The 288,358-nt window shown below is 35.2% G+C and overlaps 1 protein-coding gene and 1 long non-coding RNA gene across 3 annotated transcripts; both read left to right on the top strand.

The window, feature by feature from the left end:
- The first annotated feature begins 12,919 nt into the window (after nt 1–12,919).
- Nucleotides 12,920–33,634, top strand: LOC150104945 (uncharacterized). Its single transcript, XR_016548589.1, has 3 exons — nt 12,920–13,065; nt 15,456–15,530; nt 33,032–33,634. It is a non-coding gene; the product is annotated as an uncharacterized LOC150104945 (long non-coding RNA).
- A 17,989-nt stretch (nt 33,635–51,623) lies between these two features.
- On the top strand, nt 51,624–279,080 carry LOC150104944 (guanine nucleotide exchange factor for Rab-3A-like). Of its 2 annotated transcripts, none has more exons than XM_090396061.1 (11): nt 51,624–51,833; nt 83,674–84,389; nt 112,997–113,129; nt 138,248–138,343; nt 145,769–145,846; nt 153,326–153,565; nt 197,664–197,792; nt 219,185–219,264; nt 231,298–231,397; nt 247,099–247,165; nt 278,917–279,080. In XM_090396061.1, the coding sequence occupies exons 2-11, from the start codon at nt 83,695–83,697 to the stop codon at nt 278,991–278,993; spliced, it is 1,695 nt and encodes a 564-aa protein (XP_090252187.1). In that variant the 5' UTR covers nt 51,624–51,833; nt 83,674–83,694; the 3' UTR covers nt 278,994–279,080. The 2 variants fall into 2 exon arrangements, with proteins under 2 accessions (XP_090252187.1, XP_090252186.1); XM_090396060.1 differs by having other exon boundaries at nt 112,961–113,129.
- The last annotated feature ends 9,278 nt before the right edge of the window (nt 279,081–288,358 follow it).

The raw sequence follows: 288,358 nt of genomic DNA, 5'->3' as shown, positions 1-288,358 counted from the left end.
AATATTTTCTCTCTCTCTCTCTAAAACTGTTATATTCTACTTAGACTGCTTATTAGCGCCACCTAGTATCTTTGTACAAAATTTGTAAAAACTGAAACAAAGATTAATTACCACTTCTTTTTACTCTTCTTAATTAGTAATATAACGATAAAAACATCATAATTAAGATAAAACCTCTTTTTTGTTGTTGTTATTGTTGTTGTTTGTTTGTTTAGATATTCTACACCGAGACATCAAATGTCGAAACATTTTAGTAGATGGAAATGGACGAGTACTACTATCAGATTTTGGATACTCTACGGTATGTTTTATTTTTAATATTTTCTTTTAAAAAAAAAAAAATCATAAGATACAATCTGTATAATTTTCTGATAATATTGCATTCCTAAGTTTAAGGAAAAATCCACTTCTTTGCCACCAAACTATGGGAGACAATTCAGAGAACTAACAGAAAATGAGATAAAGTTACTTCTATTAAATTAAAAGACAGAATTATTTTAATAAAAATAAAAATTCTAAAATTATTCATTAATAATAATAACGTGTATGTCATAATTAATTCCTAGAGTTTTATGGATTAAAGGGATATGTATACGTACTTTACATGTAATGCAGCGCCAGGCATCGTCCTAGTGGCATCTTTTAGAACTAACGTTGGCTTTAACACTAAATAAAATTCCATTGGCGCGCACATCGTCATGTTAAATATTAAATCTGCTAAGGAGTTACCCAGTTACGGCCTTTCGAAATGTGAAATTTAATTATAATCACCTTGTATATAAAATGAGTTGTATAATTTATTTACATTGATTTACTAATATAAAAATAATAGTTTATTTTTATTTAGAACAACGTTTCTGGACTATGTAAAAAGAATTTTTTTTTTAAAAAAAATAGAAAAAAAATGAAATTAATAAAAAAAATAGGGAAAAAATAGCTCACTACGGTATGAATAGACTATAAATTGAAAACATTTCATGAACACACACACACAAAAAAAAACTATATACTATATATGTGTGTGTGTGTGTGTGTGTGTGTGTGTGTAGTTCCATCCACGAAGGTTTGGGTGGAGAAATGGTTTAGATAATTCTGAAGCCTAGAGACCAAACATGGTACTTTTTATTCTAATCCACTCATGCCCTCTGTTAAGCAGGGTAATTTTCTCATACCGAGAGATGAAAACCTTTAAAGACTTTGAAAAACAAACGTGCTACTGTGGAATTAGCATTTAACACTATCGGTTGGAAAGTGGATACGCTTTCCAACTAACCATATTTGCCTACTGGAGGATATGTATCTCGCCCAGATATAACCCTATCCGAAGGGCCCCAACACATTCCTGGGAGCGGGATTGTGATCTCGGTTTTTCTGCTTTGTCACCTAATCTTATCCAATATTACTATCAAAAGTATAGAAATTAGTCCAGATATCTCCCTGCGTTCAATTGTTTCTGAATATTGGAATTAAAATACGAATTCATGGTCTTTTAATTTCCGATTTCTTCATCTTTAACAAGTCGCAGCGCGCTTTGTCAGTAATGTTTAAGACCTAAGCATTTGCCTTCAGAATTGTGGGGGGGGGGGGTCGTAGAATATATTATCTATAATACATTCTACGAACAATTCGACATTTTATTTTATTCTTCATGGACGGAATTCGTTTAATCTTAGCTTTTTAGGAAATCGCAATATTTTCAAGTGTTATCCTTCATCTTTAGAAATTATGTTTGGTCTGAAAAATGGAGGTGGAGAGTATTATCTCTGCAACTCGCTGCAAAATAGATAAACCGTCTAGTTTACCTAATCATGAGACACAATCTTATGATTTAGATCACACTACAGACGCATATAATGTTTCTTCTTCTTCTTGGCCTTAAACGACTCATATTTATCTCTAAATAAACACACACACAAAAAAAAAGCGCTAGGGTGCATCTCCTGTAACTCAATATATAGTGCAGTGCATATTTGTCCTTCGGGCTTGGGTTCGAATATCATGTTGAATGAGAGGAACATTTGTAAGATCTTTTCTACTGAAGTTAGTTAATCTAATATGGAGGATTGGTTAGAATTGCGTCTTAAGTATCTAAGTTATTTAGGTACCAACTGCGGGTGTTCTCAGACAACTTTGCCGGTTTGATGGAAATTACAACTCAAGTTATGGGAAGCGTCATACTCAGATTGTAAGGAGTTTTCTTCCAAGAAATAGGATTTGGGGGATTTTATCCTACAAAAACAGATAAACCAGTATGAGTATACAGTTAACAGACATGATACAATGGCTTTATTTTCCAACCAACCATCATTTCAATTGAACAATAGACTTATCTTATATCCATATAATATTTCTAGACAACACGTGCAGCATCCCAAACAGAACTTTGTGTTATAATGCAGTTCCAGACTTTCTTTTCCTTACTTAATTATCGATATAACTTTAAGCCATCCACTTTTATCCTTTCTCAGATGAATAAATATTCAGAATCACACTTGGAACTTCCGAAAGAAATAAGAAAAAAAAAATATATATATATATATATAAAGAAAAATAACTGCTTTAGAGGAACGGAAAAATTTCCTCCCCTAGCATTCCGAGGTACTCTCGCAAAGTTTATTACGAGATTATCTGGATAGCGCCTCGAGAAATTCACTGATCATTGACAACTTCCTGCTATTTTAGATTGCAATTTACTTGGGAAGAAATGACATTCGGAGTTTCGCAGAACGCATTTCAGTGATTTTTAATATAAGTAAAAAATGTGCATGTCGAGGGTGGAATTGAATTTCTGTAACTTTAATGATAAATCATAGAAATCTCATTTAAACGAAAAATACTGATTGCACAAGATGCCAAAATGATATTACAAAGTTCGGAAGCCTGAGTTTTTGTTTTTCCAATCTAATTTTATGCAACTTTGTTTTTCTTTGATATAAAAAAGAAAAGCACTTTTCGAATTTTTCTTTCTTTATTTTTCTATTATTCATTCTTATATTTTTGCGTGCATTTGTATAACATAAATATACATTAACTTTTGTGTGTCACACTCTACGATTAATTTTGATTTATAACTATTCTTTTTTTATTTATTTTTCTTCATATTTTCGTCTTCGAAGTTTTCCTTTCTTAATATATATTCCGGTAAACATGGCCTCGATTAATATTAACATTTTATTTTTCATATAATAAAAATTAAAATTAAATTATAGTTTCTTATCACGTGGAATTATGCCATCAAATTATTTTGGTTATTTTACTGCAAAGGTAACACTAATCAAACTTGGTCTATTTGTTGATGGAAAAATTTAGAAGAATCAAAAAAAAAAAAAAAAAAAAAAAATATATATATATATATATATATATATATATATATATATTTTTTTTTTTTTTCCTTACTTTCATAGTTTAATTTGAATACCACCATACACCATTAATTTTTTTTTATACACTTATATACAAAAATTAATACTGATATTGTTCTGGCATGGTGGAGAGTTTAATGGGTTCATCCAACAAAGTCCTTTTTAGGACTTCCAGGGTAACGGATGGCAATGCTGTAGCCAATGAAATTTCAACGGAGGCTCAGCTAATGCTTCAGTCATGACTAGAGCTTTTAGCTCAATAACACCCCATTCACACAGATTTTCTTCATTCAGATGAAGGGATAAAGAGTCAAGGACTTAGTCCTTTTTAGGATGCTATTGTTCCCTGTGTGGTGGCCGGGATAAGAATAGCTCCACTACAACCCATGCATGTCATAAGAGGCGACTAAAATGGAAGCAGAGTTGCGAGAGTTTCGCTCTCTCAGGTTTCTTCCGAAATTTTGCTCCCAGCTTAGATTTCGGTGGGGAGGGTATGCTCTCCGGCGTGGTCCGTAAGGGGCCTTGTCGGTGGATGCTTTTCCCTGGAATATGAGCGGTTGTGCTCAGTGGTAGGGGTGCCTGTCACTGAGTGGAACCAACGCTAAGTTGGACGGTCTTTCCGCCACTTGTAGAGAGTGGCCCGGTGGATCGTCTAATTTTTAGAAAGGGCTTTGCTTACATACCAGCCCCACTGTAGCCCATACATGTCGTACGAGGCGATCAAAATGGGTACAGAGGGAGGGTAATACTGTAGCCAATTAAGTTTTAACTGAGGCTTGGCTATTGCTGTTACCATCCTGCCATTATCAGAGCTTATAGTACTATATTACACGATCCATAAATTTTCTTCTACAGATGGGGAATATGAAAAGCATTCTTGCTTCGCCCATCTAGCCAAAAAAAGAAAAAAAAAACACGCTATTGTAAAAGTGTTCTTCAATATTCTTGTCTAGGCAGCATTTGGTGGTTTATCATGTATTTTATTTTATTTACTAGGGGGACCCTGCCCCCTGGCGCCTACGGCGCCCAATCCCCTGAGTTCCGGACTGGTAGGCCGATTCTCCTTGAATTCTGATGACTCGAATTTTGAAGACTCGACACTCAGTGTAGTCCCTGAGTGTCGAGTCTTCAAAAGGGGACTCCTCCCTCCCCTGGCGCCTACGGCCCCAACCCCCAAGTTCCGGGCTGATAGGCCGGTACTCGGGGGTTGGGCGATGTAGTGTGTGTGTGTGTGTGTGTGTGTGTGTGTGTGTGTGTGTGTGTGTGTGTTAAAACGTGACATAAAAACGTTTCAAATATCTTATATATATATATATAGAGAGAGAGAGAGAGAGAGAGTAGATTTATGCTTTGCTGAAAAATTGCTTTACATTGCATGATTTTATTTTTAATTTTTTATAAGTTTCTAGGCGATTATTCTTGTAAATCACGAAAGCAGTAATGCTACCCAAATGACACATTTCACATCATTTTCAGATTTGTGTACAACATCATTTTCCAAGTCGTGTGTCCTATCCAAAACACTGGCTTTCTAGGTTTATGAAATGATTATAAGATTAACACCAATCCCAGAAGTACTTTTTTATTATTTGCAAATAATCTAGATGAATTAATATTCAATAGCCATTAACGTTGGATGTCAGACGCTGAAATGAGTAAAACCGTCCAAGTAAAACTGTTAATATAATAAAAGACGTGTCTTACCTTCAACTGAATGATCCATGACAGGTGACGAAAAGAAAAACAAATCTGAGACGTAATTGGGTAGCGTTACAGAGGTCATAGCAGTAAACAAAGTGATAAGAGGTGGGGTATACATCAAGTGGAATGAAGTATTGAAAAGACTGGGAAAGACATGAGCGAAAAATAACTAGAGTGAGACAGAGGAGAGTATAAGTAGGAGTTGGCGCAAAGGTTTCCTGTAATTTGGTAATATGTTGGCAGAAAATGGATAACGACAAACATTAAAGATCACATAAATACCAACATATTTAAAATATTATTTATATGACGTGATGATAATAGTATGTTGATATATTTTGCTAAAAAGCAATCCAAAAATCGAAGCGATGAACTCTCCAAGTGTGTTTTATAGTTTTTATTTATTCCTTAAGTTCTTAATAAAGTTAGTTTTAAACTTAGTGTAATGTTAGTTTTAAAGTAAAATTAGTTTTAAACTTAGTGTAATGTTAGTTTTAAAGTAAAGTTAGTTTTAAACTTAGTTAAAAATGCCATTTTTTACAGCACGTGATTATAAATAGCTACTTTTGGATTTCTCTTGGTTCTAATGCACTAACAATGTTTTTGATACCCAAAACGAAATATTTGTTAATTAATTTTTAACAAATACTCCTGTCTATTTTTACTGTAGTCACGTGTTTTGTTTTCAATATGGAAATCTGCAGAGTTCTTTTACTTCGAGTAATAATATCAATAATTGAATTTGAAGACATAATAGGTTAGTACTGTGCGGGAGATAGTTAAACAACATTTGTTAGCAGAAATGCTAAATTGTGTATCAAGAGAGAGAGAAAAAAGAAATGTCTGATAAAATATATAAGTAAGGAAAACTGGCATGAAATGATGTTAACAATGAAGATATAGGGAAATAAAATATAAAGATAGAAGGGGAAAATGCAGACCATAAAACTCGAGCCAAGCGGGTGATTGGTGACTGGTACGAGCGTATATTGGCAGGGATAATGCCATGGAATTCTTTCTTTATGTGGCTAGCAGGAGGAAGAATGACTGTGAACGAATGGCCTTGTTAGATGGGACAAGAATGATCAATGAAGATGACTTAGAAAAGCTGTTAATGAATTCTTTGTTAGGGTATTTCATTCTGGAAAGGCAAGCTTTATTCCTTTGGGGAGGATTGATGGATTAAAAGTGAGTGAAGTGGATGTATTTACATTACTAAGTACTCTGGATGTCAGCGCATCGATGGGATGGAAATGAGATTTCACCACGTTTTAAGGGAGTGGGCAAGGATGTAACATTGACCTGAAGATTTAGTAAAAACCTTGCAAGTGGAAAGAGGAGAACATCATTGTATGTAAGGGTGTATTAATTCTTTTGACTCATACTTCAGCGTATGAGGACAATATTATCTGTGCAGGTCAAGATGGATTTATTAAGGATAGGTCTTGTTTCAGTAATTTGGTTCCTTTTCATGATAGAATTCATATACTGTAATTTTTCCTGTGTGTTTCAAAAGAAATAAGGTTGCCTCATGACAAGTGTTTCTTTAAGTTGCAACATATGGATTTCGACATCACGTTAGTAAAGTAGATTGGCAATTAGATGTCTGGTAGATTCTAGAGGACGAAGACATTCTGGTGATGATGTAAAGACTAGTATTTACTGAATGGATTGGGAAAATGTTTAAACGATTGAACAACAGGAAGGGACATGGACCAGAACCCATCTCTGAAAGACAAAAAAAAAAAAAAAAACTGTGCAAGGGAGTGGTGAATAAGAGAATGAATTATTTTTCTTAGTTTTACGTAGCGGGTTATGAATGAGTGAGTTCATTTCCCGAATGTGTTGTGAATGTGCTACGAGTGCGAATGTATTTAAGATTCAAGTGTGATAAAGTGCTGCTTGCAGGCAGAATAGACCTCCATAATGAGTCTGTGTTTAGTAATTTGTCGTAATACTTAATGTTTGTTGATGAATCTTCGACTCATTGTGTACTGGAACTGCAACTGCTACTATTACTACTACTATTACTACTACTTAATAATAATAATAATAATAATAATACTAATAATAATAATAATATGCTGTACTCTATATTTCAGTTGAAAAAACGTGAGACTAAAGTTGTCGGGACGCTACCGTATATGGCTCCAGAAACTCTACGATTCAGACAACAAAGTAAGTCATCCCCTCCCCTTAGATTTCTGAAATCATATCTTCTATTATGGTAATTATGGTAAAAATTTAAAAAAAAAAAAAATTAAACATGAAAAAATATTGTTTATTATTGATAAAATTATACAGTTTGGTATAATTCAAAACTACTTAAAAATGACTATAACAATTGTTATGTCTTTAATCGAATTTGTCCAAATATTTAAAGAGATGGAGTAAACACGATAAGCACTACGAACACTCTACTACTGGCGCAAACTGCATACAAACAACAGTGGAACTGCGCGACGGACAGTGCCGCATTACGCTAATAGCTTGCATCTCACTATGACGTGCATATGCTTGCGCGCGTATTAATATGACACTGTGGAAAAACACAGTGTTGCTAGCGTCCTTCGCCTTCCTAAGTGCTACAAGATGGGTTTCTATTATTTTTTATACAAAATAAGAGAATTGTATAGGATTGTTGATGATAAAATTAAATATTACAAGCAAAGATAAATAAATTAATAAATATATTTATATAGCGAGAAAAATTGGGGGTGCTGCAGTTCCGTAGTACCTATGCACGAGCCGCCCCTGATTAAGATTTTATTGTAAATATTTAAATATTTGATAATAACTAAAGTTTGAATAGTTTGAGTTATAGTTAATCATTGCTTGGAATTTTTAACAATTCTAATAATTTTAATCGCGTGTTGGAACGGAGCGAAATTTTATTGATTTTTTGTTATAAATTTTATATTATTTGTGGCCTTCATAGCGACAACTGCACATGAAAGAATGATACGTTTTGATTGTAGTTATTTATAAGTAATCAGTTCGTAGGAGATCAAAACTCAAGTTTACCTTTTTCAATTGATAATCACTGATCCAAGTTAAACTGTGCGGGTTATTTAGAAATTGGATTTCAAAGCAACTAAAGTCATTACGCGTCAGTGAATAATCAATCAACTAAGTACATTTGATTATTCACTGACGCGTCATGACCCATGTACTGAACTGGTTCCTGCTAATTTCTAAGGAGAGTCACAGTCATTTACAAAAGTCGGGCGGGCTAAAGATTTGTGATAGCTAAGTTATTACAAGTTTTTCGGTTTTAAATGGATTATTTGAAATTACAGCAAAAGCAACTAATGCTATAGGACCAATGTAATGTGTCTATTAATCGTGTGTTTCTTTGCCTTTTTTTGCTGAATAAAACCCCGAGTTTCCTTGGAGAGGAAGAAATCCTTCCTCGTGAGAGACTGTCTAACTTTCACCACTTTGGTTGAAAAAGTCCATATAAAGTTTCTTTGCATCCTAGAAAAGACTCCAGCCCTACCTCATTCCAAAAAACGATATAATCGAAACTGATTGAGCTAGGGAATATTCTGTTTAGAAATTAGCAGAGACCAGCTCATTATCATTAAGGGAATAGGCTCACTTTTAAACTCACATTTCTGAAACCAGCTTAGTGGAAAATATTAAACATACAAGAATTTTCATAGATGAGAAGTAATCTCAACTGTAACGCACCAAAAAGTATAAATGTTTTATTTTTACATTTTTTAAACTGAGTCACAATAGCTCAACCAATATATAATGCAGTATGATTAGAAAAACCTGCGTTCCAATCCTATTTAGGAGGCAGTGAACCTTTCAAGGATTTAATTGAAGACTCTTTTGCATCTTACTAAAAACGAAAATCGGTTGGAAGAATACACATATTTAAATATAATACCCCCTTCATAAGGTTAGTTAGAATGTAATTTCAACAGTTACTATCTTCAGCCCATCTACAACGTAACTACTGGATATTTTTTCTCTTCCAATCTTCGACTTGTGTAGACTCTAAAGTATAGCATCAATATACTGGATATTAATCTAGATATCCAGAAATTGATAGACCTGCGAAATCTCATGTTAACTTTCATGAAGACTGATTGGTAGCCAAAGAGCTTCTTGTATTCGATTTTAGACACGGATAAAGAATTTTTCTGTCTTTTTTGGCGTTTGCCAAATCAGTCGACTTCTGGTACTTGCATGCACTCTCTCTCTCTCTCTCTCTTCAGAATTAAAAATAAAAATTCGTAATGTTTATCCCTACTCTCCCACTATAACTTAGAAAAATGCACTGTAAAACACGATAATAAATGCAAATAACCTACTAATTATAATTAGAAACACGAGATGGCGCAAGTGTGTACTGTACTCTGGTGTTACATTCAATTTTACCACATCGATTACCAAGAGTTTAAGGCTAAAAGAGTGCTATTTATTCCCATAGTATTATAATAATAATAAGAAGAAGAAGAAGAAGAAAATAAAAAAAAAATCCCTCTTTGTTTAGGATATTAACCTTTAAAATAAATTCACGACTTGCATAGTTTAGTATGCGATATTTTTTATCTTTTTGGATAATAAGAAGAAGACATTAAGAAATGTAACGCCGTCATCACACGACATGTTGAACGGTGTGCGAATGTAACAATTTGCATTTTTCTTGAAACTTAGAAAATCACCTGAGGCTGCATGATGAAAACTTGAAGCACTCGAACAAAAGTACCTGTTCGAGTGGATTAAGCATTAGAAAATACTAGGAAGGTAGTTGACTTCAGCGCAGGATAATCGCTTTTACGTATCAAAAATAAAAATAAAAATAATAATAATACAGAATACGTGAAGAGAAATGTGAATAATTTCTGACGGTTATGATGAAGAGATCTTTCTGAGTTTAAAAAAAAAAAAAATGTAAACAGTGGAATTATGTAATTCGCTCAACAAAAAACTAAGCATCGCTTCAGTGTCACATTAATATCTCTACAATTAGTTCAACGATCTGATTATTCATGGCCGCGCCAACCCGAGGATGCAAGGGGTGCATCGCACCCGGGCGACAACATTGATAGGGCTGCATTTTATGTAGCTATCTAATTTGGATTATACAATGCAATATTAGGGACGACCGATAAAAGTTTGCACTCGGGCAGCAAATATCCTTGGCGTGCCCCTGTGTTTATTTTCGAATGTCGTCTCTAGGTGACAACGTATAACTACTGCAAGATCAATTGCTGTATAGCAATGTATACTTTTTTCACTTATGGCTTCACTTAGTCCGCTATATTTTCAATAGGATTCTAAATTGAATCTTTTACAGTATAAATTACACTAAATTTTATCAAATGTATAATCACTGTGAAAATATTTAGCTTTATGCAAGTAAAATGCATGTTGATTTTTTTTCCCCCAGCTCGTGCAGCTGACTGGTGGTCGCTTGGTATAGTTATGTATGAACTTCTTCTTGGTATGACTCCATTCCGAATTCATATAGAAGAACACGGCATACGAACGAAGCTCTCTAAAGATGAGCAGATGGCAGGTAAAAATAATATTTCTTCCGGAAAAAAAATAGAATGATTTACTGGTAATGAGATTACTAATCAGTCGGCTTATTAAGATAACTTTGTTCTCTAAATAAGTAAACCTGGGAGCTTCTTTGAATGAATCGTGTGTTGTGTCAATAATACTTAAATTACCTGCGCTATAAATGAGTTGCTTTCTTGAAAAAAAAAGATGACTCAAGTATTAAATGAAACAGAATATTGCGAAAGAAAGAATCGCAATAAAAATTTTGTGTACATTTTTAAGAATTTTATTACGGAAAGCAATCATTCTAAATATAAATAATAAAGGTTATTTATTTATAAGTGTCATTAATCAAAGTTAATCATCATAATGATGTAAATAAGTATAAAATACATACTCGTATTAGACAGTAAAACTCAAACTGTAAAACTTTCACGGGCATACTTTAATAATAATAATAATAATAATAATAATAAACTAATGCCTTTTTATTCCCTTATAGTAGGCGTGGCCTTTAAACCCTATCATTCTTTTGGAGACTGAGTGGGCAGTTCAATCTCCACCGGTAGCCAATCAGAGATAGCTGGCCCATGTCTATCACTAATTACAGGTAGCCACCGATGAAGAGATCGGCAAAGAAGTGCTGCCATCTTTTGGTACCTAACCGTAACAGGCATGTTACTGTCTGAAATAATCTGGGTTCTACGGTCGATTTTCTTGAGTTTACGGGATGAAAATCCCGAGTTTCCGGGAGGGGAGGGAATCCACTTGCTGTACCGGAAATTCACCGACTCGGGAACCGATCGAAGAAAGGCTTAGAAAAAGTTCAACTAGACTCGAACTATAAGGCATCGGCATACTTTAATCTTTATTTAAATAAATTTATTTTAATATCGTGTACTGATTATTATATTTTAAAACATTGAACGACTGCTTTAGTTATTATTATTGTATTATTATTTTAACTACTGTCGTTCGAACTGTTCTCTTTTTCTTTCTTCTTAGGTGTACAGCATAAATATTGTAAATGGGACTGACAGAAATACTCGGTGAATTTAAGTTGTGTATAGCGTACAAGTTTTTAAGATAGGAGTTATTTATTAGCAAACAACAGACGCTATTCAAGTTTATAGATGTTTGCTGGCGTGTCAGGCGTCACAACTTTAATATCAGCCAGGATTTGTTTTCGTAATTCTTTGATCATTAATGTCAGATCAGGAGAAAATTGCATCTTTCACACTAACCCCCACAGGAGGTAATCCAATGGGTAGAAAAGTCAGAGGATCTGTGAATTCGATGACACAGGACAACCATTTTGTTTGTCCTGTGCTTTCTCTACTCTACAGAAATCTAGTCTCCAAAAATATTACAGTATATGACTCCTAAATGATTTCTTCACTGGAGAATGTAAGATCCTCTTCTGCATTATCTTCCATAATAACCACTGATTTAGCGTCCACACCTTTGGCTAGCCAGGTTGGCCCAAGCCTCAGTGGATAGAGTAACCACTCTGCAACAAATAGCTTGCTGGTTCGAATCTTACTACATGAATTAATGTTTGTAAAAGTTTTTTATTAGGCTAAGTATATGAATATCTGTGTACAGTGATTTTATTCATAGCGTACAACAAAACAATAGCAAAATTAATTCTGTTTATATATATATACATTATTGCTATGTTTATCTTTCAGTGGCAAGAAAGGTAAAAATAAAGTATCCATCAATATTATCACCACTTACTAAAGATGTTCTTCAAGCACTACTGAATCGTGTAAGTTTAATAACAATAATAATAATATTTCGATGGAATTACATTAACACATCTGTCAAAATATCTAGGAACTGGACTTAAAAGTAATATAATCTAACATTGCCTTAACCACCCTTGCCCTCGACATAAAATAAAATAAATAAATAAATAAAATGTTTGCATCAGTTTACTATCTTCAAAACATATGGAACGCGGAAGACGCGCCCATAGAAAAATGCTAATCATTTGGCAGCATTTTTATAGCAGTCCTATATGTAAGGTTGCCGAACTTTACTAGTATCGTCTGAGGTCAAGAAGAATGACACTGTTTCGCATGTATATGTTAGCTTCGTTGACTGAATAAAAAGTAGAATGCATTTTTAAAATAAATTATATATATAAATTATCAACGCATATAAACTATAATTATTATTAATTACATTTCGGGAATTCTCACCTTTATAATATATTAATAAACTGAAATTCCTTTCTTGGAAAATATATCTAATGCATAAGCTGCAATGAAACACCGCACCGTGACGCTAGTAACTGATCTACATACATTCCAATCAGTAAGCCTTGTTCCATTATTCCATTAGTCATGACATTAATTAAGTAGGCGTACAATGAATGGGTTCAATTACATTCATATCTGGAATTTCAAAATGACAGATCTAAATGAATGTGCCTGTATATTAACACTGAGCGAAATTATTATGGAATGAAATGGTTAGTGTCTAGCTTAGAATTCCACGTTACTTGCATTTAGAATGTTGTTTAAAGAACGATGTTTCTTCGCTTGTTGCCTCCGAGCGAAGCTAAAAAGCAATTCTTTTAAAGTAAAGTTATGTTGATTGCGTAACAGTATAAAATTAGTGTTTTGCCATAAACGAAGTATTTTCTTTTAAACTAGTTCTGCTTACTTTTATGATCATTTCATATTAAAAATAAGTACTAAAGAAGTTTATTAATATTCAGTGTACATATGCATAAAAGAGAATTGAATAAAATAACATTGCAATATTAGAAAAATATTAAATCATTATTGTGTCGATGTGGGAATAATTTATTTTTTTTAATGTCAAATAATACTTAATTATCTGTCATATAATAATAATAATAATAATAATAAATTTAAAGCTCACAATTAAATTTCGGTTTATTTTCAAATGCTTCAGTGATGAAGCGCCATCTTGCGGGAACTGTTGTTCACCCAGTGGAAAATTTCTAACAAAATTGTCTTCGATCATGAACAAAGAGCAGGATACGGATAACGTTCAGGGTGCTTCTTCGTAGATTTACCATTATACACCTACCCTGCTCTTTTTCAACAACATAAGGTTCGACGAGGCCATGACCTGAAATAACACGCATCAGATGGTGACCTTATAGAAGTGAAACGGACGCATAATCACACATAATCACCTCATCTAAGTTCAAAACAAAGAGACGGTGCTGTTTGCTTTTTTACGTGTCTCTATAGCATGCGCATAACGTGACATTCATCTTAAAACAAGACATTGCAGAGAAAATTCATTTACGTAAGCATGGAGAACACAAAAACAAATATCTTGCTAACATATCGGTGGGATTTTTCTAATGAATGCAAAATCTTGTTCGCATTTTCACTAGTCAATGGAGTTTATTTTTTTTTTGGCAATGATACGATTTTAGTATTTCATTAGCATCTGCTTTGTTCACTTTGCTGGCATGACTTCATAAAATTTCTGTTCGCTACTGCACGTATCATTTATACACTTATCCGATCACGTCGATTATCATTATATCAGCGAAGAGAATACTCAGCATTGAAAACTTTCACACGCATGCTTAGAAAGATAATTCCTCAGCTGGTGGCACACAACCGAACTGTTTCGCAATGAAGATTACAATACAATACAGTGACACAGTTTAATGTTAATAACTCCTCTATAAAGACACAGTGCTGCTATATTTCGTACTTTTTTTTCTAGGCCATATTGCATTTGGTGTCGCTTATCTTCCTCTATGTAGAGAACCTGTATATTACACAGCTGTTACTTGACTTTATTTTTTAATTACTGTGTGCTGACATACACTATTGTTTTGTTTAGTAGACAGTTATCTCTCTTCGTCGTGTATTCTTATAGGGTTGCTTTGTGCATCTGCTGAGATTCTTAATCGGTATTGATTGCATCGAACAACTACGAGAAACCCGAGTCGTTCAATTTATCATTTTGTATTAGGTTAAAATCTTGTATTTTTTGAATACGTTTATGAGCTGTGTGGATGGAGATTAAAACAGTTTATCAGCTTACTGAAATGGTGAGTTAGTGATGAGAAAGCTACTTATGCCATCGATGTAAACTCATGGACTAGATTAAAGTTTTGAAGCATAATTTTCTATTAAGTAAATTGTCTCCAGGGTGTCATCAGATGCTTTTTATGAGATCTAGCAGATTTAAAATTATTATTAAGCTGATTTTAATCCGGAAATTCATTGTTTGGCCAATAGTCTTATATTATGAGATTTGTGGCTTCTTTTTTTTGGAGGGGGGGACGGTCACATTTCTATCACTTTCATAGCAATCTTTATATTGATTTTGTCTGGCACTGGAATTAGGAACCAGGTCACAATTTATAGCGTTTCCTGCCTTCGATGGCATTAACATGCTCATTTTATAGGGAAAAAAATGAACTAGCTCGCGGGCATACAATGAGTATGCGCACATTTGATATATAATGTTCTAAATGATATATGTGTATAATTGATATAATAAATATATGTAAAAGTTTCATTATATATGCATTGTATTAATGTACAATGAAAATTTGGATAAAATTCTAATATTTCTTTTTATAAATCCTGGAATAAATATTGCTGTTTAACAATGAATGAAATATTTTTCTCCCTAAATATCGAGGGTCAGTTAACACCGGCTATGTGCAGTGCATCCTGGAAGGTTGCATTAAGTTTATCTTGATATTAATGGCTAGTTAATGTTTATATTTATACCACACACACACACACACACACACACACACACACACACACACACACACCACAAAAAAAAAAAAAAAAACGTGATGAACCTTTAACTGTATATAAGAATAAATCACATGCATACTTTTTTATACAGAATCCATCTGAGAGAATAGGCTACCGTCGTCTAAAGAGACATCCGTTCTTTAATGAACTTCCGTGGAAAAATGTGGTAAGTGCATGATTTTTTTTTTAGTAAGCCACCTAATAAAATAGGTCTTTATTTCAATATGAGTTATACTAGATTTAAGTATGTAATGTTCCCAAAATCCATATTTATATTTCTGGAGACCGAACGCCGAACTTTTTTGTTTTTCAATCCAATTCAGATATCTAATAAATAGGCGCTGATCTCACATGGAGGCGATGAAAATCGTTTACCACCTCAAGATATTCATAAACACATTTACTATGGTGGGATTGGAACTTGGCCTGTGAGGTAAAAAGCGAGTACTATTATTCACTCATTTAACCAACCAGCATATGGTGTTTCTAATATATACATTCGCAAAGGAATGGCAAGCCGGCTGCATTAATTGTCTAAAACTACTGTACTTGAACCTGTCTTGGACGGACGAGAACTGGATGGATAGAATATCAGCATTCACACATTATACTGAAATGAATATTGTACAGCACTAAATTTCAGACATACTTAAATTGTCCAGGTCCAATAATGTGCTCACCAGTCTTTGGTCATGGTCACAGTTCTCATCCTATTGAGTATACTATTAAGTTCATCAGTTTGTAATCGTGTCAGTCAGGTATGTTAGTTTTTGTGCCATAGTTAGAGCACTAATCTAGCCTGCAGTCGAAATCCACTTTGTCCCAAATGTGTTCTGTTGGGTTGAGATTAGGACTTTGTGTAGGCCAGTCAAGTTTTTATTATTATTATTATTATTACACAATTTTCCTCACACCATATCGCAATAGTACCTACATCTGCCACAGTGTAGGAAGCGTTGCATTATCCAGGCTACATACCTATCAGTACTTATCCTTCCAGCCACTACAAAACGCCGGAATTTATACCTGTACTTTATGTTGTATTAATCCTTCACAGTTTCAGAACCATTGCACCTCTTCTGCGAAACGTCCTCCTCTGTACTCTATTATCCGTCTGGATGAGCGAGTAAAAGCATATGTTACTCACATAATCATATATTACAGATTTCTAATACTCTGTGAACCTGTCAAGATGTTCTTTATGCTAGTGCATTTGCCCTACTGATTGCTATTGTTCCGTGGTTTTCAATCTGGCATTCATAAAAGTATATGATACATGATTGGATTCACATGAAAATAAATAAAAAAAATTTCATGTTTAAATTTTCGTAGCTGTCGCTCTTGTTCATGTCGAAATTTCTGGAACGGAAAAACTTTGCAGAAAATGGGATGTAAATAATTTATTAATTATATACAGCGCCGACGTTTCGCTAACTGAAGTTAGCATTATCAGAGGAAATTTAACACTACACAACTCAGTGAAGACATAAACTAAAATGACCTCTATAACAAGTCACACGCGTGGAGGGGTGCCAATGTCGCCCTCCACGCACGTGCCTGTCCTTCTGTTTCGAGTCATTGTTAACCTTGTAAAATGGAAGTTATATGCATGTTTCTTCAATAGTAAGCTCTCTGCCGAACGTAGTTTTGTTTATAAGATATATCTGCTTGAGGCAATCACTCAATCAATTGACTTTTCTTTTTCTTTTTTTTTTTTATATCAGCAACTTCTTCAACGCCTAAATGACTGTGACGTAGCTGGTTGAGTTCTGGAAATTATTAAAATAGTTTAGAAATTTCTAATGTTTTGTTTTTTATTTTCCCGATGCATTATCATGCAAATAGTCCGCGCGGTTAGCCTAATGGCTTGCGCTTCGCAACCATATGCCTGCGGAAGGAGTATCCTAGGTTCGTTTCTCGTCGGTGACGTGAGGAGCTTAAGGATTTTCCTCAGCCATAGCCAAGTTAGCCAGTCTTGGATGTGGACAGCAGGGTTTTTTCCGCCAGCATATCTGGGGTTTTTCATCCCGCAAGCAGGCAAACAGGCCTCGTGAACACACGCGGATTACAGTCATAAATATTTAACCTCCCATGAGAGGGCTCAAATTGCCCCAATAGTGGCGGCGGGGGAGAAAAGAGAGGCAACTCCATACGAATAAATAAACAAACCATCCGAAACTGTAAACACACTTGCAGCTATCTATTGGAACCGAATCAATAGTCATAAACTATGCTGTTTAACTATTATTCATATTAAATATTAATTGACGTAAAGTAGATTTTTAAACTGTATCACTTTTGAAACTAAATACATAATTTCTATTAGTCGTCAGTCCCGTCTATCTTATATGAATGAGCGATAAAGTGGGGGGGGGGGGGAATCGCTTTATGTGTGTTTAATTCAGCAATGTATAAAGGAATGTTGACCTTAACCAGACTCTCATAAAGTGCAGTGAGAAGTGCTAACTATAAATACTTCGGATTATTTGATTAAACGACTTCTTTGTTATGAAATTATTATTACATTTTACTAAAATAAAGAGCCAAAAGACTTCATTTCGGCGATGCAAAATTATATCAATTAAGTTGATATTAAATCCAACATCATTTCAAAGCCGAGTACAGACACTATGAAAGTTTCGTACGAAAATTGACCAGAGAGCTTGCGAGAATACACCACCGCCATACTACGAGTTCCCCTAGCCGAACCTTATAGGAAGTGATGAACGCTCAAAGCGCCCGTATGTTCGCCTCCTGTTGGTTCATTTGGATAAGGTTTCACTGGCCTGACAGCTGTTTCAAACTCATTGAACTTTCAAACTTTTGCCTCTTTATTTTAGTAAATACTTTACGCACCAACCGAGAGTTCACTTAAGGAAAATACACCTCTCCGACGCTTCAAGTTCCTGAGAGTTTTTGCTCTCTTAGGTTGCCTTAGAGAGCATTTTGAGTCTCCGGGGGAGGGTGTTTTCCGGCATTGCCCGTGTGGGGCTTTGTCGGTGGATGCTTTTCCCTGGAATATGAGCGGTTTTGCTCAGTGGTGGGGCGAGCCGATCACCGAGTGGAACCAACGGTGAGTTGGACGATCTTTCGGTCACTCGTAGGGGAGTGGTCCAGGGATCGCCTAAATTTTAGAGAGACTTTTACTTAAACAGTGTCTCTGACGAAAACCAATGAGTTTGAAACAGCTGTCAGAGAGCGTGAAACCTTATCAAAATGAACTAATAGGAGGCGAACATGCGGATGATTTGAACTTTCCTCACTTCCTATACGGTTCGGCTAGGAAGCAACTCGTCGTATGCTGCGGTGTATTCCCGCAAGCTCTCTGGTCAATTTTCACATGAAACTTTTATAGTTTCTGTATTCGGCTTTGAAATGATGTTGGATTTAATATCCACTAATTTATATTATTATTACATATAAGTATGATTCGTCGAAAGGATGAGCAGTACAGAAACATTCTGGAAAACTTAGTTTTCGATTTAAAAAAAAAGAAGAAAAAAATAGGTCGCCTTTACTTTATTACTGTTATGTCATATGCCATAGCAAGTCAATGGATAGTAGAATGCATTTAGGAAAAAAAAAATTAAATAAATAAATATATATATATATATATATGAAAATATTAACAACGTATTAACTACATTGATTTTATTTATTTATTTTTTTTTTGGTTTCGCTTTTGAAAGAAAATTTCTTTATTAAAACTATGGAAATAAGAAATAATCTTTGAAAGATTTAATTTTAAAGGATTACTAATAATGCAAATTTATTGGTGAATTGCAAAAATTAATTACATTCGAGAAGAACTTAGTGGATCGCAAGGTACGATGGCATAAAATAGGTTTAAAGAATACAGTGGAGCAATCAATATAAGAAGAAAAGCTTATACCCAGAATAACCTACAATGAAAGAAGGATTATTCTCTTTACACAAGTGACAGAACCTGTTTTCAACATGTGAGCTGTTGAATAAAAATTAAAAAATAAATAAAATAAAAAATGCTGAAATACGGTTGGGGAAAGGATATAACAAATCATTGTTTACAAGACTGTTCACCAGGATATCCAAGAACAGTCAGAGTTTTAATTGCCAACATATTACACAATTTTGTAAGGGGAAAGGCAGCAAGCGTTAGAAAGAAAAAAAAAACAAGATTAATTTGTCCTTTGAAAGCTTTTACGAACACAAGGAAAACCCGACTATTGCAGCAACCAATAGTAGACTAGAGTTTATTCATTGCGTCAAAGGCTTCATTCTGATGTCATGAATTAAGCAGAAATGAAAAGAATTTATTAGAGAATTAATAGAAACGGAGACAGTTACAGCAAGATAAGAAAAAGAAGGGGGAGAGGAATATACAATGCAACAAAATATGACGCGGAAGAAAAACATACGAAAGCACAATTTTTAGAGGATGCACATCTAAAATGCACGACTTGCATACAAATTAGGAAAAAAAAAACATCCTGTTAAATGATACATAACAGAAGAATACATATTCTGTTCTTCTATCCATCCGTTGATTCTGAACTTGAAAGAATTCGCAATCTGCAAAAATAAAATAAAGTCTAAGTTGAAAATGAAATAAATATAAACTGAATTAGGGGAAACGCTATGTTAAAAAAAGGTTGGGGGGTAAAGTTGTTCCCTACAGCTATGGAAATGTATTAGTTATATTTGCAATATTTGTATTTTTTAATATAAAACCTACTCACAAAAACATGATCCTATACTACTTGAGACTTGGAAATCATGTATTTTTCAAAAACGTTTATCAAGCCTTATGCATCTAGTGTAACGTATTAATATTTGTCTTTTTTTTCCCACTGTTCGTTTGCAACTAAGTCATTAAGTGTTATTTTGTGGATACATTTCAGGAAGTGATGAAGAAATGTAAATTGCCGGAACAGCTAGCAGAGTTTAGTCTTTCTAGATATGCTGAAAACGTTCATTTTTCTCTTTTGTACCAACTCTCTCTCTCTCTCTCTCTCTAAATTACATTATTTTTTATTTGTTTCTTTTCCCTTCTTCCTTACTCCATATTCCGTTACGTAGTTTTTTATATATTTTTTATTTCTCGTTTAGTTTTAGATAATGAGACGATTTTAATATTCTTTGCATTATTTCTTTAATTAGTTCATTTTCGTTTAGATTTTGTGATCTTACACTCCAAGTTGCTAGTTTTAAATAGATTGTTTCCAAGTTTTCGATTTCCTTGCCCGATTCGTCTTTAACGTGTTGTCAGTCCAACTGCTGTCTTCATCGTTTCCTTGCGCAAGACTGTTTTACATAATTGAGACAGACTGCTAACCTTGTCTCTCGATCACCCCTGCATTAGCCGGACATAGTGATGTGGCTTTCATGACTAGGGTGGCTATAAGAAGCATGTACGTTATCAAGTATAATTTTAATAAATATAATTTATAAAGTTTTCTTCATCCTTTTCACTATATGCACTATATGCTTATTGCATTCACAGCTTCATTGTAGATAGTCTGTCCATCATTTTTTGTGTGTCTAAAACTGATCTTTTTGGATTCAGTTTCTAAATTAATTTGTTGTTTTTGTCTATTCTATGAATACCTATCATTAGAGAAATTATATTCTTGGTTTAATTCTTTATCCAAGTATAAACAAATAATGCTAATTTCTTGGAATCTTTAATTTATAGTATAATTAAGAGAAAAAATTTCGACATCTATTCTGATCCAAAGTATTTTAATAATAAAATGTGACACCTTTTAACTATTTGTATATGGGAAATATATGATTTCTGCATTACTTCACCTTGGTATCAGGGAACATAGTCCTTTTTAGGACTTCCCGGGTAACAAATGGTAATGCTGTAGCCAATGAAGTTTTAATTGAGGCTCGGCTATTGCCGTTACCCAGCCATGACTAGAGCTTTTTAGCTCAATAACACTCCATCCACACAGATTTTCTTCATTCAGATGACGGGATAAAGAGTCAAGGACTCAGTCCATCGCCCAGTTCTTATAAGAACCTTGGTATCAGGGCGCTGGTGCGTAATGGCGGTTGCCAAGTGTTTATGTGATCAGTGATTTAAATAGTTGTTATGAATAATACGGAGTGTTGATTCAGATTTTTGATATAAGCGGAAAGCGAAGGTAAACAAGTAGCTGATGATTGTGTTGTTAATTAGTGATTGCGGTCTCGCGATAGTCCTTTAGTGTGTTATATTTTGTGTTTATACGCTATACGGAAATCCTTGAGATCCAGCTCAGGTAAGCATATATTTGAATATTTTAAACATGACCAGTTTAAGTCCCGATGACTTTATTCAATCGTGGGATAAGAAACTAGCGCTCGACCTCCTCAAAAAACTGTTGAAGAAATTTGAGGTAGAGTGGCCAGGGTTTCTAAACCTATATTCAGCGACAGACGACTCCACAGAAGGGTACAACTCAACATCAGGGGAAGAAGGGAAGATGCAGCCTACCACAGTAGGCGACTACAGACTCCTCATAAAAACCATAGATGAGTCAAATATTAAATATCATACTTACTCACTGAAGTCGGAGAAAAACCTAAAAGTTGTACTCAGGGGAATAACAAAAAACATCTACCTCCACGATCTCCCACCTGTCAAGGTTAGCAGAATGCTACGGGCTGACAAGAGTCCAATGCCCCTAGTACTCGTTGAGATACCTAACACACACAAGAACATATACAACTTAACAACGATCTGTGGTCTGAAAATCACAACAGAACCACTAAGAAAAAGAGCCTCGTCAGGCCAGTGCTACAGATGTCAGAAGTACGGACACGCACAGAAACTCTGCAGAGCAGACTACAAATGCCTCAAATGTGGGAAAAACCCCACATCTGAGGCATTTGTAGGCAAAACCCCACAGCAACATGCTAAAATCCCAGGACCTCACCAGCCAAATGCGCGAACTGCGGGGGCCCCCGCCCGGCAAACTACAGAGGCTGCAGTCACTACCCTAAGAATAAAACAGACAACAAAAGGAAACAGATCTCTGAACCCCGCCCACAGACACCTGAGTTGACGGCTCCCCAGTTGCTTGACACCCAACAAAAGACAACAAAATACCAGCTCTCACAAGTGGGAAAAATACGAACAGTCTGGAAAGCCACCGTCGAAGTAGGACATACGCCGAAGTAGCCCGCTCATCCAAATATATCCAGCAGGACCAAATTCTTCCAAACATGACAACAGTCATCACAGCCTCATTAGCAAACATGCTTCAAGACTTCAGTAAGTCAAACCCTTCACCAAACTCCACAAAAAGATTTCTAAAAGAAACTCAAACCATATTATCAATGCTTGTTAATGAATAAAACTAGATTACTCCCAGACTCACCACAGATCGCCGCTTGGAACGCCAATGGTCTAAAAAACAGGACTCTGGAACTTCAAGAATTCTCTCACAGATACAACCCTGACGTCATCCTAATTAATGAAACTCATCTAAGACCTGCAGACAGTCCAAAACTGAGAGGCTACACACTATATAGAAACGACCGACTGGACTACAGAGGTGGTGGTACAGCCATATTTATCAGGAACTGCATCAGGCACAATGGAATACTCACCCCCCCCCCAACCTCCAACCTAGAACTCACCGGTGTCGAAGTCCACACAAATTCAACTGGAAGACTTAAAATCTACGCCGCCTACAACTCCCCTGCTAAGACCTTGCTATTTTCTGACTTGGATGCTGTACTAGGCACAAGTGAATCCATCATCGTCGCTGGGGACTTAAACTCCAAACATCCCTCCTGGAACAGCAGAACCACAAATAAAAATGGCCGTATCCTCTTCAGCTACACAGGATTAAACAACGCTCTCGTAACAGGACCCACTGAACCAACCCACCACAGCCCAACTGGCACAGCCGACATCCTAGACATCGCCATTCTACACAACATCAAATACCAACACAGCATTTAAGCACTGAACGAATTATCATCAGACCACAACCCAATCTTACTTCACTTAGGGAACAAAGATCAGTCACCCCCCCCAAACCGCCATCATCTGGGAGGTTTGGGGGGGAGGTGAAAGTGCTACCAGAACACATTGGTCCGGTTCCCCATATAAAAGCCAAGGAAGAAATAGACACGGCAATAAAGAACCTCACCAATCAAATCAATAAAGCCATAACAGCAGCCACAGTATCCACGATTACTCACAAACAAAATCGTCTCCCGGAAGAAATCATGGACTTAATAAGGGAAAAACACAGAGAAATAAAAAGATATCACAACACTCGTGCTCCCCAGGACAAAACAGCCATAAACAGATTAAACAAATCTGTCCGAGAAGCTCTCCAGAACCACAGGAACCAACAATGGGACAACAAGCTCACCTCCATCTCCACAGCAGATCATTCTATATGGAAATTCCTAAACAACCTCAGGATCAAGCCAAATCCCTCCCCCCTCTGCAAGCAGAACAGCACCTTGCATACACAGATGCTGACAAAGCCGAAGCCATAGCAAGAAACCTAGAGAAACAATGCAGTCCTGCATATGAGAACCTAAACATCAGCCATGTATACGAGATCCATCGTAAAGTCAGGTTCACAGTAAATCGTCCCGATGTCAGTCCAAGTCCTATAATGCCTACCTCATCTACCGAAATAATCGGCATCATCAACCATAGCAAGATCAAAAAAGCCCCAGGTCCTGACGGCATCACTAACCAAGTCATCAAGGCACTACCACACAAAGCCATAGCACATCTGGCAAACATCATAAACTCCATCTTCAAATAGCAGCACTTCTCCCAGTCATGGAAAATAGCTGACATCATCCCAATTCACAAACCAGGCAAAGACCCACACCTACCTGAAAATTACCGTCCCATCAGCCTGCTATCCAATTTAGGGAAAATAGCTGAGAAAATCATCCTCATCAGACTCCAAGATCATGTCAACTAACTAAATATCATTCCAGAAGAACAGTTCGGCTTCCGTCAAAATCACAGCACCACCCATCAAATCCATAGACTGGTAGAATACATCACCACAGGATTCAATTGGAATCAACACACTGGAGCTGTCTTCCTAGACATCTCAAAGGCCTTCGATAAGATCTGGCACCAAGGCCTCCTCTACAAACTTATCATCGCTAACCTTCCACTAAACATGATACACCTGATCAAATCATACCTCTCCAACAGGAGGATGTAAGTCAAAATCAGTGAAACAGTCTCAACCCAACGGAAAAATCCTCGCTGGAGTTCCTTAAGGATCACTGCTAGCCCCGATCCTGTTCAACATCTATATGGCAGACATCCCTCAAAATCCTCTCACATCCACCATCGCCCTTTATGCTGATGACACGGCTATTCTAACCAGATCTCGTCAACCACTTCTCGTCACCAAAAAACTACAAGAACCATCCTGAATCTAGAAAAATAGTTTAAAGACTGGCGACTACAATTAAACCCCCAGAAAAGTACAACGATACTCTTCACAAGAAGACGAGCATCCCCCCAAAGGAGACATCACCCTGTTCAACTCTAAAATTCCCTGGAAAACTGAAGTAAAATACCTAGGAATACTTCTCGATAAGCGATTATGCTTCAACAGCCACATCAAGAGCATATGTACCAAAGCTTCAAAAGTTATCGCCCAGCTATACCCCTTGATCAACAGACACAGCAAACTAAGCTCAAGAAATAAAATACTGCTGTACAAGACAGTGATCCGTCCCACAGTCATATACGCCTCCCAAGCCTGGAGCCATACCTCCAAGACAAACATCCTCAAGCTACAAAGACTACAGAACAAATGCCTGCGAATGATTCTGCTGGTTGGGTTTCTGCCTCCACATTTTAAACATTATATTCCGCTCTGCCTAGATTCTGGGCATGGCCAATCTTCTGGGCAGTGCCACAAGTGCCAGAAGTTTGGCCATGCCCAGAATCTATGCAGAGCGGAATATAGATGTTTAAAATGTGGAGGCAGAAACCGAACCAATACCTGCACAAAGCCGAGGACCACCTCGGCTAAATGTGCCAACTGCAATGGCCCTCATCCTGCGAACTACAAAATCTGGCATTTTGGACTCCTGCACAAACTTATCTCAGCCGGTACCTCACTAAAAATGGTTCATTTAATCCATTCATATCTTCAGAATAGATCAATGCAAGTAAAAATCAACGGTTCTACATCCTCCCAATGCCACATCTTTGCTAGAGTGCCGCAGGGATCTCTACTGACTCCATTGCTGTTCTCTATATACATGTCAGACATCCCGCACAATCCGATGACTTCCATTTTGGCCCTGTATGCGGACGATACGGCAATACTAAACAGATCTCTCAGACCCCATTTCATTACCAGAAAGCTTCAAGAAAACCTTCTAAAGCTGGAGGGTTGGTTCTCCAAGTGGAGATTGGAAGTCAACCCCCAGAAAAGCTCAGCCGTTCTTTTCTCAAAAAGGCCAATGTCTCCTGCAGGAGATGTGTTACTATTCAATACTAAAATTTCCTGGCAGACAGAAACAAATTACCTGGGTGTAATTCTCGACAAAAAGCTATCTTTCAACCAACACATCAAATCTGCGTGCACAAAGGCATCTAAGCCATAGCTCAGATCTATCCGCTAATCAATAGAAATAGCAAGTTCAGCAACAGAATCAAATTGCAACTATACCAGATGACAATTCGTCCTATAATCACCTATGCCTCTCCGGCCTGGAGCCGCACCTCTAATGCTAACATTATCAAAATACAGCGAGTGCAGAACAAGTGCTTGAGAATGATTCTGAACGCCCCGTGGTATGTTAGAAACAATCAACTCCACAGAGACACAAATATTCCCTATATTTTCTCTTTTCTACAATCCTTAGCAACCAAGGTTTTCCTAAAGACGTACACACATCCCAACGATTTGGTTCAGCAAACTGCAGCATTCGATCCAACGGACATATTCAAATATAGAAGACTAAAAGCTGTATTAGCCTCCTTTAGTGATGCATAATCTCCATGCCCATTCAGGGCGAGCAATCTGCTCATAACTTTTACCTTCACTGTAACCACAACAGATAGCGGGGAATATGAAAAGCATCTTGCTTCACCCCTAAAGACATAAATGTCAATTGTCAATTGTCACCTTGGTATAGATAAGTGAATCAATCGACCGTGAGATGCGGTGATTGATTCATTCAATCAATTGAATGAATTGCCATCCCTTGGAGGACAATGGATGGCAATGCTGTAGCCAATGAAGTTCTAATTGAGGCTCGGCTATTGCTGTTACCCTCCTGCCATGATCAGAGCTTTAATTGCTCAATAACACCTTATCCCTACATTGTCCTCTACAGATAACGGGGAAGATGAAAAGCATTCTTGCTTCGCCCCTTTAAGCCAGTCCTTATAAGGATCTTGGTATAACGATAGGTCCTTTTTAGGACTTCCAAGGTAACAAATGGCAATGCTGTAGCCAATGAAGTTTTAACTGAGGCTCGGCTATTGCCGTTACCCAGCCATGACTAGAGCTTTTTAGCTCAATAACACCCCATCCACACAGATTTTCTTCATTCAGATGACGGGGCAAAGAGTCAAGTCATCGCCCAGTTCTTTTAAGAACTTTAAGAACCTTGGTATCACTTCAGGGACCTGCTCCTACTGGCTACTTACCTTTTAATAACGTTGTTTAAGGGCTTGAGAAGAGATGGTTTCCGTGTTTTTGTCGTTTTTTGTCAATTACTGATTACAGCCACTGATAAAAGTTGGATGAATTTAGGAGTAATCATTGTAGATTTAAGGCCATATATATTGCCTGAATATTGTAAGCCATCACAGTTGCGACAGTAGTTAATCGCAGTACACGAACGATGGATTGATTTGAAAAAAGTAAGAGCAAAGTGATGTTATACACAACGCAGTGATATCGAGAAAATATTGATAATTCATTAGCTATTTTAAAAAATAAATAATAATAATAAATTATTGATGTGTGATTAAAATAAAACTTTCCCATCTCTTAGAGAGAGAGAGAGAGAGAGAGAGAGATACAGTAGGTGGTTCCGTTTTCTATGTCGGTATAAATTTGAACTCTTGTTTAAAGAAAGCGCTAAGGCCTTACCTCCGTCAGAACTTAAAATCGAAACGACTGCCTCTCTCCATCCAAGATATGGGAAAGTCTTATTTTAATCACACATCAATATTCTTTTTTTAATTTTAAATAACTAATGAATTCTTAATATTACAATATTTCCTCAGTTATACCATTGCGTTGTTTTATCACACGGTCTTACTTTTTCAAATCAATCCATCTTTCGCATTCTACTTTGTAATTAACTCTTGTTTCCACTTGATGAAATATATGGCCTAAGTGAATAGTATTATTTATCCCTTGTGAATTTTCTTGTTAATTCAAGAAACCTCTCATGGCAGCACAAGTACCTCTTAAACAATAACTAGCATTATACACGTCCAAAAGTATGTGCTTTGCATTATGGGAGATACATACTAAGGCAATTCATGTGAAGTCATTAGCCTCTATATACAAGTATCCAGTCGTGAAGATACTTCACGCGCAAACATTGTTTGCTTACACTTGACATAACTTACAATTCACATTTCTTACACTATAATTTCTTGACAGCTTTAATTTATAGTATAACCAAGTAAAAAAAAAAATTTTTTTTTCAACATCTATCAATATACTCATTCCATTCTGATCTTATCTTTTTTATCCAGTTATTTAGTGATTGAAATGGACATTTTAAATAAATCTTTTCATTTTTTTTTATTTTATCAAATTTTGCTTTCTCGGCTCTTTTGCTTGATGTTTTCATATATATTTGACGTTTCTATTCTTAATCCACACGCGCGTGCCAGTATTGAATGCTGAAATAATAGATTCTTACCTTTGTTTCCTTGCCTAGATTTTTTTTTTTTTCTATACTATTGAATTTAAAGTTCGCGTTATTTCATTACCCTTCAGGGGATTGTTCATTTACTTCTCTAGGTTATATTTTCACTGGCAACAGTTATTCCTAGGTATTTAAATTCTATCACCTTTTCTAATACTTGTACTTTTAGTTTCAGTTTAAATCTTACAGGATCTTATGCAATTACATTGTTTTTTTTCCATGTTGATATTTTTGCTATATGATAACATTGTGGCATATCTTTTGGAATATTAAAAAAATAGGTCGAATCCTTTTTTAGAACGCAAAAAACCGTTATCGGCGTTTTTTAACTGAAGGTGAGCTTGCAGTTCCCATAAGCACGGTCGCAATTTTTTTTTTTTATCCGAGAAACTTGGGATTTTTCATCCCGTTAAAACAAGCAAACCATTAGAACACATATAATGCCCTTCCCTCATAGCCTGAGTTGCTTCGACGGTAAATCAAAAAATAAATAAATAAATAAAATAAAAATAAATCCAATCAAGCTTAAATTATGTTTTTTTTTTTTTTTAATTTTATTTCAGTTGAACTTTTCTTTCCTAAATTCTGTTATTTTAGTTTAATTTATTTATTTTTTGATTTACCGTCGAAACAACCTTCCCTCATAGCTTGAGTTGCTTCGACGGTAAATCAAAAAATAAATAAATAAATAAATAAATAAATAAATAAATAAATCAAACCAAGTTTAAATTATGTTTTTTTTTTAATTTTATTTCAGTTGAACTTTTCTTTCCTAAATTCTGTTATTATTTCATCCATAATTAAATGATAATGGACTTAAAGAAGCGCCCTGTCCAGTCTCTTTCGATTTTCTGTGTATTTATACTGTAATCTTTTGTTATTCAGTTATTCTTATCTGTACATATTTGATCGTTTCAAGTTATTTGCAGTGATATATTTTTTGATGCTTGTACTTTCAAAACATCCTGTAATCTGATTCAATCAAAAGCTTTATCGAAGTCTATGAAACGCATAAATATTGATTTTTGTTTGATTAGTTGTTGTGCAATAAATATATCACCAGTACACGATCTTCTTTGTTGAACATAATTCTTCGTTCATAAGTTTATACATATTTTTAAGATAGTACACAATAAATTTATTCCTTGATAATTTCAGATTTAGATTTTAGTTCCTTTTTATAAATAATGGTATTGTAATGTTCATCTTCCATTCAATTAATATGTGTCTTTTGAAGATAAGTTTAACTTTCTGATGTCTTCTGCCATTTCTTTATTTCTGAAATAATAAATCCTAGGGAATATTTAGCGAATAAATACTGTCACTATGTTTGCACTATGTGTAGTACAAATGTTTCTCAATTGCTCAAAGAAATATTACTGAATATTCCTAAAAACTAAAATAAATAAATAAATAATGATGACGTTATTAATATAGGAAGTCACATAATGTCATATCAGGTAGCAAAATCTAACTTTACAGTTGTGCATAACAGGAATTAAATCGATGTAATATTCATCACCTCCACTCATTTCAGTATTTAAAATGAGCTCAATTTGACGTCATGTAAGTAACGTAATTCAATGCAAACTAGTGACCCGAAGAAATAGTGTTACATGTAATGACGAGGTGAAGGTTGGCTTCAGGGGAGAAAAAAAAATAATGAAAATATATTATCACATCGTCAATAATTAAAAGCGGAAGTTAGCGTTTCGAACAATCGATTTAAATAATTCGAATGAATTGTTCAGAATAATAATTTTCGTTCAGTAATGAGATAATACAGCTAATGTTATCTCATTGCTACCACGCGTTGTGAAATTTACGCTATAAACATCAGATTTCTATCTTAAAACAATAACGCTTGAAATTTTTATTGGTTTCCGAAAAATTCATATTTTTTATGAAATCTGTATCGCCTAGTGTTCTACAATATTGTCTTTTGAAATGAGTTCTTATTTACATGAGTTATCTTCCATTGTTTCATTTCTGAGAGGACAAATATTACAAATATTTCGTCTCAATAATTAAGAAATAATTTAGAATATGGAATATATTTTCTGTTACGTTTTAAGAGGTTAGATTTTAATATATTTTTTAAATATGGAATGTTTACTCTTGTCCTAAAATCATATAATTTTGTTTGTAAATAGCTTATTTTGTTTATTTAACTGACTTAATGAGAAATTATAATAATTGTTTTGCAATTAAGGCATGAAAAAAATCAAAAAAAATTAGTCAATGTTTTTTTTTAGGGGAGGAAACTTTCGTTTTTTTCGGGAGAATAGCAACTTGAATTATAGTCTCTTTTACAGTTCGATGTTGTCTCATCGTTTAAGAGAGATTTTAATAGAAAGTATTAAATCTACAAATTATAATAGTGCGATACAATTTTCCTTTTTTGGTTTATTTTTTATTTTTTCATTTATTATTTAAAACCACACAAGTGTTGCTCTGTTCCTTATATAAGTTAAAGCATACCGAAATGAATTAGTGAGTCGTGTGCCTTTGTGTCGTAAAATACAAAATACTTAGTAAAGTTCTCTCTGGTGCATCATTTGACCGATATGGAGGTAGCGCTTATATTATTATGCATCTTTCTACTCTTGCTCGTAAAGTTCAGGGCGCCCTGTGAATGAGGCGAAGTAAGGTAGGGCGGTCAAGGGCCGTGGAATTATTTTAACAAAAGGACACGAGAAAGGGACTAGGCAATAGAAAAACAGCTGGGGGTTGACGCGCGAAGCCTTCTTGTAAGTAATTTTTAACTTTATAGCTGTGAAGTTAAAAATTATTTCCCACATCACCAGTTAATTTCACTTTTATGATTTTTCATAAAAGGCTCAAAACAGTGACATCTGTTTCTGAATAGTTGACTTGTATTTTATTACTCCCGGAAAAGAGACAAAACCGGCTCCGTACAAAAGTCTATTCACCCATAGAAAGACTTTTTTTTTCCTTTCTTTTTTTCTTTTTCTTTCTTAACAAGGTAACAAGAGTTTCTGTTTTCTCCATCGAGTATAGTCGTTCTTAATTCTGAACGAACTGACAAAAAAAAAAAAAAAAAAATCTCGCAATAGTATCCTTAAATTTATGCTGTTTAATGATGTATGTAATTGTATTTTAATATGTATCTTAAATATGTTCTATGGGTATGATTCATTTTGATATTCATTTTGAGTTAATTTAAGAAAAAATTTAATATGCTCAATATATAAATAATGTGCAATAATTATTACTTTGAAATGATAAATATACTATGTGTATTATTTTTATAATAATAATAAGAAGAAGAATTTTGACACTTTATTATGTCTCAAATAAATTACCTACATATAGTGCAAAATTTAAATATAGAACAATATATGCAATATTGTTGATGGTTGAGAAGTACGAATCGACCGTGAGATACGGTGATTAATTAATATTAATTAATACCCTTGGAGGGTAATGGATGGCAATGCTATAGCCCAGGGGCTCCCAACCTTTTTGTTTCCTAGAGCACATTCTAAAATACCGATAGGGCGATGGGCACCATCTATTTTTTCAAGCAAATTTTTTGAATTCGTTTTTGTTAAATGAATACATACAAAGTTTACATTAGAATCAAATGTTTTATTACTTAAAAGTTTACATTATATAAAAATTTAAATATATATATGTAAGTTAGTGTGATCTTCGGCATAGCATTTCATTGGTCAGTGCTTCATAATTAGGAGAATATGATGATATTCCAGTTCTTAAACTGGAATGAACAACTTCGAATACGCGTCTACTTTACATTCTATGCGTTTAATACTCGTCATGTGTCATTAACGCATGCGTCATATAGCATGCCATGAATTGTTCCGTGATTATTTCAAACTATACGGCACACGGTTGAACAGCGGCGGGCACACACAAATTGGTCGACGGGCGCCATGGTACCCGCGGGCATAGGGTTGGGAACCCCTGCTATAGCCAATGAAGTTCTAACTGAGGCTCGACTATTGCTGTTACCCTCCTGCCATGATCAGAGCTTTAATTGTTCAATAACACCTTATCCCTACACTGTCCTCTACAGATAACGGGGAAGATGAAAAGCATTCTTGCTTCGCCCCTTTAAGCCAGTTCTTATAAGGACTATAAAGACTACAATACTTCTGAATTAATTTACAGAGGGTAACGGATGGCAATGCTATAGCCAATGAAGTTTTAACTGAGGCTTGGCATCGCCGTTACCCTGGGACATTGAGTTTTGCTCTCTTAGGTTTCTTCCGAAATTTGGCTCCCGGTGAGGGGGAGCCTTCGATTTAGGGGGGTTTGCCCTGAGACAGCATTTTGAGTCTCCGGGGAGGATGTTCTCTTGTGAGGGGCTGTGTCGGTGGATGCTTTTCCTTGGAATATGAGTATGAGCAGTTCTGCTCGGTGTGTGTGGGGGGGGGGGGAGCCCGTCACTGAGTGGACCAACGCTGAGTTGGACGGTCCTTCGGCCACTATGGAGGGGTCTAGGGATCGTCCTAATTTTTTAGAGATGGCTTTACTTATTCAGTTGCCAATGAAGTTTTAACTGAGGCTCGGCTATTGCCGTTACCCTGTCATGACCAGAACTTATAGCTCAATAACACACCATCTATCCATCTTTTTTCTACAGATAACAGGGAATATGAAAGCATTCTTGCTTCACACATCACGCCAAAAAAAAAAAAAACATTTCTTTCATGTACTTCTAAACAGATTATTAATTAATATCATTATAATTTGAATAATGGCAAAATTAACCATAAAACGCTGTGTTTTTTTACATTTCAGGAAAAAGGAGAGATATTTGCAACGATCGACTCAATAAGTAAATGAGAAATAGATAGAAATAATCGACGAAAAGAAAAATAAACCCATCGTTTCGCAAGCCCACGTGAAACCTTCCATCAATAACTGTAAAACCTTCGCTGTGATTAGGCTTGAAGTGTCATACGCCATCTACATGACTTCATCATCGGTCCTTACAGAAATATTTCCTGTGCGTGCGTAGAACAGCTGTAAAGTAAAAGAAGTCGCTAAGAGCGCATAAAATATTTAAGACAAGACAAATGCGACCCAGTATTTATGCATTCCTTAGTATTCAATCTGCGAGGTCACGGATCTTGGATACATTTCTAATTAAAGTAATGGGATACTCAGAAACGGTATAGAACAGTATGATGGGAAATTTGATAAAAATACTTGGGAGCTTTAGTGGAATGTATGATATTAAGCATGATCTGTGCTCTCTCTCTCTCTCTCCCTTCATTACAAGCAAAACGAATCAAATTTGAAATTATTGGGCAGTATGAATTTTTAATAAGATTATCTCAACAACTCGATGTTGTTTTGTTGAGATTGTGTGTAATTTTGTTGCAATAAATCATCGTTTTCTAGAAATAGTTTCAAAATGTATTTCATTTGTCATGTATAGAAAAACAACAGCACTTTCATTTTAATATATATATATATATATATATGTTGAAAGTTTTTTACCTTGGGTATAATATATGTTAAATATGCCAAGCTATTTTAAACCTGGATTTTACTTCATTTCCCAAATAAGCAAACAGACAAATAAGTCAAGTTTGCGCCTGCACGTAATGCAAGTCTAAATGACCTGTAAAGTAGTACAAGTCTAGGCAACTCGTGGTAAAGTTAATATATATATATATATATATATAGTTTAATTATAATTTATAGCAATAACTTATTATGTCATAATATATTATAAATATTAAATAATATAATGATTGATTTCATTTAATTTATTTTTTATGGGGCAATAAGTGTTAAAAATAATCAGATACTCCACTTTCTCGTGAGTGTGTGTGTATTTATATAATATAATATTTCTATTTCATCACTTCCCTTCCTCCCCCCTTCCCTTTGAGAAAAGGTTTGAATTCTCCTAATGAGGGTTAGGTATATATATTTTATGGCTAAATCCATGTGTGATCACGTGACCGGTTTGCCTGTTCTGAGGAACGAAAAACCCTTGTGTGAAAAAATTCTTCTACCGCCTTATTAAATCGGATAACTCACCTAAGAGACATGATAAAGGTTCCTCATCTTAGACGGGAATCGAACCCAGGTCTTTCCGACCAAAGGGCTTCGTTCGTCTGGACCGAATGAGGTACGGAGATTCTATTTCTCAATAATAGGATTGCGTTCATGTTTTCCGGTTCTCATTTGGTTTCAAACTTTCACGTTTCACATTTTAGATTTTTATATGCTGTAAATTTTCGATTTAATCAAGAGACAAAGAATGCTCAAAAATAGCAGTTATTATGTCACACGCTTGAAAATCATCCAGCTATAGCAGAACCATACCATACCATAATTACCATAATTGATCATTACTATGATCAATTTAAAAATGAATGAAAGCTTTCCTATTTCCACTGGAATTCTTCAAGGAGACTGTCAAAGTCACAAGAAATGGATTCGGAATAACTACCGTATATTCCGGCGTACAAGTCGATCTGGCGTATAAGTCGATATTGGAATTTTTTGAGTTTATTCGAGTTTTTATGGTATACTCGTCGTATAAGTCGACTCGAAAAATTTCTTTTTCGTATTGACCAGTTGACCAATAGTGAACTAAAGCGCAATGGCTCCTTTTAAAAGAATGAAATATGACGCGAGTTTGAAGTGCAAAGTGATTAAATTTGCAAAAGAAAATACTGTGTTGCTGCACGTCAGTTCGGAGTAAACGAAAAACTAGTTCGCGATTGGAGAAAAAATGAAACGTTAATAATGAAAATGCCAAAAAAATAAGCGCGCATTACGGAAAGGAATTTATAAGTGGCCTATTCTGGAAAATAATGTTGCGGATTGGGTTCGAGAAAATCGCCAAAATGGACTCATTATATAAGGAGAAATAATATTCGTTTATTTGCTTTGAAATGGGGCAATGCAAATAAAAAGGACAGAAAATAATTTTGCTAAAAGAAAGCAAAAAAATTATTTATTGTCTCAAATCGGAAATATGGATGAAACTCCAGTTATGTTTGACATGATCGGGAATAGAACAATAGAATTGAAAGGAAGTAAAACTATTTCTTTAAAAACAACTGGACATGAAAAAAAGCCGTTCCACATTTGTACTTGCTTGTATGGCTGATGGTACTAAATTAAAACGTATGATAATTTTTAAAAGAAAAACAATGCCAAAGATCAAAATTCCAAGAAACGTTTTTGTCCATGTTCATGAGAGTGGTTGATGGACGAAGCAGGAGTTAAGCTGTGGATAAAAAATATTTGGAATACACGACAAGGTGCATTAAAAAATCCAAACAGTCTTTTAGTGTGGGACATGTTCAAATCCCATTTAACGGAGAGCACAAAATCTTTATTAAGATAGAATAATACCAATATGGCAGTGATTCCAAGTGGGTTAACTTCACTAGTGCAACCGTTGGATGTTTGTATAAACAAGCCATTTAAAGACAGTTTACGAAAACAGTGGAATGCGTGGATGCAAGAAGGAGAGAAAAGTTACACAAAAGGAGGACAAATGCGTCTTTGGTAACTATGTGTAAATGGGTAGCGAAAGCATGGGATGAAATAAAACCAGATACAGTAATAAAATCTTTTAAAAAATGTGCTATGTCTAACAAATTAGATGGCTCGGAAGATGATTTTGTTTACAATGATGACGAAATCGATGCTAAATCTGATGGAGAAAACGGATACAATTTATATGACGATATACCGGAAGAAATTACAGAACCAGAGTACAATGAACTTTTCACACATTTAGACAGTGAAAATAAAATTTTAATTATGTAGTTACCTACCTATTTTCTTTTGTAAATAAATAATTATATAACATGTAAATAATCTTTTCTGTAAATAAATTTGATATAAGTTGAAATATTTTTACTTATTTACTCCTTTTGTATATTGCTAATAAATTTAACAGAGTATGATACGTACTAGTTTTTTCTTGGAAAGCAATTAATTTTTGACCCGGCATATAAGTCGACCTAAAAAATTTAGTACTTTTTTTCAATGCTGAAAAGTCGACTTATACGCCGGAATATACGGTATTGAAGATTCAGACAGACCAAACCCACATAAACGGTCTCTTGCTTTGTACATGATGAGATAATATTTCTCCCTCCTCTCCCTAGCACAGTTGGTTTCGACGAAGCCCTTTGTTGGAAACAAAAGGCTCTCCACGACGGTGGAGATTTTTTTTTCCTCGGAAATTCGGGTGCTACGTCCCTAAAAATAGGAAGACTGGTCCGGTGTACACCCATACCTACAGACATACAATGTTACTGGACAATGAAGGCAACTAGAAATCATCTTGTTCTATAATAATTCTATAATAATTCCATACTAAGGTAGTTTTGCTGTTTCACCACCCACTAGTTAAGGGCAACACACACACACACACACACACACACACACACACACACACACACACACACACACACACACACACACACACACACACACACACACACACACACACACACACACACACACACGACATTTTGAGCTATTAAAGTGATTCGTATGAAAGGTTCATTCACATAATCATGTTGTTATCTCTTGATATTTTAAGTTATGCTTTTAAGGAAAATATTTTAAAAATTCCACTTGATACAATTTCTTTGCTCTCTCTCTCTCTCTCTCTCTCTGAGAGAGAGAAAGAGAGAGAGAATTTAGTTGCTCAAACTCTTCGATCGATAGTCAGATAGTTGTTTGGGATTAATAACCAAAGCTTCTAAAGTTATGTGACCCCAATGTATTATTGTCTGTTAATTGATAATTGTTAATTGTTAATCGGTAAGCCTTCCGCTTTTCAGGGAGGAAACTCCTTATATACTAATTCTCCTTCAGTTATAGTTCTTATATTGAACGATATACTATTTCTGAAGTTTTTATCATGTAACTCCTCTAATTTTAAATCAATATATCCAAGCATGGTTATTTTGCTAAGGAGCACCTCTGTGTTTGAACGCGTTTTGACCTGTGATTTAATGATCAAAACTGCTGTGACATAGATTATACATTTTGAAATACATATCTTGCGGTGGACCTGGAGTACTTCGTGTTTCTATCTTCATAAACTTCAAGTTTATGTTCATAAACTTGGAACTTAACTGAGGCAATAAATTATTTAAAAGTATAAGAAATCGAACGACCATAAAATAATAAGTTACAAAAGAATCAAACCGTAACTCTACAGGATTAGAATATGAAGGTTAAAAATAGATGGGCGATGGTTAAAACACTTCAAAATGATAAATGGTGTTTTTAATAATTAATAGTAAGATTAATTAATTAATCTTACTATTAATGTGAGGATTATGAAAATTAATTTCATAATCCTCAGTCTCACTTTCCACGAAATCTTCAAATATATCTTAGAGATATTCAAGGTTACTTTCTGAAATATTTCTGTCGAAATATTTGAGAAATTTGAGTCAACAGAACTCAGGAAAGCCTTAGATCTTAAAATGGCCTACCTGGTTAAATTGCAAAACCTGAGGTTTAAAAAAAAACAACATCTAGAGCCTGCTATTATAAGAATATAATTCTTTGAAGTCAAGTTGAATCTGATATCGGTTACATAATATTTCGTTCTTATTGTTATCTATAGAGTATCTTGAACTTTTCTTTGACTGATAGTTGTCTTTTTTTTTTTTTTTCGAATACGATCATTCATTAGTTTTTCTTCATATGTTTATACCATTATTTCAATTATTTTGTTTGTTTTTTGATTGCTTTTCAGTTTCTTTATTAAAGTGCTGGCTTAAAGATTTTTGTCCAAGCTTTTTAGTTAGTGTTAATTAGAAATATGACAGAGAGAAAGTCATAATTTTAATTGTGATATAATTCAAATTAACAAATTAAGCTAACTTCTCATTTTTGCATCAGAAGTGGATTATTTATTCCCTAAAATATAACTTTAGAAGAAACAAAAAATCTTATTATATTTCATTTTGGTAGTTATAATAATTCTGTAATATAAAATTATGCTATTATAAAATTCCATAATAAACATCTGTTCCTGCCAATAATAGAAGTTATTGTATATAAGTCTTTCACTTTTTTTTCCCCATTTTAATTTTCTTATGAATTCAGAGATTGTGAAGTGAAGATATTTTCTCAAATATTTCGATAGAACTCAGGAAGGTCTGATGAATAGCTGTTGAAATTCTGTTAGTCATACAAGTGTCTAAAAATGAAAAATAAATATTATGAACACGTAGTTCATCCAGTTATAGCCAACATCATTTCCTGATGATTCATCACTTGTCATTTTCTTTCCAATTGTTCTGTTATTTGTTAGGTTTCTCTTTTAATCAGCCCTTAGTCATCTGTCTGCCTTAGATAATCAGTGTATTTTTATTTAGCATTTTCTAATTTGTGTATCTGTATTCCCCCCCCTCCCCATTCTCTCTCTCTCTCTCTCATTTTTGTTAAAAGAAAAAGATCTAGTATACCACCGCAGATCTCTGCATACACGTTTTGAACATTAATAATGTCAGTTTCTTTTATAAATTGCTTCTTTTTTTTTTAAATATAGAACTGTAGTAATTGCATCAGTGAATTCTAATTGTCAATGAGATTAATATGAACTGCCTGTAATCTCTGAACAGTTGCCTCTGATCTTTTGTCTGCCTTGGAAGATCAATATTCTTTTTTCTTACCTGCATTTTTACGCTCTCTTTATCAGCCGTTTTATATTGGACAATTCTCGGTCCTATTTAACTGGTTTGAATATGAATTGTTTATACACTGAAATTAACTTAAAAATCAAATTGTCATTAGACTGATTTTTTTTCCCCTATGATAAGATAAAATATTTAAATTAGTAGTTTTATTGTCCTACAAACTTTGTGTGGTAAGGAAATCTGCGATCCTACCAGTCATTCTAGCAGAAGACATCATTGTCAAAACCATATGATGTACGGCAGTGACCGTACGGCGTCTACGGATCAAATTTGAAGTTTTTTTTTTTTTTTTACTGTGTGTTTTCTTTTTGCCGGTGTGGCTGTTTTTCGTGATGGAACACCCGTTTCCTGGAGAAAAAAACCTTTCCACTTCTGAATGAGGCTGTCAAACTCTCCTTTAGATTAACAATTCTTCTAAAGGTTCTTCACGGGATTCCTAGGATTCAAACTCCAAGGCATTCCAACTAAAGGACTATTCCAGAGTGCTATTTAATTAGTTTATCAACGATTTCCGTTTTGGCTTTAATTGGAATATTTTTGATATAGAACCATGAAATGCTACTATATGAAATTATAAAATCCAGTTTTATGAAAAATCTTAAACTGCACACTTGAGAACATACAGTTATGACAAGTTAGCTCACCTTCAGTTGAAAAGTCCTTATAAAAGCTTTTTTCTGTCATGATGATGCGGACCCAGTTCCTTTAAGAACAAAAGAAAATGCATATCGTGTAATCCTGCCAATTGCACCAAAGAATTTTAGGGGGGGGGGGACTACAGACATCGATTTAATAGCGATTACTTTGAGGAAGCGGAGTTTCATGTAGAAATGCGATTACACAAAGAATATTGGAATTCAGCAAAAGAAATTTGGGCAACATCCATGCGTATAAAAGCATAGAATTATGTTACACGTAATCGATTTAGAGGGAGCGGGGGGAGAGAGAGAAACCAATCAAGTAAATCTGTAAAAGTAAAAAATAAAAACAACAAAGGAATAATTTGGAGAGGGGGGACGGTGAGGAAATTAATTGTCAGATGGAAAACAGTTCATTCCAAATCTTGAAGTACAAATCTTTTGTTTTGGAATGGATTTGTTAAAAACTTAGTAAGGTATGAAAAAAAATTAAAAAATGAATAAATGAAAACGTGTAAAAACGGGAGGAAAGGTGAAAAATGAAAGGAATGCCGATGTGACTATTTCAAAATCAAACTGCCGATGGGATATAAAAAATATCCCATCTCATAGCAGCGGGAAAACTCCCACCTCCGTATGAGACCGGCTAACTCACCTTTAATTGAAATGCCTGATAAAGATTCCTTGCGTCACAGATCGGATTCAAATTACTTAAGTCTTTCCAACCAAAGGTAAGTGGAAAGCCACTCAGAATTATCTAAAAGAAGGCTGCTGAAAAATGGGGAAAAACAATATTAAATATTCTATATTTTAATCCAAAAACCAGGAAATCTATAATAAATAATATACGAGATCATATATAATTTTCTTGTATGTATAGTAATTTTTGAGGACGTACGCAAATATATGGCCTACTGGCATTTTATTAACAGTGACGTGTGACAACGTATGCTGTATATTTATAAATTTCTAATATTCTGTAATTTCTGCACATTTACCTAGCACGCAAATAAGCTTAATTATTTAACGAAATTTTCATTTGTCACTACGTCTGTTAAGATATTTGCTATATAATTTTTTTATATATTTACTATATAAATTTTTATTAAAAATTATTGTATTCATTTAATTATTTTTATTTTTTATATGCTTGCACAATAAATTTATGTTCAATAACTATTGTTATGTACTTAATTTGTTAATCCAACAAAAGATTATTCCAATATGAAATAAAAATATCATTTTTTTGGGGGGGGGAGTTTCTTTTCATATCCTTTTAATTTTTAATTTTTCTTGCTAGCAACGATTGTAGTAAGGATTAGAGTAAGCCAAATAATGCAGTCCAAAAATAAATAATTAATACAAATAATAAAAAGAGTATATTTTGGAGCCAGTACAAAGGCGAAATTGTTTGTTTCAGTCAAAATAGAGCACGTGATACAAACATAACATTATACTCAAGAATGAAAATGGAACAAATAACAAACCAATATAATCGTGTGTGTGTGTGTGTGTGTGTGTGTGTGTGTGTGTGTGTGTGTGTGTGTGTGTGTGTGTGTGTGTGTGTGTGTGTGTGTGTGTGTGTGTGTGTGTGTGTGTGTGTGTGTGTGTGCGCGCGTGCGTGCGTGCGTGCGAGCACGCGTGCGTGTTCGGGGATGGTGGAAGAATGTAAATGAAAAATCTTATCTAGTACATCATCTGCTGACTGAAAAGAGATAAATGAGATGTATGCCAAACCATGAGTTGACGAAAAAAGTGTTTCGGAGGATCATTTGGTAAAATGTGTACTATTGCTCAACTATTAAACATTCCGAAGCCACATTTGGCAACGTACCGAAGTCGTGGAAATCTGCGAGCAACTTCGAGAAGGTTCCACAAAGCAAACCTAAAATACTGAACTGAAAGAGGCCAATATACTTTAAGCAGGCTGCTTTAAGTGTAGAATCCCATAAATATTTCCAAGGAGATGGTTTCATTCCATGAATTTTTACAGAATAATATTCCACAAGCCTTTATTTATACATCGTTCTACACACGTGCTTCCAGGCTCCAGGCTGATGTGTTTAGGCATAGACGATGCCTGAGAACGATATTTGCTTGTGCGTATTGCCTTAACAATGTAAGTTGAAGTTACAATCTAATTATAACGCTGTTTCTTGTTGTAAAGAGTAGGTCTTTCCTGTTGTAGAGTAGAGAGTAGTTTCCTTGATAAGGGCATGAAATCATAATAATCCATAAGACGAAAATAATTATCCTAAATATATGGTTTTGAAGAGAGCATTATGGTGACAAGCACTGACCTGAAAAACTAGATAGAACGGGGTTGGGAAGCCAGCTCACGTATGTCCTTAGACAGGTTGAATCCCCTAATTAGGATTTTTAAGCAATTTAATGTAGCCGGCTTGCGATTTCTCTGCTGCATTCCTCCCTCTAAGGGATTCGTTTGTTTTGAGGAATGAAAAACCGAGTTTCCTGGAGAAAACTCCTACCGCCGTGTGAGACCGGCTAACTCACCTTTAATTGAAAAGCCTGGATAAAGATTTCTTGCGTCACAGACTGGATTCAAACTTAAGTCTTTCCAACCAAAGGACTTCGTCGAAACCGACTGAGGCACCGAGACTCGGTGGGATAAATTGGACAGTGGCGCACCCAGAGGGGGGGGGGGACCAAGGGGCCCGGGCACCCCCCAAAGAAAAGGAAAAAACACTAGAAAAATTTCCAAAAATCTTTTCCTAATTAAAATTCATTTTATTTTATTTATGTTGTCAGCTACTTATGAATTAGCGATCACTGCAGATGCTCAGTTATAGGTCGTATGCGATGTGTAGTGTGTATTCGCAAAACGTCTACTCAACTCGGCCCCCTCCAAGATTAAATCCTGAGTGCGCCACTGAATTGGAACACAGAAATACAACGCAGTGTTCGTCATTCTAACATTACAGGTTGAAAGGAGTAGAACACAGTATCATCAGCTTTCAATTAGACATCTCCACGACATATTCCTACAGATTATAACGATATAATCTATAGGAATAGATATAATGCAAAAAAAAAAAAACATAGAAAAAAACGTTGCTTGCATTTCCCTTGCACAGTGTGGCGAATGTTAGATTTCTAAGAGCAGTTATTTTGCTTTTGAAGCAGCATTGATGAAGATATCAAAGATTTAAAAAAACTTTGATATCAAACTATCATTCAACTCTATTAATTAAATTAAATTAAATTATTTGCTAAGATCATATGTCATACCTTCTCAAAACATAACGCATAATTTAGAAGATAAAAAGAATTATAACCACACATAAAAAGGAAGGTTAAAACAAGATTATTCAGTGAAAAGTCTCATGAAGTTAACGAGAATTTGAAACTCATGACTTAGCCTTGTAAAACGCAATATGAATATCTGTTTAAAGCATAGGTGGCCAACAGCAGGCCCGCAAGGTGATTTTGTGCTGCCCGCGGCAGGATAAAAACTATATTAAATTATATGTATTATCAATTTAGCTATTAGTTTCGACCGCAGATTTTCTGATTGATATACTAGTTATATTCATTATTTCTGATGACGGAAACGATTTATATTCTCAACACGGAATCAAAATTGCTTTAAAAAGATTACTCAATTTATAAAATCTACTGCTTCTCTGTTGTAGTAGTGGGAGTGGTAGATTTCTATGCGCTCCAGAGTAACGCATCATTGAAAGTCACTTGCTCTACGCTGTAACTCATCATCAGTTTCAGAGACTCAGTTTCACAGTTAACAGTGTTATTGTTGCAGTTTGTGCCCCCCTGGTCAGTTACTTCATCTTTTGTGTTCTGTGAGTAAGAAAGGTAAGATCTGTGAAGAAAGCAGGTCATTTCAGGAGAGATGGGAAAATGAATTTCTGTTTATAAACAATAACGACAACAAACCACAGTGCCTTGTGTGTTTGCAAGTATTGTCTGTGCACAAGGAATATAACCTCAAACGCCACCACATACAGCACTATGCCGCCAAATACCAAGAATACGTTGGACAAGTACATACTAAAATTGTACGTAATTTGAAGAGAAAGGTTAGTACTCAGAAATCTATTTTTACTAAACCAACATCAATACAAATAAGCTCACTCTTGGGACATACGCATATGAATGGACTTTCTCAACTATGAGGGCGGTTAAATCGTCACAAAGAAGCCGACTGACTGATGACCCACCGTTAGGATTTGTTACGAATATCGTCATCATCCTTGAAAATGGACTTTGATGAACTTTGTTGCCGTGCACGAACTCCCGCAGTGTTCTCATTAAGTTGTGTAAAAAAACAGAAATATGTAATTAAATTTAATTCAACAACTTATATTTAAATCAATCAAGTATTTTCTATTGTTCTCCCAGTAGTAAAATGATTTAACAAATATAGTACTTCAATACATATAACTATTGCCTTGAAAATATGCAGAGTTTATTTTTATTTAAGTTCTGTCTAAAAACGTGTGCGGCCCGTGACGCTACCACTCATGATATATTAGCCCTCGTATAGAATGGAGTTGGCCACGCCTGGTTTAAAGAGTATATTTTAATAAACGGGCACGTAGAGTGGCGGAACAGTGTCTTCTATCTTATATCAGTGGGATATTCAAGGATTGATTTGTACATCAGCGTATGAATAAAATTACTGACAATTTAAAACTATATATTTCGAAATTTATGTACATTTAATCATACAAATACAACATTTATTTATATGATTAAATTTATTTTTCATTTATTTTTCAAATGATATTCTATCTTTTTCAATTTAGCTACTTGAATACAAATTGTACCCTACGGTTCTTCTTTATGAACTGGTCAATAACATCGTCATAAAAAATAGGTTGTAACTTAATTTTCCCAAGCAACACGCACACTTGTAATGGCTGGCTGAAGCTCACTGGTTAGAGCTATGTTGACTGCGTATGGCCTGTGTTTAAGCAACAAAGTGAGACGACGTGAAATGGCTATGTGCGCGCATGAAATCACAGTGCTGCAATGAGGACCTGGAAGCTCCCACAACCGAGCATGCCAAGGTAGCTTTGACTAGACGAGCAAGCATCGGCCTTCGATACACAAGGCAAAGCTCAATTATTGCCCGCAAGCTTAAGACGTCTTCTCTCTACAAAAATAAAAGTCTAAATGGAATGCTTATAAATGCATGCATTTATTAACAAATAAATATTACTTCTTTCTCAAGTAATGAGCTTGCACGGCAAGCATGGGGAATTCGCCCCTGCTGATGACACTCTTACCCAACTTCCAGAAATGATCTCTTGTTCTGCTCCCTTTAATCAGATGTTGAAATATTTCCCCTGTATCACTTCCATAAAATCATTTAAATAAATCAATGTTTCTATTATACCCCCCCCTCCTTTATCACCTATCAATCTACTTTTGCAATCCACAAAATCCTCAATCATCTTCATAGGAAGCATTACAGAGATCACTCGCCTCTGGATCCTCTATGCCACTTCTTCATCTCCAAGAAACCCAGGTGACCAGGCCTGAGGGCAGTAATCCAGATGTGGTCGTATAAGACTTTATAAAGAGGAATGATAACTCCTTTATCTCTGTTTGTAGTGTTCTTCAATAACCAAGTAGCCCTGTGAGCTACATTGGTTACTTTAGCAATATACTCTTTAAACTTCAATTTTCTATCTACTACTAGCCACAAACCCCTGGAGTACTTTCCCTCAATGCGGTACACAGCTTGTAATATTTGTATCCCAAAATACATAATTTTATACTTTACCACATTAAATTTTCAACCATTATGTTTTGTCCATAGTGTCAGCCTATTTAAATTATCCTAGAAGTTTTCTACATCACCTTGATTAACTGTTATCCTTTGCAACTTTGCATCATCTGCAAATAACTGAATATCTCCCTTCGAATGAGTACCTATATCATTTATGTAGAAATTAAACAGCAGTGGTCCAACAGTGATGACTAGTGGTGTGCCACCTAGCCCTGTGACACACCTCTAGTCATCTGTCTTTCCCTTCTCGATTCTGCTATAACGTTTTATCTGTCCATCAACCACCCTTTTATCCATATCACCATTTCATATCCATTCCCATTTGTTGCAGTTTGTGTAATCGAGTTCTTTGCGGTATCCTGTCAAACGTTTTTGAAAAATTCGTGAGCATCATCGCGTATCTATTCTCTTTATCCAACTCAGCTGTCACTCTATTATAAAAAATAAGTAGATTATTAAGGCATGTTCGACCGTTCGCAAAGCCCTCCTGCTCCGCATAAAGTATAATATTCTTATCCACCCATTACTGAAATCTATCTTTGACCAGCTTTTCCAATATTTTACTCCCCTCCTAAGATACTAATTCGTCTATAATTTGATGCCACGGACTTCGATCCTTTTTTAATATTATTTTGCCCTCCTTCCAATCTCTTGGAAATTTCTCAGAGCTAAGACTTAAATTAAATAGCATAGTCAAAGGTACTTCCCCTGCATTCTTGTAAAAGGCGAGCCAATATCCCATCCAATCCCAGAGCTGTATTTGCATTCAGATTTGCAGTACCCTAAGCAGCTCCAATTCATCAACCTCTGTTTTACATCATTCTCTGTAACATCCACCATAACAAAATCTTCACTTGGATCATATATCCTTGAAAAATGGTCACTCAGTAGCTCAACAATTTCATCTTCGTCTGTTACCTCTCTACTATTTGCACTCATGAAAGTTATCCTTCCATAGTTATTCCCACATAAATCTTTAGGATTTTCTTTCACCTGTTCTGTTAAATTCTTCTCATAATCTTTTGCCTTCCTAGCCATGCTGGTCACATTTCTTGCCTGTTCCTTGTACTGCCTGTTCATTACTGCCTCTCCTGACCTTGGGTACACAGTATGAAATTGCTTCCTCCAGATACCTCTTGACTATCGGCTATGCATTGTCACTGTGAAAATTCTACTATTGCAGATCTGTATGCCATGGCACTGCTTCATTCTTTCCCCTAAGTGTATTAGAATCACCTTCCTTGTAGTTTCACATACACACTTTAACTGGAATTTCCACATGTTTGCTACCTTCCAAGTCAAGACGACATGATCTCTTTACCGAAATGGAGACAATCTAGCCACCGTAGTTATGAACAGGTCTTCATGATCCTATAACATGATCCAAAAACACTCTCCAACCCTGAGTTACTTTCGTCACATTCTACTTCAAGTAATTATTTCAGTGTTATAAATTCCATTTCTTTCTGCCATGGGTTATTTCCTCATTCCAATCTATGTCTCCGAAGGTGAAGAATATCTCCCCATAATAATTACTCCACTTGCACTCATTGCACTAATCTGCAGATGCATGTCTTCAACATCATTTCTGGCATCTCCTGGCCTATACAGCAAGCAATTTTATATTTTGTCCTATAGACCTCAATCTTGCAGCATACTGACTCCAAAGAACTGCCATTTGCCAGATTAACTCCTCTCTTATTGGCCGCAATTCATCTGTTAGACTGCAGTACTCTGTCCCTCTCCTGTCCTGTCTACTACATCTTCCCAGAAAATTTTAGTACTCTATCACATTCAATCCCTGTAACTATGTCATCTGCTGTTAGCCAAGACTCAGTAATGCCTATAACTTTTGAAGTGGTTGCACTAACCAATACCAAGAACTTCCTGTTATTTTTGATGCTTCTAGCATTAGTATATACAAACTGTAGCATCCCCTTTAGGCCTCAACTACCTTTATATTATGAATTGACTATCTCAGTCGATACTGTTCCTGAGAGACTAGATTTCGACTTTTTTTTGTGTGTGTGTGTTCATACTCATACTTCAAAAATATTAAACACGGAAACTACAACTTACGTGAAATAAATTTAATAGTTGTAAAATTTTAGCTTTTGTATCATAAGCATCCGCAGTGTGTTGAAAATGGTACCCAATATAAATGGTACCCCGAAGTATTGAAATTGTCTATAGCAACGAACTTAACCACCAGAACAACAACTAACGATGGAAATTGAATGCTTTCTGATATCTAAAAGTTGAAACCTGTATAGCTCAGTGGAAGTGGTGTTGCTGTCTAAGGCAGCGCTTCCCAAACTGTGGACCATGGACCCTTGGGGGTATAGGTTTTGTTGAGGGGGGCCGTGAAATAATGAAAACAAATTTAAAATCTTTTAAGACTAAGTAGATTTTTTTTACCTTAAAAGAAACGTATTTAATTTTTCATCATCATCATCATGCGTATCAAGGATTTAGGCCTAGCATGGCCTGTTCCGGCCTTAGAAGTCATCGTTGAATTGTTTAAAAGGACGTCCTGGTTTTCTTTTTCCTAATGGCTTGTACTTTAAGGCTTGTTTTGGTAATCTTTCTGTTTTCATTCTTTGAATGTATTCAATTTTTATTATTTATTATTTCTTTTTGTTATTTTTTATATTTTAACGGAAAAAATCACGCATTGGTGAGTGTTCACAAATTTTGCTTCCTGCGTATTTCGGCGCTTAATTAATATTAGTAAATATATGCTTATTCATATAAGTTTCATTTCAAAGGTATTGATAAGAAGCACAAAAGAGCAAAATATATGCTTATTCATATATATGCTTATTCATATATATGCTTATTCATATAAGTTTCATTTCAAAGCAGAAATCCAAGAATTGCAGTTTCAAATATTTCACCTGATATTGGTGTAGCAGTATTGAAACACATCCATCACATTAAATTATTATTAAACTTCTTTTATGTTTTTAATTCTTTCTTTATTATTAATCGGTTTATGTTTCATGTGCTTGTACTGCAAATGTACAATAACAATATATCTATCTATATAAAAATATGAGATACTGTGCCATGTCATCAAATGTGTATGTAAGATGCTAAAAATGCAATATTTGCACTTGAGTTTTGCAATATTCGATGTGTATGTTTTGTATTAAATATAAAAACAATAAATATTATAATAATATATGTCTATATTACGATTTTTTTGAGGGGGCAGTGAAATATTTTAATTTTTCCAAAGGGGGGCCCTGGCATCCAGAAGTTTGGGAAGCACTGGTTTAAGGTGCTAGACCTCCTGAAAGAAAGAACGTTGTAAGTTCAATTCCAGTCTCTGACGAGAGGAACTTTTACTAAGTTTTTTTTCGATCTGTTCCCAAGTTAGTCAATCTCTGGCACAGACAAGCGGGTTTTTTCCTTCGGTAACTTGGGTTTTTTGACCTATAAACTCAAGAAAATCGACTGCAGAACCCATACTATTTTCAGACTGTAAACATAGTGTTTGGATTAATGACCACAAGATGACAGAACTTGTCAACCACGTTTTTTCCGGGTGCCGTGTATAATTAATGATAGTCTTAGAGAAGCTATCTCTGATTAGCTACCAGTGAATATTGAACCACTCCCTCATTCTACAAAAGTTTGATAGGGCTAAAACAGTCTGGCCTACTCCCTGTCTGGGAATAAAAGGGCTAAGTTGATTTTTTTTTATTTCCAAAAGTGAGTTAAGGCTAAAACGTTCGACCTAGTCCTTTCAGAGAATAAAAGTTAGATGACTTCTTTATTGTTGTTTAATTACCAATTCTAGATTACTAATGAGTAATCTAGAATTTTGTTGAAATTATGGCCCAAACAACTAAAGATATAATAATTCTATGTGCTCTCTGACAGATTTACTTCACCTGTTTTGTGAGATAAAAAAACCTGAGTTATAGCAATTTCGTTCCTAGTAAGAAAAGCAAGTTATACTTGCCTCTCCGTTTCTACCATTATTTGGGCGTTCAAAAACCTGAGCCTGGGTTCATAAGCTCTTGGAATTCAAAAGCTCTCTAAGTTCCATGAACCTTATAAGTGTACAAAAAGATCTCTTATTGCTCATTCGTGATTACTTCTGAATAATCTGGTAATGCATTTTATTTCCCAAAGGGAAGAGATGTGGCCATTTAGATTTAGGCAACTTACTATTGAAGACCAGTAGCCAAAATAGTGTTAGTTCCACATTCCATTTCCTTATGTTTACGGAATGAAAAACCTAAATTTCTAGGAAGGAAAAATCCTGCTTACCTGTTCCAGTGATCAACTAACTCGGGAACCATTCGAAGAGAGGCTTAGAAAAATGTTCCTCTACTTTACGATTAGAAGAGAACTTAAAACAATCTTTCTTCAGGTTGATCTAGCACTCTGGATACAAATTCCAACAGAGCTGTGGGGGGTTATTACGTTAGGATAATCGATCTATTTGGCTCTAATTCTAAACTGTATTCTATTGTATTGAAACTTGGTTTTCCTCAATGGTAGACAGGAGCCCGTTCTCCTTCCATGGTTCTGTGCCTTATACTTGTAGATAGACCATCTTGATGTAAATTCAACTGCTCTCTCTATATAAGTAGCCTAGGTTTTCAGACATTTCATGTATTAACATTTGCTTTCTCATGCTTGGGTAAAATAAGGATGAAAACAAGAACTTGTCTAGTTTAATTTTTAACAAAAATTGCAGGAGGAAAATCCTGCCATCACCAGCCGGGCTAAGTAGTCTTCATAATGAATTGGGAATGGGAATTGACAAATATTGAGTTTTATTTCAGATGTTGGAGGATATGAATGAGAAATAAGTGTTGAGGTTTAAGTGGCCCTATAGCATATTCAGGAGAATTAATGCAGTATACGAGTATACTCGTATATTCATTTGCTAGAAAAGACCGGTTTGATTTTAATAAGAAATCTTTGTACTAATTTTTTAATTCAAGGCTGGTTAGCTAGTCTCATAGGGTACTGTTTTTTTCTTCTTCTCTCAGAAACTTATGGTTTCCTTCGTATAAAATAGAGAAGACGTGTAGTTAACAGCTAAAATGTACATTTCAGAGCATACATTAGTGTTGAATGACCTAGTGTGATGAGTCTCGACTTCATTGAGATGTCTTGCAATAATCATACCCCGGTTTTTCACTATTAGCATTTGTTTCAATGTTTTTATTTTTATTTTTATTTTATTGTAATTAAAAAAATAGCGCAGATCGCTTCCTTTTTTTTGATAACTGAAAAGGTTATCATAGATGTTCATAACTGAGCAACCTAAAGCATAAGTGTCGTACCCGGTCTAGCATTGCGAGATTTCGAGTGATGGCAGTTACATCGCTGGTATGAAAGTCAAGCCTAAAATGTTACAAATGATAGCTTGATCTGGTTGTGGTGGAGGAGGGGAGGAAGAGGTAGGAATGAGAACCGAAGAGAACCTAACAACGGTTATAAGGATAAGGTCCATTGAACGCTTGTTGCGGTGGGAAAACATTGTAGTTACTGCTGCATACCATGGTATATGCACCTTAGCCCGTCTTAAAATACTCTCAATGCACTGTGTCAACAGTTCAATTTAATGAAGTGTAGATAAATATCATGACATTAATGGCTGTTACAGAAAACATAGACAGTGACTTATTTTTCTTCTTCACTATAAAGCGTAAATCTTGTAGTGTCTCGTTTTCAATCCATCCTCCCATCATCTTCTTGGTCTTCATCTATTTCTCTTTCCCTTTCGTATCCAGTTCTTTATTTTATTTGTCCATCTGTTATCCTGCATTCTTTCTATATGATTTTTTTCATTCTTCTTTCTGTTTTTGGATCCAATTGTTTATTGGCTATTCTATTATTTTATCTGATCTGAATTTCTAATTTCGTTTAATATTTTTACACCTTAAATTTTTCTTATATTTATTTCTCAGTGATTAAATTAGACAAATCAGTGGTTTCACTTATTAGTCTAATTTAATAACAATCAGCAACTTTTCAGCAGAATTATGTATATATACTACGTTTATTTATTATATTTTATTTTATTCTGATTTCCATGTTCAGCATTATATAAGAAATCTGAATAATAATATATGAAGTGAATTTCATCTGCTATGAATGCATTTTGTTTGTTTTGTTGATTCACTCATAGAGAATTGTCAACAGCTGCTTTAATTTAAATCTCCGATTTAAACGCGCATATCATGTGCGCAGTTTGAATATCTCTTCGATTAGGGGGCGTATATTGAAGATGGAAGGCTTGTGATGTTTGTTTCAGGAAGAAGGTGAATGTCCTACAAATTTATTAACATTTGATCAGTTAATTTCTAGCGATAACTGTTTGTCATCGTGTAAATAATTTAGAATGTGCCTCCTGTAATGTACGCATATTTTGAAGTAACGCATCCTTTGGAAAATAGTATTGTCTAAGTATATTATGGCCTGTCTTCAAATGCTCTCTGTACAGAACGGAAATAGAAGTAAGTAACGGCAAATAACTTCGTTCATGAAAAGTGACTTCCGTATTACGACTATATTTTAGTAACTGCTGTAGTAATGAAAAGAAAATTGAATTATTTACATCTGCATAACTTATTGTAATAAAAACAGACTTTTTATTGAATAATACAGCTAATGGTGTATTTGGATATTGACTAGACTTAATAAAACTGCTATGAATTTTTTGAAAGATATTTCGATTCATGAAATAGTTAAGATTATCTGAATATCTTCAGTGGCAAGAATGAATTTTTCAGTTGCTTAATGCAGGAATGCATTGCGCCTTTTATGAAAATCACAAAGTTACTATATGTGAATATTTTGTAAGGTGCTGTCAGTTTGAGTGCTGGGAGATCGAATCGTTAACTAAAATCAGTACATTGAAGTTAATTTGCGTTGGTTGTTGCGATAAAGTCGTCGCAGCATATTTCAAGGTAGGCGTGACATTAATAGTGGAACCAGAGGAATTGTATTGGCGCTATTTCGTCAAGTGTTTTCTGTTCAAGGCAAGTCTTAGACTTTTTATAACGATTTGACGATTGGCATATACCGAAGTAAATGTGTTGCATGAATAGTTAAATATTATAATCCATTTCTACTGTTCGAAGCTTATCTAATATTTTGACAGCTTCCTATCCTGGTTGCATGTCATTGGTTTCTTTGCTTTTCCATTTCTTAAAGAAACAAGAATTTTTATCTGAAGGGAAGATCAAATTTTAACAATATATTCTTCTATAATAAAGTTGAGTTGGATAAAGGAAATGGTTGGACTGGTCAAAAAAATAATAATAATTTGACATATTGCATAGTAGTCTGCTAAATAAACTAAGGCAAATGGGGATAGATATGAAGCTATCCAAGGTGACATTGTAGCTGAAACAGTAACATATATTGAAGTAAATGTATTGAATTGCATATAAAATAATCAAACAGAGACCAGGTTGTCATGGTTGTCATGCTGCTGTTTAATTTGAACATTTAATGATATTGAAGATAATATGAATGGTAATCTCCAGTTTTTTGATGATGCTAAATTAGGGTGGATAATAAATATGATCCTACAGTATGACTTCAATAAATTTATATTGACAGAGCATAATGGTTGCCAGATCAGAGCTGCAGTGTGTAAAGTTATGTACATTGGAGTGAAAAGATTGCAAGCTATCACTTATTGATGGAACTACAGTACTAGAAATTGATGCCAAGGATTTGGATGTAATAGGTAGACGAGTTAGTTTAGAGAACATATTTCAAATGCTGTACAAAATAATATAGGCAATCATTTGGAAACAGAAAACACACTGGCAAGTAGGAACATTGTAGTTATTATCCCTATTTTATAAGGCTTTGATACCTTCATATCTGAACTATTGTGCTCATATTTGATTGCTGGGATTTATTAGGGAAGAAGTGAAGGAGATTAGAGGCAGCTGACTAGTATTGGTATTAGGTCTGTGAAATGCTTTGTATTTATAGATACAAAGCATTCCATAGATTTTTTTGTGCATTGAAAAATCAGATGATGGGAATGTGATAGAAATGGATTGCTTTAGCAATCCATTTCTATTAAACAGGTTCCATAGAATAGATGCATTAGAAAAAATTTTGAATTCATGACAAGAAGGCAAAGAAAAATGGGTCACCTTTGAAAGTTGAGTAAAACTAGTTAGAAGAGATGTGACAACTAAATTTTTTGCTTGGAGGGTGTTGAATCAGTGGAATGGATTGGGAGAGATGGTTATGGGTGCATTGTCAATGATTGAATTAAGATAAAGATACGATAGGCATTATGTGAATAATGGAAGTTTGGAGTCTCACACAATTAGATTCACGAGGAAGCACAGTTAATAATTTTGTAGACAACAGATTTTGTTAATAAATAGATAGAATGCCTAAAGGTATTCTATTCATGTTGGAAATTTAATTTTTAAATCAAATTTCAAATGTAATTTCATGTGACTTCAATTCTACAAAGTTTCTTTACAAGTTAAGAAAAAATCTTTCAGTTGCTGTAACATCAGTTTCTTTTATTGTTTGTCAGTAACTAAATAACACTGTTATTTTTTTATATTGATTATTATCAACTGGTTAAGTTATTGACAGCCTTCAGTTTTTTATATAATTCTCAAGCATTTCATGTAACATTTTTTTATTTAGTTATTTATTTTTTATTACCATAAAGTAAAAATAATTCTTTGGCACCACATAAGCTTCATACATCAGCTGTACCTCCACAAATGTAATTTACATTGATACCAAGCCTTACCAACTGGGTGAATAGTCTGCTTCCTAACAACATTTTGCAAGGTTGAAATCTTGCTGTGTGATTATGTGTGCATTAGGTGATAAATGATTTTCACTGTATAATATACTGCATGATAACTTATTTTTCTGGAAATAACAACATATACTCAAATATTAATTATAAAAAGTTTAATTAATACTTTCCTGTATTTCGGCAATGTTACATTGCTGTCATCAGGGATCACAAAAACAATGATGTGCATGCAGGCATTCACACTGAGCAAATGAGGGTGAAGAAAGGCAACCAAAGTAATCAGGCCTAGAGTCCTAAATGGCACCCCCCCCCCCTTCCAGTGGGCTAAATTAGAAATTAGGATGTATGCATCCTAAATTTGGGGCAGTCTCATGCACCCAAATTTGTTGAGGTTTAGAAAGTTTTTCAAAGCTGAGGCAGATTCAAGGAATAGCCTTTCATACTTATATTTGCTGCAGTATTATTCTTGCATATTCTGTGGTGGGTGTCCAAAGCATAGTCAGCAAGTATTGTATTGGTAGAACCAGATGTAATACTTGTGTTCAGAAATTCTGATATTGGCTGTCCTTTTTGTTTGGCCGTAATAGGTCAGTTTGCAACTGCATGAGATATGGTAGATGCCTGGTAGGTCTAGTGAACCACATTCCCTATACCCGTCAGGTCTAGTCTCTAAAATAGGTTTCTGCATTATCTCAATTTTAACTTGCATGGTTACTATATGATCAGTTTACCACATTTTTGTTGGTGGAATATTCATATAAAAATGTATGAAAAGAAGCAGAAAATGGAAAACTAATTATACATACTGATATTATTAGGAATTGAAGATTTTCATTTAGCATGTTATGTTCCTTTACAGTTAAGTAGTATTCTCTAGAGAGGAGATATGTTAATTTCTCTAGTATTTAGATTAGTTTGCTGAGGATTATAGATCCCAGTCATTTATTTATAACAGCTAAATAAATTGGGAATTTTTTTATGTTATTTCTTGTTAATGAAGAGTAGTATAGTGGAAATATTATTATGCAAAAATACTATCTTTGTATTGGATCAGTGCACTGTTTATTTTTTCTTTTTTTTTTTTGACATTGTACGTTCAGCATTGTAAAGTCCATCTATTCCAGGTTGTCCCTAACTTTTATCAAAATATCAGTTACTTCCACAGCTAATTAAGTCAATTTTTAATAAAGAGGACAAATCAGATCTGGAAAAAAATAAGATTACTTTGTTAGTGGGAGATATATATATATATATATATATATATATATATATATATATATCTTGATGATCCAAATGAACTGCTTACAGAAATAAACCATCTGAAAACTTCTTTCGAAGTTAATGGATATTCCAAGAAAATCATTAACAAATTCCTTCTTAATCCTCCTAGACATCACTCAGAAGAAACATAGATTCAAAAGCAATATATCTATTCCTTACATAAGTACTGTTTCACATAAATTAGCAAAAGTTCTAAAAAAAATACAATATCAGAACTTTGTTCACTCCACTTCCAAAGATCCGTTCCTTAATTAGCCACCCAAAACTTTTGTCATCATCAATTCAAATACCCTGGCGTATATAAAATATTATGTGACTGCGATATTCCTTATTTCGGGCAGACAAACAAATCTGTCAAAATGCGTATGGAAGAACACGAGAGACATTACTTACAAGAGACAGCGAGCGAGTGCATTATCAAGTCATATCCTTTTCTCGGCTAATCCTAATGATGATAACCAAAGTCACAAAGTCTGCTGGGAAAAATCTACAAACATCTTCCGTTGCAGTGACGAAATAGAGAGAAAAATTGTGGAATCGAGAGAAATCATCTTCAGTCCTGTTCATCTAAATAACAACTTAAGCTACAACCTCCCGGATAGTCATTCAGCTGTAATCATGTACTGGCGTTCACGTGATGCAGCAAGCACGCACTCTCCCAACAATGCAACAAATGAAAGAACAGCTTCAAATACAACTACAACGTTTTCATGCTAATTATGTATAAAGACTGTCTATGTTGTTCATAGTCTTTTAACCCTCAATGTTTAGTGTTTTTTCTTTTATAATGTCACCTGAAGAAGGCTGTTACAGGCCGAAACTAGTAGTGTGTTTATATTAAAACCTTTTTAATTAAATCTCGGTTCTAGTCATTCAATTTTTTCATAAAACAATGTCTTATATATATATATATATATATATATATATATATCTCACCCAAAGTACCAACCTAACTCTTAAATCCAAAAGGTTGAAATTATTTTCAAATTTGGAGCTGATAATTTGCATGTTTTATATGGATTGAATAATATATGCATGTAAACACAAGAAAGATATTTAATTAACCAAATATTTCAGTCTGGAAATAGCAGACCATCTTCAGTGGCACTACAAGAACAGTTTAAAAAAAAAAAAAAAATACAAGGTGGAATACTAACAATAGATCTTTTAAAAATAGAACAAGCCATGTGATGTTATATCACTAAGTATTAAAGGGAATATTTTTAAGCAGAGACATGATTGAAATAAAGATATTAATTAATAATATTAAATAACATAAAAAAAAAAATTAATATGAATTAATGAGTTACCCTGATTAGACTTTCCCAAATTTTTGATATAGATATGCAGTCATTCCGATTCAGGTTAGGACGATGGAGATAGGTTCTATCTCAAGAATTCTGAAGAAATGAGTTAACAGTTACTTATTCACCTATTAGCAAATTATCTTCCCATTTTCCTTCTCCTAAAGACAAACGCTCAACTATATCTCTTCCTGGAGTTTATCAAATTCCCTGCAACTGTGATCTCTCCTATTTTGGACAAACTGGATGTTCTTTTGAAAAAAGAATCCAAAAACATCAATCCTCCATTCATCACAACAAACCTGAAAAATCTGGATTGGCTCAGCATGGGATTGAAACTAACCACAACATCCTTTGGTCAAAAACTTACCTCTTACATAGATCCCATTATAAATTTGAACGTTTATTCAAAGAAAGCGTAGAGGCCTTACTCCATCATCCTAACCTGAATCAGAATGACTGTATATCTATATCAAAAATCTGGCAAAGCCTAATCAGGATAACTCATTAATTCATATTAATTTTATGTTATTTAATATTATTAATTAATATCTTTATTTCAATCATGTCTCTGCTTAAAAATATTCGCTTTAATACTTAGTGATATAACATCACGCAGCTTGTTCTATTTTTAAATGATCTATTGTTAGTATTCCACCTTGTATTTTATTTTTATTTTTAAAACTGTTCTTGTAGTGCCACTGAAGATGGTCTGCTATTTCCAGACCGAAATATTTGGTTAATTAAATATCTTTTTTGTGTTTACATGCATATATTATTCAGTCTTTATGTCACAAGTATCCTTAAAACACATCATGTTTTATATGTGATCCTCAGGAAAAATTGGAGAAGTTTACTGATAGCAGCAAGGCAAAACCAAGCCATATCAAAACATTAATTATAATGTTAACGAAGCTTGTCAGTAAATACCTCATTAGTATTTACCTGCTGACATCATTTAGAAATGCTTGTTATTAAAATCCCATGCAATAATCTGCTGTAATAAATATATTTTTTTTGCAGTGATGTATATAATATCTTAGTTGTGGTTATTTATCCAACTTAATGTCAACTACCCATCAGAAACTGCATTAATCTAATCTTATGATTAATCTAACTAACTGCCAGCCTGGTTGGCTGAGTGGTTAGCGTGTTCACTCTCGAGCCAAAAGGCTGCAGGTTCGAATCCCACCGTGGGCATGGATGTTTGTGATTTTCTGTGGAAATGCTAGAGATAGTGGTGGGTGGTTAGATGCCATTGGTGTAGTTGGTGGATACAGATTTGTAGAGTAGATGCCCTCCCTCGATTAGTCTTTGGACTCCCTGGAACTGTCACATAATAAAACTTTATTGGTTGAGTAAACTAAAATAAATATTTATCGACACACCTCTTCATTGTTAGTAAAATAAAGATATTCAAAAGGAAACTTTCATGATTAATATTTAAGAATGTGCATCCAAAACTTGAGGTTACACGTGTTACCTACAAATAAATGAGATTTTGAAAGAAATTCTGATATTGAAAATTCTGGTATTCTTCTTCTACTGCATAGCACTTCATTACTAGGATTAAGGTAGGATTATAATTTGTTAATAGAAGAACCTAAGTCAGGTGTGACATGAGGAGGCACATTATCTCCACTGTTATTCATAATCTGTATAGATTGAATTTATTAGGAAATCACATATTTTAAAATAATAAGGGAAAGGCCAAGATCTGAATTTTAATCTTTTAAAGTATTTTAAGAATTTTAATCTATTAATACCTTAGAGTAATTTTTTATCAGCCTTTTTGCATCCTGCTTACTTTGGAACTGTCAGAAAACAGAAGCCTGCCATGACTTCTAAAAATAAATATAATTAAAAGTAGACGACTGTATGATTTATAATAATCGATTTCTGGCTTCTTACACAAATTAAATCTAATGTAGTTAGATTTTATATTTGTTCTGTTATTTTATTTAATCATCTTTGTTCTATTCTGAAAAGGGGAATAGGGAAAAGGATTGATGAGCAGGTGTATTATTAGCTTTTTTTTTAAGTGATAATTTGTAATCCAGTTGGGAGATTTTTCAAATTGGTGGTTGCTGAATTTAGTCTGCACACTCTTATTAAACTTGCTTTATTTGTCATGTATTGAAAAATTTCCTTTGTGTCACCACTTATAGAGCCCCCTTAATAACTTAAGTTTTGATCATGTCCCCTCTTTTCTGCCTGACATTGAAACTTTGTAAGTATAAAAAACATTGTGGAAACAGACAGAATTTTTCCATTTCTTCCAGCTTTATTATTTTTCTTAAGGTCTCCAGTTGTCAAATAAACCTATATACACTAATTTACTTGAAATGATTTTAGCTATCATATTCTCTTGATTATTTTGAGAGTTTATGATTCAGCAGAGAACTTTTGATGCCAGTTTATCATAACTGATTGTTGAACCATCTGTTTTAGATGGTCTGTATTTTAGTAAACGTTATTGCTTATCTTAGTTTTTTGTTGTAATTTCTGAAGTTCTAGGCAAAGTTATTAATGTTATATTTATTAAAAGGAATATAAGCATGTCAAAATGTAGTTGAACTATGACAAAGCAATAAGAATAAATAATGCCAGTTTCTCAAAAGAGATTTTATCTTTCTTAGTGGACTGTAACTGTCCTTGACCTGTGAATTTCAAAGTTTGGAAACCAAATTAATCTTGGCAAATATTGAAAAAGGTTGTCAATTGAATGGATTATCTGAATTTTGTGAAAAGTTTATTGCTGTATAAGTGAGAATAAGTGGTATATCTTGTATTTTTGTTTTCCCATTTTCCTCACTTATTCTTCTTCTGCATAGCACTTTATTACCAGGATTAAGGTAGGATTATAATTTGCTAATAGAAGAACCTAAATCAGGTGTGACATGAGGAGGCACATTATTTCCACTGCTATTCATAATCTGTATAGATCGAATTTAGAAAGTGTCATTAAACCTGATATGAAAATTGGTTATCAAAATCTGATATCAGGTCATGAAACCTGATATCAAAATCTAGTACAAGTCTGCATGATTCCTTTACACAATAGAATAACTGCTATAATAAATTTGGTATGAAAAGCAGCAATGAACAAAGATTTCGAAATAGGCAGGAATATTGAAAACATAAACATCAACTGCATCCTGAATTGGAAAACCTATAGAACAAGTAAAACACTTCAACTCTTGAGGCATGATTTTTAGTGAAGATGATATATTAAATATGGGAATAGACAACAGAATTAGCAAAGGTGGTATTGTAGGAAGTAGCTGATTAAAGTTATATGGAATAAGAGAAATTAGTCAAAACACTAAACTAGCTATACAAGAATTCTGAGAAATATTAGGAGAGTGAACACATGCAGTAGCAAAATCATATTAAAAATGAGGATATTAGGAAGAAACTTGACATTTTAGCATTTAGGAATGTGTGGGCAGAGCTAATCTCAGGTGATATGGTCACTTAAGCAGAATGGGAGAGGAAAAGTTAGCAAAGCAGGTATTGTTTTGCCAGAATGGCAGGAAAAAGATTTAGGAAGACCAAAGTCTGAGTGGATTGATAGAGTCAAGAAGTGCCTTAGAACACTGAAATATAAGATTTGACAATATTGGGGTCCTGACAGATAACAGATTAATTTGGAGGAACATTGTGCAGAAATTGTAAGCGGTGGAAAGGAGGAGCCACTGATGGTGAGTGAGGGAGATAATCGATGATATATCACCACGCTTTGAGAAAGTGTTCCAGGGGGTTATTAGTACTGACACTAATAACATGAGTCTTATATTGGGCCAAGTTCCAGAGGAATAGAAAGAGGGCACAAGTGTTCCCTTAAATGAGGTGATAAGACTAAAGGATTTGAATTATAAGTCAATCTGTATATCTGGAATTATTAGTGCTAGAGGTTAGTTAGGACTAAGATTCAGAATTGGGTTGATAATAATAGTATTCTCTTTGCTGGACAGCATGGGTTTGTTAAAATGAAGATAGTGTTGTAGCAGTCTACTTATTATAATAAGATGACAAATACATTGGACAAAGAAGATGCAGATACCATGGTATACTGAGATTTTGCAAAGGACTTTGATAAATTGCCACATGACAAGCTGCTAGTTAAATTGCAGATGGGGTTGGATTGTAGATTGGTGCACTAGGGTGGAGATTTGTTGTTCGTTAGGTATTATCAGAAAGTTATGAATTGGGGGGGGGGGGAGCAATATCCCAGAAAGGAAGGTCACTAGTGGTGTGCCCAAAGGTCTATTTTGGGAGGCTGTTGCTGTTTAACTTGTATGGTAATGATATTGGGGAAGGTTTGAAATGGCAATATTCAGTTACTTGCACATGATGGAAAGTTTGGGAGAACTATGAGATGTAAAGAAGGTGATTTAGCTTTACTAGTGGACTCTAATAGACTGGGAAAATGAGTGAGGTTGTCAGTTCAGAATTTACCAAATGTAAACAATGATAGCAGATAATAATAAAAACAACTAAATGGTAATTGGATAATTAGAATAAAAATTACTAACAACATAGTAAATCTGGTCTGCTGTGTAACATGTTTTGATCTTGGTTAGAAAATAAATAATATTTGATAAATTGTTTTTATCTTTTACCCAAGTGTAAATAAAGAAGTTTGCACTATAAAAACCTTTGACTTCAAGATTGGCCTAGTATCCCAAAATGCATGGCACACTTTCAGATGTCTATTGCCATGCTTTGAGACAGGCCATCATCCAGCTCAGCTTTGACCTTTGTTGAGGTTTTATTAATGGGAGTTAGATCTGTGAGGATACTGAAAGCTAAATCATTGCAGGAGTCATATTTTTCACATAATAGCAAAATGCTTTGTTACTATATTATTAAAATACTCTGGGTAAGAGGTAGTTGTAGCAAGTTATTTGCTGAACTCCTATATTCATATAGCACTCACTATCGTCACAGATCTAGCTTCCATTGATAAGACCTCAGTCAAGTTCAGAACTAGTCTGGGTATAAGTAGCCATACTCATAATGTATGGCAACATAAACCTCTGAAAGGAAGTGTGCTTTTGCAAACTGGTTTTGCAAATCTTTCTCATTCTGTTTAAGTAATCACATGCATCACTGATGTGATTATAGGTTCTTCAATCTTTTGTGCATGGGAATTAGTGTGAAATGAAGAAGAAAAAAGAAAGGTGAGGTTTCTAGGTTCCTGATTATTCCCATAGTCTGTACTTTTTATTGCTGCTTTTCATGCCAAATTTGTTGCAGATGTTATTCACTTTAGTCAGGGAATCCTGCAGACTTATAATGATTGTTTTTAGGAGTATACTATTTCTGCATAAAGTATAAAACAGATGAACATCCCCAGTTTTGATATTGGGTTTAATACCACTTTTCTTAAACATGATCCATATAGATGATGAATAACAGTGTAGATAGTGTGCACCTGATTTTAATCACACCATCTTCCTCTGTCTCTTTCAAGTCTAACCACAGATTTACACCTTAAATATGGACTGTATTATGTGATATAATGTCCTGTTTACATATGCGTGTAATGTTTTGAACAGATTTTCTCCAAAAGGATTTTTTAAATGCAGATCCTTGTTATATTCCCATTATTTCTTAAGTATGTCTTAAAGTGAAAATCTGATCCTGACAACCCACGTTTGGTCTGAACCTCAACTTGTTCTCCAAACGTTTTTGACAATTTTTTTAATTACCTTGCATAAATCTTACCTGGAACACTTGTGGAAAATTCCCCTAATTGTAACATTTTATATCCCTTTTATGAATGGGTATACTATGCGAGTTCTATTCCAGTCAGCTTGAATTTGACCTTCTGACCATGCTTTCTGGATTATATAATGTGGTCACTGTAAAAGTTTTATACCTCCATACTCGAGCATTTCTTGTTGAATGTCATCTACTGCTGCCTTTCCACATTTCGGGTTTTGATAGCTTTTTCTACCTCAGGTAGAAAAAGTAGCATTTAATAGCATTTGCTTCTTAAAAAAAAAAAACATGACTTGACCTTGGTTACAGACCATGTAGAAAATTGGCATCCCTTATCTGCTCCACTAAAGATCAACCACTTCCCCTAGACCTACCTGGTGTTTACTAGGTCCCTTGCAGCTGTAAGCTGTTCTACTTTGGCCAAACAAGCAGGACAGCGAATATCAGAATTTCAGAACACAAACACTACATTCGGTTTCACTAGTACAGCCACTCTGGTCTTGCAGACCATGCTTTGAATGCATGCCACAAAATACGGTGGAAGAAAGCCACGGTAATACACCATAGTTAATTCAAATTTGAAAGGCTATTCATGGCATCAGCCTCAGCCCTAAGAAACAGTCCAAACCTCAACAAATTTGGTTGCATGAGACTGCCCCAAATTTGGGAGACTTGCATCAGAAGACCTTCAGCCCAATGGCCAAGAATACCTACATAGCCTGCTAGGGGGCACCATCAGGACTTTTAGGAGAAACCATAGCTTCCTGCTTCGTCCTTATTTACTGTGTGTAGTGCCTGCATGCACGTATCTTTATTTTAAGTTCCTGTGAAGATGGCAATGTGACGTTACCGAAATATTGGAAATATAGATTGAAGTTTAATTTAATTTATGTCCTGTGTATGTTGTAAATTCTTTAAATTATTCGATAAGCACTGTTCTGAGACTTCTTGTTTCATTTTTCTTTAAAAATAATTACTTGAAACATCTAGGATATCTTTAATTTTTGTCACTTTCATCATCTTGGATTCCTTTTACAATATTTCTTTTATTTCTTACCATTTTCAATAGCCTCTAGAAATTTTTGTCATCTTCCTAATATTTATCTTCTATATTCTTCCAAGTCCAACCAAGATTTTTTAGTTATTTTTATACTGCTTTATTTTCTTTTGTTTTTCTCTGTTCTCTTAGTTCATCTCAGACTTATTTGCCATGGAACTTTCAATATACTTCTTTTCCTGGATTGCCATTTTTGCTTCTTTAGTCCACCATGGAGTTCTGATTTTTCTGTCCTTGCAGACAACTGCACATGCTTCTGGCTGAATAAATCAAATGTTTTCTTTATCATTTGCCACTGAGTTTCTGTGGTTTGATTGTTTTCAAACCCACTCCACTTTTTTATTCCAGTAATATTTGTGTGCCCCGTGTTGGGGTGGGTAGTAGAATACTCAAACCGCTCTCCTGCTTATCGTAAGAGGCGATAAATGGAGATTCAGTCCCCAGGGGTATAGCCGGGTTCCCTTCAGGGATTGGGCGAATGGCTAATCACTCCTCCCTGTAAAAATTATCTGATTACAGAAACTGCAAATCTGGATGAACAAATGTTTGGCAACAGACATAACTTGCGAGACCCCAGAAGACAGTTATTTAGCCTGGTCTGATATGGATAATGTATATGTGACATATCAAGGGGAAAGCCTTTCAGAACCCTCGTTGAAAGAGTGTCGCTTATGAAGCCATAAAAAATTTTAAAGATTGGATCATGAAATGTCGGAACACTGTACCAGGTAGGAAAAACTAGGCAGGTAATAAAAATGGACAATTATAAGTTAAGCATTTTAGGCATCAGTGAACTCAGATGGACTGGTAATGCTTGAGAATGCAAGAAATTTGATTCACAGTTTGAATGGCGTTTCTGAGTCCAGGAATATATATAGTCCAGGAACTCAGAGTCATATAGCATTAGACAGTTTCGGCACACCATTGAGCATGCTTCTCCCCCCACTAATTTCCCTCACTCACTTCCCCGTGCCTGCACAGTGTGTGTCTGTCTCAGTCCGCTGTGCGTTGTCCCTTACTCTACACAGTCTAGTCATTGCGCGATACGTTTGTGTATAGAATTTTTAATTGTTTTTGGCATTTTTTTTATTGCCCATGGCATCCAAGAATTTAGAAAGAACAAAACCTAAAAGAAAAGTTGTAGTATCGACAATTGAGATGAAAAAAGAAATTATCGTGAAACACAAAAGCGGTACACGTTTGACGGATCTGGCAACGATGTTTAAAATGTCAAAGTCAACGATAAGTAGCATTCTTAAGAATAAGGAAGCAATAAAAGCAGCAAATGTGGCTAAAGGTGTGACAACATTGACCTCCAGGAGATCACATGTTATTGAAGAAATGGAAAAACTCCTTTTAGTGAAGATAAACGAGACACGATTACGTGGTGACGTTATTACTGAGAGAATTATTTGTAAGAAAGCCAAACATCTGCATAGTGAACTTAAGAAACGAACACCTGAGACTAGTACTGAAAATGGCGAGTATAAAGGAAATAGAGGCTGGTTCGATAAATTCAAAAAACGAACTGGGATCCATAGTGTTGTCATGCATGGAGAAGCTGCGAGTGTCGATGTAGAAGAATCGAACAAATTTGTAAAAACCTTTAAGGAGTACGTGAATAGTGAGGGATTTGTATCTCAACAGGTTTTTAATTGCGATGCAACAGGTCTTTTTTGGAAAAAAATGCCCAAAAGGACCTATATCACAAAAGAAGAAAAGACTGCACCGGGATATAAACCTATGAATGATAGAATTACTTTGCTGCTTTGTGGTAATGCTAATGGAGACTGTAAGATAAAGCCTTTGCTCATTTACCGTTACGAAAATCCACACGTTTTTAAAAAGAACAATGTAATAAAGAGCAAATTCGGTGTTATGTGGAGGGCCAACACGAAAGCGTGGGTTACCAGAGAGTTTTATACTGAGTGGATTTATCATGAATTTGCTCCCACTGTAAAAGCTTATCTTACTGAAAAAAATCTACCATTAAAAGTAGTGATGGACAATGCTCCTGTTCATCCCCCAAATTAGAGTAGGATTTAGTTGGTGAATTCAGTTTCATCAAGATAAAGTTTTTTTGCTGCCCAATACTACTTCTATCATACAACCCATTGACCAGCAAGTGATTTCAAACTTCAAAAAACTGTATATTAAGACTATGTTTCAAATGTTTGAAGTAACCAATGCCACAGAACTGACTCTTAAAGAATTTTGGAAAGAGCATTACAACATTCTTCATTGCTTAAGGATCGTCGATAAGGCATGGAAAGCAGTTTCTATTAAAACAATGATTTCTGCTTGGAAAAAACTCTGGCCAGATTGTATTTCAGTCTTCCTCCAATCACCAGTCCTATTCTCAAAAATATCTGGATTAATCTTATAGAAACCCTTTAGTAATTTGAATGTCTCAATCATACACCCCTTTTCTGCCTATCAACCAATTTTTGCAACTCACAAATCTTCAACCTGTTCTCATAATGTTTATTCCACAGACCTGCTATCATCTTGGTCACTCTTCTCTGGATCCTCTCCACCTCCTCCCCATCAAGAAGAAACCCTGGCGCTCATATCTGGGCACAGTAGTCTAGATGGGGTCTTATCAAGGCTCGATACAGAGGAACAATAACTTGTTTGTCTCTGCTTGTTAAAGTATTTTTTAGAAGCCAAGTGATTTGATGAGCTGATTTAGCCACGTTTGCGATATGCCCTCTAAACTTCAACTCCCTATCCACCAACACGCCCAAATCCATGGCCTCATCAATCTCCTGGAGTACGTTTCCACCAATGTGATATACTGCTGCTAATCTTTTCACTCCAAAATGCATACCCTTACACATTGCCACATTAAATTGACATCCATTTTTCTTAGTCCAGTCCTTCAAACTATCCAAATCATCTTGCAAAATTTTGACATCCTGTGCACTCACAATTGCTCTACCCAACTTTGCATCATCAGCAAACAAGTGAACACTTCCTCTCAGATCCCTTCCTATATCGTTAATGAACAAATTGAATAGTAGTGGCCCAAGAACAGAACCATGCGGCACACCACTAGTCACAGGCCATCTTTTGGACTCAACTCCTGAATAAACCACTCTCTGGTATCTCTCCGTCAACCACCCTCCTATCCATCTCACCAATCCTATATCCATCCCCATCCGCTCTAGTTTACTGATTAGAGTTCTATGTGGTATCCTGTCCAAGGCCTTGGCAAGGTGCAGTAGAATCACTGTAAACCCATTACCTTTATCCAGTTCAGTATTCACTGTGTTATAAAACGTGAGCAAGTTACTGAGGCATGATCTACCCTTCACAAAACCATGTTGTCCCCCATGCGGTATCCCATTTTCATCTATCCAATCCTGTATTCTTTTCTTGACTAATTTCTCGAAGACTTTGACAACGATTCCTGATATGCTAATCGGTCAGTAATTTACAACAGCAATCTTGGAACCTCCTTTATGCAGTGGAACTATTTTACCCTCTTTCCACCCCCCTCGGGACTAACCCAGACCCGAGACTCAAACAAAATGGTCAAGGTACTGACAATTCTTTAGCCGCTTCACGTACGACACAAGCTGGTATACCATCCAATCCCACAGATGTATTGACATTGAGGTTTTGCAATAGACTACTCACCTCCACTTCATTCACCACAATTCCCATATAATCTATTGGTTCATTCATTTCTGCAATGTCACCACCTGGATGATATATTCTTGCAAAGTGCTCGCTCAGTAATTCAACTATATCAACTTATTTGGTTACCTCCCTACCATCGGCATTCTTTAAAATCATTCTGCTATATACATTTTTTCTTTTACTTGCAACATATCGAAAAAACTGTTTGGGGTTCTATTTAGCCTGCATGGCCAATGTTCTTTCATAATCTTTTTTTGCTTTTCTCACCACACTCGTTACCCTTCTGGCCTGTGCTTTACACCATTCATGTGCCTGCCGGTCACCTTTCTCCTTAAATTCCCTCCATAGTTGTTTCTTTTTTTGAAGCTCAAGCTTAATGGTGTTATTCATCCATTTAATCCCTACTTGATTTATTATTCGGACTCTAGGTATACAGTCAGCCATTGCTTCATGGAAACACTTCTTAACCGCCTCCCATGCACTATCAACTTCTAGCCCTTGCAGTTGTACATGCCATGGCACTGAACCAATCAAACTCCTAAGCTTGTCTTACTTACCAGCCTGATAATTCCACATGTTCCCTCTCTTAATTGTAAATTCCACACCTTTGGCCACCTCCCAAGTCAAGACCCTATGATCACTCTCACCAGTTGGTGGCAATGTGGTCATATTCGTTACAGCCAAATTCTCAGATGCAATTACTAGGTCAAGCACTCTCTGACCCCTAGTATTTTCCATTACATGCTGTTGCAGATATTTATCCCTTAATAACCGCATAATATCCAATTCCTTCCTCCCATGTGTCCTCTCCTCCTTCCAATCAATGTTACCATAGTTGAAATCTCCCATAATAATTATCCTTCTTCCACTCATTTCTTCTATTTGCTTATCATACTATCTCCACCATATATTCCATCACCTGAACTACGAGGCACCACTGTACTCATTGACGATCTTAATGCAAAAGTGGGTAAAAGGGCATATGTAGAAGAAAAATCCTTGGGTTTCGAGGCTTGTGGAGACCAAAATGAAAATGGCATGATGTTTGTATCTTTTTGTGAAATGAACCTTTTCATTGGAGGAAGTAAATTCAAGCATAAAGAAATACATAAATTGAATTGGATTGCACCGGACAGCAGTACAACGAACCAAATTGATCATGTTGCTATCAATAGTAAAGATCTATGCTTGATGTGAGAGTCAAACATGGTGTAGATGTTAATTCCGACCACTTGTTAGTGACAAAGTTGAAATTAAAACTTCAAAGCATATTAAGAAAGAAAAGAAGTTCAAGAACTTCATTTGATATTTAAAAATTAAGGAAGCAAGAGAAGTTTGCTTTGAGGATGAAGAACAGATTCAATATATTAGAAATAGAGGAAAATCAAGATATAATATTAGAAAACAAAGTAGAAGAATATTGGAAAAACTTTAGTAATACATACAATGAAGTTGCTGAAGATGTAATTGGTAAACGAAGAAAAAAAAAATGATTAACTGCAGAAACTTGGAAGATCATTGAAGAGAGAAAAAAAATTAAATCATTAATGAACAATACAAATTCAGAACGATTATATAAGGTACATAGCAATCGCTATAATGAACTAAAAAGCATAAAGAGAGAGGCAAGAGCCAACAAGAGAAAATATATTGATGAATTAGCAAAAGAAGCACAGCACGCTACAGAAAATGGACAAATTAGACAACTTTATCAGATTATAAAAACAAATCAATGGTAATAAAAAAAGTAATCCCTTTCTCCATTAGAGACAAACAAGGAAAGTTATTGACGATTCACTTCAAAATTGAAGCAAGATGGAGAGACTATTTTGAAGAAACTTTGAATGTAAAGATAGATACAGGATCCTGAACAGGCGCAAAATATTGCAACTAGTGTAATACTCACTTTGAACATTTCCGAAGATGAAATTTCGTTGAGCGAAGTCAAAGATGCCCCGAAGGCACTAAAATCTAACAAAGCATGTGGAAATGATAATATCAATGCCGAAATGTTAAAAGCTGATCTTAACACAACTACTGCCAAAATACAAAGGTTATACAATGAAATATGGAAGACAGAAAAAATTCCTGAACAATGGAAAGAAGTAGTATAAAAATCCCAAAAAAATTTGACCAAGTATGAAAATTGGAGAGGAATAAGTTTGCTTTCCATTCCCACAAAAGTTTTTACCAAAATTTTAATTAATAGATTTAAAAAGGAAATTGAAAATTTACTAAGAGAAGAACAGGCAGGTTTTCAGACTGGTTGCAGAACCATCCAACAAATATTCACTCTTAGAAATATAATTGAACAACGTATAGAATTTCAAGCCCCACTTTACCTAAACTTCATCGATTTCAGTAAAGCATTCGACTCAGTAAATAGAGAAAAACTTTGGAAAATATTAGAAGAATACGGAATACCTTATAAATTTTTCAACATTATTAAGAATATGTATAATGGCAGCAAGTCTTGCATGGAAGTAGATGGAAAACTTAGACTTCTTTATCATTGAAACTGGAGTTAGGCAGGGTTGTATGCTATCTGGTCTATTATTTATAATTTTCATTGATTGGATTATGAAAAATTCAATTAATCATCAAAAGAGAGGAATACAATGGGGTTTACATCCACACTGGAAGGAAGACCTTGATTTTGCTGATGACATACTGCTCCTGTCCTCCAAGTTAAATGACTTACAGCTTAAAACTGATGACGTTGCTTGCTGCACACAAACTGTGGGTCTACATATAAACAGAAAGAAAACCAAGCTTATGCAAATAAATGAAAAATCAAATAAAGAAATTAAGTTAAAAAATGAAACAATTGAAGATGTTAATACTTTTACATACCTCTGATCATAGGTATGTAAGATCAGAGCTACCTATGAAGCATAGGTAGCTCTGACCAATAATAAATAAGGCGGCACTGACAAAGATGTTTTACAAAGAACTGCTAAAGCACAAAATTGTTTTAGGTCATTAAACAAATTATGAAAAGCATCAAATATTTCAAATATTACAGTTTAAGTGAAAATTAATGTCTATAAATCTATTGTGCGAGTAGTACTGGTATATGGCTCTGAAACTTGGAAACTTACCGAGGCATCATCTCATCCACTTGGTAACGGGTTGAGTCCACTAAGAAGAAAGGTTCTCCACTTATCACGGTCTTTGGCCATTTCAGTCATGACTCTATAGCTGGGCAGATGGGAATGTTCTATCAGCAACTTTATCCAAGTACTTCTTGGTCTGCCTCTAGGTCTTTTACCTCCTATATATCCATTCAGAGCTAAATATGGCAATCTATGAAGGACCATTCTCTGGATGTGACCAAACCATCTCAGCTGATGCTTAATGATTGTATCTATTATATCATCTGAGAAGTTTAAATCTGTTCTGACTTGATCATTGGTCTTGTGTTGCATCCAGTGGATGTTATTGATTTTTCTGAAGCACTTCATTTCAAATGCTTGAAGCTTCTTGATTGGTTGTAGAGTTAATCTCCAGGCTTCTGAACCGTAGGTAGCCGAGGGGATGATAATTGTTTTATATAATTTCAGGTCTGGTTTAGTCCCGAAGGGGTGGAAAGAGGGGAAAATAGTTCCACTGCATAAAGGAGGATCCAAGACTACTGTTGCAAATTACCGACCGATCAGCATATCAGGAGTCGCTGTCAAGGTCTTGGAGAAAGTAGTCAAGGGAAAAATACAGGAATGGATTGATGAAAATGAGATACTGTATAGGGGACAGCATGGTTTTGTGAATTGTAGATCATGCCTCCATAACTTACTCAGATTTTATAACACAATGACAGCTGAACTGGATAAGGGTAATGGGTTTACAGTGATACTGCTGGACCTGGCAGAGGCCTTTGACAGGATACCACATGGAATTCTAATCCGTAAACTGCAACAAATGGGAATGGATATAGGGTTGGTGAGATGGATAGGAGGGTGGTTGATGGAGAGATATCAGAGAGTAGTTTACTCGGGAATAGAGTCCAAAAGACGGCCTGTGACTAGTGGTGTGCCACAGGGTTCTGGTCTTGGACCACTGCTGTTTAATTTGTTCATTAACGATATAGCAAAGGATCTGAGAGGAACGGTTCATTTGTTCGCTGATGATACAAAGTTGGGTAGGGCAATAGTGAATACAGATGCTGTCAAAATTTTGCAGGATGATTTGGATAGATTGGAGGTCTGGGCTAAGGAGAATGGATGTCAATTTAATGTGGCAAAATGTAAGGTTATGCATTTTGGGGTGAAAAGATTAGCAGCAGTATATCACATTGGTGGAACTGTACTCCAGGAGATCGATGAGGCAGGGATTTGGGAGTATTGGTGGATAGGGAGTTAAAGTTTAGGGGGGGCACATCACAAAAGTGGTTAAATCAGCTCATCAAATCACTTGGATGCTGAAGAATACTTTGACGAGCAGAGACAAGAAAGTTATTGTTCCTCTGTATCTAACCTTGATAAGACCCCATCTCGACTACTGTGCCCAGATTTGATCACCTAGGTTTCTTCTTGATGGGGAGGAGGTGGAGAGGATCCAGAGGCGAGTGACCAAGATGATAGCAGGTCTATGGAATTAACCTTATGAGAACAGGTTGAAGATTTGTGGGTTGCAAAAATTGGTTGATAGGCAGAAAAGAGGAGATATGATTGAGACATTCAAATTGCTGAAGGGTTTCTATAGGATTAATTCAGAGGATATTTTTGAGAACAGGACTGGTGGTGGTGGAAGGACTAGGGGACATCCATGGCAGCTGGGCAAGAGTGTGGTTAGTAAGGGTGTTAGAGCTAGGTTTTTTACTTGAGTGGTGAATGAGTGGAATAAGCTGCCAGAGTCTGTTGTGACAGTGAATGAGTTCAAGGCAAAGCATGATAGATACTGTGTGAATGTTGAATAGTTGTGATGGACATGATGTTTAGGGCCTCCCTCGATGAGTATAAGGACTCCTTGGAGTCGCCAGTAATAATAATAAGTTTAGTTTTAGATTTGTTGGGATTTTTTTTATGTTTCCATATTTTATTTAGTTCATTCATATTTGTCCAACCAAGGTTTAGCCTGTGTGTTACTGTTTCCATGTTGTTGAGGTTACTGGCTGCCAAGATAAACATATTTATTAACTTGTTCCAACGGATGATTTTCAAGATTTATAGAAATATTTTCTTCTTTTCTGCCTATCTTCATTATTTTTGTTTTATGAAGATTTATTTTCATACCATAGGTTTTACAGGAGTCATTTAAGACATTAATAATTTTTTCTGTGTTTTAGAATCAGCTAAGATAATGATATCATCAGCATATTTGATGTGATTAATGTTGGTGCCATTCATTTTTACACCTGGTTCATCAGCTATGGTTTTACAGATTTCTTCTAGGAAGATGATAAAGAGTTGAGGTGAAAGAGGGCAGCCCTGCATTACATCTTTCTCAACTCTGAAATCCTTGGTTTTAATATTGTTCATTTTAACAAAAGCTTTAGTATCTCCATAATAATTTGTAATAAATGTTAAAATATTAGAATCCATTCTTACATTTTTTTAAAATGGTGATCAATTTGTTTCTATTAACTGAACCAAGGCACAAAGTAATAAATTGGACATTTTCCAAAACAAGTGTTTAAGAAGAATTTTAAAAATCTTCTAGCCAAATACAATTACTAATGAGGAACTTTTAAAGAAAACCTTCTCCAAGTCAATAGATGAAGAGATTCTCCTGAGAAGATGGAAATGGGCTGGACATGTTCTTTGCATGGGGATAAACAGAATTCCCCAAGTAGCACTAAGTTGGACTCCAGAAGGAAGACACTCTAGAGGTCATCCAAAATTAACTTGGAGAAGAATGATGGAATCCAAAATGAAGGAGGCAAGATGGGTGAGTTTAGCACTGCAAGGGATGAGGGCAGATGGAAAACCAGCATTGCAGCCTTATGTGCCAGTAGGCACGGAAAGACTTGATGATGATGATGAATATTTGTGTACTTCAGTTTACCTCTGAAAGCTGTTCAGCTTTGATTATTTTAAAACCTTTCTTACAGGATCATAGTACTATCATAAATCCTATACACCCCTTGAGGGTATTTATTATTTTTATTTCATTACTCCTCCTGAGAGTCCAAATTGTATATTAAAATGAATTGTATATGTCCTGAAGGCTGATTTCTCTGTATGCAGGATGAAAAACCTGAGTTTCCAAGGTGGGGGGGGGGACCTTCGTACGAGGCTGGTTAACTTTCCTTCAGTTGAAAAACACGCATAAAGATTCTTCCTGTCATGACTAGAATCGAATTTAGGTCTTTGCCAATCAGAAATTACAACATACCATTGTTCTTCCAGTTGTGCTACGGAGGCATATGTCAGGAATTCAGAAATCTAGCAACAGATACTTGCCTTTATTAGCCTTGTCCTTTTCTCCAAATTTCCAAACATGTTTCAGTGCAAAGTGAAATCCCCAAGAATCTTAAGAGTTCAACTCTTGGATGGCAGAAGTATTAACTACCTTTTGTTTGCAAAGAATAAATGATACCAAAATCAAATTGAGTTATTTAAAAACCATATTAATAAATGCGACATCAGAATGTTTTGGAACAAAAGTAAATATAATAAGAATCTGGAATTGAGAACATCGAAGCAAGAATATACAGTGATTTTCTTGGACTTTGCAAAGATAATTACCACATGCCACATTGGTGTGTAAGCTGCAGAAGATGGGATTAGATAACAGATTGGTTAGTGAATTGAAGATCAACTTTCTGAAAGATACCAGCATGTTGTCTATGATGGAGCATTATCTCAGAAAAGGAAGGTGATCAATGGCATGCCTCAAAGTTTGTTCTCGAGCCCCTGCTGTTTATCTTATTTGTTAATAGTATTTCATGTGGATTGATTGGGGATCTTCAAATGTTTGCTGATGATGCAAAGTTAGGTAGAATTATCAGGAGTATTGCTGATATTATTTCTCTACAGGAAGATTTGAATAGACTTTTAGGGACAGATAAGTGGAATTATAGTTTTAATATTAATAAATGCAAGGTGTTACACTTTGTGGTACAGAGAATGTAAGACTACATACTGTATTGGAGCTGTACATCGGGGACCGGATATGATTTGGGATCTTGGGGTGATGATAGACAGTGGATTAAAGATCTGAGGGCACATTGCAAGTGTTGCAAGGACTGCACATTGTATTGCTGCTATGATAAAGTGCATTGATATGTTAGGGATGAGGAGGTTGTGGTAGCTCTATATATAAGGCATTGGACCACACACACATGGAATGTTGTGCTCAGATTTGGTCACCTGGTTTTCATTGTGATGTGGAAATGCTAGAGAGGGTCAAAAGACGAATGACCAAAGTGATATCACAACTCTGCAGTGTTGGTTATGAAGAACGTTTGAGGGAATGTGGATTATAGAGTTTGGTGGATAGGAAGAAAAGAGATTAATAGATTGGAGAGATTAATAAAATTCTAAGATGGAAAGAGTGAGAGTCCATCCCTTGAAGTTGTATGAAGATGTGATGAAGGAGGAGAATGTGAGGAGTAGATTTTTTTACATGGAGAGTTGTTGGTGAGTGGAATGTATTGTTCGATTGCACTATAAATGCAAGAAGTGTAAATAACTTCAAAGTTCATTATGATGGACACGTTGCTGGTTGAGTGGGTCTCCCACAATGAGTGGGAGGCCCACTCAACCAGCAACGTGTTTTTGGAACAAAAGTAAATATAATAAGAATCTGGAATTGAGAACATCGAAGCAAGAATATACAGTGATTTTCTTGGACTTTGCAAAGATAATTACCACATGCCACATTGGTGTGTAAGCTGCAGAAGATGGGATTAGACTCGATGGAGTCTAACTCGATGGAGGTTAACGAAATAATAATAATAATCAAAGACAAGAAAGAAGTATATAAACAATGCTTCTTTCTTTTTATTTATAAAAAAAATTATAAACATATAAACACAAAAGAACAATAGCAAAAATGGCATTCAGGAAAATAGATAAACAGGGGATCACTTCATAGCAAAATTGGAAAGAAATCTTACAGGAAGAGACCAAATACATAAAATTCTAAGAAACATGAATAATGAGGTAAGAGAAAAAGTGATACTTCAAATAAAGAGAGAACCTAGTTGGACTCCTTCCAAAACTTATGGCAAGATAACAATGAAACTAAAACTTATATACTTCTAACCTATAAAGTAGAAGAAACAATACAAGAAATCCAACAAGCAATACAGCAAAGTAAATGAAGAAAATCCCCTAAAGCTGGAATAAATATTGTTATTAAATATGCAGGAATCCTGTTCATCAAACACCTTTTAAAATTATTTAACAGTATCTGGCAGTAAGGAAACATCACAGAATGTTGGAATGCCATTATCAGCCCAATATATAAAAAAGGGAATAAGTGTAACTGCTGAGGAATAAGTCTTCTAAATACTGGTTATAAGTTATAATGCCATTATCATCCCAATATATAAAAAAGACAATAAGTGCATCTGTGAAAACTACTGAGGAATAAGTCGTCTAAATTCTTCTGGGTTGGGGGGGGGGTGGAAAGAGGGAAAAAATAGTTACATTGCATAAAGGAGTGTCTAAGACTGATATAGCAAATTACTAACCAATCTGCATATCAGGAGTTGTCAAAGTAGTGCAGAAGTTGGTCAGATTAAAATAGGAATGGATAGATGGAAATAGGATACTATGGGGGGGGGCATGGTTTTGTGAAGGGTAGGTCATGCAACCTCAGCAACTTGCTCGTGTTTTATATTACAGTGACAGCTGAGTTTGATAAAGGTAATGGGTTTAACAGTGATACTGCTGGTCTTTGCAAAAGCTTTTGACAGGATACTACATGGAATTCTAATCAATAAACTGCAGCACATGGGGATGGATATAGGGTTGGTGAGATGGCTAGGAGGGTGGTTGTTGGAGAGAGAAGATCAGAAAGTAGGTTATTCGGGAGTAGAGATCAAAAGAAGGCCTGTGACTAGTGGCATGCTGTAGCATTCTGTTCTTGAACCGCTGTTGTTTAATTTCATTTCCTATATTGTTCATTAATGATATAGGAAAGGATCTGAGAGGAACTGTTCAGTTATTTGCCAGTGATGCAAAGTTGGATAGAGCAATAGTTAATACAGATGCTGTCAAAATTTTGCAGGATGATTTGGATACATTGGCAGACTGGGCAAAGGAGAATGGATGTCAGTTTAATGTAGCAAAGTGTAAGGTTATGCATTTTGGAGTGTAAAGATTACCAGCTGTGTACCACATTGGTGGAACTGTACTCCAGGAAATTGACGAAGCCAGAGACTTGGGAGTTTTAGTGGATAGTGAGTTAAAGTTGGGGTGGGGGGGGGGAAGAGAATATAGTAAAAAGTGGCTGAAGCAGCTCATCAGATCACTTGGTTACTGAAGAATACTTTGATGAGCAGAGATCAGCAGGTTATTGTTCCTCTTTATCGAGCCTTGATAAGATCCTATCTTGACTACGGTGTGCAGATCTGGGTCCAGTTGAAGATTTGTGGGTTATAGAAATTGGTTGATAGACAGAAAAGGGGTGATATGAAGAGATATACAAATTACTGAAGTGTTTTTACAAGATTAATTCAGAGGAAATTTTTCAGAACAGATGTGGTGGTTGGAGAAGTAGGGTGTGGGCATCCATGAAAACTGAGTAAGAGTGTAATTATCAAGGGTGTTAGGACTAGGTTTTTTGCTTGGAGAATAGCGAATGAGTGGAATAGGTTGCCAGATTCTGTTGTGGGTGCCATGATTGAATGAGTTCAAAGCAAAGTATGATAAATATTGTGCAAATGTTGAATAGTTCTTAACATGATGTTTAATGCCTCTCTCTCGACGAGTCTAAGGACTCCTTGGAGTTGCCTGTAATAATATATACTGGTATTAAGTTATAACCAGTATTTATTTATTAATCAGAACTTAAATCACATGTAGAATATAAACTTTGTGAAGAACAAAATGGCTTCCAATAAGGATGATCATTATTATTATCATCATCATCATCAGACCTCCATGGAGTCAAGAGAGACTCATTGCAGGTGGTCCTACTCTCACGCCCACTACTCTCCATGCAAAATAACCTACTCATATCAATAAACTATATAATATATAGTTTATTGATATGAGTAGGTTTTAAAATATGGAGATTGGGAGAACAAGAGGTCATCCCTGGAAGTTGTGAGCAAGAGGATGAGGAGTAGTTAGTTTTTCTTCTTATATAGTTTCCTATATATTATATAGGAAACTATATAAGAAAAACTAACTACTCCTCATCCTCTTGTTCTCCCCATCTCCAGACATTCTATGAAAAATCTCATCCACACTACTCTGGTAATTAGTCCTTACCTTATATCAGTGAATCATGTCCCACTTTTCCTTCTATTCACTAGGCTCTGTGATTTGCATTTTCTGAGTTCTTCAAATTCCAGAAACCAACTTAGTCAGTTGTCTTTGAACCCTCTCTAAGAACTCGTCCTTTTGAAAACCGGTGATGAAATCTGGGTACAATAATCTACATGCAGCCTGATCAAACCCTTGGACAGTGGAATCATAACATCCTCTATATGCCAGTGTTCTCTGCAACATTCCCATAATCTGCTGTTGTCCTCACAATTTTAGCAAAATGTTCACTAAATTTCAAGTTCCTATCCACCATCACTCCAAATCTTTCATCTCTTTCACCTCCTCTAAAATATTCCCACCAATCCTATACTCTTCATCCTATCTTTGCTTCTCATATTTTAAAACCTCACACTTTGCTACATTAAACGGACATCCCTACACTCGCCCATTTAGAATATTTATTGAAGTCCTCTTGCAAGGCTACAACATCTGCTCTACTTCTCGTAACCCTCCACATTTATTGACCCTGCTTTTATATTAAAAATCTTATTGTTGTAAATTCAACATAGAGACACGCATACATGTGTAGATTACCAAAGCCTTTGTCTTTGACAGAAGTTAAATATTCCAAATCAGTTGCTTGCAGTAATAACTAACATGTATCAACACAATCAAATAGCTATAAGAATCAATGAAAAAATTACGAAATGGAAATAAAGCGAGGAGTCTATCAAGGATGTTGAATGTCACTACTCTTATTTAATACCTACAGGGTGTTCGGGATAAATTTGACAGTTTCGTAAGGAAAAAGAAAATCTTCTTTGTATCTATTAAATTTAATGAATTGACAAAAAAACATTACAGGCAGAGTTAATTACAATACTATCAACAAGATTTACTCAAAATAACCACCATTAGCATCGATCGCAGCTTCAATTCTGCTTCGGAACCTCGAACAAGCTGATGCTACAGTCTCCCTGGGAAGGGCCGCAAAAACTGTTTTAATTTTATCCATTAACTGGGCTTTTGTATTACTGGAAGTGCGATTGGTGTCTTTTTCAACTGCGCCCCATACAAAATAATCCATGGGGTTAAGGTCTGGGGAGTTTGGAGGCCAAACATTTGGACTGGTGAAGTCGTAGAAATTTTCAGACAACCATTTTTGACTTTTCCCAGAGGTGTGGCAAGGGGCCGAATCCTGCTGCCATACATACGGCCTACCATTGGCTACCCTTGTTATCCAGGGCTTGACTACAGTTAGCAACTCCACGAACAAAGCCCGAATTCCAATGCCAGGGTTCTTCAACACCTGTTCCTGCAGATTTGCGAGGAATTCTGCTGTACGAACGCAATCAGATCGTCTGCTAGGGATCTTTCTTCTTGCTACATCCTCGTAGTCACCATTGCAAGTCTCTAGTTCATGCCTGATTGTTTTTACTGTATTCAGGGAGCATTGGGCAGCAGTCGTAATATCCTTATTTTGATGGCGGGCACGAATCATCATGATACAAGTTATTCTCTTCCATGATTCAGGTGGGTTCCAGCTATCCATCCTTTCTGACATCTTGTATATGAATGAAGAAGGGTCCAAACTTTTAAATGAAGAGAAGTGTGTGTTAATACATGTAACTTACGGAAAAATATAATTAATTATAAATATGTCAAATTTATCCCGAACACCCTGTATATAGCTGAAACAGTAAAGAATTGAGGGAGGAAAAAATCTAAAACTAACATTTAAACTGGATTGCGGAATTATGCTTAATACCATTTTGTTTGTAGATGAACAAGAGAAGATGCATGAAGAATATAAGACACAGACCAGAAGAGTGACTAGTATGGTGGTAAGGAAGGCGAAACTGGAATATGAGAAAAGATTGGCCTTTAGATCCATGGAAAATCCTGGGGAATTTTTTAGCTATGTGGCCAGTAGGAGGAGAAATGACTGTGGAAGAATGACATTGTGGGATAAAAATGGGAATAGAGTGACTGATGCAGAGGACATAGTGGAATTGTTCAATGAACACTTTATTGGAGTATTTCATCCTAGAGGAGTCAATTTGAATACTAGAGGGATAGAGCAGGTTCGAGGTTTAGAGATGCAGGAGGGGAGTGTGTTCCACATACTGAGTACTCTAGATGTTAGCAAAGCTGTGGAACTGGATGGTATTTCACCACGAGTTTTGAGAGAACGTGCTAAGGAACTGACAGTGCCCTTGACCTGGCTTTTCAATGAAAGTCTGGCTGCAGGAAAGGTACCCATGGAATGGAAGGAAGGTAAGATAGTGCCATTGCATAAGGGCGGTAGCAGACTGGAAGTGTCTAAATATAGACCAGTTTGTGTGTCATCAGTAGTTAGTAAGATTTTGGAGAAAGTAGTGAGGGACCATATACAGCATTGGGCAGATGAGGGTAATGTTATCAGTGAGAGTGAGTCAACATGGATTTGTGAAGGGTGCTCTTGTTTTAGCAATATGCTAGCCTTTTATGATAAAATTACAAGTGCATTAGATGAGGGAAAGGCATATACTGCCATTTTCCTAGACTTAGCAAAGGCATTTGACAGGGTGCCACATGATAAGTGATATTCAAGTTGCAGCACATGGGTCTGGATGTCAGATTGGTTAACTGGATTCAGGATTGGCTATCCGATAGGTATCAGAGAGTTGTGTGTGGTGGAGCAATATCAAAGAGGCAGAAGGTTGCAAGTGGGGTTCCACAGGGCTCAGTACTGGGACCTATATTGTTTAACCTTTATATCAATGACATTGTCCATGGATTGCAAGGGGATATTCGGTTGTTTGTGGATGATGCGAAGCTGGGAAGAGTTATTAGTAATAGTGCAGATGTGGTAGCCCTGCAAGAGGATTTGAATAAGCTAGATAGATGGGGGAAATGAATGGGGGTGTCAGTTTAATGCAGCAAAATGTAAGGTCTTGAGGTTTGGGACACATCAATGGGATGCTGCATACTCTATGGGAGGAGTTAAACTGGAGGAAGTAGGAGAGACGAGATCTGGGTTTAATGATTGATAGAAACCTGAAATTTAGGAGACATATTGAAAAGGTAGTGAAGGTAACACAGAGGATCGCTGCAATAATAAGAAGGACACTAACCTGCAGAGATAAAATGGTTATCATTCCGTTGTATAAGACTCTGATCAGACCACACTTAGACTATTGTTCTCAGATCTGGTCCCCAGGATTTGAAGGTGATAAATTAACTATAGAAAGGGTACAAAGACGGATAACAAAGATGGTGTCGGGACTGTACAATGTTAGTTATGAGAATCGGCTGAGGGAGTGTGGACTGCAGAGTTTGGTGGATAGAAGGAGGGGTGATATGATTGAGACTTTTAAACTGTTGAAAGGTGATTACAGGGTTGACACTGTAACCACTTCTCTGTAACCACTCACTTGGTTGAACAGCAGGAAGGAGTCATGACAAGGGGCCATCCCTGGAAGTTATGAAAGGAAACTGTGAGAAAGAGGGTGAGGAGTGGTTTCTTTGCATGGAGGGTGGTTGAACCATGGAATGCATTGCCTGATGGAGTGGTGAGAGCGAGAACGGTCAATGCATTTAAGGAGTGGTATGATAGACTTTGTGTTTTCTAGGAGGGACCTTCCTTGATGAGTCTTTTGACTCCATAAAGGCCTGAATAATAATAATCATAACAAAAAGTGAAGATGAACTCCAGGGATCAATATACTTCTTAAACATAATTACTAAGCTATTTGGAATGCGAATATCAACAGACATAACAAAAATCATAGCTTTTAAAAGACAGTCTCCAGTTAGAAGTAAAATCATAATTGAAAATAAAATTGTATAACAAATTGACTGCTTCAAATATCTCGGGTCAGCTATACATATACAAAAGAAGCTGATATTGATATCAAAACTTCAAACATCTTAAACGTAATAGGGATGATCAGTAATATTTTCAAACCTAACCAAGTTTTGAAAGTATACAGGAATAAGAGTTCATAAAGTTTTGGCAGACCTCTTCTATACAGAAGTGAATTATGAACCATAAAAACTGCAGAAGAAAATATAATAGAAACTGGAGAATTGAAATTCCTATGAATGATAGCAGGCTATACTCTCTGGGACAAAAAGAGAAGCATAGAAACACATGAACTAAAAATAGATATTACTGGAAACTGCAAAGTCAGTGTTACCCAAAAAATACAAAATCGACACACCTGTATATGAAATGAAACTCTGAAACAAGCCGAGAAAAGAATAGAAATAAAGTCAAAAGGACTTTCATCAGAAGATAATAAACAGATCTATAGCGAGTTATCCAAGTTCATCAAAAAAAAACTTTGCATTAAAGTGTGGTGTATGTGATTGAGTTCTATTGCAAGAGAAATGTCATTGGAACAGAGGTTATAAGCTCTATGGGTAAGTGTTTTTATGACACGATATTTCTGATGATTTCAATTCCTATGGATCCTAGACATGCGAGAAGTTTTGCTTGGTATTTGGTCATGACCCTTTTCTGAGTTTTTTTTAGAACTCCTTCAACCTTTTCTTTTAAAATGCAAAATTCCTTATGGAATTCTGGTATTTTCTCTGTTGAATGAGACTGAATTATCTTGTATAGATTTCAGCAATGGTCTTTCTATTTATTAAGGATGTCTGTTGGATCAGTAAGAATATGGTTGTTGACATCAGCTATACTTGATTTTAAATTTTCTACTCAACAGCCTTATTTTGCTAAATAGGTCTTTGGTTTGATTCTGATTTGAGTGATCTTCAATTTCTCTGCATAAGATAAAAACAACTTTGTTAACAACATATGCAGAGAAATTGAAGATCACACAAATCAGAATCAAACCAAAGACCTATTTAGCAAAATAAGGCTGAGTAGAAAATTTAAACCAAAGCTATTCAAGTATAGCTGATGCCAACAATCATATTCTTACTGATCCAACAGACATCCTTAATAAATAGAAAGACCATTGCTGAAATCTATACAAGATAATTCAGCCTCATTCAACAAAGAAAACACCAGAATTCCATAAGGAATTTTGCATTTTAAAAGGAAAAAAAAAAACTCGGAGAAGGGTCATGACCAAATACCAAGCAAAACTTGTCACATGTCTAGGATCCATAGGAATTGAAATCATCAGAAATATGGTTTTCTGATTTTTCACCAATTTTCCACTTCACCACTTTGATCTAATCCCTATAGGGGGATTAGATCAAAGATTTGGGTCACAATGGTTGGTCAATTATTGAAAATGAAGAGACATTATAGAAACATAAGTTACTAAAGTAGTTTTATAAGATTAACACAAGAAATTTCTTGATACATGACAAGTAGGGAAAGAACAAGAGGTCATCCCCAGAAGTTGTGAAAGAGTGTGGTTAATAAGAGTGTGAGGACTAGGGTTTTTGATTGTAGAGTGAGGAATGGTTTGACATGGATGATCATTGAGTACAAAGAGAAGCATGACAAGTATTATACGAATAATGGCTTCTGAGGGCATCTTACAGTGAGTCTTTGGATTCATGACGATTCCCAAATAGTAGTAACTTTTTCTGTGAGTTGTGAGTGCTTTTGGGTTCAAGGAGAGGTATGATAGATTGTGTGGATAGTTTGGGGTCTCTGCACTGAGTCGTCAGGCTCCAAGGAAGTGTCTGTACAATCATAACACTGCTATCAGACTAAAATCATTCTTCTGTATTCTCCCTTTTACTAATCACATAGAACCATTTAGGATCATCTCTTATTGCCTCTGTTTTATATTCATGTAACTGTTAATTAGTCTTCTGCTTATGCTTCTTACAGCCTTATTCTGCATATATATATACCTAATCACATTCCTTTTGCTTTGCACCAGATCTGCTCTTCAAGTATACAGGCTAACATATTTGCTTTCAAATGATGCTGAACTACCAAATACTTTTGATCTCTTTCTTTCTCTCTCTCTTTTATATCATGTTATGTCCCCAAAGTATTGGCTGAATATATCATGATCTCCAGTATTGTAATTTCCACATTTAGATTTTTCTTTACAAAAAAAAAAAAAAAAAAAAAAAAAACTTAAAAATTTTATACATTTGTTGGGTATATAATAGTGATAAGGCAAAACTTTTATTGGTGTATTTATCTTTTTTTTAATTTATTTATAGGACACATTTCTTCATGTAAACATGGAACAGACTGAACGAAATTTTAGAAGCTTAGATTTGGACCCTGCTGTTTGCCTTACCATTAATGGCTCAGTTACTGAACAGAAAGCTTTAACTGCACTGAATCATGTATTTAGCAGCCAGGATGAAAAAATAAATGCCAAAGAAAATACTTGTAATACTCCACTTGGAGATATTGGTTGTATTGTTGATATAAAACAATCTGATTTGAGTTCTCCATGCATAAATGAAAAAAAATTACATGATGGCTATGATGGTGAGAATCATATAGATAAAACGGAGTTCAACAATCAGGATAATCTCATAAATCACCAAAACAGCAAAATTTACAAGTTTGAAGAATCTCCAAAAGAACAAAATGCATTAGCATCTGATAATGTTAATACTACATCTTATCCCAAAACAAAGAGAGATTTGTCAAAGCGAAGTTCAAGTGATGGTGCAACACAAGCCATTAAAAGTGATTCAGGTGAACTCACTATATGTGGACGAGAGCGCTGCCATTCAGATTCTGATGATAGGATGGTTGCCATGAAAGCAAGACTAAATGAAAAATTTGATCAACTTGAAAAAGAAATTGCATTAAAAGTAGCTGTTAATAGATCAAGTATTGATTGTGGTGCTGCCCAAGAAAGTACTGAAGCAATTTTGAATTTAAATAATCCAGAAAACACTCTTCTTTCTCCTGATCAGAGGTAAGTAATATTTCTTTACTCAGTGGAAATCCTAAATTTTCAGTTTTTGATTTTACTTTTTTAAGGAATGTAATATACATGATCTGTCAATGAAATGATTCTCGGTGATATTTGTCAGGATGGCCATTTCTATTCTTTAAATGAAAAATTAACCTTTAATTGGATTGATCAACCTTCAATTATTCTTCTGCATCTGTACATGTACTTTGTAAACTTTTTTGACTGGCTCTTTGAAATGATGTTGTTTGCATGACATGAAGGTAGAAACAGACTATCTATGAAATAATGGTTGGAGTGGGTCTCAGAAGGATTCATTTAGCCAAATTGTCTTCTTCAACAGCATCAAAAAAATTTAGAATTTTTATCCACCACTCCATATGTGGAGTGGTGTATCAGAATCCTTGTGGTGGTATTCGATGTTGGGCAGATTTGGAATTTTTAGGATTAGCAGCTGAACAAGTGAGAAGTCGTGTCTTGATCAGAAAAAGGTTCAAAAAAAGTATTTACTAAAATAAAGAGCCAAAAGGCTTCAGTTCGGTGATGCAAAAATTAAGTGGATATGAAATACAGCATTATTTCATAGCTGAATACAGAAACTATACAAGAAATTACAAATTCAACACAACTTTTATAGTTTCTGTATTCGGCTATGAAATGCCGGATTTCATATCCACTTAATTTTTGTAGTTCAAAAAAAGTTTGACCTAATGAAATCCTCCTCATTATCTCATAGTCTAAACTTCCATCACTAGAAAGTATACCTCCCAGATATTTGAAGTTTTCAGTACTCTTTATATCTTGATTATTGAGTCTTACACCATAGATGTTTATATTTCCACTACAATTTAAAACCATGCTCTCTCTTCCTGCTATTAATATGTAATCCATAGTTCTGTGACACTATTCCATTTGTCCAGTTTCTTCTGCAGTTCTGAATGTGCCTAAATCACCTCATCTGCAAACTCAACTGTTTCTGTTGTCTGGTCATTAACCATATCTAGGATATTATTCACTACTGCACTGAACTACACTGGAGATAGCACACTTCCTTATTGCAGTCCATTTTTTTTTTTTTAAGTGTAAACCACTCTGAATTACCAAATTTAGTCTTCACACAGTGCTTACATTTAACTACATATTCTTTATCATGACTATTTCTTCTTTTGCTATTCCTATGTTTTTGAAGTGAGGAACAAAATATGATTAACTCAGATTTCATGATTACTGAATTCAATACTGCAATAAACTTATTAAAATCAAGAAAATCTGCATGCCTTGATGATATCTGAAATGAACAAATTAAGCATTTTTTGATCCATGACTAAAGTGTGGTTATTAAACTTATATAACACTTGCCTGAGAACCCTAAGGATACCAACTATCTGGAGGTATGCTAAAGTGGTGACTTTTCTGAAACCAGGGAAAACTCCAGCCAAAGCAAAAAATTAGACCTATATTACTACTCACCAACCTATTTAAAATCTGTGAACGATTAATTTTGAATAAGCTACAAGTCCTAATTTAACCCCATTTTATTGCTGAGCAGGCTGGTTTTAGACCAGGCAAATCCTGTATGTCACTAATTCTCAACCTCACTCAATATATAGAATGGTTATGAGCCAAAACTAGCCATAGGAGCAGTCTTTGTAGACCTAACATATGATACCATACACCATCTCACACTCAGAAATAAAATATTTGGAATAACTAGAGATTATCATCTTGTTATCCTGATCCAATCACTGTTAAAAAAAAACAGACAGTAATATCTAGTTATTCCATATAGAGCCAGAAGAGCTGCTGGCATCTCCAAAAACATGGCCTCCCCCCCAGAGAAGTGTGTTATCACCGTTACTTTTTGACATCTATGTCAATGATCTCCCCATCTTTCCAGGAACTAGAAATTTTATCTATGCTGATGATTTTGCCATAGCTACTTAATCAAATAATTTCAAGTCGATTGAAACTACTCTGTCACTTTCCTTAAATAGTCTAATCACATATTATAGCAATAATCAATTAAAACCAAACCCCTTGAAAAACCCTTTAACATTAAGGAAGCCAACAAGAAGCTAGAGATTTCTTGGGAAGGCTCTTATATAGAACATTCCTCGAACCCAGTCTGCCTTGGTGTGACACTGGATTTCACTCTTTCATATAAAACACACACGGAAAATACCAAGACAAAAATTAATATAAGAAACAATATAGTAAGAAAGCTTACTTCCTCCAAATGGGGTGCAGACCCTAGCACATTTAGATTTTCTGCCTTGGCCCTTTGCTATTCATCTGCTGAATATGCCTGCTCTATATGGGCCAGATCCTGCCTGCTGAAACACTTGACTGAGCATTGAATGAAAGCTGCCGCTTAATTACAGGATTCCAATAATGCCATTAAGAGACCTGTATACTTTGGCTGTTATTGCACCCCCCTCTTTTCACTTCGAAGATCTGCATTCTCAGCTGACGAAAGAAGCAGACAAATGAATCATGAACACCACCCATTATTTGCCCCCCAAAGACTAAGATCCTGCTAGAATCAGTTGAACCACCTAAAAACCCTTCAGAGATGAGATTTCAACAATGGTTTGCACTATACCCTGACAGTAATGCTGGTATTCCAACAGCTGAATGCCTTCCACATGGTGCCCACTTGGAAAAGCCTCAACAGACTACGAATGATAGGATGCTGCAAACAAAACCTCATCAAATGGGACTACCTCACTTAACCAGATAATTTGAATGTGGGGCAAGCCAGTTCATGAAAACACCTTCCTTGCCCCTTTTTCGATCGCCTTGCACAAAAGAGAGGACCTTGCATCCTGCACAAAAAGAGCAGTTGATTACACAAGATACTGGAGGAACATCTGACCATATTTATTGTATAATAACTTATACATAGTTCCTTTTTCCTTTATATATTACCTATTATTCCCTGTATGATTTGCCCATTAAATTTAAGCTGTTCTCATTTGTAATGTATCCTAATTTTGCTGTAAATAATGTTGTACCAATTACTTACTACTGTACCACTTGTTTGGATATGAAATAAATTGTTTTGAAACTTTTCCAGACTTCTTCCTCTTAAACCTAATCAAACCTTTTTTTTTTTTTTTTTTCAAATAAAGTAAACAGAAGTTTTCCAAATTCCTAGTGTCTTTCCATCATTTCTCTTACAGGAAAAATCAGATCAACAGTTGATTGCCCTATTCTAAAACCAAACTGCCCTTCTCCTTAGACCTTTCTCTATTTTATCTGTTATTCTTGTTGCCATTATCCTTTCATAAATCTTTGCACAGCGACAGTGTTATTCCTCTATAATTATTACACTTTCTTCTGATCCTCCTTTATATATATTGGAACAGTAATCTTTGTTCCAATCATCAGGTATCATCATCTTTTTCCAAATCAGTCTAAAGGTATCACATAACCATTTCAATCCTGTACTACCAGAAGCTCTGATCAAAGTTATTTTTTATTAAATAACAATATTTTATTTTCCCAGTTTGCAGCTGCTTGCCACATGTGAGTGGGCGAGCATATTTGCAAGTTCTTGGCTAGAGGATATATCTTCATCCCTCCCTTTCCATAGCCAGTTTTTTTCATGGAATCATTTGAGCAGGTTACTCTAGACTCTTTAAAACCTGAAGTTTGACTTTAGATATTTAGATATGTTATTTGGCCACATGATTGCTAATCCATCATTATAGCTTGGAGTGGAGAAACATTCACCTCTTTGTGCTTACATGCAGTAGTTCAGTGCTAACTAGAAAAGTTCCAAAGCTCTGAGATATTCTTTTTCATACCCTGCTAACTCTTCACCTGTTCCTTTGTTGGTGACTTATAAATTTGTAAAATGTATGAATAAATTTGATAGCATAATAATATATAGCAGTTTTAAATATATTTGCAATATTATTTTGAAATAATATAGCAAATGGTGGATTTAATGATGGATAAAGCAATAATATTGCTTTATCCATCATTAAATTTCTGAAGGTGCGTCCTCAAGGAGGGGTGTACAGGATTCTCTGATAGTATGGTGTAATTAATTTATTTATTAACTTCTTATAAACAGCTTTCTGCCAAATTAATCTGTTACTTGTCAAGACTGTCATTATTTTTCAGACAACTCCATGGACTTGTTCATTGTGTGGAGACCCACTGTTCACACAATAGTTACCATGCCTCTATCTAACCTCATTGACCAACGAAGTGCACATAATGAACTCTGTCAATCCATTTACCACCCTCTAAACAAAAAATTCTAGTCCTAACTGCACTTGTATGCAATTTCCAGAAGATGAACTCTTGTACTCTCCTTTCCTGCCATGCATTGATATAAAGGCTTCAATGTCAATCCTATAAAACTGTTCTAGTAACTCATTACTTATTTTAATGGTATTACAACATCAAACAAACTAAATTATGAAAAGATGTTCATTAAATGGCTTATATTTCACTGGATTTCAAACCAAACATTTTAAGAACACAAAAACATGTTAGTTTACATGTGACAGTAAGTGGAACAGTTCAAATTGTAACATACAAAATGATCTCAAGTCTTAATTTGGCACCCTCTAATGCTCTAAAAAAAAGTATTATGGTTGTGTATGAGTGGATCTTAAGATAACAATTTCCCAAATTTTTGGCAAATTAGTGTAGCCATACTTCTCCAGGTTAGGAGAATGCTTCATAGATCTGTTAGAATCCTTAATAACTTACATTTTCATCATGCCCCGTCTTTTTTTGCCTATCAACTAGTTTTTGAAGCCTGTGGACTGTCTATCCTCATAAGAACATTCCATAGACCTGCCACAATCTTGGTCACTTGCCTCTGGTTCTCCACCACTTCCTCATCCCTATGGAATCCTAGTAGTAGACCTTTGTATAGTAATCCAGATGTGGTCTTATAAAGGAGAATAATAGCTGTCTATCCTTGCTTATTAGTGTTTTTCAACAACCATATAATTTGATGTGCTTTTTTGACCACATTTGCAATATGCCTCTAAACTTCAACTCCCTGTCCATAAACACCCCCAAATCCCTGGTCTCTTCAATTTCCTACAGTTCAGTTTCATTTTTGTAGTACAGTGATGTGTGATCTCATCACCCTAAAGTGCATGACCTTACGCTTAGCTGCACTAAATTGTTAGCCATTATCCTTTCCCATAATACTAGTCTAAGCCACTAGTCAACATTCCTCTCTTAGACTCAACTCCCACATGCAACACTCTTATCTCTCCATCAGCTATCTTATCCAGATCACCAGCTTCATATCCATCCCCATTTACTCCACTTTATGCAACAGTGTTCCATGTGGTATCCTGTTGAATGCCTTTGCAAAGTAGCTATTTATTATAAAACGTAAGCAGGTTCCTTTTTCATATTCTTGTAATACATAATACAATGAATAACATGCAATCTATTCCTGTGGCTTTGTTTGCATGGAGGCTGTTCAGTACTGTAAGTGACTCCAATTCAACAAACTCATCATCAAATTCCTGACATGTACTCTCAAGGAGGTGTACAGGATATGATAGTACTACATGGTGAGTTAGCCGATCGCATACGGAGATAGCAGGGTTTTTTCTCCTGGAAACTCGGGTTTTTCATCCCGCATACAGACAAATCAGCCCTTCAGAACACACGCCAATTTACAGACAAAAAACACTAGTTGTGGTAGTGGTGAAGGTGGGCGGTAGATGGCGTTGATGGAGATGATTCGTAGTAGAAGTTCCGTGTAGTGGTTGAGACAGTTGTAGGTGTCCTCCCGCGATGAGTCTTCGGACTCCTTGGAGGTGTCACGAATAATAATAATAGTACTACATGAAAAATTTACATCATTACTAACATCCTATCTACAATTTTCCTCCAAATCAGTCTGTTACTTGTGAAGATTCCAACATTATCAGATCTTATATTTCTATCGTCTAAGGCACTTTGTACTGTATCAATCCACCTATATCTTGGTCTCCCTCTGGGTTGTTTTCCTGCCAACTTGGCAGAGAACACTTGTTTTGCTAATCTTTCCTCGCCCATTCTGTTGCATGGTCACATAAACAGAATGGGCGAGTAAGTGACCATGCCACCTGAGATTAGCTCTGCTAACGCATTCCTGGATGCCGACAATGTCAAGTTCTGTACTAATATCCTCGTTTTAATATGATATTGCCATTGATGCCATCTGTTCATGCCTCTAATCTTTCTCAGGACTCTCATATCTGCGGTCTCTAGTCTTTGTTCAAGTATTTTACTTCTGACCCAGCTCTCAGATCCATAACTTAAAACTGGTTTGAACACTGTCTTGTATACAGCTAATTTAGTGTTCCAACTAATTTCTCTATTACTCCATATGAATTTATTCAGTTGACTTCTTACCATACCAGCTTTGTTGATTCTGTTGTCTATTTCCATATTTAGTTTACCATCTTCACTAAAAATCGTGCTTAAGTAGCTGAAATGTTTTACTTGTTCCACAGGTTTTCCATTCACAATGCAGTTGACATCTTCAAAGATTCTGCCTATTTTCATTGTCTTTGTCTTTTTATTGCTGACCTTCATACCATATCTATTACAACAGTTATTCAATTTAGTCAAGGAATATCTTGCAAACTTGTAGCGGATTTATTTAGAAGTATAACATCGTCCGCATAAAGCAAAGAGCTGACATTAACATTTCCAATTCTGATATCATGTTTAATACCACTTTCTTTCATAATGTGATTCATATATATAATGAATTACAGAGGGGATAACGTGCATCCTTGTCTCACACTAGATTTAACATTTAACCATCTTCCTGTACTTCAATTCTAACTGCTGACTTACAACTCAAATAAAGACTAAGTATTGCTTGATATAATTTCCCATTGATACCATATAACTGTAGCGTATTGAATAACTTCTCTCTTGGCACCTTGTCATATGCCTTTTCCAGATCGACAAAACTTAAATACAGATCTTTGTTATATTCCCATGCTTTCTCAATAACTTGTCTTAAAGTGAAGATCTGATCCTGACAGCCTCTATTTGGCCTGAATCCAGCTTGTTCTTCATCAAGCTTTTCTTCCACAATTCTTCTCAACCATTTCTCAAGTATACTTGCATAAATCTTGCCAGGAACACTCAGTAGGGAAATACCTCTGTAATTTTCACATTGTTTTATTTCCCTTTTTATATATGGGTACTATGAGAGCTGTACTCCAATCATCGGGAATTCATCCCTCTGTCCAGGCCTTTTGAACTATGCAGTGCAGCCACTGTAAGACTTTTATACCACCATACTTCAGCATTTCTGGTCGAATATCATCTACTCCTGCTGCATTTCCATACTTCAAGCCTTTGATGGCTTTTTCTACTTCAAGTATGGATATGTATTCTTGACTGTATGCCTGTTGAGTGTTTACCACTGTGCTATCGCTGCTTGTTTCATTTAGCAATTTTTCGAAGTAATTACTCCATACTTCAAGGATATCTTTTTTCTCCCATTTTCATGTCACCTTTATCATCTCTAACTCCTTTTACAGCACTCTTTCCTCCATTTCTAAGCTGCTTCAACAATCTCCAGAATATCTTGCCACCTTCTTGATATTTATTTTCTATATTCTTGCCAAAGTCCTCCCTTGACTTTTGTTTAGCTAGTTTTACACAATGTTTCGCTTTCTTACATTTGTCTCTGTATTTTCTAAGCGCACAAGCTAATTTATTTGCCAGGAATTTTTGAAATGCTTTCTTCTTTTCCTTCACTGCCTCTTTAACTTCCTGTGTCCACCATGGAGTTCTGATTTTTCTATCCTTGCAGACATCCTCACCACATGCCTCTCTGGTTGAATCAATCACTGTTTTCTTCAAGGATTGCCACTGAATCTCAAAGGTTTGATTGCTGTTCTCAAACTCTCATTTTTTCTTCAATAATTTTTATGTATTTTAGTCTACAGTTCACATCTGAGAGCTGCTCAACTTTTATTCGCTTTAAAACTTTCTTACATGTTATTCTTTTCAATATGAAATTCAATTTTATCCTGCTCAAGACTAAATAGTGATCACTTCCAATTTCAAATCCTCTGTACACTCTGGTGTCCTGCACCAGGGAGAAAACATCACTATGAACAATAACATAGTCCATGAGACTATGTTATTGTTGATAGTTTCTTATTCCTTGCCTCTTCTTTCCATAATTAGCTTTAGCCTTGCATGCACTGCTAACATCTCTCTTCTGCAAATTTTTATGCTATGTTACTGCTCTAAGCTGATTCCTCAGTTTTCCATAATTCCCTACTTTATAATTCCAAATGTATCCCTTAACAGAAAATTCTGTATGGTTGGCAATCTTGTCAAGACCATGTGTTGAAGCTTAAGTGCTGTGAGGACATATACAGCACTTGGAAAGGGTTAAAACGGATTTTAATGCTTCCAATATTTAGTCTCGGTCACTGAGACATCTTTAGGGATTACAAAAAAACTATTGTAACACATAATCAAATACAACACAATACTAAGTGAAACACGTGGGTGACTCTAAAAGTCTTGTTTAGGTGGTACTCCCTCTATGGGCTTTTGTAAGTAGCCTAGGATTTAAAGTGGGTTCTCTGATAATTAATGTTTCCCAAATTTTGGGAAGTTTTATGCAACCTTATTTATTTAAATTCAATTGATTTCTGGGTGCCGCCGCAGATTTTAAAAACAGTCTTTCTTTTTTGAACTATGGTGGAGCATGATGGTTTTTTCCCAGGAGATCCTGTGGGTTGTATTCAAAACATGGTCTGCAAGGCCAGATTGACCATAGTCGTGATTGCAGATGTATGATTTGTGTTCTAAGTGGATGGGTGCTGATCTATCTATTGTAGATTTACCTGTCTAATCCACCCTCGTAGATCAGATAGGTAAACTTGCGAGCTTCTGTGCATTATTTTTATTATATCTTGTCCATGTTCTGCAGCACAAATGATTTCTTTGATTTTTTGGCAGTTGGCTGTATAGCATATTTGTAAGAATACAGAAATAATTTATTCCATTCTTCAGAAATCAAATCATTAGTTGTTTATTTATCATTTATAAATGAAATGATGAACCTGACACTTTCGTGCAGAAATATGTCAACATTCATATAAATTTATTCGAAAATAACAATGACTGCTATGGTGTTCTGTTTTTGTATGTGTTGGATTGATTTTCAATGGCTATAGGAGAGGGGAAAGAGGAACAAAAACTACTTAAAATTATTCCATGTTCAGTGCACTGATTGTTTTAAATACATTTTTATTTCCAAGGAGTGAAGCATCCCCACTCATTTTTTTTGTATTAAATTTAAAAAAAAACAAAAAAACTTCAGTTGTTGGAATATGTGTCTATGGCTGTGGCTTGACAAACTATGCAAAGTCCCTACTTACCACACAAAAAAATTTATTTGTCCAAGATCCTCCCAATTTTTTTTATTATTAATAACCACAAAATGATTACAGTCAGTCCTCAACATACTACATGTGCAACTTATGAGGAACATCCATTAATATGTTTGTGGTGTATTTAGTGCCAATAAAACTTCTACTGTAGTTTTTTTTGGCTTGTAGCTGTGGAGTATGGCTTGTGTTCAGGAAAAACAGTATGGTGTTTATTGGGGATAGGAAGCTTTTTTTTTTTTTTTTACTGTAGAGGGCCATTCCAGTACATTCCAGTATATGTAGGCACAGTTTTATTATAAAGGTGTCTGTCATGATGAGTCTGACTCATCGTATTAGAACCATTATTCATATAATACCTATCATACCTCTCCTTAAAGTCATTCACTGACGAAACACTCAACCACCTCTTGCAACATATTCCACCCATTTACCACCCTCCAAGTAAAAAACCTAGTTCTACCACCTTTGCTAACCACATTCTTACACAATTTCTATGGATAATCCCTTCCTGCCATGTACTAAAAAGTCAAGTGTCAATTCTATAAAACTCCTTTAATAACTTATATGCTTCTATCATGTTTTCTCTTTTCTGCCTGTCAGCTAGTTTTTGGCTTCTTGGCTGAAAGTCTACACTTGATCAAATTCATCTGCTGTCTCTGTTACTATCCCAATGCCACAACCATTCTCAACTCTTTACTTCCTCTCCTTGAATGTTGATTTTCTCCAATCCCGATCCCACTTTCCCAAAAGTTGTCTTCCTTGGAGATTTGAATTTTTCACAACACTAACTCGTTTTCCTTCTCTAATAGCATAGACCAAGCAAATAGTTTTTTTTTTGCATAAATTATTTGCATGCCTACCAGAATAACAGATAACCTCAGTCACTTTTCGAACATCTTGTTTCTCTTCCTCAGTGACCCTTCCATATATACTTGTGAATGTTGTATGTCATCTGATAATTCACACTGCAATCTAATGCTTATTTTCTTCCACCTTTGAACAAGCCACTCTCAATCTTGCCTTATCTCACAACATAAATTCTGTGCCTCATTCCCTTTGATGGACATCACCATAGTGATTCTTGCTGATGTGGAAACATTTCCCTATGTAAGCCTTGGCTCTCCAAAAAAAAATGCACTAAGGCTATACCGTAGCTGGCTTTCATCAAGAATGTCATCTTTCTTTACTGCTTACACCAAAGCCAAAAACAGCTGCAAGAAAACTCTCAGTGCATCCAAAACTAATTTCAAAAGAACCAAAAGCAGGAAACCTTCATCATGTCCAAATGATAGTCAAACCTTCTTGGTCTCTTACCAGAGCAGTTAGTCTTAACTTCTTCCCAACATTTTTCTGATCTCTATTGTGTCATCACCCAAAGAAGTCAATCTCATGGCTTCATACTTTTCTTCAAATGCATGTGTAGCTGATCTTGGCAAACGTGTCTCAACCATTCCAAATGCTTATCACTCAATGCCCCTCTCTTGTCCTTTTATCAGAAAATCAGAAGAATCTTCTCCAAATTAGACACCTTAAAATCTCATGATCTTGATGGCACGTCTCCAGTTGTCCTGAAGATTTCTGATTTCTGACCTCAGTTGCCTTTTTATGCACTTACTCCACTGGTATCTCTCTCTCACAGCTTGAAAAATGGCCTATATTCTATCCATTCCCAAGAAGAGGGACAAATCCTTACCATCAAGGTACCACCCAATCCTCGGTCTTCTTCATAGTAATGGAAAAAAAACCATCAACACCCAACTCCTGTGCTACCATGAAGACACCCAACTAATAAATGACAGTTATGGATTCTTCCACTACTGATCAACAGGAGAGCTATTTACACATGACCCATCTTGGGACTGATATCATAAAAAAAAAAATGTCATATCATAAAAAAAATGTCAAGTGCAAGCACTTCGAAATTTCACGTGCTTGCACTTGACATTTCCAAGGCCTTTGACTAGGCCTGGCACAAAGGTCTGTTAAGTAAGCTATCATTTGGCTTGCCTGCCCCATGACTTCTGCAACTGGATTACTAGCTTTCTGATTGGAGATACATACTACATGTGTGGTGGATGGCTCCTTATTTCGCAAGGTTCTGTTCTCTACCCACTCTATATCAGTGACCTACTTCAGTTTCGACTGCCAACCAAATAAAATTTTGCCAATGACAGCATATCTCACTCCTTGCACCACACAAATTACAACTTACAGAAAACCACCCTCCACTACCCTTATTTCTACAATTTCCATACAAACATTTCTGCCTTATTTCCCACAAAAAAGAAGAGCTTCTAGTATTACTTTAGACAGCATTTGTCCCCAGATAAGATGAAATTTTTCTTTTTGGCATTACCATGATATCAAGCCTCTCTTTGCATAAAACACATTACTACTATTGCTGCCTCCATCCATATGTTCACTGAGCATCCACAGATGCTGTATGGTCACTCTGATGCTCAGTGATGTGCCACACCAAGCCTCACCATGTATTCCTGTTGTATGATTTTCTGGAGGCTTCAACTCTGAAGATCACTCACTCCACATGCACACACACCATTCATCTATCTCATTGAGTCCTCCTTCCATCCTTTCAATATGTCCAAAATATTTTAACATTTCTTCTGTCAATATCCTTCAGGAGCCTTAAAGTTCTACTGATCTTTTCTAACACCTATTCATTTGTATGCCTTTCAGTATATGATATCCTCAACAGCCTTCGATAATATCACATCTCAAAAGCAGCTATCCTTTTCTCATCTGATTTCTTTAGGTTCCAAGTCTCGCATCCATAAGTTGCTGTTGAAAAAACAACTACATTCAAAATCCTCAACTTTGTTCCCATGGAAATAGATCCATCCTTCCAAATTTTAGACAAGTCTGACTGTTGTTTTAGCCATTCCTAATCATCTTCTGAGCAGCAATTCTTCATATTAATAATGGATCCCAGATATTTAAACTTGCTGACTTTCTCAATTCTTTCTCAATTAAGGTATGCTTGTTTCTCAAGAGCTTCTGTTTTATTTCCTTTGAGAATCATAATCTTTGTCTTGCTAGGATTGAGTTGAAGTCCTCTGTTATTACTGATCTTGTTAACTTTGTCAAGAATTTGTCCTAGTTCTTCCTTGTCATTACAAAGGAGTGCTCTATCATCAGCATACCTCAGATTACTGATCAATCTACCTCCTATCCTAATTTCTGTCTTGAGCTTATCCAATGCTTCACGCATGATGTTCTCTGCATATATATACTAAACAAGTGAGGAGAAAGTAAACAGCCTTGTCTAATTCCTTATCCAACCTGAAGCAATCAGTAAACCCAACACCTATTCTTACTATGGCTTCTTTCTCTCTGTATGAGTTGGCTATCAACCTGATAGTGTGTGTTGAGGAAAACCCATTCTTTTCATTACTTCCCACAGTTTCACATGCTGAACATGTGAATAAGTTTTCACATTGCTACTCAGCATACAAAAAAACTAGGATTGTTCTTTCACTCAAGTTGTTACTTTTCCTCCAGACATTTGTTAACCTTGTACAGATTACAAATCTGTTCACTGTTGCTCTCCCTGAGAGCTCTGTAAAAATACTTCATACAAAAGAGGGCAATAAGTTGATCAATTGACCAATCTCTTACCAGTTCACCCACTTTCACATAAAGCATGGTATCTGCAGCATGTATCTTCTATAAATATTTACATGGCAACTGTTCATATGAACTAACATCAGCAATTCCTTCACTCTTCATTCAAACACATCCAGCTGTCAACCCTTCACAGTTTAACTCCAAATTGACAGAAAAAGTTTCACTTCCTCCTTCATTCCTTGTACTGTATTCTGGAGCATTCTCATCTTATGTTCCCCAAAGAATACAGTGAATAGGTCTTCAAATCAAACCTGAACAAGTTTCTCCTTTCCCAACTATCTATCCATCCTGGTACTGTAGGTTGACTAACCAACCTCTTGTGGATGGGATCAGCATAAAAAAAAAAATTTTTTTTTTTTTAAATCCACACACTACTCTATCTTCTTTACTCACCTCTCAATCCTCTCCACCACTTCATCTCCAAGAAACCCAGGTGATCAGACATGAGCACAGTAATCCAGCTGTGGGCCATATATCAACTCCTTATAAAGAGAATGATAATTCCGTATCTCTGTTTGCTAGTGTGTTCTTCAATAACCAAGTAATTCTATGAGCTGCTGTAACGATGCGTCTAATGCTTGTTTTTGTAATATCCTTATTCTAATTAGCAGTGTGCTTTTGCTTTTGTAACTGCTCTTACTTATTCTATTGTGTTACTATGTTTATCTACTTTTCGCATTTACTAGTCATATGCCTATAAACACTGGAAAATTTATTTGTTTAGACTGCACCACCAGTATTTCTATATCGGCATAAGACTCAGTAATATGTCGGGTAGATCTCTCTTACTAGCATAAATTCCTTCACTAAAGTTTACATTAAACAGTCGTGGTTTTCCAGTATTTAAACTACACTTTTAATGCCTTAGTTGTTTCCCGCTCACAAGTCAGAGTTTATTTAGGAACAGTGCATTGTAAATTAAATGATCAGGTGGCACTCTATTGACATATAAATAAAACACATTTATTTACATTAATATTAGGGAGGTTACTCTCTCTACCTGTCTGTTAGACTTTCAGCATAAAGAAACAAACTTTCCCTTTTCAATACTAAACTATACAATATACTTACTCAATTACTTCTCTGCTTATTAAATCAAATTATTAAAACTCTAATTTACTCACAAAGAGGTTAGCTAACTTTGCCAAGTTATTTCACAAATCTTATGCCAATTATTAACATGCCAAATGACTCTCTTACAGACACTTCTTATTACTATTAACTTAATTCATATCAGTCCATCTATAACGTATCTCCTAGATTATAAAAGGAAATGTACAACAAAAAATGGAACAAACTTACAGAGGCTCAGCATCACACACTCTTCCAAAGGTCTTGCACTAAAGTTCCTATGTCTTTTCTTTCATCTCGGATGTTAGGCTTCTTTCTGGAATGTCTTGCTTCAGCAGCATCTTATCGGGGAATTGGTGGGCTTTTGGACTGCAATCTGCAGTAGACGAATAGCTCAGGCAAAAGGTTTCAGCATACGGGCAAATTTCTCCAGCGCTTGAAGTTTGCTCTACGGCTGTTGGCTTCAGTTGACCTCACGCTGCAAAAGACATCCAACTGACACTTGGCTTGGGTATTTACATTGGCTGTTCTCTCGTCATTCCCATTTTTTCTCCTCTGGCATGGGCTCACCTTAACGTCTGGTCATCTGGATCATATTCCCGGTATTTCTGCCTCTAACTGCCGACCTCAAACTGCCTTTCCTCTGACTGCCGATGACGATAACTCTGCCTCTTATTGCCGCTCCTGACGTTCGGCTCAGTCCCTTTTTATTTCGCATTCTCCGGGACCTTGCACCAAGGGTTGTAACCTCCCGAAGAATTTGGCACGACTCCTTGATCTTCTGTTAAGACCGACCCGTTCTTTCTTCTCCTCGTGCACTCTTTTAATCCTATCTTGTCAGGCAGCAGAAACTTATCTGAACTTTGCTGATCTCTTTGACACTGCACTGCACTGCACTCTTTCTCTTTTGTCCTTAATTTCAGTCTATTTAAATCATTCTACCAATTTGCTACATCACCTTAACTATTACACTATCTTTATATTTTATCATCAGATCATTTCCTATATATATATATTATTTATGTTCAAGTTAAACAGTATTGGTCCAAGCATAGAGCCTTGTGGCACATCACTAGCCATATGCTTTCTCCTAGATCAGTGGTGGTGAACCTTTTTATGTGCTCATGCCAAAAATTCACAAATCGATTTGCTGACATGCCAGGCAGTTTTTAATAGGGGAAAAATTTATAGAAAATTAATCTAACTTAATGTATTTATAAATTTATAATATATATACTTATTTTGATAGTTAATTTTTGGTCCTTTTTTACTAAATATGATACATTATATTGGATTTTTTATTGGACCATGATTTTGATAAACATATATATTCAGTGATAAGTTTCGCCAGCTAGGGTCTGTCTGGCTTTTTCAAGATGAGAAAGATTATACTAATATTAAATGCTAAAACAAAAGAATGCAATAACAACCTGAAAATCAGTTAAACGAATTGAAGAGCACGCGTTACTTCAAGAGCATAAAGCGTGGAGACTTAATTGTTGTTATTAAAACACATTTATAATTTTTTGCATAATTGAGTTCTGCTAAACATAATGAATTTATTTCCAAATTTATTATGAATTTATTTTCCAAATGTCTTTTAATATCATCCCTTGGTTTCTATTGAGGTTGTCTCCTGTCTGGAGTACCACTGCAGTTTCTTTGAAGATTCTACATCTGAAATCTTCAATGTATGGCATGGAGCTGTTGTCCCAATCTATGGAATGGTTTGAAATTGAGAAATCATCTGCTAATCCTGAGGTGTGTGTTCTGTTGTTGTTTATATCTCCGACATGTTCTTTCTTTTGGATTTCTAGGCTTTGTGAAGTTTGGCCTATGTTAGTCAGTCCACATGAACATGGTATGCTGTAAACTCCTGCGTATTTGTAGAAAATGATGCTGCCCTTACAGCTTAACATGTGCCGTGTAGTTAAAATAGTTTAAAAGCAACCCTGATGTTAAAAGGCTTCATGATTCTTGCTATTTCGATGGAGACTGAGCCTGCGTAAGGTATGACGATGCGTTCTGTGTCACTAGAGGTTTGTTGCTGGGGTGTTGTTTCTGTAGAGCAGTGTTTCTCAAAGTGTGGTACACCCTGGGGGTACACGAAAGGTCGTTAAGGGTACGTGGCAATTTTCAGCTATGCATAATTAAAGAAGTCATATTTTTCAACAAACAGTGCAATTAGAGACAACCGGGATAAAATGGTACTAACTAATGAATCCCCTCTCCAACAGAAACTGCTGTATAGACCAAGCAAAACCATATGTTGCCATATGGTTTTGCTTGGTCTTTTCAGAAATGGCAGAAAAGTCTAAATAGTTAGACTTTTCTGCCATTGCCTCAAGTCTAACTATTTTAAAGTAAACAATGCAGTATATCAACAACTGGAAGGCTTAGCCATGGGCAATCCCCTGTCACTACCATGTGTGGATTTATTCATGGAAAAACTAGAAAATGACATCCTAGCAAAAATAACTTCGAAACCATCAGTCTGGTGGAGATATGTTGATGATGTGTTCATCGTTTGGAAAGACACAGAAGATACCTTACATGAGTTCCTTCAAAAAATAAATTCTTTCCATCATAAACTTAAGTTCCCATTAGAATTAGAAAACAACCATCGATTACCTTTTTAGGATGTACTAGTTAAAAAAAACAAGATAATGGACAAATCAAGCTCGCATTCTATTGCAAACCTACAGACACCAGACGTTATCTTCATTTTACATCTAATCATCATTATGCACAGAAACATAGCATCATACATATGCTAAAAAACAGAGCAAAAAATATCATCACAGAAGAAAAAAGATGTACTTGATGAGTTCTCACTTATATCAAAAACTCTATCCAAAAATGGTTATCCACAAAATATAATTCAAAAGATCCTCTGTAGAAACACCCACTAGTGACATAGTATGCATTGTTCATCATACCTTATGCAGGCTCAGTCTCCATCAAAATAGCAAGAATCATGAAGCCTTTTAACATCAGGATTGCTTTTAAACTTATTTTAATTACATGGCACATGTTAAGATCTCCTAAGGACAGCATCGCTTTCTACAAATACGCAGGAGTTTACAGCATACCATGTTCGTGTGGACTGACTTATATAGGCCAAACTTCACAAAGCCTAGAAATCCTCAAGAAAGAACATGTCGGAGATGTAAACAACAACAGAACAGAAGCCTCAGGATTAGCACATCGTTTCTCAATTTCAAACCATTCCATAGATTGGGACAACAGCTCCATGCCATACATTGAAGATTTCAGATGTATGGCATGGAGATTTCAGAAGATTTTAGAATCTTTAAAGAAACTGCAGTGGTACTCTGGACAGGAGACAACCTCAATAGAAACCAAGGCATAATGTTAAAAGACATTTGAAAAAACTTAATAAATTCATTATTAATTATATGAAGAGCCAAAGGCTTCAATTCTGCGACATGAACTTATTTAAGTTAAGGGATATTACATACCATATTGTTTCTTAGCCGAATAAGAAACTCAAAAGAGTTTCACGCCGAATATAGAAACTATATAAAGTTCGGCAATTCCAAGTGTAAGCAAATACCTGGATAGTGCAACACCTGACCCATTTGGTAGTGCTAACTGAGGCAACTCATAGTAAGGGTGGAGCAAACTCCGATCATTATTCTTGGAATTTACCCATAATGCGAACTTAGCTCCTAGGAGCTGTATTACTGTTCTACATTATGAGAGAAGGTCACTACCCAGACTGGTTTCAACCTTTATTGAAATCTCATCAGCAAGTAGGTAGACCTCTTTAATACCAAGTTTGTAGCGAACAGCACTTACATCCCTTCTATGAGAATTGCCAAGGTGTCCTAATAAATTACTAATTATATGAAGAGCCAAAGGCTTCAATTCAGCGACATGAACTTATTTAAGTTAAGGGATATTGTTCGTTACAAACTTGGTATTAACTAGGTCTACCTACTCACTGATGAGACCTCAATAAAGGTTGAAAACGGTCTGGGTAGTGATCATAATGTAGAACAGTAATACAGCTTCTAGGAGCTAAGTTCACATTATAGGTAAATACCAAGAATAGTGATCGGAGCTTGCTCCACCCTTACTATGAGTTGCCTCAGTTTGCACTACCAAATGGGTCAGGTGTTGCACTATCCAGGTATTTGCTTACGCTTGGAATCGCCAAACTTTATATAGTTTCTATATTCGGCTAAGAAACAATATGGGATGTAATATCCTTAAATAAATTCATTGTGTTTAGCAGAACTCAATTAAGCGAAAAATTATAAAACTCGTTTTAATAACAATGAATAAGTCTCCACGCAAACAAACCAAACAAAATATCACATTTAGAACCCAGGATTTCTCCTCTAACTCTCATCATTCTTTCATTAGAAGCTTGGTGTTTCTGAATTCTGTTATTTCTTCTGTGGGGTATGTACCCAAACTTTGAATCCCAGTTTTTGATAGAATAATCTTTCTTGTTAAAATAACAATTTCTAGCAAGATGTCCAATTTTGTTGCACCTGAAGCATTTAGGAGGATCTCTAAGGGTAGTGAGATATTCCTTCCTTTCTTGAGATTGAGAGTTATTAGGTACTTGTTGACTAAAACCCTCTAGTTTTTGTATCACTCTATCTAAACTTGTTATTATGGGTAGATTTTGTTTTTGTACTTCTTGTTCTATCATCTTGTTGATTCCATCTGTAGAGAGGTTATTATTCTCATGTGATTTCAAGGTAATAGATGTAAGCTGTGTCACCACTTGATCGAGACGATCTCTTACTGGTTGCTGCAATATGTTCACTTCATGGTGAACTAGAGCTTTCATTTCTTCCATTAATTTCATTCTGTCAGATTGATTTTCACTGTTTGACATTTGATTAAAATTTATAGGATTTTCCCCAATATCCTTCCTCTTTCTTTTTTCTTTTTATTCTCCTTCTCAGTCTTGTTGATGACAGAGGAACAATTATCCTTTTCTAAGATATATATATATAAGGCTTATATTGGATGAGGGAGAGAAATCCCCTATCATCTGCTCTTTTTCCTTTACAGCTTTAAAACACTCTTCCAATGTGGAAATTTTCCTTTTATAGGCTGTTTCCCTCAATTCTGTTCTAACACCTTGGCAGAATTGTTGGAACACAGCCCATTCTAAATGAGGTTCATCTTCACTTGTGACACATTTAAGCTATTAGATAAAGTTAACAACCGATTGTAAAAATCAGAGACAGTTTCTCTATCCTCTTGTGAAACTCTCTGTAGCTTCCATTAGTTTGGGCCAATACTTCTCAAATTTGAGAACTGAGAAATAAGGTTGTCCTTAAATACTTGATAATCTAATGTATCCTTGAGAATTGGAGATGAGTTAAAATATGTTCTAGCCTTTCCTATTAATTTACTACTGAGTAAAATTAACAGTTGAGAATTCGTCCAATTTGCCATTTCTCAACAGTTTTTCAACATAAAAAAAAAAGAACAGTACATCATCTGATTCTTCACCTGAAAACTGAGGGAAAACTGAAAAAATTCACCATCTTCCATTTTAGAACTAGATGAAACAGCCATATTAATCTATTAACAACAATATAAAAAAAAAAAATCAGAATCCTAAAACAACTTCTATGTTTGCCTGATTCTAATTTACAACCAATTCACTTGATTCACTTAATCTACTTTTAAGTTCTTGGGATCTGGTCTTTCTCCTTTCTTTTTTTTTTTTTAATTAATTAATTTATTTTTTTATACTATTATAAAATCAAATACTTAATATTATAATCTTTGTTAGTGAAATCAAATCCTGTCGACTGCTGCGCCATTTTGTTGGATCCTATTTCGTCTTAACCCATACTTTGGATCCAACATGTTTGTCACAACGATGTTCTTAAACAAAAAATAAGTTGCTAGTTGATTTCTAATCCAAATATAGAGAAAATTTGTATTTATTGACTGCGCCACTCTATATCTAAATTAGTCCAAGAATTGAAGTAAAACCAACTCTCAACTATTTCCCCTTAATATGTATTATTATGTATACAGGTCGAGTTTATTTAACTTATATAATTCACCCGCTTTGGTTCGAATATTTTATGAACGGTGCAGTAAAAGAGATTCAGGCAAAATACAACTTTAGATCAACAAAACAAACATTTAATATAGGTTTACAAATTATACACTGTAGTTTAAATCACTGAATAAGATATTATAAACATTATAGCTCATCTGGTAATATAGTCATATAATTTCAGGCAATGGTTAATCTGTTGTCTGAAATACAGCTTTCACAAAATTCAATTAACCATTTGATAAGGTTCAATGTCATAAAGTTCTTTAGTAACCAATTACATTGATATCCCATAGTTACTTAAGTTTTAAAATGAAATTTTTAAACTTAATTAACTTAAGTTATTAAATGAAAGAAATTTTAAAATAGCAGTAATCACTGAAACAAAAAAGAAATTAAAAGGAACTATGAGAACTGAAAATTTTAATGTGATATACAGTGGAGTCGACAGAGACCAAAGAGCACAAGCAGGAGTCATGATTTGGATTCATAACTCCCTTTCAAAACAGTTAAAACATTATAAATTATGGAATGAAAGAATAATAGAAGCTAGAATAAAAATAGATAGAGGCTATTTAACAATAATTGGTTTATATGCCCCAGAAGAAGGAAGAGAACAGGATAATATTGATTTTTATAATCAGCTACAAAACATATATAATAAAATAAATAAAAATGATTACATAATTTCAGCAGGAGACTTAAATGCAAGAATTGGAAACACGAAAATTAATAATAATATAGGAATACATGGAGAACACACTCTAAACAGAAATGGTAAAAAATTGATTGACTTTGTAGTTTATAATAACCTAAAAATAATGAATTCCTTCTATAAACATAAAGACATACATAAATAAACTTGGGCAGCAAGAGGATGGAAATCAATATTAGATTACTTCATATTAAATGAAAAGACATCAAAATTTTCACTAGATGTTAGAGTTCACAGAGGATATGAAATAAGCAGTGACCACTTCCTTGTTAAAATAAAATTAAGATTACCACCTAAATGGCTACAAGTAACAAGAACAGAAAGAAAAATTGAAACATTTGTTTATAAAACTTGACTATTGAATGACACAAATGTACAATGGCTATATGAACAAAAAATTAACCAACATCTAGATAAAATAAAACAAAATGAAGAAATACAAATAGAATGGCTTAATATAAAAACAATACTAAATGCAGCAGCAAATGAAAGCTTAGAAAAGACCAAAAAATTCAATAAAAGAAAAAAAACTGAAGATCTGGAATGATACAATCAAAGAAATAATCAAAAAGAAAAAAGAAGCCTATCACAAATGGTTAAGCAGTAAAAGATTAGAAGATGAAATAGAATATAAAAGAATAAGAGTCATAGCTAAAAGAGAAGTCAGAAAAAGACATAGCGAATCGTGGAATAAATTTGTTTCTAATTTACAACATGATTTATATAAAATAAGACCCAATGTATATAAGATTTTGAAACACCTAAATGCAGATATCAAAGAAAACATAAAATTAAACACTGCATTGAAATTAGAAGAATTTCTAATTTACTACACAGAACTGTGGACAGACAAATATTTTAAAAAAGACAACTGGCAAACAATTAACGAAAATGAAAAGGAAATAACTGAAGAAGAATTAGAAATCAGCCTGAAAGAAACAAGAAACGGAAAATCACCTGGAGAAGATAAGCTAGGTTCAGAACTATATAAATATGCAAGAACAAGATTCAAAGAAAGACTTATTATTTTTAAATAAAATTTACTCAACTGGTATCCCCCCAATAGAATGGAAAAAAGCAATTGTGATTCATATCTTTAAGAAAGGTAATAGAGATGACCCTAAAAACTATTGAGGTATCAGTATACTAAATTCCTGTTACAAAATATATACCAGAATCTTAAATAACAAACTAATGAAATATTCCGAAAACTTTATTCTAGGGGTACAGAATAGATTTAGAAAAGGACGATCATGTATAGACCCAGCCTTTTGCCTAAAACTAATAATAGAGAAAAGAAGAGAATATAATTTAGAAACACATATTGCATTTATTGACTTTGAAAAAGCATTTGACAAAGTTAAAAGAAACATATTATTTAACATATTAAAAGAAAGACAAATACCAAATAATATCCTAAAAGCTATCACAAGTATATATGAAAATAATCAAATACAAATAAGATTAAATCACGAGCTATCATATACAAGAGAGATAAACCAAGGGGTCCGACAGGGATGTCCCCTCTCAGCAACTCATTTTAATATCTACTTAAATGAAATAATAATAAAATAGAGTAAAAATTTACATCAAGGAATTCAACTTTCTCCTACAGTTAACTTAAACACTCTCCTCTTTGCCGACGACCAAATAATAATTACAAATTCTGAAGATGACTTACAGAAAGCCATTTTAAATCTAAATGAGATATCCAAAGATTATGGTATGATAATATCAACGGAAAAATCAAAAACTATGGCCTTTAAAGGACAAGATCCAGCAAGAACTCAAATAGTAATAGATAACAAGATCTTAGAACAGGTGAATTCATTTAACTACCTAGGATGTATGATCACATATGAAAATGAAAAAGATATAAACGTAAAAATTGCAAAATATTTAAAAATAACAGGTGTAATTAACTATATTTAAACCAAACCTAGTTCAAAAACAAACCAGGCTAAAAGTATACAATACATTAGCCTTACCGGTCTTAATGTATGGAAGCGAAATCTGGACAATAAAACAAAAAGACAAAGATTAACAACAGCAGAAATGAAGTTTATGAGAAAAACTGCAAAGTATACCCTATATTTGATCACAAAAGAAACAAAGATATTATGAAAGAATTAAACCAAGAACCAGTAATAGAAAAAATTAAAAAATATAAACATAAATGGATGGAACACGTTCAAAGAATGAAAACAGAAAGATTACCAAAACAAGCCTTAAAATACAAGACCATTAGGAAAAAAAACTAGGACGTCCTCTTAAACGGTTCAACGATGACTTCTAAGGCCAGAACAGGCCTAAATCCTTGATACGTATGATGATGATAAAATAGAAATGGAATCAAAAATTTAAAAAAGTTATCCAGTGCACAAAATCGTAAGCGTTATGCTGCGGAAGAAGCAGATATTAAAACATAAATGGGCTCTTAATAAATTTGTTAAAATATTCTGATGCAGATTGTAACCAACTCGATAAATCACAGTTGAAGAACTGTGCACATCATCCACTTTGCATGAAAGTACTATTGCAACTATTGAACAAGATAACAAGACGCATGATTTCAGTGAAAAACAGTTAGGAGAAGATTTAGTTGTAGTTGACACGAAATTAACACATTATTAGTCTCTTTAAATTTAGAAGATCCAGGTGAATGGGGAAATATTGATGAAAAATTACGAGTTGTTTTAATTGAAATGGGGCTTCAAAAGAAAAATATAATATATCCCAGAGATACATATGGTCGTAAATTTAGCGACATGTATTATAATAGAAAAATGGAAAACGGTGAGCTCGTGCCAAGAACATGGCTCATTTATTCCGAAACTTCAAATTCTGTTTGTTGCTTTTTTTGCAAACTTTTCGCACCTACAGAATCAAGTAGTCTTGTAGAAAGTTATAACGATTGGAGTTATAACGATTAAGTACAACTTTGCATAGACATGAGACTAGTTTAATTCACATTAATAAAAATTTAAAAAACAAAACTACTATTGATTGCCAGACTCAAAACATGTATGAAATGGAAAAGAAACATTGGACGAGTGTTTTAGAACGCTTGATTGAAATTATAAAATTCCTTGGTAGCCAAAATTTAGCTTTTCGCAGATCATCTGATAAATTATATGAAAGGAATAATGGCAATTTTTTAAAATTAGTCGAACTGTTTGCGAAGTTTGATCCCGTTATGGAGAATCATGTTGAAAGGGCTCTACAACGAAACAATAGAGTACACTTTTTGCGTAAAGACAGTCAAAATGAAATATTGGAAACTTTAAGTAACTCAATCAGGGATACAATTTTATTATCAATTCGAAAATCTAAATATTATTCCATAATTTTAGACTGCACACCTGATGCAAGTAAAACAGAACTAATGACCATTATTATTCGCTTTGTTTCCTGTGACAATGGAATTGTCAAGATCAGGAAAAACTTTTTAGGTTTTGCAGATGTATCAGATTCCACAGGATGTGGTTTATGTACAACAATAATGGAACAACTGGAAAAAATGGAACATTCCCATTGAAGACATGCGAGGTCAAGGGTATGACAATGGGGCAAATATGAAAGGGAAAAAATATGGGCTCCAAATTTTGCTTTTGAACAAAAATCCTCGAGCTTTTTACGTGCCATGTGCTGCTCTGCAATAGAACTATATGATGAGTTATGTGCTTTCCAGGATATTTTTCAGAAGGTTAATTTAAATATTCAAAACCCTTTTGATATTCTTAATTTTATTGTGGCTAATAATTTATCTTTCCCTAACTTTTCAATTGCTTTAAGAATACTATTAACCTTACCTGTTAGTGTAGTGAGCGGTGAACATTCCTTTTCCAAGTTGAAATTGATTAAAACCTACTTAAGTACAAGCATGTCAAAAAAAAAAGGCTTGTTAGTTTGGCGTTATTAGCTATTGAAAATTATATATGTGCAGAATTAGACATTAAGACCATTATTTCTAATTTTGGGAATATGAAATCAAGAACCCTAAAATTTTAATAAAATTTCAAGTATATTTATGTAAATTAATTTATTTTCTGTTATTCTGTAAAGATTTTATTTTTTGAATACTTATATTAAATATTCTAATTATTTCTGAATTCTTTTCATATTTTCTCATCTATCTTGAGTTTCTTTTATATTTCAGCATAACAATGAAAAAACGAATTTATAATTTCAAAATTATTTTTCAACATGATGTCCTTTAAGACTAATGCATTTATTCCAGCGATGCTTCAGAGCCATTATTACATCTCTGTAGTGGTTCTCAGTAGGATCTGCAAAATACCCCTCTACAGCTGCAATCAGCTCTTCATTTAAAGGAAAATGCTGACCAGTGAGGAAGAGTTTTAGTCGATGCCATGACCTTTCCTACTGATGGAACCGACTTTGTCTTCTTTGGTGCTGAACAACTGGCCTCTGTCCACTGTTTTAACTGCTGTTTGGATTCTGGTGTGTAATGGTGAATCCAAGTCTCATCCATAGTAATAAATTGATGCACAAAATTAGTTTTGTTTTTGTTAAAACCTCCAAGCACTGTTATGAGATTTTCATGCAAGTGCATTTTTGATCTGCCGCGCTTGCTATGAGCAAGCGCGGCACCCATCTTGCACAAAGCTTATCCATTTGCAACTCTTCACGTAAAATATATCATACATGTTCTTTTGAAATGCCTTATAGTTTCAGCAGTTTCACTCACTTTGACTCGACGGTCATCCAATGCCATATGCACTTGATCAGTGATTTCTGGTGGTGTTACTTTTTGGACATCCTTCACTTGGATCATCTTCAGTGCTGGTATGGCCACGTTTAAACTCGGCAGCCCATTTCTTAATTGTCGAAAATGAAGGAGAAGAGTGCCCATAAACTTTTATGAACTTCGGATGAATTTCTTTTAGCATTAAACCTTCTTTTACAATGAATTTTATAACAGCACAATATTGAATTTTATCCATTTCAAAGGATAGAGACAACACTTTTGCTTCAGACAGCTGTATAAAACAAACTACTTGATAGAATGACTGACTTGCAATTTCACATGGATGCTTATTATAGATGTACCAACTTAGAAAAAAAAATCTCTTGGCGATAGCGTTGCAATCTGTGGTCGAGGCCGAGAAATTTTTAGACCACCGTCGTATTTTGCCTATTAAAATCAATGAAATTTATTTAGAAAAAAAATTTCTTTAATTAAAAATGGAGAAGGAAAATTGAGTATGCTAAAACAGATTCCTTGGTGGGAAAGTACTCACAACCCAAAACAAAGCCTAATAGTTTTAAAACAGTCCATGTCTTCCAGGTTTTATAGCAGTCAGAATGTGCCTTATGTAATCTTCTTTTGTATCCCATATAGAAGAGTGACATTGAAACCTTGAAGCACATTCTTTTATAGTAATGATTTATACATCACTTTTCCTGTTACGTTGTAGAAGTAAGCTTGCAAATTTTAAGTTATGGAATAAATCATCAGATTTTTGGAAGTAATACTTAACTTTTACTACTACACTAAATAACATAACTAAGGAAATATAGTTCGCCCACCGATTAGAGGTCCCTCGACACTTCTGCGCATGTCAGAAAAAGGAGAATCCATTGATAATAGGGTAATCAGTCTGTCTTCTGGGATGTAATAATAAACAAACTGAGTTTGTTTATTATCACAGGTCGGAAAATTTAGCATTTCTTTTACGAACATTGGCTGCTTTTAAAGTGTAACTATTTTGCTTGTATAACAGTTGGAAAAATGTACGTAGAGTGTTAATAAAATTAAAAAAGGTATAGCATAAACAAAAATGTAACTAAGTTTATTTTTAAGAAAGTTTTCTATAAAATAAAAATAATTATACAGAAAAACAGAAATTATTTCAAATGAACTTAGATATTCTAAACTTACAGTTGAGAGAACTGAGACACTTTAATGTCCTAAACTGATTAATTATTTATGACTTGTTGTGACTCTCAATAGCATGCAAAAAAAATGTTGGAAAAAATACCATTGCCAAATTCTTTTAATCTTCAGAGTCATCTGAATCGGTGTCCGAATCGGCATCACTTTCACTTAAACTGATCACCAAAGGTTCGCACAATTCTTCGATAATTCCGTCTCTATCCAAATATATATTTTCCAATGAGGTGACATGAGAGCAATATTTTCCCCACTTTTGAACTGTAATACTTTCAGTCGCCTGTTCTGAAAGCTTAAAAAGTTTCGACATGTCAATATCCCCAGTTACGTTGCGATGGCGAATGAAACGTTTCACTTCTGCCCAAACATACTCAATAGCATTAATATCGCAATGATATGGTGGTAGCCTCAAAGCTAGAAATCCATGCTCTTTGAGCATCGTGTGGAATTTAAATAGTTTAGTTGTGGGCGAGTTTCTTTTGACCAAATTAAGCAATTCAATTTTTCGCATATCTGGGGAATGAGAAATGTTATTTGCAGAGAGCCAATCGATAAGAACTTGCTTCTTATTAGACCAATTTGGAACTTTATTTAATCGAATAGAGTGATATGAAGCATTATCAATTATAACAACAGCAATTTTGGAATCAGTTTTTCTTCTGCCCACTTTTCGAAGATCGTAGAATTCATTTGCCCATGGTAATCTCCAATAGTTGAATTGGCTTTGTGTAGTAAGTTTGAATTCGCTAAAAAAACCCATTTCTCCACCTGCACACAAAATTATTATGCGCCGCAAGGCATTTCTGGTTTGTAGCACTCCACATTCTTCTTTAGACTGCCAACATTTTCCATAAGTTAAATTACTATCAATCCAAGTTTCATCTAGATACACAATCGGTCTTTTCTCCTCCCTGAAACTTTTATTGCTCTCAAATACTCCGTTCTACATAAAACAATGTCACTTCGCTCCATGATAAGTTTCCTTTTATTCTGGGACTTTTTAAAACAAAATCCGATTTCATGAAGTATTTTCCTTAAAGTTTCTCTTTTCCAAGGAAAATTAATTTTTTCTTTAAGCACAGGAATCAATTTTGGAACAGTTGGCACTCTTTTCTCGACCACGTGAAATTCGTGAATAGTTCTTATAACGTCTACATCAAAATCGTTCAAAGCTATGGTTTAGATGGTTTTCTTTCTCTGGCGTTTTTTTTTTAGGAGATTTAAATTTTGGCTTACCTTCACCTTTTGATTCCCTACGAATTCTTTTAACAGTCGACCCCGATACGCCCGCAATTGCACCTGCACGTTTTATGACTTGAGAAAGGGGAACAAGAAGACGGCCTTCTGACGATTCTTTTTCGCAGAATGTCAGCACATTATTCAATATTCTTTTTCAAGAGCTACTGAAACGTGTAACAATAGAACTTGTTGACTGTACTGGATCCATCATACAAATTAATAATAAAAAAAAAAATGCAAAAAAGGAACAACAAAAATCAAGCTAGTACTAGTACAGCGACAGACAAGAAAGCATGTGATTTCGCATGTTGGCGACAATTTGTACATCCTTCATTTCTTTCTCCCCTTCAGCATGAATCGACTATTCTTGGCACCAAGCCAAGAAGGGATCTATAATTTTATATTTTCTATAAATACAGAAAAAGTCTTTATTCTGTATTATATGCTTAAAGAAAAATTAAATTTTGATTATTCTTAATTTAAGATTTGTGATATTGCTCAATTTTGAAATTATAGCAATATGCCTGCAGAAGACACTTGTGTATTTACTAGTGGAAGTCCTGCTGGAGTTCTCTGTGAGTTAAGACCTTCAACAGATAATCGTAGAGTCCGTAGTGTTTCAGTGACTGAGGTCAAGGAGTTGGCTTATGCTCGATTGCAGGAAGAGCTGCATAAAGCACAACAAGTAAAGTTAAATGTTCTATTTTTTTAAAGTTTAATGTTATTCCAATTAAATAATTAATACTGCATTTAATCCTTGAAGTTTTCTGAAAATATTTTCAGAATATTTTCAGAAAATATTCTGAAATACAGTAAGCAGAAATAACTGTGCTTATTTGTTAAGTGTTTTTGCTTTATATAATATCTGTAGACAAGGTATTTAAATATGAAAATTGTTAAAATTCTTAATCTTTCCAATTTCATGGTTTAATTAATTCATCTCATCACTATTAGTTCCATTCATGTTTTTTTCTGCCTGTTGAATATATACGGGGTGTGGCTATTAAATAACAAGACTGGTTGTTAAAATGTTGTTTATTATTAAAATAGTACAACTTAATTATTATCCCCCTTCAACATACTCCCCTCATCTATTCACTGTTGCATTCAAATTTTCCATTGTTGGAAGCAGTGCTGCAAGTCATCAGGTGTTACTGCTTCAGTAGTGCTGCTATTTTCTCCTTTATCTCATCCACTGACTGAAAATGATCAAGCTTTCAATGCAGATTTCAACTTTGGAAAAAGGTAAAAGTCGCATGGAGCTAAGCCTGGCGAGGAAGGGACAATCGATGCACTGAAAAACTCCCACGTCACCGAGAATGAAAAAAGTAAGAATGAGCAAGTCAAAACTGAAGGCAATGCTGATAGTTTTTTTAGATATCAATTGTGCGATAATGGTTGAATTGGGTCTCTTCTTCCTCCCAATCTGTGGAAGAACAACACTTTGATTCTCCATCAGGACAGTGCTCTGGCCCACAGTGCACTGTCTGTAAAATAGACAGTGCACTGTGGGATCTTCTTATCTGGCTGATAAGAAGATCCTGTTGTTGGACCATCCACCTTACTCGCCGGACTTGGCTCCATGCAACTTTTATCTTTTTCCAAAGTTGAAATCCACATTGAAGGGCTCCGATTTTCAGTCAGTGGATGAGGTAAAGGAGAAAACAGCAGTGCTACTAAAGCAGATAACACCTGATGACTTGCAGCACTGCTTCCAACAATGGAAAATTCATATGCAACGATGTATGGATAGATCGTTGAGGGGAGTATGTTGAAGGGGATAACAATTAAGTTGTACAATTGTAATAATAAACCACATTTTTGCAACCAGTCTCATTATTTAATAGCCACACCTCGTATCTCTACATTAATATAGCTGTTCTTTATCCTCAATATTTTCTCACCATGCATCCTTCAGCTGACTCAAGCTCAGCACATTGTTATCCCTACTCTCTAAAAGTACAAAGTTCATTTAAATACTCTTAATATAATTTGTTAAAAGTTTCATTTTAATTAGAACTAAATTTAGCCTTATGTTGGAAACTAGGGACACTCCATTAATGAATAAGCTTAGCTATTTTGTTTTCTTGTTTTTATGAAGTAATTTCTCAATATCAAGAATTTCCAACCTTTCTTAATGATGGGCTGTTATCTGAAGATTATCTGAAGAATTGCTGTCACCATTGCCAATTATATACTGTATATGTTCTTCAGTAGTCCGCGCGGTTAGCCTAGTGGCTTTGCGCTTCGCAACCATATGTCTGGGGAAGGAGTGTCCTAGGTTCGATTCCCGTCGGAGACGTGAGGAGCTGAAGGATCTTCCTCAGCCATAGCCAAGTTAGCCGGTCTTGGGCGCGGGCAGTAGGGTTTTTCCCGCCAGTTTATCTGGTGTTTTTCATCCCGCAAGCAGGCAAACCGGCCCCGTGAACACACACGGATACAGCCAAGAATACTTTGAGGTATAGAAGTGACCATTCTATCCTCGTATTTCGGTTACGAAATCCAAGCATGCTTGGAAGGTTGTGGGCCTTAAAGGCCTGTTAAAGCCATTGGGATAGATAGATATGTTCTTCAGTAGGACTCATCTTTTTAAAATACAAATCTGCAATGACACATACAAAAGGTATTTATTTGAGAATAGGAATGTGAGTTAATATAGCCAAATTAATATGTATATTCCATAGGAAGCGTTCAGTATAAAAATGGGAAAATAACATTCACAATGCATAACACACACACAAAAAAAATTCAACATTACCTATGGCTTTAATAAAGTAACAATGACTGATTAATTCCTAGAGTCAAAATTTTAAATAAACTGGGAAAGGTGAGCATATTGGAGGAGTACAGTTTCTCATATAGGAGATAAATGTGAGCCAGTGGAATCATTTAATAATGCTTTATAGTTTTCTTTTTGAAGCCATCCATGAGAAATTTCTTGTCTTGTCAGGTGTCATCTCCTTCCAGGAGGTTGACTACCGTGAGCTTCCACCATGTATGGTTTTATGTTTCTCTTACATTCTTCATTAGACAAAAAGGTCCAATCGTTAATATTTCTCATCTAATCTGTTCTTTGTGTCCCTCTTCTTTTTCCTTGTATTATTCCTTCTAAATGTGTTTCTTGTAGGGATTCATTCCTTAATATGTGACCAAAGTAGGTGGTTTTCCTTTTCTTAAGGGTTTTCAACAGAGTCCTATCTTCTCCAGTCATCTCTAATTCAATGTTTTTGGCAGTCCATGGGTCTCTAAGGATTCTTCCGAGGATCCACATTTCAAAAGCTTTTAGTTTATTTTCACAATATTTTGATATTGTGAAAATATCAAAATATTTTCACAATATTTCTTGTAGGGATTCATTCCTTAATATGTGACCAAAGTAGGTGGTTTTCCTTTTAAGGGTTTTCATTTCAGAAGGATCCACATTTCAAAAGCTTTTAGTTTATTTTCACAATATTTTGATATTGTGAAAATATCAAAATATTTTCGCATTATCAAATATCTAATAAAGGTTGATCTAGCAATATCTATCCTTCTTAATATTTCCTTATCACTTTCCATTCTCTGTAATTAGTTGACCCAAATATATGTAACTCTCTACTTGATCTAAGGTATTTCCTCTGATCTTAATATTTATATCAAGTATGTTCCCTTTTTCCTCTTGTTACCAGCATGGTTTTGGTTTTTTGAAGTTGAAATTAAGTCCATATTTTTCACTTACTTTCAACGTCTCTTCTAGATAGTTTTGAAGATCTTTTTTTTTTTTCAGCCAGCAGTGCCATATCATTTGCATGTCTTAGAGAAATTTAATCTTGTGCAAAAATGTAATGTTTTTCCAATAGAATCCATGTTTAAAGATGACATATCTAGTTTTTCTTGATGTATATTTTATGTATACAATGAACATAAATATCTTTTAGATTGTCTAAAGTAGGTTAAATCACAAGAAAAAAACCTATCTCTGTATAAGATTGGCTAACTCACCTTCAGTTGAAAAGTCCCAATTGAAGTTTTCTGAAAAAATGTACATATACTGTAGCTCCTAAGTGCAAACTAAGAATCTTAGATGTGCACCTAAGATTCTTTTCAAGACAAGAATCAAACTCGGGTAACAAGAGGAAAAAGGGAACATACTTGATATAAATATTAAGATCAGAGGAAATACCTTAGATTAAGTAGAGAGTTACATATATTAAAAAAACCTACCTCTGTATAAGATTGGCTAACTCACCTTCAGTTGAAAAGTCCCAATTGAAGTTTTCTGAAAAAATGTACATATACTGTAGCACCTAAGTGCAAACTAAGAATCTTAGATGTGCACCTAAGATTCTTTTCAAGACAAGAATCAAACTTGGGCCTTTTCCAGTCAAAGGACACAATGTTCTGTTCTTAGAGTTGTTGCCTGGTTTTTGAAAGGATGATGAGGTGATGGAGCAGGTTTAGAGATGACTTGAGTCGGTTTCAGGTCTCTGGAATGTTGAGTATGAGGATAAACTGAGAAAATGAAAACTGCAGAGCTAAGTGGATAAAAGGAGAAGGGGAACATGTTTGAGACATGTAAGTTAATAATGGGTAATTACTAGATTAATGTGGATGATATTTTTCATAGAATGGCTAGAGACAAAGGAAGAACAAGAGGCCATCCCTGAAAGTTATATAACAAGGGTGTGAACAGGGGATAAAGAGTAGGTTTTTAGCATAGTGAGTCGTGGGAGATTGAAATTCATTGCCTGAAAGTGTACAGTGAGTGCAAAACCAGCAAAATACATTTAAGTCACAGTATGAGTGTGTGGGTGGGTGTGAGAGACTTTCCACAATGAATTCCTTTAAACTCCATGGAGGTCTGATGATGATATCTCCATATTTAAGCATTTGGTTGAATATCATCTATCCAGCTGTCTCTCCCCATTTCATGCTTTTGATAGCTTTTTTTTTTTTTTTAAACACCCAAAAAATATTAAAATCAGGTAACCCCCCCCTCTCTTAAAGGCAGAGATTACTCTAAATCTATCACCATTCTATATATCTGGGGTACATCCAAAAAATTAACAAAAAAATCCTAAGGAAATATGACTTCACAACTTAAGAAATTAGCATCTCTTATCCACTCCACCAAAGACCAGCCATTTTCCATAGACCAACCTGGGGTATACCAGGTCCCTTTCAGTTGCAAACTGTCCTACTATGGCCAAACAGGCAGGACAGCCAATATCAGGATATCCAAACAAGGACTACATCCAGTTCCACCAATTCAGCCACTCAGGACTTGCTGACGATGCTTTGGATACTCACCACAGGATATGCTGGAAGGAAGCCACTTTATTATACTGCAGCAAGTACAAGTATGAAAGACTATTTCTTGAATGTGCCTCAGCTCTGAAAAACTTTCCAAACCTCAACAGATTTGGCTGAATGAGACTGCCTGAAATTATGGAAGCATACATTCTAAGACTGTCAGCCCAACGCCCAAGATACCTAGTTTAGGACTCCAGGACTGACTTCTTCAGTCTCATTTGTTAGTGTGAGTGCCAGCATGCACATATTGTTTTGTGATCCCTAAAGATGGCAATGTAAACATTGCTGAAATACAGGTAGTTAATTAATGTTTTTATAATTAATAATGTAGTTTACATTGTCATTTCCTAAAAAAATTAGAAGCAATGTCTAACCAACGTATAAGCTTATCTACAAGAAACAACATTCTTGCCTCTGTAGCACAACTGGGACAATGGGACATTGTGCCCTCTGACTGGAAAACACCAGAGTTTGATTCTTGTGTGAATTTTGAATCTTAGGTACACGTCTAAGATTCTTAGTTTGCACTTAGGAGCTATATGAAAATATTTTCAGAAAACTTCAAAAGAAGTGGACTTTTTCAACTGAAAGCGAGTTAGCCAGTCTCATCTGGAGGTAGAAACATTTGAAAAACTTGAGTTTCCCTCCTGGAAACTCAAATTTTGTCATGTTGTACCATCATTTTGTATATTGGTTTAAGCCAATAAGAATACAATTTGGTCTCAAGTTCTGCATAATGCTACATTCATAAAGATGGAATACTTTAATCAACTGCTCATTTAACATCTCTACTATACCTTGCTCAGTGATTATCACTATCATTACTGAGGCAGGAGGGAGCAGCACCATGGCATAAACTACATGGAACGAATGCCATCAATGCATGGGAAACAGTCGAGGATTGTTTGAGCAAGGCAGTATCAGAGTGCATACCCAGGGTCAGGAGGATTAAGCAGGAGCTACAAAAAAAAACAGCATTGTGGAAGGAATATAATTAAAAAGGTAATCAGCATGCTCATGAGCAGTATAAAGCAAAAGCAAGAAGAGTAACTAGTATGGTAAGGAAGGCTAAATCAGATTTTGAGAGTAAATTAATCGGGACAAAGTAAATCCAAAAGAGTTTTTTCTGCTACGTAGCAAATAAGAGAAAGAATGATTATGGAAAGATAACTTTACTTAGTGCTGATGGTAGAAAAGTAACAGAAGCAAAAAAAAATAGTTCAGTTACTAAGTAATCACTTCGCAAGGGTATATCATCCAGGTAGAGACTTTGCAGTTTACTGAGGTGACAGAGACAGATGAACTGGAGATACTCAGCATATTGAAAACTATCATTGTGAATATAACAGTGGATCTCAAAGGTATGTAAGCACATGTTACAAGAATGTGCAAGTGAACTGGCAGTGCCTCTCACAAATTTACCTTTATTTATTTATTTACATTTATGTAAATTTAAACATAAATTTACATAAAGGTGGCCTCAAAACAAGTAGCAAATTACAGACATATTGGTACCTCTGAATCGGTGGTAAAGTATTGGAAAAGTTGGTTAAAAGTAAAATTCCTGAACAGGTGGATAGGAATATAATACGGGAGCATCATTGCTTTGTAAAAAGTAGGTACTACCTCAGTAAGTTATTCACATTTTATAATAAGGCGACAGTAGAATTGGATAAAGGAAATGGCTACACCATGATACTGCTGTACTTGGCAAAGGCATTTGACAGAATACTGCATGGAAGACTATTACATTTGTTGGAGCAAATGGGAATGGATATGAGGCTGGTGGCATAGATAGGGAGGTGCTGATAGACATCTGAGGGGATGGTGTATGATTTAGTATAAGTAAAGCGAATGAGGGTAATTAGTGGAGTGCTCCAGGGCTCTTTACTAGGACCATAATTTGTACATTAATGATATAGCAGAAGATTTGAAGGGGGATATTCAGTTGTTTGCCAATTGTGCAAAACTAGGGAGAGCAATAGTTGATAAAGGTGATGTTGATATCTTACAGGATGATTTAAATAAATTAGCAGTGCGAGCAAAGGACAATAGTTGTCATTTCAGTGTTGTAAGGTGTAAGGTAATACACTTCAGGATGAAAAGAGTATATACTTCATATCATATTGATGGTACTAGTTTACAGGAAATATATGAGGCAAGAGATCTGACATTCAGAGGCACATTGCAAGAGTTTGCAGAACAACTCAGAGGATTATTTTAATGCTAAAGAACACATTGACAAGTAGAGATAGGGAGGTTATTATCTCTCTTTATAAGGCTTAATAATTATTATTATTAAGAGAGACTTCCAGGAAGTCAGGAACTCATAGGAGGCCATACTATTTGCTCCAGCTGTCATACTTATTCTTGAATTCATTCACATTACTTGCTTACACTCCAACAGCAAATCATTCCATTCACCATGAGTTCCTTCTGTCACATGTTGTCTTGCAGCAGCTCAATAAATTCAGATTCATTCTTCTCATGTGATTTCACAGCTACCCAATCAATGTTCAGATAATTAAAGTCCCTCCCCCATTAGGATTATTCGTTCCTCACCCATCATCTTTATTCTTTGTCACTAGCAACTGATCCACCAGCTCTGTAACACCACCCACTGTGGTTGATCTTGTTAGACTCCACTTCATGCCAGGTGGCTTCAAATTCACTGCCACATGAAAAACTGTTACAAGTATTGCAGTCATAGATCTCAACTCTAACAAGATTCAAATCATCTGATATCATTAGCAGTACATCCCTCCTCTCCTATCCTTTCTAAAAATACTATACCTTTGCACTTGATACCAGTTAGTATGTCTGCTTTTGATAGCCAGGTGTGTCACTAATGCCTACAATATGAAGACCCAATATATTAATTGGGTCTTCATTGATAATTGATAATTTTTCAAGACTCCTGATGCCCAAACACATTAAAGTGTAAGCCATCCCTCTTATACAAATCCAGTCTTCCCCTCAGACTCATTCCACACATCCAAATACTTGTATCTATTCCTTCTGCACAGCCTATGCATCAAATAGTTTACCAGTCACCCTTCTTCGTAATTCATTTCTAAGTATGTAAGCATTTAATTCTTAGATGATGTATCTAAGTATTTTTTTTTTTAAATTACAATGATTTTTACTTTCTCGCTCTTCACTAGCTTCCAACGTTTTCATATCCTCTCATACAGAATTTAGTGCTCGTTAAGTCATTGATACCTACCAGAATTGCTACCTCTTTTGCTTTGCTTTTTTTCGATTTGCTTGCATTATATTTTTAATTTTTGCTCCTGGAAAACTTGACTTTATAATGTCATGTTTTATGATAGTCACCATACCAAATAGCATCCTTCATTTTGCAATCAACTTTACTTTCCCAATTTTTGTTATTATGCACTAATTCCATGCTTTGTTGTTTTTCATTTTGCTGCTGAACTTTTTTATTCTTTGTTCCTCTAAATCAGTGATTCTCAACCTATGGGATGCACCCCCTTAGGGGGGGGTGCAAAATACCTAAAGGGGTGGGCAAAGAAAGTGGAAATCGAAAGAAAAAACTACTTTATTGAAACAAAAGCATTTAATGAAACTATTTATTGACGCAAAAACAATATAAAAACATTAACATAAAATACACTCTGAAAATAAAATAAAATGTATAAAATACACTGCATTGATAAACTAGTTATGCCTACTGGAACATATCAGTATTATAAAATATACTGAGCAACTAATTAAAACTAAACAATAACAATGAATCTAAAAATTAATGGCTTCCTTGTGCCTGTGTTATAGAGTAAAGCTTTTCATATGATAGTGCTACATTGGAAATTGACACTCTTAGTTCTCTTTTTATATTTAACTCAGATCTATATTTTGTTTTTAAGGCAGCCACTGCAGAAAACCCAGTTTCACAAAGATAAGATGTTGGAAATGGCAAAAGCTCTTGACTTCATCAAATTCCTGACATGTATCCTCAGGGGGTGTACAGGATATGATAGTACTACATGAAAAATTTACATCATTACTAACTTCCTATCTACAATTTTCCTCCAAATCAGTCTGTTACTTGTGAAGACTCCAACATTATCAGATCTTATATTTCTATCGTCTAAGGCAGTGCTTCCCAAACTTCTGGATGTCAGGGCACCCTTTGCAAAAATTAAAATATTTCACAGCCCCCCCTTGGAAAAAAATCGTAATAGAGAGATATAATTATAATATTTATTGTATTTATATTCAATACAAAACATACACAATGAATATTGCAAAAATCAAATGTATATATTACTTTTTTTGCCTCTTACCGTTTGGTTCTGAAGACGATGCAGGCTGTTCTGGTAAAATATGAAATACTGTCCTTTTTTTTTTTTTTGAATCTGTTTCTACTTCTTCTGATTGTTCACGGGATTTTTTTTTATTTTTTTTATCAGCCACTTATCCATCTCAGGGTTAAATTTTTTAACGTAGAATAAATCAAATAATAGCACCACTTACCGATACTGGCACACCACAAACTGATAATATGAAATTAGTGAATATTACCTGAATAAGGGGATCCCCGGACCAGGAACATTTTTCTCTTTTGTGACTTTTCTCCCGTTAAGGTAATTAAGCCTAATGCGAAACAGACAGCAAAGGCAGGTTATTAAAATGTGCATATGATTGGTGCGGTATTAACAAAAGATCGCGCAACCGAAAGATAAAAGCATAGCTGACAATTGAGTTGAAATGCTAACTCTCTTCAACCGAATTCCATATGTGAAACTGCCATAACATTCATTATATATATATATATATATATATATATATATATATATATATATATATATATATATATATATATATATATATATATATATATTACTTAGTTTTAACACTTTTACGAATTTTAACACGTTCGGTTGAATTTTATTGCTGCCTTGGGAAATCGAACTCACATCTAATTAATAACAATAGCTTTTAGTTAGATACTGTGTTTGCCTATGCAACATATGGTTTTGTTTCAGTCTATACAGCATAGCTTCTGTATGAGAGGACATGTGATTCATTAATTAGTGTGTTTTTATCCCAGTTGTCTCTAATTGCACTATTTGTTGAGAAATATATTACACAGACTCCTCATACCTTATTCACTGGCATAATAAAAGTACTTGTTTTTATTGCCTCTGTAGTATAGTGGCTGCTAGGGAGGGTGTGTTGTTTACCACTGCAAGCGAGTTACTATTTCCCCACATGAACTTGTTTAAGCTTTTTTTCATGTGTGAAGTATATGCAAAACTTTTATTGGTAACAGAAAACTAGCTCAGATGACAGTGATAATATAAAAAGAGTTTCGATATGTATATAAAGTCAATATCAACAGTCCCTGATTACGAACGCATGATGAAAGGGACAGGAAGATTTGGAGCTTTCCTGGAGAGTATTCGAAGTAAATACAATTCACCACTTCTTTGAAATGAAACATATGAATGAGCAATATTTACTAATATTCATTAAGTGCCGAAATACGCAGGAAGCAAAGTTTGTGAACTAACTTTGGAAACAACAATGTGTGAATTTTTCCATTAAAATATAAAAAATACAAAAAAGAAATAATAAAAGTTAAATACGTCTATTTTAAAATAAAAAAAATCTACTTAGTCTTAAAACATTTTAAATTTGTTTTCATTATTTCACGCCCCCCCCCTTCAACAAAACCTATGGTCCCCAAGGGGGCCACGGCTCACAGTTTGGGAAGCGCTGGTCTAAGACACTTTGTACCATATCAATCCACCTATATCTTGGTCTTCCTCTAGGTCGTTTTCCTGCCAACCTGGCAGAGAACACTTGTTTTGCTAATCTTTCCTCGCCCATTCTGTTTAAGTGACCATACCACCTGAGATTAGCTCTGCTAACGCATTCCTGGATGCTGACAATGTCAAGTTCTTTCCTAATATCCTCGTTTTTAATATGATATTGTCATTGATGCCATCTGTTCATGCCTATAATCTTTCTCAGGATTCTCATATCTGCAGCCACTAGTCTTTGGTCAAGTGTTTTACTTCTGACCCAGCTCTCAGATCCATAAGTTAAAACTGGTTTGAACACTGTCTTGTATACAGCTAATTTAGTGTTCTGACTAATTTCTCTCTTATTCCATATGAATTTATTCAATTGACTTCCCACCATACCAGCTTTGCTGATTCTGTTGTCTATTTCTATATTTAATTTACCATCTTCAGTAAAAATTGTGCCTAAGTAGCTGAAATATTTTACTTGTTCCACAGGTTGTCCATTCACAACACAGTTGACATTTTCAATGATTCTGCCTATTTTCATTGTCTTTGTCTTTTTATTGCTGACCTTCATACCATATCTATTACATCAGCTATTCAATTTAGTCAGAGAATCTTGCAGACTTGTAGCGGATTTATTTAGAAGTGTAACATCATCCGCATAAAGCAAAGAGCTGACATTAACATCTCCCATTCTGATATCATGTTTAATACCACTTTCCTTCATAATGTGATCCATGTAGATAATGAATAACAGAGGGGATAATGTACATCCTTGTCTCACACCAGATTTAATATTAAACCATCTTCCTATACTTCCTTCAATTCTGACTGCTGACTTACAACTCAAATAAAGACTAAGTATTGCTTGATATAATGCCCCATTGACACCATATAACTGTAGCATATTGAATAGCTTCTTTCTTGGCACCTTGTCATATGCCTTTTCCAAATCAACAAAACTTAAATACAGATCTTTGTTATATTCCCATGCTTTCTCAACAATTTGTCTTAAAGTGAAGATCTGATCCTGACAGCCTCTATATGGCCTGAATCCAGCTTGTTCTTCACTAAGCTTTTCTTCCGCAATTCTTCTCAACCGTTTCTCAAGTATACTTGCATAAATCTTGCCAGGAACACTCAGTAGGGAAATACCTCTGTAATTTTCACATTGTTTTATTTCCCTTTTTATTTATGGGTACTCTGAGAGCTCTACTCCAATCATTTGGAATTCGTCCCTCTGTCCAGGCCTTTTGAACTGCGCAGTGCAGCCACTGTAAGACTTTTATACCACCATACTTCAGCATTTCTGGTCGAATATCATCTTCTCCTGCTGCCTTTCCACATTTCAAGCCTTTGATGGCTTTTTCTACTTCAAGTATGGATATGTAACTGGTGATTAGTTTATGGAATTAACAACACATATAAAGTATATTAATTAAAGGTAACTTTAATGAATAACTTCTATACTTCGGCAACGTCACATTGCCATCTTCAGGAACATAAAGATATGGTATGTGCACGCAGCCACTAACACAAAGTAAATGAGGAAGAAAGCAAGAAACTAATATTCTTCCTAAAGTCCTAATGGTGCCCTCTGGCGGGCTAATTTGGTAGTCTTGGTAGTTGGGCTGAAGTTCTCATAATGTAAGTCTCCCAAATTTGGGGTAGTTTCATGCACCCAAATTTGTTGTGGTTAGGAACGTTTAGGAACCGAAAGATTATTCAAAGAATCTTCAGCAGCTCTAAAAAACGTTCCTAACCTCAACAAATTTGAGTGCATGAAACTACCCCAAATTTGGGAGACTTACATTATGAGAATTTCAGCTCAACTGCCAAGACTACCAAATTAGCCTGCCAGAGGGCACCATTAGGAATTTAGGAACAATATTAGTTTCTTGCTTTCTTCCTGATTTGCTTTGTGTTAGTGCCTGCGTGCACATACCATATCTTTATGTTCCTGAAGATGGCAATGTGACGTTGCCGAAATATAGAAGTTATTCATTAAAGGTACCTTTTAATTAATATACTTTATATGCGTTGTTAATTCCGTAAACTAATCACCAGTTATGTCTGGCCAACGTATAAGCCTTGCTACTAGAAGTATGGATATGTATTCCTGACTGTATGCCTGTTGGGTGTTTTTTACCGCTGTGCTATCACTGCTTGTTTCATTTAGCAATTTTTCGAAGTAATTACTCCACACTTCAAGGATATCTTTTCTCCCGTTTTCATGTCACCTTTATCATCTCTAACTCCTTTTACAGCACTTGTTTCTAAGCTTCTTCAACAACCTCCAGAATATTTTGCCACCACATTGATTTTTATTTTCTATGTTATTGCCAAAGTCCTCCATGACTTTTGTTTAGCTAGTTTACTGTACACAGATACTAGCTTTATTACATTTGTCACTGTATTCTCTAACGGCATAAGCTGACTTATTTGCCAGGAACTTTTGATATGCTTTCTTCTTTTCCTTCATTGGCCCTTTAACTTCCTGTGTCCACCACAGAGTTCTGATTTTTCTATCCTTGCAGACAACCTAACCACATGCCTCTCTGGGTGAATCAATCAGGGTTTTCTTCAAGGGTTGCCACTGAATCTCGAAGGTTTGATTGCTGTTCTCAAACTCTTTAATTTTTTCTTCAATAATCTTTGTGTATTTTAGTCTACAGTTCACATCTGAGAGCTGCTCAACTCTTATTCTCTTTAAAAATTTCTTACATGTTATTCTTTTCAATATTAAATTGAATTTTATCTTGCTCAAGACTAAATAGTGATCACTTCCAATTTCAAATCCTCTGGTGTCCTGCACCAAGGAGAAAACATCACTATCAACAATAACATAGTCAATGAGACTTTTCTTATTCCTTGCCTCTTCTCTCCATGTGAATTTGCAGATTTTTATGTTGGAACATGGTGTTAGTAATAACCAGTCTATGTCCTGAGCAGAAATCCAACAGGTATTTGCCATTATTATTAGCTTTGCTCTTTTCTCTAAATTTTCCCAAAATATTTTTGTATGTCTGACAATAATTTCCTACTCTGCTATTTAGATCCCCAACGAGGACCAACTTTTCCCATTTTCATTGTGTCAATTTCTTTTTCTAAAGCATCAAAAAAATTCCTCCACTTCTACCTTACTAGAACCTTCTGTGAGACCAAAGGCAAAATAAGTCTCATTGTCCAATTCCCCATTCTGATATTTGCCCACATCACTCTACTTGAGACTGCCTGCCATTCAAGAAGATTAACCTTGTATTTAATGTTGAATGCTATGGCTACTCCATCTTTTCCTTGATTGTCATTGCCTGAATATAACATTTTGTATTTATTGCTCAGAAAGATCTCACTAGTTTTTTTGTTTGTTTGTTTGTTTCAGTCATCCCTATTATGTCGATCCGGTACTTATCTAATTCCTCAGCTAGCTCCATTTCTTTGTCATTCAGGCTTCTCATGTTGATAGTACCGATCTTTAATTCTGGTGATGTTGAGTTGGGGTGTGTATTCAGATTTGTTCCAGTAGCTGACTTTTTGCCTGTTCGCCCTGGTTCCCTGGCAAAAACTTGGGGGCCTTGTTTGACCAGGTGATGCCCCAGCTGACATGAAATTTTGTCATTTTGTATATTGGTTTAAGCCAATAAGAATACAATTTGGTTGGCTAAATCCCAAATTGCCAGCCCATCCTCTTTCGTTCAGTATCCAGGTAGATACCCAACAGGGTGCACCACGAGAAGGTGAGGATTGGACGTTAAGTCAGAAGCCCTGGTCGGTTCTCTGCATTCCTTTACAGGCTATGTGGAGGTTTCCTCTCAGTTATACAGCTTTGACCCTTAAGCATCCCATCTTGATGTGAAGTCTATAAATTGTTCCTCTTCTTCAGTTGAGAAACCTTCAGGGGTAATTTGAAATGGGTTTCTAACCCACTTGCACATTGCCATTATGTTGTCATCAGTTATAAAATGGTTTCTAAAATTCTTCATCAACATTGTTAAATGATTTTCAATAGTTGCAAATAAAACTTCGATGTGTTGCTCTTCTACCTTGTAGGTTTTGATAAATTCATCCACATTTACAAACATTTCTCATTTTTGTTGCTTTACCTTTTTGTTCCATAAGTCTAGTTTTTTACAAAAAGCATTAATTTTGTCACTCATCTCTAAGATGTGTATTTTTTTCCTTGGAATTCTAGGTTTAATATATTTAGTTTCTCAAATATGTCCACCAAGTAGCTCAATTTCATCACAAATAGGTGGTCTCTAAAACTTCTTTGCTTCTTCATGATTTTCCTCTTCCAAGAAGATTGCTATTTCATCTCTTAATTCATAAACACATTGTAAACATTTTTCTTGTGATAACCATCTTGTCTCACAGTAAAATAGTAATGCTGAATGTTCTGCTCCAGCCATGTCTTTGAAAAGTTCAGAAAACAGCCTTGATTTTAAGGGTCTCATTTTTTTATAATTTACCATGGCTATAACTGTTGTTAACACAATGTTTAAACCACGACTCATTTCCTTTGCAGCAAGAGCTTCTCTATGAATCATGCAATGTGTCCAAATATATTGTGGGAATTTTTCCCTCACAAGGGCTTATATACTTTTAAACCTTCCAGACATATGTCAAGCACCATCAGTGCAAATTCCAACACAGTTTTTTCCACTGTATGTTTGCCTTGCATATGAGTCCAATAGTTTGAACAATTCAGGTGCTGTGGCTCTTTTTTCTATTGGTTTACAAAACAATAACTCTCAACTGCTAATAATCCATTGCAAAATCAAACATATGCAATTAAATGACAATCCTTATTACTATCTGTTGCCTCATCAAATTGAATTGGGAATAATTGGTCATAAAGCTTCGACAAAAGTTGTTGCTGCATATCTTCACATATATCACCAATTCACCAAGCAACAGTATCATTTGATGAAGGTATGCACTGTAGTTGTTTAGTGAAACTTTCTCCAAGCATAGTTTCTGCAATATCATTCACAGCTGGCAGAATTAGGTCTTCTCCAATAGCATGGGACTTTTTGCACCTAGCCTATTTTACATGCAACTTTGTAAGAAGCTAGTAAAGCTTTTTCATTTACAGACAAATATTTTTTTAATGCTAGATTTTTGCTTTTCAAAACATTTCAGTTTGGCAGCAAAGACCTCTCAAGGTTTGATAACATACTCCTGATGAAGCATTTCCAAATGTCTTAAGTTTATTTGGTTTCATGCTATCAGCTGCCAAAATTTTTGAACAAATAACATACAGTGGTCTTTCTTCATCATTTACTTCACTCTATGTAAAACTGAAATCTAAATATTCGGCTGCATACTTTCTTGATTTTACTTTCGGAGTGATATTCTGTGAACCTGAATTTGTTGACATCAATGCCCCAGAGTCGTCAGATGCCCACTTACATCCAGTTAAAAATTTATTCATTTTTCTACACTAGAAAAGATTGTTTTTATACCCTGTATCACAGTCATCGCGAATAGAAGTAAAATAACGTTGGCAGTGAGAAGTTGCAATGTACTGCCTTCTTGCCATTTCAAGCTTTATTTATACTCGCAGAAACATTTCCAGAACATTCGAGACTTCCCTGATGAAATTGCGAATGTTTCCGAAAGGTCGATACAATTCAACAGTCTGTGCAGTGATGCCAGATCTATACAATTTTCGAAAGATTTGATGACGTATTTAAATTTTCATGAATATTTAAAAATTTTAATTCCTAGTTTTTTTTTTTGATAACTTTTATGGGTTTTGTCAGTGTCTCAACACAAGAAGTGCAATGGGGGGGGGGGGGGGGGGGCACCACAAAAACTAATATTAAAAATTGGGGCACACATGAAAGAAGGTTGAGAAATGCTGCTCAACTTTTTGTAATTCCCTTGTCTGTCTAATAATCTGCTTTAAGCTAGCGATTTTGGAGGTTAAATTATTTTCAATATCGTCTTTAGTAGAGAAGACCTTCTTGTTCACTACTTCATGTTTTTGTTAGCATTCTGTTTCTTCTTTCTTTTATAATAATAATAATTGACCAATGCCTCCTTCCGTTATCTTTCTTCCTTCTATTGGCCATGTGTCGAAAAACCCTAGGATTTCTTTTGGCCTAGCCTCATTTGCTAACCCTCTCATACTTGTGCTGTTCTTACAAGCAAGTCATCTTCCTTTCTTACTCTTCATACTGATGTAACTGATTATTGCCACTCATCTTGTGCTGCCTCCACAGTGCCTTTTTCTTCCAGATGGCATGCTTCACTTTTTCAGTCATCCATTTTTCACCTACTTGACTTAGAACACACCTAAGTCATTGCCTCTGCTAAATAGTTCCTGAGTACTATTTAGCTATTAGTGCTATTATAAATAGTTCCTAACCTAATCAAACTGCATTGATTTCCTTCCTCTCCAATTCCTCATTCCATAATATGACACTTAGGATGCTGCTTGAAGCTATAATCAACCATCTTATAGGTCCACACACACACATAACCCTTTCTCATAGAAGTCCTGATATAGCTGGTCAAATCTTCCTCCATCTGGAAGATTTGACCTTGTGTACTCTGTAACAGTTGAGTAGGAAAGATTGAAGAGGATAAGCACTTTTATTTCTGGTTGATCACCATATATCATGGTGGACGGCTTCTTGTCTTTAAAACTTTCTCATCAATACAGGACTACTTAAGGGATTTGTTCTGTTCACCAGCAAAAATGCTTCACTTCTTCAGTCATCCATTTTTCACCTACCTGACTTTTTGAACACACCTAAGTCATTGCCTCTGCTAAATAGTTCCTGAGTAGGGACCAAACTGCATTGATTTCCTTCCTCTCCAATTCCTCATTCCATAATATGACATTTGGGATGCAGCAGCTTAAAGCTATAATCATCCATCTTATAGGTCCACACTTAACCATTTCTCATAGAAGTCCTGATATAGCTGGTCACATCTTCCTCCATCTGGAAGATTTGACCTGTTGTGTACTCTGTAACAGTTGAGTAGGAAAGATTGAAGAGGATAAGGTCGCTAGAGGGCCAGGGGAACGGTCGTGTTTTCAGGGAGCTCCCGAAAGCTAAGTACAATTTTGAATGGAAATTAGAATATATGTTAAAAATCATAACGAATATTGTCTAAATTTGGTAGCTTGTTGTGTCTGTGTGATTTTGGTGTAAATTCCGTAAATTAATTTAGTCTTTAACGATACGTTTCATATATTTGAATATGGCGCCAATGCGACATAAGATAATGGCGTCCAAAAATACGACGGCATTGTTCAAAAACTATAATGTGAGAGAATTTGTCCAATGTGATGTGTGTGGAATGTATGCATTCCCGAATGAGGCTGGAGTATGGATTGAAAGTGATAGTGGTGGGAGAATGTGTAGAAAGTGTATGCAAAGTGAGGAGTCGAAGTATGTGTCAGGCTGTGAGACAGTTATGGTTGAAGAAAGCCAGAATGCGAGTGAAAATAGTGGATCGATAGGGAATTGCGGTGTACAAGATGGCAATGTGAGCGGTGATCTAAGAAAGAGCGAGAGCAATTATACAGAAAGAGAAAATGGTTTGAATGATAAAAAAAATGAGGAATTATTTGTAGGAAGTGAGATCGCTAGGCTGCGCGCAGTGATACAAGATGCGCAGCGGCAATTAGAGCACCTGCAAAACTCTTTTCAGAGTGATTCGGCTAACGTAAATAAACAGCGTGGGCGAGTTTCTGAAATGAAGGAGAGAGTGTTGTATGGTGACTCGTTATTAAGAGGAGTAATAGATGGGAGTGTAACTAAATCGTACTTACCGGGTGCGAAATTTAAGGATGTAAGTGAGAGCATTAGAGTGCAAAAACAGAGGGTGAAAGAAATAACAATTGTGGCTGGTACGAATGAATTGAAAGGTGATAAATTTTTTATGAGAGAGGACTTGAAAGTATTGTTAAAGGTAGCGAAAGAAAAGAGTGACAGAGTTAGAATGGTGAGTCTGTTACCGCGGTATGACAGAGAGGAGTTTAGAAGGAGGGCCATAATCGCAAATGATATTATGCGCAGGTTATGCGGACGGTGTGGTGTGGAATTTGTGGACGTGTGGAATGAGTTTGATGGGCGAATGGACTTGGTGTGCGGAGACTGGAAAAAGTGTTGCTGAATGAAGTGAAAATGGATGTGCAGAACCAGGGAAACTAGAACTACCAAGGAGGGGGGGGAGTGGATATCCAGACATCAGCGAGACAGTTGAGTGTAAAAATGTATATAATGTACCTGAGCCAGCAAAAAGGACAAAAAATGGGAATGGGATATTTAGAATAACGCATCAAGATAGGGGTGGGACAAAGGGAACACTGCAATTCATGTATACTAATGCCAGGAGTATTAGGAACAAGAAGGAAGAATTTTTGGCCTTGATTGGCTCTTCCTGGCCACAGGTTATTGGCATTAGTGAAACATGGCTGACGGAAGATGATATAGTTAGTGGGATAGAATGTGTAGGTTATAGTATGTTTAGGAGGGACAGAGAGAATAAAATTGGGGGAGGGGTGTTATTGATGATAGCTGATGAACTGCAGCCAAGGAGAACTGAAGTATTGCAGGATAGTGAAAGGAGCTCATTTGAGGCTATTTGGTGTGAGATTGATACTGGCCGAATAAAATATACAGTTGGGTGCTGCTATAGACCAGGTGATGGAATAGATGGTGGAGATGGTATGCATAAACAAATTGATGAAATGAGTGGAAGGAGGGTAATTATTATGTGGGATTTCAACTATGGTAACATTGATTGGAAGGAGGAGAGGACACATGTGAGGAAGGAAATGGATTTTATTCAATTATTAAGGGATGACTATCTGAAACAGCATGTAATTGAAAATACTAGGGGTGTGAGAGTGCTTGACCTGGTAATAGTATGTGAGAATTTGACTGTAATGAATATGACCATGTTGCCACCTATTGGTGAGAGTGATCATAAGGTCTTGACCTGGGAGGTGGCTAAAGGTGTGAAATTTGTGATTAAGACAGGGTATATGTGGAATTACCGTGCTGGCAAATATGATCGATAGAGCACATGGGAAATGATCAAAGAGCATTTACAGGAGGTTATGGCTGATTGTATACCTAAGGTCCGAATAGTGAAACAAGGAGGGGTTAAATGGATGAATAACACCATTAAGCTTGAGCTGCAAAAAAAGAAACAACTATGGAGGGAATTTAAAGAAAGGGGTGACCTGCAGGCACACGAACGGTATAAAGTACAGGCCAGAAGGGTAACGAGTGTGGTAAAAACAGCAAAAGCCGATTATGAAAGGAAACTAGCTATGCAAGCAAAAGAGAATCCCAAACAGTTCTTTCAATATGCTGCAAGCAAGGAAAAAACTGTACATGGCAAAATGATTTTAAGGAATGACGATGGTAAAGAGTTCACTGAACCAGTCGATATAGTGGAGTTACTGAGCGCGCACTTTGCAAAAGTATATCATCCAGGTGGTGACGTTGAAAAAATGAAGGAACCATTGGTTTATATGGGAATTGTGATGAATGAAGTGGAGGTGAATAGTCTATTACAGAACCTTAATGTGAATACATCTGTGGGATTGGATGGTATACCGGCACGGGTCTTGCATGAAGCGGCTAATGAATTATCGGTGCCCTTGACCATGTTGTTTAATCTGAGTCTCAGGTCTGGCTTAGTCCCGAAGGCGTGGAAAGAGGGGAAAATAGTTTCACTGCATAAAGGAGGATCCAAGACTATGGTTGCAAATTACCGACCGATCAGCATATCAGGAGTCGTTGTCAAGGTCTTGGAGAAAGTAGTCAAGGGAAAAATACAGGAATGGATTGATGAAAATGAGATACTGTACAGAGGACAGCATGGCTTTGTGAAGGGTAGATCATGCCTCAGTAACTTGCTCAAGTTTTATAACAAGGTGACGGCTGAACTGGATAAGGGAAATGGGTTTACAGTGATACTGCTGGACCTGGCAAAGGCGTTTGACAGGATACCACATGGAATTCTAATCCGTAAACTACAACATATGGGAATGGATATAGGGTTGGTGAGATGGATAGCTGGGTGGTTGATGGAGAGATATCAAAGAGTAGTTTATTCAGGAGTAGAGTCCAAAAAACGGCCTGTGACTAGTGGTGTGCCACAGGGTTCTGTTCTTGGACCACTGCTGTCTAATCTGTTCATTAACGATATAGGGAAGGGGCTAAGTGGGACAGTTCATTTGTTCGCTGATGATGCAAAGTTGGGTAGGGCGATAGTGAATGCAGAAGATGTCAAAGTCTTGCAAGATGACTTAGATAGATTGGAGTTCTGGACTAAGGAGAATGGATGTCAATTTAATGTGACAAAATGTAAGGTTATGCATTTCGGAGTGAAAAGATTAGCAGCAGTATACCACATTGGTGGAACTGTACTCCAAGAGATTGATGAGGCCAGGGACTTGGGAGTGTTGGTGGATAGGGAGATGAAGTTTAGGGGGCACATTGCGAAAGTAGCTAAATCAGCTCATCAACTCACTTGGTTGTTGAAAAATACCTTGACGAGCAGAGAAAAACAAGTTATTGTACCTCTGTACCGAGCCCTGATAAGACCTCATCTCGACTACTGTGCCCAGATTTGGTCACCTCGGTTCCTTCTTGATGGGGAGGAGGTTGAGAGGATCCAGAGGCGAGTGACTAAGATGATAGCAGGTCTATGGAATGAACCATATGAGAACAGGTTGAAGATTTGTGGGTTGCAGAAACTAGTTGTTAAACAGAAAAGGGGAGACATGATTGAGATATTCAAATTGCTAAAAGGATTCTATAGGATTAATTCAGATGATATTTTTGAGATCAGGACTGGTGGTGGGAGAACTAGGGGATACCCATGGAAGCTGGGCAAGAGCGTGGTTAGCAGGGGTGTTAGAGCTGGGTTCTTTACTTTTAGAGTGGTAAATGAGTGGAATAAGCTGCCAGAGTCTGTTGTGGGTGCTATGACAGTGAGCGAGTTCAAGGCAAGGTATGATAGATACTGTGAGAATGTTGAACAGCTGCATGAACATGATGTTTAGGGCCTCCCTCGATGAGTCTAAGGACTCCTGGAGTAGCCCGTGGTAATAATAATAATAATAATAATAAGCACTTTTATTTCTGGTTGATCACTATATATCATGGTGGATGGCTTCCTGTCTTTAAAACTTTCTCATCAATACAGGACTAAAGGGATTTGGTCTGTTCACCAGCAAAAATGACTTATCATAGACTGACAGGGCTGTTCATAACTTTACAGATGATAGTATACTGCATTTTTCTTACTCATTTGACAAACTTTGTAGTGCACAAATATTCCCGACTTTAAGGTCCTCTACAACTAATGCTTAAATGTAGACCTTCACCATTCCTCAGTATAGTGAGGATAATCTAGTAGGTCTCTTTCACTGCTACCAAAACACAATCCTGCTTTTCTCACAAAGAATCATTTCATCTTCCTTTACCTTTTGATCATCTCCAAGGTCAATGTTCATCCAAGATTTTTTTTTTTTTTTTTGTGAGTGGACATTTACCTTCAACTCCTAAACACTAGACATGTATCTCTGACTCCACATGCAACCAGCTACTAATTTGTACAAATTCAAGATTTGGGATGATGCACCAAAACCTTCCTAAGAATTTCTCCCTAAGCAGAGGAGAGTGATTCGGCTGATCAGTGATCTCTCTCTCTTGCTGACTCACTTCAACTGCTATCTCCAAAACTTTCAGCTTTATTTTATATACAAGTTCTTTCCAGGATAATCTTCTTGAATTGAGAGGCAATATCAAGTAAAGTGATGTGGGAAAATACCAGAATGAAGAACTACACAATGACACTTGTGCCTATGGTCCCATTTCTACTAAAGAAGAAATGGAGAATTTTTTTGAGACATTAGAAAAGGTGTTGGAGATCTAAACAGCAAAGTAGGGAATGATTACCAGACATATAGAAATGTTCTGGGAAAATTTGGAGAAATGAGCAAACCTAGTATTACAGTAGTAATAAATACCTGTTGGATTTCTGTTCAGGACATAGACTAGTTATTACCAACATTATCTTCCAACATAAAAATGTGCACAAATTCATGCAGAGAGGGGATTCAAGGAATAAGAAAAAGTTTCATCGACTATGCTATTGCTGATAGCAATGTTTTCCCAATGGTTTGGGACATGATTATACAGAGGATTTGAAATTGGAAGTGATCACCATTTAATGTTCAGCAGGATAAAATCGAATTTCATTTTGAAAAGAAGAGTGTGTAAGAAAATTTGAAAGCAAATCAAAGCAGCTCTTGGTTGCGAACTTTCGACTCCAAACACACAAACATTATTAAAAAAAAAATGAAAGACTGAAAAAAACCAGAACCAAACCTGGGATATTCAGTGCAAACCTTGAAAATTGATTCAACAGGAGAGGAATGTGGTGAGGTTGTCTGCAAGGATAGAAAAATCAAAACTCTGTAGTGGACTCAAGAAGTTGTTAAAGAAAAGAAAGCTTATCAAAAACGGTCCTTTCAATTAAGTCAGTTTGTGATCTTAAAGAATGTCAGATCTAGACTGTGTGTAAAAGTAGGCTAAACAAAAGTCATGGGGAGAGTTTGGTAAGAACATAGAAAATAAATATCAGAAAGGTAGTAAAATATTATTGAGGCTATTGAAAAAGCTTAGAAATGGAGGGAAGAGTACTGTAAAAGGAAACAGATGATAAAGGTGACATGAAAACTGAAGATAGTGATATTGTAGATGTCTGGAGTAATTATCTTGAAATATTGCTAAATGAAACAAGTGGTGTCAGCACGGTGGTAGTAAACATTTAACAGGAATGCAATCAGGAATAGATATCCATACTTAAAGTAGAAAAAGTCATCATAAACCTGAAATGTGGAAAGGCAGCTGGAGTAGATGATATTCAACCAGAAATGCTCAAATGTGGAGATATAAAAGTTTTACAGTGGTTGCACTCCATGATTCAGATGGTTTAATTCCAGATGATTGGAGTAGAGCTCTCATAGTATCCATCTGTAAAAAGGAAACTAAAAACTAAAACTGAATGTACAAGAATTACAGAGGTATTTTCTTACTGAATGTTCCTAGTAAGAGTTATGTAAGTATACTTGAGAAACAGCAAAAAAAAATTGTGGGAATGAAGTTTGGTGAAGAACAAACTGAATTCAGGCCAAATAAAGCTTATCTGGATCAGATTTTCACTTTAAGACAAATAGTTGAGAAATCTTGAGAATATAACAAGGATCTGTATTTAAGTTTCATAATCTGGAAAAGGTATATGACCAGGTGATTAGGAGAGGCAAGAGGAAAGCTGTTCAAAACACTAAGTTACATGGTGTAAATGGGATGTTATAACAAGCAATACATTCTCTATTTGAGCTCTAAGGCAGTAATTAGAATTGAAAGAGGTGCAGGAAGATGGTTTGATGTTAAATCAGGTATGCAACAAGAGGCACATTATCTTCACTGTTATTCATTTTCTATATGTATTGTGTTATGAGGGAAGATGTCATTAAACCTGATATCAAACTTGGTGATATTAATCATCTTTCTATGCAGATGATGTTATACTTAATAAATTCAGTACAAATCTGCAAGATTCCATTACTAAACAGAATTACTGTTGTAATAAATTTGGTATGGAAATCAGCAATAAAAAGACAGACAATGAAAACAGGCAGAAACATTGAAAACATCAGCTGTATCCTGAATGATGAACCTATAGAACAAATTGAAGCTTTTGGCTATTTAGGCACAGTGTTTAGTGAAAATGGCAAATTAAATTTGGAAATGGACAACAGAATTAGTAAAGCTGGTATGGTAGGAAGTCAGCTGAATAAATTCATTTGAATAAGGAAGAAATTAGTCAAAATATCAAATTAGCTATATACAATACAGTGTTCAAACCAGCTTTAACTTATGGATCTAAGAGCTGGGTTAGAAATAAAACACTTGATGAAAGACTGGAGACCACAAACATGAGAGTTCTGAGAAAGATTAGGAGAGCGAACAGATGTCATCAATGTAGTATCACATTAAAAATGACAATATTAGAAAAGAACTTGCCATTGTTAACATTCAGGAATGTGTAGAGCTAATGTCAGGTGGTGCAGTCAGTTAAACAGAAAGGGAGAGGAAAAATTAACAAAACAAGTGTTCTTTACAAGGTTGGCAGGAAAAAGATCCAGAGGAAGATCAAGATTTAGGTGGATTGATACAGTAAAAAAGTGCTTGACAGTTATTAAATCTGATAATGTTGACTCTTAACATATGGCAGATTAATTTGGAGGAAAATTATTGATCAGAAGTTACTAATGATGTAACTTTTTTTTCATGTAATATTCTCACAATATCCTCTACACTCCCTGAAGGTACATATCAAGAATTTGATAATGATCTTGCACTTTGTCCATGTTATTTCAGTGAAATATCATTGTAAAAAATGTACACATTGAATCAAAAGTGACTTCATCACATTAATTAGTTTAAAGTAAACACATAACTGCAGTTAGTATGGAAATTTTGGAATACACCTGGTGAGAGAGCAGAGTTGTAAACTGTGAGTATGCTGAACTTATAAATTCTCCCTCTCTCAAAAAAAAAAAAAAATGTAATCTGTAATTTCTAATATTTGTGACATTATTTTTTGGATACTTATATGTTTTAATACTTGAGTTGGATTTATCTTTATTCTGTTAAAGTGTGTTATTTTTTTAAATCTGAACTAGGAACTGAAACTCAAAGATGAAGAGGTAGCAAGATTGAGTCAAATAAGAGATGAAGTTGGATCTGAATTGGAGGAATTAACTGCTAGTTTGTTTGAGGTATTTACCTGAATTCATATTTTTTTTCCCCCATTTAATTCAGCTTTGTAATATAAATTAGTCATTAAACTTTATTTTGGTTTGATGTCAATATATATATTTAAGGCTATGGAAACATTTCATTAGATGTGTTTTGCAAAGTTCCCTAATTTTTTTTTTTTTAACTGTCAGAAAGGATTTAAACAAATTGTGTATAATTAAAACTTAGTAGTAGTATTTCTTTTAATCCACTCCAAAAAAAGCAATTGGTTTATCATTATCTAATCATTGGATAATAACTTCTGATTGTTCAGTGATATTCTGCAAACCTTGCTCTCTGTAATCCAAACATTCAACCCATTTCAAACTTCTAATAAGCAGTATGATGATTTTACACTGAACAGTGTAACATTTCCCACCAAAAAATCATTCATGTTTATAGTGTGATTCAAACCTAGTGCCTGTTTGTGGTGTGGACATGTTAACCACTCAGCCAACCAGGCATCCAAATTCTGCAATGTTATCTTTTTTTTTTCTTCCATTTTCATTTTCTTCCAGTGCAGCTACAACTATCTGTCATTTAGAGTGTTTTAATGACATGTGATACACCACTTTCTATGTATATATGGAATCATGACTTATCACTGATTTAGTTCTCCATATCATCAGCTCTCACTGATGAGACCTAAATAAAGATTGAAATCAATCTGGGCTCTTCTCATAGTGCATGGAAATATACACCTTTGAAAATGCTATGCATTATGGAATGCTACAATAATTTGATGTGAAGCATACATATTCAAGTGGCCTGTTGTAAAGTTACTTCATGTGCCAATGCTTGTGCAAAGTTTAGCAAGATTCATTCTTGTTTTTAAGTATAATTTATAATGTTTTTGTTCATTAATGTTGTTACAACTCTCTCACCCTAAATGTTCTATTATGATAATATACCAATTTGCGACTTGTGTATGGAACCATAATTTCTACATTGATTTTGCTCTGAAGTGTCTCCATGACATGTCATAAGGAACTGATACAGTAAAATGGCAACTATGCATGGATCTGTTATCCATGGGGTTTGATTAACTGTGGTCCTCTGTAGTTATGTACAAATTTCTTTTTTGTGATCACTGAAAATTATTTTGAAGTGGAAGACTCAAATAATAGTTAATTCTGATATTTTTAAGTCACTTCAAAATATTGATGACTGCAAAGACTTAAACAAGGAAAATTTTAACAAGTACTATATAAACAAAATTAAGCTGGATACAAAAAAATGATTGATGATGACTTAATCCAAAGTGTTCAAGAACCAACGCCAATGGCAGGATCAAGTGTTTCGATGAGGATGATGATGAGGAACTACAACCAGCTTACAAAGTAAGTTGTAATGAAGCCCTAACAGCTGCAGAAACATTACTTAAATTCATGGGAAATCAAGATGATATTGATTACATTGAAGTTTTACAAATTTGTTGATATATAAGAAAAATGAAACAAAATATGTTACAAAGAAAACAAACAAAACTCATGGACTTTCTTCCTAAATAAGTTTAAAAATGTTCAGTTTTGTATTTACATACTACAAGAATGTTTGTTTTTTTTGTTAGTATTTAATCCAGTAAAGCGTAATTTGGATTAACAGTATTCTTCAATTATCCTGGCTCTAATGTCCCACAGTTACCATGGATAATTGATGTTTTACTATGTGTGTGTGTGTGTGTGCCATCAACCACATAGCTTTGTTTCTGAATGCTTAAGAGCAGGCATCTAGCAATAGCAGTAAGTACAGTATTTTGAACATCAAAGGAACTATTGATTATTAGATTTTTCTTATGAATCACTCTTCTTTTAGAAAAATCAGTAAAATTTTGTATTTTTCATGAAATTCCTTTCCTGTTCCTTTCCAATTATTTGAAATCTGATTTGCACTGTCCTCAGGTTTCAGAGTGTTATTTATTTATATGGGAAGGAGAAACGCATTCAAAATGTGAGCACTACTGAAAATCAAGTTGTCCATTGTGATGAACCATTTAGAGTCCCTCCACCTCTTCTCATCACTCCCAAGACCACGATTTCCTTATATATAATAATAACTTCAGTTTTATTATCAAGAAACTATAAATTATCTTATGGTTAGCTTGGAAAAGAAGACATTAAAAAAAAAAAAAAAAAAGTGCAACTATGTACATAAACATTCAGCTTTGGCGGGTGGGGGGGGGGATTTAGCCATTTATTCAAAATGGCATGCTCTATAGATAATGAGTGTTTAATGGCACTTGTAATACAGTAGTGATTATTAAATACACTTTCACAAGAAGAAAGAATAATTTTTACTATTATGAATATTTAAGCCAAAAATTAACAGGACATTATCAGTGCATTAGGTTTGTTGTTGATATAATTAGGATTAACAAACAATGTTAATTCTGTTTATATCAGCAACAGTAAACCTGCAAAATCTGTCCTTGTTCAACATGGAGTTAACACTAACCATAATATCTCCTAGTTCAATACTCACCTTTTACATTGGTTTTGGTTTAGGTTTGAGGGTTTTTAAAAAGCATGCTGAAGCACTTTAGCATTGCCTAAATTTAAACTGAAATGACTATCTATTGCCAAGATTTAGCAGTGTTATCCTTATAAACAGTAAACAATACCATGCTTCCCTTAATCCTTTTTTAATGTAATACTGTGTCATTCAATTAATTATCTAAATTTTATTTTGTATTTCAAAATTATTTTAGTTTTAGAATTAATTGCACTCTTATTTTATTTTGTAACTACCTTGTATGGTGGCACTCCTGCACATGGCTCAGTTCTGTAAATAGGATTAGCATTCTTTGTTCTAGCTTCACCTTGTGATTATGCTGATGCACTGATGATGGTCCATTTATTTCTGTCTGAAATATTTGCAATAATAAAAATTATTCTTTGTTCATGTCAATACGTGTCTAATAATCACACTGTATTACAAGTGCCATTAAATACTCACTATCTATAGCATGCCATTTTGAATAAATGGCATGCTATAGATAATGACATGCATATCATTGTATAACAGAGTATAAACTATATACAATGCTTACTGAAAATACTTGTTATCTGGGTAATAGTAATGTGTACTTTAAATACCAAGTGTATTAACAAGAAAAAGAAAGGAAGAAATTGTAAAATATCTAAAGGAAAGGTTATGTACTAGTGTAAAAAGAAAAAAACGTGTTTACTTTAAGAAATGGAAAGAATATTTAAGAAGATATGCTAACGTTGTATTGATAGTAATGCCTAAATTTTGGCCAAATTGTTTTTCATTTTATAAAACAACAAAAAAAAGGGAACAGTCAAGAAAATTGTATGCTTACGTACAATTTGCTTTCTTCTCTTGGAGAAGAAAGGAGGAAAGCAAACCGTTACCCCATACCGTCCTGTGCTAGCGAGTAGCGGGAGAATCGGATGCTGTGACATCACAAGCATGTTCGCGCCTCAGGTGAACGGCCAAGTTTACGGTAGCAGCCTATAGGAGAGTGGTATAAAAGGGTTGGAAACCTCCCCCTTCGAGGTCTTTTGGTCTTCTGGTCTTAGTTCTTGTGTTCCTGAGATCCTCGTGGTCGGCCGTGTATCTAGGTGCCGATTCCATCGCTAGCATGCGGAAGGAACAGTTGTTGGCGAAGATTCTGATTCCAAACTTCCACCACATAGTAGCAGGCTATACTGCATGAAGTGCCCAAGAAAGTTTGTACCTGGAGTACTAAGAAATTAGAGTTCCATAAAGATCGCGTTGGCATATCGTCGATCGGAGGGAAAGAAAACAAAGCATATAGATAAGTAAAATTTTGTTCTCTGTCTGATTTGTGTGTGAAAGCAGAATCTAAGAATTGTGAAAGAATCAATTAGCGAAGAACTCTAAGAATAGTAAAAAATAAGGACTGTAGGAAAGTGATTAATTTGATCTAAAGAAAGTATTAAATGAATAGGCACTGTATGGTTGAAAATGTTAAACTTGTCCAGGAATATTAGAATGAAATTTGATCCTAGGAGTGAATGCTTTTAAAATTGTTAATTCAAAAACTAGTAGTGCATAAAGGATATATTGTATGGAATAATTAAGGTTAAATGAATGGTGCCTGTATGATCCTTTATGAATGTATGATTATCCCATAGCACGTGTATAAATTAAGAGCTTAATCTCACATAGAATTATTGTAACAAAGAACCCAGAGACAATTATTATGAGGACATTAGGACAAAGAGTGCCAAGTGTGTGGAATATTATGAGTAATCTGATGAAATTTTATTAGATTAATACCTGTTTATAAGAGGATTAATAAGATTGTGTCTAGAATGGGGATATATAATTAAGAGATTGTTTAATTAAGGTTTATATTGTTAAATAGTTGTAATAAGAGAGATATATAAGGTTAATTGAAACTTAGTGTGAATTTTCATTTGAGTGACTTAGTATTGTTAGACTTGACTTAACTCTTAACCCTTATTGGATGAAAAACTTTCTTTGTGTAAAGTGTATTGTATGTCTTATGTTAAATAAATTTTGCTATACTTTAACTAAATCCTGTGTATGTATGGAATTTAATGTACCACCTGTGAAATAATACAGATCTAAGCAGGGGAACTCATTCAGCGTAAATTTTCGTTCACAATTGCAATTTTTGCGATACTTTGGCGAAGCTCTCTACCAACCTCTTGATTAACAATTCAATTAATCTAAGGGTCCTAAGTGGCGCAGTATAAAATAAATATTCTTAGGGCTTAACGAGAGGTTGATTAGGAAGAATCATTCACATAGGTTTTGGCTCGACCCTCGGGCTATTTCTTTGTGAACCAGAGATATCATGTGTCACACGCAAGAGATTCCTTTGAGGTTAAATAACTAATATATATATGGAAGTAGGGGACATAACAATATCTCCAAACTTTCATTCAGCTTGGTTGGCTGAGTCGATAGCATACCTGCTCTCCAAATCAACTCCTTGAGTTTATAAGACTTGTCTTTTATTTTAAAAAAAAAGAGAGAGAGAATTTAGAAAAGTTAAGAGCAGGTGTTTGAAATCCTCTAATCTACTATGCTTTGACCATCACTTCATTGAGATCATGTGATTATAATTTATTTTCACAGCTCTTAATTGAAGAAGCTGCTTGTGCCCTCAGGTGAGGTCAAAACTTTGCTATTACACTGAAACAAGTATTGCATTAGAAATTATCATGAATACAGAATGTGTGATATAAAACTGCTACAAAAACCAGTAATGTTCTCTTAGATAATAGCAAGCATCTTGACCAAATCTAAACTGCAAAAAAAAAAAAAACAGTATACCACAGAAAGAAATAGCTGCCCTAAAGTTATAGAAGAAGAAAAAAATCATGACAGCAAAAGCTGTCATGATAAAGATAATACAGTTGTTATTATGAATTAGAAAAAATTATATATATTGAAAAAAGTTACTTTTTAGCCCAAAGAAAGAGTCTGTAAATTTTATGAACTGCCAGAAACTTTTTGTAAATACAAAAAAGTATTGGACTTGGTCGGCTGCTTTCTCCTCTTCTGTTCAACCTTTGCAGTGAAGAAATGTTTGACAGTACAGAGTAAAAATAGGTGCTAGAAATATAAATCTTCATTGTGCAGATGATACTGTATTGATTACTGAGAGAGGAGGAAGACTTACAAAAATTGAGAGCAAAAAACAGCTTACACTACCCCCCCCCCCCAAAAAAAAAAAAAAAGTTATTTAGGACATTTAATTACAGAAGATCAATATACCTAATGAGCTATAAAATAAAATTACTGTCATGGAATTATGCTGAAAGAATAAAATAAAAAAAAATGAAATATAAATAATCAACAATGAACTGTGAGAAACTTTGGAAATACAAAAACAGTGTTAGACTTGTGTGCTTTTTCCTCTTCTGTTCAATCATTGCAGTGAAGAAATGTTTGAAATTATGGAAGAACTGAAGAGAGTAAAAATAAGAGGAAGAAATATAAATAATCCTCATTGTACAGTATCATCTGCACAATGAGGATTATTACTAAGAGATGGATGGATGGGGGGGGGAGAAGACTTGCAAAAAGAGGAGAAAAAAAAAGTTAAGCTCCATTGCTCCCAAAAAAGTTATTTAGGACATTTAATTACAGAGGGTGATAAGTGCGAAAGAGATTAAGAGAAAAACAGAAACTGTAAAATCTACTTTTAACAGAATGAAGAACATGCCAACATCAAGAGAAATAAATGAAAAAAAAATTTGATTTTGTAATGCAGAAGCATACTAAAATGAAACTAATAAAGAACATTCGAAAATAAAAACCATAATATTGTGAGGCATAAGTCTTCAGGCAAGATGTATTAGAAGGAAAAATTGAGGGAAAGTGAAAGAAAGGAAGATGATACAAATGGTTCAGAAACATAAGTACTGGCTAGGCCTGAACAGTGCAGAAAGTATTCCAAGACAGAAATAAAAGGAGATCCATAATAGCTATCCTCCCAGATAGAAATGACACATGACAGGACAGTGCAGTATTTGACTTTGCGATTTCATTTAAAGTATCATTCTCTTGAAAATTAGCACTACGTATTGATATACCAAACTGGCCTTTTAAGGTCAACATATTCTGATAAACTTGAAAAATCAAGTACTCGTTGTACTTGATTTTTCTTTAACAAAAAATCAGCATATTTATTAATCCTGTAATCACAAACAATGGCTTGCATTAGTGGAAACTAGTACTATGGGTAACAGTTCCTTTTCTTATATAATTCTTGTAATAAACCATGTGCTTCTACAGAGTAGTTCATAATAACATAGCTTTTTACAAATTTCTAAGGTTGGACAAAAAGAAATAATAATAAGCAGTTAAGTATTGAACTAAAATTCTTTAGTGATCCTTTGATTATTTACTTTGTTAGTTGCTTAAAGTTATCCTTTTAATATATTGCTATCCAAAAGCAACCTAAGAGAAGTTATATATATATATATATATATATATATATATAAAGTCATATAGAAGGATTTGTTACTGAATTCTTGATTTATCATTTTAGTATTATAGTTATTTGTAATAACAGTTGCTCTGATATTTTAGAGACCTGTTCTGCTGTTCATAGCATTCGTCCATTTATATATAGAAAGATTGAGTTCAAAATTTTTTCATGATAAAATTTTATTGGTAATTATTCATATGATTTATTTTGTGAATTATTTTTCTTCCAATTGCTTTAAATAACCAAGACTCTTTAGAAGATCAAATTAAATAATCTTTAGAGGAGAGTGGGGGGGGGGTAGTCGAAAATGTGCAGTAAGAAATAATAGAAAAAATTAGAACAGGTTATTGTAATTTTTAAGACCAGAATTGCTTTACTTTTTTTGAAATGAACAGGATGATTTGTTATATATAAATATAGACTATGCATTAAAATATCTTTGTTTCCCCAGGAAGCACATAATATGGTACGTGAGGCTAACATCAAACAGGCAGGGGCTGAAAAGCTGCATAAAGAAGCTAATTTAAAGGTATGTTTTTAAACCGATCTCTAAATTTAAAATTTTGTTTAATTATTAAATGGCAACTTAGTTTTGGTATGCTTTTACTGAGATGAATGAATTGTGTTGTGCTTGTATGGTATAGATTTGTTTCCTTTGGATTGAGATAGTCTGGATATAGGTCAGGCTCCAACTGCAGAGGACCTTCCATAACAAAGTCATGAGAACAAGGCAACAATTGCCCTTCATTTAGATAGGTCTGGGTTCAAATCCCATCTTAGGTTGCAAGAAACTTTTTAACTTGTTTTCATTTTAAAGTGAGTTAGCTGAGTTCATACAGGGATGGGGATTTTCCTCCTGGTAATAAGTGATAACTCTTGCAAAACAGAAATTAGGAAATGTTATGTGAGAACCGCTGTCTTCTGACCACATACTCAAGAGGAGGGAGTCCCACAAAATTCAGTTTTTAAGTTTCATGGTTTTTGTAATCAAAATTAACTTGATAATTGAACAACTTCTTCCAGTTGTAAGTAATGCCATCTGTGTGGATGATTTTGCCATCTTCTGTCATTCATGTAATGATATGAGGGTCACAAAAAGACAGCTGCAGCAGCCATTTAATTGGTTCAAATTCACAGTAAAAGAGAGTTTGTCTGCATTTTTGCAAAAGGTGTAGTCTTCATTCTGACCCAGAATTCAGAACTAGGACAAACTTTAATCCTGGTTGCATCAGAAGCAAAGTTCTTGGGGTTCATATTTGACAAAAAAAAATGTTTTCTCTCTCTTACATGTGAGTTAAGTGCTGTAAAAAAAAAACATTTTTCTTCTTGTCCTATCTTCCACCTCTTGACATGCTGACTGATATTTTTTTGCTTTGCTTGTACAGGGCACTGATTAGATCAAAACTTGATTGTAGTTCCCAAGTCTCTGCTTCTGCCTGAGAGAGTATTCTACAATGACCTGTTCAAAATCAAGCCATATTAACTGAACTGAAGCATTTCAAACTTCACTAATTCTTAGTTTGTACATCAAGGCAAACAAACCACCTTTGTTGCTTTGACATCAACAACTGTCTCTATTATATGCTACAAAAATAAATTCGCTACCAGGTTATTTCGTATGGCAAACTATTTTTTTTTTTTATCCATGGTGGGATAATCTGTACAACACCTATCAGGTGTTGTACTGGGATGGAACAACATAGCATAGATGCCACTAAATACTTTCACTGTGGCATGATGCATACCACCATGCAGCTTTTCTTTCTGTAGGCTACCAAAGCTTTCCACCTGTTGTCTGCCAGCAGTTCTTTTAAGCTCATAGAATTGAATATTCTGATTTTGTGCCTGTGTACACTGATGGTTAAAAATCAAAGGCCCCAGTAGGATCATTGGCTGTCTTTCTAGGCAACATATCTGCTCTGATCCATCTAAAATGTATCAACTTTACTTACTGCTGAGCTGCAGGCAATAGAGCTTGCATTATAATATATGAGATTAAATATTAAATTACGGGGTGCTTAAGGGTCAAAGCTGTATAACTGAGAGGAGACCTCCACATAGCCTTTAAAAGGAATGCAGAGAAACGACCAGGGTTTCTGACCTAATGTCCAATCCTCACCTTCTCGTGGTGCACCCTGTTGGGTATCTACTTGGATACTGAACGAACGAGGATGGGCTGGCAATTTGGGATTTAGCCGACCAAATTGTATTCTTATTGGTTTAACCAAAATAAAAAATGATGGTACGACATGACCAAATTTCATGCCAGCTGGGGCGTTGCCCGGTTAAACAAGGCCCCCGTTGTTTTTGCCAGGGAACCAGGGCGAACAGCGAAAAGTCAGTTACTGGAACAAATCTGAAAATAAACCCCAACTCAACATCACCAGAGTTAAAGATCGGTACTATCAATGTAAGAAGCCTGAATGGCAAAGAAATGGAGCTAGCTGAGGAATTAGATAAGTACCAGATTGACATAATACGGGTGACTGAAACAAAAAAGACCAAAACTGGTGAGATCTTTCTGAGCAATAAATACAAAATGTTATATTCAGGCAATGACAATCAAGGAAAAGAAGGAGTAGCCATAGTATTCAACACAAAATACGAGGCTAATCTTCTTGAATGGCAGTCAGTCTCAAGTAGAGTAATGTGGGCAAATATGAGAATGGGGAACTGGACAATGAGACTTATTTGTGCCTATGATCCCACAGAAGGTTCTACTATGGTAGAAGTGGAGGAATTTTTTGAGGCTTTTGAAAAAGCAACAATGAAAAAGGAAAAGTTGGTCCTTGTTGGGGATCTAAATAGCAGAGTAGGAAATGATTGTGAGACATACAAAAATATTTTGGGAAAATTTGGAGAAAAGAGCAAAGCTAATAACAATGGCAAATATCTGTTGGATTTCTGCACAGGACATGGACTGGTTATTACTAACACCATGTTCCAACATAAAAATGTGCACAAATTCACATGGAGAGAAGAGGCTAGGAATAAGAAAAGTCTCATTGACTATGTTATTGTTGATAGTGATGTTTTCTCCCTGGTGCAGGACACTAGAGTGTACAGAGGATTTGAAATTGGAAGTGATCACTATTTAGTCTTGAGCAGGATAAAATTGAATTTCATATTGAAAATAATAACATGTAAGAAAGTTTTAAAGCGAATAAAAGTTGAGCAGCTCTCAGATGTGAACTGTAGACTAACATACACAAAGATTATTGAAGAAAAAATGAGAGTTTGAGAACAGGAATCAAACCTTGGAGATTCAGTGGCAAACTCTGAAGAAAACATTGATTGATTCTGCCAGAGAGGCATGTGGTGAGGTTGTGTGCAAGGATAAAAAAATCAGAACTCCCTGGTGGACACAGGAAGTTAAAGAGGCAATGAAGGAAAAGAAGAAAGCATATCAAAAGTTCCTGTCAAATAAGTCAGCTTGTGCTCTTAGAGAATATAGAGACAAATGCAAGAATGCTAAACACTGTGTAAAACTAGCTAAACAAAAGTCATGGGAGGACTTTGGCAAGAACATAGAAAATAAATATCAAGAAGGTGGCAAAATATTCTGGAGGCTGTTGAAGAAGCTTAGGAATGGAGGAAAGAGTGCTGTAAAAGGAGTTAGAGATGATAAAGGTGTCATGAAAACAGGAGAAAAAGATATCCTTGAAGTATGGAGTAATTACTTTGAAAAACTGCTAAATGAAACAAGCAGTTATGACAGCACAGTGGTAAAAAAACACTGACCAGGCATGCAGTCAGGAATACATATCAATACTTGAAGTAGAAAAAGCCATCAAAAGCTTGAAATGTGGAAAGGCAGCTGGAGTAGATGATATTCGACCAGAAATGCTGAAGTATGGTGGTATAAGAGTCTTACAGCATCTGCACTGCATAGTTCAGAAAGCCTGGACAGAGGGACAATTCCTGATGATTGGAGTAGAGCTCTCATAGTACCCATATATAAAAAGGTAAATAAAACTGAACGTGAGAATTACAGAGTTATTTCCCTACTGAGTGTTCCTTGCAATATCTATGCAAGTATACTTGAGAAACGGTTGAGAAGAATTGTGGAAGAAAAGTTTGGTGAAGAACAAGCTGGATTCAGACCAAATAGGGGCTGTCAGGATGAGATCTTCACTTTACGACAAATAGTCGAGAAAGCATGGGAATATAACAAAGATCTGTATTTCAGTTTTGTTGATTTGGAAAAGGCATATGACAAGGTGCCAAGAGAGAAGCTATTCAATATGCTACAGTTATATGGTTTCAATGGGGCATATATCAAGCAATACTTAGTCTTTATTTGAGTTGTAAGTCAGCAGTCAGAATTGAAGGAAGTATAGGAAGATGGTTTAATGTTAAATCTGGTGTGAGACAAGGATGTACATTATCCTCTCTGTTATTCATTATCTATATGGATCACATTATGAAGGAAAGTGGTATTAAACATGATATCAGAATGGGAGATGTTAATGTCAGCTCTTTGCTTTATGCGGATGATGTTATACTTCTAAATAAATCCGCTACAAGTCTACAAGATTCTCTGACTAAATTGAATAGCTGTTGTAATAGATATGGTATGAAGGTCAGCAATAAAAAGATAAAGACAATGAAAATAGGCAGAATCATTGAAAATGTCAACTGTGTTGTGAATGGACAACCTGTGGAACAAGTAAAACATTTCAGCTACTTAGGCACGATTTTTACTGAAGATGGTAAATTAAATATAGAAATAGACAACAGAATCAGCAAAGCTGGTATGGTGGGAAGTCAATTGAATAAATTCATATGGAATAAGAGAGAAATTAGTCAGAACACTAAATTAGCTGTATACAAGACAGTGTTCAAACCAGTTTTAACTTATGGATCTGAGAGCTGGGTCAGAAGTAAAACACTTGACCAAAGACTAGAGGCTGCAGATATGAGAATCCCGAGAAAGATTATAGGCGTGAACAGATGGCATTGATGGCAATATCGTATTAAAAACGAGGATATTAGGAAAGAACTTGACATTGTCAGCATCCAGGAATGCGTTAGGCAGACCATACCACCTGAGATTAGCAGAGCTAATCTCAGGTGGTATGGTCACTTAAACAGAATGGGCGAGGAAAGATTAGCAAAACAAGTGTTCTCTGCCAGGTTGGCAGCAAAACGACCCAGTGGAAGACCAAGATATAGGTGGATTGATACAGTACAAAGAGCCTTAGACGATAAAAATACAAGATCTGATAATGTTGGAGTCTTGACAAATAACAGACTAATTTAGAGGGAAATTGTAGATAGGAAGTTAGTAATGATACAATTGTTTCATGTAGTACTATCATATCCTGTACACCCCTTGTGGGTACATGGCTGGAATTTGATGATGATGATGATATTAAATTACTACTAGAGGAGATGAAACACACTGATTCACATGTTACAGGCAGTAAGAAGTCTAGAGCTACAGAAACATCCGGGGTACTTTCGAATGCTTTCCTCTATCAGTTATGGAAGCTACACTTGGATGTGCACTTCTGTTGGATTTCAAGCCACGTTGAAATTAAAGGAAATGAGGCTGCAGATAGTGCAATAAGTTCAGCTTGTTTCTCAAGCTTCCACCATCTGCCTTTTCCATACACTAATTTCAGGCAGTCATCATGGAACAGAGACCAATAATCTAGTCTACACAGGGACACCATAAAAAGGAGGAGGTTCTTGCTTGGCTCCACATAGGTCATAGTGATCTTCCTATTGAGGGGTTATGACATGGTTATGTGTGAGTAATGAGACACTGGAATAACCATCATTCATATTTTAATTGACTGCCTTGTTTTGCCAAGAAGTACATTCATTATTTTATTGTGTATGGTTCTGTGGTGAAAGAACATATTAGAATCACTATTTAATTCAACTAGTGAATAAATTTAATTTTAAATGAAAAAAAAAAAGCTGTATTTTACTTTATCAGGAAATAGCACAAATAAATTTCAAAAATAAAAAAGCAAAGTAATAACAGTTGATATTTCTAGTAAAGGATATTTGAAATTGTTTAAACAATGGAAAGTGTGCATTTGTTGTAATGCTGGCTGCTGGTAGATAGAATTGTGTTGTGATGGATTAAGGAAGACCAGATTTGATGTAAAATTGTCCCTTGTGTTTTGTTACGCTGTAGAAGATACTTCAAATTTCAGCTGATTCTTTGAATGCTCTTGAGTAAAAAGGTAATCAATGTGGAGCATTTCAGTTTGTTGCCATTCTTCTAGATGTTTTATACCAGCCCAGATTTGTGCCTTTCTTTCATTCTCAATGTCCTTCATACGTTCCAATTGGCATATTTCCCCAGATCTGCCAGTTTGTCCCATGTTGTGTAGCTTACAACTGCAAATGATCTTGTAGATCTGGTTTAAGTGGTGGATTTGGTGGTTTAGGATATTTCAGATGATTGTAGATTTTGTTGATTAGGTAGAAAGCAACTTTTAGATTTTTTTTTTTTGGCAAAGCAATCTTGCTATTTTATGTGTGATGATTATATGTATATGAGAGAATCACCGCTCCTTTATATTCATTTATTTGTTGTTCTTTCTGTTTTGGAGATTAAGATAGAATTTTTTTGACTAATGTTCTGTTGTGGCCATTTTTTTGCAAGGACAGAATTAAGATACTGTAGCTTTTGGTTTCTTTTATCTATATTTGTGGAAATTCTGTAGGCTCTATCATGCAAGGAACAGATGATGCCTATTTTCTGTGCTGTATTGTCATGAGAAGTTGCATGTAGATAATGTCCTGTTGAGAATAAAAGAAAGCACAAATCAGGGCTGGCAGTTAATACAACAAATACAAAACACATAGTAGAATGGCAATCAACTGAAGTGCTCCACATTGATTACTTTTTTTACCTAAGAGCATTCAAAGAATCAGCTGAAATGATGAGGTATCCTCAACATAGTAACAAAACACAAGGGATAATTTTACATCAAATTTGGTTTTACTTAATCCAACATCACACACTTGTATCTACCAGCAGTATACCCTTTTTTAAATTTTTAGTGTATCAATGTTTTCCATCTTATATAAATTATGTATGCATTGCTTTTATTCATTTAATTTATTTTTATGCTTTTAAAATTATTTTATATTTTCTCTCCTTTTTTGATACTCTTTTTTATATCTGTTATGCACTTTTATTTATTAATTACATACTGCTGAGACATGTTACATAATATTTTTTTATTTTTTTACATACAGATTTTTAGATTTGTATATGCCACTTGTTTATTACCTTGTGTGCTGCTGTAGCATGGCCATAGCTGTCCTTGCACCTTTAAACCTGTAAAAAATAAATAAATTGTTTACATTAAGGGGGGATATTAAATCCCACATTGTCTCAAAACCTAATAGAAACTCAAAGATCGGAATCAGAGTTTCATGCCGAATATAGTAACTATAAAAGTATCGGCGACTACTAGCGTAAGCTAAAGCATGTAGTCCAAGTACGTGGTACAAAGTAGGGCAACTCGTAGCAAAGGTGGGGAAAGTTCTGATCGCTATTCTTAGTGTTTCCCATAATGCAAAACCCTCTCCTAGGAGATGTATGATATTATACATTATGGTTGGAGGCCACTACCCAGACCGGTTTCAATCTTTATTGAGATCTCATCAGTGAGTGCTGAATAATCAGAACTTTCAGAACTTTCTCAAAATATCAGAACTTTCTCCACCTTTGCTACGAGTTGCCCTAGTTTGGACTACATGCTTTAGCTTATGCTAGTAGTCGCTGATACTTTTATAGTTACTATATTCGGCATGAAACTCTGATTCCGATCTTTGAGTTTCTATTCGGTTTTGAAACAATGTGGGATTTAATATCCCCTTAATTTAAATAATGTTTTACATGGCTGAAATGAAGCCTATTGGCTCTTTATTTTAAATAAATAAATTGTATTATAATATTTACTTTGTGCATTTTTTTTATAAATTGAATTATTTTCAGTGTGTAGTACTGCTGATCCTGTTCAATTTATAATTTCAGATTGAAGTTTTGCAAGCAGAAGTTCAAGCATTAAAAACTCTTGTTATTACCTCAACTCCAAGTATGCCAAATCGGCATCTTCATCCTCAAATTGATAAAAAAAGTAATGGAGTTAGATCACTTTTTCAAGGTCACAAAAGATCACCAAGTAACTATGAGCTTGCATCTTTTAAGGAATCTCCACCAGGATCACCTACAAAAGAAACTTCAACATCTGATATAACTCCTTCGTTTTATGAAGTAAGTCATTTTTATTTTGCATTGTTTTCTCATGTATGTTGTTTCTGTTATACCTTATAACTTGTGTGAAGTAAGTGGTGGATTTGTATTTGTTATTTCTGATAATTATTTATATTTGCATGAGGGAGACTGTCGTGACGTTCTATTTTCATGTTATGTTCTAAATCTGCCACCTTGGTTCAAGTCACTCTTATCAATATAACAACTAATTGCAAATTGATCACCGATCCAAAAGTAGGGAAATTTATAATTATACTGCGCCACCCTATTTTTAGATTAGTCTATATAAAATAGTAGGATCAATTCTTAATTAAGTTAGCAGTCTCCTCATTTATTTAGGCCGAATTATTTACTATTCCACTTGGGGTTTCTGCAAGATTCGAATATTTATGAACGGTGCAATAAAAAGGAATTCAGGCAAATACAATATTTAGATTAACAAAATAAAACATTTAATATATGATATATATAACAAATACAAGAATTCTGCTTTAAAATGAAACAATACAATTAACTTAATACATCTTGCTAAGTCATTCATGCCAATTCAATATTCTAAACTTTCACATACAATTCACAGCTTCAAAATCACAAGCTTTCTTAACTCAAGTTAATAAAACGAAACTTCTTATTTAATCAGTCTCCACATATCCATCAGCTGTACTTAATGTTTAAATTCACAGGAAGCACTAATCAAGGTAGACAATATTCCAAGCAATCTTATTTCGGACTTTGAACTTCGAAGATATGTTAATGTTAGAATAAACAAACAAGTATGACTACTCTTACCAGATACAATCTTCAATACATCAATTAATTGTGAGCACACTTATGAATTAACTTATTTACGTTAGCGGAACACATTAATAAAAATTCTCCAACGATTTAACTGAACTACTGTTAATTGCGCTTCACTACTCAAAAAAAAAACACATCAATAAGGCACTGATATCTTTTCTTGTTTACTTTTCTCAAACTAGTTAATTTCAATATAATTCTTCTCAGGGCAACATAGAATTAAGACGTAATCCTAGACTAACTGGAACTAATCAGAATTTTCCATTGAATGTCCAGTTCTTTATTTATCCGGATACGGCATTAATTTTCCTTTACAACACAGCTGACTTCACTTGCAGCTAAGTATATGATTCACTATGTTTTGGCTCACTTCTAAACACTATTCTCATGAATTTCTGCCCTAGAGAACTTATAATTTTCTTCCACTTCCTTTGCTTGTATCCTACCTTCCTTCCTGCTCCGCAAAAACTTCCTCTCCTCTCTCTAATTAAAAATCTTATATGATTTTTTTTCTCTCCTTTCAGTCCGAAGGTCACACTCTATTCGACTCGTGCTTGTTTACTTCATGCGTCTCCATGACAACGCAGAACGTAAACATTTCGCTAATGTAATACAACGCTCTACTCTTACATAAGTGATTACATAACGTTAAATTTTCACAAATAAGAATAAACAGAATATTTGAGCTACTTAATCAGCTCTTTCATTACGTATACAATTATTTATAATACACTTTTCGTTACTTTACATATATATTTTAGTTATCATAAATTTCTACACATATTATTATTTAATAAATTAATAGTAGGTTAAGTTTAGAATAAATATTTAAATAGTAATCCTTAATTAAGGAACAATAAATATAAAAACTTAATGAAATTATAAATATAAAAACTTAATGATAAAATTATAAAATAACAGAATGACACTTGCATACAAAAAATTATACAAAGTATTAAGAAAATCAAAAAGAACTGTCTTTAAGAACAGTATTTATTCTTTAGGAACAGTTATTTGATATTCTTGAATGTACCTGGTTACACATTTTGTATAGACCATTAACGCATTCTGAAAATAGAAAGAATGAGAAGACTAATCTTTCTATGAGTGTCTTATATATTTATTCACAGTTATCTTGATTTAACATATGTCTGGCTTTTAAAGTGGCATAATAGTATTCTTTATCGATATAAGCTTTGAAATTGTATTTCTTGACGTAAGATGTATTTTATATTGAATTTTTTTTAAAGGCTGCAGACCTGCCTACATTACCTATCATATATATGAAATATTTTGCATTTGTGGTTTAAATCAATAACGAGTACAATTTGGCTAGCTAAGTTCCAAATTGCCAGCCCATCCTTGTTCGTTCAGTACCCAATAGATGTCTACTAAAGGTCAGAAACCCCAGTCGGCTCTCCACATTCCTGAAAGGTGATGTAGAGGTCTCCTCCCAGTTATTTGACTTTGACTCTTAAGCGACCCAAGGTGCTTAGAGAAAAACTTTTAAGAATTCTACAATTAGAGATGAGGTCAATGGAACAGTATACAGATCGATACATAGTCTATATTTAAGTTGTCATTCAGCCTTTAGAATTGAAGGAAGTACAGGAAAATTGTTTGGTGAAAAATCAGGAGTAAGACAGTGTGCACATTATCTCCACTGTTATTCTTCTATGCGTATTCCATCTAGTGCAAATCTCCAGAATTCTCTAACCAAATTGAATAAAAGCTGTAACAAATTTAGCACGATAATCAGCAATAAAAAGATCAAAACTATGAAAATATGCAGAAACATGCAAAACTTCAGCTGCATTCTAAATGGAGATCCTATAGAACAAGTAAAATATTTCAGCATAGTTTTTAGTGAAGATACAGGTTAAATCTGGAAATAGACAAGAGAATAAGCAAAGCTGATATGGTGGATAGCCAGCTGAATAAATTTATATGGAATAAGAGAAATTAGCCTAATCACCAAACTAGCAGTATACAAGACGGTGTTAAAACCGGTTTTAAGTTATGGATCTGAGAGTTGGGTTAGAAATAAAGCACTTGAGATCAACGACTAGAGACCATAGATATGCAAGTTCTGAGAAAAATGAGGGGAGTGAAGCAATGGCATCAATTGTAGAATGATTTAAAAAAGAAAGGAATTTGACATTATTACCATTCAAGAATGTGTCAGCAGAGCTAATCTAAGGTAATATGACCACTTAAATTGAGTGGGTGAGGAAAAGTTAGCAAAACAGGTGTTTGATGCCAAAATGGCAGAAAAGAGACCAAGGAAGATCAATATCTAGGTGGATTGATTCTGTCAGAAGTACTTTAGAAGCATGAAATATTACATTATTATTATTACTAATATACAGGCACCTCCATGGAGTCTGAAGACTCATCGCGAGACCCAATCTATCCATACAATCTATTATACCTCTCCTTGAACCCATTAACAGACGAAGCACTCACAACTGACTGACAACCCATATGTTTAGAGATTGTTTATTTTATTTCATCTCTATAAAGAGATTTCTATTCAGAGTTTTTATTAATTACACAAGAGTTCAATTCCGATAAAGAATCCCAGAAATTATTGACTCAAGACCAAATAAAATTACATAAATAACTACAAAATTAACTGGATCCCCGACCTAAAATAAATCTACATTTTAGAGATTTTCTTATCCAAAATATTAAAATCATTCATTCTCTGACTCATTCTATTATTCGATTTTTTGACATATACTTAATCACGTCTACCAGACTAAACACCTTGTTTTCACAACAAAAATGTTCATTAGAGTCAGTTTCCTTGTTAAGCCCTTTCCAAAAATATAAAAATTTTCTTCTTTTCCACAGGATCCTTTATCTCCTTTATGTAGCATACAATATTATTCCTCCTGTCTCACTGAAGTATAAATACTCTTACCTCTTGCAGTTATATTTGATGCACAATTTTTGTACCAGAGGAAAAAGGTTTCTTCTACTACTTTATAAACAACATATTTAAGTTGAGCTCTTCATGTTAAGCCACTTTACAGTTTCAAATTTCACCAGTTGCTTTTTCCATAGTAATCCGATGTCTTTAGGACAGAAGATGAAATTTTCCATTCAGCATTTCCTCGAACATTCAATTAGAATGTCGACTGCAATATTTTCTTTTATTTACTAAATACTTGTTGGCAGTCTTCACTCCTCCAGTTTAAAGACTCGCATTTCTATGATTCCTTTTCAGAATCTTCTATTAATATTCTCCCGAATGTCACATAAAACTTAAAAACTTCCTAAGAACAAAATGTCTCTGGTCTGTGTTCTTAAACTTCCATTAGCTCTCTCTCTCTTGTTTTCTTCATTATCCCAATACCAAACGTTCTCCCCTCAGCTGTCAATCATGCATCAGTCTCCTCTGTGAGCATGTAAATGGCAAGCAAGAAGTTAAGTATAATGGCTGACACATATTGTCTCTATTAGCATGACAAGAATGTCTTTACAAAGCACAACAAATATCTCAACGTTTACTAATTTTAAATTACAATAAGAAAAATTGAAAGTAACATAACTATCAAAATCTAGTAAGTACATCAATTTTCAAATGCTTTATATTTCATTTTGACAATAACAATATCTATAACGGGTGCATATCAAGTGCTGATATACATATTACAAAAACAAAACTAATAATATATTAACATAGGGAAATAATTGTAAAAAGAATCATTATTGTAAATTATGATTATTTTTACACACTCCACTCATTCACAACTCTCCAAGCAAAAAATCTAGTCCTCACACCGCTGCTAACCACACCTTTATTTAACTTCCAGGGATGATCCCTTGTTCTGTTCCCTCTAGGCAAGTGCTGAAACATTTGTCCTGCATCTTCATATCAAACCCTTTAAGCAACTTGAATTTTCTATCATATTCCCTCTTGTTCTCCTATCAAATTCTGCAATCCACACACCTTCAATCTATCTTCATAGGTAACATTCCATAGGCCACTCATCATCTTGGTCTCGCCTCTGAATCCTCTCCACTGCTTCCTCATCCCCAAAAAACCTAGGGACCAGACTTGAGCACAGTAATCAAGATGTGGGTGTATAAAGGCCTTATAAAGAGGAATAGCCAAGTAATTTTATGAGCAACCTTAGCAATATGTCCTCTAAACTTTAACTCTGTCTACCATCACCCCTAAATCTCTAGCTTCATATATTTCCTGGACTACAGTGCCATTAATGTGATACACAGCGTGTAATATATTTATCCCAAAATACATAACTTTACATTTCTTGACATTAAACTGACACGATTAACTTTTGCCCATAATGACAGCCTATTTAAATTGTCCTGCAAGCTCTCCATATTGCCTTAACTATTATTCTACCTAATTTCACATAATCAGAAAACAACTGAATATTTCCTTTCAGGTTATTTCCTATATCATTTATGTACAGATTAAACAGGAATGGTCCCAGCACTGAACCTTATGGCACACCACTAGCCACCTGTTTTTGCCTTGATTCTGCCCTCTGTATACTACTTTTTGATATCTGTCCAGCAACTACCCTCTTATCCACTTGGTTACAGGCAAATTCATCGAAAAACAGTTAATCGAAAGACAATTCATCGAAAAAGCAATTCGGCGAATAAACAATTCGCCGAACGACAATTTAACGAATGGCAATTCCTCGAATGACAATTCATCGAACGACAATTCGTCGAAAATGCAATTCATCGAAAAAACAATTCACCGAAAATGTTTCAATGAATTCTTTCATAATTCATCGAAAAGTCATTTTTCTTGCAAACTATTGTTTAGAAAATGTTCAGTAACAATGCGGAACGTTACTCATGATACAGACAACATATGGAAGCGGTCATTGAAACGTAATAATTATTTTCTTGCATTTTAGAACATTTAATGTAAGTGTACATCCTGCTTCATTGTACAGTTAGCGATTTATCTGTAGGGAAGACAGGAGTACCACATGCACTTATCTCCCGAATAACCTCGAAAACATGTAATTGCAGTTAATAAGGGGAGGAATAGGCTAAGAAATTCGTTCTACCAAATTTTGTCACAATAAGTCTAGCCGATTGAAATTAAAAATTTCATTAATTTCATCCAGCCAGAGCGAAATTGCTAATATCATTTAGGAACTTCTTTACGGAAATGTCATGATAAAAGTGATCCATTACGAACTAAAACTGAACCATGCATTCAGCTTCTTGTACCGAAAACTTCTGCTAAGTCAGCGAGTTATTGTAATACATAATTTCGACATTTTTCTTTGTCGCCCCGAATATAGCTGAACTGAAAACTGAAAGGGTTCGACATTTTTTTGTAAAAGTTTCAAATACGGAATCCAAATAAAATTTTTTCATTAATAAATGTAATAAATAAATAAATTTACTGAATGTAAGTTAGTAGGTCTAATACTGAGATGACTAGGCTTTTCCTCCTGGAAATAGACAAATCGGACAAGAAAGACAATAAGAATCCATATTGTTCTGTAATTATTCCTTAGTAAAGCAGCATTGCTATACCAACAATCATTATATTGAGGAGGATGAGGGAAAATAGTATTAATCATTAATATTACTACTACTACTAATAATAATAATAAATTGATTCTTTGATGTAAATATTTTTCACAATATAATAATAAAATATACAGGAATTCAGAGTAAAAATATTGGAAAACTTGAAAAAATTCATTCGTGAAGATTTTTCAATCATGTTCCACATATTTACTCCTGTTTCTGTTATTCCTCAACGACAGGAGTGCCACATGCACTTATCTCCCGAGTAACCTCGAGAGCAAGTAATTGCAGTTAATAAGGGGAGGAATAGGCTAAGAATACTAATGAGTATGTGTGGGTATATTTCTGAGTTTTGAGGAGGTGATTGGTGCAGTTTGTTAAAAAAAAAAAAAAAATAAATAAATAAATAAATAAAAAGTTAAATTATTCTCTAGGAAAGGGAAAATAATAAAACAAGGAATGATGAATAAAGAGTCTTAAAAAACAAACCTGTATACCTTTTAGAAGCATACTCATCTGGTGTTATATTTAGATGAGTAGCGGTTGGAAGTCTTATTCGACTTTTGAAGGATGCCAGTGGTTGGCAGATCACAGTTAGAAAACACAGTGCTAAAGGAATTTGGAATTGGGTTGAGTTGTTTTGAATTAAGGAAGAAGCAACTGGCCTTAAATCCCTGCGTGTTTTTCCAATTCGATTCGCTTGTTTTTCGGCAAGAAAAAAACAAAGAAAAAATTTCAGAGAGGAAAAACCTTCCGTCCTCGTATGAGACAGGCTAACTCACCTTCAGGTTAAATGCCCTGATAAAGGCACTTGACATCCTTGATAAACGTAGGATGCTGAAGTCCTTTTCAGCAGTTTCATTAAATGATTGTAGAATTTTTCTCTTCTCGGTTTCTGCAGTTTTGTAGAAAATAAGTTTAGGATGGAGGACTTCTTTTTTATACATTCACGCCAAGTTTTTTTTGTAGTCTTCCATTTTCCAGAGATGAGATGTTTCTTAAAGTTGATTTTTCTGTTTTGGAATTTTCGAGTTGGTTCGAAAATATGGCTCAACAATGTGATCACGCAAGATCGCATTGTTGAGCCATTTTTTCCATGAGGAGACGATTACGAGAGTGGCATACTTAAATATGCTAGAGAAATTTGTGTTTCCCCAGATTGAGAATGTGTAGGGCCTCATTTTCCAACATGATGGAGCAACTTCACATTATGGCGATTGTGCGTATCCTACTACTTGTGGCCACCGCGCAGTCCCGATTTGATTCCGATGGATTTCTTCTTTTGCGTATATTTATATTTGTGTATAAATAATTAAGTAAGAGTTATTTTCCCAAATGATTACTATTTCCAATTTTTACATATGGCTATGTTCGTGTCCGAACAATTCATTGCGAGGAAAAATCAGAAAAATTCATCTCGCGAACTATTGACTGCAGAAAAAATTCGCTGAAAATGTTATTCGCTAGAAAATTGAAATGATATTGCATTGATACCGATATGAAAAGTAAATGCAGTGAAGATAAATTTCGTAAAGGCGTAACCTTTTACTAACGCATAAACTGAACAAACTTATTTGCCATCGCAATACATAAATGTCTTTTTACTATATTCAGTGTTAAACAAAGCCACCTGTTTTCTGGCTTCTGCATTATAGCATCTGTTGAAGTGAAAGTTTCTTTAATGGTACATGGACATTTTCATTGCAGTCTTCGGACAAAACAGAAGTAGTAAAAATGTATCAATTCCCGAGTAAAAATGAATACTTCTATGTGTTATAAGAAGTTGATTTACAACAAAATATTAGCATTTTTGAGATATCTTCTATTATTGATAAGACATAAGAGCTGCTGACAGTAAAAATAAATAAATAAAATAAAAAAACCTAATGTATTGAGCTTAACAAATTGTTCAATGCTAGCAATGTTGAGTTCTTTCCTCATATCGTTGTTTTTAATATGATATTGCCATTGATGCCCTCTATTCATGCTTCTAATCTTTCTCTCTAATATCTGCGGTCTCTAGACTTTAATAGCGTTTTTTTTTTTCTAAACCAACTTTCAGATCCATAATTTTTTAAAACTGGTTCGAACACTGTCTTGTATACAGCTAGTTTTAGTGTTTTGAATAATTTCTCTAATTCCATGAAACTCTGTTCTTTTTCCTTCCTACCATACCAGTTTTGCTAATTCTGTTGTCTATTTCCATATTTAAAATTTTAAATTTGCCAACTATACTAAAAATTGTGCCTAAATAGCTGAAATATTATGCTTCTTCTGTAAGTTCTCCATTCAGGATGCAGTTCACATTTCGTCTTTTTATTGTTGATTTTCATACCAAATTTAATACAGCATTTATTCAGTTTATTTAGGGAAGCAGACTTATACTGGATTTATATGAGAGTATATATATATATATATATATATTTTTTCTTGTAGGATGCACATTACGATAATATCCAGTGCGTAACCACCGTAGATATGTTGAAAATATAATATGAAGGATATCATATACAGAATGATTCAAAATGTATGCTTATTTTGAAGAATTTCTAATGCTTACGCCCCCCCCCCCCCGCTCCTTATGCTCTCCTGCAATTCAATTACATAACCACTCTAAATTTCTACAGGTTTGAAAAAGTTTCCAGATAGTATTCAAAATCTATTACTTCATTTTACCATTTTGACAAAAGAAATAAGAGAATAATGTTGTACCGTGAAGATTCTAATTCCGTACTCTTTCTTTGCCATCTAAAATCATTATTCTTGTTGAGAGGCTTATACACTGGTTAAACATGATAACTAATATTTAAGGAATTGACAGCGTATACTAGAAATATAGATTAAATAAACTTTAATATATACTTTCCGATATTTCGGCGAACGTCACGTTGCCATCTTCTTGGGAACTTACTACAAAGACACGTGCACACAAGTACTAATAACAGCAAATGAGGAAAGTTTTTTGTCTTATTTCTTTTCTCATTTGCTGTTATTAGTACTTGTGTGCACGTGTCTTTGTAGTAAGTTCCCAAGAAGATGGCAACGTGACGTTCGCCGAAATATCGGAAAGTATATATTAAAGTTTATTTAATCTATATTTCTAGTATACGCTGTCAATTCCTTAAATATTAGTTATCATCTAAAATCAGGCTGTTCTACTGTCTGCTGAAATTATTTGAAATTTTAGAAACACTATGCTATAGTGTCCCTTATTTAAATACATATACTATATATATGCATTTAAATAAGGGACACTCCTAAACAATAACAGGCTATAATAGCCGTAATTACAATAACTGCTATATTTTCAATGTGTAAAACTGCTTATATGCATACCACACAAAAGAAAGTTCAGATTTTTGTTTCTTTTTCTTAAGATAATCTAAATATTTTTACTTCTACTTCTGATGCTGGTTGTTATTTCTGAAGTAATCTACGTCTTAGAAATACTACGTCTTAGAAATATTTGATAGTAATCCTCTTAGCTGGAGGAAAAGGGTAAAGGCTTAGATTACTCTGGGTGCTATTGAGAAAGAAAAGAAAGGACACTTAGCCAGAAGGGACACTAAAGTGCCTCAAGCTGTAGTAGTGCGAATTACATCAAGAATGTCGTGTTTTGTTTTCAATTGTTGATTAGTAGACATCCTAACATAGAAATAAATATAGACATTTCTTTCACAGGCTGATACAGTATTTATGCTAAAATAAGTTATTAATTTGTAATGATCAGTTTCATTTTTATTATCGAAAAATTATAAATTATTTCTTTCAATTATCTTGAAAAAGAAGATTTGAATTGTTTTTGAAAGAAAAGGAACATATGCATAATCTTATTTTTTGGTAGGGTGGGGGGGTTATAGACTTATTCAATCTGCAGATATTTCAGAGAATTTATTTTATAAATCGTTCGCAAAACAACTGTTAGAAACGTAAATCACTTGGGGAAACATGTCCATTCATTTTAGTGTAAATAGTAGCAAAGGTTTAGCTACTTCAACAATGCCATGTATCTAAACTGGAAGAAAAAAATATTTATACAAGAGTAATAACATCTAGCATCAGCAGATATAAATCTGCTGATGCTAGAACTCTTACATAAATAATTTTTTTCTGACATATCTCTATTAGTTATAATGTAATCAATCTACAGATTTTTGCCCTCTTGTATTCTACCATCTTATGGGCAGCGATTTCTTCTTTGTACTACAAGAAAAAAAAAATCAGATAACACAAGAAAAATATGTAGTATTTTCTTTTTCATTGGGTGAATTTACAATGTCCTTTCTTTGTGTTTTGGAAGGAAAGTGTAAATGATTATTTTCTTACTATTTTTGCCATTATAACATCTGATACAATTAGTATATCTGAACTAGCAGAAAATATATACATATCAATTTAAATCATAACCGTTAATTTCATTTTGTAATGACCAATTATACAGGGAAACCAAGAAGATTACAATATAAAGAAAATAAAGAAAAAAAATTAGTGATATGATTAAAGAATTTCATTTTATTCTCTATAAAACAGAGTCGCTCAAGCATGTCCTTCAGGAAATCTGCGAAGTATTCTTCGAAACATGATTTTGAACAAAAATATAACATAATCTTGAACCTCCGCAGCCTGTTTTTTTCAAAAATAATTCAAATATTTCAAATAATTATCGTGAATTAATTTTTTTCAAGAACAAAGAAAATGTTTTGTGGAGTAAACGATTAGAAAAAATTAGCAAAAAAAATTAAAAATAAATAAAAATGAAATTAGTGTTCCAATGTAAGACGATATTTAAATGAAGAAACTATGCAAGAAGAACCTTTATTTTGTCCAGGCATTAAAATTGCTTTGTACAATAAAAAGAGAAAATAAAAATAATTTCTATATTTTTAGTTTATCTAATATAACTAGGATTCAGTTACCCAGCATAAATGAGGAACTGCATTCCTTGTTATAGACAACTCAGATGCAGCTATGAGCGTGAGATAATCCGATTAACTGTTCTCTTCAGCGGGAGGGTTTATCACACCTTTTAATGGACATGCTGGCCGAATTGCACTTCTTATAACTTCAACAGATAGCATTCATCGTATCCAGATTTATCTGGACGTCTATAGCGTTCTGCCCGGTTGAGAGGGGGGGTTAAACGAGGAGGAACTGGTACAATTAATAGATGACGTCGAACCAAATGGCGTGGAAAGTTCTGCCAAAGATTATGATTGTGATGAGTCCGTTAAAGAATTCAGTTTAAAGAAATTAGCAATAGGATTAGACTTGGCAAGAAAGTTATTTTATGGATAATGATCTCTCAATGGAGCTTTCCAAAAAATTTACGAGACAATTGGATATTTGTTTAGTTCCGTATTATGAACTTAAAAAATTGTAGCATAGTGGTAAGCAAGGTCTTATTACTGACTTCTTGAATTCATAACTAAACCAACCGAAGTATGCAATAAGAACTATTGCATATAGCAATAAGAACTATTGCATATATAAATAAAGAACATCTATGAAGTATACATACAATTTATAATTTTTATAATTTTTTACTATGTATTTGTTGCATAGTTTATGTTTTCTTAACTTACATGAATTAACTGAATATGTCATTGTTTATATAATCTTAAAAAAAAAGAAAAAAAAAACGATTTGGGAACCTAAACCTACTTTTTCTATGTGATTTGAGTCTCGCATAACGTGATTTATATAACGCGGTATTTTTATGGAACCTAACATCTGCGTTATACGAGAGTTACCTGTACTTCAATTTGTATCTTACCTTTCAAGTCAGCAGACTTCATTCCTGCCCAATGCGGAAGTGTTTAAACTATTTAAGAATATGCAAAAAAAAAAATTGACCTCTACTGTAAGCCGAAATTGTTCTATTTTTTCTTTTTTCATTTTTATGCAATTTACATAACTGTTTACTATTAATTTACAAGTATACATACACACATCATTTGTAGAGAATTAGCCAAGAACTAAAATTAGACAAGATTTTTGTATGTGCATCTTAAATATATTTTATGTTATTTAAATATTTTAGTTATCATCTTTATGCTAAGACCAATATTGTAGATAAAAATTCCTATTACCAACAAATTTATCATTTTTGTCAACAAATTTATTTACCAAGTATTGAAACTAATTGATTTTCAGTAATAATAATAATCGTATGATGATACACGGTCGTGAGTCCCCTTTATGGGGAGGTACGGTACCATCTCATTCCCCCCAAAATTTTATCCGGGCTCCGGAACAGCTGACGAATCAGACCTATGGCTGGGTCAGTATTCCTGACTGTAATCCGTGTATGTTCACTAGACCGGTTTGCCTGCTTGCAGGATGAAAAATCCCAGATAAACTGGTGGAAAAAAACCCTGCTGTTCACGCCCAAGACCGGCTAACTTGGCTATGGCAGATCCTTAAGCTCCTCACGTCATTCACGGGAATCGAACCTAGGACACTCCTTCCCCAGGAGTACGGTTACGAAGCGCATAGCCACTAGACTAACCGCGCGGACTGACTTTCAGTGATGTGATATTACACTGTAAATGGATCATATAGTTTATATGTATGTTATCTGATTTTGCTGAACTTTTTTTTTTTTTTCCAAATAACTTTTCCATTTTCATTCAGTTTACCTGACTTATTTACACTTAGGCTGGTAGTGATGCATTTTCTCTTGCTTTTATAATATGTATAATGTAATAAACTTGCCCTACTTTTATATTCACGTTATTTTCCATATGTAATTGCAATTACCAGCAACTTTCGTATACTGATAATAAATTAATCATATGAGAATTAGTAAGGAAATACAATTATTCAGTGACATATATTATATATATATTATATATATTATTATCATCATCATCATCAAATTCCTGCCATGTACCCTCAAGGGGTGTACAGGATATGACAGTACTACATGAAAAAATTACATCATTACTAACTTCCTATCTACAATTTTCCTCCAAATCAGTCTGTTACTTGTCAAGACTCCAACATTATCAGATCTTATATTTCTATCGTCTAAGGCACTTTGTACCGTATCAATCCACCTATATCTTGGTCTTCCTCTGGGTCGTTTTCCTGCCAACCTGGCAGAGAACACATGTTTTGCTAATCTTTCCTCTCCCATTCTATTTAAGTGACCATACCATCTGAGATTAGCTCTGCTAACGCATTCCTGGATGCTGACAATGTCAAGTTCTTTCCTAATATCCTCATTTTTAATATGATATTGCCATTGATGCCATCTGTTCACGCCTCTAATCTTTCTCAGGACTCTCATATCTGCGGTCTCTAGTCTTTGGTCAAGTGTTTTACTTCTGACCCAGCTCTCAGATCCATAAGTTAAAATTGGTTTGAACACAGTCTTGTATACAGCTAATTTAGTGTTCCGACTAATTTCTTTCTTATTCCATATGAATTTATTCAATTGACTTCCCACGATACCAGCTTTGCTGATTCTGTTGTCTATTTCTATATTTAGTTTACCATCTTCAGTAAAAATTGTGCCTAAGTAGCTGAAATGTTTTACTTGTTCCACAGGTTCTCCATTCACAACACAGTTGACATTTTCAATGATTCTGCCTATTTTCATTGTCTTTGTCTTTTTATTGCTGACCTTCATACCATATCTATTACAACAGCTATTCAATTTAGTCAGAGAATCTTGCAGACTTGTAGCGGATTTATTTAGAAGTATAACATCATCCGCATAAAGCAAAGAGCTGACATTAACATCTCCAATTTTGATATCAGGTTTAATACCACATTCCTTCATAATGTGATCCATATAGATAATGAATAACAGAGGGGATAATGTACATCCTTGTCTCACACCAGATTTAACATTAAACCATCTTCCTGTACTTCCTTCAATTCTAACTGCTGACTCACAACTCAAATAAAGACTAAGTATTGCTTGATATAATGCCCCATTGACACCATATAGCTGCAGCGTATTGAATAGCTTCTCTCTTGGCACCTTGTCATATGCCTTTTCCAAATCGACAAAACTTAAATACAGATCTTTGTTATATTCCCATGCTTTCTCAACTATTTGTCGTAAAGTGAAGATCTGATCCTGACAGCCTCTATTTGGCCTGAATCCAGCTTGTTCTTCACCAAGCTTTTCTTCCACAATTCTTCTCAACCGTTTCTCAAGTATACTTGCATAGATCTTGCCAGGAACACTCAGTAGGGAAATACCTCTGTAATTCTCACATTCAGTTTTATTTCCCTTTTTATATATGGGTACTATGAGAGCTCTACTCCAATCATCGGGAATTCGTCCCTCTGTCCAGGCTTTCTGAACTATGCAGTGCAGCCACTGTAAGACTCTTATACCACCATACTTCAGCATTTCTGGTCGAATATCATCTACTCCTGCTGCCTTTCCACATTTCAAGCCTTTGATGGCTTTTTCTACTTCAAGTATGGATATGTATTCCTGACTGCATGCCTGGTCAGTGTTTTTTATCACTGTGCTGTCATCACTGCTTGTTTCATTTAGCAGTTTTTCAAAGTAATTACTCCATACTTCAAGGATATCTTTTTCTCCTGTTTTCATTTCACCTTTATCATCTCTAATTCCTTTTACAGCACTCTTTCCTCCATTCCTAAGCTTCTTCAACAACCTCCAGAATATTTTGCCACCTTCTTGATATTTATTTTCTATATTCTTGCCAAAGTCCTCCCATGACTTTTGTTTAGCTAGTTTTACACACTGTTTAGCTTTCTTACATTTGTCTCTGTATTCTGTAAGAGTAAAAGCTGACTTATTTGCCAGGAACTTTTGATATGCTTTCTTCTTTTCCTTCACTGCCTCTTTAACTTCCTGTGTCCACCAGGGAGTTCTGATTTTTTTATCTTTGCACACAACCTCACCACATGCCTCTCTGGCAGAATCAATCAATGTTTCCTTCAGAGTTTGCCACTGAATCTCCAAGGTTTGATTCTTGTTCTCAAACTCTTTCATTTTCTTTTCAATAATATTTCTGTATTTTAGTCTACAGTTTACATCTGAGAGCTGCTCAGCTTTTATTTGCTTTAAAACTTTCTTACATGTTATTCTTTTCAATATGAAATTCAATTTTATCCTGCTCAAGACTAAATAGTGATCACTTCCAATTTCAAATCCTCTGTACACTCTGGTGTCCTGCACCAGGGAGAAAACATCACTATCAACAATAACATAGTCAATGAGACTTTTCTTATTCCTAGCCTCTTCTCTCCATGTGAATTTGTGCACATTTTTATGTTGGAACATGGTGTTAGTAATAACCAGTCCATGTCCTGAGCAGAAATCTAACAGATATTTGCCATTATTATTAGCTTTGCTCTTTTCTCCAAATTTTCCCAAAATATTTTTGTATGTCTCACAATCATTTCCTACTCTACTATTTAGATCCCCAACAAGGACCAACTTTTCCTTTTTCATTGTGTCAGTTGCTTTTTCTAAAGCCTCAAAAAATTCCTCCACTTCTACCTTAGTAGAACCTTCTGTGTGACCATAGGCACAAATAAGTCTCATTGTCCAGTTCCCCATTCTCATATTTGCCCACATTACTCTACTTGAGACTGACTGCCATTCAAGAAGATTAGCCTCGTATTTTGTGTTGAATACTATGGCTACTCCTTCTTTTCCTTGATTGTTATTGCCTGAATATAACATTTTGTATTTATTGCTCAGAAAGATCTCACCAGTTTTGGTCTTTTTTGTTTCAGTCACCCCTATTATGTCGATCTGGTACTTATCTAATTCCTCAGCTAGCTCCATTTCTTTGGCATTCAGGCTTCTTACGTTGATAGTACCGATCTTTAACTCTGGTGATGTTGAGTTGGGGTTTGTTTTCAGATTTGTTCCAGTAGCTGACTTTTCGCTGTTCGCCCTGGTTCCCTGGCAAAAACAACGGGGGCCTTGTTTAACCGGGCGACGCCTCAGCCGGCATGAAATTTTGTCATGTTGTACCATCATTTTTTATTTTGGTTTAACCAATAAGAATACAATTTGGTCGGCTAAATCCCAAATTGCCAGCCCATCCTCGTTCGTTCAGTATCAAAGTAGATACCCAACAGGGTGCACCACGAGAAGGTGAGGATTGGACATTAGGTCAGAAGCCCTGGTCGGTTCTCCGCATTCCTTTAAAGGCTATGTGGAGGTCTCCTCTCAGTTATACAGCTTTGACCCTTAAGCACCCCATATATTATTATACGTATTATATTATACATTATGTTACATTTCAATTTTTGCAATAATGTGCATTTATTTTAGAATACTATTCAAAACATAACACTGCAAGTTTCTTAAGCATTATTACTCTACATTGTAAACTGAAGACGGTCGTTTTTGTTGTTTTCTATACTTCTTTTTATTACCTATTTTTCTGAAATCTAGTCTTCTCGTTTCCAATAATCTTTGTTAGTGCATCCTTATTTATTTATTCATTTTAATTTACTCATTTTAAACACTGCATTTGTATACCAATTCTCTTTCCTGTTTTGGATTATTGCATGTGGTCATTAGAGGATTATTATCATTAGGGAAGATACTAAGGGAAAGTGATCAGAGCATACTTCACCTTTACGACAAGTTGCCTCATACCTGAAAATACCTCAGGCGCAAACTTCACTTATCTGTCTGTATGCTTACTTGCGAAAAAGGATTAAAACCGAGTTTAGAAAATTGCTTGGTGTATTTAACATAGTATATACCCAAGTTAAAAACTTTTCACATATATATTATTATATTATATTACATATAATTATACTATATTATATATATTATATTATAAGCTGTTGATTATCCGCCATGACAACTGGAAAGTGCGGTTCACAAGTTGAAAGTGTAGTTTTAATAATTTTACAAATTATTAAAAATCAAATCAAGCTATAAGATACAAACGGGCGTGAAATCCGTCGCATTAAATAAAACATTCAAGATTTCTGTTTGTGTTAATTATTTTGAGTTTTTGTCTGCAGCTTCGTGATGTGACTTTTTTTGGTTTCTTGTTTTGTTTGTGGTTGATCGCTCTCAAACTGCTATCTTAGGGTATATTCTTAAACAACTAAATGTTTTCGAGGATGCCATATGTGTAGTTTCTTCATTTGAATTTTATGGGTTTCACACTAATGACTTTCCATATGCAAATTATCTGCGGCATAAATATGCTTCGGCCGAATGGACTAAGGCTTCGATGACTGTGTAATCGAAGTGAATATTAAATATGTTCTTCTGGCCTGCTTGCTTTTGATAGAATAAATAAATAAATATATGGGCCACACTATGGAATCTGTGATGCTTGTAGCTTTCTAGTGAAAGCTCTAAGTGTATTCTACAAAAATTCTGAATTCTGAAGGAACTTCGACAATGGAAATAACTTCAACCCTAATACCCCATTAGGAGATGGAAATGAAATTAAATGTTAAATATATTAAATATTAAATATCTTTGTGATAACTTCAGCGTTCTCCTTACGATTTCTTTTAACTGCAGAGAATAGGATATGTAGTTGTATCTCATTAAAATCTCAATCTGAGCTAATTTCATAATTTTTGATTACATTTCTTTCTTAATTGTGGAAAGGCAGCATGCTCTAGGTTTCCCATTACTATTGACACCATGGAAAACTGTGATGCTTGTAGCTATCTAGTAAAAGTTCTAAGTGCGTTCTAAAAAAATTCTTTAAATTCTTCGTTTACGATGCAACTTTATATTCAATGATGAACCTGTTGATTTCAGCCATTGCTTTCAAAAATGTGATAATATAAGAACTTTTAAAAGATAAACCAGAAAGAAACACAAATAACAGTTTATGAATAATATATTATCTATTATCTACCTTTTCCGCAACATGAATAATTATTCACTTTTAAGTGAACAATTATTCATATATAAACAATTAATCATATATAAACAATTATTCATAAATAAACAATTAAGCTGACCGTCAATTATAATTGACGGTCAGCTTAACAGCACAATGCAACTTATATCTGAGACTTCTCAACAAAACTAACGGCTCCCAAGGGGGGCCGCGCCCACAGTTTGGGAAGCGCTGGACTAAAATACTCCACATCTGTCTCAAATAATCAAAACAACCCATAATGGTCTTTCCAAAGGTCGAAGTTCTCGAGGTAGCCAGTCAGCTAAAATACCTAGGAGTTAACAAGAGATGGAAAATTGAGATTGAGGGATTAGGCCGATGAGCACTGAAAACAATATATACAGGAGCTATACTACCATTGATAATTGACGGTCAGCTTAACAGCACCATGCGACTTATATCTGGAACCATTAAAACTACTCCTATTTATTGGCTTACAATGCTAAGCAACATAATACCACCAAATCTAAGAAGTGATGCTCTGTCACGAGAATATGACAAAGTACTCAGAAATACTGTATTGCCTATACATAATGACATATCAGAACTATAGCTTAACAGATTGAAATCAAGAAAGCCCCCCTCTTCGTGAAGATAAACATCTGAGAATGATTAATTAAAATACTAAAAATTAATGGAAATGAGTGTGGAGCATAAATATTAATGCCCAACTCAAAATTTAGTTTGATAGTTGCTGCCTCAACATCCCGGCAGGGACGCGCCAGTATTGTCTGGCGCCTGTGTGCAAAACTTTAGTTGGCACCCCTATCCTCCCCTCCAATAAAAAAAGTCACTTTAAAAAAACGTTTTTTTTTTTAAAAGTATTTCCTCCTCTTTGGCACCTTTACTATCCTGGTGCCTGTGTGCGTCGCACACATTGCACATTTGGCCGGCGTGCCCCTGTATCCCGGGTGTGGAATTGGAAGGACATGGATAACACTGAACAGGATTCGTACGCAATAGAAGATGTGCAAGCTTTCTGTACAAGTGGAAGAAAATTCCCTCGCCGGAGTGTGACTGTGGACACCCGAACCAATCAATCCATCATATTTGCATTGAGTGCAGTCTTCGCTCATATACGGGTCAAAGGAGCGACTTCCTAGAGCCACCTTCTATAGACTGGATCAGAGAACATGATCTTAACTTATAAGTGCTTTGTCCGTCAAGCGTGTAACTGCCTGTTTTACTGTAATTATTTATCATTTACACTTTTTCTTTATTTTACTTTTTACATATCTGTACCCATTTTTGTAAATGTACTTTTATAACTTCATGTAGATTGCCATATGATAAACAATAAATAATCTCCTGGTAGGGTTACTGTTGGGAAGAAAACGAAAACACCACACACACACACACTTAGTAATCTACAGTTTATTCGACATCTGAAACAGCTATCGTTCAAAGATTTGCGTAGGTCAGATGTCCACAGAAACTGCACTTTCTCGCGATATTGCAGTTTCGACTGACTATGCAGTCAGTCGAAATTATCAATTTATTGTTTTTTCCCTTAACATTAGATATCACTCTTTCTAGACATGTAGAATGATGCTAAGCTGCAAACATAACTTTAACTAGGCAAAATAGCTGAAAATATCACAACATTTTCTGCAAAAATGGTATGGCGCCGTAAATTAATTCATTTTTTATATTTAGAAAGACATCCCAACTAATGTAATTCTGATTTTTATGTGTGGTCTCTTTGAGTTTACTTAGGTAGGGCGATATCGATGTTTATTCTTCTTTCCGTCAATTTACTATTTCATAGTGAACCCTCTCTCTCGTTTGGTTGCCTAAGAAATATCGATGTTTATTTTAATTTTTTAAATTTAGTAAAAAAAAAAAAAAAGATTACGAGCATTTATACTTCCAGTCTATTTTTGATCCGTGCATCATGGTACGTGAAGAAATTTCATAGTGAATGCTTTGCTTTCTCTATGTAAAAAAATGTGGCTAATATTCCTTTCTTAATTAAGTTCAAGTATTTCAGTAATGTAAACTTGCGTACTACAGAACTATATATATATAACGTTTTTTGATATATTATGTATTCAAGATACCAAATAATTTTATATAAACTTGGTTTTAATCCTATTTCCCAAGTAAGCAAACGGACAAGAAAGTCAAGTTTGCGCCTGCAAGTAGTGCAAGTCCAAGACAATTCTTGGTAGTGCCAGTCGAGGCAACTCTGGGTAAAGGTGGATAAAGTTCTGATCACTTTTCTTAGTGTGTATAATACTAATATACTAATAACTAACTAATATATAATATATATAACTGTATATATATAATATAATATATATAATTAATAACTAATAAAAAGTAATATACTAACAAAGTATACTAAGAAAAGTGATCAGAGCTTTATCCACCTTTACCACGAGTTGCCTCGACTGGCACTACCAAGAGTTGCCTTGGACTTGCACTACTTACAGGTGCAAACTTGACTTTCTTGTCTGTTTGCTTACTTGGGAAATAGGATTAAAACCAAGTTAATATAAAATTACTTGGTATCTTGAATATATATATATATATATATATATATATATAGTTTATGATCCTTTTTCCTGATAACATGATCAGGAAATGACACTGTCTACCGGCAATTTATTCTTACAATTCGTTTGTAAATATATAGGCTGTGTATTTTTTAATGCCTGGAAAAGAAACTTTTTTTTCCTGGAATCATTCATTCATTATTTGGTGCCACAAGTAAACATGTGGACAGCAATTAACTTTTCTTAACAATTAACTAGAATCTACACAACTCTTAGTGACTGATCTTCAGGGCCGTTCCGTGGGTTTGCGCCGCCTGAGTGCAAAATTTTTGTGCCCCCCCCCCCTTTAAAAATTAAAAGATCCCGAAGTACAATAACACGTTTCGAATCATTTTATTATACTGCACATTAAGAGGAAATCTCTCTCTCTGTAAAAAATATAGTTTATGATCCTTTTTCATTAACGTATGAATTTTTATTAGCTAATGCTGCTATTTAGAATTTATGATCAGAGATGTTGAAGCCTAGATTAATATCATGGCTTTTAAGACGTCATTAAAAGAGTTTTTTTTTTTTTAAGGGGAAGGGGCGGAAAAATATGCTACTGCACGTGGCAACAAAATTTCTAGGGTTGACCCTGCGGCCAGTCCTGGTGAATATGGTGTTTGAGGTAGATGTTGAAATCCCAAGTGGTATATTGTCTGATGGATTTCATAAGCAGGTGCATTGTCCTGCAAAAGCAACACGCCTCTGCTTAGTTTCTCAAACCGATTTTCCTTCAGTACCTCCTTCAATTCCTTCAGAGCTGCTGTAACAGTTTCACCTGTCTTGAGGTAAGGATTACACCATCCATATCCTAAAAGATGATGGCAAGAACTTTCCCTGCTGACTGTTTGGTTCGAAACTTCTTTGGCCATGGAGAACCCTTGTGTCTCCACTCCAGTGACTGTTGTTTGTTCTCTGGGTCATAGTGACGAAGCCATGTTTCATCAACGGTTAGAATATGAGCTAAAAAATTTCACGAGGATTTTTCGGTGAACTGTATTTTCGATGAATTGTTGTTTTTCGATCAATTACGTTTCGATGAATTGTCTTTTCGATTAATTGCTTTTTCGGGGAATTGTCTTTCGGTGAATTGCTTTTTCGATTAATTGTTGTTCGATAAACTGATTTTCGATGAATTGTTTATTCGGTGAATTGCTTTTTCGATGAATTTTTGTTCGATGAATTGTCTTTTGGTAAACTGTTTTTCGATGAACTCTCCGGATACCATCCACTTAACCAGTGTCATATCCATCCCTTTTTTCTAATTTGCATAACAGTGTTCCTTGTAATATTCTGTCAAATGCCTTTGCAAAATCATTGTGTAGCCATTCCTTTATCCAATTCAGCTGTTACTCTATTATAAAAAGTTAGTAAATTACTAAGACATGACCGACCCTTCACAAAGCCATTGACCCTCATACAGTATCATATTTTATCTACTCATTCTTGAATTCTCTTTTTGACCAATTTTTCTGGTACTTTTGCCACCATACCTGAGATACTGAATGGCCTATAATTTGCTACTGCAGTCTTAGAACCTCCCTTATGCAAAGAAATTATTTTGTCTTCTTTCCATTCCCTTAGAACTCTACCAGAGCTGAGACTTAAATTAAACACCCCCTAGTCAAAGGCATTGCCATTTCCCTTGCACATTCTCACAAAATCCTAGCTGATATCCATCTAATCCTGCAGCTGTATTTACATTGAGATTTTGCAGTATCCTAAGAACCTCCAATTTATCCACCTCTGTTCCCACATTAGTGTCTGTCACATAGGTCAAAGCAATAACCTCAATAGGATAATATGCTCTTTCAAAGTGGTTACTCAGTAACTCAACTATTTTATCTGCTTCTGTCTCCTCATGACCATCATCATCACCACTCATTAAGTTTAAACTTCCATAGTCATTCTTCCTCTTACTTGCCACATAACAAATGAACTCTTTGTGATTTTCTTTGGCGTTCTCGTTTAGATTCTTCTCATAATCTGATTTTGCCTTTCTTGTCTGAGCTTTGTACTGTTCATTAGTTAGTTGGTTACCTTTCTCTTTATATATTTTCCATGGCAACTTGTGCTTAATGATATTACTCATCCATCTAATTCCTACCTGATTAATCTTTTTTACTTTAGGTATACAATTTAATACTGCTTCCTCTAGATGACCCTTAACTATATCCCATGCACTACTAGCATCCTTATCCTGCAGTGTTTTATTCCATGGTACAGATTTGACCTTTTTCCTAAGCATGACATAATTGCCTGCCTTGGTTCCACAAATACCCTTTCTTGATAGATTCCTCATATTTTACAATCTCCCGAGTCAAGGTAATGTTGCCATCTTGGTTATGGATAGCTCTTCTGATCCTGTGGCCAGGTCCAATACTCTCCTACCACTAGTTCCCTCCATGCAATGCTCCCTTAAGTAATTATCCCTCAGTAGGTGTAGAAATTCTATTTCTTTCCTTTCCTGTCATGTGATCTTTCTTCCTTCCATTCTATATCTCTATAGCTAATTCCCCCATAATAATCACTCAACCTGTACTCATATGTACTAATTTGGAGATACATGTCTTCCAGATCACCTGTGGAACTCCCTGCCCTACAGTAACAACCAACTGTATATTTTGTCTTATTCTTACTGACCTTAATGTTACACCAGATTGCTTCAAATGAACAGCCACCCTCCCACCTGTCTCCTATTCTTTTTGGTTGCAATTCATCTGCTATCATTAGCAGTATTCCTCCCCCCAACCTATCTTCCCTGAAAATACTAATCCTTTCACATTCAATTCCTGTAACTACATCATCTGCTGTTAGCCAAGTCTCACTAATGCCTTTTAACTTTTGGCAAGGTTGCACTAACCAGTGCCAAAAATTCCTCCCTCTTGTTCCTTATACTTCTGGCATTAGTATATAGAAACTGCAGCATCCCTTTAGTCTCCAACTCCCTTAACTTTCTGAATTGATTACCCTATTCAATATTTTTGCTTGTGGGACTAGATTCCTCACTTGGTCATTCTCACACTCACTCGCTTCATGGGTGTATTCACACAAACTCACTTGTTTCCACCCTAATTGCTTAAGTTTTCCTGAATTTGCACTTCAGCATGCTCAGTGAACAAAGCTCTCTCCAGACATCTAACACCATAACCATTTAGATGCAGTCCATCAGCATTTTACAAATTCTTCTTTCTGTCAAATAGAGACCACAGATCCACAAATTCTGCATCATTCCTTTTGCACAATTTATGTATAGACTCATTGGCTATCAATGCTCTCCTCCTTAGCTCACCTCTTAGGAGACTTAAATCTTCACCTTCTCGTTCCTCAGTTTTGCTTTTTCTAACAACTCCTTTACATCCTTCCTCATAGAATACTTCTTACCTCTCAAATCATTTGTACCAACCAAGACTGTCATTTCCTTAGACTTACCTTTTTGCATCCAGATGGTGTGGCTAAGGATATGACAATGTTGGAGTGCTCACAAGTAATCAACTGATTTGGAGGAAAATTGTTGATAGGAGATTATTCTTTTCTTTCTTAATCCTCCTCTTTTTTAATTTTACACTGTCAAAGTTGTTTTTTTATTCTTACAACTTCAACCATCTTAAGGATAAGGTGGTTGGCTCTGTGCCTCCCAGCGGGTCCTATGTCTGTAGATGCATTGTTCAGGGGGCTGGTTTGCATGTTCTGGGGAATGAAAAACCCAAGTTTCCAGGTAAATCCCCCCCCCCTACACACACTTCCGTACGAGACCAGCTAATTCACCTTTCATCGAAAGAGACCAGATAAAGGTTCCTCGCATCACTTACAGGAATCGAAAGGTCTTTCTGACCAAAGGACTTCATCTGTAACGACTGAACTACGGAGGCTCCAAAGATTATTAATAATGTAAACTTAAATGCTGTGATAGTGACCTGAATACCCCTTGATGATGAATATATGGATGAAGGAAAGTGATATTAAACATATCAAAATTGGAGATGTTAATGTATGCTTTTTGCTTTATGCGAATGATGTTATACTTCTAAATAAATCTGCTACAAGTCTGCAAGATTTTCTGACTAAATTGAATAACTGTTGTAATAGATATGGTATGAAGGTGAACAATAAAGAGACAAAGACAATGAAAATAGGCAGAATCGTTGAAAATGTCAACTGTGTTGTGAATGGACAACCTGTGGAACAAGTAAAATATTTCAGCTACTTAGGCACGATTTTTACTGAAGATGGTAAATTAAATATAGAAATAGACAACAGAATCAGCAAAGCTGGTATGGTGGGAAGTCAATTGAATAAATTCATATGGAATAAGAGAGAAATTAGTCAGAACACTAAATTAGCTGTATACAAGACAGTGTTCAAACCAGTTTTAACTTATGGATCTGAGAGCTGGGTCAGAAGTAAAACACTTGACCAAAGACTAGAGGCTGCAGATATGAGAATCGTGAGAAAGATTATAGGTGTGAGCAGATGGCATCAATGGCAATATCATATTAAAAATGAGGATATTAGGAAAGAACTTGACATTGTCAGCATCTAGATATGTGTTAGCAGAGCTAATCTCAGGTGGTATGGTCACTTAAACAGAATGGGCGAGGAAAGATTAGCAAAACAAGTGTTCTCTGCCAGGTTGGCAGGAAAACCACCCAGAGAAAGACCAAGATATAGGTGGATTGATACGGTACAAAGTGCCTTAGACGATAGAAATATAAGATCTGATAATGTTGGAGTCTTGACAAGTAACAGACTGATTTGGAGGAAAATTGGAGGATAGGGAGTTGAAGTTTAGGGGGCACATTGCAAAAGTAACTAAAACAGCTCACCAAATCACTTGGCTTCTGAAAAATACTTTAACATGCAGAGACAAACAAGTTGTTGTTCCTCTGTATCGAGCCTTGATAAGACCCCATCTGGACTTCTGTGCCCAGCTATGGGCACCAGGGTTTCTTCGTGATGGGGAGGAAGTGGAGAGGGTCCAGAGACGAGTGACCAAGATGATAGCAGGTCTGTGGAATGAACCTTATGAGAATAGGTTGAAGATTTGTGGGTTGCAGAAATTGGATGATAGGCGAAGGAGGGGTGATATGATTGAGACATTCAAATTACTGAAGGGTTTTTATAAGATTGATCCAGAAGATATTTTTGAAAATATGACTGGTGGTGGGAGGACTAGGGGCCATGCATGGAAGCTGGGCAAGAGCGTGGTTGACAAGGGTGTTAGAGCTAGGTTCTTTACTTGGAGAGTGGTAAATGAGTGGAATAAGCTTCCAGAGTCTGTTGTGGGTGCTACGACCGTGAATGAGTTCAAGGCAAGGTATGATAGATACTGTGTGAATGTTGAATAGTTGTTCTTGACATGATGTTAGGGCCTCCCTCGATGAGGCTGTCGACTCCTTGGAGTTTCCCGGAACAATAATAATAATAATAAAATTGTAGATAGGAAGTTAGTAATGATGTAAATTTTTCATGTAGTACTATCATATCCTGTACATCCCTTGAGGGTACATGGCAGGAATTTGATTATATTATATTTTATTTTTTTGGTGTCGTATTTTTTTCTTTTTCTTTACTGCTATTTTACATTCTTCATTAAACCATTTTTTATGCTGTATTTTAATTTGAGTTTCAATTGAATTTTCTGTTAGCACTTTTATGCTGTCCTTGATGTGATTCTGGATGGTTTCAGTATTTTCATTCTCTTCCAGCTGCATATTTTTTACTTTGTTTTAATTCACACTCATATTTTCTTCTCTCTTCAGTTCTAACTGGTTTGCCAAAAAATATTTGCTGGTTTTTTACCTTAAGAATGGCACCAGTTACAAAATTGTCATTATCACATTCAGCTCCTCTGAAGCTCCAGATAGTCTGAATGCCCTATGCCTTTTACTGATTATGATATCCATTTGATTGAATTGTATGTCCAACAGGAGATTTTCATGTTTATTTCTGTATATTCTTTCTCATAAACATAGTGCTGCTTATTATTAAATTTCTAAATGCATCCAAATTAAATTTCTTCATTAATATTTGTCTCTTCATGAAGGCTTTGGTTTCCAATAATGTTTTAAAGATTTCTTCTTTTTGAATTTTTGCATTGAAATCTCGTAATAAAATGTGATTATATCCTGTCATGGAATTTTTTCGAGGATTAGTTCCAGTTTTTCATAGAATTCATCTTTTATTTCCTCCTCTTCAGCTTCTGTAGGTACAGATATAGGTTATCTTGAATGATTTTGCTTGTACTCTTAGTTGGCCTATTCTTTCAATAAAAGCTTCAAATTCAATCAGCAATGACCACAACTTTTTTCCTAATGATGAAACTTGTTCCAAATTCATGTTTATCAGAGTTATTTCCACCATAAAGTAGCAAAAGGTCCTCTCTCTCTCTTCAAATTACTTTCTTTTATCCATCATGTATCTTGTATTTCTACTATATCCATTTTATATTTATTTAATTCATGTGTGATTTCTTGAAATTCTCCAACTCTGTACAAGCTTCTCACATTCCGAGAACAAATTCAAAAACCGTTATTCCTAAGCTTGGGTCAGTATTCATTTGTCTGTCTAGCAAAGATTACTTGCTTGCTTGGTACATGTTTTGTGACTAGCACATTTTTCACGAGATGGGGGTTGTTAGCTCCATGCTCATTGGAATGTAAATGGAGCACATATATTAAAATAAACTCTTCTAATCACTAATGAGATAAATTATCAACAGTTACTTTGCTTTCTCAGTGAAAGAAACTCCTATAAGAGATACTTTAAATTATCAGCATATCAATTTTTAAGAGACTATGTCCATGCACTTAGTAAAACTTCCATTTTATTCCTTAATTTTACCAAAAGTTTCTGTTCATGTTATTTTATAACATCAAAATTTCCACAATTTTGCTCTCTCTCTCTCTCCCCCTCCCTCCCTTCCCCCATGTTATCTGCTCCTAGCTGGCACAAACATCACAAAAATAGCTTCTTTAGCATCCAAATAATTAGGCATTCTCTTTCGTTCAAGATGCTTTTTACACCCAACCAACTCTACAATATACAAATCTTCCCATGCTTAGAATACTGCTTACATGTTTAGGGTGAAGCACCTAAAACCTCTCTAAAAATTCTTAACACTGTCCAGAGGAGAGCAATTTGGCTCATAGACGATCCTTCTCTTCTTACAGATTCACTTCAACCTCTATCTCATAGACTCAGTGTTTTTGCATTGTGTTTATTCTACTGGTACTTCCATGGTCATTGCTCCAATGAGTAGTCGACCACCATTGCTCTACTTGCTAATACAAAAGCATCCCTTTACTGCAGCTGCAAAAACACTGAACCTGTTTCATTCTTCCTCTTTTATTCTGTCCACCTCTGTCCTCTGGAATAGCCTTCTTCATGAAGTATTCCCAAACAGCTACAATCTTCAGCTCATTAAAAAATATATTAAAAAAAAAAAAAAACCAACACACACACACACACACACACACATAATTGTAGCCCTCTGGAAGACTTTTCTTCTGGTTCCTTGCATGCTTTTTCCACATTGATAAAATGTAATTACAGATACTTGTTATATTCCCACAGTTTCTTTTCTTTTTTTCTTTATATTGACTGCACTTCTCTGATGATGACGTGAAAACTTTCTACACTTTTCTTAAAAGAACCTTCTGTGAGACTGTAGGCATAAATAAGATTTTCTTTGAAATCTGCCCTCATAATTCTTCTTGAAATTGCCTGCCAATCAAGAAGTTTATCTAGTGTTTGGTGTTGTTGAATGCTATTTGATACTCCTTCCTTTCCCTGATAGCTCTTGCTCAAATATAATAATTCTGTTGATTGTTTAGCAGGAACTCTCTAGGTTTTAGTCTTTTTTTTTTTGTCTCGTTAATTCTACCAGTAAGACTTCTTTTTTGTTACTGCTTATGCTTATGATACCTAACTTGAATTCTGCTGGTTTTGGGTTTGTACCAGTAGCTGAACTTTTCACTTTTCATCCTGATTCCCTGATAAAAGCAGTGGGAGGTTTTCTTTAACCAAACAGCATGAAATTTCATCATGTCACCAAGCCAATGCAGAATACAATTTAGCCAGTCAGTTGCAAATTGCCAGCCCATCCAAATTTGTTCAGTAACCATTGGATACCTACTAATTGTGCACACCATGTGAAGGTGATAAATTAAAGATGCCAAGAAATTATTTTCTTGTTTTTATCCTTTATTGAAGTGTAAGCCAACAAAGTTTGCACGTTAAGTAACTTCACGGCTGGGCTGCTTGTATATAGTCTGATGACTTCACATCAGTTGCCTTATTATCCCATAATGTAATGCATGTATCCTTATGGACACGTACAATTTCATTTGATTTCTAGAGCAAAAGAACCGGATTATCTAACCCTTAGCTCACCAAGAGTATTAAATATGCAATAAGTTTACAACTTCTTGTGAGTGTATTTCACATAAAATATAACTTTGAGACATCTTAAGTACAAATATTAGAGAAACAGTAAATATAAGTAGCAAACTTCTGAGGCAGACTTTGAACCTATCAGTCTCTCTAGAGTGGTGAAGATTTTGATCAATTTAGTAAGCACTTGCATACAAAAATGAGTTTACAGGAATATATATACTTTGCAATGAACTGCATGGGAAGGTCATGTTGAATAACATGCTCACATTTTGTTACAGTTGAGGAATGTGTTATGCTATGATAAGGTTGAACTTTGCTAAGATTTTTGACAGGATACAGCATGGAAGGCTATTACATATGTTGGAAGATATGGTATTGAATTATAAGCTTGGATAGAAAATAGCTGACTGATATATCAGAAAGTGGTGGATGGGTGTCTGCAAGATTTAAGGTGACCAGTGGTGTACCTCAGAGATCAGTCCTTGGTTCATTCAATCTTTTCATTAATGACATTGTGAAGAATTTACAGAAGATCAACAAGTATTTGCTGATGATGCAATGGTAGGTAGGATAATCAGGAGTGTGATTGATGTGCTGTACTTGCAGAATGATTTGAACAGGCTGGAATTGTCTGCATGTAAAAATGTCTGTCATTCACTCTTAGTAAATGTAAAGTTATGCACTTTGGTGTGGCAAAATATCCAGTTATGCATTATGTTGGCGAGGTTATACTGGAGGAAACTGATCAGGCTAGGGATCTTGGAGTTTTAGCAGATAGTTTGCAGGGTGGGCATAGCAAAGATTGAAACTCAGATTATAATTGCAATTCTAAAACAAACATTAACATGGCAAGATAAGTTATCTTGCCTGTTTGTAAAGCCTTGATTGGACTATTGCACAGATGTGGTCTGCTTCAATTGTGGTGCAGATGCAGTAGAGAGGATGTAAAAGAGAGTTTTAAAGATATCATAATTGTGGGGTTTTGATTGACAATAGATTGATTGAGAATTTGTAAATACTAGCAAACAGGAGAAGATTAATATTATAGAAAGAAATTTCTGAAAGGGTCATAGGATACCTATTAGTAGATTAAATTTTTCATTTTATGGATGCAGGTAGTATAAATAAATTCAAGAAAAGATATGACAGCTAGTATGGGTGATGCAGCCCTCCCCCCTCATGAGTCCCATACTCTCTGGAGATCTCTGGTTATTAATTATATTAAAACAAATTGACTGAAAACACATATCTGAAATTCTTGAACACAAAGACAATCATATATTTGATATTAGATTTATTTTGAACACAAAGCTTTAAATAAACTAATTATAGTACTTCAGTGGATAAAATTATTTTTAATTGAAAAGTAATGCGAAACCAAATACTTGAAAGTCAACAGCCTTTCAGCCACTATTGTAACTTTTTTTTTTTTTTATGTGAATCCTATTCAAAAAAAGGTTGCAAACTAATATTACATTTCAGTACCATTTCTGGGCTAAAGAAATCGTACGGAAATTAGATAATCCAATAATCCTGCTCTCAAGACCAAACATGTGACTTTGTTAAGGCTTCCAGCAAGTATGCTGGCTCGGTTGTTAGTGTACTCATCTCCAGCTAATAGGTTGGGGGGGGGGGGGGTTCAAATCCTATCATGTACATCAATGTTTAGGATCGTCTTTAGGTGGGAAAATAATTTTCATTTTTGGTCTCTAGAACTGGGTTTCTGTATTAAACAAAAAAAGAGGCTGTTCTGCTCTCACACTAGGTAATAGAACTCATCTACCACTTAATGACATTTCACAAATGTCATTGCTTATGACAGGAATTTGAACCCATAGCTTGTGTTTGGAGAGCCGAGATGCTGTTGATTTAGCCAACATAGCTGGCTTACCACAATTCAAGTTTATCCTCTCTCATAGATAACACAGGCCTCAGCATCGCATCTCTTCCTAACGTAATTGCTTCCTACCTCAGCCCTCAGTTTTGATTCACTGTATTTCTCCAATTTAGTGATATGCTATCACTCATTAGTGCCAAATAAGGACTCTAGGTTTTCTCTCCCTAACGTCTGACTTAACAGTGAGGTCATTCTCCTTGGTGACATTAATGTCCAACTCAAAGGCTCCCTTTTTCTAATTTATCTGACTAAGCTGGAAGAGAAGCTGAGATATTTGCTGCAAGCAATGACCTGAATCAAATTTGAATTCCTGATTATCATCTCCACTCAGCCAATGCTGAATCTTTTTTAAACCACTTCTTCCAGTTACACTGTTGAGATGATTACTCCTCTTGGTAATTCAGATTATAATATCCTCCAAGTTTCTTCTCTAGTGGAATGCCTTCCCCTTAGCCATTCACAATCTTATATACTTTGGCACTACAATAATACTATGTTAACATATGAGGTTTAAAATATTTAATGTATTGAAGTGATTCAGAAAATAGAAAAACAAAGTTGTTAAGGTCTTAAAGAAATTAAGAATGGTAAGGTTTTGAAATATTGGATAAATATCTACATACATGGAACAGAGTGCATAAAGGAGAACTAAAACTGGATATCTATCCTCATAAAAAGCCAATGGAAAACTAAGTAAAAATTGTGAAGAAGTAAATGAAAGGTTTATAAAAGTAATTCTTGAAGAACATGGATTGGAATTTTTAATTATTAGAACTTATGTTACATGTGAAGATGCTTTCCTTAATGAAAAAGAAGAGTATTGTGAAGAATTAAGGGAAATGATTGAATCAACAGGTGGATGCAAGAAATTGTTCTGCTGAGGCTTGGCAATGTGTGCAACACGTAGCAGCTGCTTATAGATCTTGAGCAGCATTCAGTAACATTACCCTTCAAAATTTTAAGTGATAATATGAAGGTTTATTATAAAGATAGAGTATCAAGAAAATGAGAGGTTATTGTCAGGAGAAAAGACATTTGAAATGACAGTACAGGAGGCGGTGTGGGTTGTTCATGAATCAAAGAATGGTAGAAATGTTCACATATCCATATCTTAGTAGGAAAGTATTACAGTCTCTGATGATGACATTCAACAAATTGACTGTGGGCGAGAATAACCCTTACAAATGGAATTTTTCATATATATATATGATCCATCTATAACTACATATGATTTTTATGGATCTGAAGAAAGGTTATGTTACTGTCTCAAAGAAGAGAATGTCATAGGCATTGAAGAGAACAGCTGTAGAGGAAGGAACAGTAAAGATAATGCAAAGGATGTACCAGGGATCCAGATCTGTAAATATTGATGATAAACTTTCAGAGAAATTTATTGACAAATGGCTCAAGCAGAGATGCTGTATTTTGCTAATATTGTTTAAGATCTACTTAGATGCAGCCTTGGAGGATTGGTACAAACACTGCTGTGGAATTGGTGTACCCATAGGAAAATGTCTTTTTACTGATGATAGTGATCTCTTCACAGGGCAAGGATATGGAACGTCAGATGAAAAAATTGTTGGATACATATAAACATTAAAGCCTTAAAGTCTAAACTGTTAAAAACTAAGCATGTAGTAGTTGGAGATGGGAACCATAAAATCAGTGGATGTAATCAAGTGTCTGGACTCCATAATGGATAAGTCTTTCCATTGTGAAGTGGATGCAGCATTTCTAAAAGACAGGCACAAACAACTAGTTGAATCACAAACAGTATTTTATAGTCATGTCTCAAGAAGAAAAAGATGCTCTATTGGTGATTATAGAGGGTATAATTATTTATGGATGTAAGTGTTGGACTCTTGTCAACAGTGAAAGGAAACAAATCAAAGTGATGGACATGAATTATTTCAAAATATAAGAGCCACCCTTATGAATTGACTGACGAATGCATATATTCAAAGACGGATGGAAGTTGAGCCTCACAGAGAAGATGGGGCATGTACCTTGAAATGATATTGGCATGTTCAGAGAATGGGGAGAGAACAATGATCATTGAGAATTATGAATGGGTTACCCTTCCCTCCCAGATGGAGGAAAAGAGGAAAATCAGGGACCAGATGGAGAGGAACCATTGTGAGAGGTATGAAGAAAAGAGGAATATAGGATGAGGGTTGGAAAAATCTTTGAGAATGGAATGTGAGAACAGGAAGCTGCTGACAATTGGAAATGCCTATAAAAAAAGTGATGACATTGTGCATTGTTATGTTGAAAGAAGCATAGATCTCATAACAAGCTGTTAAACGGTTGAAGATAATTACACTTTAACAACCAAATATTACATTTGATACACTTGGGCATACAGCATTTCCTTATGTATCCATTACTCTCACACTTGCACATCCGATTGAAAAAGAGTATAGTGTGATTAGCTACACTGGAGCACTGATATCCTATGTGCCAGTCACAATGTTCTTCACATCAGTTTAGTATGTGATGATTGTCTAGGTTGATTTTGGCTTTTAAGTACTCTGTGCATAACATCCTACTGCTAACATGAATTCTATATTCTCTTTGAACTCCTCATTGTTTGTGCATTACTGCCAAAGTTCCTGAATTGTCCTTCCATGCATTTCTATCAGCTGATAATGTTTTCATATAGTTGATTTTTTGTGTTACACTCTTTTAACAGTCATGAATGGATAGACCATTGATATGGCATCCTGTGATAAAACTACTTTTGATGTCTGTAAGTTCTCCACATGCAGTTCAGAGAATGCAAATGCATGATTTGTGCTGAGAATATATTTGTGTTTTATATAGCAGTATGAGCTGCATGGCCACAGGAATATACAGGCAGCTCTCGGTTTACACCTCACTTCCGTTCCTGAAAAAACGGGCATAAACCGAATCGGCATAAAATGAACCCAATTTAATGGGAGGTACAAAGTTATGTTCCATGCAATCAAAAAATATGCACATGAAGTATGTGTAACATTATTATATTTAAAGTTTTGATAATACATACATATATATTTGCTAAAATAAAATTATTAATAGCGAAAACAAAACAAAATTATATACAAAAAAATATGAAGCTTCGTAAAGATATTACATATTTCACTGTTGAAGTTTCTGGGTTTCGGATCACCTGCATTTTTTTTGAAAAAAGTATCCAGTGTTAACTGCCTAGATTTACTTTTTCTTTCTTTAAGGAGTTCAGTGTAAGGTTGAATAGATGTGATTGCACTCCATTCCCAATCACGGTCCATTTCACAGAGTTCATCAGTCAAACTTCAGAATGAAGAAAATAGGGATATGACAAGAAACGGCAAGGTTGTACATGAGAATTGTGAGAGTGTGAATATAGAAAGTGTGAATGATAGTATTAATGATTTCTCAGAGAATAAAAAAGATGAGATAGATGCATTGAGTGAGATCGCGTTGTTGAATGGTGCGATAGAAAGGGCAAAACAGCAGCTAGAGTGCATGAACAAAAGTAGACTGAATGAACCAACCAATAATAAAAGGTATGACGGGAAAAATAGACGTATGAATGTGAACATGAACAAAATGAAGGATAGAGTGCTGTATGGAGACTCGTTAATACGAGGTGTGTTAGTAGAGGATTTGACAAAATCGTACCAACCTGGTGTGACCATAAAGGATGTAACTGAGTCTATTAGAGAGCAAAAGGAAAGGGTGAAAGAAATGATTGTTGTGGCAGGTACGCATGATTTGAAAGGAGATAAAATGGAAATGATAGAAGACCTGAATGAATTGTTTGAGGTAGCAAAAGAAAAGAGTGAGAGAGTTAGAATGATTAGTCTTTTGCCACGGTATGACAGTGAAATGTTTAAAAGGAGGGCCATAATTGCAAATGACTTTATGCGTGGGTTATGTATGACGAGTGGTGTGGAATTTGTGGACGTGTGGAGTGAGTTTGATGGGCGAAAGGATCTGTATAAGATGGATGGCTTGCATTTGAATGGTTACGGTGTAAGAAGACTTGAGAAAGTGTTGCTGAATGTAGTGGATGTGCCAATTCAGGGAAACTAGATAGGGTTGGGGCTAATGGGGGTCTTAAATTCATGTACACTAATACTAGGAGTATTAGGAACAAGAAGGAAGAGTTTTTGGCCATGGTTGGCACTTCCAGACCACAGGTTATTGGTATTAGTGAGACATGGCTGGCTGTAGATGATATAGCCAGTGGGATTGAATGTGATGGGTATAGTGTGTTCAGGAATGACAGAGAGAATAAAATGGGGGGAGGAGTATTGTTGATGATAGCTGATGAGCTACAGCCAAGGAGAATAGAAGTTGAATTGCAGGATAGAGAAAAGAGCACATTTGAGGCCATTTGGTGTGAGATTGTGGCTAGCAGAACTAAATATACAATTGGGTGCTGCTATACACCAGGTGATGGAAAAGATGGTGGTGACAGTATGCACAAGCAAATAGAAGAAATGAGTGGAAGGAGGGTGATTATTATGAGAGATTTCAACTATGGTTGCATTGATTGGAGTGAGGAGAGGACACACGGGAGGAAGGAATTGGATTTTATGCGGTTATTAAGAGATAACTATCTGCGACAGCACGTAATGGAAAATACTAGGGGTCAGAGAGTGCTTGACCTAGTAATTACATCTGAGGATTTGGCTGTAACAAATATGACCATTTGCCACCAATTGGTGAGAGTGATCATAGGGTCTTGCTTTGGAAGTGGCTAAAGGTGTAGAATTTTCAATTAAGACAGGGTACATGTGGAATTATCGGGCTGGAAAGTATGACAAGCTTAGGAGTTTGATTGGTTCAGTGCCATGGCATGTACAACTGCAAGGACTAGAAGTTGATAGTGTATGGGAGGTAGTTAAGAAGTGCTTGCATGAAGCAATGGCTGACTGTATACCTAGAGTCAGAATAATAAATCAAGTAGAGGTTAAATGGATGAATAACACCATTAAGCTTGAGCTGCAAAAAAAGAAACAACTATGGAGGGAATTTAAGGAGAAAGGTGACCGGCAGGCACATGAACGGTATAAAGCGCAGGCCAGAAGGGTGACGAGTGTGGTAAGAAAAGCAAAAAAGGATTACGAAAGAACATTGGCCATGCAGGCTAAAGAGAATCCTAAACATTTTTTAGATATGTAGCAAGTAAAAGGAAAAATGTACATGGCAGAATGATTTTAAAGAATGCCGATGGTAGGGAGGTAACTGAATCAGTTGAGATAGTTGAGTTACTGAGTGAGCACTTTGCAAGAATATATCATCCAGGTGGTGACATTGCAGAAACGAATAAACCAGTAGATTATACGGGAATTGTGGTGAATGAAGTGGAGGTGAGTAGTCTATTGCATAACCTCAATGTCAATACATCTGTGGGATTGAATGGTATACCAGCTCGTGTTGTACGAGAAGCAGCTAAAGAATTGTCAGTACCCTTGACCATTTTGTTTAATTTGAGTCTCGGGTCTGGGTTAGTCCCGAGCGGGTGGAAAGAGGGGAAAATAGTTCCACTGCATAAAGGTGGTTCCAAGACTGCTGTTGTAAATTACCGACCGATTAGCATATCAGGAATCATTGTCAAGGTCTTAGAGAAATTAGTCAAGAAAAGAATACAGGATTGGATAGATGAAAATGGGATATTGTATGGGGGACAACATGGTTTTGTGAAGGGTAGATCATGCCTCAGTAACTTGCTTACGTTTTATAACACAGTGATGGCTGAACTGGATAGGGGTAATGGGTTTACAGTGATACTACTGGACCTTGCCAAGGCCTTTGATAGGATACCACATGGAACCCTAATCAGTAAACTGGAGCAGATGTGGATAGATATAGAATTGGTGAGATGGATAGGAGGGTGGTTGAAGGAGAGATACCAGAGAGTGGTTTATTCAGGAGTGGAGTCTAAAAGACGTCTTGTGACTAGTCTAGTGCCGCAGGGCTATGTTCTTGGACCACTGCTTTTCAATTTGTTCATCAATGATATTGGAAAGGATTTGAGAGGAAGTGTTCACTTGTTTGCTGATGATGCAAAGTTGGGTAGAGCAATTGTGAGTGCACAGAATGTCAAAATTTTACAGGATGATTTGGATAGTTTGGAGGACTGGGCTAGGAAAAATGGATGTCAATTTAATGTGGCAAAGTGTAAGGTTATGCACTTTAGGGTGAAAAGAATAGCAGCAGTATATCGCATTGGTGGAACTGTACTCCAGGAGATTGATGAGGCGAGGGATTTGGGAGTGTTGGTGGATAGGGAGTTGAAGTTTAGGGGCACATTGCAAAAGTGACTAAAACAGCTCACCAAACCACTTGGCTTCTGAAAAATACTTTAACATGCAGAGACAAACAAGTTGTTGTTCCTCTGTATCGAGCCTTGATAAGACCCCATCTGGACTTCTGTGCCCAGTTATGGGCACCAGGGTTTCTTCGTGATGGGGAGGAAGTGGAGAGGGTCCAGAGACGAGTGACCAAGATGATAGCAGGTCTGTGGAATGAACCTTATGAGAATAGGTTGAGGATTTGTGGGTTGCAGAAATTGGATGATAGGCGAAGGAGGGGTGATATGATTGAGACATTCAAATTACTGAAGGGTTTTTATAAGATTGATCCAGAAGATATTTTTGAAAATATGACTGGTGGTGGGAGGACTAGGGGCCATGCATGGAAGCTGGGCAAGAGCGTGGTTGACAAGGGTGTTAGAGCTAGGTTTTTTACTTGGAGAGTGGTGAATGAGTGGAATAAGCTTCCAGAGTCTGTTGTGGGTACTATGACCGTGAATGAGTTCAAGGCAAGATATGATAGATACTGTGTGAATGTTGAATAGTTGTTCTTGACATGATGTTAGGGCCTCCCTCGATGAGTCTGTCGACTCCTTGGAGCTTCCCATAACAATAATAATAATATCTCTATGCTTGCAAGGATATGCTGTAAATAGGCCGTTTTTATATCTCTCAGAGGACCTTCTTCATTTTCTTTCTCCTCCTTTGGATGTTGACTTAATTGTTCAGCTAATTCTTTTAAGTCTTCATTGGAAAGCAGTTTATCATGGCTCTCTAAGAATTCTGTCACATCTTCAGCTGTAATATTGTTCAATTCCACCTCTCGCGCAAGCTTGGTAACATCCTCAATAATATTCTCCTCTTGCTCTAATTCCTCGAAGTCGCGCATAAATGCTGGAAGAAGTTTTCGCCATGCTCCTTTTAAACACTTTGCTGACACTTCATTCCAAGCTGCCTTGATGTTGTTAATGCCCTTCAAAATATCAAATGACCACCAATAATCTTTCCTGAAGTGTCCAAGACACTTCAGTCTTGGACACTTCAGGAAAGACTGAAGTGTCTTGGTGTTTGATGGCATGTAAATAATCTTGACATCCAATGGTGTTCTTACTTGAACAAAGTTTTGAGGATGTCCGGGGGCATTATCCAAGAGAAGCAATGCCTTGGCTGGCAAATCATTTTCTTTACAGAAGCGAAGCACGGTATTACAAAAATAATTTGTGTACCAATCTATAAAAACGTCTTGCGTAACCCAAGCTTTCTTGTTCCATTTCCAATAGACTGGCAGCATGGCTTTTAGACCCTTGAAAGCACATAGTATCCGTGAATGTACACCAACATTGGTTTATGCTTCAAAGTTCTGGAGACACTTGCACCCAATAAAAGCGTAAGTCTATCTTTTGCAACTTTAAAACCTGGAGCACTCTTCACAGGAAATAAAGGTGCGTGATGGCAATTTTCCCAGTAGAGCCCAAGCAGCTGCTACCGCAACATCTGCACTTGCCGCCTCACCACATAATTTGATGCTATGGCACTTACTTCGAGACTTAAACCTCATGAACCAACCTTTGCTTCCTAAAAATGTTTCTTTGCCTCCATCTGTCTTTTTAAGATCCTCAAAAATTGTTTTTGCTTTCTTAGTTATAACAGCCTGCATCAGAGGAATGTTTTTCTGATTCAAGTCATCCACCCATAATGATAATTTTTCCATTTTTTCATGAAGTTTACCCCTGCTATAACTTGCATGTTTTGCATTTAGTACTACCGTAGATTGTTGTGCAAACTGTTTTATTCTATCTGCATTGTTCATAATTGCAGTAACAGTCGATGGAGATAAGTTCATACTTCTACAGACATTAGCACATGTCTGCCCATCTTCCATTCTTCGAATCACCTCCATCTTCTTTTCAAGTGTGATTGATTTCCGCACCAACTTAACACCAAGTTCTGCTAACTTTTCTGCACTTTTATGAGACATGTAATTATGTACTTAATCAATTTAAATATGTATCTATGTAAAAAAAAAATTAAATAGAATAATTAGGTAGATTCAACAGTAAAACTAGATTTGATACATATAAGTTGTAGTAGCTCAGTAAACACTCAAACACAGAGTGCCTCTAGTGTTGTTTCTCAGTCAGACTACAGTAAGAAAGCACGTGCAGGCATCCGGCATTATTGTGGATCGGTGTAAATTGAGCCGTCATAAACCGAGGGCTATGATGGCTTCTGAAAGGAAGCATACATACCAGTATGCTTCCTTCTGAAAGGGCTGTCTCAATATTTCAGCCTAGTGTAGAACACACAATCTGATTTTCTGACCAGTAATTTCAGTGATATTTTCATTAACAAGGATATAAACAATTATAGCTGCCTCTGTCCTCTTCACCAGAGTACTGACTTTCCAGATTTATCGCAATTTTGATTTATCTTTGTTTTGCTAGGTATGAGAACTGCATTCTCTTTATTATAAGGAACATAAAAAATATGTAATATGTACATATTTCTATGGAAAACAACTAACATCCTAAGTAAGAACAAGTTCCTAATGAAAAAACTAACAAAACTGTGAAGCATACCACGATGTTCCAATCTAAGTGATCTCATAGTGATAAACGTAAATCCTATGAACCACTTTTATCCCCAATGTCAAAAGTAATATTAACCCTTAACTGTACTGGTGAAAAAAACATATACATGCTGGTGGGATCTGAGAGACCCAATGTTAAAAATACCACTAGTGACAAGATGGATGGTTTTTCTGCATTATTTTATATTATGCACATTCTTTAGACATACAAGATGTAATCTGAACATACATTCCTTCCACAACTGTGATGATCATCTTTGTCTTTTATTTCTGTCTCTGGATCCAAGCAAAAGTTAAACATTTTGTACAAGTATTTCCTCAATGGTTTTGGCTTGAAGTTGAAGCTGTTTCACCTCTTTGCTTCTGAATGATTTGCTGGAGATCATTTGGAAGGCTTTTGATGTCTATAAGCAACTTAGAATCAATAAGAGACTTTCCCAAATTGATAAGAAATGTGCATCTTGCAGCTGAATCGTCTTCTTTTGAAGAATTCATTGTAAACAACTGTGGTGTTCACTCCAGCGATGTTGAGCATGGCAAAAAAAGATTGCCATTGACCACCTGCATGTTCAATGGACCAATGACTACAACTTTGGTTGTAGTGTAATATCATGTCTGATTTTCCAGTTTCATCATGTATGAATAGCTCATGGTGCATACTTGAAAACAGTATATAACAGATCTTTTTTGGAGCACAAAGGAGCGTAATATAAGATTGGAGGTATGTACAAAGACAGTAGAACCAACTGGATGCTGTCAGTGTGGCTTGAACTCTGACAGAATCTGTGGCATATTTTGTTTCATCGTTTGCTTATGCTTCTGGAGTTCATCTGCCAGTTCCACTGAGGTAAACCAGTTGTCTGCAGTTATGTTCCTGTTTGTCCCTTCTATTGGAGCAGTCAACTTCAAAACTGTCTGTAGGTATGCTGAGCTGGTTGTTGCCCTTGTCATCCTTTCCTGTGTATACAAAAGCATTGCATGAATAGAATGTTTTTGAATAACATGAGCAGAGCACTTTCAATCCGTACTTGGCTGGTTTCTTTGGCATGTACATCTTGAAGCTACAGCATCCCCTAAAAGGCACAAACATCTCAACAATAGTCACAAAATGATTTACATTTTTTTTATAAAAATATCCCAAACTTCACAAATTGCTACAAGCCTATCACTTTCCTTTCTTGCTTGTTGTGTTTGTTTGTCATCAAATCTGAGGCAACATTGGGGGTCCTACTGGGATAAACCTAAATCAGAATACATTCATGGTGACACAAAATGTCTACTAATTCCATCATTGGCAAAAAAAGGCCTGTAACATCTTCATGTCCTGTTTTCATGGTTTCCGACAGTTACAGCAATCTCATAAAGGCTTTCAACTCGACGATATCAAGATTATTTGTTTAAGTTGGTCGAGGGATTTTGTATTTGTTCCAATTTTGTCATAATTTCTGCATTTGTATAGAGTAAAATTCACTGGAGGATTTCATTTGATGTAAATAATTCCTAATAAGAAGTTGGTGGGTCACCTGCAGGCAAGGTAAGTGCTGCTCCATTACCTCAGGAAGATGCATTATAATATTAGCAGCATGTTCTTTCTTTTCTTAGTGCTGTCTTACTCTATTTGAAGCATTTTTTTTCCAAAAAAAAAAAGGGGGGGGTTTTCCCAGTACTTATCTGTTTATCAGATTCATCCACAGTGATCCTCATCTAATAATTTTGCTATAGTGTCTTTCATAACAGTCTGTGTACTGTTTGCTTCCATTTGTGGGCCTAGAAAAACAGGGAAACAAAATTGACCTTCTCAAAAAAAAAGTTAACTGTTATGCTTGTAAGGGTCTGTAGCACCACAATGATATATCACTTAACAGAAAGCAGAATCAACCTTCACTGCACCATGTGCACAGGCACACTGAGTCAAGAGAATACATGAAGGGACAGAGCCCTTTCTTGTAGTATTTAGGAACTACAGATGAAACTTTACAGCTTGGTGCCAGTTAGATCCATCAGCACAGTTAAGGGTTAATACTCCTCTTCAGCATTAGTATTTTAATATACCTTTCACTAATTTTGCTGAGATTTTAATCATAATTAGACCATGCTGGTCTATTACAACTTGTATATGTATCTGAGTTGTTAATACCTCTTTACTTGTGTATTGTGCTGTCTTTTAAATCATACTGAAGATGTTTGTAACATATTGAGTGACATTTTCATGTGCTCTTTGTTATTCCATTAAATGACAGTAATCTTAATGCTGTTGTTTGACATAAGTTTCTAGTAAGTGTTTTACACTTCTGCACTACACGGGCTACTATTTGGCCATTGAATACGCATAGGTAGTTTAGTTGTTTGCAGTAAGCTTACATATTTTAGCATGTTTTGTATTAATGAACAAATTTAATAGGCTTTCATTGCATTTATTAATTGTATATTTAATATAAATTTAATAAACAATGGCAATATAATTAAGAATACTTAAATCTTTTAAATGGTTATGCTCATTTGCTTGGTTGGCTGAGCAGTCTCAATAAGGGTGGTCTGACAATTTCTATTTGTGTAGTAAGTAGCCACATCTGCCTTAGTAGTTCTGATCCTGTTGACAGATGATCAAATCTTCCTAGGAAGAGCAGAACCAGGCTGCAGAGCACAGGGATCCATTTGTTGGGAGATTGTTGGACCAGTGTTCTTTCCATGTGTCAGATGTTGATGGCTTAGTAGTAATGTACCTGTTCTCCAACCAACAGGTGTTTGAATTTTATTGCTCAGTATGAGACTACCACCTCATTTATTTGGAAGCCTGAGGTAGAATGAAAAAGTTTTCCATGTTTGGGCTCTAGAACAAGCTTCCTGACTATATAAAAAAATAAATAAACAAAAAATAAATCCTTTAGCATGCCTATGGTACTGATGTACCATAGGTTCTCCACCTTTCATGGTAGAAGACAAAAAACAAAAGGTATTAATGACTTAATATTATAGGGCATTTCTTATATTTATAATATAACTTAAGATAAAGCATGCTTCTGTTGCATATATATTGGTGATGGCCAGTTAAGTACATTTCCCCTCATAGTTAGGCCTCTTTGATGTAAAGACTACTAACTATAAGGGAAGTGTACCTATCGATCCTCAGAACAGACTCATCTTGGCAAGGACTGTTGTGGCTACTAAAAATTCTACACGGATGCTGGTCCATGTCTTGTATTGCCTTAGATTCGTGATATTTAGCTGCTAACACAAACAGCTTATATTCCTTCTCATTCCATAGATCTGGTTGAGTTCTGATAACTGAATAGGCTATTGAGGTATAGCACTCACTCATGATTGAACATTATCCTGTTTTCTTTCAGAGGTATGCTCCAAAAACACTCCCTCACATCATGACATTTTACTACAAATGAGTCCATTGCATTCATGTTACTGTCACTATACCTTAACCCTGCTGTCACTGAAACTGGATTTGCTGTATCAAATGTTTTTTCCAGATGTTCTTCTGTAGTGATTTGTGTTTAGCTGACAGGAGTGCAACTCATCTTTACTGTACTTCATCCATGCCAAGGTACACCCACTATTTGACTATACAATCAAATAGACCAGCGTGCAGTTCTAACTCTCCAATTACCTCTCTCATCAAACTGTTTTGAACTGCAGGAATGCCATCGGCCGGATGTTTTCCAGTTGTTGAACTGTTCTGAGCACACTTCAGATACTATTCGGATATGACCATCCTGGCATGGTGGCAGTTTCCATAATACTTGCACCAGTTCATCTGATTCCAATTATCGTAGCACACTCACAAGCACATAGGTTGTGCTGTTGCCCTCCCCTACATTGTGTCATATTGTATCCACAGGAACCAACATAAGTGATATTGTGTGATATGGTGGGTTCTGGATGATTGGGTATACTTAATAAAGTTAAATCTCACTATAACAAACTAAAAGTCCCAACCAAATCCTCATAGGCATGATACTGTTCCAAGGAAAATTCACTTTAGAAAAATTATCTACTATGGCAAACTACTGTGTGGCCCTTATGGGTTTGTTGTAGTGAGAGTTGACTAAACTGATCACTGAAGTCTGTTGCTTCTTTAATCTTATTCAGAAAGTTATAAAATTTTATTTTATTTTTAACAGTTTGGTCCATTTCCTATAATACAGGTTGATCCGATTTATCATCAAGAATTTGTTGAGTGGCGGCAAAACCCTGATCTTGACAAGACTAGTCCTTTTCTCTCTCGCATTTACAAAGAAGACATTTTACTCTGTCTTTCTTTTGCCAATCAAAAGGTTGGTGGTTGATAACTTAAATTTCATAATTTAGCAATTTCTTATCTTTTGCAGTTGTTAAATTAACTATTTTTACCTCTTAAATTTGAAATACAGCTTACAAAATTCACTAATATAACAGGAATTTAATGTAAGTAATCAGTCATAGTCTTTTTATATTTCAGAAAAAAAAAGTTATATGTGAATCTAAGTAAGAAGATACTATTCTAGGGGGGGAAAAATCATAAATCCTGCCAATGAACAATAAACTTCTGTTTTCAGTATTATTATTATTACTGGCAACTCCAAGGAGTCATTAGACTCATTGAGGGAGGCCCAAAACATCATGTCAAGAACAACTATTCAACATCCATACAGCATCTATCATACTTTGCCTTGAACTCATTCACAGTCATGGCACTCACAACAGATGCCATGACTGTGAATGAGTTCAAGTTCTGGTAGCTTATTCCACTCATTCACCACTCTCCAAATAAAAAAACCTAGTTCTTACACCCTTGCTAACCACACTCGTGCCTAGTTTCCATGGATGGCCCCTAGTCCTCCCACCACCAGTCCTGTTCTGAAAAATATATTCTGAATTAATCTTATAGAAACCCTTCAGTAATTTGAATGTCTCAATCATATCACCCCTTTTCCACCTATAAACCAATTTCTGCAACCCACAAATCTTCGACCTGTTCTCATAAGGTTCATTCCATAGACCTGCTATCATCTTGGTCACTCATCTCTGAATCCTCTCCACCTCTTCCCCATCAAGAAGAAACCCTGGCACCCAGATCTGGGCACAGTAGTCAAGATGGGATCTTATCAAGGCTCAATACAGAGGAACAGTAACTTGCTTGTCTCTACTCGTCAAAGTATTCTTCAGTAACCAAGTAATTTGATGAGCTGATTTAGCCACTTTTGCAATGTGCCCCCTAAACGTCAACTCCCTATCCACCAACACGCCCAAATCCCTGGCCTCGTCAATCTCCTGGAGTACAATAAATTTAGTTTAATCCTTTATCCAAGTGTGAGCAAACAAAGTTTGCGCCTGAAAGTATCTTCAGGACTGGGTTAAGGTGGTACACACCAGGGCAACTCGTTGCAAAGGTGGAGAAAGCTACCAACACTCCTATCCTAGTATCTCCTATAATGCAAAACACATCTCCTTGCGGATATGTCTATTGTTATGCATTAAGGGAAGGGCCACTACCCAGACCGGTTTCGACCTTTATTGAGGTCTCTTCAGTGGGAGCCAGGCCCAAGTCAAGATATCAGGCAGAAGCATTTGCAGGTCATCTCCACCTATAGGAATTGCCAATTGGTGTGCCACCCTTTTTTAATAAATTACTCTGGATTTAGAGAAAGATGTTGAAAGTTTATTTTCCACTTGGTTAGAGTATAATAAATTTAGTTTAATCCTTTATCCAAGTGTGAGCAAACAAAGTTTGCGCCTGAAAGTATCTTCAGGACTGGGTTAAGGTGGTACACACCAGGGCAACTCGTTGCAAAGGTGGAGCAAGCTACCAACACTCCTATCCTAGTATCTCCTATAATGCAAAACACATCTCCTTGCGGATATGTCTATTGTTATGCATTAAGGGAAGGGCCACTACCCAGACCGGTTTCGACCTTTATTGAGGTCTCTTCAGTGGGAGCCAGGCCCAAGTCAAGATATCAGGCAGAAGCATTTGCAGGTCATCTCCACCTATAGGAATTGCCAATTGGTGTGCCACCCTTTTTTAATAAATTACTCTGGATTTAGAGAAAGATGTTGAAAGTTTATTTTCCACTTGGTTAGAGTATAATAAATTTAGTTTAATCCTTTATCCAAGTGTGAGCAAACAAAGTTTGCGCCTGAAAGTATCTTCAGGACTGGGTTAAGGTGGTACACACCAGGGCAACTCGTTGCAAAGGTGGAGCAAGCTACCAACACTCCTATCCTAGTATCTCCTATAATGCAAAACACATCTCCTTGCGGATATGTCTATTGTTATGCATTAAGGGAAGGGCCACTACCCAGACCGGTTTCGACCTTTATTGAGGTCTCTTCAGTGGGAGCCAGGCCCAAGTCAAGATATCAGGCAGAAGCATTTGCAGGTCATCTCCACCTATAGGAATTGCCAATTGGTGTGCCACCCTTTTTTAATAAATTACTCTGGATTTAGAGAAAGATGTTGAAAGTTTATTTTCCACTTGGTTAGAGTATAATAAATTTAGTTTAATCCTTTATCCAAGTGTGAGCAAACAAAGTTTGCGCCTGAAAGTATCTTCAGGACTGGGTTAAGGTGGTACACACCAGGGCAACTCGTTGCAAAGGTGGAGCAAGCTACCAACACTCCTATCCTAGTATCTCCTATAATGCAAAACACATCTACTTGGGCCTGGCTCCCACTGAAGAGACCTCAATAAAGGTCGAAACCGGTCTGGGTAGTGGCCCTTCCCTTAATGCATAACAATAGACATATCCGCAAGGAGATGTGTTTTGCATTATAGGAGATACTAGGATAGCAGTGTTGGTAGCTTGCTCCACCTTTGCAACGAGTTGCCCTGGTGTGTACCACCTTAACCCAGTCCTGAAGATACTTTCAGGCGCAAACTTTGTTTGCTCACACTTGGATAAAGGATTAAACTAAATTTATTATACTCTAACCAAGTGGAAAATAAACTTTCAACATCTTTCTCTAAATCCAGAGTAATTTATTAAAAAAGGGTGGCACACCAATTGGCAATTCCTATAGGTGGAGATGACCTGCAAATGCTTCTGCCTGATATCTTGACTTGGGCCTGGCTCCCACTGAAGAGACCTCAATAAAGGTCGAAACCGGTCTGGGTAGTGGCCCTTCCCTTAATGCATAACAATAGACATATCCGCAAGGAGATGTGTTTTGCATTATAGGAGATACTAGGATAGGAGTGTTGGTAGCTTGCTCCACCTTTGCAACGAGTTGCCCTGGTGTGTACCACCTTAACCCAGTCCTGAAGATACTTTCAGGCGCAAACTTTGTTTGCTCACACTTGGATAAAGGATTAAACTAAATTTATTATACTCTAACCAAGTGGAAAATAAACTTTCAACATCTTTCTCTAAATCCAGAGTAATTTATTAAAAAAGGGTGGCACACCAATTGGCAATTCCTATAGGTGGAGATGACCTGCAAATGCTTCTGCCTGATATCTTGACTTGGGCCTGGCTCCCACTGAAGAGACCTCAATAAAGGTCGAAACCGGTCTGGGTAGTGGCCCTTCCCTTAATGCATAACAATAGACATATCCGCAAGGAGATGTGTTTTGCATTATAGGAGATACTAGGATAGGAGTGTTGGTAGCTTGCTCCACCTTTGCAACGAGTTGCCCTGGTGTGTACCACCTTAACCCAGTCCTGAAGATACTTTCAGGCGCAAACTTTGTTTGCTCACACTTGGATAAAGGATTAAACTAAATTTATTATACTCTAACCAAGTGGAAAATAAACTTTCAACTCCTGGAGTACAGTTCCACCAATGTGGTATACTGCTGCTAATCTTTTCACCCCAAAATGCATAACCTTACACTTTGCCGCATTAAATTGACTTCCATTCTCTTTAACCCAGTCCTCCAATCTATCCAAATCATCCTGCAAGATTTTGACATCATATGCATTCACTATTGCTCTACCCAACTTTGCATCATCAGCAAACAAATGAACAGTTCCTCTCAGATCCTTTCCTATATCGTTAATGAACAAATTGAAAGTAGTGGTCCAAGAACAGAACCCTGCGGCACACCACTAGTTTACTGATTAGAATTCCATGTGGTGTCCTGTCAAAGGCTTTAGCAAGGTCCAGCGGTATCACTGTAAACCCATTATCCTTATCCAGTTCAGACGTCACTGTGTTATAAAACATGAGCAAGTTATTGAGGTATGATCTACCCTTCACAAAACCATGCTGTCCCCCCCCCCATACAGTATCCCATTTTCATCTATCCATTCCTGTATTTTTCTCTTGACTACTTTCTCCAAAACCTTGACAACACTCCTGATATGCTGATCGGTCGGTAATTTGCAACAGTAGTCTTGGAACCGCCTTTATGCAGTAGAACTATTTTCCCCTCTTTCCATCCCATCGGGACTAACCCAGACCCGAGACGCAAATTAAACAAAATGGTCAAGGGCACTGACAATTCTTTAGCCGCTTCATGTAAGACCCGAGCTGGTATATCATCCAATCCCACAGATGTATTCACATTAAGGTTTTGTAATATACTATTCACCTCCATTTCATTCATCTGAATTCCCATATAAGCTGTTGGTTCCTTCATTCCTGCAATCTCACCACCTGGATGATATACTCTTGCAAAGTGCTCGCTCAGTAATTCCACTATATCAACTGATTCAGTTACCTCCCTACCATCTGCATTCCTTAAAATCATTCTGCCATATACATTTTTTCTTTTACTTGCAGCATAAAAAAAAAAACTGTTTGGGATTCTCTTTAGCTTGCGTGGCTAATTTCCTTTCATAATCCGCTTTTGCTTTTCTTACCACACTCGTTACCCTTCTGCCTGTGCTTTATACTGTTTATGGGCCTGCAGGTCACCTTTCTCCTTAAATTCCTTCCGCAGTTGTTTCTTTTTTTTGCAGCTCAAGCTTTATGGTGTTATTCATCCATTTAACCCCTACTTGATTTACTATTCGGACTCTAGGTATAGAGTCATTACCTCCTTCAAATGCTCCTTTATTGCTTCCCATGCACTATCAATCTCCAGCCCTTGCATTTTTACATGCCATGGCACTGAACCAAGCAATCTCCTAAGCTTGTCATACTTACCAGCCTGGTATTTCCACATGTACCCTTTCTTAATTGAAAATTCCACACATTTAGTCACCTCCCATCAAGACCTTATGATCACTCTCACCAATTGTTGGTAACGTGGTCATATTTATTATTCGGTATGATGAGTGGCCTAAGAATTAGATAATCCAATTTTCCTGTTCTGGAGATCAAACATGGCACCTTTTCAAGTGTCTAGTAAAGGTCGCACATAGTACAACAAAAATCATGTACCATCTAAAGATTTTTTACAAACAGCCATGTCACAATAAGATTTGAACCTATTCACCACATACCTCAAAAATTGGGTATATGGTCAATGTTCCCCAACTTTGGACACAAAGTATGACAAAGGTTTGCTTTAACCTTTGTGGTCACCCACAACATTTCCATGTCATTTGATCAGATCTGGCAATAAAGGCCTACTTACCATATTATAATTTTAAGGACAACCTTTTGCAATTGAGTAACCAGTTTCATCTCTGGTTGTTCACTGTGTGTTAGTGAAAATGACTTTTCTTCATATTTCCTCATCACTGCCATTGTGTTTCAGTCCTTAATATTTCCAAACCTGCTACCACCAGAAAAAATTTGAAGTTCTCCAACAGTATACATTGGATGACCAAAACTGTCAGGATTACACTGTCACTGACTTTAATAGAAGAAACTGTCAGCACCTTCCTCTGAAGTCATAACTTTACCACACACCAAGGTAGTTGTTAAATTGGAAATAATGATGCATGTGGAACAGGGAATATATAATCTACCTCCTATGATAGCCAGTAATGTTCATTTTGATCTGTCAGACATCCTATCCAAAAGTGGTATTCCGCAAAAAGCTTTAAAAATATACAGTAGCAATATTATTTTAATAAACACTGAGAAAGGTAATACTACTGTTATAATGAATCAAACAAAAAATACATAGTTTTCTAAAAGTTTATTCTATTTTCAAACCTATAGATCCCACTAATGCATAAGGAAAAAAGTTCTTAAATTAAAAAAGTTACATCTTGGTTGCTTAAGGGTCAAAGCTGTATAACTGAGAGGAGACCTCCACATAGCCTTTGAAGGAATGCAGAGAACCGACCAGGGCTTCTGACCTAATGTCCAATCCTCACCTTGTCATGGTGCACCCTGTTGGGTATCTACTTGGATACTGAACGAACGAGGATGGGCTGGCAATTTGGGATTTAGCCGACCAAATTGTATTCTTATTGGTTAAACCAAAATAAAAAATGATGGTACAACATGACAAAATTTCATGCTGGCTGGGGCGTCGCCCGATTAAACAAGGCCCCCGTTGTTTTCGCCAGGGAACCAGGGCAAACAGCGAAAATTCAGCTACTGGAACAAATCTGAAAACACACCCCAACTCAACATCACCAGAGTTAAAGATCGGTACTATCAACATAAGAAGCCTGATGTTGATAGTACCGATACTAAGAATGGCAAAGAAATGGAGCTAGCTGATAAGTACCAGATCGACATAAAAGGGGTGACTAAAACAAAAAAAGACAAAAACTGGCGATCTTTCTGAGCAATAAATACAAAATGTTATATTCAGGCAATGACAATCAAGGAAAGAAGGAGTAGCCATAGTATTCAACACAAAATACGAGGTTAATTTTCTTGAATGGCAGGCAGTCTCAAGTAGAGTAATGTGGGCAAATATGAGAATGTGGAACTGGACAATGAGACTTATTTGTGCCTATGGTCCCACAGAAGGTTCTACTAAGGTAGAAGTGGAGGAATTTTTTGAGGCTTTAGAAAAAGCAACTGACACAATGAAAAAGGAAAAATTGGTCCTTGTTGGGGATCTAAATAGCAGAGTAGGAAATGATTGTGAGACATACAAAAATATTTTGGGAAAATTTGGAGAAAAGAGCAAAACTAATAATAATGGCAAATATCTCTTGGATTTCTGCTCAGGACATGGACTGGTTATTACTAACACCATGTTCTAACATAAAAATCTGCAAATTCACATGGAGAGAGAAGAGGCAAGGAATAAGAAAAGTCTCATTGACTATGTTATTGTTGATATAGTTCGCCCACCGATTTGAGGTCCCTCGACACTTCTGCGCATGTCAGAAAAAGGAGAATCCATTCTGATAATAGGGTAATCAGTCTGTCTTCTGGGATGTAATAATAAACAAACTGAGTTTGTTTATTATTACAGGTCGGAAAATTTAGCATTTCTTTTACGAACATTGGCTGCTTTTAAAGTGTAACTATTTTGCTTGTATAACAGTTGGAAAAATGTACGTAGAGTACTAACAAAATTAAAAAAGGTATATCATAAAACAAAAATGTAACTAAGTTTATTTTTAGTAAAGTTTTCTATAAAATAAAAAGAATTATACAGAAAAACAGAAATTATTTCAAATGAACTTAGATATTCTAAACTTACAGTTGAGAGAACTGAGACACTTTAATGTCCTAAACTGATTAATTATTTATGACTTGTTGTGACTCTCAATAGCATGCAAAAAAAATGTTGGAAAAAATACCATTGCCAAATTCTTTTAATCTTCAGAGTCATCTGAATCGGTGTCCGAATCGCCATCACTTTCACTTAAACTGATCACCAAAGGTTCGCAATTCTTCGATAATTCCGTCTCTATCCAAATATATATTTTCCAATGAGGTGACATGAGAGCAATATTTTCCCCACTTTTGAACTGTAATACTTTCAATCGCTGTTCTGAAAGCTTAAAAAGTTTCGACATGTCAATATCCCCAGTTACGTTGCGATGGCGAATGAAACTTTTCACTTCTGCCCAAACATACTCAATAGCATTAATATCGCAATGATATGGTGGTAGCCTCAAAGCTAGAATTCCATGCTCTTTGATCATCATGTCGAATTTAAATAGTTTAGTTGTGGGCGAGTTTCTTTTGACCAAATTAAGCAATTCAATTTTTCGCATATCTGGGGAATGAGAAATGTTATTTGCAGAGAGCCAATCGATAAGAACTTGCTTCTTATTAGACCAATTTGGAACTTTGTTTAATTGCATAAAGTGTGATATGAAGCGTTATCAATTATAACAACAGCATTTTTAGGAAGGTTTGGAATCAGTTTTTCTTCTGCCCACTTTTCGAAGATCGTAGAATTCATTTGCCCATGGTAATCTCCAATCGTTGAATTGGCTTTGTATACTAAGTTTGAATTCCCTAAAAAACCCATTTCTCCACCCGCACACACAATTATTATGCGCCGTGAGGCATTTCCGGTTTGTAGCACTCCATATTCTTCTTTAGACTGCCAACATTTTCCATAAATTAAATTACTATCAATCCAAGTTTCATCTAGATACACAATCGGTCTTTTATCCTCCCTGAAACGTCTTATTGCTCTCAAATACTTCGTTCTACATAAAACAATGTCACTTCGCTCCATGATAAGTTTCCTTTTATTCTGGAACTTTTTAAAACAAAATCCGATTTCATGAAGTATTTTCCTTAAAGTTTCTCTTTTCCAAGGAAAATTAATTTTTTCTTTAAGCACAGGAATCAATTTTGGAACAGTTGGCACTCTTTTATCGACCACGTAAAATTCGTGAATAGTTCTTATAACGTCTACATCAAAATCATTCAAAGCTACGGTTTCGATGGTTTTCTTTCTCTGGCGCTTTTTTTATGAGATTTAAATTTTGGCTTACCTTCACCTTTTGATTCCCTACGAATTCTTTTAACAGTCGACCCCGATACCCCTGCAATTGCACTTTGCACGTTTTATGACTTGAGAAAGGGGAACAAGAAGACGGCCTTCTGACGATTCTTTTTCGCAGAATGTCAACACATTATTCAATATTCTTTTGCAAGAGCTACTGAAACGTGTAACAATAGAACTTGTTGACTGTACTGGATCCATCTTACAAATTAATAATAAAAAAATAATGCAAAAAGAGAACAACAAAAATCAAGCTAGTACTAGTACAGTGACAGACAAGAAAGCACGTGATTTCGCATGTTGGCGACCAATTCGTACATCCTTCATTTCTTTCTCCCCTTCAGCATGAATCGACTATTCTTGGCACCAAGCCAAGAAGGGATCTACAAATGGTGGGCTAACTATAGTGATGTTTTCTCCTTGGTGCAGGACACCAGAGGATTTGAAATTGGAAGTGATCACTATTTAGTCTTGAGCAGGATAAAATTGAATTTCACATTGAAAAGAATAACATGTAAGAAATTTTTAAAGAGAATAAGAGTTGAGCAGCTCTCAGATGTGAACTGTAGACTAAAATACACAAAGATTATTGAAGAAAAAATGAAAGAGTTTGAGAACAGGAATCAAACCTTGGAGATTCAGTGGCAAACTCTGAAGAAAACATTGATTGATTCTGCAAGAGAGGCATGTGGTGAGGTTGTCTGCAAGGATAAAAAAATCAGAACTCCCTGGTAGACACAGGAAGTTAAACAGGCAATGAAGAAAAGAAGAAAGCATATCAAAAGTTCCTGGCAAATAAGTCAGCTTGTGCTCTTAGAGAATACAGAGACAAATGCAAGAATGCTAAACACTGTGTAAAACTAGCTAAATAAAAGTCATGGGAGGACTTTGGCAAGAATATAGAAAATAAATATCAAGAAGGCGACAAAATATTCTGGAGGTTTTTGAAGAGGCTTAGGAATGGAGGAAAGAGTGCTGTAAAAGGAGTTAAAGATGATAAAGGTGACATGAAAATGGAAGAAAAACATATCCCTGAAGTATGGAGTAATTATTTTGAAAAACTGCTAAATGAAACAAGCAGTGATGACAGCACGGTTGTAAAAAAACACTGACCAGGCATGCAGTCAAGAATACATATCCATACTTGAAGTAGAAAAAGCCATCAAAGGCTTAAAACATGGAAAGGCAGCAGGAGTAGATGATATTCGACCAGAAATGCTGAAGTATGGTGGTATAAGAGTCTTACAGTGGCTGCACTGCATAGTTCAGAAAGCCTGGACAGACGGACGAATTCCTGTGATTGGAGTAGAACTTTCATAGTACCCATATATAAAAAAGGGAAATAAAACTGAATGTGAGAATTACAGAGGTATTTCCCTACTAAGTGTTCCTGGCAAGATCTATGCAAGTATACTTGAGAAACAATTGAGAAGAATTGTGGAAGAAAAGCTTGGTGAAGAACAAGCTGGATTCAGGCCAAATAGTGGCTGTCAGGATCAGATCTTCACTTTACGACAAATAGTCGAGAAAGCATGGGAATATAACAAAGATCTGTATTTAAGTTTTGTCGATTTGGAAAAGGCACATGACATGGTGCCAAGAGAGAAGTTATTCAATACACTACAGTTATATGGTGTCAATGGGCATTATATCAAGCAATACTTAGTCTTTATTTGAGTTGTAAGTCACTTAGAATTGAAGGAAGTACAGGAAGATGGTTTAATGTTAAATCTGGTGTGAGACAAGGAAGTACATTATCCCCCTCTGTTATTCATTATCTATATGGATCACATTATGAAGGAAAGTGGTATTAAACATATCAAAATTGGAGATGTTAATGTCAGCTCTTTGCTTTATGCGGATGATGTTATACTTCTAAATAAATCCGCTACAAGTCTGCAAGATTCTCTGACTAAATTTAATAACTGTTGTAATAGATATGGTATGAAGGTGAGCAATAAAAAGACAAAGACAATGAAAATAGGCAGAATCATTGAAAATGTCATCTGTGTTGTGAATGGAGAACCTGTGGAACAAGTAAAACATTTCAGCTACTTAGGCATGATTTTTAGTGAAGATGCTAAATTTAATATAGAAATAGACAACAGAATCAGCAAAGCTGGTATGGTGGGAAATCAATTGAATAAATTCATATGGAATAAGAGAGAAATTAGTCGGAATACTAAATTAGCTGTATACAAGACAGTGTTCAAACCAGTTTTAACTTATGGATCTGAGAGCTGGGTCAGAAGTAAAACACTTGACCCAGACTAGAGACCGCAGATATGAGCATCCTGAGAAAGATTAAATGCATGAACAGATGGCATCAATTGCAATATCATATTAAAAACGAGGATATTAGGAAAGAACTTGACATTGTCAGCATCTAGGAATGCATTAGCAGAGCTAATCTCAGGTGGTATGGTCACTTAAATAGAATGGGAGAGGAAAGATTAGCAAAACAAGTGTTCTCTGCCAGGTTGACAGGAAAATGACCCAGAGGAAGACCAAGATATAGGTGGATTGATACGGTACAAAGTGCATTAGACGACAGAAATATAAGATCTGATAATGTTGGAGTCTTGACAAGTAACAGACTGATTTGGAGGAAAATTGTAGATAGGAAGTTAGTAATGAGGTTATTTTTTCATATAGTACTATCATATCCTGTACACCCCTTGAGGGTACATGGCAGGAATTTGATGATGACATCTTGGTTCAGAGAAATCATTAACAAACTCAAGCCTTATTATGTGGAACTGCTCAGAATGGAGTCTCCAAAGTTCTCAAACCTGGTAACCCCTTCACGTCTAATTATTAACAGTTATAGAGAGTCCTACTTACAAACTTACCAAACAGTCAGCAAAGTTACTAGTTGCTCCACAGATAACTTCTCTCCTTTTGTAAAAAATTCTGTTCATCATTAAACTATTAAAACAAAATTGTCCTTAAAAATTCAGACATTTGTTTTGATGTTATGTCTCTGTTTGTAATGTGCCACTGAAAAGATATTTGATTTGTTGAAATTTTCATGCTAGTTTGTATATTCTTCCTTTCTGATGTAAAAAAAAAAAAAAAAAACTGCTGGATGGGATAACAATTGGTTTCCTTTTTTTCTTCTCTTTAGCCAATTTCCATACGGAAATTGGTTAAGAGGGAAAGAAATATACTGTGTTGAAGAAAGCATTCACCATAACTACATTCCAACCATAACTAACTTATAAAATGGATAAAATACAAAATTCTCCCTAATCCTCCTCCTTCCCTAATATATATTAGACCATAACGAAGTTATTATTATTTTGTATATCAAACATATGTCCAAAAATATGCCATAGTGCTTAATAAATATAAGCTCCATACCACATTCAGACCACATGCAATAAATTAACCAAGGACAACTATCTCGCTGTGCTATGTAGATGATGTGCTTGCTATTTGTACCCTTGATCCAGATACATTAGATGGATTTTTAGTGAATTTAAACAGCTGACATCCTAAACACATTACAGTAGAAACAGCATAGCTGTTCCCTTTCTAGATACATTAGCCAAATGCCTTTTAATTGGTTTATTATCTTTTTATATTTATATAAAGCTAATGCACGTTGGAAGATATTTGGACAAGTAATCATTCAGTCTGCCAGTAGGGTATCCTAAAACATTAGCAGACACTGAAGATGCTGGATAGAATACAGCAATTAGTTAATAAATAGTTTAATAATAATAAATTTTCTTATCAGTCCGTGTTCTCATCTATACTGTTAAAATTAATCAAATGTTAGGACTACTGTTCTACTGCATTTTTTGCCACTGAATTTGTCTACTTTTGCCACACATTTTTAGCTAGTAACTAACTTATAAAATACAAAATTCTCCCCAATCCTCCTAATGCCCTAATATATTATTTTGTATATCAAACTTACATCCAAAAAGATGCTATGCTGCTTAATAAATATGAGTTCTATACCACATTCAGACTTCATGCAATTAACCAAGAACAACTGTCTGTTCCATCCTGCCATTATGATAAGTCACGACTGTACAATGGTAGAAATAGAAAAAATGTTATGTAAGTCATTACATAACACTTTTATTCAGCAGCAGTGAAACACTCCCCAAAGATTAGTCATTATATCATCATTCCTCGTCTGCCTAAGATAAGTTGGTACTACTGTAAAAGCAACTTTCCAGTCCAATCTGTCTATAGCCAAGTTATTTAAATTTCTGTAGGAATTTAGACTACTTTTGCTCTGATGTTTTCTATCCATTTCCTTCTTGTCTTCCCAGTGATATCTTTCCTTTTCCTCTCAGTAGAAGAATGTATATATATATATATATATATATATATATATATATATATATATATATATATATATATATATAAAAATCTGATTAACTCCAACTTAAAACATGCAAACTTTTTTGTCCAACAGTAGTGGGTTCCAAATTAGGATTCTGGTTCTTATAACCATTGCAGTTTTAAATTATTATTACATGACACCTCCAGGGAGTCCAAAGACTCATCAAGGGAGGGCACCTACACTACAACTCTGTCTCCACTAACTGCAACTACACCAATGATGCTGGTTAAAGAAAATAAGAATAAGCAAAATATTAGAAGCTACATAAATATCTTATTGATTTTGATGTGAATTAGACCTCAAGTAAATAACTACTGACATCTAAGCTTGTATATACTTTTCTGTGAGTATTTCATGGCTGCTGTTCAAACTGTTTTCCATTATTCTTCTGCTTGTCCTTAAGCTTGTAAAAATTCATGCAGCAACTGGTCAATATCCACCTATAATCAGCTTCAAACTTACTGAACCAACTTTTCATCCTCCCCATTCCATTTATCTCTATTTTTTAGAAGCCTTTCTCATGGAATCTTCCTGAAGAACTACTACCCTGAGCCATTCTTGAAACACATGAACATGTTTTCCTTCTTTCCCCTTAACTTGCTCACAGACTACATTTATGTTTTTCAATCTCTTATGTGTGGTAAAAAAAAGAAAAAAAAATCCAAATATATATATATAATGAAGTAAAAATTAATTCATTAGCTAAACCTTTACTTGGACTTGGTGAAGGGAGATCCACTATCTCACTCACACACACACACACACACACACAGCTCATCATACCATGGCTTGAATGCATTCACTTTCCACACACACTCTACTTTCAAGTGATGTATTCTACCCATTACCATTCTTTTCACACCCTTCTTGTTATAATTTACAGGCATGGCTTCTTTTTTTTCTACTCCTGTCTCCACTTATAAATTCTATGAAAAAGTCTGATCCATATTAATCCAGTAATAACCTGTTACCAACTTATGTATAAATCATGTTCCCTCTTTTCCTTCTATCCACTAAACTTGTCAAATTGCATTCCTTCAATCTGTCTTCATACTTAACATTCTGGAGACCAGAAACCATCTCTTAGTCAATTGTCTCTGAACCCTTTCCAACATCTCTTCATCCTTTCAAAAACCAGGTGACCAAATCTGTGCACAGTAATCCATATGCAGTCTGATCAAAGCCTTATAATAATGGAATCATAACATTCTTACTCCTACACATCACTGTTCTCCATCATTGTCATAGTGTGCTGTATTTATTCACAACTTCAGCAAAATGTCCCCAAATTTTCAGGTCCCTATCCACCAACATCCCTTTCCAGATCCCTCATCTCCTCCACCTCCTCTAAGATATCCCCACCAATCTTATGCTCTGCATTCCATCTGTGCTTCCTGAATTCTGAAATACTCCCCACCTTCCTTTTGACTGCCCTGTTTTTTATCATCATTGATCTTGCCCCTCTCCTCAGACTTGTTTATTTTCCATGCATTCCTGGTCATCTCAGTCCTTTCCTGTATACACACATTCATCTGCTCCTGTATCCATCATCCAAACTTCTCACTCAGTGTCTCCCTATTCACTCCCACCTTCCCCCCCCCTCTGGTTTCCCTTTTCATTTTATGTTCCTTCTCATGCCACACCCACCTCTTCATAAGCTCTTCTGCCCTGCTTTCCTGCTCTTCCATGTTACCTTTACATCTCTTGCTTTCTCAGTATTCCATTCAGTTCAGTCTTGACTCTCTCTTATAGCAAAAGTTTCTCCAGCTGACTTCTACCAAATCCATTTAAATGTAACCCATCTCTTTTATACAGCTCCATTCATAATCTTTGCTTGGCATGTCAACTCATCGCTATCATTCTTTCTTTTAAGGTTACATGGTGGTCAGCATTCATAGTGAAGAATTTATGGAGACATTACTTCATATTAAGCAAGTAACAATCAACGTTTCAACTTCTGTATTGAGGTCATCATCAGGAAAACATACATATGTACAATATACATGCTACATGCCGTTGCACTATACAAAAGTAAAATGAATCTAAATATTTGTTAATCATTTATCCTAGCCTGACCTCTGGTGAGAAAAAAAGAACGGAACTAAACAAGTTCTACAGTCCTCTTGTATTGAGATTTTCTTCTGTCTGGGGTTGTTCTGGTTGCTATATGGGTTGAAGGTATCCATTGTAAAATTCGATGCAGTAGAAATTTTCCTTTTTCTTGCATCGACATGCTAAATTTTAATGTAAATGCATCACATTTGCAATTTGAACTTTTCCTAAATCCAGCCTGTTCAATAATCAGCAGCAGTGAGATTTTGAAATACGATCAGTAAGTCTTGTACTTAACATTGTAAATAATATAAAAGCCCATATGTTTAACCCCAAGGAATTAACATGCAGGATTGTACAAAACAGTAATTGTTTAAATTGAAAGATTCAAGGGCAATGCCTTAGAAATTGGCATAGTATTGATGTGCTCGGAGTCGGCCTGATACCACCTTCAAGGACAGTGATAAAAGGTGGTATGCTTCTGAAGTAGTTCCGCCTTTTTGAAAATAGGATTAAGTGTGTATATTCGGTATGAACTAAAAGTGAGCTTTAATGTGAGGGTCAAGATGGTTTGCACGGGAATGTTTGGGGACCTCGATCCTTCGTCCAGAGACCCGAGAAAATGTATAAAGGTCATCTAAGAATGGAAAAAAAAAAAAAAAGGAGGGAGGAAGAGAAGAGAGAACTTCAGATTGAGTCGATTTGTCATGTTCATCGGTCTGGTTGAAGGCCGCGAGGGACAGCCACGGGAACCGTGAAACTACCGAGTGAGAAGAGAAGCAGAAAGCATGCATTGCCAATAGGACAGTCTGCTAAGTGCTTCGATCATCAGACCCCTTCGGCCGATCCATAGACATCGAGGAAAATGTGCTCCAAGCCCCACGAGTCATCCAAGTGAGACGACAGTGACACTGGAATCTCTGCGTGGAAGTCAAAACCTGAAATGGATGGGAAGCCAAAGGAACCTAAGAAGGAACTAGGAACGAGTGTATAATAGCATTAAAGAAGATATGTGAGTAAATTTTGTTGTTTGCTTATGATATGTGAAATTTCCACGGGACATTTATTTTACTTAACATAGGTCATAGTTCAGGGAAAGTTAGTCTAAGAATAGTTTGTTCACAAATATAGTTAGAATTACTAGTTATAAATTATAGAGCATGATATTCTTTGAATTGAAATGGACTGATAGTTTTTTTTTTTGAATGTTGATATAAAATGTTGCATGACTCCGTGCATTTACTAAATGTTAAATTGCTGAAGTTTTAGGCTTAGAGTGGAGTTAAGAGAGAACCTTTCTCTATTGTATGATTTTGTATAATTGCAGTTTAGCATAAATAAATGTTTGTTTTGTTTATAAAGTGTGCTGCCTGATCTTTATGCAATGCACTGTTTCTAAATAAACACGAACCTGTGAGCGAAGGAATTTAATATTAGCCATCACTGTTAGAAAAGAGCTTTAGGATAATTTCAGAATGAGCTCTACTGGCAGTAAAATTATATCTAATACCACAAGGAGAGCACTGGTGGTGCAGTCGATAAATCTAAATAAATTTCCAGAGTTCTCCCGGGTATAGGAAAAATACTAATCCGTAGAGCAAAGTTAATAAAGGATAGGAAGTTAAAACAGTCAAGGATAAAGAGTTGATAAGGCAGTAGAGAAAATTAGTAAAAGTAGAGAAGATAATAATATAATAAAGAGAAAATTAATACTAATAACTACAAATAAAATACTAATAACTACAAATTGAATGTAGTTTCATTTTATTTTCCTCACCAGAGGTCAGGCTAGGATAAATGATTAACAAACATTTAGATTCATTTTACTTTTGTATAGTGCAGCGGCATGTAGCTTGTATATTGTATATATGTATTTTTCCCTGATGACCTCAATACAGAGGTCAATATCAATTGTTACTTGCTTAATGTTTAGTAAAGTAATTGTCCTAACACGTTATGTATCCATAAATTCTTCACTATGAATCATTACTATCATACCTGGCAGTACACTGCCTTTCCTACCACACTTTTATTCTCTTTAGCAACCTGCTAATATCCATCCTTACATTCTCCTTGTTACCAACCAGATCATTTGTGATCTGGCTGGTAAGTACCACTACCAGCTCTTTTGCTTGTTTTCTCCTCATATCCAGTGCTTTAATCACTTTACTCAGTATCCTCTGGAAAGCAAACCTCATGCACTTTCTCATTAACACATTAACTGCCATGTGAGTTGTATTTAACTCGTGCTAGTTTTGAGCCTGGGGCTTCGTGAAGCATATATAACTCTCACGTCTTTTTACCTTGGGAGCCGCGCAGTGTGTGCGCGGGCAACTCTCGCTACCATGCTGTAACATGTTACGTGATGGGTGGCCCCCTCAGCAAAACCCTGCAGTTGGTTCATGAAAATATTCCTTGGTTTTTATTGTTACAATTAATATTGACAATTTAATTCTAAAAATGTGGATCAAATGAATCGAATTCAATAAATTTCGTTTTTGTATTTATTTTTACCTAAATTTTACACTTAAGCCTTACAAGTCAAGAAAAACACTTTACCCTTATGAACTATTTTTCAAGTTTTCACATTACTTTTTACATTAGTAATTTTCAAGTTTTTATATTACTTTTTTATTGATGTATGTTTTAGGAAAGTATTCTACATACACATTACATTTGCTGTATTTCTATGCTGTCCATTTACATCTTTTCATGGCATATTCACATCCTCTTTCAGCTTGTGTTTTTTCATAGCACAGTACATCTTTCACTTCCATGTTTTATTCCATCTTGTCTCTCTCTTTCCTTTATACATATCTGTTATCCTTCTCATTTCACTCTGCAGTTGCTCATTACTTGCCTTATTTTCACTTAAGCCTTACAAGTCAAGAAAAACACTTTACCCTTATGAACTATTTTTCAAGTTTTCACATTACTTTTTACATTAGTAATTTTCAAGTTTTTATATTACTTTTTTATTGATGTATGTTTTAGGAAAGTATTCTACATACACATTACATTTGCTGTATTTCTATGCTGTCCGTTTACATCTTTTCATGGCATATTCACATCCTCTTTCAGCTTGTGTTTTTTCATAGCACAGTACATCTTTCACTTCCATGTTTTATTTCATCTTGTCTCTCTCTTTCCTTTATACATATCTGTTATCCTTCTCATTTCACTCTGCAGTTGCTCATTACTTGCCTTATTTTCACCATAGTGGTTTCTGGTGTGGTATATCATGTGGTAAAGCCAGTTCAAATGTTGTCCCAGTTTAGCATAAGATCATATATATAAATATCTTTCAAAAATGGAGGCTATAAACCTGTTTCAGCATCTAAAGGACTTTACTTTCATTCCCTTCTTAGGTCCTACTACTGTTCTCCCCCCCCCCCCTTCATATTTGTAACTTTCATTCATTGTATATATTCTGTCCAATTTTTTAGTGTTCTTTTATTGTTTATTGCACTTCTTTGTAATTTGATCCTTATTTCATCGTTTTGCATTTTGTCCATTACATTCTGTATATCCTTTGCTCCGAGAAATTTCATTTCAGCTGCTTGTATTCAACTTTTTTTTCCCTCTTGATCCAGTTTTCAGAACCATGTAATTGGTATTACATTGGTATTGTAATGACGTTATAAAACTAAGTATTTCTTTTCTCATTTTACCTTTTGTTCTTAGAGTATCAAAGATTGCTTGAAAAATAATGTAATTTATTATCTACATCATATTCATATATATGATGTAGATCATAGGTGGCCAACATCAGGCCTGCGGGCCGCATGCGACCCATAACATGATTTTGTACGGCCCATGGCAGAATAGAAACTATATCAAATTATGTGTGTTATCAATTTAGCTATTGGTTTCGACCGCAGATTTTCTGATTGATATAATAGTTATATTCATTATTCTGATGACGGAAACAATTTATATTCTCAACACAGAATAAAAATTGCTTTAACAGATTACTATAAAATGTACTGCTTCTCTGTGCGAGTTGTAGTAGTAGGAGTGGTAGATTTCTATGCGCTCTGGTTACAGTGATCAGTTTCAGAGACTCAGTTTTAAGTATTTTATATTGTTCTCCCAGTAGTAAAATGATTTAACAAATATACTAATTCAATACATATAACTATTGCCTTGAAAAAAATGCAGAGTTTATTTTTATTTAAGTTCTGTCTAAAAGTGTGCGGCCCATGAGGCTACCACTCATCATATATTGGCCCTTGTATAGAATGAAGTTGGCCATGCCTGATATAGATAATGTAGACAAATGTTATATCACATCCTAAGTATTGAAAATGTGTTATTTGTTTTAGAGTTTATATTTCAATTACTATTTTAGTTCATAAGAGATGTTTATCTGAAAGATATAGTTTTAGTTTTTGTTAATGAAATTTGGAGTTGTATTCACTACTTACTGGTGAAGTAGTGAATACAACTCTGAACTCTTTGACTAGTTTCTAGTTCTGCTGTTGTATATTAATTAATATTTCTTATTACTGTTTTCTTTTTAGTAAACCCTTAATTGCCTTAATAAATCTTTCTGGGTATCCTCGGCCTTATATTCCGCAATTTTTGTATGTTAATTCAGGCAGGCATTTTCATAATCTGTAAATGCCAAGTACCTCTGTAAATTAAATTCCTGTCTTTTTGTGATTTGTTTTAATGTAAATACGTCACATTTGCAATTTGAACTTTTCTTAAATCCAGCCTGTTCAATAATCAGCAGCAGTGAGATTTTGAAATACTATCAGTAAGTCTTGTATTTAAAATCTGGTATCATTTATGTGCTGTATTTAATGAATTAATACCCCTGTAATTTTTGCATAAATTTTCTCTTAAAAAAAAAAATCGTATTTTTGTCTTTTTCTTTTCTTCAGGTGCATTACAGGTTAATCCAACACATATTTGACAATTCTGAAATCTTACTCTAAAAGATGTCATTTAACTATTAGTTGATTCTGTTTCTTTCTACCTTTCTATTTTTTGTTGTAGATAAAGCTTCTTCCAATTTAACCATCTCCAGTAAAGTTATTCTTTTATTATTTATATTCTGTTTCTTCTTTACTAAGTGTTTAATTGCACAATGGTTGTTTATAATCTTGTATCTATCATTCTTTTTGAAATTCTGAAATTTCTGCTACGTTTTCTTTATTCTAATATTTCATTAATTTACCTGCTAACACTAATCATTAGTCAGCAAGATGGAATTGTTGGAACATGTTCATGAAACTACTTGGAAAATAACATTCAAATATGTTAGACAAGTACATAAGGTATTTATATTCCATTTCTCAAATGTTGGGCAGCAGTGAAAAGACAGAATGGAGATTATATTGAAAACCTATAAATATATTTGGTTTAATAGCAGGAGTAGAGTGTGTATAACTTTTGAAATGACTCATATTTCAGTGCAAACTACTCCAGCTACATTTTGAAAAGCTTTTCTTTGGACCGTTTGTATTTCAGGTTTCTATATTTTAACTTTGATTATCAAAATATACTCATCTTTGCATTATACTTGGGTATTTATTATCATTCTTCTTTTGCTAGCTTCTTCCTTCCGTTTTTTAAGTAATTACTTCAGATATCTGAAATATTTTCTTCAAACCTGGCATGACTGTGATTGTGTCATTTTGAATGCAAGGGAGGACTGGTAGGATTTCAGGTAAAATATATGCAAGCATACTTGAAAAGAGGTTGAAACAAATTATGGGATAGAAACTTGGAGAGGAACAAGCTGGGTTTAAGCCAAATAGAAGTTGTCAAGAGCAGATTTTTCACTTACATTATGATACTGTTGACAAAACAAACATGCCCATTGAGGGTGCCAGTTACAAGTATAGTTGGAATATAGATTAAAGTTTAATTTTTAATTTATATCATTTGTCCGTTGTAAATCCTTAAGTAATTTAATAAGCATGTATAGCCAATGTCTAAGCCTTTCTACGAGAATTACAAGTATGGTTATACTATTCTGAACTGTTTTCCATCTTATCTGTTCCTGGATGCATATATGTATCACATATACTTGTGCCTATGAAAATGCCTTGATGACCAAGTGGAAATATCAGTTAATAATATATTAGTAAAAAGTCCCTAGACAACTGCTGCTTCTGTTGAACAAAAACATAAGGCATTCTATCTTCAAAGTTTTTATCATCTTTTGTAATGATCTTTCTTTCATATGTAAGCTTTCTAGATATATTTATCTTCTGTATGAAATTTTTATATTGTCTGACATGCTGTGCCCTCTGCTAAACAAATTTCTAATAACTTTGTTGGCTATACATGACTAATGGTAAAAATATCTGAAAATGAAGTAAAAATGGATTTTAAAATCTTCTCTCCTATTTTCTCTTCTCTTCTCTTCTCTTCTCTTCTCTCCTTTTCTTTGTGAAAATTTAATATAGAAATATAAAAAATGTTATTAGTTGGCAGGTGTTGCTTGGCTTATGAAACAGTTTACTTTGATATTCTTAATTTTCAGCTATCTGAAGAGGTCCTTCATGCCATTGAAAATAACTCCATTACTGTGGAATCTGTAAATGGGAAAAATCCATTTCCAAAGTAAGTAATCATGTTAGACCTGATTGATCTTGAGTGTGTTTAATGTTAATGATAGCATTAATGGGAATACCATCTTATTATTTTTTTGTTTTGTGGGGGGGGGTGTTTTAAACTTGCTCATATCCAGTCTCTTATGTAAAAAAAAATCTACATCTTCATTATGATCCTGTTATTCTTGTTTCACCCTTTTCTAAATAATGAAGAAATTCATTAATTACATTATGCTGTTTCAAAACCTATCTAGTTTACATTTGTCATTACTGGTCAACTTTAAATCCTGCTTTCTTGCAAACAGTTTGACAAATGCAGTTGAAAAATAAAATGACACAGTGGAAGTTCAATGTTTGATATTTTCTTTCCCATGAAATGTTTCAATATATGAGAGTAGTACTGATTCATATACAGAGTATTTCAGATTAAAGCAACCCTATTCAGAGCAATCTGTAGAGAGAACCAGTAGACAAAATATCCTCAAAGTTGTACCCTAACTAGATCACAGGGAAAAGATTTTGATAATAAAAAAAAATTAGTTCAAAAATGACTGATAGAAGAAATATGGCACTGTGAGTAGGAGAAAATTACATTAATGTGAACTGGATGGATTGTGAAAGAATTCAAAGTCAATGACAAAAGAAGTTATTCGATGTTTATTTTTCTCATTTCATAATATAATGTGATACAAAAACATATCACAAAGAACTGACATGCTGCAAGGAGCTATCAAGGAAATCTTGGATAATCAGTGGGCAGGACCAATAGCTGATAATACCATATAGCATTGTCTCCAGAAAAATGCAACTAATCTGCCAGGTGAAGAACTTGGCCTGATACACCATGCTTTCGAGGTAACCCCCCAAAGCCAAGAGTCACAGGGGATTAAGGTCTAGTGAATGTGTTGGCCAATTTGGGTGCACCAAGCAGTGTTGATGTATATATACACACACTGCTTAAAAAGACGTCAAACAGACACCATAGTATGGTGTGACAAACAAACAGCCATGATTGTCCACCTTAAGATGTAGGACCTCCTTTTGATGCGATGACTGCAGCAATCCTACAGGATATACTTAACACAAGTGTACAATAGAGATCAGTGAGAATTTCTAGCCATTCTACCTGTAGGCATATAATGAGGTCCCTGACTGTTGTGGGATGAACGTCCCTTGACCTCACACAATGCTTCAGTTCATTCCACAGATGTTCAGTAGGGTTGAGAACAGAGCTTTGTGGTGGCCAGTCAAGCATGGTGATGTGCATGTCCACAAACCATGTAGTTACAGCAGACACAAAGCATTGTCTTGCTGAAAGAGACAATGGTCAGTTCTCTAGAAAGGCCACAAAGTAGGAAGCATTGCATTGTCCAGAATGTTCGGTTACCTCTCAGAGTTCAGTGTTCTTGACACCACAAACAGAGGTCAGAGACCAAACTAGGAAAAACAAGACCATACCATCACACCACCACCTCCAAATTACGCACTCTGGTAAGAGACATTCACCAGGCATTGGCCACCACCAAACCTGTCCATTTGCTCTGTAGAGTGTGTAGTGTGTAGCATCTTGCCCATGGGCAAGATGCATCGTGTCCCATGGGTGTGTCCATCGACTTCTTTTCAAGCAGTGTATATATTTATTTATTGACTATTCAGAATTATGAGGGGAAAGAAATGACAAGGTATTTATTTTTGTTATCAAAGGTTAATTTTGTTATCTTCTTTTCAACCAGTGTATATATTTATTTATTGACTATTCAGAATTATGAGGGGAAAGAAATGACAAAATGTTTATTTTTGTTATCAAAGGAGACAGAATACTGATAATTTAAATTTATTTGAAATACAAATGGAAATGAAAAGTTTTATTTATAGAGAAGTTATAAGTAGTGTGTGTGTTGTCACAGATTTTTAATATATATATATATATATATATATATTTATAAAATTAATATTTAACTGATTAGAACCCGAGAAAGTATAACACAAAAAACTTGAATAAATCACGACTAGTTTCATCAAAAGCATGCTATTGTTAGCATGAGTTGAATGTGTGTGACAGATAATTTTAGAGTGCCAGTACTGAATTACTGCGCTATGGGAATCAGGCAAATTGTAGCTCAGATTGTTGTTCATGTGTGAATGGTCCAGAACTATTTCTTTGGATTCATCTTTCAAATTCATCCTTGCATATATATAAATTTGTTGTGCAGTCCCAATCAACTTGGTGTTGATGTTCTTCGAGGTTAGAGTTGGCAGAGAAAAGAAACCTCGAATAATGTCAACACCAAGTTGATTGGGACTGCACAACCAATTTATATATATGCAAGGATGAATTTGAAAGATGAATTATAGAATCCAAAGAAATAGTTCTGGACCCTTCACACATGAACAACAATCTGAGCTACAATTTGCCTGATTCCCATAGTGCAGTAATCCAGTACTGGCACTCTAAAATTAACTGTCACACACATTCAATTCATGTTAACAATAGCACGCGGTCACCTATTCAAATATGACTGTTACTATTCTTCTTCTTTTTATTAAGCTGGAAAGTCTATGTTTTTTACCTTGTTAGTTTTATAAGTTTTGTATTATTTCTTACTCACCTGACGAAGTCAGGACACTGATGAAATCATGATTTATTAAAGTTTTTTGTGTTATACTTTCTTGGGTTCTAGTCAGTTAAATATTAATTTTATAAATGTATACATCCCGAGCCAATCTTAATAACAATATATATATATTTTTTTTTTTTTTTTTTTTTTTTTGACGGAGCATTATTTTCTGAGAGTGAATTTCTTTTGCTCTGAATTAGAACAATTCAAATCCAAAGCAAAAAAAAAAAAAAAAAATTGCTGCTCTGGATTAGATCCTGAAAGATAGAAATATATTTGCAAAAAAATTTTGTTAATATTCAATTTACCATTGAGATTGAAAACAGCAACTCTTTCTTTTCTAGATATGCTTATCACACATCTTTCCTCAGGCTGTCTGTCCTTCACGGTCTGCCACAAACATACATAAGGATTCATACCACCATCCAGCACAAAAACTAGGGGTCATCAGCACCCTCAAATATAGAGCCCTAGCAGTTTGCTTTGATGAGTAGGCACTGAGAATGAATACGAAATTATTAGGCAAACCTTTATAAAAAAAAAAAAAAAAAACAGCTATAACAGAAAAGACAGTTCACAAGATCATCTACAAAAATGCCATGAAAGGTAAAAAGGATTACCAAAATGACATAGCTATACCTTAGAGGAATGTGAGGAAAAAATAGAACACTACAGAAATACAACATTAAGGCTTCGAACTTCCTGTGAAATTTAAAAAAAAAAAATTTCAAAAAAAGAAACCTAAGGTCACCTTCCTGACCTTGCCCATTTTGGGGTTCACAAAATCCAATGTACCTGCAATTATCCTACGTAGAGGAAGCAGGGTGCACAATTCCAACAAGAAATGATAAATACAAATGCTACATTGAATTCCTCTGCTAGGATAAAACAGGCCTGTCAGACCATGCACTCCAAACATGTCGCAGAATTAACTGGAAAGGTGCCAAGTCCCTACACAGCACCAAAACCTGTTTTGAAAGAAAATTCAAGGAAGCATGTGTGAGATACTGATGCATCATCCTAATCTGAACAAGAATGATGGATTAGTAATTCTAAGAATCTGGAAGACCCATCTGCAATCCATATAGCATCTAGAACATGATGGCAGAACCCCAACACAAGAAAACCTTAAGATACAGGACTGTAGAGAGGCATTTTAAGTGGTTCCACTGTAATTTTTTTAAATAATTAGTATGTTATGCATAAAGATTGATTTATCTTATTATTTTATAATTTGTTACTATTGATCTATGTATTTATTTTATCATGATTTTTTTTTTTTTAACCAGAAGTCAGGCTAGCATAAACGATTAACAAAGCAGTTAGATTTAGCTTACTTTTGTGTAGCATCATGTATCTTGTGTCTTGTTTATATGTATGTTGTCCTAATGATGACTTCAATATAGAGGTTGAAATGTCGAGTGTTATTTGCTTAATCATAATTAAAGTAATTGCTCTAACACATTTTTGTCTCCATGAATCCTACACAATGAAAAAATATTTTGTTCTACTCTGAAATAATTGAGTATAAGATTAAAAAGATTCATTTTTTTGGCTATTTATTTCAACTCCTGCTGCTGAGTAAAACCCATTCACATTATTTCATTGTTCTCCATCACTTTATAAACAGTAATGAATGGACTTACAAACAAACTGTGTTTATAGTTACATTTATAACTGTTGGTCCTGAATTAGGGATCATCTTGGTTGATCGACATCGGTTAGTCTTGATCTAGAGACTCTTTTGTTACCTTTCATACATGAGAATAATTGTTCACATAAATGGTGCTTCCAAAATAACATAGAATATTTGCTGCAAACTTTTTCATTTCCGAATATTTTTGATCTAAATAAGCGTATATTTTTGGAACACTTACTTCTTGGTATTTCTCTTTTAGAGTGGAATCATTTTGCATTATTTTTTAAAAGAAAAAATAATGCAGTTTCATCAGTAAGTTCCATTTGAATACAAATAGGAGCTTTTTCGAAATTAAAGAAAAAAGCACTTGTAAAAAGTGAAAAAACTTCTTCTTGTTCCTTAAAATCTACAAATTGCCTATCAAATTCTTCTTTACTCTTTTCTAGTTTGGGACAATATTGAGAAAAGGTAAAACTTTGATTCTTATTGTAAAAGATAATATCGACATTCTTAGTTGATATTCTCTTTTTTGATAAATAATGCAGTTCCATCAGTAAGTTCCATTTGAATACACATAGGAGCTTTTTCGAAATTAAAGAAAAATGCACCTGTAAAAAGTGAAAAAACTTCTTCGTGCTCCTTAAAATCTACAAATTGCCTATCAAATTCTTCTTTACTCTTTTCTAGTTTGGGACATTTTTAGGAACATGTCCTCTAAAAGTAGAAAAAAGCTTTTTAGAACCTTATGACAAGATAACCAAAGATTCTGTGTAATATGGTAGCCCTTCAAATTCACTCTCGGAGTCTTAGAAATTGTGCAAACTGGCAGTGATTGAGGCCTCTGGATCAGATGAAGTTGACAGTATTTGTCACAAGCTTGAGTACGCTGCTCATTTCCAAACTTTGGAGCACAGGACCTGCTGATGAATAATGCAGTGGAAAGATTGCAGTTTTGGAATGTCTGGATACATTTCCTTTAACTTTGCTGCAGGTCTTGGTACAAAACCTTTATTTTTGTCTGTCATTGGTGGAGCATCATTGGTTGTCACAGCCTGTTCAGAGGAAGTTGGCATATTTCCAAAATGCTCCACAAGGTGTCATAAATGTCTTCCCCTGTAGTGGTTCCATGGATGGGAATCATATGAATATTACTGAAGAACTCTACAGTAATATTCATATTGTCATCGCAAGCCTGAAGAAACAGAGCAACTTGAGCCACGTCGTGAATATCGAAACTTGCACTTGATGAAAGCACTCTACGTTTGCAGATATTGCTTGCAACTGGTCATGCAGATTATCTGCCATTTCAGTTATTCTTTTGATCACAGTATTTCTGGGCAAAGAAATATCGTGGAATACTTGCACATTTTTGGGACATACTTTTTCGGCTGCTTTTATTATACACTCCTTAACCAAGGAACTGTTATTAAAAGGTTTGGAATGTTTCACCAATAAATAGCTGATTTCATAACTGGCTCTCATTGCTGATTCAATGTCTTTCATAATTTTTGAAAATACTTGTTGACATTGAAATGAATTCTTCATCATCAAATTCCTGCCATGTATCCTCAAGGGGTGTACAGGATATGATAGTACTACATGAAAAATTACATCATTACTAATTTCCTATTTAAAATTTTCTTCCAAATCAGTCTGTTACTTGTCAAGACTCCAACATTATCAGATCTTATATTTCTATCATCTAAGGCAGTGGTGGCGAATTCAAAAGTTTACAAATCTGGTTGCTGACGTGCCTGACATGTCAGCAACTAATTAATACAACACGAATTAATTAATTAACATTAATTAATACAAAATTAATTGCAGAATTTTATTGAGACAAGTTTAAAAATTAATATAGAATTTCATAATAATGAACACATAATTTGACATACATTGTCGTATTAACATAATACAACATAAAATACAAATCAATATTAACCTTTTGAAAGGTGATGCAAGAGAGTGTGAAAATTACAGAACTATAGCATTTATTTCTCATGCAAGTAAAGTCTTAAGATCATTCAGAAAAGACTGGAACCATTCATGAAGAGAGAAATGCCAGATGAACACGCAGGATTTCGAAAAGGCAGAGAAACGAGATCAAATTGCCAATGTGAGATGGATAATAGAAAGAGCACAAGAATGTCTATCTTTGTTTCCCTGACTATAGCAAGGCTTTTGACTCTGTAGATCATGTGAAACTGTGGAATGTGTTAAGAACAATGGGAGTCCCAGAGCATTTCATTATCCTTCTGAGGAATCTTTATTATGAACAAGAAGCTACTGTCCGAACAGATCTTGAAGAAACCGAGTATTTCACAATAGGTAAAGGGGTGTGACAAGGATGTATTTTATCTCCATACCTGTTTTACTTGTACAGCAAATACATTTCAAGAATGGCAGGGCTGGAGGAGTCTTCAGTTGGAATTAAAATTGGTGGGAAAAAATATTAATAATTTGAGATATGCTGATGAATACCACCTTGTGAATCAGCTAGCAGAATGCAAAGAAGATTTGAAGGAACTTATTATGAAAGTTAAAGAAGAAAGTGCTAAATATGGTCTTAAACTTAACCTCAAAAAGACAAAAGTTATGGCAACATGTGAACGTAATGATTTTGAAGTAGATGGGGAGAAAATGGAAGCAGTTAACAATTTTGTGTTCCTAGGATCTTGAATTGATAAAGATGGTTATTGTACCGAAGAAGTTAGAAGATTATTACTCGGGAAAAAAAGCAATGACAAATTTAAGCAAGATCTTTAAAGATATTAGCCTCGCAACAAAAATCAGAATCGTGAAAGCAATGGTATTCCCTGTGGTGCTGTATGGATGTAATAGTTGGACCCTGAGAAAAAGTGAAAGAAGAAAGATAGATGCATTTGAATTATGGGTTTGGAGACGCTTACTAAGAGTACCATGGACTGCAAAGCAAACCAATAAATCAGTGATAGACAGAATAAAGCCAGATTGCTCCCTTGAAGCTATGATCATCAAGCAAAAATTGTCATACTTCGGACATTATGAAAGCAAACAAATGACAATCTGGAGAAGATGATGATGCGTGCTAAAGTTGATGGAAGCAGGAGAAGAGGAAGACCAAGAATTAGATGGGTGGATGGAGTTAAAGAAGCAACTGGAGTGCACTTGGAGGTTCTGAAAGACATGGTCAGGGACAGATCAGAATGGAGAGTGCATGTTCATGGAGCTGCCAGGAGTCGGAAATGACTCGATGGATCATAATACACATACACTTGCTTGCACATTTTATATTTATCAATTATTTCATATTTATTACAACTATTGTTTTTGTTTTGGGGTGCTTAAGGGTCAAAGCTGTATAACTGAGAGGAGACCTCCACATAGCCTTTAAAGGAATGCGGAGAACCGACCAGGGCTTCTGACCTAATGTCCAGTCCTCACCTTCTCGTGGTGCACCCTGTTGGGTATCTACTTTGATACTGAACGAACGAGGATGGGCTGGCAATTTGGGATTTACCCAACCAAATTGTATTCTTATTGGTTAAACCGAAATAAAAAATGATGATGCAACATGACAAAATTTCATGCCGGCTGGGGCGTCGCCCGGTTAAACAAGGCCCCCGTTGTTTTCGCCAGGAAACCAGGGTGAACAGCGAAAAGTCAGCTACTGGAACAAATCTGAAAACAAACCCCAACTCAACATCACCGGAGTTAAAGATCGGTACTATCAACGTAAGAAGCCTGAATGACAAAGTAATGGAGCTAGCTGAGGAATTAGATAAGTACCAGATCGACATAATAGGGGTGACTGAAACAAAAAAGACCAAAACTGGTGAGATCTTTCTGAGCAATAAATACAAAATGTTATATTCAGGCAATGACAATCAAGGAAAACGAGTAGCCATAGTATTCAACACAAAATACGAGGCTAATCTTCTTGAATGGCAGTCAGTCTCGAGTAGAGTAATGTGGGCAAATATGAGAATGGGGAACTGGACAATGAGACTTATTTGTGCCTATGGTCCCACAGAAGGTTCTACTAAGGTAGAAGTGGAGGAATTTTTTGAGGCTTTTGAAAAAGCAACTGACACAATGAAAAAGGAAAAGTTGGTCCTTGTTGGGGATCTAAATAGTAGAGTAGGAAATGATTGTGAGACATACAAAAATATTTTGGGAAAATTTGGAGAAAAGAGCAAAGCTAATAACAATGGCAAATATCAATGGAGAATGGGGAACTGGACAATGAGACTTATTTGTGCCTATGGTCCCACAGAAGGTTCTACTAAGGTAGAAGTGGAGGAATTTTTTGAGGCTTTTGAAAAAGCAACTGACACAATGAAAAAGGAAAAGTTGGTCCTTGTTGGGGATCTAAATAGTAGAGTAGGAAATGATTGTGAGACATACAAAAATATTTTGGGAAAATTTGGAGAAAAGAGCAAAGCTAATAACAATGGCAAATATCTGTTTGATTTCTGATCAGGACATGGACTGGTTATTACTAACACCATGTTCCAACATAAAAATGTGCACAAATTCACATGGAGAGAAGAGGCTAGGAATAAGAAAAGTCTCATTGACTATGTTATTGTTGATAGTGATGTTTTCTCCCTGGTGCAGGTCACCAGAGTGTACAGAGGATTTGAAATTGGAAGTGATCACTATTTAGTCTTGAGCAGGATAAAATTGAATTTCATATTGAAAAGAATAACATGTAAGAAAGTTTTAAAGCGAATAAAAGTTGAGCAGCTCTCAGATGTGAACTGTAGACTAAAATACAGAAATATTATTGAAAAGAAAATGAAAGAGTTTGAGAACAGGAATCAAACCTTGGAGATTCAGTGGCAAACTCTGAAGGAAACATTGATTGATTCTGCCAGAGAGGCATGTGGTGAGGTTGTGTGCAAGGATAAAAAAATCAGAACTCCCTGGTGGACACAGGAAGTTAAAGAGGCAGTGAAGGAAAAGAAGAAAGCATATCAAAAGTTCCTGGCAAATAAGTCAGCTTTTACTCTTACAGAATACAGAGACAAATGTAAGAAAGCTAAACAAAAGTAATGGGAGGACTTTGGCAAGAATATAGAAAATAAATATCAAGAAGGTGGCAAAATATTCTGGAGGTTGTTGAAGAAGAGGAATGGAGGAAAGAGTGCTGTAAAAGGAATTAGAGATGATAAAGGTGAAATAAAAAAAAAGGAAAAAAATATATCCTTGAAGTATGGAGTAATTACTTTGAAAAACTGCTAAATGAAACAAGCAGTGATGACAGCACAGTGATAAAAAACACTGACCAGGCATGCAGTCAGGAATACATATCCATACTTGAAGTAGAAAAAGCCATCAAAGGCTTGAAATGTGGAAAGGCAGCAGGAGTAGATGATATTCGACCACAAATGCTGAAGTATGGTGGTATAAGAGTCTTACAGTGGCTGCACTGCATAGTTCAGAAAGCCTGGACAGAGGGACGAATTCCCGATGATTGGAGTAGAGCTCTCATAGTACCCATATATAAAAAGGGAAATAAAACTGAATGTGAGAATTACAGAGGTATTTCCCTACTGAGTGTTCCTGGCAAGATCTATGCAAGTATACTTGAGAAACGGTTGAGAAGAATTGTGGAAGAAAAGCTTGGTGAAGAACAAGCTGGATTCAGTCCAAATAGAGGCTGTCAGGATCAGATCTTCACTTTACGACAAATAGTCGAGAAAGCATGGGAATATAACAAAGATCTGTATTTAAGTTTTGTCGATTTGGAAAAGGCATATGACAAGGTGCCAAGAGAAAAGCTATTCAATACGCTACAGTTATATGGTGTCGATGGGGCATTATATCAAGCAATACTTAGTTTTTATTTGAGTTGTGAGTCAGCAGTTAGAATTGAAGGAAGTACAGGAAGATGGTTTAATGTTAAATCTGGTGTGAGACAAGGATGTACATTATCCCCTCTGTTATTCATTATCTATATGGATCACATTATGAAGGAATGTGGTATTAAACCTGATATCAAAATTGGAGATGTTAATGTCAGCTCTTTGCTTTATGTGGATGATGTTATACTTCTAAATAAATCCGCTACAAGTCTGCAAGATTCTCTGACTAAATTGAATAGCTGTTGTAATAGATATGGTATGAAGGTCAGCAATAAAAAGACAAAGACAATGAAAATAGGCAGAATCATTGAAAATGTCAACTGTGTTGTGAATGGAGAACCTGTGGAACAAGTAAAACATTTCAGCTACTTAGGCACAATTTTTACTGAAGATGGTAAACTAAATATAGAAATAGACAACAGAATCAGCAAAGCTGGTATCGTGGGAAGTCAATTGAATAAATTCATATGGAATAAGAAAGAAATTAGTCGGAATACTAAATTAGCTGTATACAAGACTGTGTTCAAACCAATTTTAACTTATGGATCTGAGAGCTGGGTCAGAAGTAAAACACTTGACCAAAGACTAGAAACCGCAGATATGAGAGTCCTGAGAAAGATTAGAGGCGTGAACAGATGGCATCAATGGCAATATCATATTAAAAATGAGGATATTAGGAAAGAACTTGACATTGTCAGCATCCAGGAATGCGTTAGCAGAGCTAATCTCAGGTGGCATGATCACTTAAATAGAATGGGAGAGGAAAGATTAGCAAAACAAGTGTTCTCTGCCAGGTTGGCAGGAAAACGACCCAGAGGAAGACCAAGATATAGGTGGATTGATACGGTACAAAGTGCCTTAGACGATAGAAATATAAGATCTGATAATGTTGGAGTCTTGACAAGTAACAGACTGATTTGGAGGAAAATTGTAGATAGGAAGTTAGTAATGATGTAATTTTTTCATGTAGTACTGTCATATCCTGTACACCCCTTGAGGGTACATGGCAGGAATTTGATGATGATGATGATGATTGTTTTTGTTTTCTTTGTACAATGAGGCTTATGTTCTGAAGTGATAATTTAGAACTAACAACTTGAACTTGTATGATGCATTAAAAACTGAAGTAAATGCTAGATAGTGAGATATTGCATTCTTAAACATTGATGAGTAGTTATGTCGGTGGTGTAGTAGATTCTGAAAAATGCTTCCAATATACCACTCTTCTTTATGATAGTCTCATCCATGAAAGTTGCGCCACATATATTGGAAAGAAAGGAACATATATTGTATTATTCCTGTGGATGAGTCAAGTGTTAATCTAATGAAAGCTCGCTGAAACCTAACTGGTTCTATTACATCACTTCAGGTCTTTAGTATGCAAGAGAGTGGTTTCATACTGAACATTGAAAATTAATGCTCGTTATTTTAATATTACAGCTACAGCAATTAACAAATCAACATGCTATGTCTGTTAATTGTGTGCTTTGGCTGATTTGCCTTTTTTTTCTTTGCAGGATGATATGTCCACTCTGAAACTCCTAAAGACTTACAAACATCTATGTCACACAGTTAAGCCCATAGTCTGCCACTATCAGTACTAGAATTGCCCACTAAACCTCTAATGTTACAAATTATATACATTAATTGAAATCATTGAAGATTAAACTACAGTACTGTATCACTAAGGAGTTGGGTTATATTAGTATATAAAACAAAATGTGATAAAATTTAAGCGATTCAAAAAGATCAAATCTTATTTATGCTTATGCTACTTCTTAAACATTGTTTGGCATTGATTTTACTACTGTCTGTTAAAGTTTAATTATTTTGATTAAAAAATATATATATAAACAGTTTAAGCTGTGATTTCCAAACTTTGTTACAGTTAGCCTTCTAAAAGTCTAATTTCCAATATATATGTTTTTTTTTTTCAGGCGATGTGCACTTTTAGAAGCACCACGTTTATGTAAGTATAGAATGAAACTGGGAGATGCAAATGAATGGCATTATATCTCCCAACTTTGCAGAAACAGGGTAAGGATTACTTTTGTAAATAAATGTTTTAGATAACACTATTTATTTTCATTCAGTTATAGAGAACAGAAATAGTTTATAGTGGAAAGTTTGCTATGGCGAGTTTTTAAAAAATGCAATTGTGGTTTTGACTTTTTTGATAGTTTGTTACAGTAAGCAAATTTGCTGTATTGGGTCTTGCTAGTAGGAGTTAATTTTATGTAGAATAGAAATACTGTCTGCTATATCAGTCATTGGAAAAACCAATGAATAGAGAAAAATGAGAAATACTTCTTAATATTGAGCTAAGCAGAATATGAAATGAATCCTAGTCTTACAGCAATGTTCAGAAAAATCTCAATTAAGGACACCATCATCATCAAATTCCTGCCATGCACCCTCAAGGGGGGGTGTACAGGATATGATAGTACTACATGAAAAATTTACATCATTACTAACTTATTATCTACAATTTTCCTCCAAATCAGCCTGTTATTGTCAAGACCTCCAACATTATCAGATCTTGTATTTCTATCGTCTAAAGCACTTTGTACCATATCAATCCACCTATATCTTGGTCTTCCTCTGGGTCGTTTTCCTGGCATCCTGGCAGAGAACACTTGTTTTGCTAATCCTTCCTCTCCCTTTTCTGTTTAAGTGACTATACCACCTCAAATTAGTTCTGCTTACACATTCCTGGATGCTGACAATGTCAAGTTCTTTCCTAATATCCTCATTTTTAATCCGATATTGCCATTGATGCAATCTGTTCATGCCTCTAATCTTTCTCAGGACTCTCATATCTGCGGTCTCTAGTCTTTGGTCAAGTGTTTTACTTCTGACCCAGCTCTCAGATCCATAAGTTAAAACTGGTTTGAACACTGTCTTGTATACAGCTAATTTAGTGTTCCGACTAATCTCTCTCTTATTCCATATGAATTTATTCAATTGACTTCCTGCCATACCAGCTTTGTTGATTCTGTTGTCTATTTCCATATTTAATTTACTATCTTCACTAAAAATCGTGCTTAAGTAGCTGAAATGTTTTACTTGTTCCACAGGTTCTCCATTCACAATGCAGTTGACATTTTCAACGATTCTGTCTATTTTCATTGTCTTTGTCTTTTTATTGCTGACTTTCATACCATATCTATTACAACAGTTATTCAATTTAGTAAAGAAATCTTACAGACTTCTGGCGGATTTATTTAGAAGTATAACATCATCTGCATAAAACAAAGAGCCTGAGATTAACATCTCCAATTTTGATATCAGACTTAATACCACTTTCCTTCGTAATATGATCCATATAGATAATGAATAACAGAGGGGATAATGAACATCCTTGTCTGACACCAGATTTAACATTAAACCATCTTCCTGTTCAATTAACACTTACAACTCAAATAAAGACTAAGTATTGCTTGATATAATGCTCCATTGACATCATATAACTCTAGCATATTGAATAGCTCTCTCTTGTTACCTTGTCATATGCCTTTTCCAAATTGACAAAACTTAAATACAGATCTTTGTTATATTCCCATGGTTTTTCAAGTATTTGTCGTAAAGTGAAGATCTGATAATGACAGCCTCTATTTGGCCTGAATCCAGCTTGTTCTTCACCAAGATTTTCTTCCACAATTCTTCTCTACCGTTTCTCAAGTATACTTGCATAAATCTTACCAGGAACACTCAGTAGGGAAATACCTCCATAATTTTGACATTCAGTTTTATTTCCCTTTCTATATATGGGTACTATGAGAGCTCTACTCCAATCGTCCGGAATTCGTCCCTCTGTCCAGGACTTCTGAACTATGCAGTGCACCCACTGTAAGACTTTCATATCACCATACTTTCCTGACTGTATGCCTGTTGAGTGTTTTTTACCACTTTGCTATCACTGCTTGTTTCATTTAGCAATTTTTCGAAGTAATTACTCCATACTTCAAGGATATCTTTTTCTCCTGTTTTCATGTCACCTTTATCATCTCTAACTCCTTTTACAGCACTCTTTCCTCCATTTCTAAGCTTCAACAACCTCCAGAATATTTTGCCACCTTCTTGATATTTATTTTCTATGTTCTTGCTAAATCCTCAAATGACTTTTGTTTAGCCAGTTTTACACAGTGTTTAGCTTTCTTACATTTGTCTTCTCTATATTCTCTAAGAGCACAAGCAGACTTATTTGCCAGGAACTTTTGATATGCTTTCTTCTTTTTCTTCACTGCCTCTTTAACTTTCTATGTCCACCATGGAGTTCTGATTTTTTTATCCTTGCAGACAACCTCACCACATACCTCTCTGCTGAATCAATCAGGGTTATCTTCAAGTCTTGCCACTGAATCTCCAAGGTTTGTGTCCTGTTCTCAAACTCTTTCATTTTTTCTTCAATAATCTTCGTGTATTTTAGTCTATAGTTCACATCTGAGAGCTGCTCAACTTTTATTCGCTTTAAAACTTTTTTACATGTTATTCTTTTCAATATTAAATTCAGTTTTATCCTGCTCAAGACTAAATAGTGATCACTTCCAATTTCAAATCCTCTGTACACTCTGTTGTCCTTCACCAAAGAGAAAACATCACTATCAACAATAATATATACAATTGGACTTTTCTTATTACTTGTCCCTTGTCTCCATGTGAATTTGTGCTCATTTTTATGTTGGAACATGGTGTTAGTAATAACCAGTCCATGTCCTGAGCAGAAATCCAACAAGTATTTGCCATTATTATTAGCTTTGCTCTTTTCTCCAAATTTTCCCAAAATATTTTTGTATGTCTGACAATCATTTCCTACTCTGCTATTTAGATCCCCAACAAGGACCAACTTTTCCTTTTTCATTGTGTCAGTTGCTTTCTCTAAAACCTCAAAAATTTCCTCCAATTCTACCTTAGTGGAACCTTCTGTGGGAGATAGGCACAAATAAGTCTCATTGTCCAGTTTCCCCATTCTGATATTTGCCCACATCACTCTACTTGAGACTGCCTACCATTCAAGAAGATTAGCTTCGTATTTAGTGTTGAATATTATGGCTACTCCTTCTTTTCCTTGATTGTCATTGCCTGAATATAACATTTTGTATTTATTGCTCAGAAAGATCTCACCAGTTTTTGTCTTTTTTGTTTCAGTCATCCCTATTATGTCGATTTGATACTTATCTAATTCCTCAGCTAGCTCCATTTCTTTGCCATTCAGGCTTCTTATGTTGATAGTACAGATCTTTAACTCTGGTGATGTTGAGTTAGGGTGTGTTTTCATATTTGTTCCATAACTGACTTTTCGCAAAAACAATGGGGGGCCTTGTTTAACTGGACGATGCCCCAGCTGGCATGAAATTTTGTCATGTTGTACCATTATTTTGTAATTTGGTTTAAGCTGATATGAATACAATTTGGTCGGCTAAATCCCAAATTGTCAGCCCATCCTTGTCCGTTCAGTATTCAGGTAGATACCCAACATGGTGCACCACGAGAAGGTGAGGATTGGACATTTGGTCAGAAGCCCTGGTCGGTTCTCCACATTCCTTTAAAGGCTATGTGATGGTCTCCTCTCAGTTATACAGCTTTGACCCCAATTAAGGACACACTAAATTATAATAAAAAAGCCTTTTGAGTTTTTTGGTAAATCCATGTGCATTTTTATTCCAGCATAAAAATGCACATGGATTTGTGCATTTTTATGCTGGAAGATGCAAAAAATCCATCTTACTTGTGCGAAGATGCACAAGTAAGATGGATTTACCCATCTTACTTGATTACATTGTTATTGATAATAATATCTGTAAACTTGAGGATACTTCTTGGGCATTTAGCTTCTTGTATTATCCCAGAAATATAAGTAATAGGAAGTGATTCTTAGCGGGATGGAAATGAGTATTACACTAAAAAGAAATGTGCATAAGAAAGTTTTAAAAGCAATAAAAGTTGAATTCTTTCAGATGTTAGATGAATTTTGTATATAAGGTCACATTTTGTATATCAAAATATGACCTTATCCAAATATTATTGGACAAAAATTGAATCTGCCCTTATAAGTTGAATAGCAAATTCGTGGGGGATTCATATTCTTAGAAGGAAGTATATATTGAATTGCCTGCAAAAGTAGAAAAATAAGAACTGCATTTTCTAATCAGGAAAAGAAGATATAAAGTTTCTGATAAGTATATCAAAATGTGACCTTAAAGAGTAAGAAAAAAAGAACTTATTGAAATTTAGAAGAAAAAATTATCATAGCTAAACAGCAATCATGAGAAATTTTTGGGAGAACACACACACACACACACACACACACACACACACACACACAAATCCTTAAAAATAGAAAGGTGAAGGAATTGTTCAGTAATATAAACCAAATTGAAAATAAGAATATTCCATTTGGCCACAGTAATTTCTTTGATACATTAATTAAATGAAGTAACCAATGAAAATGCATTCATACATTGTGATTATATATAATTTCAAATGAACAAATTAAATGACTACTGTAACAAAGATCATATGAAAATCAGCAGTGAAGTAATCAGTCGTGAGATGAGTATATAGTACAGGAAAACTGGAACAAACACATTAGTTGTTTCATCTGTTCATAAAAATAAAGTAGTAGCAGCTGTAGTATTGAATGCTAAATATGAGATTAATCTTCTTGAATGGCAGGCAATATCAAGTAGTAATGGAACAAATATCAGAATGGGGAAACTGCGCAATGAGACGTATTTGTGCCTATGACCCACAGAATGTAGGCACAAATACATCTCAATGTGCAATGGAAGAAGTAAAGACATTTTTTGAGGTATTAAAGAAGGCTGTTGACATAGAAAAGTTTGTCCTTTTTGGAGATCTAAACAGCAGAGTAGGAAATTATTACCAGACATATACAAATAAATGTTCTGTATGCAAGGAATAAGAAAAGTCTAATTGACTATTATTGTGAATAGCAATGTTTTTCCATTTGTTTGGTACAGAATTATACAGAGTATTTAAAATTAGAAGTAATCACCATTTAGTGTTAAGTAGGATAAAATTGAATTTCATATCGAAAAAAAAAATGTGTAAGAAAGTTTTAAGGCAAATCAAATTTTTGGCAGCTTTCACAGATGAATTTGTATACTCATACATGCAAACATTATTCAATTAAAAATGAAAGAGTCTGAAAATATGAAATGAATCTTGGATATTCAGTGGCAAACTCAGAAGAAAATCGATTCAGCCAGAGGAATGTGGCGACAAGGATAGAAAAATCAAAACTCCATGGTGGACTCAAGAAGTTAAAGAAGCAGTCAAGGAAAAGAAGAAAGTGTATCAAAAAATATTTTTACTTCCATTGCAGATTCAGATATCTAGAATATCTTCATTTAAATCAGTTTATGATCTTAGAGAATACAGAGAAAAATGTCATAGAACTAAGCAATGCATAAAAGTAGGAAAGACTACGGTAAAAAATATAGAAATTAAATATCAAGAAGGTGTAAAATATTCTGATGGCTATTGATAAAACTTTGAAATAGAAGAAAGTACTTTAAAATCATGGAAACTGAAGCTAAAGTTATTCTAGATATCTGAATTACATTCAGGTCTCTTTTTAAGCATATCTTTTTTATGCGGTTTGAAGTTATGCACTACATAACTTCAATACTTATGTACCGTTTACATAATGAACAGCATGTTGCAGCACATTCTGGCATAATGTGAGTAACGTGTGAGCAGCGAGTGTCCATGAAGTTTAATTTTGCATGTGAGTAAGTGTTTGTCTTTTCATTATAAGTCTAAATTTTGCTAATTTTTATTTTAAAGATTTAATCTGGCACAATGGAGAAAATAAAGTATCAAAGAAAAAGAGCAATTTCTTTCAAAATGAAAATTGCAATTTTAGATCGCTTAGCAAAAGGAGAAGTATCTACGGCGATTGGTACACATTTTAATTTAGGTAAATTTACTCTAAGAGCAATTAAAAAGAATGAAGTCGCAATAATAAAATCTGTCATTTCTGGCACAAAACTAAGTGCCAAATTATCATCATACTCAAGAGATTCTTTATTAGAAAAAATGGAACAAGCACTCGGAATTTGGATTGAAGAATTAACTCGAAGAATTTCTATAAGTGGTTATTTATTGGAGCCATCGACTTCCACTTCCCAGGCTGATAAAGAATTTTCGGCTAGCAAAGGATGGCTAACTGGGTTTTTAAAAAGGAATGCACTTCATAACGTGAAGTTTACAGGTGAGGTTGCAGTAGCAGATGAAGAAGCAGCCAAAAATTTTTAAGAGAAGTTAGCCAAAATTATTGAAGATGGATAATGTGCTGATCAAGTGTTTAATGCTGACGAAACAGGATTGTTTTGGAAGAAAATGCCTAGTCAAACTTACATGGCAAAGTCTCAGAAAAAAGCAAGTGGGTTTAAAGCAAGCAAAGATCTAGTAACGTTATTACTTTGTAGCAATGCATCAGGGGGATCGAATGTTGAAACCCCTCCTAGTAAATCGATCTCTAAGACCACGTGCTCTAAAAGGCAAAGATCTAAAACAGCTGCCTGTATATTGGATGGCCAATACAAAGGCCTGGGTAATAACTGCTGTATTTACTGAATGTTCAATAATTGCATTATACCAGAAGTAGGAAACATACATGAAGCAAAAAGCTCTCGATTTTAATGTTTTATTAATTGTTGACAAAAAAATCACCAAGTCATCTGCATTTAAAACATCCAAATGTGCAGGAAGTGTTTTTTTCCACCCAATACATCAAGCATTATTCAGCCATTAGATCAAGGCATAATTGCTACCTTTAAAAAATATTATGTTAAGCACACTTTTCAATTAACAGTAACTGGCATTTGGAAAAATTTTTTTACTTTGGGCTGCTTAAATCATGTTGCATCTGCTATTGCTGAAATAAGACCACAAACTTTAAATGCCTGCTGGAAAGCAGCTTGGCCTGGATCTGTTGCAAACAGTGCAACTATTCAAACATCTACATTATCAGCTGACATCATTACTTTGGCACATGAAATTGGTGGAGAAGGTTTTGATACATTTAGCCAGAATGATGTAGATGAATTGCTTGTGGATATGCCTTAGGTGACGATGATATTATTGGATAACGATTAACCTTAGATATCATCGAATATCCAGAAAACAATAGTGAAGCGGAAGAAAAACCTGTCCTCCTCACTGGAAATATAATTTGAGAAAGTCTTGAACTGTGCAATAAATTGGAAAATCATTTTCTTTTGCAATGACAGAAATTCTGAACGAGCCTTTAAATTCCAATGTGAACTGAAGAACTGTATGTCTGGATATCATGAGCGATATAAAAAAATCAGTAAAATCATCGCAAAGTTTAATCACTGATTACATTGACAGAAGAAAAAAATCAGTGCAAAACAAGGGTGAAGCTAATTCTGTTCGTGAAGAACCATTGCCTTTACCATACAGATTTGATGTGCTGACTATCTCTTCTGGTGATTAAAGTGATTTTGCACCAGTTCGCAAACGTTGTCGAATAATGTCTAATACATGAATAAAGCTTAAAAAGAAACTTAGGCATCTTATTTTCCTGAATTTTTATAAACTTTTCTATGCAATTTTAGGTTTATTTTAATTCATTGCTTCAGTTTTATGCGGTTTTAGAAAATTATGGAACGTTTCTCTAATTTTTCAATGTGATGTAAGTCTTTTTTGTGCGATGTTTTATATGCGTTTTCTGTGAAACATATCTGCTGCATAAAGAGAGACCCAACTATAATTACCTTGAAAGATTGCTAAATGAAACAAGCAGGGACAGCATGATAGCAGAAAACACTCAACAGGGATGCAGTCAGTAATGCATATCAATACCTAACGGCATTAAAAACCTGAAAGGCAGCTGGAGTAGATATTTGACCAGAAATGCTCAAATAAGGAGGTATAAAAGTTTGTGGCATACTGTATAATTCAGAAGGCCTTTTCAGAAGATCATGTTTAAAATGATAGGTACTATGACGGCTTTACTCCAATCTGTAAAAAAAAAAAATTGGAATAAAACAATGCGAGAATTAGAGGAATTTCACTACTGAGTGTTCCTAGTAAGATTTATGAAGTATACATGAGAAGCAGCTAAGAAATATTGTAAAAGGGAAGCTTGGAGAGATGAACAAGCTGGATTCAGGCTAAATAGAATTTGTCAGGATCAAATTTTCACTTGTGGACAAATAATGGAGAAGTCATGAAATATAACCAGGACCTGACCTGTATTCAAGTTTTATAGATCTGAAAAAGGCATATGACAAGACACTAAGAGAAAATCTGTTTAGAATACTTTACTTATGTGGTGTAAACGAGACATTATATCAAGTAATACATAGTCTATATCTGAGTTGTAAATCAGCAGTTAGAATTGAAGGAGGTTCAGGAATCTGGTTTGATGCTAAATCAGGTGTGGAACAAAGTTGTACATTACCTCCACTTTTATTCATCATCTATATGGATCACATTATGAAGGAAAGTAGTATTAAACCTGATATCAAAATTGATGATGATAATCTCAACTCTTTACTTTATGCAGATGATGTTATAATTCTGAATAAATCCTATACAAGTCTGCAAGATTTCCCGACTAAATTGAATAACTGCTTTCATAAATTTGTATCAAAAATCAGCAATAAAAGGACAAAGATAATGAAAATAGGCAGAAACATTTAAAACATCAACTGCATTCTGAATGAAGAACCTATAGAGGAAGTAAAGCATTTCATCTATTTTGGCACAATAGAAAATGATTGTACAACATGATAGAATTTCATACCGGCTGTGGCGTCGCCCAGTTTAACAAGGCCCCCCCATGGTTTTTTCCAGAGAACCAGGGGAAAACAGCGAACAGTCAGTTACTGAAGCAGATCGTAACAACTCAACTCAATATCACCTGAGTTCAAGATCAGTACTATCAACATAGGAAGCCTGAATGGCAAAGAAAGGGAGCTAGCTGAGGAATTGGGCAAGTACTAGATCGATATAATAGTGGTGACTGAAACAAAAAAAGGTAAAACTAGTTAGATCTTTCTGAGCAATAAATACAAAATGTTATATTCAGGCAACGACAATCAAGGAAAATGAGTAGCCATAGTATTCAGCATTAAATATGAGGCTAATCTTCTTGAATGGCAGGCAATCTCAAGTAGATTGATATGGGCAAATATCAGAATGGGGAACTGGACAATGAGACTTATTTGTGCCTATGGTCCCATAGAAGGGCCTACTAAGGTAGAAGTAGAGGAATTTTTTGAGGCTGTAGAGAAAGCAAGTCAAAAAACATTGACTCAGCCATAGAGGCATGTAGTGAGGTTGTCTGCAAGGATAGAAAAATCAGAACTCCATGGTGGACACAGGAAGTTAAAGAGGCAGTGAAAGAAAAGAAGAAAGCATATCAAAAGTTCCTGGCAAATAAGTCAGCTTGTGCTCTTAATGAATACAGAGACTAATGTAAGAAAGCTAAATACTGTATAAAACTAGCTAAACAAAAGTCATGGGAAGACTTTAGTAAGAACATAGAAAATAAATATCAAGAAGGTGGCAAGATATTCTGGAGGTTGTTGAAGAAGCTCAGAAATAGAGGAAATAGTGCTATAAAATGAATTAGAGATAAGTGTGGCATGAAAACTGGAGAAAGAGATATCCTTGAAATATGGAATAATTACTTCAAAAAAATTGCTAAATGAAATGTCACTGACAGCACTGTGGTAAAAAAAACACTGGTCAGAAATGCATATCCATACTTGAAGAAGAAAAAGCCATCAAAAGGCAGAAATGTGGAAAGGCAGCAGGAGTAGATGATATTCGAACAGAAATGCCCAAGAATGGACGTATAGAAGTCTTACAGTGGCTTAACTGCATAGTGCAGAAGGCCTAGACAGAGGGATGAATTCCAGATCATAGGAGTAGAGCTCTCATAGTATCCATACATAAAAAGGGAAATAAAACTGAATGTGAGAATTACAGAGGCATTTCATTACTGAGTGTTCCTGGTAAGATTTATGTTAGTATACTTGAGAAATGGTTGAGAAGGATTGTGGAAGAGAAGCTTGGTGAAGAACAAGCTGGATTCAGGCCAAATAGAGGCTGTCAGGATCATATTTTCACTTTACGACAAATAGTTGAGAAATCATGGGAATGTAAAAAAAGATCTGTATTTAAGTTTTGTCGATCTGGAAAAGGCATACGACAGGGGTGCCAAGAGAAAAGCTGTGTCAATATGGCATTATATCAAGCAATACTTAGTCTTGATTTGAATTGTAAGTCAGCAGTTAGAATTGCAAGATTCAGGAAGATGGTTTTAATGTTAAATCTGGTGTCAGACAAGGATATACATTATTACTTCTATTCATTATCTATATAGATCACATTATGAAGGAAAGTGGTATTAACCACCTTACCTGCCAATATGGATCAAATATGCATCCTCATATGTTTCTTATCCATCATATATTTCAATGTAATTTCAATGGTATTACAATTTTAATATGCACTTTGCATCCATGATAACTTTGACATCTATAGACTTCTTGGCCGGTAGCATGGTTAAACCTGATATCAAAATTGGAGATGTTAATATCGTCTCTTTGCTTTATGCAGATGATGTTATACTTCTAAATAAATCTGCTACAAGTCTGCAAGATTCCCTGACTAAATTGAATAACTGTTATTATAGATATGGTATGAAGATCAGCAATAACAAGACAAAGACAATGAAAATAGGCAGATGTATTGAAAATATCAACTGCATTATGAATGGAGAATCTATAGAAGAAGTAAAACATTTCATCTACTTAGGCACGATTTTTAGTGAAGATGGTAAATTAAATATGGAAATAGACAACAGAATTAACAAAGCTGGTATGGTAGGAAGTCAATTGAATAAATTTATATGGAATAAGAGAGAAATTAGTCAAAACATTAAATTGGCTGTATACAAGACAGTGTTCAAATCAATTTTAACTTATGCATCTGAGTGCTGGGTTAGAAGTAAAACACTTGACCAAAGACTAGAGACCGCAGATAGGAGAGTCCTGAGAAAGATTGGGGTGTGTGAACAGATGGCATATGGAAATATCATATTAAAAATGAGGATATTAGGAAAGAACTTAACATTGTTAGCATTCAGGAATGTGTTAGCAGAGCTAATCTCATTTGGTATGGTCACTTAAACAGAATGGGAGAGGAAAGATTATTTGATTTATTATTATTAATTGTCACCTCCAAGGACTCATCGAGGGAGGGCATCTACTCTACAACTCTACTTCCATCACTCACAATCCACCAAGTCTGTCTACCACCGACCTCCACTAGCACTTCCACAGACGATTGCAAACATCCATGCCCTTGGCAGGATTCGAACCTGCAGCCTCTTGACTGGAGAGCAGACACACTAACCACTCAGCCAGCCAGGCTGGCCAACAAGTTTTTAGCAAAACAAGTTAGGAAAAAGACCCAGAGGAAGACCAAGATATAGGTGGATTGATATGGTAAAAAGTGCCTTAGAAGATGGAAATAAAAGATCTGACAATGTTGGCATCTTGACAGGTAACAGATTGATTTGGAGGAAAATTGTAGATAGGAAGTTAGTGATGTAAATTTTTCATGTGGTACTATCATATCATATCATACCCTTGAGCATACATATCAGGAATCTGATGATGATGCTAATTACTGTATATGTACAAGGTGACTGGACATATAAGACAGTCTCTAAAATTTCTTTTCAAAATGTTTTTGTGCTACACTCACCATATAAGGCTACCACAAATTATACACTTACTGCTGACAGCTTCTTACATGTTACATTTTCTTTAATGAGTTATAAATCACATGAGGTATGACTGATGTTTTCCCCTACAAGAGGATTAGTAAAATTTTTCGTATCAGTCTTTGGTTTTAGATATTGTAATTCATGCAATCACACCACTAAGGTGTTTTGAGCATTTCAACGGAAAAAAAACTACATGATTATGCTACTGAATACATTTATTAAATATAAATATTTTTATATAAAATATATTAAGATTAAGATTAGCATGCTATTATATTATTAACTTATATTACCATGCTAATTAATATAAAAGCAGACGATTGCGTGATGATGCTTTTCATCACTGAATTCAAAGGTTCAGGTTTTATACCAGAGTATAAGAACACCCCCTGCTTTCAGCAATTTTTTCTTAACTTAAAATATCTTAATATGCCAACATATAGAGTAAATACCATGATAGAGCAGTTAATCATATCTGCATTGCTTTTATATGATCTAAAAGTTGTTTCTTTAGAATTTCATCATTGTCTTCATCAAATTCCTGATATGTACCCAAAAGCAGTGTACAGGATACTGTGAAAGCAGTAAGTACTCACTGTAGTGAGCACCACTATAACAAAATGATGTGCCATAATGTACTATGAGTAAAGTCTGGCTTAAGTCCCATAACACTAGTGTTATTTTAAGCTCACTATTACAAACAGTAAAAATTCAAAACTTTTGCAATAGCAAACTCAATGTCATTTGCTACAAAATTCAGTCAGTAGACTAAGAAAATTATACACTGACAGAACATAAAGAATGACAGGAACTATACATAAAGCACTAAATAATAGTATGAAAAGTACTTGTGCACAAATAATGGGAGACATGAGAAAGAACTAGAAGAGTATGAATATTATAAGAATAAAAATTCAGAATTAATATTTACATTTTGAAATGTTAGATTAACTTAATGTCACTTGCCTGAAATCTTCATAATGAACCAAAAGATTGTACAGATTGTACTATTAAAATCAAAAATTGAGGTCAAAAACTTAACTTCTAAGTCACTTTAACCACATCGCCTTCAATATGAATAAAATACACCACTCCTCTACACTTCGTATCCATCACATATTTCAATGTAATATCAATGGTATTAAGATTTTAATATGCACTTCGCATCCATGGTAACCTGGATGTATGTATACGTCTTGGCCTGTTTGGTGGTTAAATTTTTTTTATCATGTAGATAAAGAATCTTTCAAATACATAATAAGGTTCTTTAATTTATATTTCTGAGTACAAACTTATGCCAACTATACATTGTTGAATCTTTTAAAAATTTTTCACTCGATTATTCTTTGATTCATAAATATGTTTGAGAAACTAGTAATGATTTCAAATCTGATCTTTTATTATTATTAAGGTTATCTCCTGATTCTTCCAAAATATAAACTAAGTTTGTGGTGCAACTTTAAGTAGAATTATTTTCAGGAATTTTTTTTTTTTAGCCTTTCCCTTACATGTTAAGCTTATTAGCCTATTATGGCATAAATAACTTAGAAATCTAATTAATGCTCTGAAAAGGTGGTTAATACTATTATTTACACCCTCTGTCCAAAAAGAAACCGAACTTTTGATAGAAAATAAAACAGGCCAATTATAATTATTCAAATCATTTATTTCAATCAATATACTCTCCCTCAGCTTCAATACAGCGTTTGGCACAGTCAATTAATTCGTTAAATGAGTTTTTTTATATCAGTTTTTGGGACGCTGTTGAGGGTCGTGGCTACTGCCGCTTGAACGTTTTCAGTGGTGTCGTATCGCTTTCCTTTCATCGGCAAATGAAGTCGAGGGAAGAGAAAGAAATCACAGGGTGCTAAATCAGGTGAATACGGCGAGTGATCCAACACACAAACTTGGTTTTTGCTCAAAAACTGTCTCACAATGTTCAAACAGCTGGTCACTTATCATGCAAAAGTGACCAGCTGCCTGCATCACGATATTCATGCTGTATGCGATGAATCCTCGCTATCAATCGCTTCAAAACTTCGAGATAAAACTCACCATTGACCATTTGGTTAGGCGGAAGGAATTCTTTGTGAATAATGCCCTTGGAATCATAGAAACAAATCAGCATTGTCTTTACTTTTGATTTCTCCAAGCGACTTTTTCTCGAATGCCCCTCTTCTGGTGGTCTCCACTCAGCACACTGCCACTTTGTTTCGGACTCATACTCAAAACACCACATTTCATCACCAGTAACGATTGTTTCAAGGAAATTTAAGTCCTTGTGAGCAGTTTTAATGAGGTCCTTGTAGTGTTCGATTCGATACATTTTTTGATCATCAGTCAACTTGTGGGGAACAAATTGCGAATTCAATTTACGAAAGCCCAAACTCTTGGTCAAAATGTTGTGCACGGTTGATTTTGGAATCCCCAATTCATCTTCAATCGATCTCGCAGACGATTTCGGGTTTTCTTTGCTGAAATCACTCACTTTGTTGATGTTAATTTTGCTCAGTTCAGTTTTTGGACGGCCCAGCTTTTCGTCGTCCTCAAGCATCTCACGACCAATTTGAAATCGCTTAAAGCACTCTTAAACTTGAGTACGGGATAAGCATTCATCACTATGCATTTCGAAGCATTTGATGCATTTCAGTAAAACTTTTACCAAGTTTAACACAGAAGTCGATCGCAGCTCTGTTTGAAACTCATTTTCCGACTGTTCGTCAAAACACACTGTCACTCTTAACACTATAACTCGGCTTCTAATGAAGCAAATGTCATAAACAGTTGACACAACACTAATGAAGGTTGCCGTTCACAACAAAATGATGCAACAGGTGGCACCACTAGTTTCTTCTCTTTTCGAAAAGTTCAATTTCATTTTGGACAGAGGGTGTGCTATATTATACTAGTTGGTACATATTCTCTGGTCTGTTTTCAGGAGAGTGATTTAGAATTTAGTTTTTGACCAATTTTTGATTTTAATGGTACAATCTGCACACACGTTAGGTTCACTATGAAATTTTCGAGTAAATGACATCAATCAATAATGATGTCCTTCAGTTAGAAATGGGAAAGACCTTATAAAAATCTGGATGGGATTGAAATCTTGAGGGGGGGGGGAATCTGGCAATTCATCCATTGCATATAGGATTAACCACCCTTTCAGAGCATTAATTAGATTGCTAAGTTATTAGGTCATGTCACTCAAGTCACTTAGCCTAACATCTGAGGAAAAGGTGAAAGAAGATAGTGTTTTCCCAATTTTCACTGCAAACAGTCTACTCAAAGTTGCACCACAAATTAATTTATTATTACTATAAAATCAAAATCAGATCCTAGTACACACTTATCACAAAATCAGGAGATAATCCAGTTTTTTGTTTTTGTTTTTTTAACTTAAATTCAAAACCGTTAATAGTTTCAACATATTTAAGAATCAGAAGCAAGAATCAAGGGAAGAATGTTTACAAAAAAACTTTCAGCTTCCCCATATGAAGGCATTTGTTACCATGAAAACAGTGCAGATTATTGTAAATTAAAAATGTTAGTGGTCAAAATTCAGTTGATTAAATTTCTTCGTATGTACATTGAGAAACGAGTTTATTACGTACATTCTCCATGATCCATAGAATTTGCTGCTTTGCTAGAAATAGTATATGTGTCCATTCCAGATATAAAATGCAGGTAGACAAATGCTGAGAGGCAGTATGACTGAAAATGATACCCTCTTTCTAACTAAAGGACGTCATTATTCACTGAGCTTACAGAGCTCTGTACAAAATAGGATTAAAATCTTTATTTTCAGATAAACATATGAGTTTGAAATCAATTTCTACATTCAAATTTACTTCTCATATAATATCTAGGTCTTGTAATTCATTACTTTTAAATATATTATTGAAGCGACTTCAGTAAGCGACTATTTTATTTATTTATTTAGATAGCAGCTGTATGTGATTTTTTCTGCTATTTACGATATATTAAAGAAGGCCTTGTTAAAAATGGAGGTGAGTATGTATGTATTAAGAATAATTATTAATATTATTGATTAAAATAGCCATGCGATTTAGTTGAATATGCAGGGTGTTGTGCTCATCTTTACAATTTCAATATTGCATTAAAATTTTAAATGAGATATATGTAACTTATACTATTTTTGTCAGTTTTGATTACTAGTAGATGCCACCATTACTTGATTTGCATATGCAGCTTGGTGCAAATCATTGTGATATGATCATTGCATTTTCTGCAAGAGAAGCACAATGCCCGCATGGTCCATAACCATAATTTCACTGAACATCAACAGATACTGTATAGTTAGTTACCTACACCTCAGTTAAGTGCCACAAGTTCTCACCAGGTGGTCTTTTTGTGGGCTTTTATTTGAGCCCTCCAACTCAAGAAGACAATTACTCCAGACAGACTGTCTCAAGGGTCTACCACTTCCCCATTGGAAAATAACAATTATTTTCTAGGAACTTTACCCCCAGTTGTTGTTTAGTGAAGTCCTCTTCCATTCTTTTTGTGTCCAGAATATTTCAGCTTTCTTCTGTAAATATTCTCTTAAGAGTCTTCACATTGAACTGATCCTTTCTAGAACCCATCCATTTATCTGCTTTTCAGCGTATGAGATCTATCAAATTGGCACATCCATAAACAACTACTGAAATAACAGTTACATGTAGAATTCTCAGCTTTCTTCCTATAGTGATAATGTCCTTCCAGAATTTAGGTAAGTATCAGACCGTTGTTCTGGCCATGCCCAATCTTCTTGTGAATTTTCTGAACACCAATTCTTTGCATCAATCATGGGCTCCAGATAATCATATTTGGTTACCTCAATTAATTCTCCGGGGTGCTTAAGGGTCAAAGCTGTAAAACTGAGAGGAGACCTCCACATAGCCTTTAAAGGAATGCGGAGAACTGACCAGGGCTTCTGACCTAATGTCCAATCCTCACCTTCTCATGGTGTACCCTGTTGGATATCTACCTGGATACTGAACGAACGAGGATGGGATGGCAATTTGGGATTTAGCCGATCAAATTGTATTCCTATTGGTTAAACCAAAATACAAAATGATGATACAACATGACAAAATTTCATGCCAGCTGGGGCGTCGCCTGGTTAAACAAGGCCCCCGTTGTTTTCGCCAGGGAACCAGGGCAAACAGCAAAAAGTCAGCTACTGGAACAAATCTGAAAACACATCCCAACTCAACATCACCAGAGTTAAAGATCGGTACTATCAACATAAGAAGCCTGAATGGCAAAGAAATGGAGCTAGCAGAGGAATTAGATAAGTACCAGATCGACATAATAGGGGTGACTGACTGAAACAAACAAAAAAGACAAAAACTGGTGAGATCTTTCTGAGCAATAAATACAAAATGTTATATTCAGACAATGACAGTCAAGGAAAAGAAGGAGTAGCCATAATATACAACACTAAATACGAAGCTAATCTTCTTGAATGGCAGACAGTGTCAAATAGAGTGATTTGGACAAATACCAGAATGTGGAACTGGACAATGAGACTTATTTGTGCCTATGGTCCCACAGAAGGTTCTACTAAGGTAGAAGTGGAGGAATTTTTTGAGGCTTTTGAAAAAGCAACTGACACAATGAAAAAGGAAAAGTTGGTCCTTGTTGGGGATCTAAATAGCAGAGTAGGAAATGATTGTGAGACATACAAAAATATTTTGGGAAAATTTGAAGAAAAGAGCAAAGCTAATAACAATGGCAAATATCTGTTTGATTTCTGCTCAGGACATGGACTGGTTATTACTAACACCATGTTCCAACATAAAAATGTGCACAAATTCACATGGAGAGAAGAGGCTAGGAATAAGAAAAGTCTCATTGACTATGTTATTGTTGATAGTGATGTTTTCTCCCTGGTGCAGGACACTAGAGTGTACAGAGGATTTGAAATTGGAAGTGATCACTATTTAGTCTTGAGCAGGATAAAATTGAATTTCATATTAAAAAGAATGACATCTGAGAAAACTCTCAGATGTGAACTGTAGACTAAAATACACAAAGATTATTGAAGGAAAAATGAAAGAGTTTGAGAACAGGAACCAAACCTTGGAGATGCAGTGGCAAGCCTTGAAGAAAACCCTGATTGATTCAGCTAGAGAGGCATGTGGTGAAGTTGTCTGCAAGGATAGAAAAATTAGAACTCCGTGGTGAACACAGGAAGTTAAAGAGGCAGTGAAGGAAAAGAAGAAAGCACATCAAAAGTTCCTGGCAAATAAGTTAGCTTGTGCTCTTAGAGAATACAGAGACAAATGTAAGAAAGCTAAATAGTGTGTAAAACTAGCTAAACAAAAGTCATGGGAGGACTTTGGCAAGAACATAGAAAATAAATATCAAGAAGGTGGCAAAATATTCTGGAGGTTGTTGAAGAGGCTTAGGAATGGAGGAAAGAGTGCTGTAAAAGAAGTTATAGATGATAAAGGTGACATGAAAACAGGAGAAAAAGATATCCTTGAAGTATTGAGTAATTACTTTGAAAATTTGCTAAATGAAACAAGCAGTGATGACAGCACAGTGATAAAAAAAACACTGCCCATGCATGCAGTCAGGAATACTTATCCATACTTGAAGTAGAAAAAGCCATCAAAGGCTTGAAATGTGGAAAGGCAGCAGGAGTAGATGATATTCGACCAGAAATGCTGAAGTATGGTGGTATAAAAGTCTTACAGTGGCTACACTGCATAGTTCAGAATGCCTGGACAGAGGGACGAATTCCAGATGATTGGAGTAGAGCTCTAATAGTACCCGTATATAAAAAGGGAAGAATTGTGAGAATTAGAGGTATTTCCCTACTGAGTGTTCCTGGCAAGATCTATGTGCAAGCATACTTGAGAAACGGTTGAGAAGAATCGTGGAAGAAATGCTTGGTGAAGAACAAGCTGGATTCGGGTCAAATAGAGGCTGTCGGGATCAGATCTTCACTTTACGACAAATAGTGGAGAAATCATGGGAATATAACAAAGATCTGTATGTAAGTTTTGTCGATTTGGAAAAGGCACATAACAAGGTACCAAGAGAGAAGCTATTCAATACGCTACAGTTATTATATGGTGTCAATGGGGCATTCTTTATCAAGCAATACTTAGTCTTTATTTGAGTTGTAAGTCAGCAGTTAGAATTGAAGGAAGTACAGGAAGATGGTTTAATGTTATATCTGGTCTGAGACAAAGATGTACATTATCCCCTGTTATTCATTATCTATATGGATCACATTATGAAGGAAAGTCGTATCAAACACTATCAAAATTGGAGATGTTAATGTCAGCTTTTTGCAGATGATGTTATACTTCTAAATAAATCTGCTACAAGTCTGCAAGATTCTCTGACTAAATTGAATAACTGTTGTAATAGATATGTTATGAAGATCAGCAATAAAAAGACAAAGACAATGAAAATAGGCAGAATCATTGAAAATGTGAACTGTGTCGTGAATGGAAACCTGTGGAACAAGTAAAATATTTCAGCTATACTTAGGCACGATTTTTAGTGAAGATGGTAAATTAAATATGGAAATAGACAACAGAATCAACAAAGCTGGTATGGTGTGAAGTCAATTGAATAAATTCATATTGAATAAGAGAGAAATTAGTCGGAACACTAAATTAACTGTATACAAGACAGTTCAAACCAGTTTTAACTTATGGATCTGAGAGCCTGGATCAGAAGTAAAACACTTGACCAAAGACTAGAGACCGCAGATATAAGAGTCCTGAGAAAAATTGGAGGTGTGAACAGATGGCATCAATGGCAATATCATATTAAAAACGAGAATATTAGGAAAGAACTTGACATTGTCGGCATCCAGGAATGCGTTAGCAGAGCTAATCTCAGGTGGTATGGTCACTTAAACAGAATGGGCAAGGAAAGATTAGCAAAACAAGTGTTCTCTGCCAAGTTGGCAGGAAAACGACCCAGAGGAAGACCAAGATATAGGTGGATTGATACGGTACAAAGTGCCTTAGACGATAGAAATATAAGATCTGATAATGTTGGAGTCTTGACAAGTAACAGACTGATTTGGAGGAAAATTGTAGATAGGAAGTTAGTAATGATGTAAATCTTTCATGTAGTACTATCATATCCTGTACACCCCTTGAGGGTACATGGCAGGAATTTGATGATGATGAATTAATTCTCCATTAACACATTTACGTTGGACAAGTAGAAAGATTTTGGTCATTTATGTTGATTTTTTTTGTTGTTGTTGTTTAATTCACAACACAAGGTACTAATAAGAAAATAAAAAATATATTTGTTTACTTAGTTACTAATATTTTGTTGGTTTTCTGCCCTGCATTTTCAGAGCATAGACGGTTTATGGTATGCCAACAGCAACAATTGTGGGTAACAGTTTAAAACTTTAATGGACAGCTTAAAGAACTGAATTCCTAACTAGTGCCATGCATTGTTGAATACAGAGAGAGTTGACAACTAGTAATTCAATTTTTAAATTACCATCTCCCAGATTTTTGGTAAATTGATACAGCCATATTATTGAAGTTGGGGGAATGTTTTAAGGACTGCTGATTACAAATACAGTCTTTCTGACTTGTAATTACTTCTGCACTTTTATTTTCTTCCATCTAATCCTCTGTGAAGATGTGCCGAATGGATTTCTTATGTTCTCAGAGGCAGAATTTCCAGTCAATGAATCCTCTTGTCTGTCCATAGTAAGCCAGGTCACAAGTACACGGTGCTTCATACTCCTGGATGAGAAAGCCTATCCTTATGGGAATGGATAAAGCTTGCCAGTTTGATATATAGTTTAATTGTTGGTATCTAATTATTGTAGGAGTTGGCATTTAGGGAAGTCTGAAAATTCTTTTCAGATTGCCCCAAATGGATGGAACAGTAGTTTTGTAATAGTCTTGTGTATTAGGGAAGTGAGGGGATTTGAGAGGAGTATTTATATTTTTGGGCAACTATAACTGTTGGCTAAAAATGTGGCCGAAAGCTGTCTGTTATTGTCTTTAATATACCATACCATTGTGCTGGATGATAGGGTAATCAGCAAATATCTTCTAGTATTTGTGAGTTTTCTGTAAATAAAAAAAAGGACAATAAACCATTTGGAAGGCATGTTCCTTTTTCCTTTTCCATTGCAAACTGTTTTTTAGGATATTGGCTATCTAATGTGTCTGGACCATTTGGCCAAATAACATAACATCTATATAGTGCATCCAAACTACTGGATTTTGATCATGACTGTGTTGAGTGCTTGATTCTCTAATTTCTATGGAGAATTTAGCTTTTTTTATTTTGGAGTGGGGGAACTCATAGATGTCCCATTTAATTGTTTGTATATTTTTTCCTTTCCATGTGAAATAACCATCATGTACTGTAAATTAGAATAATTCAAATATTGTATTTGTGGGGGAGGAAATGGGACTATCAAAATGTCTCAATTAATATATTAGTAAATAATATACTATTAACTGAGCGCATTAAATTCACAATTAACATGGTACATTAACATGTACCATGTTAACTGAGCTCTCTCCTTATTTGCATCCAAGAACATATAAAGTTCCCTGTACCTGTGATCTAGCTTACTACGAACAGACAAGATCTGTTGACATCTGCCTTGGAGAACATAAGAAAGATATTCAGCACCATCGTTATGGGAAGTTGGGACTAGCGGACAATGCACTGGACATCCCTTCACACAGTATTAGATGGAAGAAAACAAGAATGCTATACAGAAGTCATTACAAATTAGGGAGATTGTTTCGGAAACAGCAGCTGCTTTAAAGCATCCCCCAAACCTTAACAAGTATAGCTATATCAATTTACCAAAAATCTGAAACAGTACATTGAATTAATACTTGTCAACTGCTCTCTATATATATTCAAGAATAGACAGTGCTGATTAGGACTTTAGTTCTCTATGTTGTACTTCACAATTTTAAACTATTTCTCACTATTAACTAATTATTGCTCTTTGCATACTGTGAAAAACTGCTTTGTTCTCTGAAGATGCTGGGTAGAAAATGAGTGAAATATCAGCTCTAAGTAAATAAAACTGTTACTAGATATTTAATAGAAATGTCATAGACATAATGGTACTTTTAAAAAAAGTTTAACACGTGTAAAGAAAATTAGCATTTATTTACAACTTCTATATATTTTGCTCACTGTAACATTGAGCTGAATACTTCGAATTTTTTCGAAACCTCACTAGATAAATTAACTCTTAAATTAAAAACAGTATTGACTTCAATGAGAAAATTAAAGATTAGTTTGCTTGAATCTAATATTATGGTCTCTTTTGATGTGGTTTCCTCTATTAACAAACATAACACTCCAAGAAATGCTTCAGTTTTTACAAGATGATTTTCCTGAGAACATTGTTAAATTGGTTTAATTTACCGTCAATGTAGAATACTTCACTTAGCAGAACAAATTGTATCAACAAATAGAAGGAACAGCCATGGGCAGTCCTATCTCACTAGTTTGGTTAATTACTTCATGGAGTGGAAAGCCAACTTTTTAACACCATTTTTCCTCACCATCATACCTAGTTATGTTTTGTTGGTATATTTACAGTCTGGTCTCACTCTGAAACAGAATTACTCCAGTTTTTGGGCAGAATAAATTTTTATATAATCACATCAAGTTCACTATTAAACATGAATCCAACAGCAGTCTTCCCTTTCATGGATATCTTAGTAACCCATAACTCTACAAGCAATATTTGAATTTTCCATCCAGGTTCACATCATCACCCTTCACACGACAGGTATTATCAAAATTCTTGCACACAGAGCATACTGTTTTGTTCTTTGAAGACTCCCTTTTTTCAGAAGAATTAAGTAAAATGCAAATGACTTTGTCGTCTAATGGATATAAAGAAACTAGCATCCAGAAAATAATTGATAATTATCACCTTTCAGCAGACTGCAATCTTGTGTGAAGAGGATTTCCATACCTTAAAAGGACTTCTAAACAAATAGCAAGGATTCTCCACAAATATAATCTGCACTACTTTCAAACCAGCACCAAAGTGATCTTCTTTCCTACCATCTACTAAAGATAAATTGCCTGTACTATCCTTACCTGGTGTCTATTGAGTACCCTCTTTGTGTCGACTTTACTATTTTGGGCAGACTGGTCATTCTACTAAAATCAGAATTGAAGAATACCAAGATTACATAAGATTTTTAGAATTCAGGCCTTAATGTTAAGCCAATTTTTAAAAGTATCATTGAGTTAATACACTTGGGTCTCTTTTTATGCAGTGCATATTTCATGCAAATTCAGGGTTTCTCCATTGTACATAATGAACAGCGTATTGCAGCACATTCTGGCGTAATGTGAGTAACGTGTAAGCAGTGTCCATGAAGTTTACTTTTGCACATAAGTAAGTGTTTGTCTTTTCATTATCATGAGTCTAAATTTTGCTAATTTTTGTTTAAAGATTTAATTTGGCCCAATGGAGAAAAAAAAAAAAGCACCAAAGAAAAGCAATTTCAGATCGCTTAGCAAAAGGAGAGGTATCTACGACGATTGGTAGACATTTTAATTTAGGTAAATCTATTATAAGAGCGTCTGCGCAGTTAGCTTAGTAGCTTTGCGCTTCGCAACCATATGCCTGGGGAAGGAGTGTCCTAGGTTCGATTCCCGTTGCCGACGTGAGGAGCTAAAGGATCTTCCTCAGCCATAGCCAAGTTAGTCGGCCTTGGGTGTGGACAGCAGGGTTTTTTCCACCAGTTTATCTGGGGTTTTTCATCCTGCAAGCAGGCAAACCGGCCCCGTGAACACACAGGGATACAGCCAGGAATACTTAGAGGCATAGGGGTGACCATCCTATCCTCGTACTTCGGTTACGAAATCCAAGTATGCTTGGAAGGTTGTGGGCCTTAAAGGCCTGTTAAAGCCATAGGGATAGATAGGGATATTATAAGAGCATTTAAAAAGAATGAAGTCACAATAAGAAAATCTATCATTTCTGGCACAAAACTAAGTGCATGCCAAATTATCATTGTACTTAAGAGATGCTTTAGAAAAAATGGAACGAGCGCTTGTAATTTGGATTGAAGAATTAACTCAAAGAAGAATTCCTATAAGTGGTTATTTAATTAAACAAAAAGCTCTTCGGTTTTATGAACAGATGAAGCAGTTGGAGCCATCTACTTCTGCTTCCCAGGCTGATAAAGAATTTTCAGCTAGCAAAGGATCGCTAACTGGGTTTTTTAAAAAGGAATGCACTTCATAACGTGAAGATTACAGGCAAAGTTGCAGCAGCCAAAAATTTTTAAGAGAAGTTAGCCAAAATTATTGAAGATGGTGAATATTGTCCCGATGAATGTCTAGTGAAGTTGCATCTCAAAATCTGAGAAAAAAAGCAAGTGGGTTTAAAGCAAGCAAAGATCTAGTAACATTGTTACTTTGTAGCGATGCATCGGGGAGGATCGAATGTTGAAACCCCCTCCTAGTAAATTGATATGTAAGACCACGTGCTCTAAAAGGCAAAGATCTGAAACACTTGCCAGTACATTGGATCGCTAATACAAAAGCCAGGGTAACAACTGCTGTATTTACTGAATGGTTTAATAATTGCTTTGTACCCGAAGTGGAAACATATGTTGTTGTTATTATTATTATGTGACACCTCCAGGGATTTCAAAGACTCATCAAGGGACAGTGTGCCAACAGCATCGAATGATTGAACCCCTTCCAATTACTAACCAAGCTCAAACTTGCTTAAGTTTTTGTGTGAGCCATTAGCAGCAGAAGCTCTACCAATCAACCAACCTTTGCTGGCAATATGAAGCAAAAAGCTCTAGATTTTAAAGTTTTATTAATTGTTGACAATGCACCAAGTCATCTGCATTTAGAACATTCACATGTGCAGATGGTGTTTTGTCCACCCAATACAACATTATTCAGCTATTAGATCAAGGCATAATTGCTACTTTTAAAAAATATTATGTTAATCGCACTTTTCAATTTATATTGGATAAACTAGAAAATGAATCATTAACAGTAATTGATGTTTGGAAAAATTTTTCTATTTTGGACTGCTTAAATCATGTTGCATTTGCTATCACTGAAATAAGACCACAAACTTTAATGCCTGCTGGAAAGCAGCTTGGCCTGGATGTGTTGCACTGTTTGCAACATGTTGAAATCATTACTTTGGCACATGAAATTGGTGGAGAAGGTTTTGATACATTTAGCCAGAATGATATAGATGAATTGCTTGTGAATAATGCCTTAAGTGACAATGATATTATTGAATATCGATTAACTTTAGATATCATCGAATATCCAGAAAACAATAGTGAAGCAGAAGAAAAACCTGTCCTCCTCACTGGAAATATAATTTGAGAAAGTCTTGAACTGTTCAATAAATTGGAAAATCGTTTTCTTTTGTAATGACACAAATTCTGAACGAGCCTTTAAATTCCAATGTGAACTGAAGAACTGTATGTCTGGATATCATGAGCAATATAAAAAATGAGTAAAATCATCGCAAAGTTTAATCAGTGATTACATTGACAGAAGAAAAAAATCAGCACAGAATGGGGTAAAGCTAATTCTGTTTGTGAAAAACCATTACCATACAGATTTGATGTGCTGGCTATCTCTTCTGGTGATTAAAGTGATTTCGCACCAGTTCACAAACGTTGCTGAATATTGTCTAATAGGGATGATAATTCTGATGAAAAAATGTAAAAAAAAAAAATTGTTACTTTTCAATAATATTAAATGAATAAAGCTTAAAAACAAACTTAGGCATTCTTATTTTCCTGAATTTTTATAAACTTTTTAATGCGATTTTAGGTTTATTTTAATTAATTGATTCGGTTTTATACAGTTTTAGAAAATTATTGAACATATCCCCATTTTTTCAACGTAAGTTGGGTCTTTTTGGTGCAATTTTTTATATGCAGTTTTCTGTGCAGCGTGTCCACCACATAAAAAGACTCAACTGTAAATATATTAATTTTCCTGTTGGTGCCTTGTTGTGAATTAAACTGTGATAAAATAATTCAATGTTCATGATGGAATGAAAAGTAACTTTTCTGACTAACAAGGTGTTTGCTTGCTCTCACTTTGGTATACATATTGCAATCATCATGGATTCTATCGGGGGGGGAGGGGACAGGAGAGAATGTTTGTTTTTCAAGATATATTAGAAACCAGTAATTAAGGAGAATCCAAAAGAAGATGCAGATGACATGCATCAGCAGATTAGCACAATAGCCAAGCAATTATCATGGGAGACTTCAACTATTTCCATTCAATATAGAATGGAAATAGAATTTATACAGTTATTAAGGGATAATTACATGAAACATGATGGAAGGGACCAGAGGTTTGAGAGTGTTGGATCTGGTAATAGTATCAGAAGATCTATCTATAACTGGTAGCATCTCTACCTCTGAATGGGGAAAGTGACCATGCAGTCTTGTCCATTGGGGTTGCTCAACATGTGGATATTTCAGTCAAGAAAGGGTTTATGCAGAACTACAAAGCTAGCGATTATAAAAAACTTAAGAGGCAACTTGGAGCAGTGCCATGACATATGGAATGAATGTCATTAGTGCGTGGCAAGTGATCAAAGATTGTTTGTTTGTGCGAGGCAGTATCAGAACGCATGCATACCCAGGATCAGAAGGATAAACCAAGTAGGGATTAAGTAGGTGATTAACAATATAAAGCAGTAGCTGCAAAAAAAAGAAAGCATTGTGGAATATAAGTATCAACGTGATCAGCATATTGTCTGAGCAGTATAAAGCACAAACAAGAAGAGTAACTAGTATGGTAAAGAATGCTAAATCAGATTTTGAGAGAAAATTAGTTAAGCAGGCCAAAGCAAATCCCGAAAAATTTTTTTTTGCTACATAACAAGTAAGAGAAAGAATGATTGTGGAAAGATAACTTTACTCATTGCTGAAGGTAGGAAAATTACAGAAGTAGTAGAAGAAATAATTCCGTTACTAAGTGATAACTATGCAAAACTATATCATCCAGGTAGTGACTTTGCAGTTATCGAGGTGACAGAGACTAATGTGAGCATTGAGATAGATGTACTGGAGGTACTCAGTGTCTTAGCTCTGTTAAGGTTCCAAGGGAGTGGCAAGAAACCAAAATAGCTACATTACATAAAGGTGGCTACAAGACAGAAGTAGCAAATTACTGACCAATTAGTATCTCTGGAGTGGTGGTTAAGGTATTGGAAAAGTAGATTGGAAGTAAAATTCAGGGATGGGTGGATAGGAATATGATACTGTATAGAGGGGTAGTAAATGGCTTTGTAAAAGGTAGGACCTGTCTCAGTAATTTATTCACATTTTAGAATAAGACCAGTATTGGATTAAGGAAATAGCTATACCACGATACTGCTTGACTGTTTTAAATGCACAATACTGCATGGAAAACTTACATAAGTTGGAGCAAGTGGTAAGGATATAAGGCTGGTGCCATGGATGGGGGGGGGCTGATATACATCAGAGGGCAATGTATAGTGAAGTGGAACCAAGGTGAATTAGGGTGACTAGTGGGGTTTCCCAGGGCTCTGTACCAGGACCGCTACTCTTTAAGTAATGATATAGCAGAAGATTTGAAGGGGGATATTCAGTTTTTTGCCAATGATACAAAACTAGGAAGGGCAGTAGTAATAAAATTCTGTACACATCTTACAGGATGATTAAATAAATTAGCAGCATGGGCAAAGGTTGTCAATTAAGTGTTGTAAAATGTAAGGTAATGCACTTCAACTTGAAAAAATTACATACTTCATACCATATTGATGGTATTAGTTTACAGGAAATTGATGAGGCTAGTATCTAGGGTAGTGGCAGATAGATATGAAATTCAGAAGACACATTGCAAGAGTTTGCAGAATAGCTCAGAGGATTATTGTCCCTCTTTATAAGGTTATGATTCAGCCGCATGTTGATTACTGTGCCTAGATTTGGTTCACCTGCATTTCTTGGAGATTAAGCGGTTGTGGAGAGGATTCAGAGACTAGTGACCAAGTCTGTGGAATGTTCTTTATGAAGATAAATTAAGGGTGTGTGGGTTGCAGAGCTTAGCTACAGGTGGAGGAAAAGGGATATGATAGAAACTTATCATACTAAAGGGGTTCTATAAGATTGACACAGAGGAAATTTTTCATTACATGGGGAGTAGGGGGGGACAAAACAAGGGATTGCACTTTGAAGTTGTCTAAGAGTGTGGTTAGTAAGGTTGTGCAGACTAGGTTCTTTACTTGTAGAGTGGTGAATGGGTAGAATGGATTGCTGGAGGTGGTTATGAGTGCCTCAACAGTGAATAGGTTTAAGAAGATGTATGATAGATATTGTGTTAATGGACTCACTCCCGCAATGAGTCTTTTGACTCCATAGAGTGCTCATATAAATAATAATCCTATATTTGGTTGGCATATTTAAATCACTAAAAAGTCTAAATATGTAAACAGACATGAGCCATGTGAGAATGATTTGCAAATATAATGAGAGAGAATGACCAGCTATAAATAGGAAGGTTCATTAGCAGTAAATGGATTACTAATAATTTACAGTTGTGGTATTATGTGCATGTACCCAATAAGTTGCTGTGGTGGAGCAGATTACATGTGATCCTGTAACATCTAGACATGTATGTTTGCATGCATGATAGCATAAAAAAAATAAATAAAATAAATTGAGGAGAGGGAAAGAGATTTGTTTGCAAAATATAAGTAACAAACGAGTAATGAACAACAGCTGTGTACATGTTGGCAGCTTAGCAAATATCTTTTTTTTACATAGTAATATACACAAAAGAACCAAAACATTGACCAGTGCATCTTCGTGGAAATTGAAGCAACTGCAGGGAAATGATGCTGTGTATGCAGGTCATGAAATGATATAAATAACATCTGATTCTGCACTAGATCTATTAATCAATGTTATTCTTGCAGCCGTAGCCTTCTGTGGCTAATTGGTTCAAAAGATATATTTCGGTGATTACACCACATTTTTTATTATTCAGTTATACAAAATAATGAAATAATAGTTCCCGACAAGTTTCGTAAATCGTAGGATTTACATCTTCAGGGGGTAAATAGTATAACTTAAAGTTTAAACAAGAGAATTAATAAATACAAATCATAACCGTCTGGCTATTCATAAACTCAAATAACAGAATGCAGATATAAAACGTTATTGACGTTGAACAATATTGGACAATGTCACGTGTTCTTGTTCTCGTTCATACAGTCCGAGCTCTGATTGAGGTAGATTTTTTATTAGAGTTGACCACACTTAATGGAGAATTAAACCTTGATTTTTATTGCATTGGGTTGGTTTTTTTAGCATATTAGCAGTTTCTTTAAATTTTCTTATATAACTGTTTTCTATGTATGACATCGTCATTTTTTGCCAGAGTACATCGTGTCCAGTGGAAGTGGTATGGAAAGCAAGACCCGTTTTTTGTTCTCTTTTGTATTGTACGTCTTTTTGGTGTTCAGCCATGCGTATTTCTCCAGATCTGCCTGTCTGTCCTACGTAGCAAATCCCGCAAGAGCAATGGATTTTGTAGACTTCTGGTTTTTTAAGAGGATGATGAGGTGGTTGTTTTGGTGGATGCAGGAATCTTGAGATTTTTTCCATAGGAAAAAACCACCTCATCATCCTCTTCATAGTATATGTACTCTGGCAAAAAATGACGATGTCATACATAGAAAACAACAGTTATATAAGAAAATTTAAAGAAACTGCTAATATGCTAAAAAAACCAACCCAATGCAATAAAAATCAAGGTTTAATTCTCCATTAAGTGTGGTCAGCTCTAATAAAAAAAAAATCTACCTCAATCTGAGCTCGGACTGTATGAACGAGAACAAGAATATGTGACATCGTCCAGTATTGTTCAACGCCAATAACGTTTTATATCTGCATTCTGTTATTTGAGTTTATGAATTGCCAGACGGTTATGATTTATATTTATTAATTCTCTTGTTTAAACTTTAAGTTATACTATTTACCCCCTGAAGATGTAAATCCTACGATTTACGAAGCTTGTTGGGAACTATTATTTCAGTATTTTGTATAACTGAATAATAAAAAAATGTGGTGTAATCACTGAAATATATCTTTTGAATGTTATTCTTGTTCTTCAGATTGGAAAGGCAGTGTACTTAAGGGAGTTTGACAAAGGCCAAATTGTGATGGCCAGACAATTTGTTTAGAGCATTTTTGAGAAGGCAAGGCTTGTGGGAGCATTCACAGTCAGCTGTGATGAGTCCTTCAAAAAGTGATCCAAGGAGGGAAAAACAATGAACAGCCAGCAAGGTGTGGGCCAACCACAGCTCATTGATGCTGGAGGTGAGCAGAGGCTATCCTGGATGGTACGAGCCAACAGAAGTGTTACTGTAGCACAACTTGCTGGTAATTTGAATGCTGACAACAGGTGTAATATGTCACAACACACACAGTACATCAAACCCTGCTGAAAATGGGGCTGCATAGCTGCAGGCCAGTCAGAGTACCCATGCTAACCTCAATTCACCATCGAAAGCGCCTTAAATGGGCATGTGAGCATCAAAACTGACTTTGCAGGAGTGAAAGAAAGTTGTCTGGTCTGATGCAGCTCATTTTTTTTCCTGTTGCACTATATGGATGACTGGATACATGTGCATTGTTTACCTGGTAAATGTTCACTAGGATGCACCCTGGAATGAAAACGAGCCAGGATAATGTATCCGAATTGTAAAGAATGATTTGTGCAACATGAGGAAAACTTCCAGGTATTGCCTGGCCTCCAAATTCTCAAGTCATCAATCCAATTGAGCATCTGTGGCTTGTATTGGAACATCACATCCTCTCTGTGGCGGCTCAGTCACATAACTTGCAAGAGTTAAAGGATTTGCTGATTATATGTTGGCAACCAGATACCACAAGAAACCTTTAGAAATCTTGTAGCATCGATGCCTTGCAGGATAAGAGCTGTTTTGGCTTCAAGTGGAGGACCAACATCATGTTAGATAGGTGGTCATAATATTTTGGCTCTTAATACATAAATAATTCTAATCACCAGATTTTGTTGGAGATCATCAGATGTAGTCCTCTTTATATAAAAAACAGGAGATTCATTTTTATTCAAGGAATATATGGATTTTTACTTGTTATATATTCTTTCTGATGACTAGAATGAAAATATCCCTATAGGGAAAACATCCCTTCCCCAACAGCACTATACTACTACAGACACAGGAAAAACCAAGAGTTTTATTCCATCACTAAATGTGGTACAGACACATTTGCATTCTGTTTACTGTATTTAGCAACAGTTAGTTTAATTAAAGACAGCTGGAATAATAGTAACTTGCATAATGAAAAACACTCCTCTCCCACAGACTCCATACCTCATATAAAAGTAAAACAGTTTTATCGTAGCACCAAACATAGTATCTAACTAAATACGATGGTGGTCTGAAAAGTTCTCGGCCTAACAATGAAAAAACTAATTTATAATTTCAAAATTTTTTTTATTTTTCAACATAATCTTCATTAAGACTAATATATTTATTCCAGCAATGCTCCAGTATTCCATTATCCCATTCCTGCTGTAGTGGATCTCTGTAAGATCTGCAAAGTACTCCTGCAATCACCTCTTGATTCGAAGAAAAACGCTGACTAGCAAGGAAGAGTGTTTGTTTTTTTTGGGAAGAGATAGAAGTCAGAGGGAGCCAAATCTGGAGAATAGGGTGGATGTTCCAACAATTCATAGTGCAAGTCCCTTAATTTTCCCATTGCCAAAACACCTTTGTGGACAGGTGCATTGTCCTGATGAAAGATGATTTTTTTTTCTTCTGCAGACCGGGTCTTTTCTCACAAATATTTTCGTATACTCTGGTTAAAAGATTGGAATAATATTCCCCAGTTATTGTTTTGCCCATTTCAAGATAATTAATAAAGAAAATGCCTTGAGCATCCTAAAACACCTATGCCATGACCTTTCTTGCTGATGGAACAGACTTTTTCTTCTTTGGCGCTGAACAACCAGCTTCTGTTCACAGTTTTGACTGCTATTTGAATTCTGGTGTGTAATGGTGAATCCAAGTCTCATCCATAGTAATAAATCGATGCACAAAATCAGTTTTATTCTTGTTAAAATGCTCCAAGCACTGTTCAGAGATTTTCATGTGAGTGCATTTTTGATCTGCCATGAGCAAGCACTGCACCCATCTTGTGCACTTTTCATTTGCAATTCTTCACGCAAAATATATCCTACAAGTTCTTTTGAAATGCCTTATGGTCTCAGCAAATTCATGCACTTTGACTTGCCGGTCATCCAATACCATATCGTGCACTTGATCAATGATTTCTGTGATGTTACACTTTTTGGACGTCTTTCACGTGGATCATCTTCAATGCTGGTATGGCCACGTTTAAACTCAGCAGCCCATTTCTTAATTGTCGAAAACGAAGGAGAAGAGTGCCCAGAAACTTTCATGAACTCTGAATGAATTTCTTTTGGCATTAAACCTTCTTTTACAAAGAATTTTTAACTTCACGATACTCAATTTATCAATTTCAAGGGATACAAACAGCACTTTTGCTTCAGACAGCTCTATAAAACAAACTACTTGATAGAATGACTTGCTGATAGTGTTGCCATCTATGGTCGAGGCCGAGAACATTTCAGACCACCCTCATATTGCAGTCATTGGGTGCAGAAACCAAATAATTTATGTAAAACAAATTTTCAAAAGCAAATAAAGATGTGCATCTTTAAATCAGTTTGAATGGTATCTGAGATTTTCTACATCATTAACATAGTTCACAAATCCTCATTTTACAAGTAAAATTCTACTGAAAAAATTGCAACTAATAATGCCATATATATATATATATATATACACACACACACACACACAGTAAAACTTGTTCAAAGCGGAATCGCAAGGGACCGAATATATTTTCCATGTTGGCCGTGTTTCCGCATTATACAAAATTGCAAAAAAAAAAATTAAAGATCCATTAAAATGCATCAGAAATATCATCTGTAGTGCGATTTGAATGTGTAAATAACACCCATATCCATGGGTTGTAATACACGTGTTGTATTTTCTGGGAACCAAGCGATTTTCACATTTGAAAGTATTACCTTTGGGTGGCAGGTAGCATTGTCAAGGAAAAGGATGGCATTTCTATTTTCCTTCATTTTTGCATTAAACATGTTTAACCACTCTTCTATTGTAGTTGCAGTCATCTAAGCTTTTTTTATTGCATCTCCAAATCACTGGTAAATTAATAATTTTCAGGTTCTTGAAACATCTTGGTTTTGCTGCTTTTCCAATCACGAGAGGCTTTTCCATTTCTCTCGCCATATTCCCACACAATTACACTGTAAGTCTTTCTTTGGACATTTTCTCCCCGGTACACTTTTCTCCCTTTACTGCGAGTGATTTTGTCGGTATTGCCTGAAAAAACAATCCTGTTTCATTCGCATTGTAAATATTTTTAGGTTCATATGGTGAAATCAATTCTAGCAGTTTTGGTTTCCACTCACTCACTACACTTTCATCCATATGTTTAGATTTCCCACACAATATTATGCTTCTTCTTCTTAAAACTATCCAACCATCCTGTAGATGGTTGGATAGTTTTAAGATGCCTTAAACTGATCATTCCTGAGAGATTTGGTTACTGCAAGAGCTTCACTTTGGACCATTGGACCAGATATGCGAATGTTTTTTGATCTTGCATTCATGAACCACTCCCATACTACCATTGATTTCCTCATTGCCAGTTGCCTTCCTCTTCATTTGACCGTTTCCTTGCAGCCACTTGTTCATTATTTTATCCTTTTGTTTAAGCGTGTTGTATACTTGCATTTTGCCACACTTAAACTGCATCATTATTTCCCATGCTGAGAGTTTATCCTTTTCTTGGGCTTCAATGACTTTGACTTTTTCGTTTAGCGAAAACGGCACTTATGACTTAGCCATGATGCAAAAAATGAACTGATCGGTATGTTGAAATTCTGGTTACTGAAATGTTTGGACTTGCCGGAAACTGAGCAACACAAGTGCCAAATCTCATAAATATAGGTGTATTTTTAAAACACTTTCCGCTTTATACAAGTAATTTTTTAATAAATTCTTCAAATATTGCTTTCCGTTTCTGCATTGGACAGATTATACATTATACAAAATAAATAACACTGTAATGCCTATTCTTTTAACCGGGACTATATAATTTTCACATTGAGCAGGTTTCTGCCTTGGATAAGTTTTACTGTATATGGAAAAAATTTATAAAAATGTACGTATCCAACACAGAAAGGGACATAATAGGAAGTTCGGTCTCAAAAGCAATGTCCATATTTTTAAACTTTTTTCTGTGCATTCATTGCATGCCAAAATGCAATCAGTATATGGTGCCTTGATATATCATTGTTTGATGTTCAAGTATAGGTATATTGTTGGTGCTTCTAAAAGGTAATAGTAATAACTTTTCAGTTAGCATGAACAAATTCCAACAGTCTTTTACCACAGGTGTCATTCTAAACCAAATCTGCCACATTCAGGCCTAGCTGTTATACTCTTTCCCACTTTTGCAGTGCAATCTCCTAGAATTAAAACATCTTGAATAATAGATAACCAGGTTTTAAATAAAATAAAAATTTAAAAAAACACATGAGTTTACTTATTTATGCTAGATGTATTTCCTCAGTGCTTCGCTATATGGCTAACAGCATCTTCAAGAGATGCTAAACATAAGTAAAAAACTGACAAACAAACCAACTTTTCCAACAGCCACTAATATCTATAAATTCAAAATATTGGAACGACAGTTTGTCATGGGAGGACTTTCGCAAGAACATGGAAAATAAATATCAAGAAGGTGGTAAGATATTCTGGAGAATATCTCCAGAATATCTTATTATTGAAGAAGCTTAGAAATGGAGAAAAGAGTGCTGTAAAAGGAGTTAGAGATGACAAAGGTTAATGAAAACAGGAGAAAACGATATCCTTGAAGTATGGAGTAATTACTTCGAAAAATTGCTAAATGAAACAAGCATTGATAGTACAGTGGTAAAAAAACACACAACAGGCATACAGTCAGGAATACATATCCATACTTGAAGTAGAAAAAGCCATCAAAGGCTTGAAATGTGGAAAGGCAGCAGGAGTAGATGATATTCGACCAGAAATGCTGAAATATGGTGGTTTAAAAGACTTACAGTGGCTGCACTGCATAGTTCAGAAAGCCTGGACAGAGGGACAAATTCCCGATGATTGGAGTAGAGTTCTAATAGTACCCATATATAAAAAGGGAAATAAAACTGAATGTGAGAATTAGAGGCATTTCTCTACTGAGTGTTCCTTGCAAGATCTATGCAAGCATACTTGAGAAATGGTTGAGAAGAATTGTGGAAGAAAAGCTTGGTGAAGAACAAACTGGATTCAGGCCAAATAGAGTCTGTCAGGATCAGATCTTCACTTTACGACAAATAGTTGAGAAAGCATGGGAATATAACAAAGATCTGTATTTAAGTTTTGTCGATCTGGAAAAGGCATATGACAAGGTGCCAAGAGAGAAGCTATTCAGTACGCTACAGTTATATGGTGTGAATGGGGCATATATACATTAAATCAAGCAATACTTAATCTGTATTTGAGTTGTAAGTCGGCAGATAGAATTGAAGGAAGTACAGGAAGATGGTTTAATGTTATATCTGGTGTGAGACAAGGATGTACATTATCCACTGTTATTCATTATCTATATGGATCACATTATGAAGGAAAGTGGTATTGGAGATGTTAATGTAAGCTCTTTTCTTTATGCAGATGATGTTATACTTCTAAATAAATCTGCTACAAGTTTGCAACAGTCCCTGACTAAATTGAATAACCGCTGTAATAGATATGGTATAAAGGTGAGCATTAAAAAGACGACAACGAAAATAGGTAGAATTGTTGAAAATGTCAACTGTGTTGTGAACGGGGAACCTGTGGAACAAGTAAAACATTTCAGCTACTTAGGCAAGATTTTTAGTGAAGATGGTAAATTAAATATGGAAATAGACAACAGAATCAACAAAGCTGGTATGGTAGGAAGTCAACTGAATAAATTCATATGGAATAAGAGAGAAATTAGTCGGAACACTAAATTAGCTGTATACAAGACAGTGTTCAAACCAGTTTGAACTTATGGATCTGAGAGCTGGGTCAAAAGTAAAACACTTGACTAGAGACTGCAGATATGAGAGTCCTGAGAAAGATCAGAGGTGTGAACAGATGGCATCAATGGTAATATCATATTAAAAACGAGGATATTAGTAAAGAACTTGACATTGCCGGCATCCAGGAATGCATTAGCAGAGCTAATCTCAGGTGGTATGGTCACTTAAACAGAATGGGCGAGGAAAGATTAGCAAAACAAGTGTTCTCTGCCAGGTTGGCAGGAAAACGATCGAGAGGAAGACCAAGATATAGGTGGATTGATACGGTACGATGTGCCTTAGACGATAGAAATATATGATCTGATAATGATAATATTGGGGTCTTGACAAGTGACAGACTGATTTGGAGGAAAATTGTAGATAGGAAGTTAGTAATGATAATAAATTTTTCATGTAGTACTATCATATACACCCCTTGAGGGTACCTGTCAGGACTTCGATGATGGTGATGGTTTCATCACGAGTATCGTTAGCCATGTTGTGTGCATTCTCTACATTGTTGTGTAAACTCTGTGATTGCTGACATAGATCTTCAGTGTTACACATAATAAATTAATGATTTCCAAATATTGTGAAGGATCATTCCTTGGTTTTTTTTAGTGTGCCTTTTGTGCAAGTCACCTCGGAGGACTTCTTGAACAACCTGCCTGAGTAATTCTTTTCTAAGTAGAGCATGGCTGGTATCCTTGCCAGTTTGCCATTTGAATTTCTTTATTTATTCTTATGGGTTCCCATCCCTTTCTACCCCATCCCTTTGGAGGAGGGGTTGAACCCTCCTGATGAATAAACCACTGTCTGATATCTCTCCATCAACCACCCTCCTCTCCATCTCACCAGCCCTATATCCATCCCCATATGCTGCAGTTTACTGATTAGAATTCCATGTGGTATCCTGTCAAAGGCCTTAGCAAGGTCCAGTTGAATCACTGTGAACCCTTATCCAGTCAGCCATCACTGTTTTATAAAATGTCAGCAAGTTGCTGAGGCATGATCTATAAAACTATGCTATCCCCCATACAGTATCCCATTTTCATCTATCCAATCCTGTAATTTTCTCTTGACTATTTTCTCCAAGACCTTGACAACGATTCCTGATATGCTGATGTCAGTAATTTACAACAGCGTCTTGAAACCTCCTTTATGCAGTGGAACTATTCTTCCCTCTTTCAACCCCCTCAGGATTAACCCAGACCCGAGACTCAAATTAAACAAAATGATCAAGGGCACTGACAATTCTTTAGCTGCTTCATGTACGACATGAGCTGGTATACCATCCAATCCCACAGATGTGTTGACATCTAGTTTTGTAATATACTATTCACCTCCACTTCATTCACCACAATTTCTATATAAGCTGTTGGTTCATTCATTCCTGCAATGTCACCACCTGGATGATATACTCTTACAAAGTGCTCGCTCAGTAATTTAACTGTATCAACTGATTTGGTTACCTCCCTACCATTGGAATTCTTTAAAATCATTCTGCCATATACATTTTTTCTTTTACTTGCAACATATCGAAAAAACTGTTTGGGATTCTCTTTAGCGTGTATGGCTAATGTTCTTTCATAATTCGGTTTCGCTTTTACCACACTCGTTACGCTTCTGGCCTGTGCTTTATACTGTTCATGTGCCTGCTGGTCACCTTTCTCCTTAAATTCCCTCCACAGGTTTTTTTTTTTTTTTTTTTCAGCTCAAGCTTAATGATTTTATTCACATTTAATCCCTACTCGATTTATTATTCGGAATATAGGTATACAGTCGGCCATTGCCTCATGCAATGGCTGACTAAATTCAAAATTCCACACCTTTAGCCACCTCCCAAGTCAAGACCGTATGATCACTCTCACCAATTGGTGGCAACGTGCTCATATTCATTACAGCCAAATTCTGAGATGCTATTACTAAGTCAAGCACTCTCTGACCCCTAGTTTTTTCCATTACATGCTGTCGCAGATAGTTATCCCTTAATAACCGCATAAAATCCAATTCCTTCCTCCCATGTGTCCTCTCCTCCTTCCAGTCAATGTTACCATAGTTGAAATCTTCCATAATAATTACCCTCCTTCCACCCATTTCTTCTATTTGCTTATGCATACTATCTCCACCATCTATTCCATCACCTGGTCTATAGCAGCATGCAACTGTATATTTTGTTCTGCTAGCCTCAATCTCACACCAAATAGCCTCAAATGTGCTCTCTCCAAGACCTTGACAACGATTCCTGATATTCTGATCGGTCAGTAATTTACAACAGCGTCTTGAAACCTCCTTTATGCAGTGGAACTATTTTTCCCTCTTTCCACCCCCGGGACTAACCCAGACCAGAGATTTGTTTAATTTGATTCTAACCCAGACTCAAATTAAACAATGTTATTCTTTTTTTGCAGCTCAAGCTTAATGGTGTTATTCATCCATTTAACCCCTACTTGATTTATTATTCGGAATATAGGTATACAGTCGGCCATTGCCTCATGCAATGGCTGACTAAATTCCAAATAAATTCTAAATTCCACACCTTTAGCCACCTCCCAAGTCAAGACTGTATGATCACTCTCACCAAGCACTCTCTGACCTCTAGTTTTTTCCATTACATGCTGTCGCAGATAGTTATCCCTTAATAACCGCATAAAATCCAATTCCTTCCTCCCATGTGTCCTCTCCTCCTTCCAGTCAATGTTACCATAGTTGAAATCTTTCATAATAATTACCCTCCTTCTACTCATTTCTTCTATTTGCTTATGCATACTATCTCCACCATCTATTCCATCACCTGGTCTATAGCAGCATGCAACTGTATATTTTGTTCTGCTAGCCTCAATTTCACACCAAATAGCCTCAAATGTGCTCTTTTCTTTTTCCTGCAGTTCCACTTTTATTCTCCCTGTCACTCCCGAACACACCATACCTCTCACATTCAATCCCACTAGCTATATCATCTTCTGTCAGCCATGTTTCACTAATGGCAATAACCTGTGGCCCGGAAGTGCCAACCAAGGCCAAAAATTCTTCCTTCTTGTTCCTAATACTTCTGGCATTAGTATACATGAATTGCAGAAGCCCATTTGGCCCATCTCTATTTTGATGCCTTATACTAACTATCCCATTCTGATTTGTTGTCCTTCATACTCGCTCAGGCATATTACACTCAACTGTCTCCCCGAAGTCTGCAATACAAGAAGAATACAAGAGATTACATAGAGAAATCAAAAGAGCCATCAAGCAGGACAAGGTAAAGTTCTATATTAATAAATGTGAAGAAATAGAGTTCCAGGTGAGAAGGAGTAATTATAAAAGGTTGTTTTATTTAGTTCGTGACTTAAAGCACAAGTTTAAGCCTAAATTGAATGTCATCAAAGACAGGAATGGATCATTACTAACAGAAGAATTGGAAATCAAAAACAGATGGAAAGAATACTGTGAGGAACTGTACAGCAGAGTGGATAAAGAAAATGTGGAGTCCTCTCACCAAGAAAATTTTGATTTGGAACCTCCTCCACTTAGTCATGAAGATGAAAGAGCAGTTAAGCAGCTCAACAGCAATAAGGCCCCAGGTGCAGATGAAATCCTAGCAGAGTTAATTAAGGCCACAGGGGATGGAGGGATAAGAGTGTTTCATAGATTGATTACAAGGATATGGGAGACAGGATCATGGCCTAAGACTGGAAGGTCAGTTTTCAATACCACTACAGAAGAAAGGTGATATGAAGGCATGCATGAATTATAGAACTATTAGTTTGATATCTCATGCAAGCAAAATTTTATTAAAGATCATGCTAAATAGGATTGAGGCCAAAGTTGAGGCAGAGATGCCCGAGGAACAAGCAGGTTTTAGGAAAGGTAAGGGCACCAGAGATCAGATCCTTTGCCTTAGACAGATCATAGAAAAATATAAAGAATTCAGACTCCCTCTGGTAATGTGTTTCTTAGACTACTCTAAAGCTTTTGACTGTGTTCAGCATGTGAAACTGTGGGAAGTAATGAAAAGAATGGGTTTTCCTCAACACACTATCAGGTTGATAGCCAATTTGTATAAGGAGCAAGAAGCCACAGTAAGAACAGGTGTTGGATTGACTGACTGGCTTCAAGTTGGAAAAGGAGTTAGACAAGGATGTTTTCTTTCTCCTCACTTGTTTAGTATATATGCAGAGGACATGCGCGTGAAGCATTGGATGAGCTCGGGACAGGAATTACGATAGGAGGTAGATTGATCAGTAATCTGAGGTACGCTGATGATACAGTACTCCTTTGTAATGACATGGAAGAACTAGAACTAATTCTTGACAAAGTTAACAAGATCAATAATAACAGAGGACTTTAACTCAATTCTAGCAAGACAAAGATCATGGTTCTCAAAGGAAAAACAAACAGAGAAGCTCTTGAGAAACAAATGTATCTTAATGAAGAAAGAATTGAGGAAGTCAGCAAGTTTGAGTACCTGGGATCCATTATTAATGTGAAGAATTGCTGTTCAGAGACCTGTCTAAAATCTGGAAGGATCTATCTCCATGGGAACAAAGTTGAGGATTTTAGATGCAGTTGTTTTTCCAACAGCGACTTATGGATGCGAGACTTTGAACCTAAAGAAGTCAGATAAGAAACGGATATCTGCTTTTGAGATGTGGTGTTACAGAAAGCTGTTGAGGATATCATATACTGAAAGGCATACAAATGAATGTGTGATAGAAAAGATTAGTAGAACGTTAAGGCTCCTTAAGGATATTGACAGAAGAAAGTTAAAATATTTTGGACACATAGAAAGAATGGAAGGAGGAATTCTCAGAACAGTAATAGAAGGTAAAGTTCCTGGAAAAAGAGGCACTGGTAGACCATCAATGAGATGGATGGATGGCGTGTGTGGAGTGACTGATCTTCAGAGAGTTGAGGCTGCCAGAAAAGCAAACAACAGGACTACATGGCGAGGCCTGGTGTAGAACATCATCGAGCATCGGAGTGACTATACAGCATCTGTAGATGCCCAGTGAACATAGAGAGAGATACTAACTATCCCATTCTGATTTGTTGTCCTTCGTACTCGCTTGGGCATATTACACTCAACTGTCTCCCTAAAGTGTGCATATCTACTCCTCCCCCCCCTTAATAACTCTAGTTTCCCTAATTCTGCACATCCACTTCATTCAACGACACCTTTTCAAGTCTCTGTACACCAAATCCATTCAAATGTAAACCATTCATCTTATATAAATCCTTTCGCCCATCAAACTCACTCCACACATCCACAAATTCCACACCACTCCTCCTGCATAATCCGTGCATAAAAGTCATTAGCAATTTCGGCCCTCCTCCTATACTCTTCACTGTCATACTGCGGCAACAGACTCGCCATCCTAATTCTCTCGCTCTTCTCTTTTGCTACCTCAAGTAATTCCTTCGAATCCTCTCTCATAGCCATTTTGTCTCCTTTCAAATCATTTGTTCCTGCTACTACTATCAATTCTCCCCCCCCCCTCTGTTTTTGCATTCTAATTGACTCGCTTACATCCTTAACGTTCGCACCAGGTTGGTACGATTTTGTTAAACTCTCATCTATCACACTTCTTACTAAAGAATCTCCATACAACACTCGCTCTTTCATTTTGTTTACACTCACTATCGTACTCATATTTTTCTTATCATACGTTTGTCGTTTATTAGTTGGTACACTCGGTAAACATTTTTGCCAACGCTCCAGCTGCTGATTTGCCTGTGTATCGCTCTGCGTAACTGTGCGATCTCACTCATTGCATCTGTCTCATCATTTTTATTATCCTTTAATTCATTCATTCATTCTGTATGTTTACCTTCATTCTCACTTTCAACGCCACTCTCACAGCTAGTACTGCTCCCCCCAAATATTACTATTCATACCTTGCATATCACTATTTTCTACATTCTCACTTTCAACAGCGATATCACTCTCACGACCTGAAACACTCTTTAAATCCTCTCATTCCTTACACTTTCTACACACATTCACTCCACTATCGTTGTCTAACCAGACTCCAACCGCTCTCCTCAAAGCATACATTTCACAAACAGTACACCGAATAAAATCCTTTAAATTAAAAGTTTTAGACAAAGATGGCTACCTGGTTGCCATTGTATTACTCCTTATTGGCACCATGTGCACAAATAATCATATCTATCAAATTACTAATTGGAAACTCAGAAAACACAAAAATCACTCAGACATGCTAATATGCGAAAAGTAAATAATACTACATAAGATTCAAGCAAATTTATCAATTATTACTTAAAATAACATTTATCTGTTCAGGAGATCTCTACAAACACTACACACCATGTAGCCCTCTAGTGACCGCGAAGTCATAGTATGGATATCATGCTTATGTAATTAATCTCCGAGTTATTATGGGATGGTTTGTCAGAAAAATAAAGAATATCCACCATCTTTCAAATCTTTTCAAACAAGTGCAACACCCAATCAACACCCTCTCATAGTTTAACTCCAAACCCACAGAAAAAACTTCTCTTCATTCATCCCCTGCACTGCTGCCCTCTGGAACAGTCTCCCACTATGTTTCTCAGAAATACAATCCACAACATTTTCAAGTCAAATGTGAACCAGTTCCTTATTGCCCATCTAAGTACTAGTGTACACTATAGGTTGACCCACTTCTCATGGATGGGATCTTCATAATAAAAAAATAAAATAGAAATTAAAAATTACAATTTTTTTACCTCTTTGTGTTATGATCAAATAATACCTGCATAGCTACATTATCAATTCAGTTTCCTCTTGTTATATATATATATATTTGTCCATTTTATAGATCCCTATGAAATTGATATATTTCTAGTTTTGGTTTATCTTCCTCTGGACTACTGTTCGCCCGCAGATGTGAGACCCTTTGACACTTCTACGCATGTCAGAAGGAGAATCCATTCCAATAATAGGGTAATCAGTCCATATTGTAGGATGAGTTCTTTATTATTACTCATCGGAAAATTAACTTCTCTTTTATGAATATTGTAGTTTATAAAATGGTAACTATTTTGCTTGTATAACAGTTGGAAATTTTTACATATAAAACGTGGTTTTGTGTGTTGACCAATTCGTACATCACCTTATTTCTTTCTCCCCTTCAATATGAATTGACTCTTCTGGGCACCGAGCCAACTGAGGTTCTCGTATCTGTGGTCAGACAGTACATATGCAAAGAATGTTTAATATCCCCTCCCCTTTCCTTGGTTTTAAATGAAGTATTCTGTTTGATATAAGAGAACAAATGCAATGATATGATTATATATCTTTGCGTATCATTATTAACAAATACAGAAGTAAAAAATTTAATATTTTAATCTACCCTATTTACTCGAATATAACTCTCCATCACATATAACTCTCACCCCAGATTTTACTTTACAAAAAAAAATTAATTAAAAAGTTTCGCATATACCTCGCACGTTAAAAAAAGTTGAAACAGTTTCACATCGGGGTGATAACTTGCTCCCAGCGGTAAACAACACATCCTCCCCAAGCCACTATGCAAGAAAAACAAGTAGTTTTATTGTATCACTGAATAAAGCACAGAGACAACTGGGAAAAAAACAGGACTAACTAATGAATCACATGTCCCCTCCCACATTAACCATGATGTATAGACCCAAACAAAACCATATATTGCACCTGCAAACACAGTATGTAACTGAAAACTATTGTTAATTAAGAGGGAGATGTTATATCCCATTTTATTTTATAGCCAGGTATGAAACTCGGGTCAAAATCCATCAACATCCACCGACACCCTTTCTGCTTATTATCTTTGTAATTGAAAACTCTTGTTTTTAGTTAGTTTGTGAGAGTCTGCCCTCCAGCTCGAATGAAAACAAGCAGCAATAAAATTCAACCGAACATGTTAAAATTTGTAAACATCTTAAAACTAAGAAATATATAGTGAATGTTGTTATGACAGTTTCGGATATTATGAAATTCGGTTGAAGAGAATTAGCATTTCAACTCGAGTATTGTCAGTTTGTCTTTGGGTCATGCTATCTTTTGTTAATACTGCACAAATCACATGCACACCTTTATAGCTGCTCTATCTTCTAGTAGCCTACCATTGCTGTCTGTTTTGTGCTCTAATTTCACTTCTCATTAGTCATTCATGAAGGATTGTTCGTTACGTATCTCAAACCTTATAAATTACTGGTAATTTTTACTTGAAATAATGGGAAAGAAGATGATGCTATTTGGGTAGATGACTTTGATGATGCACACAAGGAAACCGCTCTAGAGGCCAGAAGTAGCAATAGCAAATAGGAGATTCTTGGTAAATCATACCCATTTTCAGTTTTCCTGAAAACTTTAGTTTCCGAAAATCCCCGCATATATCTTGCACTATTTTTTAGCTTTAATTTTGGGGGAAAAAAAGTATGAATTATATTTGAATAAATACGGTAATATTTTAACAATAATAATGGAATGAACAAAAATCAAGAAGAAAAAAAAAACTTTGACTCTGCATAGAAGGCATAGTCAAAATATCTGAGTTGAATGCTAGCTTGAATTGTGTTCTCATTCAAATTACTTTGTCTTGTTATCTTTATCCTTGAACATGCTTATTGTTGTTAGGCAAAATACTGGATTAAAATGTTTTTTTTTTTTACTCATTTTGTTAACACATTTATACCAGAGAGTGTTATGCTGTTATAGGAATTGACTTTATGTATGCATACCCCTTCTGCCTGGGAAGGGGGCATACGTACATACAGTATCTGAGTTCAACTTTTTCTGGGGAATTTTCTAAAATTAGCAAAAGTCACTCTCCATTGAAATTTGCAGTTCACGGAACTGTCAAGTGACTTTTGTCACTTTACACACACACACACACACACAAATGTAATGTGTGTATATATATAATCTTGACATAAATTTTGCATAAATGTAAAATTGCAGAAAGCAAACAATTTTACAAATGATAAATCATTTGCTTTCTACAACTCATAATTTAAAAGAGGATGTAATGGACAAATCTATTTAGTTAGATACTATGATGCTACAATAAAACTGTTTTGTTTGCATGCATGTAGCATGGTGTCTTTATGAGGGTGATCTGATTTTCATTATGTAGGGTCATTTCAGTTGTCTCTAATTACACTAATCATCACTAAATATATTACATAGATTGTAAATGGCTCTGTACTGTATTTAGTGATAGAATAAGACTTTTTTTCTTGCATTTGCAGCATTGTCTGTTGAATAGATATATTGAGTAAAATTAAAAGAATGTATCAAGTAAAAATTCTTCTAATCCTGAATAAAAATGAATCATTCTGTGTATTATGAGAAGAGAACTGCATATATTGATCTCTATCAAAATACTCCTATATGAGGAATATCTATTACTGAGAGAGCTGCTGACAAAAAAAAAAAAAAAAAAAACACTGTAGAATTCTTATAGTTCTTATAAGAACTGGGCGATGGACTAAGTCCTTGACTCTTTATCCCGTCATCTGAATGAAGACAATCTGTGTGGATGGGGTGGTATTGAGCTAAAAGCTCTAGTCATGGTTGGGTAACGGCAATAGCCGAGCCTCAGTTAAAGCTTCATTGGATACAGCATTGCCATTTGTTATTTGTTACCCTGGAAGTCCTAAAAAGGACTATGTCTCATCCCCACACTGTAGAATTCACGTACATGTGGGTAATTCTAATGATCAGATATGTACCCTCAAGTGGTGTACAGGATACATGATAGTACTACATGAAAAACGTGCATCATTACTAACTTCCTATCTACCATTTTCCTCCAAATCAATCTGTTACCTGTCAAGACTCCATTATCAGATCTTATATTTCTATCTTCTAAGGCACTTTTTACTGTATTAATCCACCTATATCTTGATCTTTCTCTGGGTCGTTTTATTTGCCAACCTGTTGGCAGTAAAAAGACCTAGAAAAAGAACACGTGGCAGAGAACACTTGTTTTGCTAATCTTTCCTTTCCCATTCTATTTAAGTGACCATATCACCTGAAATTAGCTTTGCTAACACATTCCTGGATGCTGACAATGTTAAGTATACTGATCATTAGTGAATAAAAGAAATTTCTTTAAGCACAATATAAATAAATAACAAGCACAACAAAATTATAAAAGATGCTTTGCTGTCCTTTCAACCCAAATATTCCTGCCATCTCTAAATGAATCACCTGGCCAATATTTTCAGCTCATTGAATAATAATCTCCTTCCTATAGTTACTTATTGAACTACGCAAATAATCTCTCTCTCTCTTTGTCTGTTGTTATTATTATGCCCATCATAAATTCCAACATGCATTTTATAGGATCACATGTAATTTGCTCTACCCCAGCAACTTGTTGGACACACAAATATAATAACAGAGTTATAAATTGTCAGTAATGAAAGTATTTCTGTTCACACCTGTTATTTTTCTCCCTTATATTTTCAATTCTCACATGGCTCGTTAATTGGTTCTCATATTTACGCCTTTTAGTAATTTGAATATGCCAGTTTCCTTAATCATTGTTCTTTAATATATCTTGATATACATGCATTTCTTTCACCTTCAATGCAGATTTGGTTATATTCGAAGAATATATCATAGTATGTGTCATCTGCCATTACGCAACTGATAAACTGTAGCGGAGCAATATGTATCCTCTCACTTCATCTCACAGTGAAGTTGGCAGTGACAGTTTTTCACTCACACTGGTGTTGAACTTGTTAATAAACCATTAAGGTTCTTCATTAACGTGTATAGCCAACATATGTCTAAACAAGCATATTCCAAATTTCTTAGTTTCTCTTTCATGTTTTTCTTCTCCACTGTATATTAATATGTAATTGTCAATTTTGCTTTATTCTTCTGCCTTTTTTCTTCATCACAATATTGCACATATTTTAACATACTGTATATTAATATGTAATTGTCAATTTTGCTTTATTCTTCTGCCTTTTTTCTTCATCACAATATTGCACATATTTTAACATTATGATTTTCAAGTTCTTCAGTTAGTTTTTTTTTTCTGTCAGTGACTTTATAGACAAGATGCCCACTCTCTCAGTGTGTCTTCTTTCAGTTTTGTTTTCTTGCACTCCTAGTCAGTTCTGATATAGCTGTCCAGTCTTTCAAACTTGGGTTTCTTTGAGCAATTGCATTTAACATTCTCTGGTGAGCTGCTAACCTGTGTAACACAGGAGGTGTTCTCTAACCCAACTAACCTTTGTTATTCAGATATACTGTGATGCAGATCTAATGCTAGGATGGTCCTTCTGGGAGTATACACTTCTGTTTTGCCTATATATCATTGATATCACCTCCATAACACCCAGAGGTTACAGGTAAGATTAGTGAAAGGGAGTAGTTTGAAAATAGTACTTTTTATTTCACTGCAATAAGCCAGTATTCATTGCTTTTGCATTTATGGAACAAAGGTTTATTTAAAGTTTCACTTCTTACATGGGCACTAACTCCTATGTCTGTCTCATCTCATTTATGAATTTGTTTTCCCAAACATATGCTAAGTTATATTTTTTTAATTTTTAGTGCATGAAGTCTATTGGGAAGTTATCAGAAAACGCAAAGCAATAATGTTAGCGAGGTTAGGCCTTTCTTCACCCTGAAGACCATAGTCCTAGAAAATCATGCAGTGGAATATACCTGAAATCTTATTTATGTTCTCTGGTAATAAATCACTGTTTAAAACTGTGTATATGTTATATAAACTGTATCTTAGTGTATAAGTGCAGTTGAGCTGTGGTTTATTGAATTTTACATATCTGTTCAACTTTTAGTGTCTGCAAACAAACTAAACATAAAAAAGGCTTAGTATAGTGGGCTTAGTTAATGAACTTCATCTGCCTTTGATGCCATATCTTGCAGGATTTTTTTTTACTTCTAATTTTTATTAAATTAGAAATATTAAATTTTGCTTAAAGGATAGGCGATTGCTTTTTATAATCAGCCAAATATTTTTTTCTACAGGAAAAGAAGAGAGTAGTTTGCAGACACTTTGTATAATATAAATAATCTGCTAAAGTAAATAAATAAATAAATACAAAAAAAGGGGATAGAAATATGTAGTTTTCAACGTGTTGAGGTTTCATACTTCATTTTGCAATAGCTTTAAGGTTTTACACATTACTATGAACAAATGTAAGTAGAAATTTTTAAGAAGGCATGTTTTTTATCTATATATTTTGAAATGTCACAATTATTTAAAGGCAGTTAGAAAGAGGTTGCTAGTATAGTGTAAAGAAAGTTACTTATATAGTATAAATTTATATGTACATATATCATTTTTTGTAGTAAAGTCACAGAAACTGAAACCCTGACGTGTATGTATATAGTCTGTTTTATCTCACTTGGGATAAAAGCATTGCATAATTTGCCTTTGACATCATGTTTTACTATATTTGCCAGAATTCTTAATGAATTTGCAATTTCATAAAAGGAAGGGAATAAAAAGCCATAGTGGTGGTGATTAGAATATTTAAGATATGGGATTTTTTTTCCCATAGAGAAGAAAATGTATTATATATATTTTTTTTTTTTCCATTTTTGTTTTCACCCCCATGCCAAGTTTAATTATTATTTTTTTTTTAATTTTGTGTATTTTATAGCTGTTATGTCTTTTCAAACATATCTTGCCCTAAAGATCTGAGAATTATAAAATAAATAACCAAATTCCATTTTATAATGATGCTGTTTGATGCTTTTTCTCTCTCTGTACATCACGATATTATGATGTAGACCAAACCTGTGCTAAACAATTTTATCTGAACTAGCTAACTAGACTTGTTTGAACAATTTCTGTAATATATTTTTTTGTAAACTGAGCTTTTTAATATGAAAATAAGGAAACTAAAATTATCAAACTAAATTTTACTTATAAGTTGACTGAAAATGTGAAATTATTTCTGTATAAAATATTTTAAATTATATATATTATTTATATTTATGCCATTTAGATTTCATTGTTTGTTAATAATCCCTTTTTAAACAAGTTTAGAAAGTATATTTCTGGTTTTTGTTACTAATGACACACCTTTTGTATTCTTTGAACGTGATTTTCCATTTTAATATTCTTTTATTCCTGTAATACAGTCCATTTTTTATGAATTAGGATTGTAGTACAAATGTCATTCCTTAAGTAGTATTTTTTCTACATACAGAAAATAGTAAATTTCTTTCATAGAAAATTTCATACCATCACAAAAAGGATATTTTAAATGTCTGTAGTATTTGTTATAATAAGAAACAAATTTATTATGTAGTTTAATCATAGAGCATTCCTGTGTTAAGTGTGATGTTGCAAGAAACATTGGAGAACCAAAAAAAAAAAAAAAAAAAAGCTACAATTTGAAGCTCTAAATTATTGCCGAAATATTCTTATTGAAGAACTTAAAGGAATTAAGGACAGTGATAGGTGTGATTGTTCTTAGTCATCATTAAATGAAGTTGCATTTGTTTTGTGACTTTTTTTATATACTTCCCACCTATTCTGTCATAATCATGCAGCTTGACGTCTGTGTTATATCATAAATTTAGTGTGGGGGGGGGTTAAAGACATGGTTTTATTATTATTCCCCCAGCACTTCCATGGAGGCCTAAAACTCATTATGGGAGATGCAAACAATCAACACTATTATACCTCTCCTTGAAACCATTAACAGACAAAGTACTTATAACTGACTCAGGCAGCTTGTTCCATTCATTCAACAACCAAAAAAATACAGTCCTCACGCCCTTACTACCACACTCTTACCAAACTTCTAGGGATGACCTCTTGTTCTGCTCTCTCTAGCCAAGTGCTAAAACATTTTCCCTGCATCAATCCTGTAAAATCAAGTAACTTAAATGTTTCTATCATATCCCCCTTTTTCACCTATCAACCAACCTTTGCAATCTGCAAACCCTTAATCTATCATTATAGGGAGCATTCTGCAGGCATTCACCATCTTGATCACTCACCTGTAGATTGTCTCCACCACTTCCTCATCCCCAAGAAACCTAGACCAGATCTGAGCACAGTAATCCAGATGTAGTCATATTGAGGATTTTTATAAAGAGGAATGATAACTCCCTTATCTCTGCTTGCTAGTGTGTTCTTCAATAACTAAGTAATCCTCTGAGCTACTCTGGCTACTTTAGCAATATGTTCTCTTTTTAAAATTCAACTCTATCTACTACTACCCCCCCCCCCCAAGGGACTTGGGAGGTAGTAGTAGATAGAGTTAGTCTCCTCAACATGGAACATGGGTTGTAATCGTCGTTTCCCAAAATGCATAACTTTGCACTTTTTGACATTAAATTGACATCCATTCTGTTTTGCCCGTACTCTCTGCATATTTAAATCATCCTGCAAGCTCTTTACATCATGTTGATTAACTATCACCTTACCCAACTTTTCATCATTGGCAAACGACTGAATATCTTCTTCCAAGTTAGTTCCTATTTCATTTATGTACAAATTAAACAGCAGTGGTCCAAGCACAGAGTCCTGTGGCACACCGCTATTCGCCTATCTTCTCCTAGATTCTGCTCCTCCATAAACTACTTTTTGGTACCTGTCCATCCTCCACCGTTTTATCTATATTGTGTTGTGTCGTACTTTCTGCTCATATAACTATCCTTTTGTCTCTGGGTCAGATCCCCGTTAAACACTCATACGGGTATCACGTGGTACCTCTGGGGGGGACAATGGAATTCCCTCGGGATCGAGGTAACACCAGAGTGTCTGAGATCTACCTCTCGTAAAACGCCAAGAAAATTTATATTTCACTGCGCCACTTAGCACTATTAGATTAAACAATATTATCAATCAAGAGGTGATCTCAAGACAGTACTTAAGTGATACCTTGCGACTTTGCAGACGTGGCCAAACTCTACTTTTCTCTAGTCTCCCGCATAGGTTCGTATTACTTTTATAAGAGGAGCATCAGATTCCAAAAATCACAGATAGTCTTAGTTAGATACAAAAGCAAGGTTTATTAGATATCATTAATATACACATACGATACAATAAGCTTAATTCCCATCTTAAGGGAGTTCCTGACAGTCATGATAGAGTTAAAATAATACAATATAAGTATACTTAAAACTGATTATGCTGTAATTCTCTAAAGTAAGATTCTTATTTATACTCTTAAATACCTTAATCATGCATGATTATCACAATAACTCTAATTTTCAGTAGTTCATTCAAACCACACAAGATAGCATTTATATCTTTTACAATTCCTCACTCTAGACATATTTGTAACCTCCTATAACATATTATGCAATTCTATCACAATAGGAGACAGTAAGAACTAAGGTAACCCTCTCTAAATCATAGCAGCACAGTCCTAATTAATATCATTAATGTTCCTTCTTCTGTTTTTTTACAACGTGGCACAAATCTCTCATTCACAATCTGGTAAAATACAAATAAAGTCTAGTTATCTGCCCTTTTGTTCTGTATCGCATCAGTGATCTACCGGAATCTGTCTTTCCATAAACGAAATGTCCATGTGCTCCAATCTGGCTTTCTATGGACTGTCAGGCTTATTCCTTCCGCGGAAATATGACCGCCGAGTTCCACTGCTGCCTTTATCGAAACCCTCCGAATGGAGGCACTGCCACCCTTCACCGCGAGACGAACACACCAGGAGATCCAGGTACAAAAAGCCACTCCTGAGGGGTGCATGACCCTTATATTTCCACTTTTCTTTCTTGGTGTTTCTCGCATTCCGTGGTGTCCAGCCTTCTCCGCTATATCGCACGTGCGCTGACGTCACGCTATTGCTTGGGGCGAGCCACTCCCTCACGTTACTGCTCCGTGGCCTTTGGACTTCACTTCCCCCCCCCATCTTGAATTTGTGCTAACATTCTATGTCTTTTAATACATATTACTTTATAAAACTCTGCTAAAGGTTTACACTTCCATCATTAATTTTTAACTCATTTGTGAGTGGTACTAAATGCATATTTATTTGTTTTCTCATAGTAAAAATTGCTTGATATATTTATATAGCATTAATTTAATACTCAGAGGCAATCACATGTATTTATATTCCTTTTTTGTTTGGAAACATGTTAGATTGCGATAAGATAGGAGTTCCAAAAGTCCCAGTCTGTCACAATCCAACAATTGCTAGTTTCATATCCATCCCCATTTGTTGCAATTTGTGTAGTAGAGTTCTGTGTGGTATCCTATCAAATGCCTTTACAAAATCCATCAATCATCCTGTAACCATTCCCATTATCCAACTCAGCTGTCACCCTATTATAAAAAGTTAATAGATTACTAAGGCATGACCTACTTTTCACAAAGCCATGTTGCTTCTCATAGAGTATTGTATTCTTATCCACCCATTCCTGATTTCTCTTTTTCCAGTACTTTTACCACCACTCCTGAGATACTATTTGGTCTGTAATTTGCTGCTACAGACTTAGATCCTCTTTTCTGCAGAGGAATTATTTTGTTCTCCTTTCACTCTCTCTCTCTTTGGACTTTGCTGGAGCTGAGACTTAAATAGTCTAGTTAAATTGCCTGTGCACATTCTCTTAAAATGCGAGCTGATATCCAATCCAACAGCTGTATTTGCATTATCCTGCAATATCCTAATTTCCTCCAATTCATCATCCTCTTCTCACATTAGTTCCTGTCATCTCTGTCATAAAATCCACTTTGCTTGGATGATATACCCTTGCAAAATGATCACTCAGTAGCTCAACAATTTTATCTGCTTCTGTTACCTCTCTGCCATCACCACTCATGAAAGTTATTCTTCCTCATACCTCCACATAATAAAAAAAAACTCTTTTGGGATTTTCATTTTGCTTGTTTGGCTAATTTCTTTTCATAATCTAATTATCTTTCCTTACTATGGTTTCTTGCCTGATCCTTATACTTTTCACACTTTTTTTTTCACAGCTCATGCTGAATGATACTACTCATCCATTTAATTCTACCCGATTAACCCTCCTGACCTTGGATATATAATGATATTGCTTCCTCCAGATGTTTCTTGACTATCTCCCATGCACTGAATATGCAGTACTTTATGCCATGGTCTGCTTCCAACTAATTCCTAAGTGTATCATACGTGGCTTATAGTTCCACATATATTCTTTCTTAACTTTAATTTCCACATGTTTTTGGTACCTTCCAAGTCAAGACTACATGATCACTTTCCCCATATGGAGGCCGTGTAGCCACCTTAGTTATGGACAGGTCTTCTGATCTTATAAGATCCAACACTCTTTCATACCTCAAGTCCCCCTCTGTCACATTCTGCTTCAAGTAATTATCTCTAAATATAATAAGTGTATAAATTCCATTTCCTTCTTGCCATGTGATCTTTCCTCCTGCTAATCTGTCTCTGAAGTTGAAGTCCCTCATAATAATTACTCAACTTGCACTCATCGTATTAATTTGTTAATGGATGTCTTCAACATCATCCCTGGGACCACTTGGCCTGTAGCAGCAACCAATTTTGTATTTTGTCCTATTGGTCTAAATCTCACACCAGACTTACTCCTAATCTTTGTTGGCTGCAATTCATCTGCTAGCATCAACAGTACCACCCTCTGTTCTGACTACTCTATCCTCCCTGAAAATATTAATAAATCCATCGCATTCTGTTCCTGTAACTGTCATCTGCTGTTAGCTAAGTCTCACTAGTGCCTATAACTTTTGGCAGGGTTGCACTAAACCAATGCCAGAAACTCTTCCCTCTTATTGCTAATGCTTCTAGCATTCGTATATAGAAACTATAGCATACCCTTAGGCCCTTCAACCATCTTTACATCCTGAATTGACTATTCCAAAAATGTTTTGCCATTAACATTTCCAGATAAGTTGTTCATTTTTTCTAACTTCAGCAGTTTTTATAATGATACCTGCACTACCATATTTGGTAACCATAAGATAAATGATAACTTAATTCTGTTTGCATGAATCATCAAAAAAATTTTTTTTTGATGATTTTTAAAATGATGCTATTTTAATCCAAAGAATGCTTTTAAAAACGTGCTTAATTTTCTTTGGACTTTGTGATGTGATGTTATATACATGGACCTACTTTTATGAAAGGGTAGGTCTTGTGCAGAACAAAAATTCTTGGCCCATGTCAAGACTACAAAATCATTTTTTGGTTGGATGTCACTGGAGGAGGAAGGTGGGGTTATAAATGAATAAATAAAAAGATTTCTTATAGACAGTATCAGGTTTGTTTGAATTTAGAGATAATGGGTCTGTTCTGCTTGGCACTTTGTTTTAAATTAAAATTCACTTTAATAATGAATCAGTCTGAGAAACATGATTATTAGAATTATATCTTCATAGAATGACTTGTATTAAAAGGATCAGTATTTTGATTCCATAAAATTTAATGAAAAATAGAAAGTCTCATACTGGGAGACAAGTCTAGGATGTTTATTGAAGGCCTAAAGTCACCTAAAAATAAATAAATAAATGTACTATTCAGTTTGCAGCCTTTCATGATGAGACATTTAAAAAGAAATGCATTAGAGGGCTATCCATTTGAGCAGTGACATAAAACATTTTGGAGAAATGTATTGTTCCTCCAGGTGTATTCTAGAATAAGAATTGAAATTCTCTAATTCTTTCATTTTTCTATGAGAATAGGCAGCATTCTTTAGTCTAACATTTTAGAAATCACTAGGTAGCTGGTCTCTCTCTCATCATTGCTGAGTGAGCGTGAGTTGAATTTTCAGGATATACTAGTATTTATTTGTATGTACTCCCATGAAGTTAGGCAGTAGATTTACTGAATTGCAGAATTAAAAATATATTTCTCTTCAAAGATCAACAATGAACAAAATCAGTAGGTGAATCTCTAAGAACAGAATGTCAGTTTCAAAAGCACTTAAAGGTACAAATTATGCAGATCAAGAATTCTGTTATACACAACTCTTAATGAGGTATCTCATAGTGTCCAGTTAAAATCAGTTAAGCAATTAAGGTAGACTGAGCCCTTTTTAGTCATATTATCCTGGGTTTCACATAGAACAAATGCAATTAAGGTAGACTGGTCTCACAGACTTAGTTTATTTATAACCCTGTAATTGTGAAACACCACGTTTCATAATTGCAGGGTTATAAATAAGCATAAAATTGAACCTCTGTCTGGTGCAGGTGTTTCTGTACTTGTTTTCTGTAATACCTATGTACTTACTATGTTAAAAATAACTGGGTTTTTAATAACCATAATATTACAGGAAATAAATTACTTACTAGTTTTGCAACTTTAAAATAAAGGCAGCCAAGGAGAACAAACGCTACGGTTATCTTGGACACAGTTGACTACAAGTGAAACCTTTTGCTACTGCTTGCAGACCTCCCCTCTCCATTTATGCCCCTCCCAGTCTACAATCCTACTTGGGCTAATCACAAATAGACCAATGAACTCCTGCACAACATGCTTACCCGGCTGACAGATTTAAAGTAAAAGCTAATTTCCTTATGCTGTCTATCCTAATGGATGGAATAAGTTTGCCTACTTCCTGTTATCTTAAGCTCCTTTTCACTTTGTTAAAGAACCATATCCAACATTCGAACTACATCAAGAATAATACATTTTATCCAAAAACTACTTGGCATTTCATTAAGTCATCAGACATCTTTGCCTAGACATTGTTTCATTAATTTCCCTGTAGATGACTTCTAGAGCTCATTGACAGTATTTTCTCTCTTGATGTCATTAAGCTATTCAAACATTGCCTCAACTCTGATTACTTTATATGGAATGGCCAAACAGCTTTTTTTTAGCCTAACCATGGGAATCCTTTGTCTCCACCATGTGCCAACCTGTTCATGGAAAATTTTGATAAAGATTTTTAACATCAGCCAATCCAAAAACCTTCAGTGTGGTGGTGATATGTCAATATCTTCATCTGGAAACAGTGTCACTAAATTAAACAACTTTCTTGCCTCAATCAACTCGTTCCACCAAAAAAAAAAAATTAACTTTGGAAATAGAACATAAAGAAAGACTACCTTTTCTAGCTATTTAATCATAAAATAATGGAGATAATGGTTTTACACTTGATGTATACTGCAATCCAACCCATAATGGTTGCTACCTCCATTCATCTTTGCTGTACCAACCTTCACAGAAAATGGGTATTATTCATACTTAAACAATATGCTCCTTTCTTAAGAAATTAGAAGATTAATGAAGTGAAGAACTATGAATTCTACTCTACTAAATACCTAACTAACTCAATGGGTATCCAAAAAAACTCATCCAAAAATTGCTTTTCTCTATTCTTGTTCCACAGATAGATCCTGATATGCACTACAGAGACTGTTTCCATCTTACATCAGTAGACTTTAAAGCAAAATTATTAATCTCCTTAAACCTCATAATATCAGGGTGGCTTAGAAACCTATTCTTACTACACAGAATCTGCTCTCTTAAAGACAGTAACCTCTTTCCACGAACAAACGATCTTGTGTTTATAGAATTCCATATTCGTGTGGCAATTCATGTATGTCAGACTTCGAAAAGTTTTGAGATAAGATAAAAAGAACATCTTGAAAACATTGCTCACAACAGAAGGAAACTGTAGTCTAGCTTATCACTATTCCCCATACTTGATATCAATTGGAAAACAAGATCTCTCTGCTCTACTTCATTCTGCAGCTTCATTTCTCGTTGGATAAAAGAATCAAGCATTGTCATCTTTTCTCATGGCACTTTAATAAGAGCCAAGGAATGATCCTGTGTGACATTTGGAAATCTTGTTTAAATCCTTTCAAACACCAAGTTTCAACTTTTCAGCAAACTATTTGCAAACAATGTCGATAGTAGTTGACTCATGCCATCTTCCATGTGTTTCCGTTATTCATGCTGTAACTGTTCCTACCAGCTTCACTTGGTCATGTTTTTAGTTTACAGTTGCTAACCTTACATTTATATATTTTTCTATTTACCATGATGAAACCACATGTTTTTTAGTGGCAAAACTAGTAGGT

The sequence above is a fragment of the Typopeltis vanoorti genome, chromosome 7 (assembly GCF_054136105.1).
Source record: "Typopeltis vanoorti isolate ZY-2024b chromosome 7, IOZ_Tvanoo_1.0, whole genome shotgun sequence".
In the NCBI taxonomy this organism is placed as follows: Eukaryota; Metazoa; Arthropoda; class Arachnida; order Uropygi; family Thelyphonidae; genus Typopeltis; species Typopeltis vanoorti.
Note: the sequence above shows the minus strand (reverse complement) of the source record. Positions and strands in the feature narration are given on the sequence as shown.

What these genes read in the sequence shown, in the direction of transcription:
- LOC150104944 (XM_090396060.1), top strand. Translation starts at nt 83,695, where the DNA reads ATGGAACAGACTGAACGAAATTTTAGAAGCTTAGATTTGGACCCTGCT. An exon ending in TTTCTTTTGCCAATCAAAAG is followed by an intron (nt 197,793 to 219,184) that starts GTTGGTGGTTGA and finishes CTTAATTTTCAG; the next exon opens with CTATCTGAAGAGGTCCTTCA. An exon ending in GGGAAAAATCCATTTCCAAA is followed by an intron (nt 219,265 to 231,297) that starts GTAAGTAATCAT and finishes TTTTTTTTTCAG; the next exon opens with GCGATGTGCACTTTTAGAAG.